This window comes from Pinus tabuliformis, chromosome 6 (genome assembly GCF_031772625.1).
Source record: "Pinus tabuliformis cultivar Carrire ecotype Pingquan chromosome 6, CPIR1, whole genome shotgun sequence".
NCBI lineage: Eukaryota > Viridiplantae > Streptophyta > Pinopsida > Pinales > Pinaceae > Pinus > Pinus tabuliformis.
In genome coordinates, this window is record NC_142292.1 from 1,663,880,343 (window position 1) to 1,664,168,700 (window position 288,358).

Genomic DNA, 288,358 nt, shown 5'->3' on the forward strand with positions numbered 1-288,358 from the left:
CCAGGTATTTCAACGTGGAGTGGTTGGTATATATCTTGAAATGTCCTCCCAATAAATAGTGTTGGTATTTTTAGAGTGCGTACACCATTGCCAACCCCTCGCGTTTGGTGATAGAGTAGTTCTTTTCTGCCTTGGAAACTCTTTGACTTGCAAATGCGATCAAGTGACCACACCCTCTGCACTCTCCTATGTGAGTATAGCTCCCAACGTGATACACGACACATCAACATGTACATGAAATTCCATGTCCCATTTCGGGAAGACCAAAATTGGTATGGAGACCAGTTTCCCCTTTAGGAAATTGTTGAAGCCTCGAAAATCGTTTCATGGGGGATGACCACCTAGTCCAGACCTTAAAGCAGCTCCTTTGCCATTTGGAATGGTGGTTCTGAGTGGTTCAACTAGGTCCAATTACCCTCTCAATCTCCAATGGCTTTAAAATATGACTTTCATTCACCAATGGAAAAGAGACATCAGATCAACCTTTTTGCTGATAAAGCAAGAAAGTGATCCTTAAGCTGATTTAGGGCTCAACTAATCCACTACTAAAGTTTGCCTCTTTGGGAAGAGGACTTAAAATAATGTAGAATTTACTCTAAATGCAAACTTGTTCTAAGATGCAAGCAAAAGAAACTATCTTAATCCTATCTTAATTAGGCAGATATAGATCTAACCCAACCAAGAGCAGATATTTATAATATCGGGATTGAAATATGTTTTGTTTATAATGAATATCAAGTTAATGCAGTAGTTTAATTAAATGACATTATGGATAACAAAACACATCCTATTGAGACCTCTTAACTGAAATAATCAATCAACAGCACTCAGGAAGAAGTTTACAAAGTGATTTTGATCATTTAATCAATAACTTGAATTATTAAACAATAATATGTAGAACAAGTTTACAACATATCACTATTTATTAATCCAATATTAAAAGACAGATTTATGAGTAAATAGTTACTCAAAAATCAGAATTCAGCCCATAAGAGCAGAGATAAATAACAACATAAAATAGAAGCAAATTAGCCATACCAACAAAAGTGCACAAATATGTAAGTAAATTGACACAATTCTTGTTATCATAAAATAAAACTAGCATTTAAAATAATAGTATTCGAAATACAAATTTATTGAATCCATTTCTCCAGCTCCGGTCTCTAATAGTCCTTTACAATGCCTGAGTTTCTACTTTCAAAACCAGAGCTACAATAGTGCAAAATCTGTTCATTATACATAACTCAGAATGTAGAAGAAAAACCTCAATAATCCCCAGATCTGAGATTCCACTCCTCCCACCTACAACTCTAAATCCCTATTACAAAGTGCTTTTAGAATTTTAGAATTGTAGAGGAGAGCAGCCCATATTACATTCTGCAATCTGCTATTTATAATATTTGCAAAGGAATACTTGAGATGAAAGTTTGTTGAAGAAAATCTGCCCAATCACTTTTATTTGCTCAAAATTCCAATCTTTTAATTGCTTGAGCATTCTCATTGATTAATATTGTTTCTCCATATCTCTTCTACTATTTTCCTGCAAAAATAAATCAAAATAAATTAAGATGCAACAAATAAAATCAAAATACCATTTTTAGCGTTAAAACAAATTCAATCCAATTTATTTCAAATAAATCATTGAAAATAAAATATAAGCTCTCTATTGATGCTGTGATAGTTTAATTGGCCAAAGATATCATTGATGAGATAATCTGCAATTAGAAAAGGCTTGGGTAAATGAAAATGAAAAAAATAAAACTCAGAAAATTGATTTTGTTTTCAAAATTTGGAGCTTGATCTTCTCCCTGATTTTTGACCCAATAAATGACTAAATCTGTTAGTGAAACCTCCTCAGAAATGTTCTCTTTGGTTTTATCTTTCCAATGAGTCATTATGGGCCTAATTTGGCCAAGTATAACTCAATCTATGAGCTTCCAAAGTTGATGGGCCAAAACTGTCAGAATTCTGGAATTTTGTTACTGAGCTAAAAAATCTGAATTTCTAATTAAAAATTTAATCCTAAATTAGAATTCTAATTTAATTGTTAATTATAAACTAAACTAATTATTTAATAAACTATTTATTAATTAATATAAATCTAACTAATTAATATATAATTCACTATTTATTAACTACTTAAATAATAATTAAATTCCAATTTAATTAAATTAATTATATTTTATTATAATAATTAATTTAATTAATCTTAAAATTTAATGTTAAATATCATTTTTTTATTTTGGTTTTATTTTAATGATGTTTAGTTTAGTTATGAAATTTTCTAAATCCTAGTTTGCCTATCTAAAAAATAAAAATAAACTACAGCCATTTTGACATTTTGGGTTTTTGAGATTAGTAATCAATTTGGAAATTGGAGTAAATTTTTTAAATCCCAATGCTTCATGATTTGGTTGTATAAGTAAAAAATTAAAAATGTTAGTAATAAATAATTATGGGTTAATATTTGAAATAAATACATTATTGAAGTAATTTATTTACAAAAATGGATATTTACATTTTATGCATTTTAACACAGGCAATATAAATGATTAGACTTCAAAGGAGTGTCATTTACGAACCAATTGACCAAATGAGGCGAAACAAACGTTAATGGGAAGCTTATAAAAAATGTATTTTAACAAGGCAAACAAAACAAGAATCTAAAGAAAATGAAAAATTAACAAAATTGTAGGATAATCAACTTAATAAAAATCCTAAAAGGCGTTTAGCCAAAAATTTATAGAAAGGGTCCCCATTATTTGAAGTGAACAAGTAAAAAATGGGGGATTGTGTTTTACCACAACAATGGCGACACATGAGAGAAGAACTAGTTATCTCTAATTGATGAAATTTTCCTAAAATCAAAGTAAAAATAATTAAAGAAGAGAAAATGATTTTTTTTTGAAATGCTTGACTAAGTTCATTAGTTTGGATAAAAGCAAGAATCATCTAACTATAATTTTTCTTAAAATTTCTCATAAATGAAAATATTTCAAAACTCTATATCAGTCCTTAATTAGTTGTATAGATAAAGTAGGGGTCACTTTATAGCTTAGCTTTTAAAATATACTCATTTGTCACAAGTAGAGCCACTGTTGCCTACAAACATTTATAGTCTCGACAAGGTTACCTTTTAATCATCAATGATTCAGAATGTCATCTCTTCAAGAATTATTGACCTAGAGATAAATCCATTTATATATGTATTATTTTTTTATTTTTTATTTTTTAGTTCCTAAAAGCCATTGTCATGGTTTGGTCGCCAGATAGTTGACAAAGCCATTCACTGGTTATAATTGGACTAAACAAGCTGGATTATGATGAGACCCCTTGTCTTATAATTGTTTGCAATCATAAGCCATTACCCTGGTTTGTTTAGTAGTGTTGGTAATGTCAGCCTATTTTTCCCCTATGATCATGGTAAGCAGGCTCATGATGAGACCTCTTATATTTTAAATTTAAATATATTTCTGGATTACACTCTAGAAAAATAAGACTCTTTGGGACAAGGAGAATCATTGACTCTTTAAGAATTTAGAATGACAATTTCAGAGTTGAAAAGTGCTTTGCTATAGTGTCTTTACTTGGTTAAAAATAACTTTTTTTCACTGATAATAAAACTTTGAAAGATCCTAATAAAATTTTGAAATCTCAAAATGATTACAATTTTGATGAAAAGAAATTTCTCCAGATTTTATGATACTTTGTCAACTTCTTTAAATTGGTAATCTCTTCCTTAAGTATGTATACCTTTATAATAAGAAAATCAAACTTTACTAAGAGATTTAAGAAAAAGTTAATAGGTGACTATTAGCTATTTTTTCCTATGTATGCCAACCATAGTTAGGTAACAAAAAGGCCTTCCATAGAAATAATGGCAAAGTCACCAAAATCAAAACTGAAAACCAAAGGAAAAAAATTCTTATGCTAAAGTGAGAAAAAAAATCAACAAACAAAAATAGAAATGAAGAAATTTGAAAAGTGAAAGGAAAATCCAAGTTTTGAAATACAAACTCTAACAAGAATGGTTATACCAATGTCTCAACAACATGAAGTAAAAAAGAAAATAATTGCGTAATCATTCCTTCTTATGTTGAGATTTAGAAAAATCATACCTTGCAGGGTTGTAAGTGTTTTAGGCTTTTTGGATAGCAATGATGACAAAATTCAGCCACAATGAAAACTTTCTGTCTGATGTCAATCTTCTTATTTCAAAGCATCATCTTAATCATTTTCTAATAAAAGGAATGCTTAAAGAAACAAACTAAAGGTTCAGAAACTTCTTGGTGTAGCTGTTTCAATGAATATTATCACTACTTCTTGAAATAAAACCAGGAGAAGAGTGTAGGACTTTGAAAATATGATCTGACGGAGGATTGAAAGTTTTTATGAAGAGCTGCAAAATAGTTTTTTATATCAGTGTAATTTAAAAACAAAAATAAAACTAAAGTAACGAAATGGAAATTAATAAAAGTGGATAAATGAATCTTACCATTGGATAATTGTTTTTTATCTTACCTGAAAGGTATCAGTTTCTCCAAACTGGCTGATTTTTTATTTTAATTATCATTAAAAACATAAAGAAGTCAAACTAACCAAAATCATTATTTATTTTATTTACACTAAAGCAAGTAGTAAAATGTAAAAATAGAATGCATAGTGCTCAAGGAAAAATAAATGCATCAGAAATGAGAATGAGAATATGAAGTAATGACTGTTTCTCAAAATATTATAAGTTTCATATAAACTCCATGATTTTATAAATTTTCCAAAATCAAGACCAAATCCAAGATAATAAAATTTAAATATGAAGATAGAGAGGTCTTGAATTCCATATTTAATTATGGAATTATATATTTAAAACTGAAATATATGAGAAATCGAAATGATTTAAATACGCTGCAAATTGGTCATTAATTGCTTTCTTACCATAGTGGTTACCCAAGCTCACTTTTAAAAGAACACATTGTCGTATCGGATGATACGCATCACATGTTTCTTCACCATGCTTCAAGTTTAATTTGCAAGACTTCACCTTTGTTGCTATGTTGTATATCGATTAAATGTTAATGGCTTAGAGGCATGCATTGGAAGCTATCGCATCGGAGATTGCAATGGCAAATTGCCAATATGAAAATATGCAATGAGAAGTTGTGTGATGAAATGGAGAAATCACATCATTGAAGAAATACTATATCGGGGATCGGGGAATATTTACATTGTGCTTCCCACATCGCACAACGCACATCGCAGATTCGGAATTGTGATGTGAGCATAAATAAAAATGCGATGAAGCGATTGCGATATCGGCGATGCGATGGATGACATGTCTAATCGGCGATCAACGATCTTAAGCACATGAGGTAACAAATCTCGATACGCCGATATGCGATAAAGAGTGGACCCAATAATTCTATGATGAAAATTTAATAACATATCGGATCCAAGACATTGGCCCTTTAAAATTATGCCCCTACTTTTATTGCGATTGAATGGACGTGATATTTTATAAACTTGATTTGAATTTCATATCGGGTCTGGAATTATGTGGTCATCGCAATATCGGTAAAGTCGTTTATCGGAGATCGACGATTCATGATAATAGAAGTATATTCAACTGCAAACCTCCGATATGCGAAATGTGATATGATATATGAGTGAGGTAATACGTCGAGATCTTTTATGAACAATTTGTTATAAAAAATGCTAAAAGCTACTTCTGATGAAGTATTTCGCTACAAATAGTTGTGAAGTGGATGATGTGATATTGGCATGAAATTATTGATGAACATGAGTGGGATAGTAGTATTGCGAATATGTATTCATCATAGTATTAGCAATATGAAAATCAAATTGAAATGATGAATGAAAGCAAAATTAAAAAATGCTCAAATTCTAATGAATCACAAATAAAATTTTCCTGAACCTGTTGCAATTTGAAATGGGTTTGCTGCTTACTTCAAGTTTTAAAAACAAATGAAAACTTGTAAATAAAACAGAACAAAAATCAAAATAAACTAAGGAAAAAAGAAACTAATAATAAATGAAAATGAACTTGTAAATGTGTACCTGGAAGGAAATTCTCTGTAGCTTTTACCTCATGAATCTTCAAATTCTTCCTTCGATTTATCAAAATTTTAACTTTGTTCAAGATAATCTTATTATTTATTCTAAATTAGAGTGGGCAATCAAGCTGAAGGAAATCAATTATTCATGTTCGAGAAATCTGAAATTCATAAAATTCACTAGAAATAAATATGAAACTATGCTTCCCTTTTGAATTTCAACAAAAATTTATTACCTTTGCTCATTCTGAATTAACCTAAGAAAAATCTGTATTGTTATAGTGACTGTTCAATAATGTCTTCAGTAAATAAATATGATGCGTATTGCAACATCAGATAATAAACTAAATACCAGAATGAGATAAAGCCACTAATTGTGGAAAAATATCAACACAGATTTAAATGTGTGTCAGGTGCATATTCAATTAAATTATGTCAATACATCATTCGAAATAGGCAAAGATGTATTCATGGGTAGAGGTATTGCTGCAAGAAATTTTAAAAAGGAAAACAATAATTAAAACTTTCTGATAGGAAGAAAATGTTTCACTGAAAATGTATATGATATGAGAAGGGTTGATTGCTTTGTTTTATTTATATCTATAGAACTATTGAAAATAAATTAACTACATTAATTCTACTCATATTCTAACCATATACATGAAAATGACTAGGTATAGTCATACTTCTAGTGTAACCAAATTGTCATTTTAATTCTTGCATCTATGTACAATTCAAATGTTAGTAATAAAAATACAAATCTAACTAAACTGAAAAAGATAGATCTGTAAATAGAATGCACAGTTATTGTTAACAACTTAATTAAAATCTCTTTCTCTTGAATTTTTTTTTTCCAATTGAATACCAATTGGATCATAGAAATCTAGATGGATTTCTATTAATAATTGGGAAATGTTTAAAAGAAGAGATGTAAGGCCAGATTGTGGATATGAACTTTAACATTCAAAGGCCTGGAAAAAATTATTAGTATTATGTACAAATGTTAAATTATTAATAATCTTCCATGAAGGAAATTTTTTCAAATATTTTTCAAATGAATTAATGAAAAATAGATAGAAATCTGTCAAATAAAATGGAAAATTATTAATTGAATTGGATTGCTGACCAGATTGTAAAATTACATTCTCTTGTTGACATTGCCTTTGAGAAGATAGAAGCTTTTGATGAAACATTAACATTGATTGAAATTGAAATGTTAATAGCTTTTGATGCTCATGATTATAATATAAAACTTGAATTTTCCAACAGGGCAATGCATTAATTGAATGTTTCATAGTAAAGTGCTCAATATGCCAACATAAAGTACCAAAAATCTGAAAAATAAAATTAGAATTAAAATCTGATTTTAAACAAAAGAAGTGAGGAAACAAAAATAAAATGAAATCATTATTGTTACAACTAATGTTATAGCACAATTGAGATCATTTTGAAATTATTTCTTTTTCACAAGAATTGGCCAGAATTATAGAATTTGAGTAATTTCAAATTCCAACTTGTGAATTAGAAAGATAATTATGATTATGAATAGGAATAAAAGCTTGATCATGATATGAATCATAAATTGGAATATTTTCTCAAATAGTGAAATCATGAAGATAATTTTTTGCTCTAGAATGAGGATTGGTTGGAATAATTTCTAAATTAAAATGTCCCTCATTCTCAGATGTTATTTGAATCTTCTCATGAGGATTCTCTTGAGAAAAATAGAAATCAACATCCTCAATGTCAGAGTAATTATCATAAATGACTTCACAAGATTCTCTAGAATTCCCTTCAATCTCATCCAATATATCCAAACAAGGAGGAACAAGAATTTCATGTTCATTAATGGCAAAAGAATGATCAATTATTGTTTCTCTATCTTGATAAAAATTTATTGGTAATTCATTTAAATCATCCTCTTTAATTTCTGAAATATCATTAATACCAAGAGGGGAAAAATTACCATCATTAAAAATATCAGGATAAAGGAAAAAATGTGAATCTGAAATAATGCAATTAAAAATGTCTCAGTTTGAGAACTCTTGTGCATTATGCTCATTGTAAATTTCAGATTGCAGATCATTCCTTTGTGTACTCATGCTTTTTTGAAGAAGATTGCTTTGCTACTATGATTTCAGCATTTTCTCATCATGGAAAGATTCAGAAATTTGTACAGCAGTTTGCATGCTATTATTTACTTTTTTTGTTGCTTGCACTTGCTGATTTGTAATCTGATTTTCTGAATTTAAAGCAGAGTAACTTTCAGATTCCAATGTAGCTCTTTCTCCAAGATTAATGTTGTTTTCTTCTTGCATTTGATTAGAAATATTTTCCAGGCCTTATGAAACCACTTCATCACAATTTATTTGGACATCCATATTGGAATTATCATTTATGTTAGAAGGGGATGGAACAAAGCTTGAACTAATTTCATATGGATCGGAAATGGGAGGAATAGAACAAATATGTTCAAACCAATCTAGTGATTATTCTTTCGTAGGTTTATTTTTTACTTTAAATTTTAAATAATTCAAATGAAATTGAATATTAAAATCTCTAACAGACTCATTTTCTTTTTGTAGATACTCAATTTCATTATATACCTGATCATAATCATAGCTGTCAAATCTACAAATGAAAATTGTAACAAATTGAACCTAGCTGTGAATTGAGGCAACCAAAAGAGTTCTACACCAGTTTCTGGCTTCTGCTGCAAGTGTGAGAGTAAAAAGCTTGCATAAGATGCCTTCATCAAATTCCTTGAAAATCATAATTTGAAACATTTTGAATAAATTGAAGGACATGATTAAAAGCAGAAGAATTTCTCTTACCATTAAATTTTGCCTGAGACAAGAGTCTTATCACTTCAGGTGAAGTATTGGAAGATGCACGTCCATGGATACAACTCCAAATTGAAAGCTTAAGAGGAGCCATCGTGATTAAATAAAATGTTAAAATTGAAAAGACTCCAATAGACAACAAGTTTCAGGCCCTTCTTCTAGCGCCAAAATGTTGAAGCTTCAAAAATCACTACAACAACATGGGGGATGACCACCTGGTCTGGACCTTAAAGCAGCTCCTTTTTTGTTTGGAATGGTGGTTCCAACTGGCTCAATTAAGTCTAATTACCTTCTCTCAATCTCCAATGGCTTTAAAATATGACTTTCATTCACCAATGGAAAAGAGACATCAGATCAACCTTCTTCCTGATCAGGCAAGAAAGTGATCCTTAAGCTGATTTAGGGCTCAACCAATCCACTACTAAAGTTTGCTTCTTTGGGAAGAGGACTTAAAAGAATGTAGAATTTACTCTAAATGCAAACTTTTTCTAAGATGTAAGCAAAAATAACTATCTTAATCCTATCTTAATTAGGCAGATATGGATCTAATCCAACCAAGAGTAGATATTTATAATATTGGGATTGAAATATGTCTTGTTTATAATGAATATCAAGTTAATGAAGTAGTTTAATTAAATGACATTATGGATAGCAAAACACATCCTATTGAAACCTCTTAACTGAAATAATCAATCAATAGCACTCAGGAAGAAGTTTACAAAGTGATTTTGATCATTTAATCATTAACTTGAACTATTAAACAATTATATGTGGAAGAAGTTCACAACAAATCACTATTTATTAATCCAATATTAAAAGCAAATTATGAGTAAATAGTTACTCAGAAATCAAAATTCATCACATAAGTGCAGAGATAAATAACAACATAAAATAGAGGCAAATTACTCATACCGACAAAAGTGCATAAATATGTAAGTAAATTGACACAATTCTTATTATCATAACATAAAACCAGCATTTAAAATAATAGTATTCAAAATACCAATTTATTAAATCCATTTCTCCAGCTCCAGTCTCTAATAGTCATTTACAATGTCTGAGCTTGTACTTTCAAAACCAGAGCTACAATAGTGCAAATTCTATTCATTATACATAACTCAGAATGTAGAAGAAAAACCTCAATAATCCCCAGATCTAAGATTCCACTCCTCCCACCTAGAACTCTAAATCCCTATTACAAAAGTGCTTTTAGAATGTCAGAATTGCAAAGGAGAGCAACCCATATTACATTTTATAATTTGCTATTTATAATACTTGCAAAAGAATTCTTGAGATGAAAGTTTGTTGAAGAAAATCTGCCCAATCACTTTTATTTGCTCAAAATTCCAATCTTTTAATTGCTGGAGCATTCTTATTGATTAAGATATTTTCTCCATATCTCTTCTACTGTTTTCCTACAAAAAGAAATCAAAATAAATTAAGATACAACAAATAAAATCAAAATACCATTTCTAGCATTAAAACAAATCCAATCCAATTTATTTTAAATAAATTATTGAAAATAAAATATAAGTTCTCTATTGATGCCTGGAATAGTTTAATTGGCCAAAGATATCATTGATGAGCGAATCTGCAATTAGAAGAGGCTTGGGTAAATGAAAATGAAGCAAATAAAACTCAGAAAATTGATTTTGTTTTCAAAATTCGGAGCTTGATCTTTTGCCTGATTTTTGACCTAATAAATGACTAAATATGTTAGTGAAATCTCCTCAGAAATGCTGTCCTTGGTTTTATCTTTCCAATGAGCCATCCTGGGTCTCATTTGGCCAAGTATAACTCAATCTATGAGATTCCAAAGTTGATGGGCCAAAACTGTCAGAATTCTGGAATTTTGTTACTACGCTAAAAAATATGAAATTTTAATTAAAAATTTAATCCTAAATTAGAATTCTAATTATCTAATAATTAATTCTAATTTAATTGTTAATTATAAGTTAAACTAATTATTTAATAAAGTATTTATTAATTAATATAAATCTAACTAATTAATATGTAATTAACTAATTATTAACTACTCAAATAACAATTTAATTCCAATTTAATTAAATTATTTATATGTTACATATTAATTAATTTAAAATTACTTATTTAAATTAATAAATACCAAATATTAATTTAATATTATTTTAACTTAAAACTAACCTACCCTTCCTATTTCACACACGTATGAGTATGAGTGCCTTTTTAAAAACAAACCATAAAATTATAAACACTATGTTAAACGCTGGAGGCCTTCTAACTTATCCCCATCACATATCGACGATCGAGGAATGGAGATGTCGGGGCTTTGTTATGAAATTGTGATGGTTGTGATATGCGATATAATTTTTTGTATTTGTATTTTTTATTTTTATATATGTTTTCTAATATTAAGTTTTAATTTTAATTAAATTAATTATATTTTATTATAATAATTAATTTAATTAATCTTGAAATTTAGTGTTAAATATCAATTTTTTATTTTGGTTTTATTTTAATGATGTTTAGTTTAGTTACGAAATTTTCTGAAGCCTAGTTTGCTTATCTAAAAAATAAAAATAAACTACAACCACTTTCACATTTTGGGTTTTTTGAAATTAGTAATCAATTTGGAAATTGAAGTAATTTTTTTAAATCCTGATGCTTCATGATTTGGATGTATAAGTAAAAAATGAAAAATGTTAGTAATAACTAACTAGGGGTTAATATTTGAAATAAATGCATTATTGAACTAATTTATTTATAAAAATAGAATATTTACATTTTATGTATTTTAACCCAGGCAACATAAATGATTAGACTTCAAAGGAGTGTCATTTACGAATCAATTGACCAAATGAGGCGAAACAAACGTCAATGGGAAGCTTATAAAAAATCTATTTTAACAAGGCAATCAAAACAAAAATCTAAAGAAAATGAAAAACTAACAAAACTATAGGATAATCAACTTAATAAAAATCCTAAAAGGCGTTTAGCCAAAAATTTATAGAGAGGGTCCCCATTATTTGAAGTGAACAAGTAAAAAATGGGGGGGGGGGGGGTGGGGGGGGTTATGTTTTACCACAACAAACATCCAAACTCTTCATGCAATCATCATTCCAGCGATATGTCACATCTTTTTTTAATATCTTTTCCATTGGCGCAGTTATTTGGGCATAACTATTGATAAACTTCCTATAGTAGCCAGTGTGGCCCAAAATAATGCGTAATTGTTTGACACTGCATGGTGCTTCTAGATTCTGAATAACAACAATCTTCACAGCGTCCACCATTAGGCCTTGTTTGCAGACCACATGGCCTAATAGGTTGCCAAAGGGAACGAGGAAGGTGCACTTTTTAAGGTTTAGCGCAATCTAGTGTTGGCGGCAAGTATCCAACATCAAACATAAGCTCGCTACATGGTGCTTAACTAATCCAAAGACAGACCAATCGTCCAGATAGACCACCAAGAACTTGTGGATATATTCTTTGAACATCGCTAGCACTATGCACGAAAATATTGCTGGCACGTTCTTTAGTCCAAAGGGCATAATGGTGTACTGAAAGCAGCCCCATTTGGTTGTGAAGGTCATCTTGCTCCTATCTTTTGGTGCGATCTTGATCTGATGGTATCCCGAGAACCTGTCAGTGAACAAGTATGCTTCCTGGCTACCAACATTCTCTAGTACTTCATTTCTGAATGGTGTTGGGAATGGATTGTGTACATAGGCATCGTTCAGCTTCCTTAGGTCTATGCATATTCTGATTTCACCCTTCTGTTTTTTCTCCTGCACTACCATAGGACTCACCCAATCAGATTCTTCCACTGGTTCAATAATTCTGGCTATGCGCATTTTGTCTAATTTGTCGCGGACCTTTTATTTATACTTTGGGTTCAAGCGGGAAGGCTGCTTCTCAACTAGCTTCTTGTCCAGTTTCAGAGTGATCTTCATCATCCCTAAGTCACCAATGATCCCTTTTAAGTCTGTAATTTTTGTCGGGAATAAGTCTTGGTATTCGCAGAGTAACTTAGCGACCTTATCTACCGTCGCATTGTCCCAATAGTCCACAAGCATTGCCCCGGATGCGGGTGCTAGATAAGATGGGACAGACGTGGGCGGATGGCCACATGCCGACCATTGGCCATCACGTGGCAGACGTCGAAAACGCAGGAAAGGGACGCAGCTGGTATAAGGTGAAGCTGCAGAGAATAGTTAATGCCCGGCACGGCAATTCGGCTCAAGCGGAGGTTGTAGTTATGGTGGGTGAATTCCAAGGCAAAGCAGGTGAGATTATAAGTGATGTTGCAGCGTATGGTCAGGGAATGTTGGTGACTCCTCCTTCAAGCAGGTCTCTGCAACTCCGATTGCCCTGCCTCTCCGTCTCTGCCGGGATATCCTCTTTGTCTGTCTGGCTCATTCCACAGTCGGTTCCGGTAGCTGGGTGTTTGGATTACCCCGTGGTCTGTTGGAATTTCCTCCCCTTGCCCCCTGTGAGAATGGTGAGACCTCGACAACATCTGCTTAGCCATCGAGGCACTTCCAGAGGGGGAACCTCTCGCAGTCACGAGGTGGATAATGTTGTCCATTGCTGCCAATACAATATTGCACGCTCCACTGGAGATAATCCCCTCCACTCCAGTCAATTCATGGATGCAGGGGCTTCGAGCTTGGCTGCCTTTCCTACCTTCGGCTCTGCTATCTTCAATTTTAGCAGTTCCATGAATAACCCGCGGATTAGTGCGCATGTCTCGGTCTTGTTCATTGAAAATGCCCAGGAAGACAATGATTCTCTGGGTGAGCATGGGCAGAGGAAGACTGACAACAGGATGCACGAAGCACAGGTTTTGGAAGCTGATCCAGAGTAGGAGGTTAAAGGTCCTGCCTCAAACCTGTAAAATGCATCGCAAAGCAAGCATGATCAGAGGGAGGGGAACGACGAAGAGGAAGATACTTTTCCCACTACTGCTAAAAGGGAAGCCTACAGTTGGTGCCGGGTAGAGGAAGTGCAAATGGACGATTGATGACGCCCGAGCACAAGGTTCTTTTGGCTCTTCTGTCTGGTCCTCTGGTCTCTTTAGCTATCTTGTTTTGGCTTAGTTCTAGCATCAACTCTTCTGGTCTCTTTTGTTGTTTGTTTTGCTATATATGTTTTTGAAACTTTGTTAATGGGATGGGTAAGGTTAGTCTCCCCTGCGTGGGATAAAACGGTTGGTGCCCCTGCGTGGGCTTGCTCTTATGGACAGTCTCGTTTATATGGTTGGCGCCCCTACGTGGGCTAGTTTCCTGGTTGGCCTCAACTGCTCTCGGGTGACATACCCAGAGCCTGGTTCTCTCTTAATTTATCATGATGTAATTTTTGACTCCTATACATAATATAATAGTATAGTTTTTTACTGAGAAAAAAAAAAATAGTCCACAAGCATTGCATACTTTGGCTCTGCTTCTGTGCCAATGTTTACCTGCTTTGTTTTTAGTGGCGCGATGATATTGGGATCTTTAAGTGGTGGTCCGTGAACTTCACGCAAGCCTTCCGTTTCTACAATGTTAATGTTCCATGGGTCCTCGTCATCTTCCTCAACATTCATGTTATAACACTCGAGTGTGTTACTTAACTGCATCACCCATTCTGGCTGAAGCACTTCCATTAGCTCCTGTGGCATTTTAAAGATAGCAACTTTCACCGCTTGTAGCGTATCATCCACAGTATCTGACTAAAGATCTTCAAATGTGAATGTTAACAAGAAACCCTCACACAACACATCCCATTTGCCTGTACCATAGCGGAGCTCTATCTTTGTATAGCAATTCTTTGGTATGACGTCTAGGGTATGGTGGAATAGATGCACCCATTCTGGCTATGGTTCTTCCCCATAGACCTTGGTCCATTTCGCGAGGTGCGTGCATGGGTTATCTCGTCCATCGTATTTGTCTTCTAACCATAGTTGTGGTTTCCCAAATTGTAGGCGCATCATCCTTCTACATCTGCACTAGTCCTCAAAATTTCCTTGATGTGTGCCCCACCATTGTGCGGGTGTTACATGCAATGCCCATTTCAATGCATCGAATCGCTCCTGTTCTGGTACTGCGCTTTCAAATTTTCTTAAGAATTCATCCACCCCTGTCAATCCATCATATGTCGGTAGCTCTCGTGCTTCCGCTGTCATGCAGCACAGTGACCTAACCATCATGTTGCAATTCAGTGTTGTCACTTCGTATGACCAATTTTGCTAGCACTCTACTTCTTCGTTTGAATCTGAAGTGCAAGAGCTTTCACGCTCCCACGAGAACCTCCCATCTGCAGTCGGATTCACCCAATCCTGGTCTTGCGCAGTTATCTTGTAAATACAATCAAGGTCATCGTCGCTTTCATCGTCGCACACTGGTTCAGTGTAGCGCTCTCCTTCAGCTGGGTCTAATGGGACTACTACGCGTAGTGACTTTTTCTCGAAGATCATTTTATGCTTCTTCAAATTGATGACTTTGTTCATATCGGTGGCCCAATCTATTCTTAACAACGGAAGATAGGGATTGTTGTCATCGACAATCTCTATTACTTCAATATCTGCCTGCGCGCTCGCTCCTTCAATATCAACTGTTACCCCTTGCAACGTCCCCATGGGAAAAACATTCTGGTGGTTTGTCATTCATAACTAAATATGGGACCATTGTAACGTGGGTCTACCCATGCGTTCCCATGTTTCCTTCGGTAATACATTTGCGTTCAAACCTAGATCTAGGACCACCTGATCCATTTCATATTCCCTGAACTGTGTAGTCAACCTCATTTCCCTTCTAGTGCGCAATGCATACTTCCCCAATTCCCGGACGACACGTGGTTCCCTTGACCCTGCACACCTGGTGATCAATTCCTGAAGTCCTTTAACTACCTTGTTGTCGTGCAGTAGTTTCATGCATGTCTCTAGAAAGGTAGTTAGCATTGAAGAATCCATTCCTGGCTCTGGTTGATCCTTACTACTTGAAGTGGAGGCCTCCGCGAAGCTCTTCTTAGCTTCCATGAATGTCTCCTTTGCGCATTCTAAGTCAAACTCGGGTTCCTTTGCAGGAGCCTTGTGAACCCATGTACTTTCCTCTGGCTGTTTCCCTGTATCCTTTCCCATGGCTATACCACTTCTGACCATCAAGTCTACTTTCAGGTCTTCTTCGTGTAGCTCAGACCTCATCATTTGTATATTCTAAGTCAGGGGAGGCTGGAATACCCCCTTTTCCAGAATATTTGTGATGAACATAGGACAGTCTATTGTTTCATGATCAAACAGAGCACAATACAAATAGGATATCCTTGTTGGGTTGGTACAATCACAGGCATATTGCCCTGGTCCTCTGCAATTGTAACAAATTAAATATTTGTAGCCCCTTCCTGGTCCCATTCCACCATGTCCTCGACCTCGCCCTTGGAATCCAGCACGCGCCATCCCTGCATCTGGGTCAAGGGCTCATGTTTCGGTCTGCATCCTACAGGCTGGGGTCTGATCCATCGTTAGCTCGTAACTGCGGTAAGTACACTCATCGTGGCCTACCGACCTATAGAAATTACAAAACAATTGTTGGGGTGTCTGTGTATACTTCTGCACCAAATGACAATTGTCCATTATGTGTTTCCCTCCTATCTGACAGATTGCGCACCATAAAGCGGGTGTTGTGCTCGCCCCTACCTATGCCTCCAGTCTCAATGTCATTGGCCCTCCTCCTACCAAGTAGTTCGCGAACACTGGACCATGATCCTTGTCATGGCCCTGGCCCTTGCATTTTATGCACCATACTTCCTAGTGCGCCTCTAGTCGCGGTGCCCTATCTTGCTTCAAGATTTGCATTTCCAAACACAGATTTTATAGTTGCATGTGGATTTGATGAACTCCTAACCCAGGATCTTGTATTTGGGTCTCATATAATCTCATTGCCACTTCCAATGCTTTGGCCTAGGTAGAAAGTTTCTGTTGTGACAACACCATCCTCAAGTGCAATTCCAAAGATGCTACAAACCATGCGCGATGTTTTCCATCTATCAATGTCATATTGGCTTTGCGGATCGTACTCTTCAGCCATTGGTGCAGATCCTAGGGGGTCTTTCCCAGGAGCATCGTGATCTCTTTAAACCTAATGATTGATTGTGTTTCTGACTTTGGTCTGCTAAATTCCCTATTCAGCACATTCTAGATCTCTGTTATCCCCACATTTGGGTGGTTGTTAGAATGCTTGATATACCATGTTAATGCGCGATCCTGTAGTGCGCTCACCAATGTAGCCTTCTTAATATTGTCGTCCGTGACACCTTGTGTTTCCCATATTGCTCTTACCACGAACCAAAATTGTTCTGGATCCTCATTCCCTACTCCTCTTAATACTGGTAGTTTGATTGCACTAACCATACTGAACTGTGGAGGCGGTGGAGGTGGAGTGGGTGGAGATGCAGGTGAGGGAGGTGAAGCGGGTGGCAGTGTGGGTGGAAGTGGTAACCGCACAATGCGTTGTCTTATCAAACTAACCACGCTTCTCAAAGAGACCTTCGCGAGTCCTTCCTTGCTCTCTCGTGAGGGTGAAATTAAAGGACTGATTTCTAATTCTACGCTGCTTTTTTAGCTTCTTCTGCTCTGTGTAGTCCCAAACATTAATGTATTCACATGACCCTTTTTTCACATAATACCATCTTAATCCAAGTATTCAAAGACTTAATATACTTACCTCGCGGTCCTTTAAGAAAGTGTCATTCTTCTTCGCCGTAGCCCATGGTCATGTCTATTGTAAGCTGTGTGATAAATCCTGCTATTATCCGGTTGAGCCAATGGTCCACAGCCTATGCGATCTTATCTTCTAAGGCTTCTATTCTGCGCACTAGCTCCAGAGTCCACACTATTGGCTTGTCGAGCCTACACCTTCCTTGTCTATCTGCTAACTTTGCGATCCACTCATACAGCTCCAATGAAAAAGATGCAAAAAAAATGTCATGGATTTCAGTGTACAAGTAGCGATCCAACCATTGTTCCTTAGATACCCACGGATTTCTATTTTCCTACACCGCAAACTCGTGAATATTTTTATCTAACCACTCTTCAATTTCCCTCTTTGTTGGGTTCCAATGGAATGACATCAAACATCCCTTATGATGATCCCAATCCTAGTAACGAAACCATTTGTTTCCTTAGTGAGGCCTGACTCAGGTTCGAAAGTGATTTAGTCAAGCAAATCTTGGTACTACTAGCCCTTTCGGCAATAGCCCGTGGAGTGCAGACTGAGGTCTCACCTGAAGTAGTATGGGAGGGTGCTAGAGCGAGGTTTCCGCACCCTGGGGATGTCTGATATGAGGTGATTGGTACGCGGTCCACCCTTCACACTTACTGCACTACGCGCACCCTGCGCCCTGTGATATTGTCTTTGCGCAAGTCTAGCTGTAGCGCAACCCGTGTTATTTACCCAAGTCTTGTTTAATTAGTCTTTGTTAGTTGATTACTTAGATTAAATTCACATATAAGCATTCATACAAGTATTCATCAAGTGTGCGTAGTAAATAAACAGAGTAAAAGTAATGTATAACATCAAAATAAGGATTCGAGAACAGATGCACAGAATAAACTTCTCTTTATTAGCTTTCAATTCCAAGTACAAACCCGACTCTGCCCTGTGCACTCAGCTGCAGGGGTCTGCGTGCTCAGCTGCAGACTCTACTAGGCCTCTGTGCACTCAGCTATAGATCCTCTTCCTACTACTATGACCTAGTACACTTCACATTCCACTCTAGGCTCTAACCATGCATTCGCTATTCTATCTATTCTTTATTAATCTTAGCTTTCTTTACACTTAGAGCCTCGCTTTATTTATACAATCCCATGGTCCGTGGACCATGGGTAGGTTGACACAACTTTACATTAATTTACAATATTTTAGGGTGGACAGCCCTATGACTCATCCTAGACCTCGTGCTCCGCGCCCATAATTTGCGGATTCTTACAATACAATTGACCAAAACTTGGGCTTTGATCCCAAAAACCTGTTGCGGGGGATCCCATGCCCAACAGTGTACAAGTTGTAAATGTGGTGTTGTGTTTAGGGGGTGTTGTGTACATGTCGTGCATGTGATGTTGTGTACATGTCATGCATGTGGTACATTGTACAGGTGGTATTGTGTATACGTTGTATAGGTGGTGTGGTGTACATGTGGCACTGTGTACGCATTGTGTAGGTGATGTTGTGCACATGTTGTGTAGGTGGTGTTATGTACAGGTGGTACCATGTACATGTTGTACATATGGTATTGTTGTACATGTGGTATTGTGCACATGTCGTACATGTTGTGTTGTAGGAATGCAGTACTATGTTTGTGCATTGTATAGTTGTGGTATCGTGACATATGTATTCATTGTGTTGTACTCAGTGTATGTATTTGTGCTGTGTTCTACACCAGGTATAGGTGTATGTATTCTGTTGTTGTGTACACTATATGTAGGAGTATGTATTGTGTTGTGTTGTACATTGGATGTAGGTGTATGTGTGGTATGTCAAGTGTAGGTGCATGTATTGCATGGCGTTGTATGTCATGTGTGGTTTTATGTGTGTGATGCACACTATGTGTATGTGCACATGGTGGAGGAGAAGGAACTAGGTGTTTTTCAGGTTTGGAAACCGATCTGGTGTGCATACAAAATAAATAAAAAGATGGAAGATAAGGATTGATTAAAGGATAAGTATCAGTATTTTATTTCAGTTTTATTATACATGTGATTTATGATTCTGGTCTATGATGATTACATGTGATCTATGACTCTGGTTTATGATGGCTACATGTGATTTATGATTTTGACCTATGATGGTTGCGTTTTGAGCTAACCTGATGTGATTATGTTATACATGATGATTTGGTCAAAGATGTTAGTTTGACTTGTGATAGGAAGCGAACAAAATTGCAAGTGTACCATGTTGATGGGCCACCAATGAGGTATGATGTGAATTTATTTCAATTTAAATCTAATGGTGGTTATGTGCTTGGTACAAGAAATCATGGGAAATGTCTGGCTGGGTGGTCGAAACTGACGGCAAGCATTAGAAGCAACAACAAAAGGAATTGGAACATGCAACAATATGTTGGTAAAGCATTTAGGAGCAGGGCCATTATGGGACACTTGTACCCAATAGTGTCCATTGATTTCCATGAGCATCCTATGACCGGTATGATGGTTTGAAGGCAGGGACATGACTTAGATTTTGGAACTTCCGATGTGAGGAAACCTTTTCAAGGGATGGATTTCCCAGGATGGTGATTCCAGTAGAACTTGGAAGGTGCGTGACTGCACGAAAGGGGGTGACTGTATTTCTTGAGGGATTGTGTAGAAGAGAAGGGAAGGCCAAGTATATATTTTCTTTGGTCATTATCATTTCTAGATGGAATCAAATGCACATTGGGAGTGTGACCTGGAACAATGATTTTTTAACTGTTCACTGAGAGGACAAGTGGCACAGGATTGTAACGTTGGACATTGGATGCAGATTTGACTTTGCAGTGGATTGTGGACTTCTTGGGAAGGAACTGAATCTTGGTATTACTTTGAGGATGGATGTGTGAGCCTCTGGATTCCCTTGTTACAGATGCATGAAGCATATCCTTTTATTTGTTGGTTGAGAAAATGTGCATATGTGTATATGTGTGTATTATTATAATTTATGTATCAAGCTATATTTATAAATCTCCATAGACAATATGATTATTTTTTGGGTGAAGAAAATGTGTATGTGTGTATATGTGGTTATTATTGTAAATACCATAATGAGATGTGTTATAAAGCTCTAGTAAATGGTATGTTTTTCATGTTTTAGTAGATGGTCATTGTAAATACTGAAACGAGGTATGTTATAAGCTCCATGGGTAGTGTGTTTTGTTTTCAGAAGTTTGTTGGTTTATAGGTGTCATTGAAAACTGAGGATAGTGTTCCTCCAAGGTGAAGGGTTCTATAACAACCCTGGTCGAAAGTCCATGTAAAAGTTAATAAAGGAAAAAATAAGACCATGGTTATGGGACATGTATTCCAAGATGCATGGTGGGCAAGACATCTTGTGTGGGTTTTCATTCAGTTTATTATGGAAAAGGAAATTGGCAAAGGCAATGGCAAAGGCTCTAGAAAGGCATGAGGCATGTATTTGACACATATTTATGAAAATAATGGAAAAGAGGAGAAACGGAAGGCGAAAGGTCACAAGTTGCATGTGAGGAGGAAAATGAAGAAAATAGAAGCCTTATTGATAAAAGTGATTCTAAGGATCAATTGGCAAGCTTTTGCTAAGGCTTGGTTAGTGTAATCCTTTTGTCAATTCAGTTTTTGGAGATCTCATTCTATTCTCTCTTTCTCATACTCATGGACGCTTAGAGTTTTCTTGGAGCACTTTTGGAGAGTGTGGTATAATTGGATGTTTGGATCAAGAAGGAAAAGGAAGAGGATGAAAGTGCAAGAGGAAATTAGGATTAGCAGCATACTGACTTGCATGTATGTTTTCCTCACTAGTTTTAGCATGCATGGAATATGCATGTGGTTTATTGGTCATCATATGTCATTGGCATGGAGGATTTCCTAGATTGATAGTGAATTTTCCTAACCTTTACATTCTGGGATAACCGTGGCATTGTGGGTCATTTCTTTATTTTTCTAGTTGGTTCTCATGTTTCCTTTAGCTTGGGTTGAGTTGCTAGTTCCTGGAAGCCTTGGTTGGACAAACACTCTGGAGGACTATAACAGCTTCGGTTGAGTTACTAATCTTGGATTCTTGGTTGGAAAAATGCTTTGGAGCCCTTGGTGGGTTAAGTTACTAGTCTTGGAGCCTTGGTTAGACAAACACTTTGGATCCCGGTGATAACTGTGGGTTGACTTACTAGTCCTATAAGCCTTGGTTGGAACAAATGCTCTAGAGCTCTAGAAGGCTTAGATAGAGACCAATCTGGTGATGGTTTATGATGTATGGCCATGAGGTGGAATCATTATTTGATGGGTTGATGTGGATTGGCCTCTAGAAGCCCTAGTTCAGTTTTTGATTGATTGTTCCATGAGATCCCACATTCGTTCTTGAAATATGACACGAGCGTGATTGGTTGAAGCGAGATTTGGCTTAGCCATGTCTATGGTCAGGTGGTTCGTGGAATTCCCAAACTTGGTTTTCATTTGCATCATTAATATGACATTATTTCTCCTTCTTAATTCATGAGTATTATACTAGTTTATATCTGGAGTATATGGTTGTTGTTTCCTTGGTATTTCTATTGTTATTATGTTGATTATGAACATGTATTATGATAGTGCCTATGTATGTCTCTCATCATGTTTTTACTTGTTAATGAATGAACAATATATCTATGGACTAATAGATGATAATGCAACTAATGCGATAATGAAACAATGCCTCATATAGAATCTTATATAAGTATGAGACACCTATGCTCATCACTATTGTTAAGACCTATAGATTTCATATTTGTGATATGTTTGACGAAATGGTTGTCATGGCTAGTAGGGGTCCAATCTAGTCCTTGTTGATGTTTTTGAAAATGTATCTTTCTTTCATTGGGAAATTTCATTTTTGAAGGTGTCAACGAGTCCTGGGCAGTGACCGTGGCTATGAGCCTAAAAAAGTGTCAGAATCCTAGATTTGCAGGCACAATGCTGGGGAAAAAGGTCACCAGAAGCTCCCTTTCCCTACCTGTGGGAGCATCTCGAGCCTCCCAAACGCACCCTTGTTCATATGAAGGGAGATTCTAGGGGGTTGATGCACTAAAACTCCAGTTGGTCTCAGGGGTTGGTTACCTAAGTGGTTGGGATGGCTCCTGGGAGTTTTGTTGCTGATGTAGAAAGTTTGTGTGATGTGTTCCACTAGTTACACTTCCTTAACTAATATAGAGGGAGTCAAATCATATTATAGTAACTTCTCATCTCATGTTTTCCCTAATTGGATGGTTACTTGGGTAGATGTGGGAGGAGGGTTTTATAGTAGGCCTTAGCATTATAGAGGGAAAAGAAAACTAAGAGGGTTGAGTAAGCACCTTTTGGAAGAGTAGACCACCTGTGATATTTTCTAGTGATTTGGTCTTGATGAGAAACATTAGTGATTACATGCCTTCTTTTGAGGAGGCTACATATGAGAATTTTTGGAGGGGTGCCATGGTGGATGATTATAGCTCCATCATCAGGAATCATGTGTCAAACATGGTGCCAAGGCCTACAAAGAAGTTTGTGGTCACTTCTCGATGGATCTTTGAGATCAATCATGCAGTTACTGGTAGTTCTAAGAAGTACAAAGAGAGGTTTATGGGGAGAGGATTCTCCTAGGAGGAGTGGGTGGAATATGATTAGACATTTTCTCTTGTCATTAAATGTGGATCTATTAGGGAATTCATATCTATTACTTTAAATATGAAGTGGAGGATACATTAGATGGATGTGAAGATTTCCTTCCTCAATGGGGTGATTGAGGAAGAGATGTATGTTGAGTAGCCTTAAGGATTTGAGGTAAATGGTAGAGATTCTCATGTATGTAGGTTGAAGAAGGCCCTTTATGGGATGAATTAGGCTCTACACACATGGTATGCTAGGATCGATAGATATCATCTTGGTATGGGCTTCACGAAGAGTGAAAAAGAATCTAACTTATACTATATGATTTTTGAGGGTGAACCATTTATCTTGGTCATCTATGTGGATGATATATTCTTGACGGATCACAAAATATCATAAGGATGTGCAAGGATAACATTTCTTTAGGGTTTGAAATGAAGGAAATTGGCTGTATTAATTACTTTTCAGTATTCGAGGTGTGGAAACAGTGAGAGAGATTTTCATAAAAAATGGAAAGTACGCAATTGAGACCATGAGAAGATTTAGGATGGAAGATTGCAGGCCAATGTCTACACCAATGAAAAGCAACTTGAAGAACCCAAGTGATTTTTAGGGTGAGTTGGTGGTTCCCATATTGTATAAGCATTTGTTTTGGTCCTTGATACATTTGGTCAACACTAGGATAGATATCTATTTTTTTTTAACACACTCAACCTATTCATGGTGGAGAAGAGATAGGTGCATTAAGTGGAAGAAAAAAAAATTAGATACCTGTGAGATATAATGGACTTTGGATAGATATATATTGGAGTTTGGGGACTAAAGTTGTAGGGTTACACACAAATTTTGATTGGGCAGGGTGTGCCATGGACAAAAAATCCATGTTTGAGTGTTGTTTTAACTTGGGATCAACCATGATCTTGTGGTGTAGCAAGAGGTATTAGCTAGTGGAACTTATATTAGAAATTACATAGTACATGGAAGTGAATATGGAAAGTAGTGAGGCCACATGGCTTCACAAGATGATCTTGGGTTATATGGCCTCGAGTTGGAGCCCATGGTGATTCTATATGATAATAAAATTTACATTAAGCTCTTGGAAATCCTATGTTTCATGACAAGTCCAAATGTATAGAGATCATATATCACTTCATTAGATATAGGCTGTTGAGAGGTGTTGTGAGATTCTAGTGCATTTTTATAGAGGAACAAGTAGAAAAAATTTCACCAACGCTCTAATAAAATAGAAATTTGTGTTTTACAAGGACAAGCTGGGGGTTGTGAAGAATATATTCTTTGCTAAGAGGGAGTGTTGAAGTTATTGGTAGCTTTGGAAGGTATTCTACATGATCTTTGTGTCTTACCATGTAGAATATGGTTGATTTCCTATTTAGGTTCTTTCCTAGTGGAGTAGGTGATTTATGATTTATTTCTAAAGTCTAACTTAGGAAAATTATAATAATTAAATTCAATTAATTATTGTGGACTATTAAGCCAAAGTAAAAAAGGATAAATAATAAAATTATTTAAGTGACTTAGATATGATGTCAACCATTGATATCAAGTGAGGCAAGATATAATCTTAGTCGTCAATCATTTAGGATATTATTGTTAGGAATTTGGCTTAATGAAGTTATAAATGAAGCCATGGAGAGGTGGAGACACAACATGACTACACAACATTAAGAGAGTGATTTTCTCAAGGGGAGAGGGATATGATTTTCCAATAGATTGAAGAGAATGGAAGAAGAGTGTAGGGAAAATTTGGGAGTATTTTCAGGAGGCCGACTAACTGAAACACAAAGGAGGCAAATTTTTCTTGTGGGTCAATTTCCTTGAGTGTGTAGGAGCCATATGAGGAAGAAAAGAGATTTGATTTGCTGGTGGTGAAGGATGATTTTCTATAAGCATAAATTATTCAAGAGGTTTATTTTTTTGTGGGAATATTTCCTTAGGATGATTTTCCCAGTGGGTTCGAGTTATGAGTTCAAAAAATTCATTTTTCTGTCTATTTTCTTTGTGAGTCTACGCTTAGATTTTCTTGATAATTTTAACGAAGGAAAATTGCTATGGGTGTATACTTACTGTTGTGATTTGATTGATCTCTTTATTTTTATATTTGTATTATTTTTTCAAAAGTTAAATACTAGTGATTTTATTTTCCAACAATACATAATTTTATTTAATAATTTTATGGCAATAAACTTTTTAAGGTATAAATAAATCAAGGTTGGTATTGGAAATTTAATACGTGGTACCTGGACTTCACTTCCAAGGTTAATTTATGGATATGTGTTTATAAAATTTGTTCGTCCTCTAACCATGCTAAACCTCCTTTTTGATGCCATCACTTTCTTCTACTTGTCAAGAGCTTTCCAATGATATTAATTTCATCAAAATATGACCTCTAGACACAAAGTTATGTCGATTTGAAAATTTGTTCTCCAATTATTTGTTAGAATTTGTAACATTACCATATGAAAATACCTTTTACCTTATTCCCCCCCATATAATTACATGCCACACCAAATGAGCATGTTAAGATGCCACATCATCTTACCAAGCCAACATGCCACATGCCACATTTAATTTCCATGCCAACATGCCACATTAGGGTATCAGGTCTCATCGATATTGGGAGGAAAATTTAATATCCAATGTATCAAACTCTTAGCACCCCATCATTTGGTATTCTTAAATTTGATAGTGTGAAATCTCAATATCTAAAATCCCAGCCTCTTCATACTTGATCTTTCAATATCCCAAAAGCTAATAGTATGAAGTCCCAATAGTCAATGTCATAATCTCTGCCAATAAGATTTCTCATTAGCCTAGTCACTAGGCCACACGAGGGATTCATTGGGGGATCAATACCATACCATGTGTGTTCATATTGGGGGATATATATTGAGGAAAAAATGACATAATCTATTGAGCATATAATAGGGGGTAAAGGGTTTTAATATTGGCATGTATAAAAAATGGAGCTTAAAGTTAATGAAAAAATATAAAGTGGTGTCAAAAATGTTAATGAAAAAATGGATATCTACAATATCTAGTGAAAGTAGGGGTTTTTTAAACTGGGAAGGTGTTTTGGGTTTGTATTGATAGGGGGTTAAAGAATGTGATTTTTAGAGGTATTTTCCAATATGTAGACAAGTTAAGGGTATTGTTTAGTATACCATGAAAGCATGTGATATGTTACAAGTTCATTGAATGAAGCCCCCGTGATAGTCCACTAAGCCACCAGGAAATACTAAAAGAGCCTTCAAAAAATTTCAATTAATCTAATTAACGAATCTTCATTTGCTATAACTACATTTTTTTCAATTGACATTTCCGTTAACCTGATTACTAAGCCACCAAAAAAAAAGAAAATGTTCACCCATGAAACTCAACATACATTTCAATATTTGTTAGTATCAAGGGTTTGTGTTGGAGGGTGTTCAATTTGTTACCTAACACTTGATAACCCAATACCCCAACAACTTGACATCCCATGTGTCCAATATTAAGCTCCTTTTGAATAATATCTTGGTCATGATACCCTCCCCCCAAACCAAACCGTATGACTAGGAGAAAAGGTTAAGGCCTCAATCCAAAAATTTCCAAAATGTTTGCTAATAACCTTGAAAATTAGAAGGGTCATCCCTAAAATTCTAAAACTTCTTCTAAGCTCCCAAGCTAGTTTCAAAGGACTAAAATGGACTATTATAGGGCATAAATCCAACCCAAATACTTTTGAAGATGTAAAAATATTATCTAGCTAATGTAGGCATCCTATATCACTGCCTTGAACCTAGATATACACAAAAGAAAGATATAAAATAGTCAATGAACATATCTTATCAACTTCACCCAATTGAGAAGAAATACTCTCACTCCTATGAACTATTAGCTACAACATTCCACTATAACATCTAAACTCTTACAACTATAGGGAATATCCTTTTGGATTACCTATCTAGGAAACAAGGTCTCCCATCCCTAAAGAACTATCAAGTATTCTCATTCAAAACTGGGATACAATCACAATCATTTCCTCCCATAACTAGCCTGGTAAAGACCATTCATAGTACAAAATACAAGAAAATCCTCAAAGCTCAAGTCAACTCATACATTCCCTTACTAAACCAAACATCTCATATTGATCACACATTACTTTATTTTAAAGATTACGTTTCCATATAGAATTATGTAGTAAAGTAATTCACTTCTATTAACAAAAAATCGTTGACGAAAATTTTTATCTAATCATTACATACACGGTAACTGGAATAGAAATAACCATGAAACACTAGTGAGTTTAATTTGATTAATTTAGAAATAGATACAATTAAATAATTCACTTACACTTGTTATAAATTGAAGAAGAGTGAGCCCCTCTCTAGCTAACCATAGGCATGACTCTACTGTAGCTTTCTTGCAACTATAAACAACAAGATAAATCTAATGTATTAAGAGGAATATTATCTCAAGGTCTTAAAAATTCCAAATGAAGATAGAGGACATGAAGGCCACTCTCCTTCACATACATGAATCATTTTTCTATATTTCAACAACTGACCCATGGCTTGCCAACACAGGAAAATATGAACACCACATTTATGCACAACAGAAAGGGGGCCTTTGATTGATCTAGTAGTCCATCGATGCTTCTCTTGTTTTTCAATGTCGTACATGCTTGATTAAGTAAAACCATTCAAATTTCATGATATCCCTTTGACTCAAGTTGAAGGCTTTTTCATTGATTTCCTTAAATGCTTTAGTTATAATCATAATTTATTTAATTTGTCTCCTTTTTATAGTCATATTCTCAAAAACCACATGTGGTTCTATTTCATTTCCACTTGTTTTGTCTAGTTCACTTGCACACATTCTATGGCCTTCTAACACCACCCTTGCATTCCTCCACTACTCTCTCCTCACTTCTCCCTCTTCTCTTGCTCTTTGTCTCTCTATTTGTTTATTTCTATATTTGCTTTTCTCACCCCACATCTACATTAATAAGCTTCATACTTTTGGATCCCTCCTTATGCTACATGGTTAACTAGAAGTCTCCAAAATCAACTTGTATCACATACTCCTAGAGTAGTTTAGTAGCACTCCCAGATTTTTCTCATAACTAATGGTAGTGAGGTAGCTCAACTACCAAATTGGAAATATAGACAATGAGTTAAGGTAATATAGGAAATTTCCAAAATTGCCCTTATATCTTTGCCCTTAGGTGTAGATATGTATGTTGGTTTTTCTCTTCTTTAACTTTAGTAATATATTAAATAAAGTTTACTATTTACATCAATTGAAACTTGGATATCCATGTTGATCATCCCAATAGTATCAGGCTTAATTATATATTACAAAATTTTGGTATTAAAATGGTGTGTTACAATAACATACCCCTTAAATGAACAATATTATTGATGTTCACAAAATTTCAAGTGTCATTATTGGCATCATTACAACATATCAAGTGTCCTTTTTAGCATCACACCATTCCATCTACCTCCTTATTAGTGCAAAAATATGCTGACTAATTATTTATAATTGCACCAACATTCTTTCTCTTGGATATTAGCATCATTATTTAATATTCATGTTCCTTATCTTTAATTTTTCTTCAATGGTGTTGGCTTAGGGGGTCCTAACCCAGGTTTAGAGTTAATTACACCAAACAAAACCCTACACTAGTGGCCCTTTCAGTGACAACCTGCATAGCGCAGGCTACAGTCTCAGCTGAAGTAGTATGGTGGGATACTGGAACCAAGTTTCCACATCCAGAGATCAGTGTCATGTCTTTTAGTGCCCTATATATACCTTTACTTAGATCTATAAGCCCCTAGGGCTCGATACTACAACTCCCTTTAATCAACCTCTAGACCTTTGCGAAGGTCTACAATTACTCTTTGCCGACCCTTAACAGTCGAATCATCCACTTACATGGAGTGCATACAGTTATGGAGACTTATTCCACAGAGTCACGCATCATTAGATAAATATTTCATAAACATGTTAGTTCATCAACAACATAATTTATAACAGAAGTAAACAACAATACATAATATTTCTCTAGAAACAACTTCTTTATTGATTTCTAGTTCAGAATACAGACTCAAAACTTCCCTACGCACTCAGCTGCAGGGGTCCGCGAACTTAGATGCGGACTCTACCTAGGCCTCTGCGCACTCAACTACAGAGCCTTTCTCTCCTATATGACCCTATACTCTGCACTAAGACTTCTCTTCTATTCACCCATTATCTCCATCATTACATTAGATATCTCTCTTAGACTCTCTAAGACACACCTACTTATAACTTTTTATGTACAATCCCATGGTTCGCGAGCCATGGGTGGATCTCAAAGCTGACTCAACCTTACATAATCAAGGGCTAAAACCCTTTTGACTCCTAACCATCTACATTCTCTGCACCCACAAATCACGGAGACTTTACATCTTTTATGAAAATTACATCAAAACCTGGGTTATTTTAACCCAAAACTGACCCAAGGGACCCCATCTCAACAGGCCCCCAACACAAAGGTCGTGACTCACCCTCGAGTCACTTGGTTGGAATTGAAATCTTGATGCGAAGATCCTCTATCTCCACCCGAACTATTGCAACCTCGATGGCACTCTTTGTAGCTTCCTTCTTGACCTCCTCAATGAGCTTCTCTGTAGTTGTTCCTTTTGCGGCCAACCTCACTATCTACTACATCTGTTGCAAGCCCTTTAGCTTTTCCTGAATATTAATCATTATTTGATAATCCTCCTCTAACCAAGGCTCTAGCTTGGCCTTAAGCAAGGCCTCCTTCTACGTTGCCTCAACCTACGAGAGGAGTTGCTTCACCTCTCGTAATTTTAGCTGTCAAGTCATGAACAGTGACTTTAATGGTCACTTTCCTGCTGTACTGCGTGACACCTCCCTTCCTGGCATAGCGCCATATGTTGCAACTCCACCATTTTCCACATAGCCTCCTTCTGCATAGTCCTCCAAACCTGACAGTGTAGTTTATAGTCCCACGCTCCCTTGCATCTGCCTAGAGCACTAAGACTATCCTATCGCCATATAGTCATTGTGCAGGATAACCTGTCTACAAATTTAATAGACTTCCATTCACTCTTCTCAGAAAAGGTTCTCCATTCAAATTCACAAGCTGAACTACGCCTCCATTTGTAATTATGTTGATAATATAGGCCCTAGCCAATGCATCTGAAATTTATCCAAAAATTTAGTGAACTTACTATCATATAAAAATACCAGGTCATTTACCTTGAATGTGTGAATCTTGATGTGACAATCCTGCCAGGATTTTTCACATTCCTTTTGTACTTGCTGATGGAATCCAGCCAAGAATCGGTCCTCTTTAAGCTCCATCTTTTGCGCGAGGCGTTCCTCCAAGGCTTCGCGATATACCATATTCATCAGTGTCGCTATGCATAGACTAGGCACGATATACTCAGTTGGAATCACAACTTCTACACCATATACCAATCTAAAAGGTGTCTGCCCTGTCAACTTTTTACAAGTAGTCCTGTAAGCCCGTAGAAATGTAGGTACGTGCACATCCTAGTCATTCTGCTACATGTTGCAAATCTTCGTCAACATTTTCTCCAAAATATTATTGAAGGCCTCAACTGCTCCATTCACTTGAGGATGATACGACGTGCTCTTCTGATGATAGACCTGTAACTCCTTAGTCAATGCATTGATTGTCTCATTTAAAAAGTTTGTACCTCAATCACTCATCAACACCTTCGGGTAGCCAAATCTGGTTAATACATACTCAAACAAAAACTTTGCTATTGTAGCCCCTGTGAAATCCTTAACTGGTTGTGCCTATACCCATCTAGTTAGATATTCCATCATGGTGATGATATAGCGTACACTGATTTTCTTTCGTGGGGGCTGAATTGGCCCACAGAAATCAATTTCCCATTTTTCAAATGGCTGCAATGATACTTGAGGATTCAATGGAAACTCCTCCCTCCATGATGCTATGCCCATTCTCTAACATGCATCGTATGCCCTACAATACGCTTTGGAATCTTTATGCAACATAGGCCACCATAAAACTGCACACAAAATATTCTGCGCAGTTGCCTTTCCTGCATAATGACCTCCCATAGCCCCTCCATGGGCTTCAAGGAGCATGTTATTTCTCTCAAAATCTGGCACATATCTTCACAATATCTCATCTACACCCATCTTATATAAATTTCCTACAATCACTGAGAATTTTGTCATGCGCACTACTAGTTCCTTCTTTTGGTGACTTTATATCCTTACGATGCCATCCCCATAGTTCAAAAGTGGATAATATCTACAAAATGATTATCTACTACATTCACCATGAAGAGTTGCGCATTTGGCAAACCTTTCTCCAAATTAGTAGGCTCCTCTCCTGTTTCAATTCTCGATAGGTGATCAGGTCCATCATTTAACCTCCCTGGCTTCACAATCACCTCAAATTCATACTCATGAAATAGAAACAACCATCTACATATCCCCCCCCCAACACATGCTTATTGACTAGGTATTTGAAGGTAGAGTGATATGTGTACATTTTGAAATGTCTGCCCAACAGATAGTGCCTGAACTTCTACAGTGCATATACCATAGCCAAATCTTCGTGCTCCATTGTCGAGTAAATATTCTCTGCCTTTGATATTTTCCTACTCACGAAGGATATAAGGTGGTCCATCTCTCCTTCATTGGCCTGTGTGAGCACTGCACCCAATGCAATGCAAGATGCATCAACACGTACATGGAATTCTATCTTCCAATCAGGGAAGACCACAATCAACACAATGACCATATTCTCTTTGAATACATACAAACTGCGCTAACATTCTTTATCCCAACAGAATGTAGCATCCTTCTTCAACAACTTATCCATGGGCACAGTAATCTGAGCGTAAGCCTTGATGAACTTCCTATAGTATCTTGTATGTCCCAGCGTTGCACATAGAAACTTAACACTCCTCGGGGCCTCCAAATTCACTATCACCACGATATTGGAAGGGTCCACCATCATCCATTGCTTGCATACCACGTGACCCAGCAAAATCCCAAAGGGGACAAAGAATAGACACTTCTTCATATTCAATGTGATTTGGTATCTGCGACACGTATCCAACATCAAGTACAAACTTGCTACATGGTGCTTTACTAAACCAAAAACCATCCAATTATCAAAGTAAACTTCCAAGAACTTATGAATAAACTCCTTGAATGTTGTGATGACTACATGAGAAAATATCGCAGGTGCATTCTTGAGTCAATCCATTGAAATCATCTCTTCCTATGCGATATTTTCTCCGCGCTGATCATTCTTGCTAGGTGATCACACGGATCATCTCTCCCATCATATTTCTGAGCCAATCGAGTGTTATGGAAACCAAACCATAACCTCATCATCTTTCTGTAATATCGCCATTCATCAAAGCTATCCTTGTGCATACCCCACCATCGTTTGGGTGTAGCGCGCAGTGCCAAATTTGGTGCTTGGAAGCGATGATCCTTAGGGACTTCATGATCAAATGCATCCAAAAACTTATCTACGTTAGTTAAACCATCATAATAAGGTAAATTCCTTACCTCCGAGGAGACACAGAATAGCAATTTAGTCATCATGTTACAACACAGTGTAGATACTTCATGTAGCTGATTCTGCCAATGCTCCAACTCTTCATCTAAATCCAAGGTGTGGGAACTTTCCCAGTCCCATGAAATCTGTCCATTTTCCATCGGGTTGATCTAGCCCTAGTCTCACTCTATTATTTAATAGAGCTGATCTAGTTCATCTTCACTTTCTTCATAGTCATGGACTAGTTCAGTGTAGTGCGCCCCTTATGCAGGGTCAAATGACACTACAACTCGAAAAGATTTCCTTTTAAAGGACATTGTCCACTTCTTTATGTTTATGACTCCATTCATGTCAATGGCCCAGTCAATTCCTAGGAGCGCGGGGTATGGATTACTATCATCAATGATCTCTATCACCTCAAAATTAGCCATCATGCTCGCCCCTTCTATATCAACCGTGACTCCATGTAATTGTTCCATAAGGATGATCTTCTGCTAGTTTTCCATTATGAGCTTGATCAGAGACAGCTACAACACAGGTCGCCCCATTCTTTCTCGTGTCTATTTTGGGAAAACGTTCAAATTAGATCCTAGATCAAAAATGACCTAATCCATTTCATAGTCCCCTATCTATGCAGTGAGCCTCATCTCATGCCCTATTCTTTCCTTATGTTTACCAATTTTTCTGACTATGCAATGTCCATCAAGGAAATTCTCTTTGCTAGAGCATTTTTTTATTAGCTCCTGCAGACCATTCACAGCTTTTCTATTGCGCAACAGTTTCATACAGGTCTCCAAGAATGTGGTAAGGACAAAGGGATCAACCACTGTAGGTGCGTTGGTTTCTTGTAATTTATTTTGGATTCATGAGGTGGAGGCCTCAGTGAAGCTCATCTTGGCATCCATAAATGTTTCCTTCACACACTCCAGATCAAAACCAACCTCCTTTTCTTGAGCCTTGTGGACCCATCCATCTTCTTCAAGTTGTTTTCCCTTATCATCGCCAGTTGTTATTCTGCTCCTCAACACTATATTCACATTCTAGTCTTCCTCGTACGGCTCAGCTCTCATCATTTGTAAGTTGTGTGTAGGTTGTTGAGGTTGTGCCTTCTTCTCCTACATCTTGGCTATCAACAAGGAGCATTCTTCTATAGTGTGGTCAAACTGGCTGCAATATTGATATGATGGGCATGTCTTATTCTGATACTCTCGTACGTGGTGCCTTGGAATTCCACAGTTATAGCAAATAACCTATCCATGACCTCTACCAGGTCCTCTTCCTCTGTGGCCTCATCCTCTTCCCTAATATCCTCCATGTGCTCCCTCGGCACCCTGATCTAGAGGTTGTGTTTTTGCTTGCATCTGGTACGTAGGCATTCTCACCATCATCCGTTCATAGCTGCAATAGTGGTGCTCATCATGGCCCACAGATTTAAAGAAGTCACATAAAAACTGATGCGGTGTCTAAATGAACTTTTGAAGAAAATGACAATTATTCATTGTGTGTTTTCCAACCACCTGACAAATAGCGCAGCCCCCATGCTCAGTCTTGCTGGGGCTTCTAGTTTCAGGGGAATTGGTCCCCCTCCTGTAATATAATTCACAAAGATATGGCAGTGATGTTTATTGTTCCGCTGGCTCTTGTACTTCAGACACCAGACTTCCACACACACCTCTAGTTTAGTTTGTTTCTCTTTCTTCAAGCTCTACAATTCCAAGCAGAGGCTCTACAAATGGGTGTTGCATGCAATCTCATCGTGATTTCCAAGGCTTCTGCCTAAGTACCTATTTTCTATTGTGACAAATAAATCCTCACATGGGGCAGAAGCGAAGCTATAAACCACTCGTGGTGTTGATTATCTGTGAGATGCATGTTAGCTTCATGAATTACACACTTCAACCTTTGATATAACTCCCAAGGCATCTCATCAACCCTCATCGTGATTTCCTTAAATCCAACTATTGATTGCGAGTTAGACTTAGGCTTACTAAACTCTTTGTTTAGAGCATCCTTAATCTTTGCTATCATTTCCATAGGATGATCAAAACAATACTTAATATACCATGTCAGCGTGCAATCCTGTAGAACGGTAACCAACTGTGCCTTCTTTATATTGTCATTAGTAATTTGTTGTATTGTCCATACAACATTCACAAGAAACCAAAATTGATCTATTTCTTTGGTCCCTATACCCTTGACAATTAGTAGCTTCATTATATTCGACATGTTGAACAGTGGTGGTGGTGGTGGAGGTGTGGGCGAAGGTGTATGCGGTGGAGGCGAAGGTGGAGTAGATGGATGACTTATTCGAGGAAACCCCTAAGTGATTAGATGAATAACACTCTGTGGCGGGTTCCTCTCTGCCTCTTCCTTTCCACTTACAGGAGGTCCAATCAAGGGACTATACTCCGGTCCTGATCCTTCACGGTTTCTAAAGATTCATCCACTTTCCGTAGATCTGAACATCAAGGAAATGGCATAACCTGTTTTTCACACAACAGCATTTTAATACAGTTATTCAAATATCTTAAATAATTACCTTGCAGTCCCTTGAAAAACCTTTTCTCTACTTCATTGTAGCCGACTGAGGTATCAACTGCGAAATCAGTAACAAATCCTCCTATAATTCAATCGAGCCAATGATCAACAGCTCGTGTGATCTTATCCTCTAAAGCTTCCAATCTTTGCACTAGCTCTGTAGTCTACACTATTGGACCGTTAATCTTCCACCTTCCTTAGCCATCTGCTAACTTAGCTAACCATTCGTATAATTTGATCGAGAAGGTCCATAAGAAAATTTCATGAATTTTCGTATACAAATATCTATCCAACCACTACTCTTTTGACAGGAACAGATTCCTGTTCTTTTGTGCCGTGAATTCGTGACTTTTCTTGTCCAACCACTTTTCAATTTCCTTCTTGGTCAGATTCCAGTGATGTGACATCACACATCTCCTTCAAGAAAATCTTGGTCCCAACAATAGAACCATTTTTTGGCTTAGGGGGTGCTAACCCAGGTTCAGAGTTAATTGCTCCAAACAAAACCCTACACTACTAGCCCTTTTGGCAAAAATCTGCATAGCGCAGGCTACAATATCACCTGAAGTAGTATGGGGGGATGTTGGAACCAATGTTCTACATCGAGAGATCAGTGTGATGTCTTTTAGTGTCCTAGATCTGCCTTCACGTAGATCTATAAGTCCCTAGGGCTCGGTACCGCAACTCCCTTTAATCATCCTCTAGAACTTCGTGAAGTTCTACAACTGGTCTTTGTGGACCCTTAATAGTTGAATCATCCACTTACGCGCATTAAAAGATAGCCCAAGATCTAAGCTCGTGTAAATCTACTTAAGTATTTAATAAACATGAGATAGTGTATCAAAATCTTTTTGAAAATACTTAACATATAATTCGTACAGTTATTAAGACTTATTCCATAGATTCGCACATCATTAGATCAATATTTAATAAACATATTAGTTCATCAAAAACATAAGTTATAATAGAAGTAAACAACAATACACAATATTTCTCCAGAAACAACTTCTTTATTGATTTCCAATTTAGAACACAGACTCAAAACTTCCCTACGCATTGAGCTGCAGGGGTCGGCGCACTTAGCTACAGACTCTACCTAGTCCTCTCTGCACTTAGCTGTAGAGCCTTTATCTCTTATCTTACCCTCTACTCTACACTAAGACTTCTCTTCTATTCACCCATTACCTCTATCATTACATTGTATATCTCTCTTAGACACTCTAAGACACACCTACTTATAGCTTTTTACATACAATCCCATGGTCCACAAACCATGGGTGGATCTCAAAGTCGACTCAACTTTACATAATCAAGGGCTAAAACACTTTTGAATCCTAACCATCTACACGCTCCGCATCCACAAATCATGGAGACTTTACATCTTTTACAAAAATTACATGAAAACATGGGTTATTTTAACCCCAAAACTGATCGAGGGGACCCCATCCCAACAAATGGTATTTGTATTCACAACATGTTTACTTCTAGAATTATATAATTCCATCATCTAGTACCTAATGGGGCTCTAAATTAGGTACAACAAAATTCCAATATCACCTTTCCTGAGCACATTGAACCTCTCCTTCTACACTTAAAAAGGCATTTATTAGCTTTAATAAGTTCTTATGAAGGTTAGATATGTTTATCATACTTTATGTGCCTAGTGTGTTTATTATGTAGATATTAAGTATATTTGGTAAAAGTCATGATGGAATCCATTCAAGAGAAAATTATGGGACCTTTCTCCTGCTACAAGATGACCAAACTCAGCTTGCTTAAGAAATCATTACTCCTCAAAGTAGTTGCAAGGTCACTTAGGGAGAAAGATCTTATTTTCTATGGATTTTGGAGGGAAAGAAACCCTCTCTTTAAGGAGGATTACCCTCAACTATTTTGTATAAATAAATGGGTTAATTAGCCCACTAGGAGTCAAATTTTTTGAAGTAAAAAGTCTTTTATATTCAAGTAGAGGCATTAGCCTAGGAATTCTAGTTTTGCAACTTTCCACGTATAAGAACATTTTTTCTATGAATGGAAGGAATTTTTGGTTCCTTGACTACTATCTCTTCAAGGATTTGAGCCTCCTTGGATAGGGACCACCCCAAGTGCTCGAAACCCCTCTTTTTACTCTTATGTTTCATGCATCATTTTAGTTAGTCACTTCTATAATTTCATTTCTAAAAATTGTTTCATACATGGTGAGTAAGCTAGTTTTCTTAGAATTATTTTTTGACATAATGGATTAGTAGATATTAGAAATGGTTATTATATGTAGTCAAAATTCCTTTCCATTCTTTATCTTACTTTGATTACTAATTTTTATTTATTTTTCATGCACTTCTACATATTGTCAATTGCACAATGTCTTCTTCCGCAGAGCTACACAAAACCCTATAATTTCTCTTTTATTGAATAAAGTTGTAAATTATAGGCATGAGGACATGGAATATAGTTATTTACCACCCTTTAGTCTTCCCTTAGGTCCACATTCCTTCAAACCACATGTATTTTTCTGCTCACTAGACTGTCTAGTGTAGGAAAATAGGACTCTTGTAGTAGCCTACATTTTGCATCAAAAAATCATTTAGATTTTCATCCAAAGCTTGATTATCCTTCCTTGAAATGCTACAACGTACCTAATACCCTAAGGATAATATTTGGAAACTAAGATACCTCATAGGTCCTTTGTCCTAATTTCTATAGGAAAATTTCCTTTTTCTATCAATTAGGGTTTGATGTTTTGTTTCAACAAGAAGTTTGTTTCCAATGTTTAGTAGAATAGACCTAATTTTAGTTTAGTATGATGCAATTTATTTTCTTCCTTTTTCTTTAAATAGTATAGGTTTTCTTATTGTTCTTCATTTCCGTCAATTTTTAATATTTCCTATAGCATAGACAAAAAAATGGTCTCTGTGTAACTCAATATCTCCTCGATTGCTTTCACCTACATATGATCAAGGAAGAAGATAATAAATGCTACAAATAATGTCCCAACCCCTATTAAGTTTGTATGAACCCTAGTTTGACAATTGTAGTTGATACCCTTTGGAGTTGCAACATTCTTATTGTAATAATAAGGGCCATCACTTTTTGGAGCCTTTGTCTGGGAGGTGTCAAATAATGCATTATTTTCTTCCTAGTTGATTCACTTCCTTTAATTTATGCAAAAAAAATATGCATTAAAAATTTTTAATTTCCAGAAATAGAAAAAAGTACACTACATAAGAATTCTCATCTAAAACATAAAAAAATAGGAAAAAAATAGAAAAAATATTTATTTCTTTATGCCTCGTAGAATTAGGAATAACAAAATAATGTTTTAATAAAAGAATCCCCACATCCACAAGTATCCAACCTTCTCTTGCTAACCGTGAACCTCCTACTCTGTCCACAGAGGATATTGAGGCCTTTCTAGGTGAGAAAATTAGGATCTTTGAGGATATTTCATAAGAAGAAGTAGTTTCATCGCCCACTAATACCATGGTTGGAAAAATGTAGCCTGGTGTTTTCCCTACAAGGGAGAAAAATTGGGAGGCCAAAATAAAAAATATTAGCCCATCTTCTCTCCCACACTTTCATGTTTTGGCTATTGAGACCCTGACACTTTTATGTTTGAGTTTTCTATAGTTTTCAAGACATATGATTAGAAAAAAGATGAGAAAAATCTAAAACTATTCCCCTATACCCTCAAATATGTAGCCCTTTGTTAGTACATGACCCTAAAAGGGGGGAGTGTCAGTTCATGGGGACATATGAAACAATATTTTTACATTGAGTACAAGGAATAATGTAGAGCAAGATACATAAGGGATGATATATTTAGAATGACCCAAGGAGTAAATGAATCTTTAGAATATTTCAAGGAAATATCTCAACTAAGTTTCAAAAGAGCACATAACTACACTCTAGATCTAGATTCTTTGAAAATAGTACTGCTATGGAGAGTCAGAGAAGAACTAATGGAGACCCTCAACATGCTGGCCAATACAGATATTTATTAGCTCAACTATGAATACATAAAAGTAATATTCAAAAGTCATTCTAGAGCTACTAGTAAAAGAGGCTGAGAGAAAACAAGGGTTTGGTAAGTCTCTCTTCCTCCACGACAATTACTAAGAATGTGATAGGAGATATGTAGAGGATTTAGAAAATTAGATCTTACACACCTTTGCTATGCATATGGACACACTATGGATTAAAAAAAACAAGAATAAGAAGAAAGGGAATTAGATATATTTTTCCTTAGATGCACTAAAATACATCTTAAGAATGAGTGCCCCCTAGATGTCATAGATATATATTTTGTATGTGAGAAAAATTAGTAAACTGACAAATTTCCATCTTTGCTAGGTTGGAAATCCGTGTACCATAGATTGGAAGGGAGCATGGAGCAATTTTTCTTTGTCAATCAAAGGAGGCCACAAGGCCTTAGACAATACCAATAAGGTATGAACTACCCCTCTTTAAATACAAGTTATAATGCATATTTTCAACCTTGGTATCCACCTAGCTCTTAACCCCATTCTATGCCTACTCCATGGTGTTATCCTCTAAAAAATTTCATTCCTCCTTTTCATCCATAGAAACACCAACCTCCTTAATTGGGTAACCCATATTTAGGATGGAGGCCTCAGGAAGCCCAACCACTTTCCTTAATGCCTACTCCTCCTAAAAAAAAATTACCCTGTCACACGGAATTGGTCAAGGGTGCGGACACGGCTGACCTTCCTAGAAGTCTAATACATTCTAATGACAAACAAGACAAAATGGAGTGATCTTTCTCTAAATACACCTTTTATAACATGAAAACTACAAGTGTTTAGGCTTACCTTATTCCAAAACGCTGTTGTTGAGGTCCGTTCTTGACGATCCGGATGAGCTCCTCCTTCAAGTCAATTCCTGCAACCACAAACAATCAAACAATTACTAAGCACTTGCATTTCATATAATAAAACATATATTCAACATGCAGACCAAGGAACACATGAAATAACTCATTAACACAAGCTATTGAGAAAAATAAACCAGTTTGTATTAATAACGAAACAAAGAAACTCTTACAACCTGGCCTTGGTGTTGTGCAAGTTCCTCCCAGGGTCCATCAAGGGTTTTCCTCTACTTTGACAAAGCTCACCCTCTTCCAAGTAGAATCAAGTAAAGACAATCTCTCCTCACAAAGGCTCTAATGGAAGACCTAAATCCTGCAGCATTTACCCAAAGAAAATGTATAGCTCCAACCTCTTCTCCCTCTGGCTCAATGTCTTTATTTATAGTGCTGTAAAGAGGTTATTCAGGTCCACTATCAATGGGATCATCCCCCTCTTTGGGTGGGATAGCTCCCTTATTGATGGGATAAGTTCCCCCTTAATAGAGATACATGAACCAACTGGAGGCGCATCCATTTCATCAAACCGACCTCTAGAATGTTCTAGAAGTAACCACAAGTAACTTTTTCAAGATAAAACTCGCGCATTTTGCCTTTTACAGAGGGACGCACCTGTCCCTTAACATACAGAGCGTCCATGGACGCAGATTTTGTGAACATGGTCAGCGTCCCCGCAGGTAAGGCTAGAGAGAACCTGCGACCCCAGAGATAAACATAGTTTTTACAAGACTTTCTCTCTTCTTTGAGTTTGAGATGGATAACAGAGGCATGAGACTTGCCTAAGAGGGTAGCATGACTGTTGATTTGAGCCATACTAACTGTAAGTAGTCAAGGTGACATTTTTTAGTGTAACAGATTGCCCCCTAAAGTGCGAAGCCTGGAATAGAGTAGGGTTTTGTAATTCTAGGAAGGGTGAAGCGCTTTATCATTTCAAGGATTGTCTTGTGGATGGCCTGGTTGGAACCTGCAATTTTCAACACAAAATACATGGATAAGATTATATCATCACTGAGGTAGGCATTCCCATACTCAGATTCAAAACTTTAACTAATGGACTAACTATTCTGATACAGGAATGATCTTGCAGTACATCATTTTTATAGACTTTTGTAGACACAGTATGGACGCAGCCATCTGTTTATGATTAGTCTACATAGATAATGAATACAAAACTCCTCGCAGCCTGGATGGTAGAAACTAGATCCAGGGTCTTCACTTCTACTTCCCGAATTGGTACGATTCTAGCCATGTGATTAAATGATTCGATGTCGAACATGTTAGAAACCACTTGATTACCAGTCGATGATGTAAACTGTTAACAAGCGTGAGAGAGACCACCAGTAATGTCAATGGTTCTCAAAGTACCAAGCACAACCCGTGAAATGTGAATAGATGTTTTGATGTCGAACACTTCACGGAATCCTTTGATCGAAAGTCAATGATGTAAACTGACGTCAAAGGCGAGAAACCTGCCATTGATGCATGCAGACTTCAAGGTACTGTCGATTCCTAAGTCATCTTTCTAGATAATGTGTCGATGTCGATAGAAAGCGACCCGTTGCAGGCAAGCCCGCAACACGAAATCATTGTTCAAGTTGAAGAAATGTTGCTGTAAGGACTGACTCAGGGATGGTCAAATGGATGACAAGTATTTTGCAGATGAAAGTTTTGCTTGCAGACCTCTTGAACACATAACGACACGACAGATGGCTTGGTGACGAATAACTCAAAGTTAATCCCCGGAACCCGGTTAAAGACTTTCAAAGTGGTTTGGTCAACTGTGAGGTAAAAGATTTCCCAACCCAGGTGAATGAAAAGTGTCGTGTTCAAGAGTGGTAATAAAGTTTCTTCTGAGACAAAAGGTGACAAACAGGTTCATTCTTCTCTCTTTTCCCCCACCATTTCTGGCAAGTACCTCTTTATTTTTAACAAGCTTGAGGAGGATAACATATGCTTGATTATAAGCTCATCCTTCGGACGAGTCCAACCTAGTTTAAATTCGAACCCTAGGAAGGAGTGGTTCGTTCCTGTTTGTAATTGAACAGGTCCTCTACTGTAAAAGTTTAACGAGCCCAGTATAGGAGAAACTCGGCGTTTTTCAATTTTAGAGAGTCTGAAAAAACTAAAGGAGACTCCACGTTGAACTTTTTCGTATATTTGTGTCCCTCAAGCCCGAAAAAGTATAAAATAATACCTGGGGGAACCGCTTGATCTTGCGACCAAGGAGTACTTTCATAATAGTGTCGTCAACCTGAAAAGTAAAAAGCGATCAAGGACACGTCGTTTTATTTCCTTATCGAGTTTGAAACGACAAAAACCCGGCAATCTTTTCCTGATTTTACGGTCAGAAAAGAGCTAAAAGGGGACCGTCTTTTAATTCCGTTTTAACGAGTGTAAAAGAAACACTCGGCGATCTTTTCATGTTTTAGGAGTCAGAAAAGGGCTTAAAAGATGACTCTGATATTTTTGTTTGTGAAAAATTACAATTTCCCTCGAAATCCCTTTGTCCTGCACAAAAGCAACACATTACTCATACCTGTTTAAAATAGGCAAAAATACATTCAAAAACATCTTTTCATGGTAAAAAATGAACTAATTCATCCAAAAAACCTATAAAAAGACCTTTTACCATGTCATTTTTACCGTTTCACTGTTGAGGTTGAAAAAGGAGCTTTTGACAAGAAACTTCCCGTGGTCGCTGCGGAAAATCTGACCGTCGGAATCGAACGCCGTCTCATCCAGGTATTTTACACATCCTACTCTGCATTTCTATCCGTTTAGAATTAATTTTTAGGTCTTAGTTTCATTTTTTGGGGGGTTTTGGTTTTGGAATGCGCCTCTCGGCGGACGCAGGTGCCCTTCGGGTGACCTGCGTCCCCCGACTTTTTCTCATACGGGAAAACGGTCGGAAGACGCAGCCCGCCTTCAGGCCAGCTGCGTCCGGGCGCCCTGTGCTACAAAGCCGGGGTGCGTCTTCCGAGAAACGCGCATTTCAAAACCCCAACTCTCTCAAAAAACCACCAAAAATTCCCAAATCAATTTCTAATTGCTATTTTTGATATGCAGGGCATTAATCATGTTAGACTGGAGAGAAAGAGAGCATGTAGAGGAAGATGAAGCTGCAATAAATCATCAACCTTCCCTGGATGCCCTAAGAGCATGCGGATTATACAAATATTGGACCATACCGGGCATGAGGGGCCAGGTAAGATTCTTGGAATGGCTGGTTGAGCGATGGAACGTTCAAGAACAATGCTTTTACATAGGAGGGCACCAGCTCGAGATAGAGCCCTCGGATGTATACTTTCTCACTGGCTTGCCAAACAGAGGTGAGCAACTCAGTCTTGCGGGGACTAGGCCGGGTGGCCAATCCCTTGATAGTCTCCGCGAGGATTGGTGCACACGTGGGGCTCACCATTCAAAAGGCATAGAGATAAAACACATCACTCTACCGGAACTCAAAGTCATAGCGTTCACGGTTACCAGAATTTGCGGCGCGGCCGCTTTACACATTGCTTCCGGATCCCAAATGCGGATGGCAATTGACTGTTACCAAGGCACCATTTTCAACTGGTGTGAAGCTGTGTCGGCTCATATGAAGAGCCAACTGACCAAGGCAAAGAACGGACGACTAAAGACTTTTGGATATGGGCCTATAGTCGTGAGCTTTGCCTTGGAGAGAATTCCAATGCTGATCCCTCAGCAACTCACTGTTGATATCTTGGGTCCTCGGCAGCCAAAGCTGATACGATGGGTTGCGGTGATGGCCCGGCATCCTGACGAGGGCGCGACAGTGGTTCGATTCTCAGATAGTTATTTTGACTGGTTAGAGGGCCAGCTTTTTGTGATACAGGACTTTCCGTATGCCGGAATGGATTTCAGAGGTGATCCGGACATGGTTCTTCCACAGGGAGAACAATGGGACGACAGAGGTACTTTTATTTTCACAAGTTTCCTAATTATGTATTTTTTTGTATTTTTTATATATATCGTCTCAAAACTAATAGTAAAACTTTTTCAAAATGCAGATGTTGGTCCACAGCGTCCAGCCAACCTCCGGCCTTATGATAGACTACATCCAGCTGCACCGGTACCGGCCCCACAGGATGCGACAGCAGAAGTACTAGCTGAGTTGGAGCATGATCTAGAGCGTCTCACGGCAGATATACCTGAGACTACTATGGACGACATTCCTATCAGGCTTCAGCGCTTCGTAGTCGCGGTCCCTGGACCGTTTAGGAGATTTTTGCGTAAGGTAGCCCGCGCAGTGGTGTCGTACAGAGAGCACCACCAGTGATTGACTAGTCACTTTTGTAGTCACATGTGACATTTTGACTTTTTGTACTATCATTTTGCCGATCATAAGGTGTTTTCAACCTATGATCGAAGACGATGTATATATTTTTTGACACACTTCTATCTATATATATCACTATTACCGGCTTATCTTGTTTAACATGTATGATGAAATGTTTTTAAATTTACTTGCATGATTATTATAAATGTCTGTCCAACACTCGAGAAGCAATTGCATCTGCTAATGTATTCAAAGACCTTGGAATATGTTGATATTCAATGTAATCAAATTCACGTTCCAAGAGACGCACTCTCAAAAACAACCTTAATAACACAGGATTTCTAATGGCATAAACTCTATTAAGCTGTAATACAACAAGTTCAGAATCTAACCTCACTATCAAACGTCGAATTCCAAATGAAATAGATTCGGATAATAATTCAACCACTGCACTGTATTCTGCAATGTTATTCGTTGTTTGACCGAGGCTTACCCCATGCATAGAAACTAACTCGTCAGAGGGCGAATAGATAACCCAAGCTGCGGAAGAGATATTCCGTGTATTACGACAAGCACCATCAGCAAATCCAATGTATGTTTGGAGAGGCGTCGACATCTACAATATCAAGAGTAAAACCAAGATAAGCCAGAATAATGACGAAAAACCACACTCGCTAAGCTAAGCACACTGACTAAACTAACACACTTGCTAGCTAGAAAGGAAATCTAACCTATCTAAAAATTTCTCCATACCCATCATTTTAAGCATAATACCTCTTTAGGTAAAGTCCATTTCTGGGTTTACCCAAAGAGTCCCCATCAAAATCAACTAACTCATAAGCCCCTTTTGCTAGCTTTCGCTTTACAATGTAGGGCCCATGCCACATGGGAACGAATTTTCCGGCACCTAGCTTATCGTTAGCTTGATCATATAATAGTACTAGGTCTCCTTCCGAAAAACTTCGAGGGGTTACATTTTTATCGTACTGAGCTTTCATTCGTTTCGCGTGAGTCTCGATAGCTAAAGTAGCGTCACGTCGAGTCTCATCTAATTTAGCCAAGTATAATAACCGTTTCTCCTCTTCGGAAGTAGCTGGAAGTAATTCGACAGCCATTTGAAGTGATGGGATTTCGCATTCAATAGGTAACACAGCTTCTAAGCCATAAACTAGCTGGAAAGGGGTGAAACCTGTTGAATTTTTCACTGAAGTTCGATATGCCCATAGCGCCGAAAATAACATGTTATGCCAATTCGTTCGATGGATACCAATGATCCGTCGAATCATGATGACTAGAACTTTGTTGATTGACTCAACCAAACCGTTGGCTTGCGGATAATAAGGAGTAGAGCTATCGTGGCGCAAACCAAGCTGGCTTGTAAGCTCAGTCATCATGACGTTTCGAAAATGGCTCCCATGGTCAGTAATGATTGCTTGTGGGACACCAAACCTAGTTATGATATGATTGAATACGAAAACTGCAGCTGTCTTGCCGCTTGCGTCGAATGTAGGCATCGCCTCGGCCCATTTTGTAAAATAATCAACCGCGAGGATGATATACGCATGCCCCCCGGCCGAGTGAGGGTTACAAGTAATAAAGTCAATGCCCCATTTGGCGAATGGACCAGCGGCAATTATAGGGTGGAGAGGAGCAGGTGGAGCGCGCATCTTTCGATCAAACACTTGACAGTTGTGGCATTTTCTGACGGCAAGGATACAATCTTTAAACATAGACGGCCAGAAATAGCCAGCGCGCAACACCTTCTGAGCTGTGGCATACCCAGACATATGACCGCCACATGCTCCAGAGTGACAATCATTCAAAACTCTCTCAGCCTCTTCGTGAGTTAAACAACGTCGAAAAACTAAGTCTGCCCCCCGGCGATAAAGTGTATCTCCAATAATTCTGTATTGCTGGGATCGAAACCGAATTTTTCGACGGTCTTCCTTGGAAGCTTCAGGCCGAAAGGTTTGGGTTTGGAGATAGATGATTATATCCCCATACCACGGATCTAAAGTGCTAATAAGAAACAAAGATTCGTCCGCAATGGACTCCTCTGCCACAGTCTCTGTGTCAGCACTCGGGAAATCACACATCAATTCCGCAAAAACTAAAGATTTCTTAGACTTGGACTTCTCGAACTCCAAGTCGAACTCTTGCAGGATAACAATCCATTTAGAGTACTTGCCCCCTAGCAGTTGTTTTGTCAAAATATAAATCATAGGGTTGCAATCCGAAATAACTGTAGTTTTGCGGAGAAGAATGTAGTGACGAAAACGCTGGACAGCTTGAACGGCTGCCAGGGCCAATTTCTCCACATGCGAATATTTTAACTCAGTGGGATTTAAGGTTCTACTAAGATAATATATCACATGCTCTGCTTTGAATTCATCTTCTTGAACTAACACCATTCCAATGGTGGAATGCGAAGCTGCGAGGTATAAGAAGTAGTCCTGGTTGTAGTTGGGAGGATGCAATAACGGTGCATGGGTCAACGCGTGTTTTAATGCATCAAAAGATTGTTGGGCAATCTCGTCCCAAAAGAATTGTGCGTTCTGTTTCAACAACCGTGTAAAACCTTTAGTGACCTCGGCGTAGTTTGGGATGAATCGGCGTAAAAAGTTCGCTTTCCCTTGCAAACTTTGGAGTTGGCGCAAACTCGAAGGAGGAGGCAATTTGATGATAGCCTCGACTTTCGAGGGATCGACGCGAATGCCGGCTTTTGAAACAACAAATCCCAGCAATCGACCTGTTTCTATACAGAAAACACACTTGTGGGGATTCAACCGAATTCGATAATGCCTACACCTCATAAAGATTGCTCGTAGGTGGACAAGGTGATCAGCTCGATGTAAAGAATGAGCAGGCAAATCATCGAGATAGGGTTGCACAATGTGCTTGATGTCATGAAATGCATAAGACATCGCCCGTTGAAAAGTGGCCCCGGCATTCTTAAGCCCAAAAGGTAATTTGCAATAAGCAAATGTCCCCCATGGACAAATGAATGCCGTTTTTGGTTGGTCGGCAGGTAGAATATTGATTTGATTATAGCCTGAGAAACCATCCATGAAGGAAAACATCTCACTTCCGGCACAATCATCAATAATTTGATCGATATAAGGCGTAGGATAGTTGTCTTTTGGACAAGCTCGATTGATATCCCTATAGTCGATACAGATTCTTATTGTTCCTTGTTTTTTATTGACGGGAACAATATTCGATACCCAATCCGTTAACGGGATCGGATAAATGAAACCTGCTTTCAACAGCTTTTCGACTTCTGCTTTAATCGCAGCCGCTTTTCGAGGGTGAATCTGACGCAACCGTTGCCGAATGGGTTTAGCATCCGGGTAGGTTTTGATTTCATGAACAACAATGGCAGGATCGATTCCTGGCATTTCCTCGTAAGACCAGGCAAACACGTCGCGGAATTCTTGGAATAGGGCCTTGTAAGTTTGGATTTCTTCTTCAGTACATGCGGCACCTATATGAATGTTCTCCTCGATTCCGGGCTTCACTGAAATATCAATGGGAATAGTACGAGAAATATTCCCTAAATTCAGCTCTGAATCAGAATGTTTCGTTGGATCCTGAGCGTCTTTGACATATTCAGCGGTAAAGATAGATGAAAAATCATTTTCAAATGCATCATCCTTAGGTAAAAACGAAGATCTGTGATGGAGATCTTCCCATGGTAGATCATCTACACTTAGGATTTCGCGAAGTTGTTCGTCAGATGACACTTCTTCGGGAAACGTTATCCGTTCTAAGGGTGAGGTGAAAAGTGACTCTTCACTGACCACATTCATTTGGTCGGTTTCGGTTGAATGAAAGTCGGTAAAAGACATAAGAGCTTCATAAGCAATCTCATACGGACTCAACGGCATAACATCACCGAGTGAGTCTAGCTCAGAGTCAGATGGAACATACCAAGGATCATCATAAATAATGTTTTCTGACGTGATCATATGAATTGTTGCAAACGAAGGGTCTGCATTGAGTGGAGGGAGAGGAAAAGTTCCCAGTAAACCGGAATCCTTAACTAAACCTACACCAATGTCCCTATAAGGGATTGTCGTTTTACCAACATGCTGGATAGTTTCTGAAGAGGTTGGGTCGGATGAAAAGTATGTCAGCTGATCAATAGTCACGATCTTACCGTTATGTGGAAACTTAATGACTCTGAAGACCGATGAAACGACCGCTGTCATAGCATATGACCAACTTCGACCCAAAAGAAGGTTGTAGTCTAGAGGGGCATCAACCACTTCCACATCCAGACTAACGGTTTTACCTTCGACCCCTATAGGCAATTCTTGTAGAATACCAAACGGACGGAACCCACGGCCATCAAAGGCCTTAAGGATGGTGGGGGATTGGTTCAACGAAGGAGAACCAAGCGATCTCCAACATTGAATCGACATAATACACGTAGAAGCTCCCTCATCAATCACAGTCCGATGAATAGGCCTGTTTTTGACTATCACTGGAATTTGGAAAGCCATTTGATGGGGGAGACGCGGTGTACTATTTTCTAGATCAAAGATCATTAGGTTCGGGTCCTGAACATCGACAGCTCCGATAGCCGACAAAAGCAATTTTCGTTGCGCTGGACATGATTGCAGCACTTCGAGTGCCGACATTGCTGAAGGTGAAACAGCTAAGTCTTCAACAATGTTGTAATTCTGGGCTGCTCTCGCATGTGGATTGAAAGCAGACCTTCGAAGTACACCCTTGGCGGGCGGCTTAATCACTAAGTCTGGGTTAGGTTTTTCGATCTGTAGTGGATCGGAACCAGGAGCTGAGGTTGATGGGTTAGAGTGAGAAGATTCTGCTTCCTTACCATCAACAGGAGCCTTACTACCATAATCTTGCGATCGAGTCGCAATCCTGACATGAGACATCATCAAAATGGGTTCTTCACTGGCATTCGAAGAAGAACCTATCATCTTATTCTCCTGCTCTGGAAATGGATTTTTTAACACAGCAGGAGTGGGAGAACCTTTGACTATTTTCACTACCTCGGCCCGATGAGGGCAGTCTCTCGTAAAATGATCTTCTTCACAAATGAGACAAGGATATCGAGGTTTGCGTTTTTCGTCATTGGTTTCCGACTTTTCCGTTTTCTCCTTTGGAGCCTTGTCTGCTTTAGCCTTCTTCTTTCCTTTCTTCTTTCCACCGTTTTTTGGTTTGGCCGTAGATGACTCTACAGCGTGAATGTCGGCGGTAAGTTCAGGAGAAGACTCTCCTGTCGGAGAATCAGGCAAAGTGATAATTGGAGTATTGAAGCCTTGGAAGACTTCTTCTTACTCTTCGTAGTCACGATACCAATCATACCATCAGCGGCATGAGATCCCGAAGGAGCAGCAGCGATTTGGTTTGACTTTGGAAGATCCGGAATTTTCTCGTGTAACGTACCCGACTGAGTGTAAACTAAGTCAAGGTATTGTGCCTGAGCAATGACTTGCTCCTCAGTAACTACTCCGGCCTTAGCTACATCTTCAGTAATTCTTGGTAATAATGATTTGACAAACCATTCAGCTAAGATTTGGTCCGGGATAAAAACTTTCACTAATCTTCTTCGACGTCTCCACTCATGGATGTGATCAGAAATGTACGTGGATGTCGATTGTTTTAGCGAAGTTAATAATTCTGTACCATTATCGTATCTGACTGGTAACTGAAAATGAGTTAAGAACGAGGTAGCTAACTGGCTAAAGTTGTAAAAAGAGGCCCGTGGTAACTCAATGTACCACTTGGCTGCGAGACCAATGAGTGTACGCTGGAAAAGACGTAAGCGGATGGAATCATCTGAGATGGAATTTGATGCACACCAGAGGTGGTAAGTCATCACGTGATTAGACGGATCCTCTCCAGACTTACCTTCGAACTTGGGTATATCGCTGGGCAACTTATTTGGCATTGGCGGCCAGAACTGAAGATATTGAATTGGATCGTTCGTTAGGCGCGTCAAGTCGGGTAAATCTAAAGTCGCAATAAACGGTAACTGCCGGTTAGGATCTCTAAAACTCTGAGTCACAATACCAGCCCCAGGAGGAGGATATCCAGGATAACTAGGAACAGGAGTCGCATTTGGGATATTATATCCTCCTGGAAAACCAGGATTAACCGGACCGTACTGGGGTTGCTGAGGTTGTTGATAAGTGTACCCAGGATACGGTTGATACTGGTAAACCGGTTGTTGGGCAGCTTGCCCAGGTTGATACTGTCCCTGGTACGGAGGTTGAACAAATTGAGGTTGAGTAGTAACAACCGTACTTGTACCAGGTTGGCCTGCAGGCATCTGGACTGTGGTTTGAACCGTAGGTCCAGACAACGGTACAGATGTCTGAGGAGTGGTTACAGGGACAGTAGAAACCGGAGCTGCCGATACTCCAGAAGTAAGCATGGTAGATGAAGCGGTAGTTGCTGCAGCCGTGTGAGGTGGAGTACCAGGTGCAATTGGCGGCTGAGTAACTACGGAAGTTACAGGGGTCTGAACACTTGACTGGACAGGTTGCGGTTGCTGGGGTGGACCAGGAACTGCAGGTTGTCCTGCTTGAGGTACCGACTGTATACTTGGTTGCGACATCTGTTGACCCTGTGACGGATCCCATGTTAACATTCCAGGGTATTGACTCGTAACAGGTTGAGGATACTGAGATCCATAGCCGTATTGAGGATAGGGTTGATAACTGTAAGGTGCAGTCCCATATGATTGCCCTTGAGGTGGTTGATAACCTTGAGGTAAATACGAGTACTGGGGTTGACCTTGACCTTGGGGTTGGTATCCTTGAGGTTGATACCCTTGGGGTTGCCATCCTTGAGGTTGCCATCCTTGAGGTTGATATTGATACTGAGGTTGACTTTGGGGTACATATTGAGGCTGGGGTTGATACCCTTGGGGTTGATACCCTTGAGGTTGCCCCCCAGTCACGAATGAAGTACCTTGAGGTTGCCCCCCAGGCATTAACGAAGGTTGCCCCCCAGGCGGTAATTGGCCACCTTGAGGTTGGTTAATGGGAGTTGAACCTGACATCATATAAATGTCACCTATACTCAATGGTACATTACCACTGTTTCCAACTAATAACCCATGATCAATGGGTTGAGGAGATGCTCCCGCAAAGGTACCAGAAAGTGATTGATACCCAGTAGGAACAGAAGGACCGCCATGTAAAAATGATTCAGGACTTTGTGAAAACACAGATGACTGACCAGACATATTTACAGGAGAATGAATTCCTCTAGGTGGAAAAGGAGTACGAGGTGTAGAAAAACCTACTGAGTTGTCTAAAAAATTGGTTAATGCAAGGTACCAAGATTCACTTCTAGGAGGACTGTAAAAGATGGATTCACGCTCCCTTAGATCAAGGGTAATTAGATCTTCAGAATCAGAAACGCCTATTTCTTCCTCTGGAACAAGTTCTTCTATAGCAATTAATCCAACAGGAAGATTTTCGGTGATAATTCTTTCTATTCTTGGTGAATCAGGAACACTAGGAGTTGGAGTAACAGGTTCGGAAATTTCAGGTTCTTCGCCTGTTTCACTGGCAGATGAAAAACTACCAGCAAGCTCGGAAACTGTAACAGCTTCGGGATTGTAACCTGTTTCTAAACTTTGGTAATCTGGATGGACTACCAAGGAAGATTCTCCTTCTTCAGGTGAACCTACTCTACTGCCACTAGGAGGAGTTACAAGGACCTTTAACCCTTCTAAATTACCTGGGTCGTCTCGAGGAGGGGATCCCCTAAGTCTACGGGATCTTCTCAACAATTCGGCCACAGAAACAACTTCAGGAGACTGGCCCGCAATTCGACGGGACCTTCTCGGTAATTCCGCCACAATTAAAGATTTTTAACTACAACACACGAAAACAAAGTAAAAATTTCAAATCAAACCACCTAAAGTCTTCTAAAGAAGCAAACAAATTTGAAGCACACGCCTAAATAATCTAGAGCGTCAAACCACACACAAACAGTAGTCTTCCGGACCAAAAGCGCTAGTTGGTGATTAGGCCCAACCTCGCAGGATTCAGTACAGAAATGGCGGGTGGAACAGTTACCCCGGCAACCTGCTTAATGAATAGACTGGACAAGTTCCTCCACTTTAACCGTCTCGAAGTGAAGCGAACCCCCCAGAAAATCCAAGTGAGTATAACCGACGTCTGCTCCAGGTACAGTGGGACCTTCCCTCCACCGTCACCTTGGTAGAATCCTAGATATTATGGCCACTAAGGTTACCAATCACAACAATTACACCTGGGGGAACAGTCTAAACTCCGACAGCACGCAAGGGCAGAGTAGCAAGCTCCAATCCCCTTACCGGCTCCTTGACAACAATCCAAGGTTTACCGATAAGTGACCCCTGGCTCCTCGACAATGGTTAATCCGAGGTTTACCGTTTGTAATACGTACTGTCTGGCGTCGTTCCCAACGAGGGAGGAATGATCCCCTCACTGGTTCGGACACGAGCTCGTGCTTCTCCTTTAAGAGGAGCTTTCCCAGAATGTAACTGAAACAATTGGATTTGTTCTACTCAAGATAGACTATCTGTTTGGTTTTGTAGTCTTGGAGAGTTAAGTACTCACCTACTCCAAGACCCTAGCCTAAGCTATGTTGGTGCTTCAGAGCCCTAGAAAAATAAAGATTACTAGATTGATTTTAATTTAAGCGTTACTTTTAAGGTTGTTTCTTAAGTCAAAAGGTGATGGAAGTGAAACCAGTGGTGTGTTGACTCGACTCGAAACCACTACAAAATGCACCTAGAATGATTTATCCACTACTTTACTTTTTCGATGAATTGCTTAACTAAAAAGTTGAGAGAATGCAATCTTTATAAAAGCAACTTCTTAATTGAAGACAATCAAAGAAACAATTCGTTTTTCTTTTCCAAGCATAAAAACATAACCTCTCTTTACATGCACGAAAAAACTCTTTTCTTCTTTCAAAAACAAAAAGCTACTTGAAACAAGACTTTTAAAGAAGATGTTTTTGTATTTTTCTTTTAATAAAGCAAATAAATCTAATATAACCAAAAATCAATCTTAACAACTATTAAAATCTATGAAAATGCACTCATAAGCAAACTAAAGGCAAATTTATTCTAAGCAATTTAACGAGGCCAAAACTAACAATGATTATTCTAAGGTGTTTTACTTGATCACAATCAAATCAAGGACTAGCTTATTGCAGAACCAAAAACTAGCCAAAACAAAACTCTAATCTTTTTGTTCTTTTTGTAAAATGGAAATCAATACTTTATAAACAAGCAATTCGAAATTTGACCCAAAACAACTTAAATGGCAAGTTGCTCACACAAGGAGACTTTACGACAGGCCCGACTTCTAAGAAGGTTGACTAACCAGAGAGATCTAAGGCTGGACAACTTTCTACTATCAAAGTCACTACAAAACCTATCCAAAAATCAAACCCTAGGTCTAAACTTCGTTGAAAACCACTAAAACACTCAAAGCTCACAAAACAAGTTCAGGTGAAAATTCTTGACAGGGTACTAAAGGATCTGGGCAGAAAACACTAAGGAAAATCAAAATCTAAAAGCAATTTAAAGCAAAAATGGAATTTTCTTAAAGTTTACAGGAAGACGCAGGCAACCCGTTGTCACAGGTGCGGGCCCGCTCTGTGCAAACGGCAACAGCGCGTCCAAAGACGCACTGTGCAGTACTCAGAGGGTGCGTCCTTCTGGAAAAATGAAGAAAAACCAAATCTAACTAAATCTAAAGCTAAGCCACCCAAATACTAATTCTCACAGTCAAAAACCAGAAAATAAAAATGATTTTCTCAAAGCAAAGTTCACATAAAGGAAAAGACTCTCTCATTAATGGATTCCCCAGTGGAGTCGCCAATTTGTCACACGGAATTGGTCAAGGGTGCGGACACGACTGACCTTCCTAGAAGTCTAAGACATTCTAATGACAAACAAGACAAAATGGAGTGATCTTTCTCTAAATACACCTTTTACAACATGAAAACTACAAGTGTTTAGGCTTACCTTATTCCAAAACGCTGTTGTTGAAGTCCGTTCTTGACGATCCGGATGAGCTCCTCCTTCAAGTCAATTCCTGCAACCACAAACAATCAAACAATTACCAAGCACTTGCATTTCATATAATAAAACATATATTCAACATGCAGACCAAGGAACACATGAAATAACTCATTAACACAAGCTATTGAGAAAAATAAACCAGTTTGTATTAATAACGAAACAAAGAAACTCTTACAACCTGGCCTTGGTGTTGTGCAAGTTCCTCCCAGGGTCCATCAAGGGTTTTCCTCTACTTTGACAAAGCTCACCCTCTTCCAAGTAGAATCAAGTAAAGACAATCTCTCCTCACAAAGGCTCTAATGGAAGACCTAAATCCTGCAGCATTTACCCAAAGAAAATGTATAGCTCCAACCTCTTCTCCCTCTGGCTCAATGTCTTTATTTATAGTGCTGTAAAGAGGTTATTCAGGTCCACTATCAATGGGATCATCCCCCTCTTTGGGTGGGATAGCTCCCTTATTGATGGGATAAGTTCCCCCTTAATAGAGATACATGAACCAACTGGAGGCGCATCCATTTCATCAAACCGACCTCTAGAATGTTCTAGAAGTAACCACAAGTAACTTTTTCAAGATAAAACTCGCGCATTTTGCCTTTTACAGAGGGACGCACCTGTCCCTTAACATACAGAGCGTCCATGGACGCAGATTTTGTGAACATGGTCAGCGTCCCCGCAGGTAAGGCTAGAGAGAACCTGCGACCCCAGAGATAAACATAGTTTTTACAAGACTTTCTCTCTTCTTTGAGTTTGAGATGGATAACAGAGGCATGAGACTTGCCTAAGAGGGTAGCATGACTGTTGATTTGAGTCATACTAACTGTAAGTAGTCAAGGTGACATTTTTTAGTGTAACATACCCCAAAATAATCCTTCAAAACAACCTCAGATGCCTATCCACATGAACCCAAATCCTCACAATAAGTAAGATCAACCTGTCTATAGTGGAGAAACCCCTTATCCAACTTATGTTGTAGAAATTCAAGAAATCAACCACAATTTTGTGAAGGTTGTTTTGAATGCTCACCCATTTCTCTAATGGAAAATAAGAAGAGAAGGAATACCTCATTGTTACCGGGAAATCTAGTGTCTATTTAGAACTACTAGTCCTACTAAGACAGGTAGCTATCTTAGAAACAAACAAACTAAAGTTACTTGTGTTTTCCTTTATGACAGAGAGATGAGAAAGAAGCAGAGAGTACCAACCTCAGTCTTTCGCTTGGCTCCTTACTTGTTTCCTTTCCCATTCGATAGAATCTTGTCACTGCCTCCTTGCTTATCTTGCTTCAAAGAGTACCTGTAGATTCACAATAGCATAATACCATCAAAGCATAGAGATCTATCACTGTAAACAATATAGGATCAGATATATATTGACCATACAAATGCATATATCAACACAATATTCAGAGGTACACAAGAGTATGGAGGAAAACTCAACTAACTTTATTGATAAAAGTAGTAGAAGAGAGGATTACAACCACTTGGTTTGACCCAGCACCATCCTCCTAGCTTGAAAGCCCTCTTCACCTCATACAAATCAAGATCACCCAACAATGTCTTCAAAGAGAAACCAACAACACCTCTTTGCAAATTACCAAATTCCAACCTCTGGATCTCTGGGATGAGGGATCCATATATAGATATTTGCAAGGGGGTGAGTTAGCTTCTGGGATTTTGATTAGTGTCATCTCTTTGATAGTTCTTGGTTCCACTTGGAGATTTCATGATCTCTTACTCATTCTTGGGCAAATTCAGGGAAGCAAGTATCAAATGAATAGCTTCTAGAAGATTCTCAGGCTTTCCACCTAGCAAACTGTTTGTGCCATTTGTTTGCTCTCTCTCATCGCACCCTACAAAAGGGCTTTCCAATATGAATTGCATTTTTTGCATGTGGAAGGTGAGATACATCGCACCCTTAGCACTAGGTAGTCTGTATGGTCTTGCTTTGACTAGTTTTGAGTAGTCTTTTATGGAGAACTTCTGGGAGACGATGTAATCAACTGACCTTGCTCCTTTAGGGTATGAAACAACACTTTTATGGAATTAGAAGCCCTTGGTTTATGGACATATGTGATTGGGGTTGCAGTGCCCAAATATGTCTATAACAATTGCCCCCTAAAGCATGAGGTCGTAAATCTTTTTATGTCGGGTGAAATGCTTTATAATGAGGATCCGAGGTTTTTTGAACTAGAAGGTGACCTATAATAAGATACAATACAATACATTATCTTCATAATATTTCCATGATCTAGCTAAGGCAGGCATTCCCATGCTCAGCTTGATAAATTCATTTTCATGTACATAGGACAGACAACCATTTGTGTGTAGACTGATTATTCTGGTAGAGCCATCATCCCTTAGTTTGGATGATTATCTGGGTAGCAATGATGTACATTTTATGTCTTTATTTTCCTGAATATATCGCAGCTCGAATGGATGAAACTAGATCGGGGTCTTCAAAACGTGTTCAATCTTCGCTCGAAAGTACAAGTTGATCCATGTGAAAAGATGTTCTGATGTCGAACATGGAAGGACATCGCCTGATTACCAGCCAATGATATAAGCTACTAACAGGCGTGAGAGGAATCACCGATGATGATGATGACCCTCAAGGTATTGCAGTACAATTCATGTGGTGTGAATACATGAGTCGATGTCGAACACCACGCAAAATCTTTCGGTCGAAGGCCATTAATGTAAACTTGTCGCTGGAAGTGAGAAACTTGCCATTGAGGTATGCAAGCTTCAATGTATTGAAAGGGGTGTCCCTAGGTCGGCTTCTTGGATGATGAGCTGATGTCGATAAGAAGTGACCCATCATAGGAGGGCATTAATGGATCCCACATCTAGGACACAGAACGGAGAAAATGATTTTATAGAGGTGAAAATGATCTGATGATACAAGGTTCAGGGTGGCGGTCATGAAAGAATGAAGCGTGAAGGTATTGCAGCGGATGAGACACAAGCTGGGTAGGTGAATTCCATGAGCGACTTCTCTTGAAGATATCGGCGACACTGAAATGGATTGGTAGTGTTAACCCCAAAAGTGGATGGTACGGTGGACCAATGGTGATGTGACCAGTGAATGGAATAACCCAACCCGACTCAATCATGGTGATGGAGTGAAAGTGTCATGTTCAAGAGCGACCTGCTACCAATAAAGCTTCTTCAAGTTTTCTTTCCAATTTTCCCCAGTCATTTCTAACCAGTACCTCTTTATTTTTGTCAAGCTTGAGGAGGATAACATATGCTTGTTCTATAATTGTCCCTTTGGGCAAACCCGTCGCTATGTTTTAACGAACATAGCGACAGTGAAACTCGCTCCTGAATGGACAAGTTTGTCGCTATTGTTTTAACGAGTTTAATGACAAGGATAAATCGGTCCTTTTCAATTTTAGAGAGTCTGAAAAGAGACGGAAAGGAAACTCCAATATTCCTTTTTCGTAGTATAATCCCTTAAGTCTGAAAAAGTATAAAACAATGCGAAAGGGACGACTTTTTGATAGTTTTAATGAGATGAACAAGACAAATGCTTGATCTTTTTGTGTAATAATCCCTTAGGTCCAAAAATATTAAAATCTAGAGGAGGGATGGAACTTCCAATCACTTTAACAAGCTGGAGAGGCCAATTGCTCGGCAACCTTTTCATATTTTACGAGTTAGATGAAAAGAGCTTAAAGGAGACTCGTTTTTGAGGAACGAGTGATATTTCAGGTAGCAGTTGGTTCTAGGTGAGGGTTGGAACTTTCTAATCACGACAGTGTTAAGAAGATGGCTAACAGAATCACTCGTCGCAGCTGTTCCTCAAAAGGGGTAAACAATCAAATGGAGGCGAATGATCGACTAAAACAGAGTGGAGGTGATAGTAAGAACATGACCAAGGCTCAAAAGCTGATGATAATGCGTTCACAATGGTTATTTACTGTAGGTGGGTTCATTTTTTAATGAGCTTAAACACTAGTGGAACATATGCTCATTTCTAGGTTTAATTTTTAACGAGCTTGAACTTCACGTAAAATTGCTCATGATAATGGTCATTGATATTTGATTCACCATTAACACTCTGTTCTTTTGACGGTTGTACTACCTGTTCAATTGCTCCATCAAACTGATTAGAAATGAGGACATATGCTCGAAAAATGAGTTAAAAAACTAATACCCTGCTTAAATTATGTGAAAGGTATTTTAAAAATAGTTTTTTACCCGTCATTTTACCATTTCATTTGGAGTTGTGACTGTTGGAGCTCCGGAGGTGTTTTCCCCGATTTTCATCAACTAATTTTGGGAGATTCTATGGATGATTTTCAGCGCTGTCTGGACTAGGTAGGAGCTAAACCTGAGCTCTTCAATTGCATTCTTTCCTTTTTGAATTCTGAGCATGTTTTCCTGCTTTTCTGGGCCCCTGGGGTTTGAACATTTCATTCTGCCCCCATTGCACCTAGTATACATCGAAGGTTGTGATGCATCCTAGGCTGGCCACTAGCCAGTTAGGATGCATCTCACCTAGTACACAGCTAGGGTGCGATGGGCGTAAGGAGGAAAACTTCTGCACTGATTTTTCATGGAAATTTTGCTAGTTTTTTGCCAAATCAGGATCCTAATTCTTCTCTTGTTTGTTTTTCAGAGATTCATCAGAGAAAAATGGTTGTTACATGGCGTGAACACGAGCATGAAGAAGAGGACATGGTTTCCCTACATGATCCGTGTACGGTAACTCCATTGCGAAACTGTGGCTTGCTCAAGTTCTTCCGCATGTCTAGCATGAGGCAACAAATCAACTTGTTGCAATATTTCCTCGATGCATGGGATCCTACCAGCCAGGTGTTCAACAAAAGAGGAAAATCCATCCCCATGACTATTGAGGACATCTACTTCCTGACCGGTTTATCGAGGTGTGGTGCCCCTATCTCACTATCAGGTTCTGCCCGTGGGGGTGAATTTGTGAGGGATTATATTTGTCGATACTGTAGAGAAGGATCTCAGCCGAGCAGGGACGGCAAGATCAATATCAGAGATGTCACCGACCGGTCCTTGAGGACTATTTTATTCACCTTTGCTAGATTGGCTGGTAGCGCGGCCCTTCACTTGGCCAATAGGTCCTATATGCAGTATGCCTTGGAATGTCTCGAACCCAAGGTATTCAACTGGTGTGATGCAGTACTTCCAGTGATCAAAGAACAGCTTACCAAGGTGAAAAAAGGAAGATCTAAGAACTTTGGCTATGGTTCTATTCTGACCGCTTTCGCCTTGGAGAGGATCCCACTGATGTAGCCCTAGTACATCTCACTTGGCCTACCACCACCGATTGAGCCACGGATGCAGAGATGGATTGAACTCATGGCCAGACATGCTGGTCAATCATAGGTTTCATTCTTTGATGCTTTCTTCAAGTGGTTCAACTATCAGCAGATGGTTTATGCCGAGTATCCATATGCTGGGATGGATTTCTGGGGTGACCTAGATTTGGTGCTGCCGGCTGGTGAGTAGTGGGGTGTCATAGGTAAAAATCTCTGACCATATCTCTGTTTATTTTTTTATAATGTTCTTGTGCTTTTCAAATATTTATCAAGACTAATCAAAACTCATGTGCTTATGCAGATATCGGGCTAGTGCGACCAGCAGTGCACCCGAGAGCAGCAGTTGCCATTCCAGCAGGAGAGGCTGTATGGAGGACCGTTCTTCGCGACTTGGATGTATCCAATGTTAGCACCTAAATCTGCCTTGGGCTGAAGGAAGGCAAGATTCAGGGTAACCACAAACCATGCTCAGTCTGGTAGCTAGCCCTACCAGAACAGGAGAGGGCTCTCTCCGAGTCATGCTCACTGAATAGATAAGTGAAACAGTCTAAGATGACTTACAGTGAAATATTGATCTTAGGCTAGTAAGTGAATATGGATACAAGAAACAATTTTTTATTAATGACTGAGTTTCTGGGATGGTATGGGACCAACGGACAACAATGAACAGAGAATTTAATACAAAGGCACAGATTACTTCGTGAGGCAAGACCGACGGAAAGTATAGAAATTTATTTCGAAATAACACGGAATGGAAAGATTTCTTAGGAGAGTGAAAAGGGCATAAGTACATGAATCATTTTCAACGGAAGAAGAACACTGAACATGAAATTTTCCCACAGGCAGAGCAATATAAATGAATTCTACCTTATCTAACTTAGAAATTTTCACTAGAAATGAATATGAAATGAACTGTGAAACATAACGAAATACATATGAAACATAAGAGACACATTTGCTACACTCACAACCACATGAATCTCATGAAACATAGTCGCTTCCTTTCATTAATTCTCTGTCAAAATATACAATGAAGAAACAGAGTTTCTTTCCCACAGTCTCCCAGAAGTTACCAGCCAACCAACCCTTTGCAAATAGTTTGCATATAATATATAGAATGTGCCATTAAGAGATAGAACGCCCAAGGGTTGGGGAGTTACTCGAATCATTACAAAATGGAGGTGGAAAGCCAACCATTAGCTATAGGTGCAGCGTTACAAACATGACAAATGGCTTGGGTGACTGTTTGCCTTCCTTTGCCACTTGGATAGAAGCCAATTTGGAGTGAAAATACTTTAAATGCCACCTTAGGTGCTGAAAAAGTGAAATGTAGGTGATCGGGCCAAGTTGGAGAAGTCGCGAATCGAAATTTTGCAAAACGGAGGTGAAATTGGCCTTTTTTCCTATATGCGCAGCGCCAATTTGGAGCCTGTTTTGAGGCACTTGCAAGATTCCAAAATGTGCCCAAGTGTGCTTGTTGGAAATCCTGTCCTATCTACTTTCCAACCCAAGTAGAATTTCTGAATTTGGTGCTCATTTGCCCCTCCAAATTTTCATTCTCCCAAGACTGCTTCCTGTGTGTCAAAATAGGGGCAGAGAGGTCATTTTTTGGGTGTTTTTGACCTCCTGGAGACTCAAATCATGCCCAAATTTCTTTTCCAAGCACTAGTAGTCGTGATTTTGCATGATGAATCCAAAAATACAAGCCATTTCCAATTTGGAGCTCCCAATTCTAAGCGCGGCGCACAGGGAGAAAAAACCTGTGTTTTGACCAAAAAATTACCATGTGACCAAAATTACCCCAAATTTCTTGAAATTTGGGCTGGAGGTTCTCTATGAAGTGTTATATTGTTGAAAAGAAGCTTCAGCCAAGATTCGAAGCCGATCTTGCTCTTTTGCCTCTTTTGCCTCTTTTGTTGCTTTGCTCAATTTTGCCTTCAAGCTCTTTATCCGGGCCTTTGCACTCATATTTCGTGCCGTGTAATGGAAAGCCATGTGTCTCAGTAAGGCATGGTCCTTGTCGGCCTTGTTCGGCAGCCTCTCCAAGTGCATGTTAACTCTCTCGAGATTTGCCTCCTGGTCCTCATTGATCTCTTGCTCCAATGACGTGAGCTCAACTCTTCTCCTTTGTGCAGCTTGGCGATGCTCACGAATTTTTTGTAGCTCCATGATCGCTTGCCAATCCTCAAGCTGTTTGTTCCTTTGCTCTAGATATTTCATGTTCCATTTGGCTCTTTCTAAATCAAGGGACAAGGCTTCAATCTCTGATTGCTGCTCCTGGATGATCTCTCTAAGCTCTGCATTTGTCGGTTATGTATCTGTCTCATCATCATGAAGGAGAACGAATTCAGTCTCTCATTCACCTGATGGCTCACCTGAAGGCCCCTCATCATGCATTGGCTCCTTACCTCTATCCTGTTCCTGTGTCGTCGATGCTGGAAGCGAGGCCCCTTCCACACCGGGTGGAGATAACACTCGCTTTGCCACTGCAAACAAATGTCTATTGCTTCTCTGATAGGCGATGAATACTGGCATAGTAGCAGCCTCATGGTGCTCATACTAGTGAGAAGGACCACCTATCTCATTCTCTACCTCTGATAATACCTGTGGAATGCTGAAGAAGTCACGGGAGATGAAGTCCTCCCAAGCAATGCCCTGCAATCCCAACTAATGATCCACCAAAATCCAGATAAGAGCAAAGTGATAAACACTTTTAAGTTGCTGCTGAGGGGTCTTATGCTGCATGAAAGTGTTCATCCTCTCTATGTTCCTGCAAATGAAAAATGGAAGGTTCATCATCCGCACCCTGGTAAAGTGCATGAGCAACCTGATGTGATAGGCATATAGACGAGAGAACCTCCCCTCACAGCTAAAGTACTTCATGATCAACCTCATGAGTGGAGCATACTCATTTCTCAAATATCGGAATGGAAAGACTCTTATGAGCTGCCTCAAACAATTGGCCTTAATGTAAGGCTCATAATCCTACCTATCCACCTTCTTCTTCTTATGCCACTGTTCTCCAACATTTGGTATGCATGTTGCCACTGAGATAGTTTCGGGTGTCAATGTGAAGGTGACCCCGGCCAAGATAGACTGACCTCCATGGAGGTGAAGCAAAAAAATATGGGCCAACTCATGATGAACTCTAACATTAGCCACCATTTGACAAAATTCAAAACATGCTAGGTGCTGGAAACATGACATAGCAAGAGGTCATGTCTGCAATTCAGTGAGGGTGTTTGGCTCATCCCTAACATGTTTTCCACTCTTGTGATGTCTCCTGGGAGCCTGTTCTTCCAGGGATGTATCACTTTGAGTCTCCACCTCATACTCTGATGAACCCTCAGATGCCATGACTGTTCTTTATGTACTGTGCTTGGACTACCCTTTGATGATGGTGAAACTAGGTGTTGTTGTGATATCTGCCACCAAGGGGAACAATGAAACAAAAGGGAGTATTAGGAGGGGAGTAATGTGATGGGAATAGGGGTTATGGGGAGAAGTTTCTTTAGGGATATGTAGGGGGTTTGGGTATTTGATAGGGTAGGTTTTTGGGGTTTTGACAAGGTAGGGTTTTGGGGTGTTTTGTTGACAAATAAGAGGGGAAAGGGAATAGGGTTTGGTAGTGTTTTAGGGTAGGGATAATGGGAAAAATTAGAAATGGAGGATAGGGAAAAGTGGTAGGTGAGGGAAAAATGGTGGGTGAAAATGGAACCTTGGCTTCAATACCACAAATATGCAACCCTAGCAACAATGGCCTTTGGTGTTTTCTTGTGGCTGACTTTATGAGTTTTGTTGCATTTCAAACATTTCCATAAACCACCATATCATTTATAAAATTTGAGGAAAAAGTCACATCATAGAGCCTACCTGTGAATTTGAGGGGCTTCACAAAAAATTTGGGGAAGTTTGGCACTGTTTTGGCGCTTTGTCTGTGGGCACCGCACGCAAAACCCAGTGCGCCGCGCTCGTTGGAAAAATACACTGAGGGCTGGCTCTGTGTGCACCGCGCCCTCTATGTGCTCCGCACCCCTATGTATATGCGCCGCACCTTGAAAACCGCCTCCAACCTTACTCCAAACACGCACGATGCACACTCAAAGACTTTGCAATGTTTCCTATGCCTTGATTTGCACAATGACTTTGACTTTTTGGTGGAAACTTGTATATAAAGACTTGGAAGTCATGGGTTAAATTTTTCTTTTCAAAAACCCATTTTTCTAATGTTATGTTTTGACACTTTTTCACTAACTTAAAGCAACACTGATTTTCACTTTTCCTTTGAAATTTTGGCTCAAATGATGAAATTTGCGGCACTTTTTGCAGGGATTGCATGACATGACATTTGGCCACGGAAACCATGAATGCATCTGAAGAAATAAAGTGACGACTTTTTTGAATATTTTATCACCAATGACACTGTTTGACGATGAAAGTTTATCAATATGACGATGAAACTCTCTGAATCATTACTTTGTAAGGGCCTCACTCTGACCTACATGGCTTTACTGGACATATTTGAAGACCAAATTGATTGATCCCTAGACCTAATGACCGAAAATGACTTTTCTCCGTTAAAGGACCAGACCTTGACTGTCATGGAATTTAGTGATCATTGACCAAAGACCTAAGCCAGCAAGAGCCAGACATGAGGGGAAATGACTAGCATGACCTTTTCCATCAGATTATGGCATGCCCCTAGCGGAATGTAGCTGAGTGAATGGAGAGGGATAGCTAAAAATCAAATGCATAAAGAGTTTTGATCTTTGACGAAGGACTGACCAGACCGACTCTAACATCCGAGACCCTTGCAATGTCGTAGGATTAGATTGAGGGTCTCACCCTTGGTATTCTGGATGCGAGGACCGATGAGATGCCTTTGAGGTTACAGTGCCATACCACTGGTGTGCTGAGCCGATGGACTAGGCTCTTACGCATGATTGCACAGGCGGTGACTAGTTATCACTAGCACCATTAGATTAGGGCGCCCCCCTGCATTTTGAGTTTTTGGGTCATATGACCAACTTTGTCCTGGACACAGAACATTATGTACAAACTATAAACAGTTATATATATATTTTTGATTTTCGGAGCTTTGTTTTGGTTAAGTTATATGATCCTGATGCGGTTATTGATGAAATGCTTTTCTTTTACAAATGTTGCAAATGTCTATCTAACACATAATTTGATAATGAATCAGTTAATGTGTTTAAGTTTCTGGAAATATGTTGATATTGAATAGTATTGAACTGCATTTCCAAAATCTTGACCCTTAGGAACATACGATAGATAGTTGGGTTTCGAACGGAATAGACGCCGATAAGCTATAGAATGACGAGTTGTGAGTCTAGCCTGACGACAAGTCAGTGTATGCCATGTGCGATGGCATCAGAGAGGAGTTCTATCAACGTGCTATATTCAGCGATGTTTTTCATTGATTGACCAATACACACCCCTCTGAAACTCACTAACTTTCTCTTGGATCAAAGATGGCCCAAGCTGCAGAAGATAGGTTCCGCGTACTACAACTCACCCCGTCGGCATATCCAACAAATGATTCCAATGGGTTTGACATCTGCAACAAAATGCAAAAGTGGATTACCTAACCAAAACAATCACTCTTAACGAAAACAAAAAGGTAACAAAAGCATATGAAGAGGTTACCACACCGAGGCAAGCATAATAACGCTTAAGGTACAACCCGTTTCAGGGTTACGACAGTGGAATCCCATCATAATCTACTAGCTTGTACGCTCCTTTTGCTAATGCATGCTTAACAATGTAAGGACCCATCCACAAAGACAGGAACTTACCTGCTCCTAATTTATCAGATTCTTGATCATAAAGCAAGACCAGGTCACCTTCTGAGAAAACGCGGGGTTTGACATTCTTGTCAAATTGTGCTTTGACCCATTTCTTATGTGCTTCGTTAGCCAAGGTGGCATCACAACGGGTTTCATACAGTCGGATTAACTCTAAGAAACAAGCCTCTTCCTCTGAAGTTATGGGGAGGAGGTCAACTGCGAGCTTGAGAGATGAAATTTCACACTAAACTAGTAAGATCACTTCCAGGCCATACACCAGCTGAAAGGGTGTAAACCCGGTCGCATTTATTACCGATGTCCAATATGCCCACAAGGCTGAGTACAATATTAGGTGCCAACTCCGTTTATGGACTCCAATCATCCTTTGTAGCATGCGTTTCAGGACTTTGTTGATCGCCTCAACTTGCCCGTTCGCTTGCCGATAATACGGAGTAGAGCTGTCATGGGACAGTTCTAATTTGGTAGCCAATTCAACCATCATGTGATTTCAGAAATTCGATCCATGATCTGTGACTATAGCTTGTGGAACACCGAACCTAGAGACTACATGATTGAAAAAGAAAAGAGCGGCCTTTTCGCTGCTGTTGTTTAATGCGGGCATCACCTCGACCCATTTTGTAAAATAGTCAACTGCAACTATGATATACCCATGCCTCTCGGCCGAGGTGGGGTTACATTGCATGAAATCTATGCTACATTTGGTGAATGTCCCAACAACAACTACTGGCTACAAAGGTGCGGGTGGTATTTTGGTTTTGCGGTCGAAGATTTGACAAGCATGGAAACTTCCGACTACAGTTACGCAATCTTTGAACATTGTTGGATAGAAGTATCCTTCTCGTAAAAAATTTTGTGCCATAGCATAACCGGATTGATGCCCCCCACATGCGCCTAAATGACAATCATTCAGGTATTTGTCGGCCTCCTCATGGGTGAGGCACCTTTGCTAAACTGTATCAACACCACGACAGTAAAGCGTATCACCGACGATCATGTAGTCTTTTGCTTGGTTTCGAGTACGTCGCTATTCTGAGTGAGAGGTATTAGACCTATACGTTTGGGTTTGGAGATAAATGATTATATCTCCATACCACGGATTTCTTGAAGATATCAGAAACAAAGATTCATCCACGATTGTTGCTTTGGATGTTGAATCGTTGGACGACGATGGGAAATCACATAGTAACTCCGCAAAAACTAGAGCTTTCTTTGATTTGGATTTTATGAATTCTAGATCAAACTCTTGCAAAATTGCTATCCACTTTGAATATTTTCCCCCAAGCAACTGTCGCAACAATATGTAAGTCATGGGGTTGCAATCTAACAAAATGGTAGTTTTTCGAAAGAGCACATAGTGTCGAAATCTCTATATTGCTTGAACAACTGCGAGAGCTAGCTTTTCAACATATGAGTACTTGCTTTCTGTATCATTTAAGTTTTGAATTAAATAATAAACAGGATGTTCGATTCCATTGTCTTCTTGAACCAAAACCATTGCGATGGTCGTATCTGCTGCAGCCAGATACAGGTTAAAGTCTCTTTGATAATCAGGAGCGTACATTAATGATGCTTTTATTAGGGATTATTTTAGAGCATCAAAGGAAGCTTGCACGAATTGATCCCAGTTGAAGGGTACTTCTTTTTTCAATAGACGTGTATAACCTTTAGCAAGTTCAGCGTAATTTGGAATGAACCTCCTCAGAAAGTTTTCCTTCCCTTGGAGTTTTTGAATCTGAAGAAAATTTGAAGGTGGAGGCAAATTGATGATTGCATGAACCTTGCATGGGTCAAGACAAATTCCGTCCTTTGAAACTACAAAGCCAAGTAAATGACTAGAACCGACACAAAACACACACTTGTGCAAATTGAGTCTTATTTTGTAGTGTCGGCAACGTAGAAATATTGCTCTCAAATGCTGTGGATGATCAGTCTGCATTCACGAGTGAGCCGGAAGATCGTCGAGGTATGGTTGAACAATGTTCTTGATGTCATGGAAGGCATAATTCATTACCCTCTGAAAAGTTACCCCTGCATTCTTTAAACCAAAAGGTAGCTTATGGTACGTGAATGTGCCCCATGGATAGATAAATGCAGTCTTTGACTGGTCCTATGGGTGGATATTTATTTGATTATACCCGAAAAATCCATCCATAAATGAAAAGATTTTGCATATGGCACATTCATCAATTATGTAGTCGATGAAGGGTGTAGGGTAGTTATCCTTCAGACAAGCTTGATTTACATCCATGTAATTGACGCACACTCTAATTGTTCCTTGATTTTTCATCACAAGAACAATGTTCGATACCCAATAAATTAGAGGAACCAGGTAAATGAAACCAACATGGAGAAGTTTCTCAACTTCTGCCTTGATGGCAGTGGCTTTCTTTGGGTGCACCTGCCGAAGCCATTGTCTTACTGGTTTGACATCTAGATACATCTTAATTTCGTGTTCAACTATGCTCGAATCCATGCCTGGAATTTCTTCATATGACCATGCAAAGACATCTCTGAACTTGTGAAAGAGAGCATAATATACTTCCTGTTTCGAAGAAGAACAAGATTTGCCGACATGAATATTTTCTACAACATCTTGTTTGGTCAATATATTTATGGCGATAGTTTCTTCAATATTGGACATATTTCGCTCGGAATCCACCGTTTTACAGTATTTGATAGAAAATCAAAGACTGATAGATGATTAAGGTCTTTGGAGTAATCTTCATTGTAATCTAGAAGATGGGAACGATGGTGGTAATCTTCCCATGGTGCCCCCTCTATGTTCATTGACTGAACAATTCCTTCGTTTGTAGTATGTACATGTGACCAAGGATCTGAAGAGGTACCATACTCTCTAGACCTATCTACCCAAACGCTTGACGAGCGTTCATTTGGGTTTGCCTCCCATGCCGAGAACATTGATTTCTACAATATTTCTATTGGGCTTGGAGGCAATACCTGGTGATGGTCCATGCTAATATCGTGTTTGAACGTCTTCTGAATGGAAGATACCATATTGCAGGTTCCCACTATGGCCACTTCCACCAGGTTGTTTGGAGGTGGTAGGGAAAAAGTACCCATCAATGTAGGGTCTTTTAGCAGGCATACTCTAATATTTTGAAGCAACTGAGAGCTTCCGTGGATCATCGGGATGCTTACCATAACTTGTGAACTATTTGGGAGAAATGTTTGTTGGTCAACGATTGTAATTCCTCCTTTAAAAGGAAATGCAATCTTTCTGAAGTATGTTGAAACAATAGCGACCATAGCATAAATCCAAGGCCTTCCCAGTGGGATGTTATAATCGAGATTTCCATCGATAAATTCAACATCAATTTCTATTGTTTTACCCCCCAGTTCAACTTGTAAGTTACTCAAAATCTTGTATAGAGTGTATGTTCGCCCATCGAATTCCTTTAACGTCATTGATGATCTCGACAAGGGTGGTGATCCTAAAGTTTTCCAACAACTCATTGACATAATACATGTAGATGCCCTCTCATCAATACTTGTTCGATGAACAGTTTTGTTGAGGGCTTTCACTTGAATGAGGAAAGAGAGTTGAGCTGGTAACTGAGGTTCATATCCTTTATGATTAAAGGCCACAAGATTGGAGTCTGCTGGGTCAATTCCACCTATTGCTGATAATAGAGCTTGCTTTTGGGAGGGGCAATTTTGTAGTACTTCATGTGTCGACATAGCGGATGGCGATTGGGCCAGGTCCTCTACTATATTATAATTTTGTGCCGCTCTCGCACGAGGATTAAATGTCGATTTGTGTACTACTCCCTTTGGTGACTTTATCATTAGCTCAGGAATGATGGGTGGCACAACTTCGATCGAAGTTGTTGTCAAACTACTAGGTTGATCAGTAGTCTTGTTGTTCAACAGCTGTGGATTCCCGTAATCTTTATTCCTTGTCGATATCAAAGCATCATTTTGCTATTTTGAAATGGACAACCTAAGCACTTGGGATGAGGAAGCATTATCACTAGTGACCACATTGGTTCCTTGGTTAGGAAATGTGTCAGTCAATACTTCTAAAGTTCTTGAATTCTTAAAGATTTTCTTAACTTCCGCTTTATATGGACAATCCCTCGTCCAATGATCCTCATTGCATATGAGGCATGCCTGACTAGGTTTCTTTTGCCCATAAGGGTTTGTAGAATATTTTTTAGGAGACGAATCATCCTGTTTCCTCTTTTTGCTCTTCCCTTTCTTCTTGCCCCCTGGTTGCTTCAGTTCTTTGCCTTTGTCGATCGACATGGCATTAACCTCCAAGGTGAGAATTTCTTCATTTGCATCTTGACCAGAAACCTTACGGGATTTCTTGGATGTAGCCTTCGTCAATTTCGTGCTTGTCATACCTATCACGCCATCATAGGCATGAGAGTCCTTGTTTGATTTAGGAGGAGGAGGAACAAAAAATTATGGCCTTGGAGCATCAGGGATTTTGTCATGGAGCGTGCCAGACTGAGTATAGATCAAGTCTAGATATTGTGCACGAGCAATGACCTACTCTTCAGTGATGAGTCTTCCCTTTCCCACATCTTCTGTAATAGAAGGTAACAAAGACTTAATAAACCATTCAACTAGTAGCTGATCATGGACATATGTTTTTACCATTCTACGATGACGTCGCCATTCATGAATATGATCAGATATGTGAGTGGCCATCGTCTATTTGAAATTGGTAAGAAGCTTTGCTCCTGTTTCGTACCTTATTGGTAACTGAAAATGGGTTAAAAAGGTGGTGGCAAGGGCGCCGAAGTTATCAAACGAAGCTATAGGCAATTTGATGTACGATTTTGCTACTAGACCAGTTAATGTTAATTAAAAAAGGTGAAGCTTAATTAAATCGTCATCTAGAGTGTTGGAGGAACACCATAGATGAAATGTCATCACATGATTCGACAGATCTTCACTCGGATTTCCATTGAATTTAGGAATATCTGATGGAAGTTTATGAGGAATCACCATCCACCAAGGGGCATAAGCGATTGGATCATTCATTAGCCAATTTAGATTTGGTAACTCTAAGATAAGATGGAATTGCCTGAGCAGTGGGTCTTTTCATACCAGCATAATGCATTTGATGCTGATAACTTTGATAAGGTTGCTGGGCATAACCAATTTGGGATGATTGGAGATAACCTTTTTGAATATACGGCTGCCCATTACCTACAAAGCTTTGTTGCTCATGTCCTTGGTAAGCTTGTTGGAATTGCGGTTGTTGATGTTGTACCAGCCATGGTTGTGAAACCATTTGCTTTTGCCCAATACTGGATGTTTGACCAAGATGAGGGGTAATAGTACCCGTTTGAGCCTGAGTCGCTCCAATTAAGGAGGTACTAACTCGCGATTGCGGTTGTGTCATGGAGACAAGAGGCTGTTGTACTACGACTTGAGAAACTTGAGGATGACATACAAGAGGCAATGCTTGTACTTGCAACACTGTCACAATAGCTGGTTTAGTGGGGATATTCGACATAGGTAGACTCGGTTGTATTGAGTATACAACTCTTGGTTGTTGAGGCAGTATTGGCACCCAACCGCTAGATGTGATTCCAATTTGACCCAAATTCGGTTGTGAACTCTCATATGGTTGTTCTCCTGAAGGGAACAATGAAAGGGTATAGTGCCCCCCATATGGCGGCAATCCAGTGCTCAAAGGAATGATTGGTCTTTGGAGACCAGACTGCCCAAACTGATACTGTTGTGAAGGATCAATTTGTTGAGATTCAACATAAGAAATTCTAGATACTATTCCAGACGAACAAACGGGAACAGACCATACTGTCGAAACAGTCCCTGGGTGGACTCCCTCTAGCGGTTGAGAGCTAGTTGGGACAAATGGTATACCAGTGAACATTTTTAGAGTGGTGGCAGGAGGTTCTGCTACCACTATATCAGATGACACAATCCTAGATGTTGACGGTTGTCTAGACATATTGAGTCTATCCAAAAGATTTTCTAACGATTCTACAGGAACTTGCGATGAAGGGGTATTAACTTCTGAAGTAGAAGAATATAGGTGGATCCCAGTCCCAAAATGTGATGGAGTACTGGATGGAAGATCCTCTGTAATCTCTTCTATAGCAATCAATCTAGGTGGAAGAGGTAGATCTTCAGGTCCATAAAATATTTCTGGTGCCAAAGAAGGTGTAGATTCTGCAGCAACAGATGCTGGAGGGGTAACACCTTCCAAATCAACTCTAGATGGAGCTAGTTCAGGAATCAAAGTGTTTACTATTACACTAGGATCAGTTACAATGTCCTCTTGTAACTGCGGAACTTCTTCTATAGAGGCAAGGATACCAGAAATGGTTGTAGTAACTGGAGTCTCAGAGGATGTTAAAACACAAGTTTCAAACAAAGAAGGAGACTTTGACCCAGTTATACGAGTTCGCTTGGCCCGGAATGGTTTCATTTCCAGAGTCAAAGACGGTTGACTCGTCAGTATTCATGAACGACGGGGTTTTGATTGACTTTCTTCCATGATTGCAGATTATTTGATCAACTCAAAATAAGAGGGGAAAATGTTATTCCAAATTAAATGAATTTTAGACGCTTTGACACAACTTGCTTTTTCTATTTTTAAGAGTCGAGAAAAAGCTAAAGATGACTCTAGTCGCCTTCGATTTTTAATGAGCTTGAAGTGACAAGTGCTCAGATGGACCTTTTCCTTTAAGGAGTCTAAAAAGGAATGAAAGGGACTACTCTAGAAATCTAGACAGAGGGATATAATTTTTACGATACGGCAGTCAATCTTCCCAAATGATGTGTTCAGTGCATTGCGATTGATAGGGCGGCAGACATGGCTTCCTAAGGATAAAGGATATAACCTATTGTGGTCTCCCAATATATACTTGACGGTACCTGGGAGTACAATTCCATACTGGCACTTGTCATCTCAAAGAGGAGGAATCACCCAACCTACGATGAAAGTGATAGTTACCAGGCTTTATGACACCCGAATACGTCTCTAGCCTAGACTTCTAGATGTTGTGCGTTAGGTTCCAAAGCGTTTTTATGTTCATTGAATTTATTTTATAGTTGATCTTTCTTAAGAAGTTTTCCTTTAAGGTTCACTGCATGATGTAGATATATAATTCCTAAATATGCAATCTAAGATGATAAATAGTTGTTTACTCTTCTTTATGCAATGAAAATCCTAGCTACTAAGGAAAGAGAAACGAAATCCTTTCAACATAGAGCAGAGAGCACACACTAGATGCACTGTGCTAAATCAAAATTAACAAGAAGTCTAAATGCAAATGCACATGCATCTATTTGTTTTTCAATTTCTTAATGTGTGAATGACAAAAGGAATGCTAAGTACAAATCTGAATTATATCTTCTTTCAAAGCGACAGTACTAACGATTTTCTGTTCAAAAACGAAAAGGAGACAAGACGACACTTTGCAATTTTGAATTGAAAACTACATTCGACACTTGAAATACTATTAATTCAGATCAAATACAAGAGTGACTACGTAATCGACTATCAAAAAGAGAAGGATTCTTTTCCTTGACTGAAAACTACACTTGTGACACTTTCAAATCAAAAGATGACAGTTCGATTAAGCTACCATTTTGTAAATGAGAACTGTGAATGGTGAAAAATACATAAAAACATTCACAAATATTTGTACAATGGAGGTTGGATGATGCAAAGGAAGGGGGTTTCAACAGTGGTCTACTGATCACAGACAACAAAACTCCTTAATAACGTTGAAGACAGTGAAGAAAAAACCAAAATCTGGAGGCAGAAACAGTCTTATCTGATCATCGCACCTGTAACACAAGGAAATAGGAATGCATGTCACCTATTTCGAGGTGTGATGCATCCAGATTGACAAGAGGAGACGGTGCGATGGTCTAGGGGTGAGACTTTAGCTTGGTTTTTGGTCATAATTTGTAGCTTAGTGCAGGGATTTAGGCCGAGCTAATGATAGTCAATAAATACAAAGTATAGGGGCTGATCTAATGAGGTTACTTAAGCTACCTCTAGGGCACTTAGGATGTTTTCAAGTCAATTGTTCAGTTCAGAAACAAACCTAGAGATTGACTAAAGCAGCGTTGATCTACTTTGCACTTCCATAGCAAATGCAGTTCAAAGGCTAGCTAGCTTAACTTTAGGCTTCATCTATAGTTTATGAAGCAAACAAATAGAGACAAGAAATCAAACTATTTGTTCCCCAGTGGAGTCGCCATTTTTTACAGGTAAATCTAGTGTCTATTCAGAACTGCTAGTCCCACTAAGACAGGTAGCTATCTTAGAAACAAACAAACTAAAGTTACTTGTGTTTTCCTTTACGAGAGAGAGATGAGAAAGAAGTAGAGAGTACCAACCTCAATCTTTTGCTTGGCTCCTTGCCTGTTTCCTTTCCCCTTCAATAGAATATTACCACTGCCTCCTTGCTTATCCTACTTCAAAGAGTACCTATAGAGTCACAGCAGCATAATACCATCAAAGCATAGAGATCTATCACTGTAAACAATATAGGATCAAATATATATTGACCATACAAATGCGTATATCAATACAATATTCAAAGTTACACAAGAGTATGGAGGAAAACTAAAATAGCTTTATTGATAAAAGTAGTAGAAGAGAGGATTACAACCACTTGGTCTGACCCAGTGCCATCCTCCCAGCCTGAAAGCCTTCTTCACCTCATACAAAGCAAGATCACCCAACAATGCCTTCAAAGAGAAACCAACAACACCTCTTTGCAAATTACCAAATTCCAACCTCTGGATCTCTAGGATGAGGGATCCATATATAGATATTTGCAGGGGGTGAGTCAGCTTCTGGGATTTTGATTAGTGTCATCTCTCTGATAGTTCTTGGTTCCACTTGGATATTTCATGGGCGAATTTAGGGAGGCAAGTGTCAAATGAATAGTTCTAGAAGATTCTCAAGGTCTCCACCTAGCAAACAGTTTGTGCCATTTTTCTGCTCTCGCACATCGCACCCTACAGAAGGGCTTTCCAGTATGCATCACACTTTTTGCATGTGGTAGGTGAGATGCATTGCACCCTTAGCACTAGGCTGTATGGTCCTGCTTTGACAAGTTCTGAGTAGTTTTTTATGGAGAACTTCCTGGAGATGATGTAATCAACTGACCTTGCTCCCTTAGGGTATGAAACAAAACTTTTAGGGACTTAGAAGCCCTTGGTTTATGGACATATGTGATTGGGTTTGCAGTGCCAAAATATGTCTATAACACTCATACCTCAAAGCAATAAACCTCATTACCCTAAAAGGTTGACCACTCACAAAGCACACACCCCAGAAGAAGTTGGACTTTTGTGAGAATTGAAAAGCTTATTTTGGGATTTCCCTCTTATAGGCCATGAAAATGTTCCTATATACAAAAAATTCATCAAAGAGGAATGTGTTAGAAGGCTAGGAAGGAGGAAGAGAGATGCCCCTACTATCATGTCACATGGGGATTAGCTAATCTTATTCTTGGGAAACTCATCATCTCAAATTATTTAGATCTTGAAAGCATGGTATTAGATGTTTACATTGAAGATATTATAGATCCCAACAGTCTCACTGACTTGGGATTTGCATAAATATCATGACCAAGGAGATTATGTCTAAGCTCAATCTCCAAGGATCCATAAGGGAGAGCACCACAATGCTAGAACTTGCTAATAGATCCACATTAGCACTTGAAGGAATCATTGAATATGTCATGGCCTCCATCAATTTTTTGGAATAACATAGATTTCCTTGTTTTTCATCCCAAGACAAAATTTAATGGATGCCCTCATATTTTCGGGAGACCTCGGTTTTCCACTACCAATGTCTACATTAGATGTAGGGTTGGAAATATGGAAATCACAAATGGGCATTCTCAAAAACAACTTGTAGTATATCCCCCTACTCAACCTCTCATTGAGCATGCTTTCCTTATTTGGGTAGAAGAGGAAGAATAATAAGACCTTTATCTATCATCACCCTACCCTATTTTAACATTAGAAACCACCATTGAATGTAGGAAATAAGACGAAGATAATTTTAATGATAATTTTTTGAAAAATAAATATCCTGCTACCATGAATATTGATGGCTTCAAATAATAATATATAAGGCAACCTATAACTCTCAAGATAGCTCATGCGTAGATCTAGTAACTATTTATTCCGACAAATTAGTGTAAAACTTACAGAAATCAACCCCTCCAAAACTCTGAAAATCAACCACTTTCTTTCAATTGATCAAAAGGATAAAATGCTCATTGTTTTGAGGTAGAATATTCATTCCTTTGCATGGGATTACAAGGAAATTAAGGAAGTAAAACCTTCTATATGAACTCATCATATATACATCAAAGAGGACCAACAATATGTTCACCACCCACATAGGCAGATGAATCCTATATTAAAGGTCATGGTAAAAGAAGAATTGCAGAAATTATTAGAAGCACGATTCATCTGTCTAATTTTAGATAGTGATTGGATGTATCCCTTAGCTATTGTCCCTTAGAAGAATGTAAAATGGAGAGTCTGCATAGATTAACTGAACCTCAACATAGCCACCAAAAAGGACCATTTTCCCTTACCCTTTATTGAATAGGTCTTAGATGTTCTTTTATAGAAAAAATTATTTCCATTTTTTGATGGATTTATCGAGTAACACAAATCTAGATCAACCCTCAATATTAGGATAAAACCAATTTTGCATGACCATGAGCAACCTTTTCCTTTAAGTTTCTTCAATTTGGTCTATGTAAAGTGTGAAAATTTCTGAATCTACACATCATAAATCCTATTGAAATCACTGGTTTATCATCTCCTACTTGTTATTACATTCAACAAGTTATTTAATTTATAAAACAATGATGAAAAACACTACTGCAGAATACACTGACATGCATATCATAAACTAAAAATATATGAGACAAACACACAAGGGACATCATTATTTTTGGACAATGCATCCCTCGAAAAAGTCAATGAAGGGAAATTGGTGCAACATATAGAGGGCTTGTATTATTAAGTAAGCATAATCTGAGTACAACAGGTTGCCTCTCACACTAGCTAACCTTTCAGAGAAATATAGGTAGTAAGAAATACATACAAGGGTTTACCTCATTCTCCAAGTCACAATTGATCCATTGAGTGGCTTGACTCCTGAAAGCACTGTGAAATCCTTAGCACAATACCTATGTGGGTCAACATCTTGCCTCTGGGAGACTCTGTCACTCCTTCTGCTGGATCGATTTGTTGGAGTAAGATTTTTGTTCAGCCCTTCTATCTTAGAACCTCACTTCTCCAAAAAAATCTCGAACTTATGATGATTATCCTGCACTGCCACTGCAAGAGACCCTCTTGGCCTGCGTCAGCTTTGCATGAGCCCCTTCCTCAGTTTCCTAGGCCTCTACGCTGCCTCTTTGATGCTACTACTGCTTTTATGGGTGGTACTCTTTGGCTCAAAACTCCTTTCCCATCCAAATATCTGCTACTACCCCTCTCACTACAACTCATATCACCTATTCAATTTTCTCAGCAAACAACGCCTCAAAAAAATCAAACTAACTAATCACTTGGTGTATCTCCAAACGACCTGCAAGCCTCCTCTTATACTTTTCCTATTGATGAATCAACGGCTGAGATTAAGCCCCTAATCAATGAATAAGATTAAAATAGACTTGATCCTCACCTCTTAGAAGCTTCTCACCCATATTTGTATTAATACCCGTTAATATTTTTATTTTCCCAAGTTTAGACTTAGGAACCTATTTAAAATATTAGTTATTTTAGCAGCTCATAATTCGGGTGGTATTTCTCCAAACGATTTCTGGCTCTTGGAGATCTTATGTATTCTATCCCCTCCACCAAATTTGGAGCTAGAGTACATCCAATGCTACCCAAAATCAACACACCCTCTTAGTGAGGAATGTGCTCTAGCAATACTCCCCAATAGAAGTATCACACTAATCCATGACATCGGTCCTCTGTGCTACTAATCCTCGGCTTGCTACCCTGTATCCACTACACAACTGCAACCTGTACTTCTTCCCATGACACTACCACTACCACATATGTACTACAATTCCCTCTCAAAATTCTGCATCATGCTACCTATAGCACTGCCACTGCTAATTGTTGCACGACAAATTAGTTGGTGAGAATTAAGCAACTCAAAAGCCACCCAAAAGTTGACATAATGGTCAGACTAGATGCCTCATGATGTTGAAGTTGCCTTTGCTGCTAATTTGTGCTGACCCTCTACTGCTACTCCATTGCTGCAATTTTCTCTGTGCCTCCCACATTGCTGCAACTTCCACTGTGATGCTTCAGACTCTGGCACTCTAGCTCTACCATTGTTGCTCCATCATCCCTTGCACCAACTAACTCTCGTCACTCTGCTACTATCATTAAGGGCTCGCATAGTTGTATGTGATCCAAGAGTTTGGGAACCTTAAGGATCCTGCCCCTCATGTAGTGCTCTTGACTACAACTCCATGTCACCCCACCTCTTCTCCAGAGACACATGAGCACTCATGGCACAATCGTCATCCTCACCTTCCCTGTCATCTTTCACTGGAGCAACATTTGAGTTAGAAGCATCTTCCTTGCCCTTCTTCCAGGGGCACAGAGTAGCAAAATTTCCTAGTTCCCTACACCTGAAGCATCTGAGCTTGGATATATCATTTTTCTTCCTCTTTTGCTACCCTGTTTGTTCCGCTGATGCGAGAGTTGCATCCTCCCCTTCCTCCTTCTTGACTCTGGCTCCTTTTCCACTACTTGCTACCTTGGTTAACCTCCTAATATTCTCATGTCGAAGAGCATCCCACATCTCCTCCCAAATGGGGAGAGAAGCCCTACCCAGGATATTCTAGACAAAGATCTCTTAGTTTTTAGTGATAGCATTTGGGGTAGTCCTAACCATGAACTCAGAATCTAGTATAGACCCCATAGAATTCAGCTGGTCTCAAATCCCTTGCAACTTGAGAAGGAAGGGATCAATTTCTTCTCCCTTCTGCATCTGATACTATCTCAGTTGGTTCTCAAGCAACATCTTCTGTTGGATGGAAGTTCCCTCGTACAAGGTGGTCAAGGCCTCCCACATCTCCCTTGTTGTTTCCTTTTCAGCAATATGTGGGACTGCATGATCCTTGACCCCATCCAAGATCATGCACTTCGCCTTTGCCTAAGCCTCCTCGTATTTCTTTAGAGGATCAACATTGGTTGATACAATAACCACTTTCAAGGAATAATCCTTGATGCAATTCTTTTCCAAGCCTGCTAGGATCCTAGCCTTCCAGATGTCAAAGTTGGATGCTCCATCCAATCTCTCCTGATCCATCATTCCATTTACTTCCATCTCTGCTAAAAAAAATAGGATTGGTTCTCTTCTCCCTCTCCTGATGCTACTCCAGTAAGAATCATATTTAGATTTCTTCGACGCTATAAATCCTCTAAGGAACAAGATCCTCTAGACTCCCTCTAAGTCCTGATTTCCTTCACATAAATACTCCCACCAAATGGCGAATCACTTCCCTCTAATCCTCCTTTACTACTGCAACTTGCATCTAGATCTCTTTGGCTAGAAATCTGTCAAGGTAGTGACTCCCTCTACCTTGGATTTGTCTCAACAAACATTGTTCTACACTGACAGTAGCAATATCCCACCATATCCTCAGATTGAATCTTATCTTCTCCTCCAGCCCTAGTAACTAACTGATTTGAGCCTCTCAAGCTCTGTGTCGATCTAGAGAGCTAATGCAATCAATTCATGAGCTCCTTTCAGGCACTACGTCACCCTCTACAGGCTTAAAATGCTGATGCAGGCACTGCATGAGCCTCTGCATCACTCCTTCAGCTACTCCTTTGCCTCTAAAATAACATTGTCACTCAGGACAACTTCTTCTATGAAGAAAATTCGTTGGATCTCCTGGCTGATGGCCCCAACGTCCTATGACCTGTAATTCTCTAATACCATGTGAAAATTTATGAATCTACACATTAGAAATCCTACTGCAATCACTGGTTTATCATCTCCTACTTGTTGTTACATTCAACAAGTTATTTAATTTATAAATAGTGATGAAAAATACTACTGCAGACTACAATGACGTACAGATCATAAATTGACAATATATGAGCCAAACACACAAGGGACACCGTTATTTTTGGACAACACGTCCCCGGAAAAACCCAATATGGGAAAATTGGTGCAATATATATAGGGTTTGTATTATTAAGCAAGAGGAATCTGAGTACAACAGGTTTCCTCTCACACTGGCTAACCTTTCAGAGAAATCTCGGAAGCAAGAAATACATACGAGGGTTTACCTCGCTCTCCAAGTCAAAATTGATCCACTGAGTGGCTTGACTTTGAAAAGTACTACGAACATCCCAGCGGAATCACTGCATGGGTCAGTGTCTTGCCTATGGGAGGTTGCATCACTCCTTCTACTGGATCTATTTGCTAGAGGAATACTTTTATTCAACCCTCCAGGCTTAGAACCTCACTTCTCTGGCACAATCTGGAACTTTTGATGATTATCCAGCACTTCCACAACAAGAGACCGTCTTGTCCTGCATCAGCTCTGCGTGAGCCCCTTCTTGGACTACGTAGGCCTCTGTGCTACCTCTCTGATCCTAATGCTTCCTCTCTACCTAGTACTCTTTGGCTTAGAACTCCTTTCTGATCCAAATCTATGCTACTGCCCCTCTCACTGCAACTAATATCACCTATTCAATTTTCTCAGCAAACCATGCCCCAGAAAAATCAAACTGATTGATCACTTGGTGTATCTCCAACTGACCCTCAAGCCTCCTCTTATACTTTTCCTATTGATGAATGAAAAACCGAGATTAAGTCCCTAATGAATGGCTAAGATTAAAATAGACTTCATCCTCGCCTCTTAGAAGCTTCTCACCCATATGTTTATTAATACCCATTGATATTTTTATTTTCCTAATTTTAGACTTAGAAACCCATTAAAAATATTAATTATTTTAATACCTCAAAATCTGGGTCGAATTTCTCCAAATGATTCTGGGTCTTGGAGATCTTATGTATTCTAGCCCCTCCACAAATGTTTGGAGCTAGATCACATCTGATGCTACCCAAAATCAACATAAAGCCCCTGCTACCATCTAAAGGGATGTATTGAGCATTTTCTTTAATATTGTTCATGATTTGGTAGAGATGTATATTGATGATTTTACACCTTATGAAGACGCTTTCCAAGAAGCTATTTCCAACCTATGAAATTTTTTGCAAAGCTGTATAGATATGAATCTCTACTTGAGCCCTAAAAAGTGCCATATTTTTATGAATGAAGGAATTGTTTTAGGGAGCTTCATCTCTAAGGAAACAATCTAAGTAGATCCTAATTGAATATCCATCATTAATAAGGTTCCTATTCCTAAAAGACTAAAAGATGATAGAAATTTTCTTGGTCTTTCTATGTATTATAGAAGATTTATCAAGGATTTTAGCAAAACTGCTTCACCTTTCTTTTCTTTACTAATAAAATATTTACAATTCTATTGTAATTATCTATGTCAAAAGGAATTTGAAGAGATTAAAGAGAAATTGATGAATACACCAGTTCTTAGAGGTTCAAATTTGACCTTTCCCTTCCATATCCACATAGATGCATCAGATAAAGTGGTTTGGGCAACACTAGGGTAGATTGAAAGGTAAATATCCTTATTCCATTTATTTAATTAGAAAGAATATATATATATATATATATATATATATATATGAGGTTGAGTAAAATTACACAGTAACCAAAAAAGAATTATTATTTGGTGTACATTCTCTGAACAAATTTAGACACTACATTACTCGTTATCAAGTCTTTGTACATACTGATGATGTAACAACTAAGTATTTGGTGAATAAAAATTATGTAAATGCTCACATAATTAGGTGGTTACTACCACTACAAAAATTTGGTAGCTCTTGTTTAAAAGCTGGAAAAGAGACTGTTGTTACGGATTTTCTTTCAAGGCTAACTTTGTCTGTAGAAAATGAAGAGATGGTGGATGACCAACACCATGATGAGCATATTTCTTCAATGTGACTCTTATCTCCATGGCTTTTTTACATAACTAAGTTCTTAGCTACTCTCAAATTTCCATTTCATTTATATTTAAATAAGAAACAAAAGATTGTTAGGAAAAGCAACCCTTAAGGAAAAAAACACCCTTTATACTTGCATTAGGGGTAACCTCTTCAGGTTAGGGACTTATAAAATCCTAATAAATGTGTGAGGGAAGATGATATTTATGATATCCTCTCAACTTGTCATGATGGACTCTATGGGGGTCATTTTGTTGCTAAGAGGAAAAACTACAAAATCTTGTAGGAGGGATACTACTAGTCTACCCTTCATAGAGATGCCTAGAGATATGAAACATAATGTGATGAATGCCAAAGGATGGGGAAACCTACCCATAGGGATGAAATTACCTTGCAACCTCAAATGACTTTCAAGCTATTTGAGAAGTGGGGCATGGACTTCGTAGGCTCTAATAATCCTCCATCTAGACAAAATGTGTACATCATTATGTATAGGGACTATTTTTTAAATGGGCTGAGGTAAAATAAATGAAGGTAGAAACATAGAAAAAGGTAACAAAATTATTGAGGGAGAACATATTTTACAAATTTCATTTCCCAATAAAATTGGTGACGAAAAATGCTTCCAATTCACTTACAATATAATAGAGGGGATCATAAGGAAACATCATATATGACACATAAAATATACCCCCATATCAACCTCAAGAAATGAAAAAGTGGAGGTGACTAATAGTGCATTGTAAATCACTATAAATAAGGTAGTTATAAAAACAAAAATATTGGGCATAAAGGATTATTGAGGCCATCTGGGCCTACACACCCACCTAGAAGGCCACTACTAGGTTTACCCCCTATGATTTGGTATATGGAAAGAAGACCCTATTTCTAATGAGTTTGAATATAACACATTTAGAATGGAAACATAACTCAACATGGATCTCACCAAATCACAAGAAAAGAGGCTACAACAATTAAAGGCACTTGATTGGTAAAAAATGAAATCCATACTACACATTGAAGTGGTTCAGCTATAGCAAAATATGCATAGCATATCAAGACTAGAGCCTTCTAGGACGGTGATTGAGGACTCATGTATAACTCCATGCTCAATAATTTTAAAGGGAAACTCATGATGAAGTGGATGGGACCTTATCTGGTTGAAAAATGTCATTATAATGGTTTAGTGTAGATCATAAGAATAGATTAAAGGTAGATCCAACTTCTAGTGAATGGTTACAAATTTAACTTATAAAAGAAGCCCCTCTTAAGGGCCAAATTTGTTTATTCAATAAGAAAAGAGATGAATTTGATTGAGAACATCAGGGCTCTCAATCCATTAAGCCTCTGTGATGAGCCTTTATATTAAAACAAGAATGTTGCAACTCCCAAGGCTACCAAATTTAATTATCAACTTGGGGTCCGTACAAACTTAAGAGGTATCGACACTATATGTGAAACATACAATGTGTCCTTTCTTCATTGTCATGATTGAATGGAGTGCATGTAATGAAATCAAATCCTAAAATAATTGCAGAAAATGAAATGCTTGAAATGGAAACCTTAACATATTGTAAGAACGAAAATACAAGTAAAGAAACCTATTCTAATTACATAAATTAAAGATCATGAAATAAATTCCAACCATGAAATTTCAAAGAGTTTTGATCCATTAACAGAGTTCATTGGATGTGGAAATCATCATTGTATTATCCATTTCATAAATTTGTCCATTAGCCCAAATCTCTAAAATGTTTTTCATGGGTAAAGAGGCAAGTTATAAGTGGTCTTCAGTCCTCCCAAATAATTTATTTAGAGCCTGGGGGTCTTGATATAACCATAAGGGACAATAACCAAGATCCTTGAGAAAATTTGGTCAAGTATATACATGTTGGAAAGCTGCTACAAGAGATCCTCTAGTTACTACACGAAACTGCAAATTTACTACAGGAAAATATAATTCACCGAATGACCAAGAAAATCAAATCCAAATTGGATGGGACACATTTTGTTATTGAATAGGATGTATTAGGTCTCTGTTTCCAGTAGAATCACTCAAAAACACCTTTGTTAACCCATGCTAAAATATATCAGAAAAGTACTAGTCTAAAATCTACAAATTCGAGAACTATTGAGCTAGTAAATCTATCAATGGCTAACCTAATCAAGTGAAAAGGAAACAGGGTAGATTTTCTTATTAACTAAAATGTGTTTGTGATCTAATTCAAGTGAAATCAACTAGATTTAAGCTTGTTAGCATGCTCTAAAAAATAACATAAATTTACTCTATTTGCAACAAGGGACTTCTAGAAATATAGATTTGGGAATAGGCAAACTAATCCAAGTAGCTCAATGATTACTATGACCTTCCAAATCCATTCCAATGATTAAATGATGCTTGTAATCATGAAAAATAACTTACTTCAACCATTTAACCCAATCCTACAAGAAGAAACCATTAATACTAAGTCCAAAAATAGAAAAAAAACAAGAACAAGAGATGCATGTGAATAAGGAGTGAAAAGAAGAAAAGTAAATGATACAAAAGGACTCTGAGGCTCTTGGGATGGCCAAGCCCAAGGAAAATCAGAGTCCTATGGAGGATACCAAGACTTAAAAGCTTAACATGGCACCAATCTTCATTATTTCCATCAATACAATTACATCCCTATAAGAAATGATAGTGGAACTGCAAAAATATGAGTTCTCTCCACAAGAAGACTAAAAATATCAACCCCTAGAGGAAAATTAGACTTTTTACTTATACAAAATGATTAGGAAGCATTCCCATGAAAGGAGGGATCTTTCCCGATCAAAATCCCTCAAATAATGGATATGATTCCCAATACTAGGAATCTGCATTAAATGATAGGGAACACAATCCTAGATTTTCTCAATCGTTGGAGTTCTAGAATCTATGCACTAATATCAAAATATCTTCTTGATTTAGTATTTAATATTGATCCTCCTGTATTAGGGATCAAGTCCCTAAATTATCTCATCCTCCAAATCTCCATAATCTGCCCAATATTCTCATAATATTCCACAAAAATAAATAATATTAAGCACAAATATGCAATTATCCATAAACCTTCCTAATGGACATATTAAAGTTAAACATATGTTATCTAATGCAAAAAGAGATGTTTAATGTTCTAAAGGATGGTCAGATGGGCCTTAATTTATGTCTAATTTAGAGACCCATCATACCCCCCTCTTGAAAGTGTTCCTCATCCTCTGAGCAACTTAGTGACCTCATTGTGCCTCATTCATGGCCATGGTGGCCTCTCTCTTGTGCATTTCTCAGCCCTTTCTCTTAAGAATCTTGGTTGTAAGTTCTGCAAGGACAAGCACGAAAATGTAGTTGTTCTTTTTATGATTGTTTCACAATCGTTCAAGAAAAAAACATAACTTTCCTCTTTGCAGGTGAACTACGTTGGCTTGTAGATCCATTTCATTCATATCCTCTCCCTTGAAACCTTCATTCCATTTTCACTCATTTTTCCAAAACTATTTGTGCATAGAAAAATCACAACGTTTCTTGAGAGCATTAGCATGCCTTCTTCCCCTTATTTAATAAGGGTTCTTGGATATTTTTTAGTTTGGAAAGATCTTCCACATCCTTCTCCAACCTCTTGCTACCTTTTTCCACCATTTTGACACCTTTGAAACCTTCAAAACACCTTTAGATGAGAACTAGGACATCTTGTAGTAATTCATGTAGTAATTACAAGAAACCATGTAGCAACGCATTTAAACTTGTTTTGAGCAGAAATGACAATCTAAGCCTAGGGTAGGCCCTCAAATTGACTTCCATGTCTTTATCCCCTTTCTATAACATCTTTTAGCTCTTGGAAAAAAGTTAGAAAGAGATTAGAGATCTCTTAGAAAGCCTCTTTTCATTGCTGTAGTTTGAGATATATTTTGATGGTGAATGCCTTCTTGCCTTTTATTTCCTTGTTCTTCTATTTTGTGGCCTAGATGATTGCCTAATGGCCTTGGAGTTCTCTATTTTGATTAGGTCTCTCTTAGGCACTACCGTTTTGGGTTTTAACACAATTTATTCCTTTCTTCCTTCTTGTAGCAGCATTTTTCCTTCTTTTAGCAGTCATTCCTTTTCTTTTAGGGTATTCTATGTTGGGTTGTGTTATATTCTTTGCACGACTAGCCCCAGTAGTTAAGATGGGGGGTTAGAGGGGGCGTGGAAACCCCCCCTATCGAGAAGTTTGAGGGGGGCGATAGCCTCCCTCTACGGGGTCTGGGTCAGCACCCTAGTGTTATCGGGAAATCTACTGTCCACTCGGAGCTGCTAGTCCCACTAAGACTGGTAGCTATTTTAGAAACAAACAAACTAAAACTACTTTCGTTTTCCTTTATTAGAAGTAGATAAGAGAGGAATGAAGGACACCAACCTCAGTCTTGCGCTTGGTTCCTTGCTCGGTTCCTCTCCCTTCTGACAGATCCTTGCCATTTTCTCCTTCGTCTACCCAGCTTCAAAGAGCACCTGTGGAATCAAATCAGCCTAATACTATCGAAGAACAGAGATCTACAATCATAAACAATATAGGACCAGATATATATTGACCACACAAATTCATATATCATCAAACATACAAGAATGTGGAGCAAAACTTGAATAGCTTTATTAATATCAAGAATAAGCAAAGAGGATTACAACCAATTGTTCTGACCCAGCGTCATCCTCCAGCATGAAAGCCTTTCTTTCACCTCATGAAAAGCTTAGATCACCCAACACTATGATATTTCAACAAGAAACCAACAGCACTTCCTTACAAGATACAAAATTCCAACCTCTGGATCTCTTGGATGAGGGATCCATATATAGATGATTGCAGGGGGGTGAGTCAGCTTCTGGGATTTTTATTAGTGTCCTCTCTCTAATAGTTCTTAGTTCCACTTGGAGATTGATGATCTCTTACTCATCCCTGGGTGAATTCAAAGAGGCAAGTGTCATAGGAGAAGTTTCTGGAAGATTCTATGATCATCCACCTCGAAAACTGTCTCTGCGATTTGTCCACTCTCACCCATCGCACCCTACAGAAGGGATTTTTAGTATGCATCGCACCTTTTACACTGGATGGGTGGGATGCATCTCACCCTTAGCACTGAGCAACCTGTATGGTCCAGTTTTGACCAATTCTAAGCAGTTTCCTGTGGAGAACTTCTGGGAGATGATGTAATTAGTTGACCTTGTTCCTTTAGGGTATGAAACAACACTTTTAGGGACTTAGGAGCCCTTGGTTTATGGACATGTTTGATTGGGGTTGCAATGCCAAAAAATTTCTATAACAGTTGCCCCCTAAAGCATGAGGTCGTTAATCTTTTGATGTCAGGTGAAATGCTTTATCACAAGGATCCGAAGTTTTTTCGAGCTGGAAGGCGACCTGTAATAAGATACAATACAATACATTATCTTATAATATTTTTCATGATCTAGCTGAGGTGGGCATTCCCATGCTCAACTTTATAAATTCATTTTCATGTACATAAGATAGACAACCGTCTATGCGGGAGACTGATGATTCTGATAGAGTCATCATCCTTTGATTCGGATGATCATTTGTGCAGCAACAATGTACATTTGATGTCTTTATTTTCCTAAATATATCATAGCCCGAATGGATGAAACTAGATCCAGGGTCTTCAAACTTGTCCAATCTTCACTCAGAGTACAAGTCGATCCATGTGAGAGATGTTCTGGGGTCGAACATGGAAAGACATCGCCTGATTACCAACCAATGATGTAAGCTGTTAACAGGCACGAGAGGAATCACCGATAATGATGATGACCCTCAAGGTACTACAGTACAATTCGTGTGGTGTGAAAAGGGACTTGGCGTCGAACATCACGCAAAATATTTCGGTCGAAGGCCAATGATGTAAACCTGTTGCCGGAAGTGAGAAACTTGCCATTGAGGCATGCAAGCTTCAAATTATCGAAAGGGTTGTTCCTAAGTCGACTTCTTGGATAATGAGCTGATGTCGACAAGAAGCGACCCGTCGTAGGAGGGCCTTAATGAATCCCACATGTATGACACGGAACAGAGTAAATGATTTTGGAGGCGAAAATGATTTGATGATACAGGGTTTAGGGTGGCAGTCATGAAAGAATGGAGTGTGAATGTATTGCATCGAATGAGACACAAGTGAATTCTCTGAGCGACTTCTCTTGAACATACTGGCGACACTGACATGGATTGGTAGCGTTAACCCCAAATATGGATGGTGCAGTGGACCAATGGTGATATGACCGGTGAACGGAACAACCCAACCCAACTCGGATGCGGAGTGAAAGTGTCATGTTCTAGAGCGACTTGTTACCAATAAAGTTTCTTCAAGTTTTCTTCTCAATTTTTCCCTAGTCATTGCTGACCAGTACCTCTTTATTTTTGTCAAGCTTGAGGAGGATAACATATGCTTGTTCTATAATTTTCCCTTCAGGCAAACCCGTCGCTATATTTTAACGAGCCTAGCGACAGTGAAACTCGTTCTTGTCTGTATGGACAAGTTTGTTGCTATTCGGTTTTAACGAGTTTAACAACAAATATAACTTGGTCCTTTTCAATTTAGAGAATCTGAAAGGGATGTAAAGGAAACTCCAATAATCCTTTTTCGTCATATAATCCCTTAAGTCCGAAAAAGTATAAAATAATACGAAAGGGATGAATTTTTGCTATTTTAAACGAGCCGAACAAAAAAAGCACTCGATATTTTTGTGTAATAATCCCTCAAGTCCAAAAAGATTAAAATATAGAGGAGGGATAACACTTCCAGTCGCTTTAACGAGCTGAAGAGGCCAATTTCTCGGCAATATTTTCATGTTTTATGAGTCAGGTGAAAAGAGCTTAAAGGAGACTCGTTTTTGAGGAACGAGTGATAATTCCATGTAGCAACTGATTCTAGGTAATGTTTGGAATTTTCCAATCACGACAGTGTCACAAGGATGGTTAATAGGATCACTCTTCCCAGTTGTTCCTCAAAAGGGGTAAACAATCAAATGGAGGTGAATGATCGGCTAAAACAGAGTGGAGGTGATGATGAGAACACGACCAGGGCTCAAAAGCTGATGATAATGCATTCATAATGGTTATTTACAGGAAATTGGTTCATTTTTTAATGAGCTTAAACTCTGGGGGAAACATTTGATCATTACTTAGGTTTAAGTTTTAACGAGATTGAACTCCACATAAAAACTGCTTGTGCCAGTTGTATGATAAGGATATCTCATCTAAGATGCCATTTTTATGGAGCTTGCACCTTTCAAAGCTTTTCCCCGGATCCTTTCTTTATGCCAATTAGGAACGACCAATCCTACGAGTTTAAAGGGTTGAGAAACTACAAACTAAGAAAATAAATGGTCGCTCTTTGCTTGCATGCAAAAAGGTTTGCATGCCCCCAAGTATAGCGAAACGTTTCTAGGCTACCATATGAAAGCTCTCCATCCGCGTTGCAAAAAAAATGCTTCCTTGGCGATGTCTACCGAAATAGACAAAGGTGAGTGGCGTGGTCACCTCCGCCCACATAACTTTGATGAGGGAATCTTATTCCAGTCTAATCCCATTTTCCTAAACGGACGGGTGTGTCAGACTAGTCATATATCCTCCGCGGAAACCTACCCTATACCCAAGGTTTTCCTGCCGAAACAGACCAGGGTGCATGCCCCCTGGGTTTCAGTCATGTCCTCCCGAATCACTCGCGCTCTTCAGGTGGACGGACTGGAGATTGATGAGACATTCCTTGCGTGAAAAGACCATTTAGGGATGGAATTTGACTATTAGCTATGTGTGAGCTAGGGAACGAAAGCTGGTCTACGAGCTTGACCACTTGGCCTTCATGCAGAAAACACATTACTCTAAAGAGTGAGGAGACAATGGCTCCCATGCTATAAATATAGTCGCGTCCAAGGAGTAGATTATAATCTAGAGGTCCTAGAACTACCATTACATTCACGTAAATGGTTTTCCTTCTCAATGTTATGGGCACATTGGGAAGGATCCCTAACGGTCGACTGGTTCCTTTGTCGAAGCCTGTCAGATTTCTCATCTCAGGCAGAAGCGATGGCGAACCAAGCACTTCCCAAGCAGTTGAGGAAAGGATACTCACAGAAGCCCCTTCGTCTATGATGGTACCGACCATGATCATTTTGTAAGCTTGTACAATGATTCGGAATGGTACATTAGCCGGTACACGGGGTCTGCCTAGTAGATTCCAATTGAAGGAAACGACTAGGTTGCTTGGAGGTGGGACCGAATAGATAGCCAGATATGACTCTGACAAACTTCCTTCCTGTGGTAAAGGAACAGGTAGACTGCCCCCATGTTCATCGGAGTCTGTGTTTATGAAAAGAATTTGAACTGTGTCATTCTCATTCTCTTCAGTGATTGTATCATTTGAAGATGGACCTTCTGAAGACAAGATCGAGTCGATTGCCACCTCAACCATTTGACTTTCGTCTGGTATGGATTCAACGGGTTTATCTTCAATGATAGATGCTTTGACCAACCATAATGGTGTGTCGGTCAAATTTTCAACTACTGATGGACTCGACGAGAGTTTTTGTATCTAAGAGGGAGCCATAGCGGTGAAGCAGGACGGTCATCCAAAACTCTTTTAGCTTCATCTAGGAAGGGAAAATGGTAGATGGCGTGATCGCCTTCACATAGTTTACAAGGAAATTTACATTTCCTTTTCTGTCCAAATGCTTCGCTTTCACTAGTTGATGGTGTACTTTCAACATGATCTTCAGAGGTTGACGACATCGGATTGTGCAATCGAGGAGACCAATCCCTTAAGATCCGAGGGATGCAAGGACAATTTCGATGATAGTGGTCTCCTTTGCAAATGACACATGGAGATTTAGGCTTAGACGGTGCAGTGACGATACCCGATTATCCCTTTTTGCCTTTGGCTCCTTCTTCTTCTTCTCTTTCTTCTCCTTACCCTTCTTCTCCTTCTTAGTTACTTGATTTTTGGCCTTACCAGCTTTATCAAGTGAAGAGGAAGGAGGAGAGGGAGAATCGGATGAAGTAGAAGGTTGGGGGGTAACTTTAGTATCGTCCAGTTTTTTACTCGATTGTTCAGGAATCAGGGTGTTCTGAACAATGGAGGTCGAGAAGAGCCATATTGGCAAGCCAATAGTCAATCCTGGAAGTGACAACATGGCCATATGAGGTGCACCAACATCTCCCCAAGAGGAGAAAGGACTAGGATTCCCTCTGAGGGGAACTCCTTGGTTGGTGGACTCCATTTTTCTCAACCTAAGACCAACACGAGAATGGTGATATTATTCTAATTAAAATAAATTTTAGACGCTTTGACACAACTTGTTTTTTCAATTTTTAAGAGTCGAGAAAAAACAAAAGATGACTCTAGTCGCCTTTGATTTTTAATGAGCCTGAAGTGACAAGTGCTCAGATGGACCTTTTCCTTTAAGGAGTCTGAAAAGGAATGAAAGAGACGACTCTAGAAATCTAGACAAAGGGATTACCAAACCAATAGCAAAACTGCAGAATACTTTTTATGGTACGGCAGTCAATCTTCCCGAATGTTGTGTTCAGTGCATTGCAATCGATAGGGCGGCAGACACAACTTCCTATGCATAAAGGATATTGCCTATTGTGGTCTCCCAATATATACTCAAGGAACCGAGCAAGGAACCAAGCATAAGTCCGTACTGGCACTTGTCATCTCAAAGAGGAGGAATCACCCAACCAACAGTGAAAGCGACAGTTACCAGGCTTTATGACGCTGGAATACGTCTCTAGACTAGACTTCTAGATGTTGTGCATTAGGTTCCAAAGCGTTTTTATGTTCATTGAATTTATTTTACAGTTGATCTTTCTTAAGAAATTTTCCTTTCAGGTTCACTGTGTGATGTAGATATAATTCCTCAAATGCAATCTAAGATGATAAACAATAGTTAAATCTTCTTTTCACAATGAGAATCCTAGCTACTAAAGAAAGAGAGACGGTATTCTTTCAACATAGAGCAGAGAGCACACACTAGATGCACTGTCCTAAATCAAACCAACAAGAAGTCTAAATGCAAATGCACATGCATGTATTTTTTTTTAGCTTTCTTAATGTGTGAATGACAAGAAGAATGCTAAGTACAAATCTAAATTATCTTTTCAAAGCAACATTACTAACAAATTTCTCTTCAAAACGAAAGGAAGATAATGACGACACTTTGCTATTTTGAATTGAAAACTGCTTTCGACACTTGAAAAACTACTAATTCAAATCAAATATAAGAGTAGCTATATAATTGACCATCAAGAACAATAGAATTCTTTTCTTTGACTGAAAACGACACTTGCGACACTTTCAAATCAAAATATGACAGTTTGATTATGCTACTTCTTTGTAAAAGAGAACTGAAAATGGCACACAATACATAAAAACATTCATAGTTCTTTGCACAATGGATGTAGAATGATGGAAAGGAAGGGGGTTTCCATAGTGGTATACTGATCACAGACAGCAAAACTCCTGAATAGAGCTAAAGAGAGTGAACACAAAAACCAAAAAATAAGAGCAGAAGATGTCTTGTCTGACCAGCGCACCTGTAACACAGGGAAAGTGCGATTCAGTGCACCTACTACACACGAGAAGTATGATGCATCTAGATTCCCAAGAGTAGAAGGTGCAATGGTCCAGGGATGAGACTTCAACTGGGTTCTGGGTCACAGTTTGTAGCTCAGTTCAGGGATTTAGTGATGTACAATAAATAGAAATCACAGGGGCTAATCTAATGAGGTTACTAGAGCCACCACTAGGGAAATTAGAAGGTTTGTAAATCAATTGTTTAGTTTATAAACAAAACCGAGAGATAGACTGAAGCAGCATTGATCTACTTTGCACTTTCGTAGCAAATGCAGTTTGAAGGCTAGTTGGCTTGACTTTAGGCTCCGTCTGTAAGTTTATAAAACAAACAAATATAGACAAACAAACAATCTATTCGCTCCCCAGTATGGTCGCCAATTTTTTATCGGGAAACCTAGTGTCCACTCGGAGCTGCTAGTCCCACTAATACTGGTAGCTATCTTAGAAACAAACAAACTAAAACTACTTCCATTTTCCTTTATGAGAAGTAGATAAGAGAGGAATGAAGGACACCAACCTCAGTCTTGCGCTTGGTTCCTTGCTCGGTTCCTCTCCCTTCTGACAGATCCTTGCCGCTTTCTCCTGCGTCTACCCAGCTTCAAAGAGCACCTGTGGAATCAAAGCAGCATAATACTATCGAAGAACAGAGATATACAATCATAAACAATATAGGACCAGATATATATTGACCACACAAATGCATATTTCATCAAACATACAAGAATGTGTAGGAAAACTTGAATAGCTTTCTTAATATCAAGAATAAGCAAAGAGGATTACAACCAATTGTTCTGACCCAGCGTCATCCTCTAGCATGAAAGCCCTTCTTTCACCTCATGAAAAGCTTAGATAACCCAACACTATGATATTCCAATAAGAAACCAATAGCACTTCCTTACAAGATACAAAATTCCAGCCTTTGGATCTCTTGGATGAGGGATCCATATATAGATGATTGCAGGGGGGTGAGTCAGCTTCTGGGATTTTGATTAGTGTCCTCTCTCTAATAGTTCTTGGTTCCACTTGGAGATTGATGATCTCTTACTCATCCCTGGGCGAATTCAGAGAAGCAAGCGTCATAGGAGAAGTTTCTGAAAGATTCTATGATAATCCACCTCGCAAATTGTCTCTACCATTTGTCCACTCTCGCCCATCGCACCCTACGGAAGGGATTTTCAGTATGCATCGCACCTTTTACGCTAGGAAGGTGGGATGCATCGCACCATTAGCACTAAGCAACCTGTATGGTCCAGTTTTGACTAGTTCTGAGCAGTTTCCTGTGGAGAACTTCTGGGAGATGATGTAATCAGTTGACCTTATTCCTTTAGGGTATGAAACAACACTTTTAGGGACTTAGGATCCCTTGGTTTATGGACATGTTTGATTGGGGTTGAAGTGCCCAAAAATGTCTATAACACCCAGGAATTTTTCTTTTTGGACCCTATAATAGGTGGGTGGACCTACCTATGCTTTTGTGCATGGATTTCGTACATGGTTTTGGGCATGATGACTTTCGGTCCATGGTATTTTGTAGATTCAGTCAAGGGAACTACAGTTATGTTCTAATCTAGGTTTAATGGATTAGGGTTTATGGATGCTTCAGCATGTATATATATGTATTGTAAGATTTAAAGGAACATAATGAAAAATCAATCTAGTAGTCCCAGTTTTGGGATCCAGGGGAAAATCTCTATGTATATTTGTTGTATGTGTTATTCTCTCACCATTGTTTATTTTCTGTTTATTTTTTTAATTCACATGCAAGTAATTTTTGTACGAGGTTAAAACCTACATTTGGTATCATAGTTGTTTTGGCTTCCAGGGGATGCCTTTGCTACTGATGGGTTTTCTCAGGCCTATGGTAGACCTTGTTCAATGGGAGATCTGCGGGATCGATCCTTGTGGTGAAAGAAGATGGTAAGTAGTGGAAAGATAGAGATCGAGAAATTTCATGGTCATAGTTTTGAGTTGTGGAAACTCAAGATGGAGGATCTATTGGTGGATGAAGATCAGTGGATTGCAGTAGATTCGGGTACTAAACCAATGACAATGTCTAATGAATATTGGAAGAAGTTGGATGGGAAGGAAAAAAGCACAATATAATTGTGTGTCTCAGACTCAGTATTGTTGAATGTATCAGGGGAAGCTATGGCGAAGGATTTGTGGGATAAGTTAGGAACTTTGTACCAATCTAAGTCTCTGGTGAATAAATTGTTCCTACGGAAAAAGATGTATAACCTGAGGATGAAATATGGAGACTCAGTGATAGAGCATCTGAACGCATTTAATAATGTGGTAAGCGAGTTATTATCTATTGATATTAAAATTTTGAATGAAGATAAGTGCATCAATTTGTTGTGTTCTCTACCAGATTGGTGGGATAGTCTGGTTGTTACAATAAGTAGCAATGCAATCGCCTTGCAGTTTAATGAAATAGTCTCATCCTTGCTAATAGAGGAGATGGGATAGAAAAATATAGGGAGCCAGAATGGTGATGCCTTTTATGTACAAGGATAATACTAGAATAGAAACAAAAATAAGTCCTCCAGTGGGAGATCTAAATCTCTACGAAAACCTGTAAAGGTATTGTAGAAATGTGGAAAGGAAGGGCACTACAAAAGGGACTGTAAATCTAAAGCTCCTGAGAAAGTAAAGGGATCTGATGATGCTCCTTCAGTGAAAACCACCTCAAATGAAGGTGGGGAAGTGTACTTGGCTTCTTCTTCAAGTAGACATGTAGACCATGAGGCATGGTTGATTGACTCAGGTGCATCCTTTCACTTCACTCCCCATAGAGAGTGGTTCTACGAGTATGAGAAATATGATGGTGTTGATGTCTTCTTAGGGGATGATAGGAAGGCTAGAATCATTAGTTGTAGAAAATTAAAGTTGAAGTTGCAAGGTCGAAGGATTAGAACACTTCTAGGTGTTTTTCATATTCCTGCATTATCCGGAAATCTGATTTCTATAAGCTAGCTAGATGATGCAGGTGTAAAAACAGTGTTCGAGAAAGATACCTACAAGATGGTTTAGGGAGCACTGTTATTGATGCAGGGAGTTCAGATTCGAACTCTGTACAAGCTACAAGGTAGCACTGTTATTAATGGGTGCAATAGTTTTGTGGTTCCTGAAAGTGGAGGAGAAAATCTAGTGGTCTTTGGAGAAAAGACCATGCTATGGCATCAAAGGCTTGGACATATTGGAGAGAAGGATCTTCGAATACTTGGTGGTAAAGGTATGGTAGAAGGTATGTCTAATAGCTCTTTGGATATTGATTTCTGTGAAAAATTTGTATATGGGAAGAAGAATCGGGTAAGTTTCCCCTCTGGTGGTAAGAGGGCGAAACAGATATTAGAGCTTGTGCATAGTGATGTGTTTGGACCTATGTCAGTTCTATCACTGGGTAATTCTATGTACTATGTATCATTTATAGATGAATTCTCAAGGAATACATGGATATATTTCCTTAAGAAGAAATCGGAAGTCTTTGATAGGTTTAAAGAATTTAAGGCTCTGGCGGAAAACCAGACAAAGAAGAAGATAAAGGTGTTGAGGACAGATAACAGTGGAGAGTTTTGCAAGAAGGAATTTGAAGATTTCTGTAAGAAGTGTAGTATAGCATGGTAGAAGAATACTCCATGCACACTTGAGAAAAATGGAGTTGTAGAAAGAATGAACAAGACGTTGATGCAAAGGGCAAGAAGCATGCTTAGTGGTGTAGGGTTAGGATTGGAATTCTGGGTAGAGGTGGTGGAGACTGCATGTTACCTGGTCAACAGATCACCTTCATCATCGTTGGAGGATAAGACTCCACAAGAGGTATGTACTGGTAAGAAACCTTCTCTTTCACATCTAAGGGTATTTGGATGTGATGCATATGTATATGTTCCAAAGGAGAAAAGAACAAAGATGGATAGTAAATCTAAAAAGTGCATCTTTATTGGGTATAAGGATGGTTTAAAGGTTATAAAATTTGGAACCTAGTAACAAGGAAGGTAGTTTACATCTGAGATGTGGTGTCTAGAGAGGTGAAAGATGTTATTAAACATGAATTCCTACAAAAGGAACCTCAGAAGATAGAGTTTGAGCTAGAGGAAGAATCAGACTTGACAGCAGAAGAGGAATCAGAAGATGAAGAACCACAAACTCCAATTGTGAGAAGATGAGTTCGAGAAAGAAGGAAACCAGAAAGTTATAGACCATCTTCTTTCTGTTCAAATTTTTCTTTATCTATTAGTTATCATGATCCCAGAACTGTGAAGGAAGCATTTGATTCAAAGGATGGAAAACTACGGAAAGAGGCCATAGTTGATGAAACGGAATCTTTGCACAAAAATGAGGCTTGGGATCTGGTGGAGTTGCTGACTGGAAGGAAACCCATTGGAAATAATTGGGTGTTCAAGAGAAAGATGAATGTAGAAGGAAAGGTGGAGAAATACAAAGTTTGGTTGGTAGAAAAAGATTATTCCCAGGCATTGGGAATTGATTTTGGTGATATTTTTTGTCTTGTTGCCAAGGTAGCTTCTATTAGATTACTTTTATCTATTCCCGCTACTTTTGATTTTAAGGTAGAACAAATGGATGTGAAGATAAAATTTCTTCATAGGGATATGGAAGAAGATATCTACATGAAGAAACCTGAAGGCTTTGCGGTGAAGGGTAAGAAAGAATTGGTATGCAAGTTAAAAAAGTCTTTGTATGGGTTAAAACAGTCACCAAGGATGTGGTATCAGAAATTTGATGCATTTAAACGGGAACTTGGCTTTACCAAAAGAAAAGCAGATCATTGTGTCTATTTTAAATTAATTAGTGACTGGGTTATTTATTTGGTCTTGTATGTGGATGATATGTTGCTGGTTGGAAATGACAAAGAAATTATCTAGGATTTGAAGACCAAATTGTACTCCAAATTCAACATGAAATATCTTGGTTCTCCAAATTATATTTTAGGCATGGAAATTAAACGATATCGGGCAAAGAGGAAGCTCTGGTTAAACCAGAGGAAGTATGTTGAGACAATAATGCAGAGGTTTAATATGCAGGATAGTAAACCAGTGAAGGTTTCTATTCCTGTAGGTGTAAAGTTATCTGTTGAATAGTGCCCCAAGACACAAGAAGAGGAAGAGGACATGTCTCGTGTTCCATATGCATGTGTAGTCAGTATCTTGATGTATGTGATGGTATGTACTAGACCATACATTGCACATGCAATGGGAGTATTGAGAAGGCTTATGTCAAAACTAGGGAAGGAGCATTGGACAACAATGAAGCAAGTATTTAGGTATTTGTGTGGCACTAGTGATTATGGTTTGTGCTACCAAGGAAGACCAGGATTGGACAGAGTTTTCGACATCCATGGCTTTGTTGATGTAGACTAGGTTGGAGATCTAGATCAGAGAAGATCTACAAGTATGTATGTGTTTAACCTATTTGGAGGTGTAGTCAGTTGGATGAGTAAGAGACAATCTGTAGTGGCACTATCAACTACAGAGGCAGAATACATGGCAACCACTCATGCAAGCAAGGAAGTAGTTTGGTTGCAAATATTGTGTTCAAGTATGGGGTTAGTACAACGAGCTATAAGGATAGACTGTGACAACCAAAGTGAAATTTCCTTGGCAAAGAACTATGTTTATCATTCGAATACAAAGCACATTGATGTTCGATATCACTTTGTAAGGAATATGGTAGAAGACAAAAAGGTGTTGCTAGTAAAGGTGGACACTTTGAAGAATACTATGGATGCATTAATAAAGTCTGTGAGCATTGAGAAGTTCTCTTGGTGTAGAGAAATAATGGGCGTTGCAGGGTTGGATCAATGACTAAGCTCTCCTGTGGTCCCCCGTGGAAAGAAAACAATAAGTGTGAGATTCTAACTATATAGGAGTGATGAGAAATTATGTAGAGGGTTTGGAAGATGATGCTAGGGCTTGGAGGGAGTAGTGTAGTTTTGTGAAAATGGAGAGGATGTGCTCAGTGTGTTTTTTTCAAGAAATTTATAGTGTGAGACAAAGTGTAGGGTTTGTTCTTGAAAAATATTATTTTTTTCTTATGAAGTGGGATGGATGAATGATGGATAGATAGTGGATATGAAGTGGATGGAGGGATTTCAGTGCTTTGGTGACTTGGAATTTGCACAAATTTCCTCTTTTAACGGTTGTCCCCACTTCTCAAAATCATCACCCTTCCTAATTTGGCTTTTCCATATTGCATGAGTGAGGGATTTCGCTACAATTAACTAGTTGAGGGTGGTTGAGACTGTTGATCCATCCTTAGCTCTATAGAACCTCACTTGTCATGCATTGACAACAAATTTCTAATTATAATATGCTCAAGAGAAGAGGTCAAGAATATTACATACCTATACCTACTTGATGGTTGTTGGAGAGGCATGCATGTTGCTGCTGGGTTGATGATCAATCCATACTTCCCTAGAGGTGCTAACTTTCTTTGCTTGCTTCTGCATAGGTCTTCATAGCTTGTTGATTATTTGACTGATAAGATTGTTGTGTGAAATTTTCTTTCCAGTGTTCAATATTCTGTTGGTGGAGTGCATGGACTGCTTCCTAAGGAGGGTGTGCCCCCTTTTCAATCTTCATAAATTTCTTCTTGTTGCTCAAGGTGGCTAGATATTCTATTGAGTGAGTGAAAAAAGAATTGATGCTGAGTGTTGTTGTAATTGTGTAGGTTTCTTATAGGAGGAATCCTCTTCTCATATCAATCATTTAATCCCTCTTTGAGACCTCATTTATGCATGTGGGACTGATGGAAGTCATAGGAGGTGTAAGGATAGGGTTAAAATCATCAAGAGGTGGTGTATGTGGTGGAAAAGTTGATGACAAATTTTATTCTTTTATTTTTTCATGTAAGATAGGGTGGAATTTGAAGATGAATTTTATTTAGATGGAGTGGATGAGTGATGAATGCGGTGTTGGGATACCTATATCAGCATTTCATAAAGAATACATGACCTTTTGACTGCGTTCTCCAATCATTTTGCCTCCTATAGCTTCTTCTCTACCATCTTGTAGTACTATAGGATCTTCCTATAGTAATTCAAGACAACCTCTCGTAGCAGACTTGTTTTGTCCATATCTCCAAATGATAGAGTGGATTGACTTGAGATTTTCTGAGCATGTTTTCATCATCCTTATGCACCTCCCCATAAAAAAAATTGGCTAATGGATGCATGAATCTTGAGAAAAATAAAAAATGGTTGTAGGTGATGGAGTTCAATTTCTCGAAAAACATGAACTGGAATTTTCTGAAATTGCGTGGGCATGTTACCATCATCCATATGCATCTCCCCATGAAACAGCATTGCAAATGGATGCACGAATATAGAGAAAAATAAAAAATGGCTATAGATGATGGAGGTCAATTTCTAGAAAAGTGTGTGCCAGAATTTGTTGAAATTGCTTGGGCATGTTACTATCATCCATATGAATCTTCCCCTAAAACAACTTGAAAAATGGATTCATGGTTTTCAAGATACGACAAAAGTAAATTTCTACTCTATCTATTTTTGTTTCCTGTAGTAACTACAAGATCTTCCTGTAGTATTTTGGGACAACAAGGAAAATGAGTGGTAAAAGTTTGGGAATGACGAGTGGATGGTGGAAATAGATGAGGGTTATGGATTGGCATGGCCTTGGTCCTTTTGGATCATCTGAGAAAAGGAGGAGAAAGTTCAAGTTTGACTTCCTTTGACTCTGCTTTGGATCACATTTTCTTTTCGTGTCTAACTTTTTTTTGTTGCTTGAAGAGGTTTGAGAACACCTGCATTCATGAGAGAGAGATACATGGAGCAAAGATTTTTATTCTTTGTTATTTTTTCTTCTAGGCCTACTAGCCAACTCAATGAAGTTTTCTACTAGTAGGTCCACCTAGGTGCATCAAAGGAGGTTTTCACCTACAATATTTTATTTTTCTCTTTTTTTCTTTTTTTTCCAACCCATTGATGCCTCATGGAGGTTTTCAATCAATAAGCCAATATTAGGCACCTCAAAGGAGGTTTTATTTTTCCCTCTTATTTTTCATTTTTTATTTATTTTCCTATCCTACTCTACTTGAAAAAACAAAATCATTTTCAGGGGTAGGAATACTTCCAGTGGAGCCACTTGCATAATTGGATGACAAATGAAATCATGTGTAGGCTCAAACCATATTCTTTGACATGTACTTGAATGTAAGAGACCAAATGTTGACTTTGATGATATCAAGCACAAATGAAGAAGAGATTATTGCTACAACTTAGTGACTGTGTCAAACCATATTTCAATATAGTTTTGATACCCCTGGTCCACTTGCTGATTTAGATCATCTTGGATGTCTTTTTCTTCCATGAAATTCAGATCTTATTTTTTTGTTGATTATTCTCTTTAAAACATAGAGTATGGGATGGTAAACATGAGGGTACTTTCCCAATCTCTGGTTCTTATGTCTGCTCTTCGTCAACTGCAACCCATGATTCTTTGGTCTTCTCATTTGAATCTTCTTTTTCTACATGTTGTCCTTCAATGATATCAAGAGAATATCTTTTTTGTGATACTCTTCTTGAGCTAAGATGAATACAATTTAGATCAAGAGGATATGTTTGGAAGCGGTGTACCTCAGCATTGTAATTTGGCTAAGCTACTTCATTGTGTGGGTTCGGAAATGGTGGTACAAGTAGTTGAGTGGGAGTGGATATTTGAGATGGATGTGGTTGTGGTTGTGGTTGTGGTTGTGGCGCAGCTAGATGGTAGGGATAACATGGAGTTGAATATGTAGGATATTCAAGAAAATATTGAGGATATTGTGGATGGCTCCTGTAAGTTCCTTGCCAACCTTGTTGCCAAGTTTGGTTTTGGGGTGATATGGCCAACGTTTCCAAGGAAAAGGTGTGTTACAATTACTTTGAGATGGATGTGCATTAGCTTGAAATTGTGAATTAGGTTCTTGAATCATATCAGGTTGAATAGGTTGTCATGGTCCTCATAGAGCTACATAACATAGATGTATTGACAATTGACTTGGTCCATTGTCTTCTTGGTAAACTTCCTTCAACCTTGGTAATGAGGGGCAATATTTAACATCATGTGATTCTACATGGACAACACAAATATCAACATCTTCCTTTTTCTCATTTTGTATTCTTAACATTTTTACTTGTTCACTTAGATTGGTAAGAATTTTTGTTTTAAAGATATCAAGCAAATTCCAAGCACTTGACTTATCGATCTTGATGTTGATTGAATTACTCTTGCCTTTCCTCTTGATATGTGTTTGCATGTTTCACAAATTTGTTCAAATGATAATTGGTATACATCACCTCTACTCATGAGATCAAGGAGATCAATCCACTCATCCATAATTGTTCTAAGTAAGAGGATTTTTAGTGTGTCAGCTCCTAAATGATGTAGTTTTTCCCTCTTAAATTTATACATAAACCTCTCTATTAGATCCTCTTGACTCTCATATTCTTTTTGATTCATTCTAAATATTTATTCTTTAAGATCAAGATCTTTATATTTTTCTAGAAATATCTTTTGCATCTCATTCCATGATCTTATTGAATTAGTCCCTAAAATCATGAACCATTTAAGAGATATATATCCTTCAATGTTGTCAGAAACAATCTCAATTTTTGAGTCTTTAGTAAGTATTATAAGATCAACAAAGTATTTCAAATTCAAAGAGAAAGGTTTCTGGATCCTATGACCTTAGACCATGAAATTCTGGAAGAAATGATGGAGGGATTCTCTTCATGTGCACACTACCATCAGTACCCTAAATGGGAAATTTGAGAGGATCTTCGTCATTGACATCATCTCCATCCATTTCTTCTACATTATTTGGCATTTATTATTCTTCTACTTGCAAAAGTGGATGGTGATGTGGCTCTTACTGCACCACATGATCAAATGGAGGGGTGGGTTGGTGTTGGATGCTTTTTTGTTATTATGATTGAATGAAAACACTAATGAAATGCACTTTTCTGTTTTTGAAATGAAATATGTCTAATGAAAATCTTTTCTGATTTTTCAAAAAGTAAAAAGAAATGAACCAACTAAGGAAGAAAACAATGAATACTTTGACACCTTCCCGACAACAATACCAAAAAGTGATGAGCCTCAGTATTTCAACAAGAACGTTGCAACTCCTAAGGCTACCAACTTTAATTATCAACCTAGGTTTCATACAAACTCAAGAGGTATTGGCACTATATGTGCATCATACAATGTGTCCTTCCTTCATTGTCATGATGTAATGGAGTGCATGTAATGAAATCAAATCCTAAACTAATTGTAGAAAATGAAATGCTCGAAAAGGAAACCTTAACCTATTGTAAGAAACAAAATGAAAGGAAAGAAACCTATTCTATCTGAATAAATTAAATATCATGAAATAAATTTCAGCCATTACATTTCAAATATTTTAGATCCATTAGTAGAGTTCATCGGATGTGGCAATGATCATTGTATTATTCATTTCATAAATATGTCCATTAGCCCAAATTGCTGAAATGTTTTGCATTAGTAAAGAAGCAAGTCATAAGTGGTCTTTAGTATTCCCTAATCATCGATTTAGATCCTAGGGTAATTTATTCAACCCTAAGAGACAATAACCAAGCTTCTTGAGTGAATCTAGGAAAGTATATACATGTTGGAAGGTTGTTACGGGAGATCCTGTAGTTATTACAGGAAACTATAGATTTACTACAGGAAACTATAATTCACCAAATGACTAAGAAAATAAAATCAAAATTGGATATAAAAAATAAAAATTATTGACTATTATGTCTTAGTTCTCAATTCCAATTGGAATCACTCAAAAATACCTCTCTTAACCCATGCTAAAAAATAATAGAAAATTAATTGTCCAAAATCTAGAAATTCGAGAACTAGTGAGCTAGTAAATCTATCAAATTCCTAACCTAATAAAGTGCAAATGCAATGGGGTAATCTTTGTTATTAACTAGAATTTTTTTGTGATCTTATTCAATTGGAATCAACTATATTGAAGCTCATTAGCATCCTCTAAAAAATAGCAGAAATGTACTATTATTTGCCACAAGGGACTTCCATAAATCTAGATTTGCGAATAAGAAAACTAATCCAAGTAGCTCAATGACTACTATGATGTTCAAAAGTTGTTCCAATGATGAAATTATGCTTTTTATCTTAAAAAATAACTTATTTCAACCATTTAACCCAATCCTACAACAATAAATCATTAATACTAAATGCAGAAATAGAAAAAAGACAAGAACAAGAGGTGCATGTGAATAAAGAGTGAAAAGAAGAAAAGTAGATGACACAAAAGGGCTCTGAGGCTCAGGGGATGACCAATCCCGAGTAAAATCAGAGTCCTAAGGAGAATACCAAGACTTAGAAGCTGAACATGGCACCAAACTTCATTATTTCCATCAATACAATTACATCCCTGCAAGAAATGACAATGGAGATGCAAAAATATGAGTTCTCTCCAACAAGAAGAGTACAAACATCAACCCTTAGAGGAAAATTCAACTTGGTACTTATAAAAAATGATTAAGAAGCATTCCCCATGAAATGAGGAAGCTTTCCCCACAAAAATCCCTCAAATAGTGTATCTGGTTCCGAATACTAGGAATCTGCATTAAATGGCAAGGAACACATTCCTAGATTTTCTCAATCATTGGAGCTCAAGAATTTGTGCAATAATTTCATAATATATTCTTGATTTATTATTTAATACTGATCCCCCTGTAGTAAGGATAAAGTCCCTAAATTATCTCCTCCTCCAAATCTCCATAATTTTCCTAATATTCTCACAATATTCCACAAAAATAAATAATATTAGGCACAAATATGCAATTATCCATAAACATTCCTAATGAACATATTAAAGATAAAAATTAATTATCTAATGCAAAAAAAGAGGTTTAATGTGTTAAAGAATGGTCAAATGGGCCTTAATTTATGTCTAGTTTAGAGGCTGATCACTCTGATCAATAGAGAAATAAAGAAAAAAATAATAGAAAAGGGAGAAAATGAAAAGAACCTCAAGTGAAAACTGCCTTCGAGGAACTTTTGGGAGGCCCATTTACTAATAACCTCTCTAAGAAAACTTGTGATCCTAATAATTAAAAGAAGAAAACACAAAAATAAAGATCCTTAGGTGAAAACATCCTCTGAGGCTCCTAGGGAATGACCTACTTGCTAAAAACCTCCCTAAGGAAGCTAATGGGCCTCAAAAAAAAAAAAAAAAAAGTGAAAATTGTTTTTCTTACTCTAAAGAATATGAAAGTACCACAAAAATGAAATCAACAAGGAAGAATAACAAGGATAGCGTACATGAGCTCCAAGAACCAATGAGTTCATTATTAGAATAATAAGGAAGCCTCCCTACATCATTTTCATCTATTACGCAACACCCAAAAAATCATTTCATCTCCTTTTTTTTCTTTTTGAATGGTTTCTTGAATTTCTATAGGAAAATCATGTACTGCTACAATGTGTCACAAGATTGATTGAAATACATAGATCAAAGCTTTTATCTACCTGTAAGCAAGGGAAAGGAATCAAAGGATTCATAAAAATCATCCAATCCATTAGCATGTATCACCCTACATTTTCCCCTTCATTTTCCATCATTTTCTATCCACAACAACTCAACATCCTTATTTTTTTCCCTCTCAGTCACCAACCATAACATCTCCAACACTACCACTAGTATCTCCTTGAATTACTAGAACTCTATGATGCCTCTAAAAATAAAATGATGAACCCAAGGAATCTCTATGACTGCTACAAGAGACTACACAGTCTTGTAATAGCCTTTAGAGGCCCTATAGGCCGAAGGCTCCAACACTCTTGAAGAAGGTCACTACCTGTCACAAAGGCCCACATCTCCAGAAGTATCCCAAGAAAATAAAATCACCCTGAGTAGCTATAAGATATCATATAGACTATCACAAGGTCTTTTATCCACTAGCAATAACAATGGAAGCATAAAATTCTCTAGCAGTAGCATCAAAATCCATGAACAACAACAACATAAGTGTCAAAGTATCTAGCAGTAGCACTAACATCCACCAACAACAAGAACAAAATCATTGTTTTGAGGCTTATTCAATTAGTACTTTGCGTGTAGTTTTCTTCCCGGATTTCTCACATCCATAATTTTTTGAATCGATGTTTCGAGCCATCCACCGTGGCTCATCATCAGGATAGATCAGTAAGTGTGTAAGACAGATCTCATTGGAATGAATAAATAGAGTTAAGAGATGTAATGGGAATGGAAGCCGACCCTGCCATAATTGTTTTATAATATTTGGATTTAATTTAATTATATAATAAGAATAAAATGATTTAAATTGAAATATTTAATTATATAATAAGAATGAAAATGATTTTTAATTATTTTCAATTTATTGAGAATAAAAATAAATTTAAAGGTTTTTTATATTTGTTTTTATTTATTTATATTTATAATTATATTTGCTTTTATAGAGTACCATCACGATAGTTAGAGCCATTAGAGCCTCAAAAGTAAATTGAGTCACAAATAAAGCCAACTAAAAGGAGGATAAAAGTGGTAGAAGAAAGAACTTCCACTCAAGGGTAAGGAAATACTAGGGAGGACGTTGACACTACTTTAGTAGCCCTAATCACTCCAATAAAACCCAAGGAAATTAAACCAAGAGAATGTCCTATCTATTTTAGAAGAAGAAAGAGTATTAAAATTTGGTTTGCTGGAAAACCTAAGACTCCATATCCCACTCCAATAACCATTGAAAATATCCTAGCCCTAGGAAAGAAAATACTCAAAAAGAAAAAGGGTGGAAATAAATGAAATCTCTAAAGGGAGGGAAGTTGCAATTACAACAGTGAGAACCAAGCACTCAACTACTGCAATATAGTAGAAAATAGATAAGCTACAAGAATAGTTTGCAAAAATATGGGATCAAACAACTAAGCCACAAGAAAATACAACAAAGCCATAAGAAGATCGAAAAGGATACTCTTCCTACCACTCTTGGATTGACGTAGGGAAATTATAGCCAATTCACTTCACACAAGTATTATTATTTGAGATTGAGGAAGAAAATGCTATAACCCACAGATGGAAGAAGATTGGAAAGTCTAAGGGAGTCATTGATGTTAGAATCATGGAAGAAAAAATGAAAAATATGAGAAAGGAGATGACCGTTTGTTGATTTTATGAAGCCAACAAAATATACCACCCAGAGGCAAATAAGAAACTAAGGTCCTAGTTGCAACAAACACAATTGTTGCTTTAGGAAAAAGAAATCCAATTTTCCACCTTAGAAACAAATTTGGGCACCATAGCCTATATTTCTTTAGAAGATTTGAAATGTATGCACCCCTCAAAGACCTATTCCCTATTTTTAAAATATCAATGGTGCCAATTCCAAATTAGAATGCTGGAAAAGAAGGGTTCTCACTCTCTGCAAAATGTTAGAGAATTTATTAACTTTTTCCTTTATAGCAACATAGAGGAAAAGGACAAGATAGAATAATTTTACATTCACAACTTAGTGTTTCCTAATATCAACATATGGGACAAAAATTCCTATTTAGGTGATGCATAACTGATGGCATCAACATCATGGATAAGCCATGAAGAAATAAGGTCAGAAGAAGTAAAGATATCATTATACATGGAGTTGAAAAAACCTCTCTTGACCAAGCTAAAATAACCATTCCCACATGTATTCACTACCAACCAAGAACTTCTATAAAAAGATCCTCAAGGGGTTGTAGTTTATAAGAAAAGCTAGGAGGAATCCATCCTGTAGTTTGAGGATACAATGAGAATATTGAGAGAATAAAGTTCGCATGCATTCTAAAGTATATGGTAGACATTTCCCTATAGCATGAAAATTAGGGAATATCACTCGAAAAATTATAGGGTACACTAGCAGGAAATCCCTTTTATAAGAGAATCATCCAAAAACTTGGAATCTAATAGATAGGGCTTAGATTTGAACCTTATTCCTAATGGGACTTATGGAATATAAAATAAAACAGGAAGATTCAAAGGAATGGAAGGAAATTGAGGAAAGCGTATAATTTTATCGAGGGATAACCCCCTTCAGCACTACATGGGACATTTAGGAAGGTCATCAAAGAGATAAATGAAGAAAATAAGAAGAAATTAGAAGATGAAAAGGTTGCTTAGAGGATGAGAACAAATTTTAGTAGGAGAGTATGATGGGCCTCCCAATTAAGTGTGACATTAGGTCCATCTCAACTTTCCTATGAACTTTAAACCTCTCCTTCTACACTTAAAAACATATTTCTTATATTTAATAAGTTCTTAGGAAGGTTATAGATGTTTACCATACTTTGTGTGCATAATATGTTTATGGTGCAGATATTGAGCATATTTGGTACATATCATGAGGGAATCAAATCAAATGAAACTATGGAACTTGTCTCCTCTTACAACATGACCCAATTTGGTCGGCTTAAGCAAACATTACTCCTTCATGTAGTTGTGAGGTCACTTAGTGAGAAAGATCCTATTTTCTAGGTATTTTTGAGGTAAAGTAACCCTCTCTTCAAGGAGGCTTCCCCTCGGTTATTTTGTATAAACAAAGGGCTCAATTATCCCACCATGAGTCAAATTTTTGAGGTAGAAAGTAAACTATAATCAAGTAGAGGCATTAGCCTAAGAAGTCCAATTCTCCAACTTTCCATGTATAAGAACATTTTCTAATCAATGTAAGGAATTTGTCGTTCCTAATATCTCAATTAGGTATTTGTGTCTCCTTGGGTTAGGGACCACCCCATGTGCTCAAAATCCCTTTTTGTACTCATATTTTCCATGCATCAGTTTAGCTAGTCACTTATATAATTTCATTTTTGAACATTGTTTCTTACATGGTTAATGAACTAGTTTGCTTACAAGTCCTTTTTTTCTACATCATGTTTTAGTAGATATTATAATTTTTTGTTATATGTACTTGACATTCCTTTCCATGCATTATCTTACTTTAATTACTATTCTTGATTTATTGTTCATGCATTTTTGTATACTATCAATTGCACAATTTCTTGTTTTGCGGAGCTACAAGAAACCTTAGAACTTCTCCTTTACTGAATATATTTTCCATCATAGGCATAAGGACATGGATAAGGGTTCTTAACCATCATTTATCCTTCCCTTGGCTCCTTATTCCTTCAAACCACATCCGAAGTTCATTTTTCTACTCATTGGATTATCTACTATGGTAAAACAAGGGCTCTTATAGAAACCCACACTTCGCATCAAAAGCTCATTTATATTTTCATCCAAAGAATGGCTAGCCTTCCTACACATGTTACAGCATCCTAAGACCATGAGGATGATATTTGGAAACCAATAGACATAATATATCCTTTGACGTAGTTGTTGTAGGAAAATTTCATTTTTCTCTAGGGTTTGATATTTTTATGATTTGTCATAGATGCAATTTTGTTTCCAATGTACAATATAATAAACCTAATTTTCTTTCAATATGATTGAATTGGTTTGGTTCCTTTTTCTATAAATAGTATATGTTTTCTTACTATTCTTCATTTCCTACAATTTTGAATATTTCCTATAGCATAGACAATATAATGATATCTATGTAAATTTCTCCTCAGTTCTTTCACTTGCCTAAGATCAATACATGAAGAAGATACTACATGTTGCACATATACTGCCAACCCCTCTTAAGTTTGCATGAACTTTAGGCTGATAATTAAAGTCGATACCCTTGGGAGTTGCAACATTCTTGCTATAATACTAAGGTTCACCGGTACCTACATTAGAAAACCAATAGAACATATGTGTTATGACTATTACCATATATAGACATTAAACTCTCCATAAGAGATATCAACTCACAAAGAGAAGCATTCATTTTAATAAAACTAGCCTAAATCAAACATAACTCTGAATACACCAAGTAGCAAGAGGGATCAAATTTCTTTTCATTCTAAAAGAGGTTTGAATCTCAAGAGATTTGATAGCCCTTGGCACTTAGTATATTCAGAATTGAGACAGATCTAGGATGGTATTATATATTATATAATATTTTATCTTTAAATGTTATAATACTATGTTGAATATTATAATACTTTGTTTAATATAATCTTATTATATTATTATTATATAAAAATTAATATATAATAAAATATTATATTATATTAAATGCAATATTATACTAAAATTATCTTATATATTAATATATATTATAATATTAATATTCATGCATTTATAAGTTACTTATGTATTATATTATATTAAACATAATATTTTTTTAGTTGGTTTGAACCACAATGGATTTGAAAAGTGAATCTCATGGTTTGCATTATATTTCATAACACGGTGATGGCCAATTGAGTTTCTTCACCCCCGCTGCCAACCACCCCCCCCCCCCCCCCCCCCCCCCCCCCCCCCCCCACAACACACACACACACACACACACACACACACACACACATATATATATAGATATTGTAAGTCAATGTGTTCTATTAATTCAAAAAGTTGTTACATCACAAGGAACTTAAGTTTAAGAGAAGATCAACCACATTCATACCAAAAGTTTTGGCCAGATTGTATAGACGAAAATGAATTGAAAATAGAAAGAAAAACATACATCCCATATCAAATTTCACAAGATAGCCAAAACCTCCCATGTATCAAAATGCATCCTGCCTTCATTCTTAATTAGTTAAATTACCTAGAGCCGGGTCACCTAGATCATTTTCACATGGCAATTGAAAATATTCATGGACATGGGCCTCCGTATGAGCTAGCTAACCTTCCAAGTTGTCCAACTACCATTGCATCTACTTTTGTCCTCGATGAATAGAGAGAAACTTGTCCATCATGTGCCATTGGTTGTGGTAGAGACCATTAAGAAAGAAAATGACCTCATTGTGATTGTCATGCCTGTCATGGGCCAAATGCTCCAATTTTTGTGAAACCTAACAAATATTTTCCTCTAATGAATTAAAAGGCAGGGGGTGATCCACATTCCTAGGCGAGTTGACTAGTTGTGGGTTGACCCCCTCTTAATCGTCATGATGTTTGACCATGTGCACTACCCCTTGACATTGAGGTACCCTACCTCTCTAGTCCCTACCATGCTGACAATGTATGGTGCTCTCACTAGTCTCCACACATAGTCCACCAGAACCCCTATGCCATTGTCCACTAGATCCCCCACTACCAGTCTTACAGTCCTAAGTCACCACACCAATCGGTCATCTCCCATAACCTCCAAATTCCCTCTTAGGAACTATAGATCCCAGATTCCTCTTGACACAAAGGCTACCTCTCAATGTCCACTTGACCACACAAGACAAGATACCTCGCTTAGCATGAGAAACCCACCTACACTAGCAGCTTGAGCTTGCACTACTATAGAACCCCTCGTCCAACACTTAATACCCTACGTTTTCCACTAAGACTGAGACACGAGGAGCCACCACATAAATTGCACAGCATTACTCTAAGGATCGTGAAACAAAGTTGCAAAACCACCAACCACATTAATGGTCCCTACTATACCCTTGGATTATCCAAACTCCATAGAACACCAACCATGCAAAGGCCAAACATACGCTAAAAACGCATAACAATATTGATGGGTCCCATCAATAGGTATATTTTGAGGCCCATTGTGCTATCCTCCAGCCCTTAAAACTCTCTTTTTCTCACATTAATTTTCATTTTTTAACCATAATATGCTTAGTAGGAAGACTAAAGGGTGCTTGTAGTATTTCATTGCCTAATGTGATTAATATGTAGGGAAAAGAAGTATTTTTGGATATATTTACTATTTAGGGGTTGATTGGAGACATATAGAGAGAATATAGGGGAGGGCTTGTCCACTGCATTAACTCCCCAACTCGGCTTGAGATCAAAGATTCCTCACAAAAAGATCGAATTCACTAGCAGCCGAGGAACTCAAGTGCATGTGAAGATCCAAGGGAACCAAATCCACCAATCTCAATATTTTGGAGGGAATCAATCCTCTTTTCAAGGGAGCTACCCTCAACTACTTTTTATATAAATAAATAAGCCTAAATGCTCATTAGGATTCGAATTTTTGTGGAAGATAGGAGTAGCTACTGAGAGCCTAATACTTGATACTATCATTTTCATATTTCATATGATGTATGACAAGTTCATTGTTGGACTACGTTTGAGTTAGTTTTGGAGGGCTAAAACCCTTGGATTTGGGCCCAACCAAGAGGATTTAGTCCCTCTCTTCTATTACTTCCTTGTTCTTATTCAGGTCATTACAATTATTTTCTTGTTTAAGTAGGAATTACATCAAAAAATTTATAGTTGTAGGTTTTCCTATCACCTCTCTTGTGGGAAGCGTGGTTGGAAGATCTACAATAAGAACCCAAAAACATGTGTTTATGATTTCTTGGAAATTGTTAATTGTTGGATTGTAATAATTTTTCATGATTTATTTATGCAACTTAAAAGTTAGTAGCATTGATTTGGGCATTAGAGTTGTGTTGTAGGGCAGAGTGGATTTTAATAAAATTCAACTCATCCTTTCCATTAAAATTTATTTTTCTGCAATATTGATCATTTGATGCATGTGCTTGATTAGTCACAAGGGTTTTTGTTGACTTGAATGGGTGGGAACACTCTTCCACATCCACCTAGAGAATTCCATCCCTCTCTTGGACACTTCACATTGCTTCCAAACTCTGCCACCGAGTTCACTCTTCCAGGGAAAATGAAGGACACTGTGGGCATAAACTTTGGTGCAAGATAGGATTTGAGGGGTAGTAAGCTTGGATAATGGGAACCCATTCCCTTCATTCACATTCATTCACCTTCATCCACCTTCCTTCACATTCAATATGCCATTATTTTCCTAAAAAATCTCTTGGAATCCCTCCTCCAGCAAAATGCGGCCTACTGTCGCAGTCTTGTAGCATTACCTACTTCAACCTATTTTCTCCAGACTTTGACCCTTGCACTTTGAAGTTGAATAATTCTCCCCAAGATTTAATTTGATGATTAAGGAAGACTCTAATACCAATCCAACACCATCGTTTCCTCACTACAAACATAAGACAATAAGTAGAATTAGACTTAGCATGTTTTCTATATAGTTGTGTTGAAGATTGAATTCCTCAGCTTTAAGAAAGTCGTAAATAGATAAATTATTCATACAAGTATGCTATTGATTTGATTAAGTGTATAAATAGAGTAGCATGGTTTACTTCTGCAACTAGACTAGCCTCTTCCTTTCATGTAATTTCAATTAGCATTTACATTTAATGAATGAAATTTTCATTTCTGTAGTTAGATTCATGTTCACCTCCTTGAAATTGTGATATGATTTCATAAGATATTCTATTTGTAATTAGTTGGAGTGGTCTCTAAATACCTTGATCTGATCTAATGATTGAGGGTGACATGAGTAGAACCTAACCTGATGTTCATATAGCACTATCACCTCTAATTTTGTATGAACCCCGAGTTGATAATTTAAGTTGAGAAGCCTTCGTAGTTGCGACATCCTTGTTGCAATACTAGGGATCATCACTTTTTGGTGCCATTTCCTAAGCGTTTTTCAAGTAGGTTTTGTTTCTACTTAGGATTTACTTTTTTTATTTTTCATTAGTCTTAATGATTTGAAAGCTTCACTAAAAAAAGAAGAAAAAAAAACAAAGCTAGTTCTTTCATGCCTCGTTGGAGTAGGGATAGTCAAGGGAAATTATTACCAAAAGAACCCACCCCTTCAATTAATCAGCCTTCATTATTTTTTGGTGACTATGAACTTCCCTCTTTGACACTAGGGGAGTTAGAAGACCCTCTAGGAAAGCAACTTGAATTTTTTGAGGAACCTATAGGGGAAGAAGAACCTATCTCACCTACCCAAACCATGGATGAAAACAGACAAAATGAGATTTTCCCTATTAGAGAAACCAATGGGGAGGAAAAAATGAAGAATATAAGCCATGCTACCCTTCCACATTTCCATGGCCTAACCTATGAGGATCATGATACCTTCATGTTTGAATGTGTTGTTGTTTTTAGGACCTATGACTATGCCTTGGATCAAAAAAAGATGAAGTTGTTTCCATCTACCCTCAAGGATGTGGCCTTGCGTTGGTTTATGAGTTTACCTGGAAGCAACATCACTAACTGGGCCCAAATGCAACAAGCCTTCAATGACAACTATAGGGATTACTGTAGGTCCATCGAAACAAAGGAGGAAATCCTTAGGATGACCCAAGACTAGATGAATCCTTATAGGACTATGAGTAAAACTTCCAACTCAATTATACGAGGGCTAACTGTACCCTTGATACTGAATCACTCAAGAAAGCTATTCTCTGATGGACCAGGGAGGATGTAATGGAAACCCTCAACATGCTATCTAGAGAAGACATCTCCCAATTTCCTTATGATGGCATCAAAACAATATTTAGGAATCACTCTAGGGCTGCTAAGAAAAAGGGTAGGTCTAGCAAAGGCTTAGTTAGTTCATCTCCCTTTACATCAGCCCTCAAACATGAGATAGGAATTATGTGGGAGGATTTTAAGAGTGAAATGTTTCATACCTTTTCCCTAAATATGGATACTATGCAACTTAAAAGGAAGCAAGAGGAAGCATAAATGGCACTAACTATCTTCTGCCCTAGATGCGGTATGAGACATCCTTCAGAATGAGTTCCCACTGAATCTCATAGAAGTTTACTATGTCTTTGAAGAAAAACATGCAACAAATAAATTTCCCTCTTTGCCAAGCCTGAAGGCTATAGACCAAGTGGAAAAAGGTGGTTTCGAAAAACTTTGCTTCATTAACCAAAGGAGGCCTCAAGGCCCTTGACCATATCAGCTGGGAATGTAAGGTGCACACTATCCTCATTACAATTCAAATCATAATGCACCTTTCTAGCCTTGGTACCCTTCCACTCATCTGTCGTGGCCCACAGCTCATCCTTGGCCTTATGCTCCTCAATATCCTCCTCAATTTATTAACCTTCCTTTTCATCCATATCCACCTAAATCTTCCAAATGGGAAACATATCACCAAGGTGGAGGCCTTAAACAACCCAACCTCTTACTCTACTACCCCCACCTCAAACTCAACCATAGATTCCTCACCATACTCCACCTAAGCAACCTCAAATGCATGCTCAACTGAATCTGAACCCAAACAATAAGCAAGCACAACATGTTTATAGTGGGGAGACATATGATCCTTCTTATGCTGTGGAAATCCAAGAAATTAACCTTTTTTATGGGAAGGTTATCCCAGATAATCACCCACCTTATCCACCTGGAGAGCTTGAAGAGGAGAAGAAAGAGAGTGCCCCTTGAGCCAATGCACCTCCTTACCCTGAAAGGTTGGTACACCCTAAATAACACACCCCAAAAGAGGCTAAAATTATGGGAGAATTGAATAACTTTCGTGTCAAAATACCCCTTCCCTAGGCCATCAAAGATGTATCCATTTACAACAAGCTTATCAATTAAGAGTGTTTCAGAACACCTAGGAGAAGAAGAAGAGATACCCCCATTATCAATGTTGTTGGACAATTGCCTAACCTAATGCTTGGGAGGGTCATCTCCCCAAAGTACTTGGATTAGGGTAGCCTAGTAGTGGATGTGCACATCGATGGAATTACGGTCCTTAATACCTTGATTGACCTTGGGGTTGTAATCAATGTGATGACTAGGGAAACCATGATCAAGCTCAACCTCCAAGGGGCCTTGAGGAATACCACTATAGTATTGCAACTTGCAGATATATCCATAGTAGCTCTTGAGGGATTTATTGAGGATGTTATGGTATCCATTGACTCCTAAAAATACTCCACTGTTTCCTTGTCCTCCAGCCCAAAACCAAGTTTAATGCCTATCCTTGCATCCTATGAATACCTTGGTTGGCCACTGTTGATGCCTACATTAGCTGCAGGGTTGGGAACATGACCATTAAGAATGTGCATCTATAAAAACAAATTATGTTGTACCCTCCTACTCAACCTTCTATTGAGCATGAATTAATATTGTGGTTAGAGGATGAGGAAGAGGAATAATTTTATCAGAGATCTCCCTACATAATCTGCACACTCGACACTATTATAGGGAGAGGGAACCTTGATGAAGATGACGTTATTGACCACATGTTATAGAATCAACCTCCCACTTCCATGCTAGTTGATGAACTAATAAGGGAACCTAAAAGTAGTCCTTGGAATGATTTGTGATCTATTGAATTTGGCCCAGAATATGCCAAGGTCATGGAAATTATCTCATCATGAAATCTAAATATCAACCCCTCTCTCTCAACCAAGTAGGAAGCACAATTATGTAGTGTGTTGAGGCAACACTTAGACTCTTTTTCTTGGGATTATAAGGATATGGCGGGTCTGCATCCATCAATATGCACTCATCATATATACATCAAAGAGGGATGAAAGCCTATGTTCCAACCCTGGAGAAGGATGAAACCATCTCTAAAGGACATTGTGAAAGAGGAATTACAAAAGCTACTAGATGCGCAATTCATAAACCCCATTTCAGATAGTGAGTGGGTGTCCCATTTCGTTTTAGTCCCCAAGAAAAATTGGAAGTGGAGAATCTGTGTTGACTACCGAGAACTTAACAAGGCTTCAAAGAAGGACCATTTCACTTTTCCCTTCATTGACTAAGTCCTAGATGGCCTTGTAGGGAATAAAATATTCTCCTTCCTAGATTGATTTAGTTGGTAGAACTAAACACAGATCAACCCTAAAGACCAAGATAAAACCAAGTTCACATGTCCTTGGGTACCTTTGCCTATAGGGTCCTTTCATTTGGTTTGTACAATGCCCTTGATACCTTCGAGAGGGAAGTTTTAAATATCTTTGTTGAAATTGTTCATGAAACTGTTGAGATATACATGGATGAATTCACTCCCTATGGATGTGACTTCCAAAAATCTCTTTCTAATATGTGCAAAATATTAAAGAAATGCATTGAAATAAATCTTTCATTGAGTCTTGAGAAATGTAATTTTTTGATGAATGCAGAGACTATCCTTTGCCATTCCATATCCAAGGAAGGGATACAGGTTGACCCCAATAAAATTTTCATCATTTAAAGGGTCCTTATTCCTCAAAAGCAAAGAGATGTCAGGAGCTTCCTTGGATTGGTTGGGTATTTTAGAAGGTTCATTAAAGACTTTAGTAAATTGGCTTCACCTTTGTTTGGACTATTGGATAATGATTCAGACTTTTGTTGGATAGACAACTATCAAGAAGTCTTCAAAGTGCTAAAAGAAAAGTTGACCACTGTACCCATCCTTAGAGGTCCCAACTGGGAATTACCTTTCAATATACACATGGATGCATTAGATAAATATGTAGTGGCTCCCTTAGGACAAGTGGAAAGAAAATTTTCTTATGATATCTATTTCATAAGTAAGAACCTTTCTAATGCTGAGTTAAATTATACAGTCATTGAAAAGGAACTCTTGGATGTGGTACATTCTTTTAGAACATTTAGGTATTACATCACTGGTTTTCAAACTTTTGTTCACACTAATCATGCAACCATTAAGAATTTAGTGAATAAACATAATGTCAATGCTAGGATAATTAGATGGTTGTTGTTATTGCAACAATTTGATTTGACTATTATTAAAAAACTAGGAAAAGAGAATGTGGTTGCGTATTTCTTGTCAAGACTAACCTTCCCTATAGAAAATGAAGAAATGGTATATGACCAACTCCCATATGAACACCTATTTTCCATCTCAGTGCTCTCTCCTTGGTTTGATGATATAGCCAACTACTTGGTTTCTAGAAGGTTCCCTCCTAATATATCCAGAAAAGAAATATTGTTAGGAAAAGTACCCCACACACTTGGATTCAGGGAAATATTTTCAAAATGGGGCCTAATCATATCTTGAGGGGATGTGTGAGGGAATATAAGGTCTTTGAAATCCTCTCAGCATGTCATGATGGACCTTATGGAGGCCATTTTTCTGATAAGAGAACAACCTTCAATGTTCTATAAGAAGGTTACGACTCACACTCTACATCAAGATGAAAAAATATACACCACCAGGTGTGATCAGTGTGAAAGGATGGGTAAACCTACAGCTAAGGATGAAATTCCCCTACAACCTTAGGTGACTCTAGAGCCATTTAAGAAATGGGGCATGGAATTCATTGGGGCCATTGATCTTCCATCAGGACATAAGAAATATATCATTGTGTGCACTAATTACTTGACTGAATGGGATGAAACAAAGGCATGAAAGGAAACGACTAAGTAGAAGGTGGCTAAGTTTCTGAGGGAGAATATATTCTACAAGTTTTCTTTTCCAAGGGATTTATTCAATGATCAAGGAACACAATTCAAATCAAATCTGATCAAAGATCTCGTGAAGCAACACCTCATAAATCACATGACATCCACTGCCTATCACCCTCAAGAAAATGGGCGAGTGGAGGTCACAAATGAAGCATTGGAGAACATTATGACAAATATTGTGAGTAGCAGTAGAAAGGATTTGGAAGACATAATGGTAGAAGTTACTTGGGCCTACAACACCACTTGAAATACCACCACTAGATTTACTCCATTCAAGCTAGTCTATGGTAAGAAGGCCATGTTGTCCATTGAATTTGAATATAATAAATTAAGTATGGTAGCTCAGTTAAACTTGGACCTCATTGCTACACAACAAGAGAGGCTACTCCAAATCAATGATTTAGATCAATTCAAGTTGCAATCTCTCCTGCACACTAAGGAAATCCAACTACAGAGAAGTATTTGGCATGACAAAGACATTATGAAGAGAAATTTTCGATACAATGATTGGTGCCTCTTGTATGACTCCAGATTCAAGGATTTCATGGGAAAGTTAATGACAATATGGTTGGTTCCTTATCTGGTGGAACTATGTTATGAGAATGAGTTTGTCCAAATCAAAACAATTGATGAGGAAGGAATTCCCTTTCTTGTTAATGTTTCTCGATTGAAGTTGTACAAAAAGCCTTTGTCCAAAGAAAATTTTATTAGTTCAATTAGCAAGGAATTGAATGTGATTGGGAGGCTCACAACCCTTAGTCCACCACGCTTCCAAAAAAAAAAAAAAGGTCCTATATGAAAACCACCATGAGGAATTTAAGGCCAACCCTTGGGTTGAAAACCTATGCGAGGCAACCCAAGAGCCAAAAAAATAAAAAAAATATCCTAGGTGAAAAACTCCTCTGAGGTGCCTGGGGTAAGCATGAAGGCTAAACACCTCTCTATAGGAAGTCTACATGTCTAAAAAAACAAAAAAAGGGGAAAAAATAAAAAAGTAAAAAATAAGACACAAGGATGATTCCTTACCTCAATTCTTTTAACATTTCTTTTTACAGGACTCTAGACAGTCAAAGGGATAGTGGTTATAGGACAGAGTGAACAATCCATTTCTCCAGTTTTTCCAACCTTCCACTACATTCACATACTCATTCATCCACCTCACTACCTCTCTCCATCATCTAGAAAGAAACTAAACCATAGTTTTCCTCCTTCTTGCATTTCTACAAGAGAAACCTGAATTGCTACAAGAGCAACCTGAAATGCTACAAGAGCAACCTGAAATTCTATAGGAGGGAGATCCACTTGGAAAAAGTGGCCAAACTTTCATGTTTTCCTTGGTAAATGTTGCAATAGGCCCACCAAAATTCATCCATCACTCATCCACCCCATTCAACCAAATTCCTCCTCAAAATTCCACTTCTCATACGAAAAAAAACAACAAAAGGGCTCTGCCTTAACCGTTTTCACCACCTTCACCACGCTCTAATGATTCTAATCTTGTCCCTAGACCCACTATGATTTTTCCTAATCTCTAAATGCAATATGAGGTCTTGAGGGGGGACTGAGTGGCTTCTATAGGAAGGATATCATTCTTGTAGCAAATTTCACAATTCCAACAAGATCTTGAACTAAATTTTGTTTACATCTTCAAAGTAGAAGATCCAACCACCCCAAGGCATCACGAGGCCATTCCTGAAGTTTATAAAGGTCACACCATCCTTGAAGATAATATGTAAGGTCATCCATCCACTCCAACAACAACATATCAAACACTGGAAGGAGACATGCATGGAATAAATATTTCATCAATCAACTACTTCATCATGTTGTGAAGACCTGTGCATAAGTAAACAAGGAAAGATAGCACCTTTAGGGTTTAGTTAATCAATCATTACCTCAACAGCATCTTGCATGCCTCTCCAGCACTTCGACATCACATGTAGGCTCAGTTATGACACCCCTCACCTCTTCCCTATGCACATAATGGTAAAAAAAATGTTTTTAATGACTGAGAATGGAGTTTTAATGGGCTAGAGGTGGTCACTAAACTTGGCCACCTTCGATTAGTAAAATACAGTTCACTCAGCCACCCATGCAATGTAGAAAAGTCAAATTAAGCGGGGTGATGATTACAAGGAGTGGGGACATTGGTTAAAAAAGGAAATTTATGCAAGGGCCAAGTCACCAAATCTCTTTGAGCCATTACCACAAAAGGGAATAAAAGTATGAGGATCGATTCCACTTGCACAAATGCTCATTTCTAGAAATAAATTGGAGAGACCCACCAAGGTACTGAAGGATGAGCTAGATGATATCAAAGTCTTTCTAGGGTGCCATAGAACTACTACAGGTTGAGTTTGTAGGTGCTACAGGAGGTGCAACAGGAGAATATGAATTGCTATAGGAGTAAAAAAAAAGAAGCTATAGGGATGAACTAAGGGGAGAAAGGGAGCTAAAACCACTAGAATTTTCCCTCAAACCCTCATGCACATGAGAGAGACATCTTGGAAAGGGTAAGAGGCCTCCTCCCTCTCTAATTTCCATACACCTGCATGAAGGATTCTTCTTAAATTGGGTACCTTGTAGCAACCATTGTGAAATAATTTCCTTTGAGAATTTAACATATAAGAAGGAAAGATAGGGAAAAAAAAGAAGTTTTTTCCATAGTAAAAATTATCATCCTTCTCCTCCTCTGTCAATAAGAAAATTCGCCACTGTCTCTGCACTCGAGATTGCTTTGAGGAAAATATTGAAAATACACCTAAGATAACCTAGAGGAGTAGTAAGAGCAATGGAAGGAGGATTAAATAGAAGAGAACCCATAGACAGCAAAAGAATAGATCAACATCACCTTGTTATGGACATTTTTTTGAGACATAAGTGGATGGGATTCTTTGAGCAATTAAATGGATATGATGACAAGATAAATCAAGAAATTTCCATGGCCCTCAATTGTTAGGACAAAAATAGTGCCACTACTATTGTTAGAGGACTTGCAATCCATTTTAACACAAATGTTATAGTAAGAGTAACCACCATAGCCTTAAGAGTTTGATGGAGCAAGGAGGATAAGGAAATATGTGTTATAACCATGAAAAGGTCTTCCTACATATAGAGAAGTCTATGGAAGACAAAAATGGAGTAAGAAGAGAGAGCCTCCTTTACCCTTGGGTTGAAGTGGCCTATCATATACTCAAGTACATATTCTATGAGGGGAGGTTGAGCGTTATGTATGCCTAGCAATTTGGGCTACTCTATGAGCTAAGGTATTAGAAAAAGTTACCAATTCTAAACATACTTAGTGTCCCACATTTCCTCTACATCATTGAAATGAGCCAAAAACTGAGGGAAGGAAAGCACTAGTGCATTGCCCATTATAGCCTCATCCAGCTAAATGTCATGGATGTATTGACTTTGTAGACATGGACAAGGAGGTTTTCATTGAAACACAAGCCCTCACCTCCACACAACAAGAATAAATACCAAGATTTAGTACTAGGGGTAGGGAAGAGAAGGAGAAAGAAAAAAAAAGGAGAGAGAATGAGAGAAACAAAGAGAATAGGAACATAACCCTAAGGATACCTCCAAACCTCAAGAGGAAAAATGACAAGGGAAACAAATAATCCTCTCACCAAGGAACACAAAGCAAGAGGTGGGTGCCACATTGGCCACACTTGTCACACAATTCAAGCCCAAGGGGAGGTAGGAAAGGAAAGGCCCCTTGTACTTTAAAACAAGGAAGAGCCCCAGTATAAGGTAAGGGAAGCCTCAGCCTCCTTCAAAATTCACTATCACCATTGATGAATCAACAAACAAAAGGGAAGAAGTGGGACCTAGTGAAGGGAAGATTGAAGAAGTTACCTCTCTCAAAGACAAGTGTAAACAACTTGTGACCCCCATAGGGAGGCCCACCACTAGAGTAGTCACATATAAGAGGCTCAAAGCACAAGCTACCTTGTTACAAGAAAAAATAGAGGAACTACAAGAGAAAATAGAGGATCTATAGGAGAAAGAAGGACTCCTACAGGAGAAACAAGAGATGCTACAAGAAGAGGAAACCACATCAAAATGAAAACAAGAAGGTCTCAAAGAACTTGAGGAGCCTGATCCACAACCTAAACTTGAATATTATTACAAATTTACTAAAGGAGGTAGGATTATACCTAATCAATTTTCTATATCACTCTTCTTTGAGTTGGAAAAGGAAAGAGGCAGGATTCATAGGTGGATGCAAATTGAAAAATCTAAGAAGGTGAAAGATGTTGGCCTCATGGAGGAGAAATCGAATGAAAGACTCCAAGAATTGAAAAGCTTAAGGCTAAGGGAGTAAATCATGAGGGAGACAAAAAAATGGATAAGGGAACAGCTGCAAGAAAAATAGGTACAAATTGCCACTATGGAAATTTTATCCATGGAATCCATACAATGCAAGAAACAATCCAAATCCTATGCCATCATCCTCAAGGAGAAGTGTCTGCAATTCTAGATAGAGACATTAGCATAGTATGGGTCTTTACCTTTCCAAGACTACAAGAAGTTCATTGACTTTTGTAAAAAGGAAAGTATTGAGGATAGAGCCAAACTGGTTGAGTTTTACATGCACAATATGATCATCACAGACATGAACTTCTGGGATCCAAACTCAAGATTAGGGGACATGCAACTAATTGAATTATCCTCTTGGTTTACCCATGAGGAAAAGAGAGCTGAAGAAGTAAAGAGGGTGATGAAAAAATAAGAGATGGATCCCTTATACATCAAATCATAATTAGTGAGCCCCAATGCCGCCATTAGTAACCACAATGTCATCTCCACTGATACTAAATTGGCACCTTGGTATATGGAAGCCTAAGAACAAACTATCCTCCAATTTTCAATACACCTTTAGGATGTTGGGTGTAGAAAGTCCTTGTTGATTCAAACCGCATATTATAATGTGCTAAAACAATTGACTTTAGTCTATTCTACTCATCAGAAAAAAACAATAAACAATCGATGAAATCATGATGCATAAAAGAGAAAGAATTCAATCACACATAACACAATGATTTTCTAGGGAAATCCATAGCTAAAAACTCCCGCCATATGTACACTACATCAATTAGAAAATATGAGAAGATTACAATGCTTTTCTCAAGACCTTAGCAATCTCTACACTATCTCTATCTATCTCATTGCTTCTTAGACAAGTCTTGGATGAATACAATATGCTCTGCTCAACCTTGAGCTGAACCTAGACAAGTATTTTCTATCCTCTACTTGACTTACTTCCTTTGGCGAATGCTTAACCAAATTCCTAGCCTTCCAAGCTCCTACTTCCTTGCATTTTTCCCTTGGGAATTAGACCATATTTAACTAGGAAATTCCACAATTATGAATTGTGAAATCCTCATAGGCCTTCCTCTAATTGCATGCACAACTTTTACAATTCAAATGATTATACAAATGATATTACCTTATCCCTGAACTCCAATATCAACTAGGTTTTTCTCTTATCTGAAAAGCATGAGTTAATTATGAGTGAATCTTCAGTTTATTCATTGATCACTGGAGGTTACACCCCACTCCTGGATCTCCCACTAATTCCTCCATAAGTTGTAATTAGTTTAACTAAATTTAACTAAGTTAAACTGGATTAAATAATTACAACTCAAAATAAACTCAACCAGGGCTCCTAAAAAGTGGGAGACACTCTACATGACTCAAGTTAGGCCCTCAACTAGAATTAGCTCAGCCAACTAATTCAAATTAACTTAATTAACTAGTACAAGTTGTCATGATATGTGGAAATACAATTTAATTCCTAATTTAATTCAAGGACAAAATTAAATTAGGATTTTCTTGTTGCATTTTAAACACTCCATCTCAACAAGAAAGGGATTATCTGCTACCCCGATGTTGCCTTTGTGGAACTTGAATTTTCATCTTGACAATGCCTTTGTCAAAATATCTGCATCTTGCTCTTCTATAGGAATGTACTCCAATAACATTATTCTCCTCTACACACAATATCGTAGATGGTGATACTAAATCTAGATATGCTTGGACCAATCATGAAAAGCTAGATTCTAATAGAGTTTGATACAACTATGGTTGTCACAATAAATCATTGTAGGATCCATTTTTTAACCAAATAACCCAACAAGGATCTTCCTCGTCCACATAGACTCACAATTTGCTTGACTATTAGCCATATATTCTACTTCTACTAAACTAAGTGCAACTAATCTCTACTTCCTATTATACAAAGAAATTGTTGTTGACCCAATATTGAAGATTCCCCCTGATGTGCTCTTTCTATTAGATGGAATCCTTTCCCAATATGCATATGTGAAACCTTGAAGCTTCACTCCCTCTGTCTGTCTGTACCAAAGACCAAACTTAGTGGTGCCTCTGAGGTATCTCAACACATCTTTAGCTACCTTTAGTTAAGTTTGGTTGGATTAACCATGGCTTGACAAAGTTGGTTAACTGCAAAGCACATGTACAGTCATGTGTTAACCAAATAGATAAGTGGACCCACAGGATGTCTATAAATAGTAGCCTCCACTACTTCACCTAAAGTAGCATCTTCCTTCGTCCAATTACCTACTAGAGGAGTCTCCAAGGGTTTGTTTCTCTCCATGTGGAACTTCTTCAGTATCTCGTCGACATACTTTCCCTAAGAGTAAATAGTTCGTCATCTCCTTATCATACTTCCATACCAAGAAAGTAATGCATGAGCCCTAGGTCCTTCATCTTGAATTCTCTTGCAAGATCCTCTTTGCAATATTTTATCAACTTCTCATCACCTGTTAGAATCAAATCATCGACATATAATACTATAATCAACAATTTACCTTCAACCACAATATGGTAAAGGTTCACATTTGCTTCACTTTTGGTGAAGCCCAACCTAGTGAAATAGCTATCAATCCTGGTGTACCAAGCACAGGGTGCTTGTTTTAGTCCATACAATTCTCACTTGAGTCTGCACACATGTGACTCTCTGTTGAAGGTCTCAAATCCTTCTGGTTGCTCAATATACACCTCTTCCTCAATCATACCATTGAGGAATGTTGTCTTCACATCCATATGATGTTGTCTTCCAACCCATCTATGTTGAGAGTGCTAGAATAGATTTGATTTAAGAGTACCTTTCTAATGGAGTAGAGGTCTCATCATAATCAATTCCCTCCACTTGAGAGAATCCTATAGCCACAAATTTGGCCTTGTGTTTCTCCACACTCCCATGTTCTGCTTGATTTACCTTGTAAAGCCATTTGGAACTCATCACCGACTTGTATGTTGGTCGTGGGACCACTTCCCAAACATTGTTTCTGATAATGGAGTCATACTTCTCAACCATGGCATCAAACCATACTAGTTGTTTCACTACCTCCTCGAATGAGGATGGATCAAAATATACACTCTTGCTCATCAGAGACATATATCCAGTGTACCGATCTAGTGATCTCCTCTAGTTGCGCTATGATGTGGGTGCTACCACATTATCTATAGAATTATGCATCAATCTGTTAGCTTATTTGGTGCACTTCCTTCCATTTCTAGATGTCTCTACATGAGTGGGTGATTCCACTCTATGCTCATGTGCATGTGGCTGCTCCACATCATTCTGAGGTTCTTCCTTTGGAGCTAAAATTTCATCATCTGCATGTAATTGAAGCTCCCTCTCAAGGGAACATCTCGTGGCCTTCTCTTCATCAAAATTCAGATCTCTAAAAACAAATTTCATCATGTGAGAAGGAAGGTACACCCAATAGTTGTGAGGTGTATCAATGTACCCGACAAATCTTTCCAACTCAGCTGTCAACTCTAGCTTTTTCCTTGCATCCTTGGTAACATGATAGTAAAATGATGAACCAAAGATCCTGAAGTGTGAAACATGTCGTTTCTTCCCTGAAAAGATTCTTCTGGTGTACTCATCCCAAGAATGCAATGAGGACTCCTGTTCTACACATATACAGATGTGTTGCATGCTTCATCCCACAAGTGCAACGATAGGCCCTGATCATTTAACAACACTTGTGAAACTCCCACAATACTATTTTTCTTCACTCTATTATGGGTTATGGGGTTCTATTAACTCATTTTGAATGTCATTTGATGCATGAAATTTATTGAACTCATTCGACACATATTCTCCACCATTATTCTCCATACTATTTTTTTCTCTCCTCCCTTGAATGTGGTTGGCTCAATATCTACACTCTCGCTCATTAGAGCCATGTAGTTAGTGTACTGATTTGGTGACCTCCTCTATCTACGCTATGATGTGGGCACTCTCACATTCTCTCTAGCATCATGCATCAATCTTCCAACCTCTCTAGTGCATGTCCTCCCATCTATGGAAGTCTCTTCATGAGTGGGTGCTTCCACTCTCTGCTACTTAGCATGTGGTTGCTCCACATCATCCTCAGGTTCTTCCTTTGGATCTAAAAGCTCATCTTATCCATGCAACTAAATCTCCCTCTCAGGGGAACATATCATGGCCTTATCTTCATCAAAATTCACACCTCTACGAACCACTATCATCCTATGAGATGGAAGGTGCACTCGATATTTTTGAGGTGTATCTATGTACCCAAAAATTATTCCCAAATCAATTATTGGCTCTATATTTTTCCATGCATCCTTGGTAGCATGACAATAAACTAATGAACCAAAGATCCTAAAGTGTGCCACTTCTAGTTTCTTACCTGAAAAAGCTTCTTCTAGTGTACTCACCCCAAGAATTTGATGAGGGCTTCTGTTCTGCAAATAAACAACTGTGTTGCATGATTCAACCCACAAGTGCAATGGTAGGCTCTGATCATGTAAAATTGCTTGTGCAAGTCCCACAATACTTTTGTTCTTCATTTTAGGCACCCCATTTTTCTATGGGTTATGAGGTATTAACTCCCATCAAATGCCTTCTGATGCATAGAAGTTCTTGAATTCATTTGACACATATTCTCCACCATTATCGCTTTTGAGAGATTTAAATTTCCTACCAGTAGCTTTCTCGACAGGTCCTTTAAATTCACCAAATTTAGTAAGTTTCTAATCTTTCTTCTACATGAATAAAATCCATCACTTATGAGAAAAATCATCAAAAAATATTACATAATACCTGTAATTGGTCGTGGATGCTCAAGAACAATCCACACACATATAAGTGAACTCTATCAAGGATCACTTGCATTCGATGCTCTTTATCACGAAAGACGCTTTGGTGTACTTCCCCAATGCGTACCCTTTTCATGTGTCTCTTTACTCTAGTGTACCCTTGGGAATTCTTGTAAAAATTTGTTGCATGATCTTCAAAACTCTGTGGTGCAAGTGACCCAATATTCTATGCCAAACTCACCAATGTTTCGGCTCTACAACTTCTATGCTTTTGTGCTCAAAGTAGTGCAATCTTCTACATCTAATTTTTATTGGTTCTTTACCTGAACCTCGATTTTCTTCACCTGTCCTGAGGCTATGTGATGAAGAAAAGGCTTTCCCTTTCTAAATATCACATCATAGCCACAATCCTTCAACATGGAAACTGAAATGAAATTCTTCTTCAAACTCGGAACATACATTCCATCTTTTAATGTGAGTGGAGAACTAGAATCCCTCTAAAAGGTAATAATATCTATGCTAGTCACATTATACCTCCCATCATTTTCCATCTCAATGTGGATCTAGAGGTCCTTCTCCTCCAAGTCACTAAAGAACTCTTTGTTTTCGGTTAAATGAAATGAGGCTCCACTATCTAGGTACCACAAACTAACCACCACTAATGTCACCATGCAAGAAACGAGGGTGAAATATAGTTCAAATTGTGGATCAAGAGCTTCACATTCCACTCCTCCTAAGGGCTTATTATTAGCTTTCTTGTGTAGACACTCATAGTGTCATAACTTGTGACAATGAAAAAATTTAATCTTCGACATGTCCTTCTTCTTGACGCCCTAACTGGAATTTGATTTGTAATGGGATGACTGCCCCTTCCCTTTCTTTGCCTTTCTAGCTAAGGCATAGTTCTCCTCACCATCATGCTTAGATGAGGATCCATCTCTAGTGTTATGACAAATCTCTTCTTGTACCAAGTCAGACCATAATTTCTCCCACTCTGGTAGCTTCTCCCTCCCATTAACTAAGTCCTGGTAGCTGTGCCGACTCTTGGGAAGGCCTAGAAGTTATAGGCTCACCAGATTGTCTTCGGCAACTATAACATCGACATTTCCAATCTCATCCCAACATTAAGTGAACTTGGTCAAGTACTTTGGTATTGTGTCGTCCTTCTCCATATTGATCTTTCTTAGCTTGTCCTTTAGTTCCAACTTCCTTTGGTCACTACTATTTTGAGACAGTTCTGTCAAGGCCTTCCACATTGCAAATTGAGTTTCATTACCATGGAGGTTTGAGACAATATGATCTCAAACTACTTCTAGGATAAGCATTATCACCTTTTCCACACATTTTCTCCATTATGCTAGATCTTGAGCATCATCTCGCTTAGGAATATCTTTTTCTATGAATTCCTTAAGCCCATTGTCTTCCAACACAGCCTCCATCTTGTCCTTCCAAGAAATATAGTTTGAACTACCCTTAAGGGCATAATCAAGTCTCAATCCGTAGAACAACATCCTACTAGCTTTGAAGTATGATACTGCAAATTCGATTTCTCCTGCAAAAGAAAAACTCGTATTCTTATCTTCTATATTGATTTCAACTCTGATGACATGTAGAGATTCCTTGTAGATTCAAACTGCAGATTGCAACATGATAAAAAAATTGACTTGAATCTACTCTATTTCTCAACGAAAATAATAAATGATCAATGAAATCGCGAAGCATAAAAGAGAAAGAATTTAATCACACATAACACAATGATTTTCTGGGGAAGTCCATAGATAAAAACCCCTTCTATCTGTATATTACATTAATCAGAAAATATGAGAAGATTACAATTCTTTTATCAAGCCCAAGCAATCTTTGCACTATCTATATTTATCTCACTACTTCCTAGACAACTCTTGGATGAATACAATATGCTTGGCTCAACCTGCATAAGTATTTTCTATCCTTTGCCTAACTAACTACCTTTGACCAATACTTAGCCAAATTCCTAGCCTTCCAATCTCCTACTTCCTTGTGGTGTTTCCTTGGGAATTAGCCCATATTTAATTGGGAAATTACACAATTATGAATTGTGAAATCCTCATAGGCCTTCCTCTAATTTCATGCACCACTTGTACAATTTGGATGATTATACAACTAATAGTACACTGTCCAAGAACTCCAATATCAATTGGGTCTTTCTCTGTTCTGACATGCATGAGTTAATTATGAGTGAATATTTAGTTTATTGGTTGATCACTGTAGGTTACACCCCACTATTGGATCTCCCACTAATGCCTCCATCCGTTGGAACTAGTTTAACTGAGTTTAACTCAGTCAAAGTGAATTAAATAATTACAACTCAAAATAAACTCAAATAGGGCTCCTAAAAAGTAGGATACACTCTATATGACTCAAGTTAGACACTCAAATTGAATTAACTGAGCCAACTAAGTCAAATTAGCTTAGTTAACTATTACAAGTTGTCATGAGATGTCGAATCACAATTTAATTCCTAATGTAATTCAAGGGAAAAATTAAATTAGGATTTTCTTGTTGCATTTTTAACACTGGGGACAGAAAGTTTGTAGGATCTCCAAAGAAGATGGCATACCCTACCTCACAGTTTCCAAATCAGAGTGTACCACTCTCTAGAAAGACTAAGGAATGCATTAGAGAGAACCCCACTATACAAAAGAATCATTCAAAGGTTGAAGATCAAGTGGATATGACTTAAACCAGTCCTTCTTTACTATTGGGCCTACATGAGAGAAGAAACCAATCATAACAAAAGGAATGGATAGACATAGAAGCAAATGTAGGTTTCTGTCCATAGAGAAGGAACACAATTTGAGATGCCTTGGGATGTAAAAGAGGCCACTAGGACCATAAATGGACTTCACATCAGTGAATGAGTTTCTCAAAGGGTGAGAAACACCTTCAGTAGGGTGTCATGATGGATCCCATCAATAGGTATATTTTGAGGCTCATTATGCTATCCTCCAACCCTTAAAACTCTCTTTTTCTCACATTAATTTGAATTTTTTAACCATAATATGCTTATTAGGAAGACTAAAGGGTTCTTGTCGTATTTCATGGCCTAATGTGATTAATATGTAGGAAAAAGAGTCATCTTTGGAGATATTTACTATGCAGAGGATGATTAGAGACATCTAGAGAGAATATGGGGGAGGGGGGTGTCCACTGCATTAACTCCCCAACTCGGCTTGAGATCCAATATTCCTAACCAATAGATTGAATTCACTAGTAGCCGAGGAACTCAATTGCATGGGAAGATCCAAGGGAACCAAATCCACCAATCTCAATATTTTGGAGGGAATCACTCCTTTTTTCAAGGGAGTTGCCCTCAACTACTTTTTGTATAAATAAACAAGCCTAAAGGCTCATTAGGATTCAAATTTTTGTGGAAGATAGGAGTATCTACCAAGAGCCTTGTGTTTGATATTATCATTTTCATCTCTCATATGATGTATGTGACTCTTATTTTCTGTCAATGAGAAGTTCATTGTTGCCCTGCATCTGAGTTAGTTTTGGAGGGTTGAAACCCTTGGGTTTGGGCCCAACCCAAAGGCTTTATTCCCTCTCTTTCATTCCTTCCTTGTTATTGTTCATTTCATTGCAATTATTTTCTTTTTTAAGTAGGAATTACATCACAAAACTTGTAGTTGCAGGTTTTCCTATCACCTCTCTTGTGGAAAGAGTGGTTGGAATATCTGTAAGGACTCTGGACACCACATATCTCCACAATGGTATGATATTGTCCACTTTGGGCCTAAGCCCTCATGGATTTGCTCTTGGGCTTTACCCCAAAGGCCTCATACCAATGGAGATATTTGTCCATCCTTATATATCCATGATCCTCCCCACCTCTAGTCAATGTGGGACTTTGGTCATATACCCAACAATCCTCCCCTCGAACAAAGGACCATCGAGCCTCCCCTCAAATGATTATCCATCCGTCCACTCTCTACTAACCAGGATTCTTCACTCCAATGCGTTGGAAGCACATGCCTTACATGGAGCACCACCTGCCTCGAGAGCTTGCTCTATCCCAGGTCAACTCCTCTTCACCGTGTTGGGACCAGGACACGTCCATGAAGAATCCGGAGCACACTGCCTGTCTAACCGAGCTCATCCACGGATCCCATCGTGATATTATCAGGGCCCACCACCTTCGTTCGGCATTCTGAGGATTCATCCACTTGGCTAACTTTGAACTTTGGCTCTGATACCACTTGTAAGGGCTCTGGACACCACATATCTCCACAATGGTATGATATTGTCCACTTTGGGCCTAAGCCCTCATGGATTTGCTCTTGGGCTTTACCCCAAAAGCCTCATACCAATGGAGATATTTGTCCATCCTTATATATCCATGATCCTCCCCACCTCTAGTCAATGTGGGACTTTGGTCGTATACCCAACAATATCTACAACAATAACCCAAAAACATGTGTTTATGATTTATTGGAAATTGTTAAGTGTTGGATTATAATCATTTTGCATGCTTGGTTTCTTCAAATTATAATTTAGTAGAATTTATTTTGAAATTAGATTTTCATTGTAGGGTAAAGTAGATTTTCATAAAATTTAACTCATTCTTTCCATGTTAATTTATTTCAATGTAATATTGATTATTTGATGCATGTACTTGATTAGTCTGCAGGGATTGTTGTTGACTTGTAGGGGTGGGAAAAATATTCCACATCCACCTAAACTATTCCATCCCTCTTTTGGACACTTCACATTTCTTCCAAACTCTACCATCAAGGTCACTCTTCCTGGGCAAATGAAGGACAATGTGGGCATAGACTTTGGTGCAAGATAGGCCTCTGACGGGTACTAAGATTGGATAAGAAGCTCCCATACCCTTAATTCACCTTAATACACCTTCATTCACCTTAAATATACCATTATTGTCATAAAAAATCTCTCAGACCCCCTCCTATAGCAAAACAAGGCCTCTTGTAGCAAAACAGAGCCTCTTGTAGCACTTCATGTAGTAGTTTTGTAGCATTTCTTACTTCAACCAGATTCGCTCCATGCTTTGAACCTTGCACTTTGAAGTTGAATAATGGACCCCAATCTTTGATTTCATGATTAAGAAAGACTCTAATACCACTCCAACCCCATCCTTTCCTCACGGCAAACATAAGACAACAAGTAGAATTAGACAACATTTTTTTATATAGTTGTGTTGAGGATTGAATTCCTCATTTTTAAGCAAGTTGAAAATGGATAAATGATTCATATAAGTAGGCAATTGATTTTATTAAGTGTGAAAATAGAGTAGCATGGTTTATTTCTACAACTAGACTAGCCTCTTCCTTTCATGGAATTTCAATTAGCATTTACATTTAATGAATGACATTTTCATTTATGTAGTTAAAATCATGTTCATCTCCTTGCAACTTTGATATGCTTTCATAAGAAATTCTCTTTTTAGTTAGTTGAAGGAGTGTTCTTTCAATACCTTTATCTGATCTAATGACTGAGGGTGACATGAGTAGAACCTAACTTGTTTTGCATATAACCTTGTCACCTCTAATTTTTTACCAACCCCGGGATAATAATTTAAGTTGAGAAGCCTTGGGAGTTGCGACATCCTTGGTGCAATACTAGGGCTCATCAAATATGATACCTAAATTGAATAAGACAAAACTGCCTCCCTGGTCACCGCGAAGAAATCCCCGATGGTGCCGAGCTCCACATGCACTAACACTAGAAAATTTCCCTAAACCAACATCGCCCCCATGAACTAGGATCCCATATAGTTTTGACAAGAACTTCCTCCCTGACTAAATTATCAACATTGCACCCATAATTTTCATTCAATGGAAACTTCCCTTCCCAGATTGTAGGGTAACACCACAATTGGTGCCCGCCCTACTCTCTGCATACTTTGTTCACCCCCAACGACTGGGCTCTCGTTACTTGTAACTGAACATCAAGAATCTATGTCCACCAAACTACCCATATAACCCTTGTTTCCTCTAGAAAGTTTGTAACCTACCTTCTAGTGGAGGCTTCCCCAACATGCCACTCTATTAACTACCACTTGTGAGGGGATTGAAATCTCCCTCATGAACCCTTGTCACATAAGATAACACCCCTATCGAGGAATATCATTTTAAAATTATTTAACTTAATATATTAATATATAATATATATAGATATTAATTTTATGATATTAACATATTTTAATATATCAATATATCTTATAATATATAAAATATTATATTATATTAAAATCAATATTATATTAAAATTAATATTATATTAATCCAAAATTATTAAATTTAATACTATATTAAACTTAATAATTCTAATAATATAATATATTATAATTAAATATTTAATATTAATATTAGATTTAATAAATATGATATTAAACCCTATACGACACTAAATATTTTCACTTAATCTTTCATTACAATATACATTAAAATTAATATTATATTACATCACATATATGATTAATATATAAATTTGTCAAGGGAAGAGGGCGCTGAAGATGAACCCTACATGTAGAGCTGCCGCCTCCTCGCCTTCGGCCGCCGTCTGGCCTCTGGACGGCTCTGTTGATGCAGGAGAAGTGCGATTTATTCAAGGACCTCCGCTCCAGTGCATTGCTGATACGCCGGGTCTCCATTACATTCTGAAAGCAACCCTCCCCCTCCTCTGCTTCGCCTTCGGCCCTGAAGATGCTAGATCTGGAACTTCTACTGCCGCATCTCGTGCCAGCCGCCTCCTTCAGAATGCAGATGCGGCGGCTGAGGAAGAAGACGCAGATTTTTCTCTTGTTTCTCCTCAGGCGGCGGCTCCCGGGAGGAATTACTCTGTTCTAGAAGGCTTCTCTCTCATTTCAGTGCCTTCTCTGTCACCCCAGAACAGCCAATACTCTGTTCCAGATCTTCAGAATTTTTCAAATTTCCTGGTTCGGCTTGAACGGATCTTCTGGAAACCCTTCTGGGCAGAACGCATTGATAGATTCAATATTTTTTGGACCCTTTCCTCTTCTCCTCATATTCCCCTGCGGCAAGTTCAGGAGGAGAAGACCCTTCAAAGCTTCAGCCTTCTCTCGCCTGGGATATGCAAAGGAAAGCAGAACCCTGATCTTTCTGTTGAGTTCCAGATACAGATCAAGCTTATCTCCGGAAAAACTCTGCTACTTTGGGTGAGCTCGTCAAACCTGGTGCAGGACCTCAAGCATGCTCTGGATCTCAAGCTGGGGATACCCTCTGCAGCTCAACGACTTCTCCATGAAGGTAAACAACTTGAGGATCCTCTCCCCCTGTCTTTTTACAACATTAAAAGAAATGCAACCATTACTCTTTCCCTTCGCTTGAGAGGGGGAGTTGTTGGACAGTCATCCTCAGCGAAGAAGTTTTCATACAAAGACGTTGTCCATGCTCAGATGCCTAAGAACACTGCTCCACCAGTTCAGGCACCCAAGCCTTTTCTGGTGGACAAATTGGAGGAAACCCCCTCCATTGAAATCATGCATCCATCGCTGGATGAGCAAACCCAAACGTTTGAAGAACAAGCCATCATTTGCAGGTTCAATGGGCTATGGCCGCGCACAGCAGACCTCTACCAATGGATTCACTCTACCTGGACCAACAATTGCAAGGTGCTGTTATGCTCAAAGGGCTTCTTCATTGTAGTGTTTGTTCTAGATGAGGACTACCAGAAAGCTTTAACAGCAGGCCCGTGGTTCTGGGGCTCAGCAGGTTTATTCCTCACCCCTTGGTTCCCAGATTTCGATCCCTCTACAGCAGTCATCACCAAGCTCCCCATCTGGGTAAGACTTCCAAATCTCCCAGCGCACCTATGGCATTTTGCAGTATTCCAAGGGATCGGAAATTCTCTAGGCCGCTTTCTAGACACAGATGTATCAAGAGGGGAAAAAGGAATATATACCTTTGCCAAAATTTGTGCAGAGATAGACATGAGCAAAGGTCTTCCTGACCAGATCAATCTCAAAATTGGAGACTTTCATTGGACTCAAACCCTGGACTATGAGAACACAACATTTCGTTGCCGTAACTGCCATCACACAGGGCACCTTAAGGGCTCTTGTCCCACGATGCCTGCCCAAAAGAAGAAAGTCAGTCCCAAGCAGAAATCCAAAAGCTGGAAGCCTCATGATCCTCCCCCCATGGACGACTTCGATTTCAGCTCAGATGAAGAGGAAGAGGTTGAGGAAGGAATGGAAGCTACACTGGCACAGGATCCGCCCTTGACCGATCCTGAGGTTTCGTCTGTCCCTCCATTCTCACAGAAAAGAAATCATGAGTCCTCCACCTCGGACTCAGACAAGGAACCCTCCCAGTCAGCTCAGCTCAGTGTGCAAATCATACCGGTTCAGCAAAGTCCTCTTGAGTGGGTCAAAGTTGGTAAAAAGAAAGGGAAAAAATGCCGTATAAATGATTCTACACATGTTGGGTAGAACCCTCTGTTCGGCTCTGGCCCATCTGTTCTCCTTGTTTCTTTGTGCTCAGCATAGCTCTCTTCTCTTTTCCTTTTTAGGGGCCGAGGTGGATAGCCTATCCTTTCCGGCAGCCTGTGTTCTTGCCTCTCTTGGCTGTATCTTCTTATTGTACCATACTTCCTCTTAATAGAATTAGTTTTTACTGAGAAAAAAAAAAATTAATATTATATTAATTATTTTCACCTTAAATTATTAATATATTATATATTTAATATTTGATAACCTAATATCATATACAATTCCATACTATAGCATAATATTAATAACTTAATATTATAATATGATATAAACATAATATCAATGCACCGATGGATTTTGAGTTATGGAACCACAATAAATCACAACCAACACTAAATCAAGGAATGGACTACACATTCTGTGATGACACTTTATATTGACCTAGCAAAATAGGTTGATTCATCACAAAATGTCCAAACTCAGCACAATAAGTGTGAGTATACACTCGAGTAAAAAGGAAAAATAATACAAAATTATGAGAGAATTGTAGGGGTTTATTCCATGGAAAAAAATAAAACTACATGTTATAGATCATAACATATTTATATACAATGATGTATAGATGTTCTACCCTATATACCTTACAAGGTAAAGATCCTTAATTAGAAAAAATACTTCCATATTCATCATGAACGTCGGTCGACCTCGATGTGGGCTTATAGAGCAACCATGTCTTCCTTGGTTGGTGGTTTTTTTTTATTTTATTTAATTGGTCTATGAACATAATAAGTGGTTCAAGAAACCACCAATAGAATATAAAAGAAATCAAAATCAATAAAAAACAAAAAAAAATTCAAATTTATTTTTCTTCAAACCTTTTTCAGCATACCCAACAATCATAAGAATCTTTCGTGGACAGATGGATTTAGCGAACAACTTCATAATGACTTCCCCAAATTGTTGTAGACATTTGCCAAATTTAGAGAATTTAAGGAAGCTCTCACGGTTGTATATGAATCTAGTAGTGGAGAATTGGAAAGGAAAATGTTTGGGGCATAGTGGCCTTCAAATTATCAAGAAGTACAAACTCCATATTGATTGCATGAGCTTTTCCTTTTCCTAGTGACTTTAATCTCAACACTAGGGTTGAGAGTAGTTATAGGGATATTGTTCTTCTTTATTTTGAATCAATAACAAGTCGAAATCAATACAACGTTTCACATGTTGCAACCTTGATATAACTCCACTCACTCCCTAAAACATCTTGTATCCATTAAAAACACTGAGAGAAGGGACATTTTCTATAATTAATTTAACTTTTTTAACTACCCAGAAAGTGTTTGCAACAATAGAATGAACTTGTTCACTTACACAATTTTATTTGGGGCACACAACATTGCACAATGTTATCACAATTGATGACAGATTATGAAAACCTCTCATTGAGGGAAAGATAATCCATTGGGTACATAGTACATATGATTAATTGATTAATAGAATGAGAGACTTAATGTATGGTTTATAGTTGTTTATACATTTACTTGTGATTTTGAAACCAACATCAACTTGTATTGTTTAGTTATAATAGAGCCTACATTTGAAAAATATTGGCATACAATCCTACATTATTCCTACACATCTCCCCCATACTGGGCTATAGAGCACCTCTTAGAAAAATTAAAATTTAATTTCAATACTTATATGTATGGTTATCCTTCACTTCATCATGATTCCAAAAGTATCAAGTTCATCACACTGCTTGCATTTGACACACCCCTTCACATTCATGATCCCAATGAACATGAAATAATATTTTCATAGTTATTTCATTCAAGTCTCCTACCCTCACGTGGTCACTCACCCCTTTAAATTTAGGCAATCCACTTCTCTATGACACAATCCTTTAGATGACCTACTTGATTGAGGCTTCCTCGCATAGGAAGGCCAAAAAGATTATTAGATTTTTATAGTTGAGGCATCACTCTCACCTTCACTAACATGGCTTACTTTTAGTTAATTATTACAATCTGAAGGCATGTTGTAAGGATTTAATGCCACTATAGCGTTGTTGTTCCTGGGATCCTAATTCATCCCTTTATCTACCCTTCTTGGACAATATCATCATTTCACCTATATCATAACATACAACTCTCATGAGATATATTCTAATTTTTTAAATCATAAATTTTGTTTTCCAATCTTACTTCATATACAATACATGTCTCACAAACATTATACTCTTATCATAACATTTCGTTCTTTCATAGGTGATAATGTTCCCATTTGTCATCATGGGCTAACATTCCATGCCATACCGAAGGCATTTAATTTGGAATCTACATTTCAATTAGCCAAATAATATTAGTTTCTTATTCATAAAATCCTTTGAATATATAATTTACAATATCTTCTAGATTGGTTTCAAAACCATCATATGGTCAATCATTTAATCATTTTAGATGTAGGCCATAAAAAATAAAGGAATGCATCATCACAATAGATATTCATTAAATATCATCACAGTGATTCTAAATAACTAACATAGTAGTCAATCCTTTCACTCCAACAAATCAAACTAGCTTATAAGATGAATTCACAATCATTGTTATCCATGAAATTCACCCATTCAACGCATCAAATATATAGATTAATATTTTTTCACAAATCATGAGCATATCAAATATAATAGTACCCATATCAAATTTTCATTTAGTATTTTATGATAGGCATGCATTTATATATCATAATAGCCAAAATTCATATTCATGTTCCTTAACAACACTCTTGGCATCATTTATATCCATGTGTTCCCCCTCATAATTATGGATGCATCACTTATCCATGTGCCTTTGCAATTATCATTCTATTGAGCTATTTAGGGAAAATTTTGTCAACATCCTAACTATATTGTTCACAACTTTGATAATCATTAAGCCATTCAATTTATTCATTTAGTGTATCTATGAGTGTTATCTCAATAACACATCTATCACATATGTCATGGGTTGTAAATAGTCTAAAAAGGAAATTTGAGGATTTGTGATTGGACCCTAGGATGGTCACACCTTCATATGTTTACTTATAAATATACAAAAGTAATAGTGAATATAAATAGAAACACAAGATCATTTAGCATGTGATGAACTCCAAATAAACCCAAGAAAGTTTTTTTATTATGTCATTTATGACAAGTTTTTGTTGAATATTGATTTTAAGGACCTCATCCTAGAGAGGGTTTGTTGGGAATCTTGTTTGTATCAATAGTTTCCCACTCTCCAAAGTGAAAGTGATCAAAAAAGAGAAAAAGGAAAATAAAGACCAAGATTCTAGTGGAGAAGGCTTGAATAGCTTAAAATCGTAAGTTTGATGATGAAAATGGTTCATGGTGAAATGAGGAGAAAATATCTCCTATTTATAACAAAATACTAGCTAGATTTTATGAGGTCAAATGTTATAAAATATTTGTTGGACCAAATGAAAATCTAACTAATTTAGTATTTAATTACGATTTATGAGAGAAAAAGGTAGAAAATAATGACCTTTATTTCGGTAACTACATCAAAAACAATGATTTATTGAGTTAATTCATGAAAACACTTTATAAATAAATAAATTATTAGATTACTTCCTCTTGAATGGGTTAAATATTTAAAACTAAGTAATCATTAAGTTATTTATTAAATTATTTTTAGTTGAAAGGGTAAAATAGATTGCAAATATTTCATAAATAATGATTTGATAAATTATTTTTCATGAGACTATTTAAAATATTAAGAAATAATTAAAAAACAAATGATATATTAAATTATTTCTATGGTCCAAAGGGGTTGGGTCCAATGGTGGAGAGTGAGGATTGTTTCACCATTGGGAAAAGTTCAATTCCCATGAGGACTTCTCTGGAGCCATGGGGACACCTTGAGGTAGTGGTTGAACATGTGGTTACACTTAGGGAGACTATATTAAATGGTTTTGTGACTCATTCTCATATAAGTGGATAAAATCCCAACCCCATGTCCTACTTTTTAAATTTAGATGATCATAGCCCAAGTGGTTTGTTGAACAATTCATTTCCCTTGCTGTGTGGATTCAAGTCTCCAGAGACATGTTGTAGTAGGACCATTAGTGGAATTTATCAAATAGTTGTATATGTTGTAATAGTGGAAACCTATATTTCAAAGTTATTGATTCTCCAAAAAAAATTGTTTTGGTTAAAAAAATGAAAAAAAAATATTTATATGGAATTGAATAATAAGAATGAAAATAACTAAATTAATTTCACATAAGTAGGTAAAATTATTAGAGTAACATAAGATTATTTAATTTATGGGCTATTCTCATGTAAATGGTTTAATTAATGGAAATAACTGAGGGAAAGTGGTTTTTTAGGCTATTTCCTCAAGTTAAAGTAGGTTTTACTATGTAAAACACATACTATTATGGCATATTTTGAGCCAACTAATCACTTTGGGTAGGTGATCACTTTTTTTGTGATGAAAGAACACCCCCACAACCCCCCCCCCCCCTTCCCACCCCACCCAACAATATATGAGTGTTAGGAGAACATTGTATGACCCAGTGTATGAGTGTCAGGAGCATATTATATGACTGAAATACATTGTTTTTTTTTTAAATTTTGCTAGACATAGTAAGAAACAACCAAGTCAGAGGGGATTAAGGTCTTACTTAGGCTTTTTTTAAGGCACCTAGTAATGAGGAAAATGGATTTAAGTTATATTACCTTTTATGCGACTCCCATGGAATACATGTGATAAATTCAATAGAGGAAGGCCCATCAAGGATGAGGCAATAATAAGTCCTCAACAATGGCACCAGGTGCATAGTATAATGTGATTGACGGGCACTAAGACTAATAGGGGAAAATGGGTTTGATGGGTGAACTTATGACTTCCCTTGTTAGAGTATAAGATGCAAGGTTGACCTAATAATGATTGAGAAAAATACATAAGGAATGATTAACTACTAGGATAGAGTGTTTTTAAAGACATTAGTAAACCGATTGGACATATAAAGGTCAAATGTTAGCAACACATTATGGGTGTGACTCAAAAATGGGTTGACGTACTATAGAAAGATTCAATGTGGTTCTGAAAAAACTCCGTGAGATAATGGTGAATCACCTTTGATTCTCTAAACAAGGTTGAATCAATGATGCTACCATTGACTGAACCAAGTACAAGTGGTACAAGGTCCACTTAGAGTAAACAAAGAGGTAAAATGGGGGTTTCCAAGGGACATGGGTTATCATCGTGATAATGAGAAATGTAGGTGTTATTGGCTTTGATATGAATACTAACCAAACTCCCAATCCAAAGGAGATTGAAGGACATGGGAACTAGAAGGTAAAAGGAGTAATGGTGCTAGAGTGTTCATGTGGGGAAGGTTCTAACACCTAATAGATGGAAAATGCAAGAGATGGATGGGTTGGTCGATTTATCAAAGTGTGGGGGTTTCTAAGGTGATTTCCATTGAATTATAGGAAAATGCAATGAATGGGGTAATGTTGCTTCTATGAAAAATGATATAGGGAATCAGTCCAAAGGAGACCCTATAAACATGAGTAAAGGTAGTCTACTCATGAAAAAATTCCACACGTGAGTCAAAAAGTACAAAATAAGATGATGTTATAGTAAGAGAGAAAAATATGAATATTTGAAAAGAGGGGGCCTTGATACCCAAAGGAAAAAATGGATTCTGGGTGGAGTATCAAAAAGGAAAAAAACTAAGACCCATTTGAGGGATAAAAAAGAGATTTACAATGGCTCTGATGGTTTTTCAAACAAATATAGGGTGAGCTTGCAATGGCCAAATGAAAAATTTGTGAATTTTTATATAAAAGGGATTTTATTTCCAATTACAAGTCATTTATGCATTGGCTTGTGGATATCTTGGAGAGGAGAAGGAGGCCCTAAATCTTGGAGAGCTCATTGCAAACAAATTGACTAATGGAATTTGGATCTATGAATTTTAGGTTAGTTTCCTTACTTATGTAAGAATTGTTTTTAAAAGGACATAGGTGTTGGAGTAAAGGGCCTTGATACTTCCTAGAAATATTTTTGTTGGTGAAGACTAAAAGAAAGAAAGGATTAAGGGATGAATTCCAGAGGAGGTGGAGAGTCATCCTCCACACCATGTCAAAAATAGGGATGAGAAGGTAACAATGACACTGCATATAGTAGAATATTTTAATATTTGCTACTAAGCATAAACTAAATGAAATGTGGATATGGCTCACTGGAGAGGTCAATAGGATAAGCTACCTAATGAATGAGAGAATAATCTAACTTACCTAGGCCTTTGGGGCCTAGGTTGAGGGTAGATATTGATTAATTTGGAAATTAGGGGAAAGGGCCATCATGCCCCCAAGCATGAGATTTTCCCCCTGAGTAGATGATGATGGAGGGTAGTTGATTAGGTATGCATAGGTGGGAATGATGCCCCCAACTCAATGTGTATGTAGCATTATAGGGGCATACCCTAAGTAGTTGTCATACACATATGCATTAGGGGTGAAGATTTGGAAATGATGTGATGTTTCTAGCATGGGGTCCTTCGTCTAAGGAGGATTAGATAGAGGCAAGTGTGCCCTTGGGTTTTAGAATGATATGGACATGTTGAATGTATTTCGAGTAGTGGACTCCAAACACTTTATGGATGAAGATGTTATATGATGTTATACATAATATGATTATGAATATCTCTATGATTTGTGTTGTTGCCATCTTATGGATGTTGTTATATTCTAGATATGGATGCAATAACACAATAGGAGAAAGGAATTAATGGAGTGACAATCTAACTTATTACTGCATATATGAGTCAAAAGGACCAAGTCTTTGGGGTGCACAAAGTGTTGTAACCATACCAAGGATTAGCTTTGTATATAATGAAAAAATTCTCATCTTTATAAGATTAGGATTCAACAACATGATTATTGGGTGGACTGGGCTACTGAGATAAGAAGTTGGAATGATTAGATAGATCATCCCCAATGTGAATTGGCGTGGTATGGGACTCTAGAAGTTCTTCATAATGGGATATAATAATGCTACCATAGCCTACACTACCATATGAAATGAAGGTAAAGTGAATCCTAAATCATCGCCATTTGAATGAGAAACATGCTTCACATGCATAATGTCTACAAGGGTAGACTAAAGACTAGTGGAATGAAGTTCCACTAATGTTGAGACCAAAGTGATATGGGACATAGGACCCATGTCTAGATATACGTTATCAAAATCTCAAAGTGGTTCTCGAGATGTCGATCTCATGGATGATGATAGATGAAGTATGTGCACCCTATTTTCAAACATTTCTACATTTTGGGAGAAATATTAATGATTGGTTGATCATTTCCCTACCTTAGTGAAGAAGAGGTACCAAGGGTCACAAGTAGAGGAGTAGAAATTCCAGTATGAGTGGCATGTAATTCATGAAGAATAATGAGGGTATCACAAAAGTGTGAAATTTGAGTGCACTGGTGAGATTAATGTATGTATCTATTGCACAAAGTGCATAGGTGGTTTATACATAGAGTTTTCTTTTCTTGGATGATTTAGGAAGACTGTATTGCACTTTTGGGATGTTTGGGTTTGGTTGAATTTCATCCAAATTCATGACACGTTTGCACAAGGAGTTAAAGCATTTAGTGTAGTAGTTTTGATTTCCATAGCTTCAACTATCTTCCTAATGCTCCCTTTCCTTTTGGATTTCCCCCTTTATAGTTACTTGTGAAACAAGATAAAAATCTAGTTGAGATTTATGTGGAATTAAAGTAGAAAAAGGTGTTGTATAAATGGGTTGAATAGGTGTGAAAGTTGCATAAGGTTTGAGTTATTTTGGTGGGTTTTAAGATGGAGGATCTAGGTACCAAAATGGAATCCCAAAAGTTATGTTGGGAAAATTCAACGTGGAAATTTTTGGTGTACTAGACACTATTGGAATAACGAAATGTGGCCAAATGGATAGTGACTTGGGGGAACACCACTAATAATAGGTGTTGAATTTGTAGGGTAAGAATGATGAGGAGATGGATACTAGAAATAGGACCTAGAATTTTTAGAATCTTAGGACCTAAACACCAGGCACACCTGAAAGGTGCTAGGTGTAGTGATAATAGGTGGTGGTTGTTACACTAAAAAATGTCACCATGACTACTTACAGTTAGTATGGCTCAAATCAACAGTCATGCTACCCTCTTAGGCAAGTCTTATGCCTCTGCTATCCATCTCAAACTCAAAGAAGAGAGCAAGTCTTGTAAAAAATGTGTTTATCTCTGGGGTCGCAGGTTCTCTCTAGCCTTACCTGCGGGGACGCTCACAATGTTCACAAAAGTTGCGTCCATGGACGCTCTGTATGTTAAGGGACAGGTGCGTCCTTCTGTAAAAGGCAAAATGCGCGAGTTTCATCTTAAAAAAGTTACTTGTGGTTACTTCTAGAACTTTCTAGAGGTTGGTTTGATGAAATGGATGCGCCTCCAGTTGGTTCATGTATCCCTATTAAGGAGGAACTTATCCCATCAATAAGGGAGCTATCCCACCCAAAGAGGGGGATTATCCCATTGATGGTGGACCTGAATAACCTCTTTACAGCACTATAAATAAAGACATTGAGCCAGAGGGAGGAGAGGTTGAAGCTATACATTTTCTTTGGGTAAATGCTGCAGGAATTAGGACTCCCATTTAGAACCTTGTGAGGAGAGATTGTCTTTGCTTGATTCTACTTGGAAGTGGGTGAGCTTTGTCAAAGTAGAGGAAAACCCTTGATGGACCCTGGGAGGAACTTGCACAACACCAAGGCCAGGTTGTAAGAGTTTCTTTGTTTCGTTATTAATACAAACTGGTTTATTTTTCTCAATAGCTTGTGTTAATGAGTTATTTCATGTGTTCCTTGGTCTGCATGTTGAATATATGTTTTATTATATGAAATTCAAGTGCTTGGTAATTGTTTGATTGTTTGTGGTTGCAGGAATTGATGTGAAGGAGGAGCTCATCCGGATCGGCAAGGACGGACTACAACAACAGCGTTTTGGAATAAGGTAAGCCTAAACACTTTGTAGTTTTCATGTTTTAAAAGGTGTATTTAGAGAAAGATCGCTCCATTTGTCTTGTTTGTCGCTAGAGAGTTTAGACTCCTAGGGAGGTCAGTTGTGTCCACACAAACGACTCTTTCCGCCTGACAAATTGGTGACTCCACTGGGGAATCCATTAATGAGAAAAGTCTTTTCCTTTGTGTGAACTTTGCTTTGAGAAAATTGGTTTATTTTTCTGGTTTTGGCTCTGTGATTCTGTCTCTGGGTGGGTTAGCTTAGGGTTAGTTTTATTTTGGTTTTTCTTGAGTTTTTTAGTAGGACGCACCCTCTGAGTGCTGCACAGTGCGTCCCTGGACGCACTTTTGCTGTGTGCACAGAGCGGGCCCGCACCTGTGCTAACGGGTTGCCTGCGTCCCCTGCCAAAATTTGAGAAAATTCCATTTTTTATACTTTTTACTCTTGGATTTTGTTTTTTCTTAGTTTTTTCCGCCCAGATTCATTAGTCCCTTGCCAAGGATCTTCACCTGAACTTGTTTCATTAGCATTCTTGCTCTAAGCTTTCATCAATTGGGTGTTTTGAGTCTCTTTTTTGAAAAATTCTTGATTTGATTTCCTTTGGTCATTACTTGGAGGTTTGTCTCAGTCTTTTCACAAATTTGCATCTTTTTGCTTCTGTTTTTGCAAAAAAAATTCCCCCTCATTCGCCGGGGGGGGGCTAAATTGTGTATGAGTGTTAATCGCCTTTGAGTGTTTTTATGTTTTGATCTTTGGAACTCTCACCCGATTTTCTCGACTTGCACTTGATTGGTTCTTAGATTACATTAGAATCATCTTGTGTTTGAGAATTCTCTTGCATAGATCACATTTGCATAATTAGAATTCTCATTTTCGGAATATGAATGGAAAATGTGCATAGATTACATTTGCATACTTTTCAAGTGAATTGTGCATAGATTACCATTGCATAGTTTACATTCTGAAAAATCAATCGTAGATTTAGATCAGCTTTCTTGGATTTGAATTTACACAAAAATAAAAATAAAAAAATTGGTTTGGAATTGATTTGCATTAGTTTTTCTTGATAAAATTAGTGCATTAGAGAATCTGTTATATTTTCTCTTAGTGATCAATTTTTGCATTGTTGGAAGTGAATGGAAACTCTCTCCTTACTTTAGTTAGGATTCATCGAATTGAAAGGATTGCATTATCATATTCGATTGCATTCAGTTGAGTCGGGTCATAACACCATTGGTTTCGTATCCATTTACCCATTTGAGTAATAACAGCCTTAATAACACAGCACTTAATTAAAATTCATCTAGTAATTTTTACATTTCTAGGGCTCTGAAACACCAACATAGCTTAGGCTAGTGTCTTGGAGTAGGAGAGTAATTAACTCTCCAAGACAGAAAAACCAAACAAGTAGCTCATCTTGTGGTAGGATAAATCCAACTGTTTCATTTGTACTCTGGGAAAGATCCTCTTAAAGGAGAAGCACGAGCTCGTGTCCGAACCAGTGAGGGGATCAATCCTCCCTCGTTGGGAACGACGCCAGACACGCACGTATTACAAACGGTAAACCTCGGATTAACCATTGTCGAGGAGCCAGGGGTCACTTGTCGGTAAACCTTGGATTATTGTCAAGGAGCCGGCAAGGGGATTGAGCTTGATACTCTGCCCTTGCGTGCTGTCGGAGTGTAGACTGTTCCCCCAGGTGCATTTGTTGTTGTTGGTAACCTTAGTGACCATTATCTTTAGGGTTCTACCCAAGGTGACGGTGGAGGGAAGGTCCCACTGTACCTGGAGCAGACGTCGGTTATAATCACTTGGATTTTCTGGGGGGTTCACTTCACTCGAGACGGTTAAAGTGGAGGAACTTGGTCCAGTCTATTCATTAAGCAGGTTGCCGGGGTAACTGTTCCACCCGCCACTTCTGTACTGAATTCTGCGAGGTTGGGCTTCATCACCAACTAGTGTTTTCGGTCCGGAGAGCTTACTGTTTGTGTGTGGTTTGACTCCTAGATTTGATAGCGCGTGTTAATTTGTTTGTTTTTACTTTTAGAGACCATAGGTGTGAATTGTGAATTTTAATTGTTAGGTGTGAATTGTGAATTGTTAATTTTAGTTTTAAATTGTTAATAAAATTCACTGAAGTTGAATATAATGGCAAATGTTCCGGAATTTATCAACCTAGGAACCCCTCCTAACGAGAATCCTAGTACTTTTCCTTACTTTGGAAATGTTGGTCCTCCTTATATGGCTACTTTGTCATTACCTGGATTTACAATAGGTTTACCGATATGGTTATTTTCAACTTCGTTGGCCCAAAATACTCCAATTTTTCCACCTCAACCGGATGCTTCACCTCAACAGAGTTCACCATCTCAACATCACCAACCTTCTGTTGACCCTTTACCTTCTTCACCTAATTTTTCTTCCTCCATTTCTTCCTCCTCGCCTGGTAAAAGCCTTGACGCTAGTAACCAGGAGGCTAAGAAGAAGAAGAAAGGGAAGAAGAAGAAGAAGAAGAAGAAGCAAGATAAGAAAGAAGTCAACCAACCAACCATGGCTGTAAGTGTTGGTTGTGTTGAGGAAAATTCCGACATGCATCGTAAACCCAAATACCCTTGCAAGCTTTGTAAGGGTGACCACTTCCTTGTCAATTGTCCTGGTATTCCAAAGGTCTTGGAAGTATGGTCGAAAAAATCTCATCAACTTTCCGTTGATCCATCAACCAGTGATAGTCAGGTTCCTGGGAAAAAGGGTAAAGTTAGGTTTCCTTGTAAGTTATGCAAAGGGAGTCATCAAACTCACATTTGCCCTCACATGGATGAAGCCTCAACATTGTTGGAAAACCTTACTGTTCCACAGCAAGAATTTCCAACTGGTTACCGTAAACTTTCTCCCAACCTACCGTCAACTGACGGAGTGATTGATCTAAATTCAAGCACAGTCAATCACACTCTTCCATTGGAGAGTGAAACTCATGTCACTCAGGTTGATGATCAATTAGTTGATCAAGTGGTCGATTCAATTTCACATTCGGTCGATCCCACTTTCCATTTAGAGAGTGAACTTCATACCGCTCAAGTTCTTCTTGTTACTTCAGATTCTTCTATGCCGGGGGGCATTTCACCTGTTTCTACAGAACCCCCTCCAAGCACTGAGGTCTTTTCCTTTGATTGGAATAGACTGATAGAACCTCGTCTTCCTTCCTCCATCCCTTTCCAAATCATTGTCAAGGCTGGTGGTAGGGACATACATCGTACTCAGGTAGATGAGGGTGCTTCTGTTAGTATTTTATCCTCAACTGTTTGGAAAGCTTTGGGTTCCCCTCAGCTTGCGCCTATTACGCAGAATCTGAAAGCCTTTAACAGAACCATTAGTGAACCTTTAGGGATCCTTCCTAAGTTTTCTATTACCTTGGAAGGTAAAATTGTCAGTATTGATCTTATGGTAGTTCGAGGTCCCTTGGATTTCAATTTACTCCTTGGGTGAGACTATGTGTATGCAATGAAAGCTGTCGTATCGACACTCTTTCGCGTGATGTCTTTCCCTCACAATGGCAGTATTGTGACTGTAGACCAGCTTTCGTTCCCTAGTCTTGTTTCAACTACCAATAATATGACACCCCTAAATGTTCCTGATTCTAAAGTGGTATCTACCCTGCCACGGGTTAATTATGTGGCAACCGGTCCCATGTTTTCAGTTACCGATGTAAGTGAGCCTCTCACTGTTGATTTAGATCCGGTAATTGACATGGAAAACTCTATAGGATTATTTGAACACGATGTTCTTATCCCTTTTGAGTCCCTTGACGTGTGTTCCTTCCAAAAAACTATTCTTCCTTCGGATGAAGACCTTTTGGAAGCCATGATCAAGGTGTGTCCATTGACATGTCTTTCTTCCAGTTGGAAGCCATGATCAGTGAGTACGAGGATAGTTTGTTCCTCTCTCAACCTCGTTAAAAAATGAAACTGGATGGTGAGGAAAGTTCCTTTTACTGTGTCAACCTCATTAAAAAATGAATCAGTGAGTACGAGGATAGTTTTTTCCTGTATCAACCTCGTTAAAAAATGAAATAGGCTAGCATGAGGACAGTTCTTTTACTGAGTCAACCTCATTAAAAAATGAATCAGCTAGATTTTAGGATATGTAGGTAGATTGTAGAAAGTAGGGTTTTGAGGATAGTTCCTGTTACTGAGTCGACCTCGTTAAAAAATGAATCAGGTTTGAGGATAGTTCCTGTTACTGAGTCGACCTCGTTAAAAAATGAATAAGGTTTGAGGATAGTTCTTTTCTTGTGTCAATCTCCTTAAAAATGAAACAACTCCCTTTTCAAGTTAAATATTGAAAGTAAACCTTCATTTCATCCAGCCGGTTGAATGCAATGAAGCCTGGGGGGCATGTACCTTGCTTTGCATCATTATGCTAGGGGCATGTGAACTTCTTGAGCATAGTTCCTTGTCTTGTGTCAAGCTCTTTAAAAAATGAAACAAGGGTAGGTTAAATAGGTAGATTGTAGAGCGTAGTCATGAGCATAGTTCCTTGTCTTGTGTCAAGCTCATTAAAAAATGAAACAAGGATTTTAGAGCATAGTTCCTTGTCTTGTGTCAAGCTCGTTAAAAAAAGAAACAAGGAGTCAAGAGCATAGTTCCTTGTCTTGTGTCAAGCTCGTTAAAAAAAGAAACAAGGAGTCATGAGCATAGTTCCTTGTCTTGTGTCAAGCTCGTTAAAAAATGAATCAAGGTTTTTAGAGTAGAAGTTTTTGTTAGGTAGATTGTAGAAATAGTTATGAGCATAGTTCCTTATCTTGTGTCAAGCTCGTTTAAAAAATGAAACAAGGGTTTTGAGGATAGTTCTTTTCCTGTGTCAACCTCACTAAAAAATGAAACAACTCCCGCAAGTCTTTCCAAGATCTTGAAGGTAAAGCTTCATTCCATCCACCTCATAGAATGCAATGAAGCTTGGGGGGCATGTAACTCGTTTTGCGTCATTATGCTGGGGGCATGTGAACTTATAACAAGCATAGTTTTTCGTTTCAAGCTTGCGTAAACATGAAACCGAATCTGAGCATAGTTCTTTTCCTGTGTCAAGCTCGTTAAAAAATGAAACAAATCCTCCTCTACTTGAGTCGAGAGATTGACTAGATCTCGTAAATGTTAAGTATTTAGGTTCGTTATTTCAGTTTTTGCATAATTTTCTTAGAGTTTTAGGTCGAGTCTTTCAAATGATCTCGTAACTCAACCTTCATTTCATCCAAATGAAGCTGGGGGGCATCAAGCACAGTTTTCTCTCTGTTTCAAGCTTGTGAAAAAATGAAACTACTTTGAAGCATAGTTTTTCTTTGCTTCAAGCTTTGGTAAAAATGAAACCTATTTCGAGTCAATTTCAGTTATTTTCAAGACTCGTTAAACTCATGAAAATACCGAGATTATTTTGCTATCTTTCATTCTCGTAAAACAAATGAAAAATGTCGAGTTCTTTCCGTCTTTTCCTACTCGTAAATTAAATTGAAAGTCGGCCATATGAGTACATTTTTATCATTTTTTCGAACTCGTTAAAATTTACGAAAAAGTGAAAACCATGAGTACATTTTTATCCCTTTTTCGAACTCGTTAAAACTTAAGAAAAAGTGAAACCTTGGAGTTCTCTTTTAAGCCCTTTTCAGACTCCTAAAACATGAAAAGATTGCCGAGCGTTTCTTTTACACTCGTTAAAACGGAATTAAAATACGGTCCCCTTATAGCTCTTTTCTGACCGTAAAAACAGGAAAAGATTGCCGGGTTTTTGTCGTTTCAAACTCGATACTGGAAATAAAACGACGTGTCCTTGATCGCTTTTTACTTTTCAGGTCAGTGACACTAATTATGAAAGTACTCCTTGGTCGCAAGATCAAGCGGTTCCCCCAGGTATTATTTTATACTTTTTCGGGCTTGAGGGACACAAATCTACGAAAAAGTTCAACTTGGAGTCTTCTTAAGTTTTTCAGACTCTCTAAAATTGAAAAACACCAAGTTTCTCCTATACTGGGCTCGTTAAACATTTCACAGTAAAGGACCTATTCAATTACAAACAGGAACAAACCACTCCTTCCTAGGGTTCGAATCTAAACTAGGTTGGACTCATCCGAAGGATGAGCTTATAATCAAGCATATGTTATCCTCCTCAAGCTTGTTAAAAATAAAGAGGTACTTGCCAGAAATGGTGGGGGAAAAGAGAGAAGAATGAACCTGTTTGTTACCTTTTGTCTCAAAAGAAACTTTATTACCACTCTTGAACACGACACTTTTTCATTCACCTGGGTTGGGAAATCTTTTACCTCACAGTTGATCAAACCACTTTGAAAGTCTTTAACCGGGTTTCGGGGATTAACTTTGAGTTATTCGTCACCAAGCCATCTGTCGTGTCGTTATGTGTTCAAGAGGTCTGCAAGCAAAACTTTCATCTGCGAAATACTTGTCATCCATTTGACCATCCCTGAGTCAGTCCTTACAGCAACATTTCTTTAACTTGAACAATGATTTCGTGTTGCGGGCTTGCCTGCAACGGGTCGCTTTCTATCGACATCGACACATTATCTAGAAAGATGACTTAGGAATCGACAGTACCTTGAAGTCTGCATGCATCAATGGCAGGTTTCTCGCCTTTGACGTCAGTTTACATCATTGACTTTCGATCAAAGGATTCCGTGAAGTGTTCGACATCAAAACATCTATTCACATTTCACGGGTTGTGCTTGGTACTTTGAGAACCATTGACATTACTGGTGGTCTCTCTCATGCTTGTTAATAGTTTACATCATCGACTGGTAATCAAGTGGTTTCTAACATGTTCGACATCAAATCATTTAATCACATGGCTAGAATCGTACCAATTCGGGAAGTAGAAGTGAAGACCCTGGATCTAGTTTCTACCATCCAGGCTGCGAGGAGTTTTGTATTCATTATCTATGTAGACTAATCATAAACAGATGGCTGCGTCCATACTGTGTCTACAAAAGTCTATAAAAAATGATGTACTGCAAGATCATTCCTGTATCAGAATAGTTAGTCCATTAGTTAAAGTTTTGAATCTGAGTATGGGAATGCCTACCTCAGTGATGATATAATCTTATACATGTATTTTGTGTTGAAAATTGCAGGTTCCAACCAGGTCATCCACAAGACAATCCTTGAAATGATAAAGCGCTTCACCCTTCCTAGAATTACAAAACCCTAATCTATTCCAGGCTTCGCACTTTAGGGGGCAATCTGTTACACTAAAAAGTGTCACCATGACTACTTACAGTTAGTATGGCTCAAATCAACAGTCATGCTACCCTCTTAGGCAAGTCTTATGCCTCTGCTATCCATCTCAAACTCAAAGAAGAGAGAAAGTCTTGTAAAAAATGTGTTTATCTCTGGGGTCGCAGGTTCTCTCTAGCCTTACCTACGGGGACGCTCACAATGTTCACAAAAGTTTCGTCCATGGACGCTCTGTATGTTAAGGGACAGGTGCGTCCTTCTGTAAAAGGAAAAATGCGCGAGTTTCATCTTAAAAAAGTTACTTGTGGTTACTTCTAGAACTTTCTAGAGGTCGGTTTGATGAAATGGATGCGCCTCCAGTTGGTTCATGTATCCCTATTAAGGAGGAACTTATCCCATCAATAAGGGAGCTATCCCACCCAAAGAGGGGGATTATCCCATTGATGGTGGACCTGAATAACCTCTTTACAGCACTATAAATAAAGACATTGAGCCAGAGGGAGGAGAGGTTGAAGCTATACATTTTCTTTGGGTAAATGCTGCAGGAATTAGGACTCCCATTTAGAACCTTGTGAGGAGAGATTGTCTTTGCTTGATTCTACTTGGAAGTGGGTGAGCTTTGTAAAAGTAGAGGAAAACCCTTGATGGACCCTGGGAGGAACTTGCACAACACCAAGGCCAGGTTGTAAGAGTTTCTTTGTTTCGTTATTAATACAAACTGGTTTATTTTTCTCAATAGCTTGTGTTAATGAGTTATTTCATGTACTCCTTGGTCTATGTGTTGAATATGCTTTGTTTTATGTTATAATCAGGTGCTATTTAATTGTTTGACTGTTGGTGATTACAGGTTTTGGAGAAAAGGAGGAGCTCATCCAGATCAACAAAGCTTGGACTTCTACAACAACGTTTGGACAAAGGTAAGAACGAAACACTTGATTTCTCATATCATAACGTATGTTTAGAGAAGGATAGCTCCAGTTTGTTTTGTTTGTCATTAGAATGTCTTAGTCATGCTACCCTCTTAGGCAAGTCTTATGCCTCTGCTATCCATCTCAAACTCAAAGAAGAGAGAAAGTCTTGTAAAAAATGTGTTTATCTCTGGGGTCGCAGGTTCTCTCTAGCCTTACCTGCGGGGACGCTCACAATGTTCACAAAAGTTGCGTCCATGGATGCTCTGTATGTTAAGGGACAGGTGCGTCCTTCTGTAAAAGGCAAAATGCGCGAGTTTCATCTTAAAAAAGTTACTTGTGGTTACTTCTAGAACTTTCTAGAGGTCGGTTTGATGAAATGGATGCGCCTCCAGTTGGTTCATGTATCCCTATTAAGGAGGAACTTATCCCATCAATAAGGGAGCTATCCCACCCAAAGAGGGGGATTATCCCATTGATGGTGGACCTAAATAACCTCTTTACAGCACTATAAATAAAGACATTGAGCCAGAGGGAGGAGAGGTTGAAAGCTATAGATTTCTAAGGGTAAATGCTGCAGGAATTAGGACTCCCATTTAGAAGCTTGTGAGGAGAGATTGTCATCTTTACTTGTTCTATTTGGAAGTGGGTGAGCTTTGTCAAAGTAGAGGAAGACTCTTGTGGACCCTGGAAGGAGCTTGCACAACACCAAGGCTCAGGTTGTAATGGTTCCTTTTGATTACCTTTAATGAAAATTGGTCCATTCTTCTCAACAACTTGTTGTTAATGGGTTATTTCATGTACTCCTTGGTCTATGTGTTGAATATGCTTTGTTTTATGTTATAATCAGGTGCTATTTAATTGTTTGACTGTTGGTGATTACAGGTTTTGGAGAAAAGGAGGAGCGCATCCAGATCAACAAAGCTTGGACTTCTACAACAGCGTTTGGACAAAGGTAAGAACGAAACACTTGATTTCTCATATCATAACGTATGTTTAGAGAAGGATAGCTCCAGTTTGTTTTGTTTGTCATTAGAATGTCTTAGACTTCTATTAGTGAATATTAGAATGTCACAATATTACCGAATTAGTGAATATTATTTGTAGACCCTAGGGATGATTTCAGTTATACGACGCATAGTTCCATTTCCAACCAACAAGGAGATAAAAATTTCAAGATGAATTTGAAGCTTAGGATCATAGTATGTACGTTGTTCAGTGGTGACAATATTCTCATTATGATGAAAGATCATGGTATGATATATAAAATAGTATAACAAATTCATGGCATAAATGAAGCTACATCTTAAGAGGATATTATAGTATAAGGAGGCACCAATAATGTCGACATTCAGAAAGACTTTCTTTCTGGCTAACTCGATAGGAAAATCTTGGTCCAAGCCTTATAATTGTGAGGGGGGACCATAATACACTCATAATGTGATAATAGATGGAGGATTCGATCTTTTGCTAGACTTGGGAAGAAATCACATAGGTGGATGACCCTTCATCAATAATGCATCTTAAAATAATAATATTATTGATGGAAGCTAGAACTTGGAAGTCAATGGATGGGGGAAGACAATGAGCATATACCTTATCCAAATCAAAGATGGCTACAATCATGAGAGAGATCCACAGTGCTCAAAGTATAGAATAGAGCCTATCATCGTGAAGGGAACATTTGGAAGATGTCTAGAGATGACATTGAAGGAAGGGATTGTGCCAAGTCATCTACTATGCTATAATTTTGGGCATCCTATGTAAGGGAATTAGTCAAATTTCAATGTAATGGACCCTTAGAAATATTATGTTGCACGTCAATCAATGGTTAAGGTATCTGTAGGGTTCCATTTCATGACAAAAAATACTATGTGGATGGTGTCAATCGAATATTAGGTCGAGGAATGTATTGAAATAACCAAGTGGAAAGGTTGAAATAAAAAAAATACATCATCAGGAAAGAATATATTCCAATCCCATGTTGATTGGGAGGTGGAATAGGGGTATAATTTTTTCCATCATTATTGGTCACATATCCTTGAATAGGAATTGCGTTCTGAAGAACAACTAGATATAAATGGGGTTGATATGAGGTAGAAGGTGATTGGTTACCCTACTTAGCAATCTCTCAGGTTATCCAAAATCGACGCATATCCAAGGGAGAGGACACTCGTGTATAATGGCCATAAGTGCTACAAAATACATAAGGCTTAATTTTTTGATTAACCATGTTCCCTTAGGTATATTTTCTTGGTTATGGGTTATGGTATTTGAGTTTTTTCTAGTGTTGGTTTTGGGTTTTTTTTCCTACTTTCTTGGATTTCCCTAATTATAGGAATTCTATTTTTTGTTCTCCTTATTCCTTTTCTTTCAATTAAGGGGATTGTTGAAATTTTGTTGGGAACACTCTTGGCCTTGTTGAAGTGGTGCATGTTGATGCATGGGATATTGAGGTGTTGATGTTATACGGGTTCTAGCACTTGGATATGGGAAAAAAAGATAGATATTCATTCTTATGATATGCTAGGATTACATGCTTTCTTAGGCACGGGATGATGTGGATGGATATAGGAATATGAGTTACTAGCACCCTGTTATGAGGCAACATGAGAATGATCAGGGAGGGAATAATTGTATGAGGTACCACTTCCCCTTAGGGTTGGACATATCCCATTTGTCTTGGTGGACATGGTGAAGGTTGATGGTATGCAATGGATTCAATCACACCATCAATGTTATGGGATGTAACAACCCAGGTGAAAATTCCATGTAGTAAAATTTAATAAAGGCAAAAATAATAACCACAGTTGATGGGACACTTATTCCAAGCTCAATGTTGGGCAATACATCCTCGGGGGTGTTCATTTGGTTGTTTATGGCTAAAGATATTGAAAAAGGAAATGGTTAAGGTTTTGGAAAGGAAAAATGGCATTTTTGGCACATTTATTTATGAAAATAATGGAAATTAGGAGAAAAGGAAGGTGAAAGGTCATAGGTTACATGTGAGGAGGAAAATGAAGGAAAATAATGGAAAATGAAGAAAATAGAGGCCTCATTCATAAAAAGGTTTCTGAGGAACAATTGGTAACCTTTTGTCACTAGAGTTTTTGAGTTCTCTCATTATTCTCTCTCTCTCTCTCTCTTGGACACTTAGAGTTTTCTTGGAGCATTTTGGCATTGGAGAAAGAAAGGCAAAGAAGGCAAGAGGAAGAAAATATCAAGTAGGGAAAAGAAGGATCAAGTAGCTACAATGGGATTCTTTGCAGGTATCGATTTTCATGTGAATTTTCCTTTCTATATTTGGCTTGCATAGTATTGCATGTGGTTCTTTGATGTTGTGGCATGGGTTTTTCCAAGTGTAAAAGTGTTTTCCACCTAGCCTTTCCATTTCCAGATAGCCATGGTGTGATGCGGTTCTCATGTTTTGGTTGAGCTGGATTGCCAGGTGGATTTGATGCTGAGTGGGGTGGATATTTGAATGAGAGAGCACATCGCCTAGTGGTCCCTAAACCAGATTATGGATCACGATAAATCCACTGGCCTAGTGACCCCTAAGCCAGATTATGGGTTGTTGTAAATCCAAGATTGTGTTGCCTCAGATGGCCTGTTGGGATGGGGTCCCCAGGGGTAGAATTGAATTAACTTAGTCATTTTTTGTAAAGAATTTTGTAAAATATGTAAAGTCTCTGCGAAATGTGGATGCAAAGTGTGCAGATAGATAGGAGTCAAAGGGGTCTTAGCCCCTTGTTTTGGTCAGTTTTGAAGACTCACCCATGAGCCGGGGGCCATGGTATTGTATTAGAAAAGCTATAAATAGTTGAGTCATAATGAGTCTTAGAGATAACTTTTGATAGAATAAGAATAGAAGTATGAATGAATGAATTTGTAAAGGGTTGATAGAAAGGAAGGTTTGTTCCTATTAGTAGTGAAGGAAAGGCTCCACAACTGAGTGCGTGGAGGCCTAGAAGAGTCCACAGTTGAGTGCATCAACCCCTGCAGCTCAGTGCAAAGGGTAGTTGAAGTCTGTACTATGAAGGACCTATTTAATAAAGATTGATTTTGGGTTGGAAATATTTGTGTCTGTGTTTTATCTATTTATTTGTTTACCTATTTATCTTGCTTTAAATAATGTGTCCATGAGTTAATGTGTTTCCTCCGCACGAATTGGGTTAACTGGATATGTTTATGATTAGTAAAGATACTGAATGATATTTGCAAAGTTATAGATCTAAACTAAGATAATTATCACAAGAAAGGTCTACGTGACGACAGACCTAGGCCACCAAAACTCTAGAAAGCATGCTTATGCACGCGAAAGTAGCAGAGCTATATTCTTAGGGTCTGAATAACGCAATTCAAGGGTTTCGTGAGGAGTTGAAGGTCTTTAAGACTGATTTCAGGGTACAATATCTATCAGGGGATTATATCTGCACGAAGGAAGATTTGGGCTATAGAAATGCATCACATCATCTCTGGATGCAGAAACTTGGTTCTTACATCCCCCAATACTGCTTCGGGTGAGACTGCAACCTGTGCTATGTAGGTTGTTGCCGAAAGGGCCAATAGTGTAGGGTTTTGTTGGTTGGCACAACTAACTCCGAACCTGGGTCAAGACCCCTTAAGCCAACAAATGGTTCCATTGCTAGGACCAGGATCTGCTTAAGAGATGTGTGATGTCGCATCACTGGAATCCGACTAAGAAAGAGATTGAAAAGTGGTTAGATCAGAAGATTCATGAGTTTGTAGCTCAAGAAAACATGATTCCATGTCTGTCGAAGGAATATTTGTTGAATATATATATCTTTATATAGAAATACACGAAATTTTCTTTTGCACTTTTCCATGAAAATTATATGAGTGGTTAGAAAAATTGGCAGATGGTTAAAGAAGGTGGAAGCTCGACAGTCCTATAGTGTGGACTCCAGAATTCATGCGATGACTAGAAGCCTCTGAAAACAAGATCGCATGGGCTATCGATCATTGGCTTGATCGAATTATGGAACGATTTCTTACTAAAGTTGCAGTTGACACATCAATTAGCTATAGTGAAGAGTCTTCAAAGGACCGCAAGGTAAGTACTTAAGGTCATTGAATACTTGGATTAAAATGTTGTTATGTGAAAAGTGGGTAATGTCATTACCTTGATGTTCAGAGCTACACGAAGTAGAATATTCTTTAGAAGTCATGACGGATCAGGTATAGAGTAGAGTCCATTGATTGAACCTCCTTCAAGTGACGATGAAGGGGGGGTGTTGACACTGCGAAGCACTTTTCAGTTAACAACTTAAGGTATTCTGAGGATATCTCATCCATCCACTCCACCTCCACATCCACCTCCACCGCGTACACCTTCACCTACACCTCCGCCTCCACCTCCACCATTCATCATGGAAAACGCAATGAAATGTTGATCTTCAAGGGAATAGGAAGTGAAGATCCAAAGGAATTCTCGTTTATTGCGAACACTCTATGGATGGCGCAACAAATCACCGATGATAACATAAAGAAGGCACAATTGGTTACCGCCTTGCAGGATCGCACGCTAACCTGGTACATTAAGTATTGTGCTAATAATCCTCAGGAATCATTAGCAAAGACTCAGACAAATCTAAACAAAGAATTTAGTAAGCATAAATATGAGTCGCATTCGGAAATTGAATTTAAGGAGATCCTAATGAGAGTGGATAAGACACCTTGGTATTTTGATCAAAGATTGAAGTGCCAGATCAGACAGGCTAACATGAAAATCTCAAATACCTAGCGTCGCAACTGGTTTATCGCATCGCTTTTTCCGCATTTAAGAATCCCTCTGTCACAGCAGAAGATAGCGACGCAAGCATAAGCCTTCGAGATCGTGATGAGGATGCACACATCACCTATTCAAGATACAAACCTAGTGGTACAAAAGATTCACTTACAGTTAGCAACCCTGCACCTAGAATTATAGAGTTTCAACAAAGAGATGGAGACCAAGCCAGAAGTGCACGCAGAGGTTTGGTGCTTGAAGTGTAAGGGCCACAGGCATGATAAAGATCATATTCTAGTATACGTGAAATATCTTATAGGGGGGCTTAGCCCCCTTAAAGCCAAAAGCCCTAGCTGGGCCGAGCACGGGAGTTGCGTGTTGAAAATAGCAACAAGAAATGCTAAAAATAGCATTGATATAAATAGCGGTTCAACCATTGTTGAACATAGCAACAAGGAATGAAAAACGGAATTGCTAAAAATAGCACTCTATAAATAGCATTTCTGGATACCTTCCTATTTTAGTTAATCCCTAAACTAAAATAGTGAAGTAAAATTCGAATTTGATCTTAGTAGCTATTTGTAAAACAATTAATTAATTCATCTTGAGTTAATTAGTTAAGGAAAATCAAACATGAAGTCTATGTGGGGACATGCAACAGTTTCTCCATTAATTGAGGAATTTATCCATCAGTTAAAGAGATAAGGTTGAGTTGTAATATTGAGTTGTAATTAGTTGGCTCAGTTAACTGAGTCAAGTCCAGTTAGATTAATTCAAATACTTTGTTGAATTAATGTAAGTTCAGTTAGTTAATGCTTGTATGCATGTAACTACTACACTTTAGATAACTGAATACTCTCATAAATAACTCATGCATGTCAGTTCAGATAGAGACCCAGTTGAGATCAGATGAAGGGACAGTGTACTATCAGTTGCTAGAATATTCCATTGTGAATATTCCTTGCATGTAGAAGGAATTATTTCCTTGAGGATTGTGTAGTTACTTCTTTAGGTTTTGTGAGCATGATGAGGCCAACTCACACATGTGGCTTCACTGGACCCAAAGGAAAACTATGCAAGGAAATAGGAGGCTTGGAGGGCTTGAGGAGGACATATACTATGTCTATTCAGTCCGTGAGCTGTATTGCTTGATTGCAGAGAGAGCAGGATAGCTTGAGAGCTGATTCTTTTTGTAACTTGAACAAGATTTCAACTTGTATGATAATACAGAGATTGGGGTTTTAGGCTGAGGCTTTCCCCGGGTTATTTCTTCTGTGATATGTGTGATTTATTTCTCATTCTTAGTTATATGTGTTCTCTTAATATTGCTCAATTCGATTAAGCTTCCGCAAAGTGTTGTAGAAGTAGATATTGTATTATGTTTTAGTATATTGCATAATCTATTGATCTACAGTGGGAATTTCTACACTACGCTATGGTGCGCCATTTGTTAAGTCACTTGAAAACATGTGATGGATAACTACCACTTATTTCAGAAGTTCGTTCAGACACCCAAGCAGTTGTTTTAAAATTTCTGTAAATCTGGGGGCCATGATGAGCACCATTGTCAAAGTTATGAGCTAATGATGGAAAGAACCCTACTTATCGTATGCAAGCAGAAAGTTGGCCTCAAGATCTTGTCATAGGAGGAGCGCATGAGGGTTTTCAAGTTTGAGGATGAGGACGAGGACGAGGACCTAGTAGAGGTCATGGTCAGGTTATCTGCTACAACTGCGGACAACCAGGGCACCTCGCGTGAGATTGTATGAATCCTACACACCCTCTGTGTCAATAATGTATACAATTCGACCATGCCATAGAAGAATGTCGAGTGATAATAGCTTAAATGCAAGAGAAGAAAATGCATCCTAAGAATCCTCTGCAGAATTTACAAATCATGAGGTTTGAGACCCGTGAGGAGGATCAGAACATTAATATTGTACTAAGAAGTGGTATGACGACTAGCACAAATAAAGGTAAGCAGCTTGAAGAAGACGGATGGATCTTGAAAAATCCTGAGAAGGAAGCCACCTTTGACCTTAATTGCACTAAGGAAACATTCATGGAAGCAAATAAGAGATTCAATGAGGCCTCCACCTCAGGAAGCCAGGAAAAGACACCAAAGACCAGTGCGACACAAGAGGTTGATCCTTTCATGCTCACTACTTTTTTGGAGACCTGCATGAAGTCATTGCGTAATAGAAAGGCCGTGGAAGGATTGCAAGACTTAGTAAACAAGTGCGCCAATAAGGAAAAGACTCCCATGTAGCAGTACACAGTTAGAAAGATTGGTAAGCATAAGGCATGAACCATGCATGAGATACAGCTAACAGCACAGATAGGCGATTATGAAATGGATCAGGTAGTTTTGGATCTGGGGTCCGATGCAAATGTGTTGTCGAAATAGACATGGGAAAGGATGGGGAGACCTACACTGCAATGGTCTCTGATTCATATCTGAATGGAAAATCATCATAAAATCGTCCCCATGGGATGATTGTATGGTGTGATGGTCGGTATTGAAGGTGTGAGTGCAATAACAGACTTCAAAGTTATAGAAATTTTCAATGACAATAATCCCTACCCTGCGCTCGTGGGAATTGACTAGGTTATTGATATGAATGGGGTAATTAATTTGAAGAAGTGGACAATGTCATTTGAAAGAAAGCTGCAAAGAATTATAATGTCACTAGATCATACAGAAGGGGCGTGAGCCAGTCTGCAATTATGTAGAAAGTGACGATGAGCTGGATGAAATCTACAAGATAATACTGCAAGATTAGGATTGGATCAATCCAATGGTAGATGGATGGATCACATGGGACTGGGAGAGTTCCTGTACCTCTGACTTAGATGAGGAACTAGAGGATTGGCAAAACCACTTACATGAAGTGTCTACATTATGATGCAATATGATGACGAAGTCACTCCGCTACGTTTCGTCGGAGGTAAGAAAGCTACCTTATTATGATGGTCTAAATGACATAGATATGTTTTTAGATGAATTTGAGAGTGAATTCCTTGATGAACACTGGTTTCAAGCATTGGAGTTGGCACTGCGCGCTATGCCTGCACGATGGTGGGGTATGCATAAGGATAGTTTTGCTGGATGGTGAGCCTATAGGCAAATGGTGAAGTTACGATTTGGGCATGTTAATAAAAGAATGATTGAGAAGCATGGTGGAAATGATGATCCATGTGATCACCTAGAGAAGTGAACTAAGGCGTGGGGGATGGAACCGTAGCCAGAATGGGTACATACATTTTTTCATACCTTGGATACAATCCCCATGAACCAGTATCTCGAAACAGAGCTCCACCATGGCACTGTGGAATGGGATGTATTAAAGGAAGGTTTCTTATATGGGCTTGAAAGCATTGACAAAGTGCTTCAATAGATTAAAGAAGTTATCTTGAGGATGCTGAAGGAACCTATGGAATGGACCCAATCAGATTGGAGCACCGAGCCGTGACTTGCATTGGAATTCTATATGTGACCACTGAGCAAGAGGAAGAAGACTCGAGGAATATCAATATTCTAGAGATATAAGCGTATCGCATAATTGAAGTACCACAAGTAGAGGACCTAGACATCTCCACACCTTTCAAAACAAGACAGGTAAACATTGGCATTGAAGGAGAGCTGAAGTTTACAAAGATTGGAGACTATTGGGATGAGGCTACAATAGACAAAGTTGTTGAATTACTTCATGAATACCAGGATCACATCCCCACTAATTTTTCATATTTAAAGGGAATACATGGTGATTTGGGTGTTATGAGGATCACTTTGAAGTCGGATGCAAAGCTTGTCAAACAGAGGCCTTATCACCTTAATCCTAAGTATAAGGAGAAGGTTTGCTAAGAGCTAGATAAAATGTTGGGTGTAGGCATTGTAGAACCTATTGAAGAGTCCGATTGGGTGAGCCTGATGGTAGTCCAAGAGAAGAAACAAAAGGATGAAATAAGGATCTACGTAGATCTGTGGAAGACGAATGAGGCATGTGTTCATGATCCATTTCCAAAGTCATTTACAGATGAAGTGTTAGAAAATGTAGGAGGGAAGGAGGCCTTTTCCTTTACTGACAGATTTTCAGGTTATCATGAAATTACGGTTGCACCAGAGACTAGAAGCAAAACCACCTTCATGATAGAGTGGGGTTGCTTTCAGTAAACTATTATGTCATTTCAATTGAAGAATGCGCCTGCAATATTTTCCCGCGTAGTCATAGCAGCGTTCAAAGAATTCATACATAAGTTTCTGGAAGTATACTTCGATGACTAGACTGTATTTGGATTGGTAAAGCACCATGTAGTAAGGTTGCACCTTATGTTGGATACATGCCGAAGATACCAGATAGCGCTAAATTTGAAAAAATGTACATTTTGTGTTCCTTTTGGGATCTTGCTGGGTCATGTCGTGTGTAAGCAAGGATTGGTGGTGGACCTTGCAAAGATCGCAATGATTGTGAACATGGAGGCCCCTAGGAACATTAAGCAGCTATGCATGATGCTGGGACACACGAGATACTATAGAAAATTCATTAAAGCTTATGCTCAAATTACCTCTCCCATGGAAAAAATGCTAAAGAAGGATGTAACATTCTATTGGGATGAGGAATGTCAATGCATCTTAGATGTGCTAAAGGAAAATATGGCGATTATGGCAATCCTAGTATTTCCTGATTGGAAAAAGGAGTTTCATGTACATGTAGATGTTTGTTGCATTGCACTAGGGGCAGTACTAACACAGGCAGGAGAAGGTGAACTGGACCATCTTATAGCCTTCACAAGTAGGAAGTTATAAAAGGATGAGAAAAATTATTCAACGACAGAGAGCGAGGGGTTGGCCATGGTCTATGTGTTGCAAATATTCAAGCATTATCTGTTAGGGGGACATTTCAAAATGTATACAGATCATTCTTCCTTAAAGTACCTGGCCAAGAAGCCTATGTTGGGGGGAAAGATTTGTAGGTGGTTGTTATTATTTCAGGAGTACGATTTTGAAGTGATTGTGAAGCTAAGGAGGTTGAATGTTGGACCTGACCATCTATCGAGGATTGAAATAGGCGAAGAAGCTAGTAATTTGGCGAAAGGGTTGCCAGAGGCACAACTCTTTGTGGTACATGTAGTTGATGACCGTTTTGTTGACATTATTTGCTTCTTAACTATAGGGATGACGCCTAAAGTATATACAAATCAGCAAAAGAAAGAACTAGTACTTTGCGCAACCAATTTTTCGGTTATTGCGAGACATTTGTACAAAATGGGGGCAGATAAAATATTGCAGAGATATGTGCTTGATTTTGAGCATGATAGTATTCTTGTTGAAGCTCATGAGGGAGGTGCGGGAGGCCATTATGCAGGGAAAGAAAACATGCAAAAGATTTTGTGTGCAAGATTATGGTGGCCAACATTGCACAAGGATTCCAAAGCATATTGTAAGGTGTGTGATGCATGTCAAAGGACTGGCAGATTGTCGCGAAGGGACAAACTACTACTACATCCTTAGGTATCTTTACAGGCATTTGAGAAGTGGGTGATCGATTTTATTGCACCAATTCAACCACTTGGAAATAAAACGGGTGCACGCTACATTATCATTGCGATGAAATATTTAACCAGATGGGTGGAAGCACAACCAGTAAAGGATTGTACAGGGGCTACGCCAACAAAATTCTTGTTTGAAAATGTCTTAACACAGTTCAGATGCCCAAAAGTATTAATGAGTGATAGGGGAATGTACTTTATGAATGAAACAATTAGTGCGATGACAAACGAATTCTACGTTTACCATCAAAAGAGTACACCATATAACTCGCAGGAAAATGGGACAGTCGAAGATTTTAACAAAAGTTTAGAGAACGCATTGACAAAGATATGTAACACACAACAGAATGATAGGTATGTGTGCATACCTATAGTACTATAGGCTTATAGGAAAACCTATACAAATCTGATAGGGCAAACACCATTTAGATTGGTCTATGGCATCGAAGTGGTGATGCCTATGGAGTACATTGTACCTAGTCTACGCATAACAGCTTTGATGGATATGGCGGATCAAGAGGCTTTAGAGGAATGACTCGTCAAGCTATTGAAGTTAGAGGAGGACTAATTTCTTGTAGGATTCCACCAACAAGTACAGAAGGAACATGAAAAAGCATGGCATGATTGCCATATCAAGCTTCACACTTTCAAGGTAAATGATCTTGTGTTGTTATATGATAGCAAGTTCACCAAATTTCCAGGTAAATTCTAGATGCATTGGTTAGGACAATATATTGTCGAGGAAATTATAGAGGGAAGCGCAGTTCAGCTCGAAAAGCTAAATGGTGAACCTTTTACGAGAAGAGTCAACGGGAGTCGATTGAAGCTTTACATAGGGGATCCCGCCCTTGTGCCATGACTATATGGCAGCAAGACAGTCTTAGCACTCGAGGCAGTTGCAAGGGAGTGTGGGACTCTAAAGTACACTTCCCATCTAGGAGGACATTGCAGCAAGTAGGCTACATGAAGATTGATGAGGGTGAACCAAATGAAGCTGCACTCAAGAAGATGCACCATGGAGGAGGGTGTTGTGTAGCCCAACCCAAAAATAGCCGTTAGAGTCATTGTAGGTGATCGGACTGATAAAATCCCATTACGAGGAGTGGGTAGGTAGTAATTAAGGCTAAAATATTTGAAAATCTAACAACAAAGGTGCATTTATGACAAAGTTATGGAGGGAACGGTCGGGTTGGAATCCGAAAATTTCTATAAGTATGTCCTGTTGGTCTGCCAAGAAACACTTTGTTGCTTACAAATTTCTTGCCTGCACCGAGAAGACTGTGAGGTTTTGATAAAGCACCGAGGGTTGGTTTAGTCTTCTGATATAGTGCACAAAATTTATGTGGAGATGATATCTAAGCCTATGAGTTCTGAAGGTGCGGTGCTTGAGGCTCCAGCTCTGGAAGTTGTGGGTGTAGAGGTTACACTGGTAGTGCCTATGATACTAAGGCTGCCTAGGCCAAGGTAGTCTGCGTCCAAGTCAAAACAAAAGAAGCAAGTTCTGGAACCAGTGCACCACTCACCCCAGAAAAATTTGCAGGAGGTGCGACAGAAGGCCAAAATGGATAAGCAAAAGAAACCTTTTGTTGCCTAGATCTAAACGAAGATGAACTCTGACATGGGATTGAGAAGTTGGATGCCAAGGATGTGGAACCAATCACTATGCTTCCAGCATATGTGCCTTCATGAAGAGGACAAAAGAAGGTGACCAAAGACCAAGATTCCATCAAATTTTCAATTTCTATGCCAGTGCTCCAAGCTGAATTTCAATTTGAGGGTACGCTCTTAGCACGCATTCCAACATTAAAAATGGAAGATTGGGACGTCGCTAACTAGGGGAAATTCCCACATTTAGGAACAAATTAGTATATGAACCGCATATACTATGAATATACAAGGGTCATGAAGTTGGAACCAATGAACTGGGTTCATGGAGTTTAGCTAGTGGGGCTTCTACACATGCTATTCGTACCTCATTTTCACCACTCCAATATCAATATGATGTGTTTGCACCAACTGCTAACTTTAGTACATGATGGGTGTTTATGCCTAGGTGAGCCTATCCTCATCATGGATAGTTAATCCATAGGATTACAAAGCTCCCATATAAAGGAGCGAACCTGGAAAACGAGTTTGTGGGAAAATCCCTCGAAAAACAACTCGTAGATAGCATAAAGAGCGAGTACGGGGTGCTAATGGGAAAGAGCAGATATTCTATCTGCTCCATAACAAATCAAGTGGTATAGCTTTTCACGCAGATCCTTGCAAGAAAGATAATGCACAAGTGCTGCACGAATGAAGTGCCTGCACCGATCATTTCATTAGCCGCCCAGTGTATGAACGGGGTCTAGTATAACTGGGCTTAGTATCTCTGTAGAGAATTTTTGGCTAACTATCGCGAGGCACAAGAAAAGAGCCACCTGTTCCACTACGCTTGGTTCTTATTACTAATCTTTTTGGTGGCATGGAGGCTTCCAGAGGACAGTCAGTTCCCTCTGCTGAACGAGACCCTCCCATAGGCAACGAAATTCACTTCATTGGGGCACACAAAAGATGCCGCACAAAGTATAGAATCCAAGGTTTTTTGGGTCTTCATGGAGATGGACATCTGCATGGCTGTAAACCAGAGGCCAAGGTTATCTCCCACCTTATTTGAGTAGCTGAGGGCCTTCACAAACATTAAGGTAGACTTTCACAACATCTTGTTCCACATGAGGAAAGACCGTCAAGAGGGATGGCATAATATTCCTTACTTAGTGGCTGATACAAATGTACAGGAGATTGTGGGGGGATGGCCAGCATAGTGGTGCGAGCCTACCTGGTTCGATGTTGGGACAAGCAAATTGGGAGAAAGCTCCTTTGCACAGACCTATGCTGCAAAAAAGAAGAAATAACAAGAACAATAAGTTGGGTGGGAGAAGGCTACCCAGAAAAAGAAAAAATAAGTTGTTGCTAAGGAAGCTGTAGAGAAAGAGTGGGTTGTGAAGGAGTGCGTTGCTAAAGAGCACGCCGAGAAGGAAAAAAAAACATACCGAAGCAAGCAAAAAATCAGCTTCACAGTGCACTGATAAGAAAGAAATATCTACATAGCAAGGCGATGGGGGAGAGGAGGTGTCCACCCCCTTTAAATTATAGAAGCACACTAAGGAGCCAGCAACAGGTCCGCGAAAGAAGAGGAAATCAGATACGAAATTGTAGGTGAGCCTCTTGTGCTCATAAAGGGTGATTTAGATGAAATCAACGACAAAGTTAGAGATACCACGTCAGAGCTATGGTCACACTTCGAAGAACAGTATATGCAAACACTAGGAAGTGTCCAAAAGGATCTACGTGAGCTACAGATCCAGGCCAGTAGGATCTAGGTGAGCATTGGGCAAGCAAGCGTGGTGCAAGCAAGCCAGACTCAAGCGAGCGTGAGTGTTCCAGAAGTGGAATGGACCATGGACTTAAGGGTCATTCCTTTACCAGAAGGATCCTTGCGAATAGATAACTAGGATGACTAAGCCACACTCGAAAAGATCAACAATATTGGAATCAATGTGGCCTTGTTGTTGCTCCCGAACCTCCACGCATTGCATCAAGGGGTCTTAGATGAGTTGTAGACTAGGGAGTAGTGCGCCCTTGTGGTCCTCAGTGAATGTAAAGTCAACAATGCACAGATGTACGAGGAGAAGACAAAGGCAGTAAAAGCGAAAGACGAAATGCAAGTGCGCAGTGAAAACCTAGAATTAGTTATTGAACAAGGCTACCAGATAATTCCAAAATTGCATATCCCAGATGATGCACAGGCTGAGACGAAATTCAAGAAGTTAGCTACCATAGTGCATGACCCCAAAGATGAGGTTAGGCATGCCACTTTTGAATTCCAGATGCAGATATCCGAGCTCAAGCTTAAGCTTCAAGCAACCACACCGCTAGAAGTTCGGGAACAAAGAGGCACATCTATAAAAGAGTCCATGGGTAAACTAGATGTCACAATTCATGGTTACGACCAGCTATTCACTCAGGAAATGGGCCTATGGGATACACTGTAGGAGGATCCTACACTGCAACAGTTGAACATAGAGATCAGGGAAGCACAACAACAATATGATGAGATCAGTATGACAGTGCAGATGTTGGTGCCATTCTAGTGCTTCACATGCTTGCAGGAAGGCAAGGAGATTTTTCTACAGATCTAAGAGTTGCAGAAAAAGTAGTCCTCGCTAAGAGACCGGCTTCAGCCTTTGATAGTGGAAGACAGCCAACTTTCACAGAATGTTCATGAGAAGCTGAAGGCCATGCAGCAGACCCAGAGGACTACGCAACTTGCAGTGGAGGGGCCAACCACATAGAAATTAGTCTAGGAGGTACAACAAGAAGGAAAACAGAGTACCACGGAGCTTCAATCATTGACCAAGTCATTGAGTGAACTCCGCGAGAAAGTGGAACAACCAACTGAGTGACTCAAGGGCGAGTCACAATCTTTGTGTTCGGGGCCTATTGGGATGGGTCCCCACAAGTATAATTGAGTTAACTTAGTTATTTTATGTAAATAATTTTGTAAAAGATGTAAAGTCTCTGCGAAATGTGGAAGTAGAGTGCATAGATAGATAGGATTCAAAGGGGTCTTAGCCCCTTGTTTTGGTCAGTTTTGAAGACTCACCCATGAGGCGGTGGCCATGGTATTGTATTAGAAAATCTATAAATAGTTTATTCATAGTGAGTCTTAGAGATCAATTTTGATAGAATTAGAATAGAAGTATGAATGAATGAATTTGTAAAGGGTTGATAAACATGAAGCTCTGTTCCTGTCAATAACGAAGGAAACGCTCTGAAGCTAAGTGCACGGAGGCCTGGAAGAGTCCACAACTAAGTGTGTGGACCTCTGCAGCTAAGTGAATAGGGTAGTTGAACTCTGTACTGTGAAGGATCTATTTAATGAATACTGATTTTGGGTTGGAAATATTTGCATCTGTGTTTTAATTGTTTATTTGTTTACATGTTTATCTTGCTTTAAATATTGTGTCCACGAGTTAATGTGTTTCCTTTGCGTGAATTGGGTTATCTGGATATGTTTATTCTTAGTAAAGATATTGAATGATATTCGCGAAGTTATAGATATAAAGTAAGATAATTATTGGAATAAAGGTATGCACGAAGATAGACCTAGGCCACCAAAACTCTAGAAAGCATGCTTATGCACACAAAAGTAGCAAGGTTATATACTTAGGGTTTGAATAACACAATTGAAGGGTTTCACAAGGAGTTGAAGGTATTTAAGACCAATTTTAGGGTGCATGATATATCAGGGAATTAGATATATGTGAAGGCACATCTGGTGTATAGAAACACATCACATCATCTTTGGATGCAGAAACTTGGTCCTTGCATCCCCGATACTGCTTTGGGTGAGACTATAACCTGCACTATGTAGGTTGTTTCTGAAAGGGCTAGCAGTGTAGGGTTTTGTTGGTTGGTGCAACTAACTCCAAACCAGGGTTAGGATGCCTTAAGCCAACACGGCCTATGAATCCTTGCCGTTGAATGGTAGGATATATGGTAAAGCGTAGAGGCAGTTTTCTCTCTATTGGGCCTAGTAATCTTGGGTTTGGGATATGCGGTAAAGCTTGGAGATCAAGTCTCATTATAAGGCCCAGTGATCCGGTTTTGGATTGTGGTAAAGCCTTATAGACTAGGAGATAGGAAAAATCCTCACAGTGTAGGTGGAGAAATCTGGTGGCATCCATGCCTATTTTGTAGAGTGATCGGGTGGAGATCATGGTAAATCTTGTTATGATGTGTTCATTGTGTTGGCCTAGTGATCCGAGATGGATTACAGCAAAGGCTAGTATCTACTGATGAGTGTGAGCTGGTTTAGCTTTAGTATGCCCTGGTTGGTTATTTTGGTTTGAGTACCACATTCATGCTTGGAATATGGCACATCGGTGAATGGCTAAAGAGATATTTGGCTCAACCATTCTATGGTTTGGTGGAACATGGTAGTCCCATCTCCAATTGGTTTATTGCATTCATTAATGATAAATTCATTCCCTTTATTTTCATGCGTAAATGTACTAATGTATATGTGGATTTTATGGCTGATATGCTTATGATATTTCTGTCCCTATTATGATGGTTATATGTATGTTTTTTTATAATAGCTATGTATGGGTCTCAGCATGTTTTTACTTGTAAATGAATGGATAATGTATCTATGGCCTAATATATGATAATGTAGAAAATGACATGAGGGAACAATAGTTCATATTGATTCTCAAATAAGTATGAGATCCCTACAACTAATTATGTTTTTTACACCTGTAGGTTACATGTTGATGATATGTTTAATGAAATACCTGTCATGGCTAGTAGGGTTATGGTTAAGGCCTGGTTGAACTTATTTCTTTGGCATCATTGTTTCCTTGCAATTTCACTGATTTTAATCTATCACTCCATTCTGGATAGTGACCTGGGATCTGGAACTGAAAAAGTGGCTTAAATCCTGGGGTCACTGGAACAAACTGGCAATTTTAGTCTCTGGTCGCGTGTAGGAAAGCCTATGACAATTACTTTGGGTTTTTAGACACTCTCTTACCCATGGCATGGGAGCGACTAAAGAATAAAATGTCCAGATTATCAGTGGGACCTAGGGAAAGGTTGTCTAAGTGGATGAATTGTCTCTTCAGGATTATGAAGCTAATGTTGGATGACTGTGTGTGATGTTTCCATCAATTGCACTTCCTTAAGATCAAATAGGAGGTCGAATCCAATCATAGTAGCCTCTCATCTCATGTTTACCTCGGTTGGCTAGTTACTTGGGTAGATGTGGGAGGAGGGTGTTACAAAGTGGTATCATAGCATGGTTCACCCCTCAAACTGGATGGGCGGTGTCTGTTGCACATGCATGCATGTCAATTTCATGTGTGTATTTTATACTTGCATTCCATGTGCTTGTTTCATTTTCTGGATGATTGATTATGGTTGTAGTAAGGTTGCCATGTTGAATTTGATGTTGATTTTGTGGAATGCATTTGTCATGAGCATATGATTGGTTACATATTGTTATGTGTTGCTTACATGTTGATTTTATGTTTCCTACTCACATCCTTGTATGTTAGGCTACATTTTGTAGATTTGATTACATGTATCAATCTTATAGGTTGAATACAAGAATTGATTGCTTATGCTCGACTACATGCATTTATGCATATGCGTAGTTGATTTATCATTTCTTATTCATGTCGATGGTTGCATGTGGAAATGTGTATAATCGAGTAATGGTTGTTGTCATGCATGAGGTCACAACATGCATTGTTGATATGGCCTTGCATTGATGACTAGACCCTAAGTAGAGTGATGTTTATATGTTGATACATTTATTTGTGAATGTATATATGATGTTATGTTTATGTTATATGTCTATAAAACGGATTTGGTGATCTTGTAGACAAGGTATCCTCCTCGAATTATGCTAAGCTTCATTGATTTATTATGATTTGGTTTATTTGACATATTATGCATTGCAGAAAAAGATCAAATGGATAATAAGGTGGTAGACTACATAGAATATCCCTATGCATCAGATCAGAAATGTGGTGTGGGGCATACTTTTGATTTGGATGATACATTGAGAAGCTTGAAGGAAGAGATAAGGAGTTGTAAGGTAGATAATGATCGGATCATACAGGCACAAGAGAAGCAAGTATAGGTTAATGCTATACTCCTTCAGAGTTTGTCAAACTTGCACCGAAAAGGGTTGCTTCGAATTAGCCATGGACATGAGGATAGAACTAACAAGGAATATGGAAGTAGGTCTCCTGGTAGACACATGTCAGACATTTTTGATATGGTCAGAGATGGGAGGTTGTTGGAAACTCTAGATAGAAGGGGTGATGAGAACAAGTACTATTCTAGTTTTGGTTCTGATAGACATCATGATCGTCATCACTATCATCCTTACAGGAGGAATGATAGGGGATACTTTCTAGATGAGTTTAAGAAAGTGAAGCCACCTACTTTTGATGGCTATGTGAAGAAGACGGAAGATGCAGAGGCTTGGATTTTAGGGATGAAAAAATTCCTTGAGTTGCATGAGTATATAGATAACATGAAGGCTAGAGTAGTGATGTTCATCTTGAAAGGTAAAGAAGACATTTGGTGGGAAGATGTTAAGCGGGTACATCAAGACATCATAACAGATGATTTGAGTTGGCGAGAAGTCAAGAGGATTTTTAGGAAGAAGTACTTGTCAGAGAGTTACTATGATAGGAAGGCCAAACAATTCTATGAGCTAAATATGGGATCAATGATAGATGAAGGGTATGCGACCAAGTATTTGGAGCTATTGAGGTACGTACCATATCTTACTGAGGAGAAGGATAAAGTTCAGATATTTTTTAGTGTTTTTCTGTTATCATTTAGAGATCATATTGAGTATGATGAGCCTTGGTCACTTGAGGAAGTTATTGGGAAATTGAAGCATTTCTATGGACAATCAAAGCGTAAGAATGAATCTCAGCAAGGATGGAAGGGAAAAGACAAAGGTAAAGGTAAATGGAATCCTAAGAGGACAATGCCTCAGCATGTAAATGAGAAAGAAAACATGGCACTACAAAAGAGATTTAATGTAGCTAGACAGGGACATGAGTCGCATCAACAACATAGAGGTGTTGGCACTAGTCAGTTGGAGTGTTGGACATGTGGGAAGGAATGCCTTAAGAGAGATTGTCCATAGAATCAAAGTGGTAGGCCTCAGATATACAGTCCACAAGAGGTGCTTACTATTGGGGATGTTGGGTAGAGAATTCCTTGTATCTATGCAATAATGGACAATAGACAAGAAGAACACCAGTCATCTGTCATTGATATGGACGATAAGATTTGTGATCAAGTTATATTTATTTTGATTGACCTTGGATCTAGTTATAGCTATGTTAGTCATGACTTGGTGGATAAGTGTGGTTTGAGTAAGAGTTACATGCAAAGTCTTGGTTAGTGTAGCTAGCTACAGGTACAAAGAAGTGAGTCCATCGTTGGGTAAGAGTCTGTGCATTTGATTTGAATGGTATGCCTACTGCAACACATCTAAATGTATTACAGTTTAGATCATACAATATGTGGTTGGGCATGGATTGGTTGTATCTTCATAGAACCAAGGTACACTATTATGGCAAATCCATTGAGTGTGTTGATGACAATGGGGAACCAAGAGTCTTAAAGGGTAAGAATAAAGGTACATCAGTTATGATGGTGACAACTATGCAAGCAAAGCATAGTTGTAGGAAAGGGTGTATGTTATTTGCAGTGCACATTCATAGTGACAAGGGTAAGGAAGTTGATGATGAAAATGTGTTTAGAAGATACCCAGTTTTGCAGCAATTTTAGGATGTATTTCCTAAGGAAATTATAGAGTTTACGCATCACAAGGACGTAGACTTTTATATTGTGTTAGTTCCAGGGGCAACTACATCATCAAAAGAACCTTACAGGATGAGCACACATGAATTGGTTGAGCTAAAGTTGCAGTTGAAGGAAATGGTGGAAAAGGGATACATTAGGCTATGTGTATCACCTTGGAGTGCATCGGTATTGTCCTTGAAGAAGAAATATTGTACTCTTAGACTATGCATCAATTAAAGGCAGTTGAACAAAGTGACCATCAAGAACAAGTACCCTTTAACGAGGATTGATGATTTGTTCATTCAGATAAAGGAGAAGAAGTGTTCTCAAAGATTGATATGAGATCTTGTTGGCTTGAGGGGGCTTAGACCCAAGTTCAGAGTTAGTTGCATTAGCCAACAAAACCCTACACTATCATCCCTTTTGGAAACAACCCGCATAGCGCAGGCTGCAGTCTCACCCAAGGTAGTATTGGGGGATGTTAGAACTAGGTTTCTGCATCTAAAGATCTATGTGATGTGTTTCTACCAAACTTAGGGCTTCATATTGACCTTCACAAACCCCAACCCTTACAACCCAGAAATTGCAGTAATTAACAGTTAGCAGATTTATGCCCTTCGCCAATTGCGCTAAACATGCATAACATCATATAAATAAACATATCTACATCTTCACGAATCTATTAAGTACTTTTCTCAATTAGTTACATTCAACAGACCAAAAATATGGTAAATGCTGAGATAAAACAGTGATACACAGATACACAGATAGTTCTTCAAAACAAGCCTTTATTATGCTTCAGATCTTTAATTAAACTTCTTTCAAACCTTGCGCACACTGCTGTAGGGGCCTGCACTCAGCTATGGACTTACCAAGGTCTCTGTGCACAGAGCTGTGGGAGCCTTCCCCTTTGCCCAAGTATAGAATATATAAGATAAGACCCAAATCATGCATTATTCTTACTTCTCTTCTAATCCTTTGACTCTTCTGTGACTTTCTTTTATATTCTTCTTCATTACAATACCATGGTCCATGAACCATGGGTGGGTCTCAAAACAGCTTGACTCTTAAAAAACTTAGGGGTTTTAAACTTCTTAAAGCCCCTTTGACTCATATCAATCTGCAGTACTCGTGCTCCACTCCTCAAAATGCGGAGACTTTACATTATTAACAAAACTTCACAAAATTTGACCCAGGAGTTGGCACAAAAATGTCATAAAGGAAAGACCCTAGTTTCAGGCACAAGGGACCAACAACGGTCTGTTGTATTCTAGGACAATGTCGGCATTTTCACCCTACCCCAAGGAATAAGGAATCCCACCCGAGGCATGTCATAACTGAAACTAAGATGAGTTTAGAAGGATATAAAGGATGACCCAACCATTACTCTATATATATCTTAAAGCATACATTCATCATAACATTATATCATTGTGGATGTCATATTCATATGAGGAAAAGCCCTCAACATAAAAACTTTTGAGTAGGCCCATAAATCACAACAATACACACAGATAATACCATGTAACAAGTTGATTTACTCATTCATATTAACCCAATGGAAGATTCATTACAAAATACATTCAGTATAATGTCGTGATCAAATACATAAAATATTGTGGCCACAAAATTCCTTAGATCTCAGACCAAGCCCAGCTCTAACACTTCCATCACTGCTCCAATCCTCAGATCTGGTTCTTCTATGCCCCTAACTCCCTCATATACCAACCAATTTATTCTTGCAGTCTTCTTCTTTTATCTACTCCTCCACTGCTTGAATTATTAGTTTTGTTCAATTGTATTTCCCCTCGGCTGCTTCTCGTCCTCCTCCTTGTTTGCTTGATTGTTTCTGATTTCTCCTAGCACCTTGCCACAACTTCCCCGTGACTGCATGGTCTTTCTTCCTTTCCCATCTGTCTTCTCTGCAACTTGACCATTGCTCCCGCCACCTATTTTTCCCTCTTCATACCTTCAAAACTTTCAAAATTCAAAATGAAGGCCCCAACAGGCCCCGACCATAGTTCTTTGACTCACCCCCAAGTTAATCTATCTCAATTGTTGTGGGTCATGTTGTTGTTTCTGTGGGTATTTATTCTTGTGGCTGCTCCTATCCTTCCCTATGAGGAGATACTGCTTCAGTTCCTTCTTCTACCATCTGTTGAGGGGCTACTTCTTTAGCTGCTCCTTCTTCCATATGATGGGTTCCTTTTCCAAATGAAGGCCCCAATTCAGGAAAAACTTTTGATGTTTCCTACCTAAAATTGTTGTATTCATTGAGTGTTGCTTGCCATGCAATCGCTATGGAGTCAGCCTATTTGATGAAATCTTCTGCTGTGATGGATGTTAGCTAACTTGAGTTGCTGCTTTATAGTTTGTTCCATTGTTCTTCATTGTTGTTGCAAACTTCCTTCAGAGAAAGGACATGTAGGTGGACTGGAGGTTTGAGGTCTTTGATTTTCTTCTTATTTTTTGTAGATTCCTCCTCTATCTGTTTGACTTGTGCTTAAATGGTGGTGATTACCTCATCAATATTTTGCATTCAAATGAAGTCTGTGCATCTCTTGCTATAAGTAAATAAAACTTGAAGCTATTCTCATAGAGGATAGGCAGGCCGATTATTTAGGGCTAGGATGCCCAACAAGTCATGTACTTTATCCATTAGGGCAAACCCATTGGAAAGTGCTTCACCAAGTGATTATTTTGTAGCTGCGACAACGTTGATATTCTCATCTATTGTCCAAGAGTATATCTCAAAGGGATTAGGAAACATCGATCTAACTATCTCCAATTTATTATTCATGTCTGCATTTGTTGCTACCAAACTGGAGGATGTTGCCTGGATGTGGTCGCAATAGTTGGCCAACTTGCATGATGTAATATCTTTGGGAGATTCTACGATAACATCTGATATTTTCAGCCAAATTGACCAAAATCTATATATAACCAGATCTACCTATGCCTATAGATCACTGTTTTCTTGTCTCAGTTGATCCCTTTCTTTCGTGACCTCCTATAATTGTCTTTTCTACTACTCATGTTCATGGATGAGGTCATCATGTAATCTTTCTTCTCTTTGTGCAGCTTGTTGGATGAATCCAAACAACTGTGTCGATGGCTAGTGCTACAGGGTCTCTTCCTTCAATGTATTCAGATTCAAAAAATTGTTTTGAACGGATAGGTCGCTGGAAATCAACTTGTTTGAGTGGGATGGGGGAGAGTTTGTTGGCTGTGAAGATGGGGTGAACTAAGGTGTAGGTGGAATGATAATTGGGTTTGGTATTAGTGGGAAATTTATAGGGAATGTCATTTGGTACTACTCAACTCCTATTGACTGCAAAGTGGACACCATTGGCTCATCCCCTGGTAGTGGGCTTGACCCTAGAAGTAGGGATACCAGTGAGGATGTGTGAGCGCCATTTCCTTGGAGAGGCTCACTATACTACTAGGTAGAGTTGACTTCCATATCTTCTCTCGCTACACGCATACCAGGGGGACGGTTTGTAACAAGGTCATGGAAGTGGAGGCTATATGCGGGGATGGATCGTGTGACCCTGGTGAGACTGCGAATGAGATTTAAGACTTTTCTTCAATGATTGGTGATGCAGATACTGATTGACTAGCCTCTCCAGTGAGGTCAACAACTGGGATTGTAGTGGTTCTCTTTGGTTTGTTGGTGACCGACTTTTTAATTTTGTTTTTCTATTTTGGCTTTAGGATTGTTGTCCTTGAATGTGCATGGGGGCCAACATTGGGAATTGCTACAACTAAAGGAGTGGTGATTATCAGACTAAACAGAGTAGAACCTTGAAAATCTACGGATTGTGTTGCCTCACCTGAGGGTTCAGTGAAGTTCACAATTGTTTGCTTGAGGGAAGACATTTGTTGCTCCATTTGAAGAACCATTGGCTCCAGATCATCCTCTGCTTGTCACTTCCTGTTGCTCCCTACTACTTCTCCTGTTAGTGGTTGTGGCCTTGTTCCTTCAAATAAGTATCTTTATTTTCCCTTGGTGATTTCGCATGCCACCCCTGGCCACAAACCAACCTCGCTATGGAATTTTGCTTTTGATAAAGTAAATTTATGTTGCATCATTTGAAATTTTTCTGGGTGGACGCATCTCGGCCTGAGGTATGTGTGCCCATGGGTAACCCCAAACCAGATATCTTGTGAAAACTCATCCAGTAGTTGTCTAGGTATTCTTTCTGTCGTCCTGATTGTGATCAGCATCAACCCATACCATTCAGTAAAGGACGCCTCATTGGTTTCTTTACTATTAGGGTCCCCTAAAGTTCTCCATGGCTTGTATCTGAGCGCTATGGGTTGGTCATCTCTTATTTTCATCATATCCCTTCCTCTCAGCGATTTCCATTTGCAGATTTCTAGAGTCATTAGTATGTAGCCAAATATGAAATTAGTGCTTCTCTTGTAAATGTCCTCATAGGCTTCAAAAACTTCATTCAGTACAAAGGTCATCTAGTTAATCACCTCCCCTCTGTAGCAGTGTTCCGCAACCAAGATTGCATCCAGGGTACATTCATTCCTGGAAAAATGCCTCATTGTTTTCCCTGTTATTATGTAGCAGGTGAATATTATTTCATCCTCAGTGATAAGATCAATCTTTGCGCTTTTGCCCCCGCACTTAGTCTTATATTTCTCGTAATAATCCTTGTCACCTTCTTTATTTGCTAGCTTTGTTCCTCCTTGGAATGTTGTATATATTGTGTTTCCTCTTATAGAGAGTCCTTTCATTCGATGGATATCATCAACATGAATCGGGTATTCTTTGTTGAGCCATAGTGACCCCCCATGCATCCTATTGGCTAGGAACTTTGTGCATTACATCGCTGCCAATTGTGTGTCGAAAATAGGTAGGCTCCTAAGATTTATCAGCATTGATCCTTTAAGGCCTCGAAAATCCTCTTTAACCTTTCTTGTAATAGTGGCATCTCCTTTTGGGACTTCCTCTGTGTATACTTCCCGCTTCAACACTGGAAATTGGAAACAATCCAAGAGATCATTATCCACTAATGTTACCTTGTCATACTTTCCATATATATTTTCTAACACTCTAATTGGCTCCTCCAGTCGGTCCTCTAGCACTGAGATAATTTCTTTTGTCATATTTCTATGCCTCTAGTAAACAACCATTATCAGAGGTTTAAAGTTTATGCGTCTTCGTTGCTGCTGGTTCTCAAAGAGAATTTGAAGTTCTTCTATTACCTACGTTTGGAATTCTATAACTCCCTGCATTGCCATGAAAGTTAAGTAGAAGAAACTTGACACGATGTTTCAGATTGGACTTGGTAACTAATTACTATGAAAACTTTCCCTATGCAGCTTAATTGTGTTATTCTATCGTCAGCTGAACTAAATCTAACTAGTATGACATAGCATGGGAAATGACAGAGTGGGCCACATGGTTAATAATTTTTTCATAATGGTGGGTAATTATTAGCTAATTTCTTCCCCAACGGGAAAATATTTTATGGAACTCTATCTGACAGGTCTATTATTGCTTACTTATTATGGAAAAGACTAGTAGTACAGTGAAAACGACTCGTAGAATGTGTGACTATCCCCCTCCCCCCCCACCACAAGTGCGTTTCGGTGACATGGCATTATTGCTGCAACCTTATTGACATGTATTCTTTATTTTCAGAAAAATGAAAAAGAGATGAACTATAAAGCAATATGTTACTAAATCATGTGACTCACTATGCATTACTATGGACTAACTATGTATTATTGACTAAAACCTACATGCGGGCTCATCTCCAAGACCCCTTCAAATTTGATGGCGCAACTGTGGACTTGTAGGAAGGCTTCAGGCATTTGTCATTCATCCATCCTGGTAACATTATCCCATCCAGGTGCACTATCTTCACTGCCTCGAAATCTTTAATTTCCACAATTATTAATGGCCCTAACCAATGCATTTGTAGTTTTCCTGGAAACTTGTGAAATTTACTGTCATACAGTAGAACATGATCCCCTACCTTGAAGGATTTATTTTTTTATTTTTCTTTCATGCCAAGCTTTCTATCTCCTTTTTTCAACTAATTGGTGGAACTTAGCTAAAAAAATTGATTCATCCAAGTCCATCAGTTGTTCCATCCCCTCTTTTAAAGCTGTATCATCTATCATTTTGGTGGCCTGAGAGATAAAATGCTTGGGACAATGAATTCTGTTGGTACTACTACTTCTCTACCATATACCAGTTGAAATAGTGTTTGCTTGTGTGTCCTTTTTACTATCATTCTATAGGTCTACAATGTTTCTGGCACTTGTTCATCCCAGTCATCTCGGTTTTTTGACACAATTTTTGTGAGACCCCTCTCGATTATTTTATTAAAGGCCTCAACCATTCCATTAGCTTGTAGATGGTATGGGTTTCTTTTGTGATGTTGTACCATAAATTTCTTTAGGATAGAAGTGACAGTTTCATTAATGAATTGTGTTCCTTGATCACTGATTAGGCTCTTTGGAAATCCAAATCTGGATATTATGCACTCAAAGATGAATCTTGTTATAGTATCGGTTGTATAATCCTTGACTGGTGTTGCCTCTGCCTATTGTGTAAGGTACTCTGTAGCAATTATGATTTATCTAGCATGTGAATGACACATTGGCAGCATGATAGGGCTGATAAAGTCTACTTCCCACTTCTCAAAAATTTGTATTGTTTTCATCCCGATGCGATGGATTCCTTACTCTCTAACAGAAATCGTAACTCTTTGCATACTCATTAGCATCCCTGTGGATGGTAGGCCACCACAACCCGACCTGTAGTATTTTCCTTGTGGTAGATTTCCCCCAACATGGCCTCCCGCAACTCCAGCATGACACTCCCATAGCACTTCTTGTCTCTCATTTTGAAGTAGACATCATCGAAGAATTTGATAAAGGCCCAACTTGTATACATCTCCTGCAATTAATTGATAATATGTCACTATCACTATTAGGTGTCATTTCTACATCGACGTGTATCCCTTTAGGAAGTATCTTGTTGTTAGTAACACAACAATCTCTTCTAAGTAGTCTAGAATAGCTTCTATTCGGAATAAGTCAGCGTCTGGGAGTTGGTCATCTAATGGTCCTTCACTCTCTCCTGACTCTAACCTTGATAGATGGTCTAGCCCCACATTTAATCTTCCTGATTTTATGACCACTTCAAATGTGAACTCTTGGAACAGTAGTAACCATCGATAGATCTTGCCTTCCAATAGTGGCTTGTTTACCAGATTTTTGAAAGCTGAATGGTCCATGAAGAACTTGAATGGAACTCCCAATAGATTTGTAACTACCTCCACCTCTCAAACATGACCCGTAGTAGTCTAGTGTGCTTCATTAGTAAATTGTAGACCATCCAATCGTCCATGTATACTTCTAAGAACCTGTGAGTATAATCTCTAAAGGAATCTATGGCAATCTGTGAACAAACATATGGTAAGTTCTTCAGATAGAATGGCATTACATGATAGGCATATGACTCCCATTTTGTCATGAATGTTGTTTTCTTCTTATCTTCTTCCGCTATATGAACTTGATGATAACTTGAAAATCCATCAGTGAAGGAATATGCTTCATTCCTAGAAACATTCTCTAGAACTTCATCACTAAATTGCATTGGGAATGGATCATGTACACATGCATTGTTTAGGCTTTTGTAATCTATATAGACTCTGATTTCTATGGCATCTTTCTTATTTTTTATTACAATCGGGCTAATCCATTCCACTTTATCCACCAAGAATAATTGTCTGGCTTCTAACATTTTGTTAATCTCTTTCTTGACCTTCTCTTTTACTCTTGGGTTTAGCCTATATGGTATGTGCTTCACGGGACACGCATATGGTTTCAGCATGATATTCATCTCTCCAATGTCCCCTTTTATTCCTTTTAATTTAGCCATGGAGGCTAGAAATAAGTCTTCATATTCATGTAGTAGGTAAAAAATTTCCTTAGTTGTCTACTCGTCCCAATAATCTCCAATTCATGTCATCTTAGGTTTATTCTTTGAACCAATGTTATGCTTCCGCAACTTCACTGGGAGCAAATGTGCAACATCCCTCGAAGGGCTCTCTTGAATATCTCATTCACCTTTCATTTCTTGAAATGTCAAGTGTCAAAATCCTTCTAGATCATCCTCCTCTAGATCTGAATTTACTTTTCTACAAGACATATACTCTGGATACCCTGCTTCATAGAAATACTGCAGGAATTTCTCATCAACACAACCTTCTCATATCTGTCCCGAAGTGAATAGGATTCTTTTAATGAAATACAAGGTTTCAGTTAGGCATCGATCACTATCTTTGAATGAGAAACCAACGCTAAATTGGTTAGCCATGACATCCCATTCTACTATTTGTCTATGAATTTCCTCTTGTATATACCATGCTTGTGGAATTGTACCCAAGGTATGTATGAATAAATGCACCCAGATTTCCTGTGGTACATTCTCTTTTTCCCATTTCTCTGTGCAGTCCTCTAAATGTTTTCTAAGATCTAAGTTTCCTCTATACTTCACATTGTAATGCGGTCAGTATCCTTCTTGTCTAAACCTCTCTCTCATGGCTCACTTGATAGTCTCCCATTCATGCAAAGTGTTGTGATGCACTCTCCACAACCTTGACGGGGTGGCTTGTAACGCGATATCTAATAGCAGGACTCTATGATCTTCCCTTATAGTCTTATCCACTTTATTCAAAAAAGTGTCTATAGATTTGATGTCATGAAAGGTTGGATAATTTCTTATTTCTTCCCCAATCTATTTTACTCTACATATCTTCGCACAACATCCGGTATCAACCTCATATCCTCCTTGTTTCCATGAATCCCAAGCGGCTTCTGAACCTACTTCTAAACTTTTTATGTTGCTCCAACTGACCGATCCTCCTACTGTGGGATTTATGTAGTCCTATATTTTTTCCACAATTAGCCTATATAGTTGATCTAGCATTCCTGGCTCGTCTCGATCATCCACTGGTTCGGTGACCCTTGGTCCTTGATATAGATATAGCGGTTGTATTACCCACATCCCTTCTACTTCAAATATGATTACATCCTTCTTTAGCTCAATGATATAATAGTTCTCATATCCCTAGTCAATACCAAGAAGTGCTAATTAAGGGTCCTTTTCACCCATTATATCTATTACTTCAAATTTAGTATAAGTGTTTACCCCGGCTACATCCACTTCTACATATTACAACCTTCCAATGGGAAAGATGCAATATTGATTTTCCATCTGCAGTTGTATTGGTGAATATTTAAGTTGCGGATTCCCTAGTGCTTCCCATGTATTTCTCGGTAGAATATTTACATCTGACCCTAGATCTAAAATTGTATCTTTAATCTGGAATGTTGCGCCTTGAGCATCAATCCAACATTCTCTATCAGTTATTTTCTTATTCCATCGTACCCTTCTCGAGTGTCTTTCAAGTAGGTTTGTAGATATTGTTTCCCCTTTTTCTTTGTCTTCTAGTAACGTTGCTTTTAGACTCCTGCGCAACTCCTGTAGCATCTATTCATTATCAACAATCCACAAAAATAGCTTAAACCATTCTTCGATTGGTTGAGTGTTACCAGCTATGCGTGAATTCTATTTCTTGTCTCCTTTTGTCTCTGCTAACCCATCAAACAACTTGGTCGCTTCCTGATAGTATTGATTCTGTTGGGTGGAGTTGTATGACTGCTTTGGGGATGTTACCTAAATAATTGAAGGTTGGTATACCATACCCCGAGCATCCCCTGTCTTCTTACCCCCTCTGGTAGCTATATTTAAATTAGTTACTAGAAGTGTGTCAGCAATTCGTGGTTCTCCATTGATCAATTTAGTCCCCCTCTGTTTGGTTCTTTCTGCCCATTTCGTAATCAACTTGGGACAATATGTTATGCTCTTGACCTACGAGAATATACCAGAATACCAAATATGCGAAGAAATATACCCAGAACACAAAAAAATAATAAATAATAGCACATATTTTATTATTCAGAAAAGAAAGCAATGTTCACTTGCCTCTTCGAGGGGGCAACCTCCAATAGAGTTGGGCTCAATTACAAAATAAGACACGACGCTCCTCGAGTGGAGTCTCTATCCTTTATATAGGATTCATACATGCAATACCATGGGTCAGTACCATGGTTTATTAATACCATCTATCTAATACCACGACCCATTTGCAACTAACTGTGGTCCCTTCTTTAAATGTAGGCCAACCACTTACAATTATTAATATGGGATTTATTGACTCTTTACTTAACTATAACTATGACTCGACCCTATTACATAAATAACGGGGTTAGGTTTGGACCCCAACATGCCCTCCCCCATAGAAATAGCCTTGTCCTCAAGGATGAAGCTACGGAAACTACTAAAGGATAATGGCTGGTTACTAGGTCGCATCTTCTGGAGATGTGTCTTTCCACTTGACGAGGACTTCCTTGATTGTGCGGCCATGCAAGTTTCACTCGTGTGTCAAGAACCTATTCAGGTTGGAGCCAGATTGAACCTTCTTCATCTAATTTCGGTAGACTAGTTTGAATTCGGCACTGGTTCTCAATCACTTTCTTGAGGCATCAGATATGTAAGACTGGATGGATTTTTGCAGTGGGTGGCAACGCTAGCTTGTAGGCTATTTCTCTGATGCGCTGAAGTACTTGATATGGTCGGTAGAATTTTGGAGATAATTTCTGACAACCCTTGTCTTTGAGTGATGTTTCCTTATATGGTTGCAGCCTCAAAAATACCTGATCCCATTCTTGAAATTTGTGTTTTGAACGATGTTGATCTGCCTATTGCTTCATTGGTTTTGAGCTTGATGGAGATTCTCTCTGAGGTGGGCTAGCATGGTTGTGCGATTTTGTATGATTTGATCCACTACTTGTACCTTCGAGCATCCCTGGATATAAGAAGTAGGTGAAGGAGGGAGTTGGCCATAAACTACTTCATATGGAGTCATTTTGGTGGTGGCATGATAGTTAGTGTTATACCACCATTCGGTTAGAGGTAACCACTGTACCCATAGATGTTGCTTTTCTGAAGTGACACACCTAAGGTAGGTCTGCAAACATTTGTTAACTACTTCAGTTTGACCATCAATTTGGGGATGATAGGAAGTACTGAGTTGTATTTTGGTACCTTGTAGCCTGAAGAGTTCCTGCCAAAAGTTACTGGTGAAGATCGGGTCACGATCAGACACAATGGAAGTGGGCATGCATGCAATTTGAAGATCTGGTCCATGAAAGATTGAGCCACCAAACCTAGTGTAAAAGGGTGGGGTAGGGCGCAAAAATGAGCATACTTAAAAAGTCTGTCCACCATGATGACTGACTTGTTGCCTGACTTCGGAAGACCCCTAATGAAGTCCATAGAAACCTCCATCCAGATTGAGGTCGGGATGGGCAATGGCTGTAATGTGCCTGGGGATTTGACTGTTTCTCCTTTGTGGCATTGACATACGTCACACTAAGCTACAAAAGTAAGAATGTCCTTTTTTCATGCTTGTCCAAAAGAATGAACGTCGAGTGCGAGCATAAGTCTTCTGAAAGCTTGAATGACCTGCAGTGGGAGATGAGTGCAACTCCGCCAAAATGTGATTTTTGTGGATGGATGTTGGTGAGATCATGATTCTGTCCTTGTAGCGAAGAATCCCATCCTTCCAAGAGTAGCTCGATGTGGAATTTGGATCCGCCTGCAATTTATTAATGAGTTTGGAGAGCAAACGATGTGAAAACCATTCGTTGCCAGCCTCTTCAATCCATTCTGGAATGGGAAGGGAGAGTGCAAGCAGGGTGTTTTCCTCCTCAAATTGGCATGATAAATCATCTGCTACGACATTTTCATGACCTTTCTTGTAAATTATCTCATAATAATATCCCAACATTTTGGCGAGCCATTTATTTTGTTGTGGCGAGGAAAGGCATTGCTCCAAAAGATATTTAAGGCTTTGATGGTCTATGTGGATTTAGAAATGCCGCCCCAATAAGTATGGTCACCAGGTATCCACTACATGTAAGATGACCATCATCTCCTTCTCATAGGTAGATTGTCCTAGATTTGTCCTACATAGTTGTTGGCTAGTGAAGGCCAAGTGTCAACCTTCCTTCATTAAGACTGCCCCAATACCTAAACCTGAAGCATCACATTCAATCACAAAATATTTGGTGAAGTCCAGTAGTGCTAATACGAGAGTGGAACACATGGATTTTTTGAGAGCTATAAATGCCTGTTGTGGTTCATCATTCTAGAGAAATGAATTTTTCTTGAGAAGGTGAGTGAGGGTCTAGCAATGTGACCATAATAATGTACAAATTTGCGATAGTAGCCCATGATACCCAAAAATCCTATCAAGCTCTTCAAGGTCTTTGGTTGAGGTCAATCCTTCATTGCCTAGATCTTTTTGGGGTCCACCCTGACACCTTCACGCCCCACAATGTGGCCCAAATACTCAACTTCTTCCATGCCAAAAGAGAACTTGGACATCTTGACAAATAATTTATGCTTCCGGAGTAGTTGCAAGAGTAGATCTACATGTTGAAGATGTGTGGCCCAAGTTTGGCTGTAGATGAGGATGTCATAAAAGAAAACGAGGACAAATTTTCTGAGATATGGTTTGAGCAGGTGGTTCATGAGGCTCTGAAAAGTAGATGGGCCATTACAAAGACCAAATGGCATGACCAGGAACTCATAATGGCCTTCATGAGTTCAGAAAGCAGTTCTTGGAATGTCTACCTCTTTCATGCGAATTTGGTGATAGCCCAAGCAAAGGTCGATCTTAGTAAAGAATTAAGCCCCATTTAGTTCATCCAACAAATCATTGACAACCGGGATGGGAAATTTATCTTTGACCATCAGCTTATTGAGGGCCCTGAAGTCTGGGCACATATGCTATTCCCCATATTTCTTGAGCACCATGACCCCAGGCGATGAATAAGGACTAATGCTAGGACGAATGATGCCTGCTTTCAAGATTTCCTTGATGATTTTTTCAATTTCATTCTTTTGGGTGAATGGATGTCGATATGGGCACACATTTGGTGGTTGGGCCCCTGGGACCAAAGTAATGCTATGATCATGTTCCCCACTCGAGGATGGAAGCTCATGAGGCTTGTCAAAGACCAGCATATGGTTGTTTAAGATCTATTGCATCTTAGGATGAATATGAAGAGATGTGGGTTCGAAGCCCTGGATGGCATTAAATTGGGCTATAACACCATGGTGGCGCTTTTTTAACAATTTTTCCATCCTATGCAAGCTGATGATAGAGGGAGCACCTACCTGGAGTCCATGGAGGGTATGTGTGTGGTTGTTCTACTTAAAGCTCATATATAACTCCTGGAAATCCATTGTGATTGGGCCGAGTGTGCAGAGCCATTCAGCACCCAAGACAATGTCACACCCACCCATGTCTATGGAAAACATGTGGGTCATTAGTTGATAATCCCCCATTTGAAGTTTGACATTTTCACAATGGCCTTCCCATTTCATTGTCCCCCCATCAGTAATTTGGACTTGGAAATTAGAGGCTGCTCTAACAAAACAATGCACTACTTCAGCGACTCTTTGGTGGATAAATTTATGTGTACTGCCACTATCAATCAAGACTACTACAGGGCGATGCTTGATAAAACCTCTGATTTTGAGAGTTTGGTGAGAAGAAATCCATGCCAAAGCATGAAGCGAGATCACTGGTTCGTCAAGTGTAGCTGGGAGGGCATTGTTCGGCTGGTTCTCCTCATCTTCCTCCTCTGATTCCTCAAATGGTGGGGCTTCCTCTAATGAACTGTGATCAGTAGCATAAATTTGAAAGAATTTGGGTTCCTTGCATTTATGCCCCAGGGAGTATTTCTCATAACAGTAGTAGCACAATCCTTGCTTTCTTCTTTCCGCCATTTCCGTTGGTGACACCTTTTGAACCTTAAGTGTTTGGGTAGTGCTTGGAGCTTGGGTGGGGTGACCCTTGGCTATGAAATTTGGACAAGTCGATTGGGCCGCTAACGCGTGTTCTACTTCACGAGCTATCTTGCAAGCATCAAGCCATGAGATTGGGTGTTGCAGTCAGACATGGGCTTGTATGGCTTCTTTGAGACCACTGACAAAACATTCCAAGTAGAACTCATCTCATAGACCTCCTGTGTAGAAATCTAAGGCTTCAAAGGCTGTAATATATTCTTGCACTATTCCGGTCTGTCAGAGCTTAGTAAGATGACCCAAAAAATTAAATTCATGGTCAAAGCAATCCAAAAGGGCTTTTTTGAATACTTGCCAAGCCACAGGCCTTCCATAGCAACATTGATGCCACTGCCACCATTGCCATCTTTCGTTGTCCAAGTACATGCTACCCACACTTAGCTGAGTCGCATCATCTCTGATGTGATTCAATGTGAAATATTGCTCCATTTGTGCTAGCCATGTGGCTGAATGAGAGCCATCAAATTTATACATGTCCAGCTTGGGTGGTCACGGCTGGGACTGTTGGTGGTTTCCAAAGAAGTGAAGAGAATGGCTAGACTCGCTCTGAATGTTTTCATTAAAAGCATATGCATCCGATTGTTCCCTCGACTTGCCCTTTGTGAGTGTGTCAGCTAAGGTCTGGATCATGGTCATTAATGCGTCCAACTTTTGTTCAAGGGTGTCGATCATCTCATTGGCCCCAACCTGAGCTCTGGTTTGTACCATGCACTGATCCAGTGCAATTGTCGCTACTGCGAAAAAAAATTAAATAAAATTTGGGACCTCCTAAAATTTTGACACTGACAAGTGAATGGTACCACCTTGCTCAGCTCGTCGACTTGATTCTTATGGGCTAAGTCTCCTATAAGAGTCCTAAGAGGGTCTCAGACTCTTTTTGTTTGTTTGTTTTTTTTGTTTTTGTTTTTATGTTTTATGTTTTATGTTTGTTTGTTTTTTTTGTTTTTTTACTCCGAAAGGAGTTTTACTCCTCGCTTAGGAATACTGCAGTAGCCAATTCCCAAAAAAGTAAATTATGTCCAATGTCCTATGAGAATCACGCCGAGGTATAGGGGCCCACACAAATAGTCAGTTTTGTCGGTGAACCCTCAACTGCAGAGTATGAGTAGGAATGTGGCAGTGATCGAACTCTTGCTGCTAGATCTGATTGTTGCGACTGCTACAAAACCCAAACTGCTAGATCTGGATGGAAGATCTGATAGATTTGATTGGTAGATCTGATAGATCTAAATGGCGGATCTGAGAGATCTGAATGGTAGAACTAATTATTTTGGCTGTGACAGAACCCCACCTATTAGATCTGATCTAGCAAAGATGATGCGTGATCTAGAGAGAGACAATGGAACTATGGTCTCAAGGAGTGTTAGGTGCTATAGATTGCAATATACATAAGGGTCTGACAGTAGTACTCAGCCCAATATTTCAGGGCACTAACCAAGGAGGATCAACCGTACCCTTATCCATACAACCTGACTACCCTATTGTACGCGCGAGTAATCTTCCCGAGTGTTGTTTTCGGTGTATTGGAAGCAGGTCTTTGGAGGGAAATGATGATCAAACCCAAATATCATGGAGAAATATTGGGATTTTAGCTCCTATTTTTCAACATGTGGCAGGAATTCGCACTATGCTTGGACCAATGGATAATGAACCCAAGCAAAGGAAAGCTATAGTATAGAGAAAACAGACTAAGTCGATAGAAAGCACTCGACCTGAAGCAATGAAAGAGTCCCCGAAAGATGAAAAATCAGAAACAGACAAGAATATGGCAAGCATATTTAACATTTTGTGAAAACAGAAGCAAACCAGATTAGAGAATTTGGTTCTAAATAGAATATCGTTTTCCCAAATAGTAGAAAACATATATGCATTATCATTTCTAATAAAGGATGGTAGAGTTGAAATAAATGTCGACGAAAATGGAAAACATTTTGTTGTCCCCAAAAATGCTCGCAGAGCTACAAAAATGGCATCTGGAGAAGCTTCTTACTGCCAATTTATTTTTCGGTTTGATTTTAAAGACTGGAAGTTGATGATGGAAGCTGTTGAAAGTGGTGAGTAATTGATGCATCACAGGACCAATCCACTTATGATTCCTTGTTCTAAGAAGGCTACAGAGACTCATATTAGAGAGATTTCAAGAAACAGGGGCAGAGTGGTACCTGCAACTCTTGAGGTGCAAGAGGATGAATGTGGAAGTGATGATGGTGGTGGAGGTATTCAAAGACCAGCACAGAAGAAGAAAAATAAGTGTCTCCTATGACTTTTTCTACTTTTTTGGGTGCTTTTTGTTGGAAACTATCTCTATTTCTATCAGTGCACTGTAATTCATACAGGAAGCTAATCTTTAATTTAAGCAATCTAGTATATAAACAATGCTATCTTCTTCTCATAATTAGTTATAATTAAGTTTACTAGCAGTGCAAACCCCCAATCATGTAGTACACCCCTTTAGGCATGGTTCCAAGGCTTGGGTGTAGAATTTTCTCTACAAATCAGCTAGCTCACTGATATCATGTAGAAATTTCACCTGCAGATCCAAATGATATATGTAATGTACTAAAGCATAATACTAGATCTACATCTACCATAAACTTAGCGGAAGCTTAATTGAACATGAACAACATCAAGCATGAACAGATATAACTAAGAATGAGAAGTAATCAACCATAACACATAAGATATAACCTGGGGAAAGCACCAGCCTAAAACCCCATCTCTGTATTATCAATCAAGTGGAAATCCTCAACAACATACAAAAAGAATCAGCTCAAAAGCTATCCTGCTCTCTCTTTACTCTGATGATGTAGCTCATGGACTATCTAGGCCTGTATATATAGGCTCCACAAGTCCTCCAAGCCCCTATTTCCTTGTGTAGTTTTGATTGGGGTCCAATGTCATAACATGTGTGAATTGGCCACATCATACCTGCTCTAACCTCAGGTCCAACTATGCAATCTGTAAGAAATAATATTCCTTCTGCATGCAAGGAATATTCACCAAGGAATATCCTAGCAACTAATAGTACATTGTCCCTCCATCTGATCTCAACTGGGTCTCTATCTGAACTAGATTGCATGAGTTATCCATGAGTGAATCTTGAGTTATCTGAAAATACCAGTTGTTACATACATGCAAGCATTAAAAAACTAAATCTCATTAATTTAACAACTTGTTAAATTAATCTAACTGGACTTGTCTCAGTTAACTAAGCCAACTAATTACAACTCATGCTTATCTCTTTAACTGATGGATAAATTCATCAATTAATAGATAAACTGTTGCATGTGCTCACATAGACTTCAAGTTTGATTTTCCTTAACTAATTAACTCAAACTGAATTAATTAATTAATTTCCAAACTATTGTTGATATCAAATTCAAATTTTACTTCCTATTTCTAGTCCAGGGACTGACTAAAATAGGAATCCATCCTGAACTGGTAAAAATAGAACTTCTATTTTTAGCACTTCCATTTTTCATTCCCTGTTGCCCAATCCAGCACTAGTACCCAAGCTTCTACTTTTAGCAGTGATACTTTTAGAACTTCTATTTTTAACACTTCTTCTTTCCATTTTCAACACTCCCTTTCAACAAGAAAGGCTTCCTCTCGAACCCGATCCTGTACCTCCGGAATGTTCTGCATGCAACACTTCTACCAAGTGTGGTTGCTCCAGCAACTCTCGGAGCAAAAAAAACTCCCAACTAACCTCTCTGTTGGGCTAGAAACATACTCTGATGTTGAAGCTCTACCTACTGCTGACAAGTGCTTCCTCTCTAACCTCTATGCTACTACAACATCTCCATGCATCTCGCACCATTGCACACCTCTCTGTGCTACCCTGCACTATGCAACACACTTATACCTCTCGCATTGTTGCATCTTGCTAGCTCTGCGCTGTCCTAGGATTCCTTGCACTTTAGCTCTCTCTACCGCTCCATCCACATCTGTCTCTACCCAATCAGTCAGTTTTTCTACTCCTCATCAAGGCTACCATAGCAAAGTCGAATCAAAGAGGTTGGGTACCTCAAGGATCCTACCCCTCCTCCTTGGGATGATCACTCCACATCGCCCACCTCCTACCTGGAGGTATGGCTGCATGTGATCCCTTAGCCCACCTGGCTCGAAGTTTCCCCCTACTAGAGGCCTCTTCATGAGTAGATGTCTCTACTATATCTCCTATCAGCTTCCCTAGTTGTGGCTGCTCCACAACCTCTTGAAGCTACTGCACCAATTCTGGCTCCTCCACAATCGTCTAAGACTTCTTCTGGCGCTGCCTGTTGAGAGGTAATATACCCTCCCTCTCAACCGCCAAGTCTCCATCAATTGCCTTACTACTCAAGGCTTTGCATGCATATTGAACCTCTAGAGCATATAGGTTCTTGACTCGTGAACTAATCTGCTTCACCTGTCTGGTGATGATGTGTCTAAGGAAAACCTTTCCCTTACTGAAGACTACATCATAGCCTCTGTCTTCCAGCATTGCGATCAACACCAAGTTTCTCTTCAGTCTTGGTACATACTTGACATCAGTCAAGGTAAGGAAAGCTCCATGCTCCCTCTGAAAAATAATTGTGACTACACTTGAGACACTATACTTTTCATCATTACCCATTGCTATGAGTATCTGGAGATCTTTCTCCTCCAAAGTACTAAACAAACTCTTGTCGTCAGTCATGTGGAAAGAAGCTCCACTGTCAAGAAACCAACCACTTCCCACCATGGATGAAACCATGCATGCGAAGAGTGTGAAATCTAACTCGAACTATGAAGCAAGTGCCTCACCTTCAGATCCTTCCCTGGATCCCTTCTTGGATTTCCTCAATGGACAATTTGTAACAAAATGGCCCACCTCATGACAACGAAAGCATCGTAATTTTGATTTGTCAAACTTCTTCCCACAATGGGAAGAACTGGACTCAAAGAGAAACCTTCTCCTTCCCTTCTTCACCTTACTCGCTAAGGCACAGTTCTCTTCATCCTCCATGGATGAAGAACTGTCTCTAGTGCTTCTTCTTATCTCCTCCTGCATCAAATCTGATCAAAGTCGTTCCCAATATGGTAGTTTCTCTCTTCCATTAACCGAGTCCTAGTAGCTATGCCAACTCTTAGGAAGACTGAGGAGTGCAAGACTCACCATGTCATCATCAGAGGTCACGATCCCTACACTTCCAAGCTCATCCCTGCATGTGGTGAGCTTGTTCAAATACACAGAGATCATGTTTCCCTTTTCACACTTGATCTTTCAAAGTTTGTCCTCCAGTGCCAGCTTCCTCTGATCACTATTATTCTGATAAAGATCTTTCAATGTTTTCCACATCGAAAACAAAGTCTCCTTCCCATGGAGGCTAGAGACAATGTGATCTCGAACTCCCTCCAAGAGGATTCTCCTAGCTCTATCCACACACTTCTTCCATTCTGCCAGTTGAGTAGTGTCAATTGGCTTCTAGAATTCTTGATCAATGAAGTCCTTTAGACCATTATCTTCTAATATTGCCTCCATGCGATCCTTCCAGGTTATATAATTCTAATTTCCATCAAGGGCATATTCGAGTCTCAAACCATAGAATGCCATCAGTGAAATAGATGTGATAAGAACTCAATTCGATATTCAGAAACCACAAAATTCAACTTCTCCCTTGTTGTATAATGTTCTTCCTTGATCACCTATGCTCTGATACCATGGATAATTTTCTCTACAAATCAGCTAGCTCACTGATATCATGCAGAAATTTCACCTGCAGATCCAACTGATATATGCAATATAATGAAGCATAATACTAGATCTACATCTACCATAAACTTAGCGGAAGCTTAATTGAACATGAGCAATATCAAGCATGAACAGATATAACTGAGAATGAGAAGTAATCAACCATAAACAGAAGATATAACCTAGGGAAAGCACTAGCCTAAAACCCCATCTTTGTATTATCAATCAAGTGGAAATCCTCAAAAACATACAAAAAGAATCAACTCAAAAGCTATCCTGCTCTCTCTGTACTCTGATGATGTAGCTCATGGACTATCTAGGCCTACATATATAGGCTCCACAAGTCCTCCAAGCCCCTATTTCCTTGCACAGTTTTGATTGGGGTCCAATGTCATAACATGCGTGAATTGACCACATCATACCTGTTGTAACCTCAGTTCCAACTATGCAATCCATAAGGAATAATATTCCTTCTACATGCAAGGAATATTCATCAATGAATATCCTAGCAACTGATAGTACAATGTCCCTCCATATGATCTCAACTAGGTCTCTGCTTGAACTGACATGCATGAGTTATCCATGAGTGAATCTTCAATTATCTGAAAATACCAGTTGTGTTATATTCTGCCCATAATCGTTATTCTCGCCTTCCCTATCAACTTTCACTGGAGCAACATTTGAGTCAGAAGCATCTTCCTTACCCTTCTTCCGGGGGCATGGAGTGGTAAAATGTCCTAGTTCCCTACACCTGAAGCATCTGAGCTTGGATATATCATTTTTCTTCCTCTTTTTCTACCCTGGTTGTCCCACTGATGTGAGAATTGCATCCTCCCCTTCCTCCTTCTTAACTCTGGCTCCTTTTCTACTACTTCCTACCTTGGTTAACCTCATAATCTTCTCATGTCGAAGAGCTTCCCACATCTCCTCCCAATTTGGGAGAGAAGCCCTACCCAGGATATTCTAGACAAAGGTCTCCTAGTTTTTAGTGACAACATTTGGGGCAGTCCTAACCATGAACTCAGAATCTAGTGTAGACCCCACAAAAGTGAGCTCGTCTCAAATCCCTTGCAACCTGAGATGGAAGGGATCAATTTCTTCTCCCTTTTGCATCTGATACTATCTCAGTTGGTTCTCAAGCAACATCTTCTATTGGATGAAAGTTCCCTCATACAAGGTGGTCAAGGCCTCCCACATCTCCCTTGTTGTTTCCTTTTCAGCAATATGTGGGACCACATGATCCTTGATCCCATCCAAGATCATTCACTTCACCTTTGCCTGAGCCTCCTCGTATTTCTTGAGAGGATCAACATCGGCTGATACAACAACCACTTTCAAGGAATAATCCTTGATCTAATTCTTGTCCAAGCCTGCTAGGATCCTGGCCTTCCAGATGTCAAAGTTGGATGCTCCATCCAATCTCTCCTGATCCCTCATTCCATTTACTTCCATCTCTACTAAAAAAAATAGGATTGGTTCTCTTCTTCCTCTCCTGATGCTACTCAAGCAAGAATCGGATTTGGATTTCTTCGACACTAGAACTCCTCTAAGGAACAAGCTCCTCTAGACTCCCTCTGAGTCCTTATTTCCTTCACATAAATACTCCCACCAAATGGCGAATCACTTCTCTCTAATCCTCCTTTGCTACTACAACCCGAATCTAGATTTCTTTGGCTAGAAATTTGTCAAGGTAGTGACTCCCTCTACCTTGGATTTATCTCCATAGACATTGTTCTGCACTGATAGCGACAACATCCCACCATCTCCTCAGATTGAATCTTATCTTCTCCTCCAGCCCTAGTAACTAGCTGAATTGAGCCTCTTAGGCTCTGTGTTGGCCCAGAGAGCTGACGCAGTCACTTCATGAGCTCCTTTTGAGCACTACGTCACCCTCTACAGGCTCAAAATGATGATGCAGGCATTGCATGAGCCTCTGCATCACTCCTTGAGCTACTCCTTTGCCTCTAAAATAATGTTGTCACTCAGGACAACTTCTTCTATGAAGCAAATTCATTGGATCTCCTGGCTGGTGGCCCCAGTGACCTATGACCTGTAATGCTCTAATACCATGTGAAAATTTCTGAATCTACACATTAGAAATCCTACTGCAATCACTAGTTTATCATCTCCTACTTGTTGTTACATTCAAAAAGTTATTTGATTTATAAATAGTGATGAAAAGCACTACTGCAGAATACACTAACATACAGATCATAAATTGACAATATATGAGCCAAACACACAAGGGACACCATTATTTTTGGACAACACGTTCCCGGAAAAACCCAATGTGGAAAAACTAGTGCAACATATAGAGGGTTTGTATTATCAAGCAAGAAGAATTTGAGTACAACAGGTTTCCTCTCACACCGGCTAACCTTTCAGATAAATCTCGGAAGCAAGAAATACATACGAGGGTTTACCTCATTCTCCAAGTCAAAATTGATCCACTGAGTGGCTTGACTTTGAAAAGCACTGCGAAAATCACAGCGCAATCCATGCATGGGCCAGTTTCTTGCCTATGGGAGGCTGCATCACTCCTTCTACTAGATCTATTTTCTAGAGGAATACTTTTATTCATCCCTCCTGGCTTAGAACCTTGCTTCTCTGGCACAATCTAGAACTTCTGATGATTATCCTACATTGCCACTGCAAGAGACCCTCTTGGCCTACGTCAACTCTGCATGAGCCCCTTCCTGGACTATGTAGGCCTCTGCACTTGCTCTCTAAACCTAATGCTTCCTCTCTGCCTGGTACTCTTTGGCTTAGAACTCCTTTCCAATCCAAATCTATGCTACTACCCCTCTCACTGCAACTTAGATCACCTATTCAAATTTCTTAGCAAACCACGCCCCAAAAAAATCGAACTGATTGATCACATGGTGTATCTCCAACTGACCCTCAAGCCTCCTCTTATACTTTTCCTGTTGATGAATGAACGATCGAGATTAAGTCCCTAATCAACGGCTAAGATTAAAATAGACTTGATCCTTGCCTCTTAGAAGCTTCTCACCCATATGTTTATTAATACCCATTAATATTTTTATATTCCTAATTTTAGACTTAGAAACCCATTAAAAATATTAATTATTTTAATAACTCAAAATCCTGGTCGAATTTCTCCAAACGATTCTGGGTCTTGGAGATCTTATGTATTCTAGCCCCTCCACAAATGTTTGGAGCTAGATCATATTTGATGCTACCCAAAATCAACATAAAGCCCCTGCTACCATCTAAAGGGTTGTATTGAGAATTTTCCCTAATCCTGTTCATGATTTGGTAGAGATGTATATTAATGATTTTACACCTTATGGAGATGCTTTCCAAGAAGCTTTCTCCAACCTATGAAATTTTTTGCAAAGCTGTATATTAGAGATGAATCTCTACTTGAGCCCTAAAAAGTGCCAAATTTTTATGAATGAAGGAATTGTTTTAGGGAACTTTATCTCTAAGGAAACAATCTAGGTAGATCCTAATTGAATATCCATCATTAAGAAGGTTCCTATTGCTAAAAAACTAAAAGATGATAGAAATTTTCTAGGTCTTTCTATGTATTATAGAAGATTTATCAAGGATTTTAGCAAAATTGCTTCACCTTTTTTTCTTTACTAATAAAAGATTTACAATTCTATTGCAATTATCTATGTCAAAAGGAATTTGAAGAGATTAAATAGAAACTGATGCATACACCAGTTCTTATAGGTCTAAATTTGACCTTTCCCTTCCATATCCACACAGATGCATCAAATAAATCGGTTTGGGCAACACTAGGGTATATTAAAAGGTAAATATCCTTATTCCATTTATTTAGTTAGAAAGAATATATATATATATATATATATATATATATATATATATATATAAGGTTGAGTAAAATTACACATTAACCAAAAAATAATTATTATTTGGTGTACATTCTCTGAACAAATTTAGACACTACATTACTCGTTATCAAGTCTTTTTACATACTGATGATGTAATAACTAAGTATTTGGTTAGTAAAAATTATGTAAATGCTCACATAATTAGGTGGTTACTACCACTACAACAATTTGGTTTAACTCTTGTTTAAAAGCTTGGAAAAGAGAATGTTGTTATGGATTTTCTTTCAAGGCTAACTTTGTCTACAGAAAATGAAGAGATGGTGGATGACCAACACCATGATGAGAATATTTCTTCAATTTCACTCTTATCTCCATGGTTTGTTTACATAACTAACTTCTTAGCTACTCTCAAATTTCCATTTCATTTATATTTAAAGGAGAAACAAAATATTGTCAAGAAAAGCACCCCTTAAGGAAAAAAAACACCCTTTATACTTGCATCGAGGGTAACCTCTTCAGGTTAGGGCCTTATAAAATCCTAATAAATGTGTGAGGGAAGATGATATTTATGATATCCTCTAAACTTGTCATGATGGACTCTATGGGGGTCATTTTGTTGCTAAGAGGAAAAACTACAAAATCTTGCAAGCAGGATACTACTGGTCTACCATTCATAGAGATGCCTAGAGATATGCAACATAATGTGATGAATGCCAAAGGATGGGGAAACCTATCCATAGGGATGAAATTACCTTACAAACTCAAATTACTTTCAAGCTATTTGAGAAGTGGGGCATTGACTTCATAGGCTCTAATAATCCTCCATCTAGACAAAAGATGTACATCATTATGTATAGGGACTATTTTTTAAATGGGCTAAGGTAAAATAAATGAAGGTAGAAACATAGAAAATGGTAACTTAATTATTGAGGGAGAACATATTTTACAAATTTCATTTCCCAACAGAATTGGCGAAGAAAAAAGGCTGCCAATTCACTTACAATATAATAGAGGGGATCATAAGGAAACATCATATATGACACATAAAATATACCCCCATATCAACCTCAAGAAATGGCAAAGTGGAGGTGACTAATAGTGCATTGGAAGTGACTATAACTAAGGTAATTATAAAAACAAAATATTGGGCATAAAGGATTGTTGAGGCCATCTGGGCCTACACACCCACCTAGAAGGCCACTACTAGGTTTACCCCCTATGATTTGGTATATGGAAAGAAGGCCCTATTATCTATTGAGTTTGAATATAACACATTTAGAATGGAAACACAACTCAACATGGATCTGACCAAATCACAAGAAAAGAGGCTACAACAATTAAAGGCACTTGATTAGTAAAAAATGCAATCCCTACTACACGTTGAAGTGGTTTAGCTATAGCAAAATATGCATCTTGATAAGCATATCAAGACTAGGGCCTTCTAGGAGGGTAATTGAGGACTCATGTATAACTCCATGTTCAATAATTTTAAAAGGAAACTCATGATCAAGTGGATGGGACCTTATCTAGTTGAGAAATGTCATTATAATGGTTTAGTGTAGATCATAAGAATAGATTAAAAGTAGATCCAGCTTCTAGTGAATGGTTACAAATTTAACTTATACAAGAAGCCCCTCCTAAGGGCGAAATTTTTTTATTCAATAAGAAAAGAGATGAATGTGATTGAGAACATCAGGGATCTCAATCCATTAAGCCTTTGTGATGAGCCTTCATATTACAACAAGAATGTTGCAATTGCCAAGGCTACCAAATTTAATTATCAACTTGGGGTTCGTACAAACTTGATAGGCATCAGTACTATATGTGCAATATACAATGTGTCCTTTCTTCACTGTCATTATGTAATGGAGTGCATGTAATGAAATCAAATCCTAAACTAATTACAGAAAATGAAATGCTCGAAATGGAAACCTTAACCTATTGTAAGAAAGAAAATACAAGGAAAGAAACCTATTCTAATTACATAAATTAAAGATCATGAAATAAATTCCAACCATTACATTTCAAAGAGTTTTGATCCATTAACAGAGTTCAATGGATGTGGAAATCATCATTGTATTCTCCATTTCATAAATTTGTCCATTAGCCCAAATCCTTGAAATGTTTTTCATGGGTAAAGAGGCAAGTTCTAAGTGGTCTTTAGTCCTCCCGAATAATTTATTTAGAGCCTGGGGGTCCTGATTTAACCATAAGGGACAATAACCAAGATTCTTGAGCAAATTTGGTCAAGTATATACATGTTGGAAGGCTGCTACAGGAGATCCTCTTGTTACTACAGGAAACTGCAAATTTACTACAAGAAAATATAATTCACCAAATGACCAAGAAAATCAAGTGCAAATTTGATGGGACACATTTTTCTATTGAATAGGATGTATTAGGTCTCTGTTGCAAGTGGAATGACTCCAAAATACCTTTGTTAACCCATGGTAAAATATAACAGAAAATTACTAGTCTAAAATTTACAAATTCGAGAACTACTGAGCTAGTAAATCTATCAAATGGCTAACCTAATCAAGTGAAAATGAAACGAGGTAGTTTTTCTTATTAACTAGAATGTGTTTGTGATCTAATTCAAGTGTAATCAACTAGATTTAAGCTCGTTAGCATGATCTAAAAAATAACATAAATTTATTGTATTTGCCACAAGGGACTTCCAGAAATATAGATTTGGGAATAAGAAAACTAATCCAAGTAGCTCAATGATTACTATGACCTTCCAAATCTGTTCCAATGATTAAATGATGCTTGTGATCATGAAAAATAACTTACTTCAACTGTTTAACCCAATCCTACAAGAAGAAATCATTAATACTAAATCCAAAAATAGAAAAAAAACAAGAACAAGAGATGCATGTGAATAAGGAGTGAAAAGAAGAAAAGTAAATGATACAAAAGGGCTCTAAGACTCTTGGGATGGCCAATCCCAAGGAAAATCAGAGTCCCATGGAGGATACCAAGACTTAGAAGCCTAACATGGCACCAATCTTCATTATTTCCATCAATATAATTACATCCATGTAAGAAATGACAGTGGAGCTGCAAAAATATGAGTTCTCTCCACAGGAAGACTAAAAAAATAAACCCCTAGAGGAAAATTAGACTTGGTACTTATACAAAATGATTAGGAAGCATTCTCATGAAAGGAGGGATCTTTCCCGACCAAAATCCCTCAAATAATGGATATGGTTGCCAATACTAGGAATCTACATTAAATGACAGGGAACACAATCCTAGATTTTCTCAATCATTGGAGTTACAGAATCTATGCAATAGTATGAAAATATCTTCTTGATTTATTATTTAATATTGATCCTCCTGTACTAGGGAGCAAGTCCCTAAATTATCTTATCCTCCAAATCTCCATAATCTACCCAATATTCTCATAATATTCCACAAAAATAAATAATATTAAGCACAAATATGCAATTATCCATAAACCTTCCTAATGGACATATTAAAGTTAAAAATATGTTATCTAATGCAAAAAGAGAAGTTTAATGTGCTGAAGGATGGTCAGATGGGCCTTAATTTATGTCTAATTTAGAGGCCCATCATACCCCCCTCTTGAAAGTGTTGCTCATCCTCTGAGCAACTTAGTGACCTCATTGTGCCTCATTCATGGCCATGGTGGCCTCTCTCTTGTGCATTCCTCGACCCTTTCTCTTAAGAATCTTGTTTGTAAGTTCTGTAAGGACAAGCACAAAAATGTAGTTGTTCTTTTTATGATTGTTTCACAATCTTTCAAGGAAAAAAACATAACTTTCCTCTTTGCAGGTGAACTATGTTGGCTTGTAGATCCATTTCATTCATATCCTCTCCCTTGAAACCTTCATTCCATTTTCACTCTTTTTTCCAAAACTATTTGTGCATAGAAAAATCACAACGTTTCTTGAGACCATTAGCATGCCTTCTTCCCCTTATTCAATATGGGTTCTTGGATATTTTTTAGTTTTGAAAGGTCTTCCACATCCTTCTGCAACCTCTTGCTACCTTTTTCCACCATTTGGACACCTTTGGAACCTTCAAAATGTCTTTAGATGAGAACTAGGACATCCTGTAGTGATTCATGTAGTAACTACAAGAAACCATGTAGCAACCCATTTAAACTTGTTTTGAGTAGAAATGATAATTTGAGCCTAGGGTAGGACCTCAAATTGATTTCCATATATTTCTCCCCTTTCTATAACATCTTTTAGGCCTTGGAAAAAACCTAGAAAGAGATTAGAGATCTCTTGGAAAGCCTCTTTTCATCGTTGTAGTTTGAGTTCTATTTTGATGGTGAATGCCTTCTTGACTTTTCTTTCCTTCTTCTTCTATTTTGTGGCCTAGATGATTGCCTAATGGCCTTGGAGTTCTCTATTTTGATTAGGTCTCTCTTAGGCACTGCCATTTTGGGTTTTAACACAATTTGTTCCTTTCTTCCTTCTTGTAGCAAGATTTTTCCTTCTTATAGTAGCCATTCCTTTTCTTTTAGGGTCTTCTATGTTGGGTTGTGTTATATTCTTTCCAGTGGGTGGCAACGTTAGCTTGTAGGCTATTTCTCTGATGCGTTGAAGTACTTGATATGGTTGGTAGAATTTTGGAGATAATTTATGACAACCCTTGTCTTTGAGTGATGTTTGCTTATATGGTTGCAGCCTCAAAAATACCTAATCCCCTTCTTGAAATTTGCATTCTGAACAATGTTGATCTGCCCATTGCTTCATGTGGTTTTGAGCTTGATGGAGATTCTCTCTAAGGTGGGCCAACATAGTTGTGTGATTCTATTGGATTTGATCCACTGCTTGTACCTTCGAGCATCCCTAGATATAAGAAGTAGGTGAAGGAGGGAGTTGACCATAAACTGCTTCATATGGAGTCATTTTGGTGGTGGCATGATAGTTAGTGTTATACCACCATTCAGCTAGAGGTAACCACTGTACCCATAGATGTTGCTTTTCTGAAGTGAAACACCTAAGGTAGGTCTCCAGACATTTGTTGACTACTTCAGTTTGACCATCAATTTGGGGATGATAGGAAGTACTGAGTTGTAGTTGGGTACCTTGTAGCTTGAAGAGTTCTTGCCAAAAGTTACTAGTGAAGATTGGGTCATGATCAGACACAATGGAAATGGGCATGCCATGCAATTTGAAAATCTGGTCCATGAAAGATTGAGCCACCAAACCTAGTGTAAAAGGGTGGGGTAGGGCGCAAAAATGAGCATACTTAAAAAATCTGTCCACAACCACCATGATGACTGACTTGTTGCCTGACTTCGGAAGACCCCTAATGAAGTCCATAGAAACCTCCATCCAGATTTAGGTCAGGATGGGCAATGGTTGTAATGTGCTTGGGGATTTGACTGTTTCTCCTTTGTGGAACTAACATACGTCACACTTAGCTACAAAAGTAAGAATGTCCTTTTTCATGCTTGTCCAAAAGAATGAACGTCGAGTGCGAGCATAAGTCTTCTAAAAGCTTGAATGACCTGCAGTGGGAGATGAGTGCAACTCCGCCAAAATGTGATTTTTGTGGATGGATGTTGGTGAGATCATGATTCTGTCCTTGTAGCGAATAATCCCATCCTGCCAAGAGTAGCTCGATGTGGAATTTGGATCCACCTGCAATTTATTAATGAGTTTGGAGAGCAAAGGATGTGAAAACCATTCCTTGCCAGCCTCTTCAATCCATTTTGGAATGGGAAGGGAGAGTGCAAGCAGGGTGTTTTCCTCCTCAATTGGCATGATAAAGCATCTTCTATGACATTTTCATGCCCGTTCTTGTAAATTATCTCATAATCATATCCCAACAATTTGGCAAGCCATTTATTTTGTTGTGGCAAGGATAAGCGTTGCTCCAAAAGATATTTAAGGTTTTGATGGTCTGTGTGGATTTAGAAACTCCGCCCCAATAAGTATGGTCACTAGGTATCCACTGCATGTAAGATGGCTATCATCTCCTTCTCATAGGTAGATTGTCCCAGATTTGTCCTACTTAGTTGTTGGCTAGTGAAGGCCAAGTGTCGACCTTCTTTCATTAAGACTGCCCCAATACCCAAACCTGAAGCATCACATTCAATCACAAAAGATTTGGTGAAGTCCAGTAGTGCTAATATGGGAGTGGAACACATGGATTGTTTGAGAGCTATAAATGCCTGTTGCACTTCATCATTCTAGAGAAATGAATTTTTCTTGAGAAGGTGAGTGAGGGGTCTAGCAATGCGACCATAATTGCGGAAAAATTTGCGATAGTAGCCCGTGAGACACAAAAATCCTCTCAAGCTCTTCAATGTCTTAGGTTGAGGTCAATCCTGCATTGCCTGGATCTTTTTAGGGTCCACCTTGACACCTTCATGCCCCATAATGTGGCCCAAATACTCAGCTTCTTCCATGCCAAAAGAGCACTTGGACATCTTGACAAATAATTTATGCTTCCGGAGTAGTTGCAAGAGCATATCTACGTGCTAAAGATGTGTGGCCCAAGTGCGGCTTTAGATGAGGATGTCATGAAAGAAAACGAGGACAAATTTTATGAGATATGGTTTCAGCAGGTGGTTCATGAGGCTTTGAAAAGTGGATGGGACATTATGAAGACCAAATGGCATGACCAGGAATTCATAATGGCCTTCATGAGTTTGGAAAGCAGTCTTTGGAATGTCTACTTCTTTCATGCAAATTTGGTGATAGCACAAGCAAAGGTCGATCTTAGTAAAGAATTAAGCCCCATTTAGTTCATCTAGGAAATCATTGACAACCGGGATGGGAAATGTATCTTTGACCATCAGCTTATTGAGGGCCCTGAAGTCTGGGCACATACGCCATTCCCCATCTTTCTTGAGCACCATGACCACAGGCGATGAATAAGGACTAATGCTAGGATGAATGATGCCTGCTTCCAAGACTTCCTTGATGATTTTTTCAATTTTATTCTTTTGGGTGAACGGATATCGATATGGGGGCATATTTGGTGGTTGGGCCCCTGGGACCAAAGTAATGCTATGATCATGTTCCCCTCTCAAGGATGGAAGCTCATGAGGCTTGTCAAAGACCGGCAGATGGTTGTTTAAGATTTGTTGCATCTCAGGATGAATATGAAGAGAAGCGGGTTCAAAGGCCTGGATGGCATTAAATTGGGCTATAACTCCATGGTGACCCTTTTTTAACAATTTTTCCATCCTATGCAAGCTGATGATAGAGGGAGCACCCGCCTAGAGTCCACAGAGGGTATGTGTGTTGTTGTTCTACTTAAAGCTCATATATAACTCCTGGAAATCCATTGTGATTGGGCCGAGTGTGCAGAGCCATTCAACACCCAAGACAATGTCACACCCACCCATGTGTATGGCAAACATGTCGGTCTTTAGTTGATAATCCCCCATTTGAAGTTTGAAATTTTCACAACGGCCTTCACATTTTATTGTCCCCCCATCAATAATTTGGATTTGGAAATTAGACACTGCTCTAACAAAACAATGCACTGCTTCAGCGATACTTTGATGGATAAAGTTATGTGTACTGCCACTATCAATCAAGACTACTACAGGGCAATGCTTAATAAAACCTATGGTTTTGAGAGTTTGGGGAGAAGAAATCCATGCCAAGGCATGAAGTGAGATAACTGGTTCATGAGGTGTAGTTGGGAGCGCATTGTCTGGCTGGTTGTCCTCATCTTCCTCCTCTAGTTCCTCAAATGGTGGGGCTTCCTCCGATGAACTGTGATCAGTAGCATAAATTTGAAATAATTTGGGTTGCTTGCATTTATGCCCGAGGAGTATTTCTCATCACATTAGTAACACAATCCTTGATTTCTTCTTTCTGCCATTTCCGTTGGTGACACCTTTTGAACCTTAAGTGTTTGGGTAGTGCTTGGAGCTTGGGTGGGGCAACCCTTGGCTATGAAATTTGGACAAGTCGACTGGGCCGCTAACGCACGTTCTACTTCACGAGCTATCTTGTAAGCATTGGGCCATGAGATTGGGTGTTGTAGTCGGACATGGGCTTATATGGCTTCTTTGAGACCACTGACAAAACATTCCAAGTAGAACTCATCTCATAGACCTCCTGTGCAGAAAGCTAAGGCTTCAAAGGCTGTAATATATTCTTGCACTGTTCCAGTCTGTTGGAGCTTAGTAAGATGATCCAAAAAATTAGATTCATGGTCAAAGCAATCCAAAAGGGCTTTTGCGAATACCTGCCAAGTCATGGGCCTTCCATAGCAACGTTGATGCCACTACCACCATTGCCATCTTTCGTTGTCCAAGTACATGCTACCCACACTTAGTTGAGTCACATCATCTCTGATGTGATTCAATGTGAAATATTGCTCCATTTGTGCTAGCCATGTGGCCGGATGAGAGCCATCAAATTTATACATGTCCAGCTTGGGTGGTCATGACTGGAACTGTTGGTGGTTTCCAAAGAAGTGAAGAGAATGGCTAGACTCGCCCTCAATGTTTTCATTAAAAGCATATGCCTTTGATTGTTCCCCCAACTTGCCCTTTGTGAGTGTGTTAGCTAAGGTTTGGATCGTCATCATTAATGCATCCAAATTTTGTTCAAGGGTGTCGATAATCTCATTGGCCATAGATTGAGCTCTGGTTTGTACCATGCACTGATCTGATGCACTTGTCGCTACTGCAAAAATAAAATTTGGGACCACCTGAAATTTTGACGCTAACAAGTGAATGGTACCACCTTGCTCAGCTCGTCGGCCTGATTCTTATGGGCTAAGTCTCCTATAAGTGTCTTGAGAGGGTCTCAGACTTGTTTGTTTGTTTTTTTGTTTTCTTTTGTTTTCTTTTCTTTCTTTTTTTTACTCTGAAAGGAGTTTTACTCCTTGCTTAGCAATACCGCAGTAGCCTATTCCAAAAAGAGTAAATTCTACCCAATGTCCGGCAAGAATCATGCCGAGGTATAGGGGCCCACACAAATATTCAGATCTGTCGATGAGCCCTCAACTGCAGAGTATGAGTAGGAATGTGGCAGTGATCAAACCACTGCTGCTAGATTTGAATGGCGGATCTGATTGTTGCAACTTCTACAAAACCCAAACTGCTAGATCTGGATGGCAGATCTGATAGATCTAATTGGCAGATCTGATAGATCTGAATGACATATCTGAGAGATCTGAATGGTGGAACTGATTGTTTCAGCTGCAACAGAACCCCACCTATTAGATCAGATCTGGCAAAGATGATGCGTGATCTAGAGAGAGACAAGGGAACTATGGTCTCAAGGAGTGTCAGGTGCTATAGACCGCAATATACATAAGGGTTTGACAGTAGTACTTGCTCCAATCTTTCAGGGCACTAACCAAGGAGGATCAACCGTACCCTTAGCCATACAACCCGATTACCCTATCTTACGCGCGAGTAATCTCCCCAAGTGTTGTTCTCGGTGTACTATAGCGGCAAGACGGCCGACAATTTATCTATGGTGAGGTTTCAAGAGAGCCTAAGGGGCTTCCAATATACCCGGAGGGTACTTGAAAGACAATCCATGCACGGTTCTGTCTAATGTGCTACTACTCGAAGGGGTACCCACAGGGGTTACAAGGGAGTCCAACAAGCATGACCACTTCTTGTATTTCCTGCGTGCATGCCTCCCCAAATTCGTAGGTTTATGTGCTCAGTTATAGATCTCGTGGTTTAAAGATGCTGGAACACGTCTTTAGCCAAAAAATAAATTCTGCTAAAAATGGAGATCCCACCGGCCCTAGAAAGCACTCTGATATCACTTGTTATGCTCTTGAACTGTGAGAAGATACCAAAATACCAAATATGCATAGAAATATACCCAGAACACGGAACAATAAGAAATAACAACACATATTTTATTATTTAGAAAGGAAAGCAATGTTCACTTGCCTCTTCGAGGGGGCAACCTCTAATAGAGTTGGGTTCAATTACAAAATAAGACACGATGCTCCTCGAGGGGAGTCTCTATCATTTATATAGGATTAATACATGCAATACCATGGGTCAGTACCATGGTTTATTAATACCATCTATCTAATACCATGGCCCATTTGCAACTAACTATGGTCCCTTCTTTAAATGCAGGTCAACCACTTACAATTATTAATATGGGCTTTATTGACTCTTTACTTAACTATAACTATGACTCGACCCTATTACATAAATAAGGGGATTAGGGTTGGACCCTAACACAATCCTCTGTGGAATGTGCATTGACCCGGTATTGTGAGCACCAAGACCTTATAGGGAACAGGCAGTCTCTGGTGACATGTTCCTCCTTATCACAATTATAGAACCTTATGGGTCCTCTACCCCCTATTCTTCCTCCTCTCATACCTACTCCTCATCCCCCACGACCAAATTCATTGAATTTGAATGTGGACCTGTCTAGCCGCTTTGCTAAGGTGTCTAATGCTTGACATTGGTCAGCGTGGTGCATTGTGGATGCATGAAATTCATAGTATGTTTTGTTAGGTACGTTGGAATACTTTTGTAGTATTGGACATACTTGCAGAAAATGTCCATAGTTCCTACAAACTTCACAGTAGTCTTGCATGTTTTAGCTCGAGAAATCTCCTTGCGATCCCACTGCTGCAACTCCTACTATTGGTGGGGCCCCTAATGATCCCCCTGAACTATTTGTGCCTCTCAGCCTTGGGAATTTAGTCACCGCATTGCCTTCCACCCGGCAGTGAGTACGCCATACATTGGGTTGCATTGGTTGAATTGGTTGCATGTCTTTTAGTTTCTCTGTCAGACTGACGATTTGATTTTGGAGGCCCATGATCGATGGGTCTTGCGGTTCCATCCCTCCTCAATACTCATGTGGGTATCTTGTCATGGCTTCTATGTGTGATGCTTGTTCTAGGGCATCTTGGAGAGTTCCAATCTTTTGTTGTGTCAACGGTGTTCTTGTAAGGGGTAAGAGCACTTTAATGAAGCAATCCCTTTGATGGTTGGGATCTATGGTATAGCTCTACTTGCCAATAGCATCTTTAAACCTCTACATCAATTCCTAAGAAGTCTCTCCTTATTTTTGTTTGATCTCCCATAATTCAAACAGTCCCTGTTGATCTATTTGTGGCACCTTGAATTATTGAACGAAGCCGCTCTTAATGTCATCCACTTAAGGATTCTAGTTTTTTTCTACTCATTTGATAAACCATCTTAGAGATCTTTCTCTTAAAGTGGTTTGGAACTCAGTGGACTTTACATTATCCTGTGTTTGGCTTGCTCTCTATATAGCTTCACACAAGTACCAATGTTGTTCTACATCTTCATTCCCTCGGCCAACAAACTCGGTATCTAGTAAAGGACCTTGCCATGTTGATTCGAGTGTGTGCTAAGAGCACAAATCCTTGGTTTCCAGGTTGTTGAGATCCTTGTAACCCTAGATTACTAACACTGCTAGGCCCACTGCTATTAGATGTATTAAAACTTTCCTTATATTTTTCATGCACATTGTGTACTCGTATTACTTTAATCAACTTAGCAATAATTTTGTCAGGGTTTTTGTAAAGCACTAGGGGAAGGTCAGGGTGAACACTACCTAAAATTTAGGGATTCTACTGTTGAACTCTAGCTGACGTATCATCCTCGGTGAACAATCTTCTCATCACATCGCACATCTCACATTTTGTCTCCTCTTCATAATTGTTGTGAGTTGTTCCTTCCTGCATCTTACCTGCAATCTGTAAGGGAGAGTCCTTATCATTCTCCTACCTCCTATCTATCTAGTCAACATCCCTTTCTTGTTCTACGTCTTTCTCCATACTCTTTCCTTCTTTTGGGCTCCTTGACACTGCTCCTGCTGGGTGGGGTCCCATACGTCTCTTCTTCAGTGCTTGTACCTCTCTTTCCTGCCACTTTTATGCTAGCAGATCTCTCCTTTGTGCCCTAATATCTCTATCTCTCTGCAATCCTTCTATGTCCATTCCTTCAGTAGCATCTACATTTCCCAAAATGGTAGCATTCTCCCCTTATGCCCTTCCCCCAGTACTGGGATTTTACACTACCATAGTTGCTCCAGGTAGAGGTAACAATCCTTCTTTTGCCATCAACATCCTAATCCACAAATGCACTTCGTTCACTAGTTTCCTTCTTAACCTTGATCTAAACACTCTGTCTGCCTTTAAAAAGGACTGATAGTTCTCTGCTTTGAATTAAACTACGTACCCTTCTACAGTAGTCTGTACCTAGAAATATACTTCCCTCGTCAGCTCACTATCCATGTGTTGAAGTGTTGCGAGGTCTATGGGAACCAAGTTGCGACGAGTTGGCATAGTTCCTTCTGGCTGACTCTTCATTTTTAGCCTCCACAGCCAGTTATACAAGTCTTCTGGGAACTTACACCAGAAGATCTCGTACTAATCATGCACAGCCTCTAAGTACAAAATTTCTTCGCTCACCTTAGCGATAGGTTGGCTTCGGAAAGTGGGCATGATATAATAAGAATCATCTACTCGGTTGTCCCACCAATCCTGAATCTCCTTCTTAAATATCCTTGACACCATATTCCAAACCAGTTCTTGTGATTTCGGGTCCCGAAAATGGAACCATTTGTTGGCACAAAAATGTCATCAGGGAAAGACCCTAGGTTCAGGCACAAGGGGCCAACAAGGGTCCACTGTAGTCTAGGAAAACACCAAAATTTTCACCCTACCCTAACGGAAGAGTCTCACCCAAGTCATGCCACGACCAAAACTAAGACGGGTTTAAAAGGATATCAAGGATGACCTGACCATTACTCTATATACATCTTAAAGCATACATTCATCATAACATTATATCATTATGGATATCATATTCATATGAGGAAATACCCTCAACATAAAAACTTTTTAGTAGACCCATAAATCACAACAATAGACATAGATAATACCATGCAACTAGTCCATTTACTCATTCATATTAACCCAACAGAAGATTCATTACAACATACGTTCGACATAACGTCGTGATCAAATACATAAAATATTGTGGCCACAGAATGCCTTAGATCTCAGATCAAACCCAACTCTGACCCTTCCACCACTGCACCAGTCCTCAGATCTGTTTCTTCTATTCCCCTGACTCCCTTAGATACCAACCCCTTCCTCCTTGCGGTATTCTTATTTTATCTACTCTTCTGCTACTTGAACTATCAGTTTTGTTCGATTTTCTTTCCCCTCAGCTGCTTCCTGTCCTCCTCCTTGTTCGCTCAACTATTTGTGCTTTCTCCTCACACCTTGTCATGCGGAAAGAGTCAATTTTGCGGACAAAACCAACCTCCCTAGAAACTAAGGCTTTTCTAGTGACAAACAAAACAATCAAGCACTATCTTTCCCTAAATATGCATTTAAAATAAAAGCAACCAGGTGTTTAAGGCTTACCTTTAGTCCAACGCTGTTTGTAGTGGCCAAGCCTCTTCGATCCAGATGAGCTTCTCTCCTTGAAGCCTGCATACACAAACAAGCAAACGATTACAAAACACCTGAATAACTCATATAATAAAACATATTCATCATAAAGACCAAGGAGTTTATGAAACAAATTATATATAACAACTTGTTGAGAAAAATGAACTTAATTGTATTAATTGGAAACAAAAGAAACCTTACAACCAACGCCTTGGTGTTGTGCAGGTCCCTCCCAGGGTCCAGCAAGAGTTCTCCTCTACTTTGATCAGCTCACCCACTTCCAAATGAAGCTAAGAAAGGAATGTGATCTCTCCTCTCAAGCTCTATAAGGGAGTCCTAATTTCAGCAGCATCTACCCTTAGTAATGTTCAGCTTTCAACCTCCCTTGCCTCTGGCCCAATGCCTGTATTTATAATGCTTTGGAGGAAGTTAAACAGGTCCACCATCAATGGGATAAGCCCCTCTTTCAAAGGGATAGCTCCCCTCTTCATGGGATAAGTTCCTCTTTCATTGGGATGCATGAACCATCTGGAGGCGCTCAATCCACGTCAAACCATCTTCTAGAATGCTCTAGAATCGATCGCAAGTAAGTTTTTTGAAGTAAAACTTGCGCCTTTTGACTTTTACAGGGGTACGCACCCACCCCTTTACAGACAGAGCATACAAGTACGCAGGTATTATGTACTTGAGGTTTGGGCCCGTAGGTAAGAGTAAGAGAAAGTGCGGAACCAGAGTTATATTGATTTTTTAAAGGCTTTCTCTTTTTTTTGGAGTTTGACATGAGGAGCAGAGGTATAAGAGTTGCCAAGGAGGACAGTATGGTTATTGATGGAGCCATACTGACTGCAAATAGTCATGGTGACAAATTTTAGTGTAACAAATTGCCCCCTAAAGTGCAAGGTCTGTAGTAGATCAGGGTTTTATATCATCTAGGAAGGGTGAAGCACTTTATCATTTCGAGGATTATCTTGTGGAGAGCCTAGTCGGAACCTGCAAATATTCAACACAAAATACATATATGAGATCATATCATCGCTGAGGTAGGCATTCCCATACTCAGATCAAAAACTTAACTAACAAACTAACTACTGCTCTGATATAGGAATGATTTCACAATACATCATAATCATAGACACATGTAGACACAGTATGGATGCAGCCATCTGTTTATAATTAGTCTACTGTATAATGAATACAAAACTCCTCGCAGCCTGGATGGCAGAAACTAGATCCAGGGTCTACATTTCTACTTCCCGAAATAGTACGATTGTATCCATGCGAATAAATGAGTTGATGTCGAACATGGTAGAAACCACTTGATTACCAGTCAATGATGTAAACTGTTAACAAGTGTGAGAGAGACCACCAGTGATTTTAATGGTTCTCAAAGTACCCAGTACAATCCATGAGATGTGAGTAGATGTGTTGATGTCGAACATGTCACAGAATCCTTCGATCGAAAGTCAATGATGTAAACTGTCGTCAAAGGCGAGAAACCTGCCATTGAGGCATGCAGATTTCAAGGTACTGATGATTCCTAGATCATCTTTCTAGATAATGTACTGATTTCGATAGAAAGTGATCCGTCGTAGGCAAGCCTGTTGTTGGGAAAAGTATCCAATTCGGAATGCCCCTATCCCACTCTAAGGTGTGATAGTGCCTTAGCAACAAACAAGGAAAACTATCTGAGTATTCTTCTTTATGAGATGTAAATAGAGAAAGAAGGATGTAACTAACCGGTGTCTTCCGCTAGTTTGTCGATCCAATCTCTCTCTCTTTTGTTTGTTTCCCACTTCCTGCTCTTTCACTGGTCCAGCTTCACCAAATCCTTGCAAGATCACAAGAGAGGAAAACTACACAAAAGACATGGATTTACATTCATAATTAGTTTAGGATCAGATATAAACTAAATATGCAAATATAACAAAACATCATTGAGATACAAGCATATAGGAGAAACTCAAATAGCTTTATTGATATGATAACAAAGTCCAAGAGGAGATACAACCAAGTGAGTCCCGATCCAGCATCTACCTCCCAGCAAAGGAATCCCTTCCTCTCCTCCAACAAAGCATAAATCACCCAATGTACTAATCTCAATCTCCAACCAACAGCAATTCTCTGCAAAGTACAAAATTCCAGCCTCCTGAACCTCTGGGTGAGAGATCCATATATAGATGTAAGCAGAGAGGATGAGTCAGCTTATGTTTTGACTTGTGGCTTCTCTCTGTCAGTTCTTGCTTCCACTTGGAGGTTGAGAACCTCTTACTCATCACTAGTCGAATTCATTGAGGCAAGTGTCATTGGAGAAGATTCTGGAAGCTTCCAGGGTCTTTCCACCTCGTTGAATGAGCTTGCCATTTGTCATTTCCCACTCAGCGCACCCTGGTAGTGCTTCCACCTACGTTGCAGTGCACCTAGCCAGTGTAACCTCTGCATTTCAACGCAGGCAGCTAGTGGAGCCTCTGAATTGATCCTGAATTGACTGTTTCTGAGTGGTTTTTGTTGGAGAACTTCTGGGAGAAGCTGTCATTGGTTGACCTTGTTCCTTTAGGGGCAGGAACAACTCTTTTAGGGACTTTGGATCCCTTGGATTATGGACATTTCATGCTCAATTCTGTAAGGCACAAAAATGTCTATAACAGTTTCCCCTAAAGTATGAGGCCATTTATTGGGTGAAATGCTTTATTAGGAGGATCCGAAGTTCTTCCAATGCTGGGAGGAGACCTGTAATAAGATACAATACAATACATTATTTTTCATACTGCTTTCATGATCTAGCTGAGGCGGGCATTCCCATGCTCAGCTTTATAAATTCATTTTTCTGTACATAGAACAGACAATCGTCTGATGGTAGACTGATGATTTTGATGAAATCATCATCCTTTTGGTAGGATGATTATCTGTGTTGCAATGCTGTACATGTCAATGTCTTTATTTTTCCTGAATATATATCGCAGCCTGGATGGATGAAACTAGATCCGGGGTCTTCAATCTCGTTCGATCTTCACTCTAAGTACAAGTTGATCCATGTGAGAAATGTTCTGAAGTCGAACATGGAAAGACATCGCTTGATTACCAGTCTATGATGTAAACTGTTAACAAGCGCGAGAGGGATCACCGATAATGATAATTACCCTCAAGGTACTGCAGTACAATTCACGTGGTGTGAATAAAGGACTTGGCGTCGAACACCACGCAAAATCTTTCGGTCGAAGGTCATTGATGTATACTTGTCGGCGGAAGTGAGAAACTTGCCATTAAGGCATGCAAGCTTCAAAGTACTGAAGGGGGTGTTCCTAGATCAACTTCTTGGATAATGAGCTGATGTCGACAAGAAGCGATCCGTCAAAGGAGGGCCTTAATGTATCCCACATCAGTGACATGGAACGGAGCAAATGATTTTGATGGAGGTGAAAACGATCTGATGATATATGGTTCAGGGTGGCGGTCATGAAAGGATGAAGGATAATGTATGGTAGTGGATGGGACACAGTCGATTTCTCTGGATGACTTCTCTTGAACATATCGGCGACACTTGTGTGATGGATCGGTAGCATTTACCCCAAATGTGGATGGTATGGCGAGACCATGGTGATGTGACCGGTGAATGAAACAACCCAACCCGACTCAGGCACAGAGTGGAAGTGTCATGTTCAAGAGCGACTTGCTACCAATAAAAGTTCTTTGAGTTTCTTCCCAATTTTCCCCAGTCATTGCTGACCAGTACCTCTTTATTTTTGTCAAGCTTGAGGAGGATAACATATGCTTGTTCTATAATTTGCCCTTCGGGCAAACCCATCGCTATGTTTTAACGAGCCTAGCGATAGTGAAACTCGTTCTCGTTTAAAGACAAGTTTGTCGCTATTAATGTTTTTTAACGAGTCTAACGACAAGGATAACTCGGTCCTTTTCATTTTTAGAGAGTCTGAAAAGGTACGTAAAGATAACTCCAAAGTTCCTTTTTCGTCATCTAATCCCTTAAGTCCGAAAATGTATAAAACAATACAGAAGGGATGAATTTTCGATAGTTTTAACGAGCTGAACAAAACAAGCACTCGATCTTTTTGTGCAATAATCCCTCAGGTCCAAAAAATATTAAAATCTAGAGGAGGGATAGCACTTCCAGTCACTTTAATGAGCTGGAAGGCCAAAACTCGGCAATCTTTTCATATTTTACGAGTCAGATGAAAAGAGCTTAAAGAAGACTCGTCTTTTGAGGAACGAGTGATAAAATGGGTAGCAGCTGATTCCAGGTAAGGGTTGGAATTTTCCAATCACGGCAGTGTCACAAGGATGGCTAGTGAAATCACTCTTCGCAGCTGTTCCTCAAAATGGGTAAACAATCAAATGGAAGTGAATGATCGGCCAATGGAAAAGTGGAGGTGACGGTGCAAACACGACCAAGGCTTTAATGGCTGATAATGTTACATTCACGGTGGTTATTTACCGGAGGGTAGTTCATTTTTTAACGAGCTTAAACGCGGAAAAACACTGCTCGGTCTTATGTTTATTTTTTAACGAGCATGAACTATGTGCTAAAACTGCTCGATCTTATGTTTATTTTTTAACGAGCATGAACTATGTGCTAAAACTGCTCGATAAGTTTGCATGCCCCCAGCATAATAATGCAAATCGAGGTACATGCCCCACAAGCTTCATTGCATTCAACTCGGTGGTTGGAATGAAGGTTTACCTTTGAGATTTTAAAAGGGGATTTGTTTCATTTTTTAATGAGGTTGACACAGTAAAAGAACTATCCTCATGACTCCTTGTTTCATTTTTTAACGAGGTTGACACGAGATAAGAACCATCCTCGGAGCCCACTGTATTTACAGTATTTGATAGAAAATCGAAAACTGAAGGATGATAAAGGTCATCTTGAGTATCTTCTCCACAATCCGGGAGAAGGGAACGATGGTGGGAATCATTCCATGGTGCCCCGTCAATTACCATTGATTGGACAATTCCTTCGTCGGTTCCATGCACTCGCGACCAAGGATCTGAAGGGGTACCATATTCTCTAGACCTATCTATCCAAACGCTTGATGAGCGCTGATTTGGGGTTCCCCCCAGGCTAAGAAAATTGATTGCTACAATATTTCTAAAATGGCGATGATCCATGTTGACAAAATGTTCAGGAATCTTTGGAATCCATTAGATATAGAAGACTTCATATTGTAGGTTTCCACTGTGGCCACTTCCGCCAGATTACTCGGAGGCGGTAGGACCAAAGTACCCATTAAGGCACAGTCTTTTAGGAGACCTACTCCAATATTTTGAAGTGAATGATTGCTTCCATGGATCATTGGAATGCTTCCCGTAACTTGTGAACTGTCGGGAAGGAAAGTTTGTTGGTCGACGACTGTAATTCCTCCTTGAAAGGGAAATGCAATATTTCTAAAATAGGTCGACACAACAGTTGTCATGGCATATATCCACGGTCTTCCTAGTAGGATGTTGTAATCAAGATTCCCATCGATGACTTCAACATCTATTTCTATTGTCTTTCCCCCTAGTTCAACCTTCAAGTTATTTAGGATACCATATGGGGTATATGTCCTTCCGTCGAATGCTTTTAATGTTGTCGAAGATCGCGACAAGGTTGGAGATCCTAAAGTTTTCCAGCAACTCATCGACATAATACATGTAGATGCCCCCTCATCGATAATTGTTCGATGAACAGTTTTGTTGAGGGCTTTCACTTGGATAAGGAAAGCTAGTTGAGCTGGTAACTGAGGATCGTATCCTTTGTGCTCGAAGGATACAAGATTGGAATCCTTAGGATCAACCCCACCAATGGCTGATAACAAAGCCTGCCTTTGGGATGGGCAATTTTGTAGTACTTCAAGAGTCGACATAGCGGATGGCGATTGGGCCAAATCTTCCACTATGTTATAATGCTGCGCTGCTCTGGCGCGAGGATTAAATGTCGACTTGTGTACTACTCCCTTTGGCAGTTTTATTGTTAATTCAGGAATGATAGGTGGTACAACTTCTGTCGAAGTTGTTGTCGATCTACTTGGTTGATCTTTACCTTTGTCGTTCGACAGTTGCGGATTCCCGTAATCTTTGTTCCTTGTCGAAATCAAAGCATCATTTTGTTGCTTGGAAATCAACAACATTAGCACTTGCGACGGGGAAGCATTTCCACTATCAACCAGATTTGTACCTGGATTTGGAAACGGGTCAGTTAACACAGCTGAGGTTTGCGAACTCTTAAAGAATCTTTTAAGCTTAGCTTTGTATGGACATTCTTTCATCCAGTGATTCTCGTCACATATCTGACACCCAAAAGGGGGTGGTTTCCTATCTCCAGGAGGGTTTGAAGAAGTTTTTTCAGGAGATGACTCTCCTTGTTTCTTCTTCTTCCCTTTGCTTTGTTTCTTCTTGCTTCCTGGTTGTTTGGTTTCTTTGCCCGTATCTGCTGATACGGCATTTACTTCCGAAGCAAGAATTTCGTCTTTTGCATTTTGATCTGAAATCTTACGGGCTTTCTTGGAGGTAGCCTTTGTCGATTTCAGGTTTGTCGTGCCAATCACGCCATCGCCGGCGTGAGAGTCATTGTTTGATTTAGGAGGAGGAGGAATTGAGAATTCTAGTCTAGGGGCGTCAGGTATTTTGTCATAGAGCATGCCAGACTGAGTATAGACCAAGTCTAGATATTGCACACGAGCGATAACTTGCTCTTCCGTTACGACTCCCCCCTTCGCCACATCTTCCGTTATGGCAGGAAGTAACGACTTGATAAACCATTCAGCTAATAGCTGATCGGGAACGTACGTTTTTACCATCCTACGACGACGTCGCCACTCATGTATATGATCAGATATGTGAGTGGCCGTTGTCTGTTTGAAGTTGGTTAAGATTTCCGTTCCTGTTTCATACCTTATCGGTAATTGAAAATGGGTTAAGAAAGTCGTGGCTAAGGTGCTGAAATTGTCGAACGAAGCTCTAGGCAATTCAATATACCATTTTGCCGCTGGACCCGTTAACATCCTCTAAAAAAGGCGAAGCCTTATCGAATCATCGTTTAGGGTGTTTGATGAACACCACAGGTGAAATGTCATCACGTGATTCGATGGGTCTTCACCTGGATTTCCATTAAATTTAGGAATATCTGAAGGAAGTTTGTGAGGAATCGCTGGCCACCAAGGGGCGTAAGCAATTGGATCGTTTGTTAACTGGTGTAAATCGGGTAACTCTAAAGTTGCCACGAATGGTAACTGTTGATTCAGGTTAGGTGAAGCATACCCAGGATATGACGGAATTGCCTGAGCAGTTGGCCTTTGCATACCAGCATAATGTAGTTGATGCTGGTATGACTGATATGGTTGGTGGACATGACCACCGTAAAGTGGTTGATTTTGACCGTTTTGAATGTAGGGTTGTCCACTGTTCGCAAAGATCTGCTGCTCAGAACCTTGGTACACTTGTTGGAATTGTGGTTGTTGGTATTGCACCAGCCACGGTTGTGAAGCCATGCTCTATTGTGCTATACTAACCGTCGGACCAAGATGTGGGGTAATTGTACCCGTTTGGACCTGTGTCGCGCCACCAGTTGGCGATTGTGGTTGAGTCACAGGGTCAAGGGGCTGTTGCATTACAACCTGAGAAATCTGAGGTTGACATACAACAGGCATCGTTTGAACTTGTGACACTGTTACAATAGCTGGTGTTATCGGGATGTTCGACATAGGTACACATTGTTGCATAGAATACACAACTCTTGGTTGTTGGGGTAGTATAGGTACCCAACCACTTGTCGTAACTCCAGTATAACCTGAATATTGTTGAGAACTCCCGTATGGATATCCTCCCGAAGGGGGTAATGAAAGGGCATACTGCCCCCCATACGGTGGTAATCCAGAACTCAAGGGGATTGTTTGCCCTTGGGAACTGGATGGCCCAAATTGACCTCCAAATGGATCAATTTGCCGAGTCTCAACATAAGAGTTGCCGGATATTATTCCGGAGGAACAAACAGGAACGGACCACACTGTCGAAATAGTCCCTGGATGGACTCCTTCTAGCGGTTGTGAGCTAGTCGGGACAGATGGTACGCCAGCAAACATTGTCGGAGTGATGGCAGGGAGTTCTGCCGTCACTGTGTCATTTGACACAATCCTAGATGTTGACGGTTGTTCAGACATTTTGAGTCTGTCCAAAAGATTACCTAGCGATTCTACAAGAACTTCCACTGGTGGTAGACTAACTTCTGTTGTCGAAGGAAATAGAGTGACCCCGACTCCAAAATGTGTTGGAGTACTTGCTTGCGGATCTTCTACAATTTCCTCTATCGCAATCAAACCAGGTGGAAGGGGAAGACCATCAGGTCCGTAAAATATATCTGGTGCCGAAGAAGGGGTTGAATCGACGGCGACAGATGTTTGAGGAGCAAGAATCTCCGAACCGGTTGCAGATGGAATCGGTTCAGTAACGCAAGTGTTTGCTCTCAGACTAGGATCAGTATCACTGTCCCTCTGTGGTTGCTGAACTTCTTCTATAGAGGCATGGTTTCCATAAATGTTTGGAGTAACCGGAATCTCGGATGTTGTTGGAACACTTGTTCTAACTTTGATAGGAGATTTCGAACCGGTTAAACGAGTTCGCTTTGTCTGTACTGTTTTCGATTCCGGAGACAAAGACGGCTGACTCGTAAGCCTCCGCGAACGACAGGGTTTCAATTGACTTTCTTCCACGATTGCGGATTACTCGATCAACCAAAATACAAAAGGGGAAAGTGTGTTTCCGAATTAAATGAATTTTTAGACGCTTTAGACACAACTTGCTTTTTCAATTTTAAAGAGTCGAGAAAAAGCTAAAGATGACTCTAGTCTCCTTCGATGTTTTAACGAGCCCGAAGTGACAAATGCTTGGATGGACTTTTTCCGTTATAGAGTCTGAGAAAGTCCAAAAGGAACTGCTCTGGAGTTCTAGGTAGAGGGTGTGCCAAACTTTTCGCAAAACCGTAGAATACTTTTTAGGGTACGGGCGGTCAATCTTCCCGAATGCTTTGTTCAGTGCATTGCGATTAGTAGGGCGGCCGACACAGCTTCCTATGGATAAAGGTTTTATTCCTATAGGGGTCTCCCAATATATACTCGATGGTACGTGGGAGCACAATCCGTACTGGCACTTATCGTCTCTCAGGAGGAATCACCCAACCATCAGTGAGGCGACCAGTGACCAGGTTTTACGACGCCGGAACACGTCTCTAACCTAGACCTCTATTTTGTGCGTTATGTTACAAAGCGTTGTTAAGTTTATTCAATTTATTTTAGGTTGATATTTCTTAGAAGTTTGCCTTTTTGGATCACCACGAGATGTATGATACAATTCCTAAATGCGGTCTAAAGATGATAAGCAAGCTCTTATATCTTTTCAACAATGAAAATCCTAGCTACAAGGGGAAAAGAAAGACACCATCTTTTCTCAAAGAGCATAGAGCACACAGTAATGCACTTTTCCCTAAATCAACATACAATCTGTCAAAATGCAAATGCACATATGCATGTATTTGTTTTCACTTTCTTAATATTGATGCCTAAAAAGAAAGCTGTTGTATAAATTTGAATTCGATTTCAAGTGAAAAACACAAACAACTTCCTTTTTCGAAATCAAAAAGACGATTACGACACTTTATGATTTACTTGTTTCGACACTAGAAATGCATAAATTCAAACCAAAAGACAAAAGTAAAAGCTAAATCAACTGTGAATAGCAAACAAACTCACTCCTAAGATCAAAACGACACTTACGACAGGTCTAGATCTAAGGGCGACAGTATGACTAGTTTACTTTTGTAATGGGAAACTGCAAATGATGTAACAAATACACAAAGAACAAATACAGTTTCTTTATACAACTGAGGCGGAATTGAGGCAAAGAAAAGGGGTTTCAGATAGGTACACTGACTGATAACAGGCTACAAAAAACAGAGATAAAACTGAGCAAAAGGAAGCAGGGAACCACAGCTGCACAAGGCAAAGACTGATCAGCGCACCCCCAGCACAGAGAAACTGAACTTCAGCGCAGGTAGCCTTCACGGGACCTGCGTTGAAATGCAGAACCTCTTCACAGAGTCTGCGCTGAAGCAGAAACGAGAATGGTTTCTGGGTTCTGGGTCACGGTTTGCAGTTTAATCTACGGTTTTTGGCCGGATAAAAGCTATCAATTAGGTACAATTAGAAGGATGATTTAAAGGAGGACTAAGATCTATCACAAAGGGCTGTTAGAGCACTTGTGGATCAACTGTTCAGATCATAAACAAACCCAGCGAATGGACTAGAGTAGCAGATCTCTACTTTGCATTTGAAAATGGCAAACGCAGTTCGATTCGGCACTCCTGAGTTTATGAGAAGAACAACAATAGAAACACAAATAAACTAACAAGATACGTTCCCCAGTGGATTCGCCAATTTGTTGTTGGGAAAAGTATCCAATTCGGAATGCCCCTATCCCACTCTAAGGTGTGATAGTGCCTTAGCGACAAACAAGGAAAACTATCTGAGTATTCTTCTTTATGAGATGTAAATAGAGAAAAAAGGATGTAACTAACTGGTGTCTTCCGCTAGTTTGTCGATCCAATCTCTCTCTCTTTTGTTTTCTTCCCGCTTCCTTCTCTTTCACTGGTCCATCTTCACCAAATCCCTGCAAGATCACAAGAGAGGAAAACTACACAAAAGACATGGATTTACATTCATAACTAGTTTAGGATCAGATATAAACTAAATATGCAAATATAACAAAACATCATTGAGATACAAGCATATAGGAGAAACTCAAATAGCTTTATTGATATGATAACAAAGTCCAAGAGGAGATACAACCAAGTGAGTCTCGATCCAGCATCTACCTCCCAGCAAAGGAATCCCTTCCTCTCCTCCAACAAAGCATAAATCACCCAATGTACTAATCTCAATCTCAAACCAACAGCAATTCTCTGCAAAGTACAAAATTCCAGCCTCCTGAACCTCTGGGTGAGAGATCCATATATAGATGCAAGCAGAGAGGATGAGTCAGCTTATGTTTTGACTTGTGGCTTCTCTCTGTCAGTTCTTGCTTCCACTTGGAGGTTGAGAACCTCTTACTCATCACTAGTTGAATTCATTGAGGCAAGTGTCATTGGAGAAGATTCTGGAAGCTTCCAGGGTCTTTCCACCTCGTTGAATGAGCTTGCCATTTTTCATTTCCCGCTCAGCGCACCCTGGTAGTGCTTCCACCTGCGTTGCAGTGCACCTAGCCAGTGTAACCTCTGCATTTCAACATAGGCAGCTAGTGGAGCCTCTGAATTGATCCTGAATTGACTGTTTCTGAGTGGTTTTTGGTGGAGAACTTCTGGGAGAAGCTGTCATTGGTTGACCTTGTTCCTTTAGGGGTAGGAACAAATTTTTTAGGGACTTTGGATCCCTTGGATTATGGACATTTCATGCTCAATGCTGTAAGGCACAAAAATGTCTATAACAAAGCCCACAACACGAAATCATAGATCAAGTTGAAGAAATTTAGTTGCAAGGACTGACTCAGGGATGGTCAAGATGGATGACAGATATTTTATTAACAATTTAAAACTAAAATTAACAATTCACAATTCACACCTAACAATTAAAATTCACAATTCACACCTATGGTCTCTAAAAGTAAAAACCAACAAATTAACACGCGCTATCAAATCTAGGAGTCAAACCACACACAAACAGTAACTTTCCGTACTGAAAACACTAGTTGGTGATGAAATCCAACCTCGCAGAATTCAGTACAGAAATGGTGGTTGGAACAGTTACCCCGGCAACCTACTTAATGAATAGAATGGACCAAGTTCCTCCACTTTAACCGTCTCGAGTGAAGTGAACCCCCTAGAAAATCCAAGTGAGTCTAGCCGACGTCTGCTCCAGGTACAGTGGGATCTTCCCACCACTGTCACCTTAGGAAGAATCCTAAAGAATATGGTCACTAAGGCTACCAACTGAGACAAATACACCTGGGGGAATAGTCTACGATCCGATACGCACGCAAAGGCAGAGTAGCAAGCTCAATCCCCTTGAAGGCTCCTTGACATAATCCAAGGTTTACCAACAAGTGACCCCAGGCTCCTCGACAATGGTTAATCCGAGGTTTACCGTTTTTAATACGTGAATATCTGGCATCGTTCCCAATGAGGAAGGATTGATTCCCACACTGGTTCGGACACGATCTCGTGCTTCTCCTTTAAGAGGAGCTTTCCCAGAGCATAAATGCAACAGTTGGATTTCTTCCTACCACAAGATACAGCTACTTGTTTGTTTTACTGTCTTGGAGAGTTAACTAAAACCTATTCCAAGACACTAGCCTAAGCTAGATTGGTGGAAAGAGCCCTAAAAATGTAAAAATTACTAGATAAATTTTAATTAAGCGCTGTGTTATTAAGGTTGTTATTACTCAAATGGGTAAATGGATATGAAACCAATGGTGTTATAACCCGACCCAAAACTGAATGCAATCGAATATGATAATGTAATCTTTTCAATTCGATGAATCCTAACTAAAGTAAGGAGAGAGTTTCCATTCACTTCCAACAATGCAAAAAATTGATCACTAAGAGAAAATATAACAAATTCTCTAATGCACTAATTTCATCAAGAAAAACTAATGCAAATCAATTCCAAAATAGTTTTTTTTATTTTTATTTTTATTTTTATGTATTAAAGAACAAGCATAAAAATATGTAAATTCAAATCAAAGAAAGCTGATCTAAATCTACGATTGATTTTTCAGAATGTGAACTATGCAATTGTAATCTATGCACAATTCATTTGAAAAGTATTCAAATGTAATCTATGCACGTTTTTCATTCATATTCTGAAAATGAGAATTCTAATTATGCAAATGTGATCTATGCAAGAGAATTCTCAAACACAATATGATTCTAATGTAATCTAAGAACCAATCAAGTGCAAGTCAAGAAAATTGGGTGAGAGTTCCAAAGATCAAAAATAAAAACACTCAAAGGTGATTAACACTCATACACAATTTAGCCCCCCCCGGCGAATGAGGGGGAATTTTTTTTTTGCAAGAACAAAAGCAAAAAGACGCAAAATTGTGAAAAGACCGAGACAAACCTCCAAGTAATGACCAAAGGAAATCAAATTAAGAATTTCTCAAAAAAGAGACTCAAAACACCCAATTGATAAAAGCTTAAAGCAGGAATGCCAATGAAATTAACCAAGGAAAGTTTCTGGCAAGTCACATGCAGGTCTGGGCAGTGGCTAAAAACCTATAAACAAATTCTAAACTGATAAAAAGAAGACAATTTAAAATTTCTCAAAATTTTGACAGGGTACGCAGGCAGCCTGTTTACACAGGTGTGGTCACGCTCTATGCACAAAGCAAAAGTGCGTACAGGTACGCACTGTGCTTAACTCAGAGGGTGCGTACCTCTCCCAAAACTATGAAAAATAAAAACTAACTCAAAATTAACTAAATTCACCCAATCCCACAATCATCAAGTCAAAAACAGAAACAAATCAAAGTATCAATCAAAAGAGAAATCAATAAAATCCATGGATTCCCCAGTGGAGTCGCCATTTTGTCATGCGGAAAGAGTCAATTTTGCGGACAAAACCGACCTCCCTAGAAGCTAAGGCTTTTCTAGTGACAAAAAAAACAATCAAGCACTATCTTTCCCTAAATATGCATTTAAAATAAAAGCAACCAGGTGTTTAAGGCTTACCTTTAGTCCAACGCTGTTTGTAGCGGCCAAGCCTCTTCGATCCAGATGAGCTCCTCTCCTTGAAGCCTGCATACACAAACAAGCAAACGATTACATAGCACCTGAATAACTCATATAATAAAACATATTCATCATAAAGACCAAGGAGTTTATGAAACAAATTATATATAACAACTTGTTGAGAAAAATGAACTTAATTGTATTAATTGGAAACAAAAGAAACCTTACAACCAACGCCTTGGTGTTGCGCAGGTCCCTCCCAGGGTCCAGCAAGAGTTCTCCTCTACTTTGATCAGCTCACCCACTTCCAAATGAAGCTAAGAAAGGAATGTGATCTCTCCTCTCAAGCTCTATAAGGGAGTCCTAATTTCAGCAGCATCTACCCTTAGGAATGTTCAGCTTTCAACCTCCCTTGCCTCTGGCCCAATGCCTGTATTTATAATGCTTTAGAGGAAGTTAAACAGGTCCACCATCAATGGGACAAGCCCCTCTTTCAAAGGGATAGCTCCCCTCTTCATGGGATAAGTTCCTCTTTCATTGGGATGCATGAACCATCTGGAGGCGCTCAATCCATGTCAAACCATCTTCTAGAATGCTCTAGAATCGACCGCAAGTAAGTTTTTTGAAGTAAAACTTGCGCCTTTTGACTTTTACAGGGGTACGCACCCACCCCTTTACAGACAGAGCGTACAAGTACGCAGGTATTATGTACTTGAGGTGCGGGCCCGCGGGTAAGAGTAAGAGAAAGTGCGGAACCAGAGTTATATTGATTTTTTAAAGGCTTTCTCTCTTTTTTGGAGTTTGACATGAGGAGCAGAGGTATAAGAGTTGCCAAGGAGGACAGTATGGTTATTGATGGAGCCATACTGACTGTAAATAGTCATGGTGACAAATTTTAGTGTAACACACCTTGTTGCAACTACCCCACGACTAGATGGTCATGATTCCTTTCCCAGTTGTCTTCTCCGCAACTTTACTGTTGCTCCCACCATCTGTTTTTCCCTCTTCCTACCTTAAAAAATTTCAAAATTCAAAACGAAGGCCCTAACATTAGGGGACCCTATCCCGACAGGCCCCCAACACAAAGTCGTGACTTGTCCCGAGTTACTCTAAAGGTGATGCATCATTCTTTGTTTGCAAACCACTAAACTCGATCTTTAATGCTTGAAGATCTGTTGTTCCTTGCATGATGACCTGGTGAACTTCTTCAACCAGTTTCTTTGTGGTTGGACCTTCGACTGCAAGGCCCATGGTTCTCTATGCTTGTTGCAGAGCCTTTAACTTTCTCTAGATGGTTTGTGATAGTTGGCTTGCCTCATCATCCCATGGCTACATCCTTGAGGAGATAATGGAGGCCTTCTTATGCAACTCATCAATGTAATTTGGGAGCTTGCGAAAAACCTAAATGTCTTCGACCATATCTTTGAAAATATAGTGAAGAAGATCTAAAATTTGGGCTTGAGCTTCACGAAGATTTTGACTAAAATGGGTTTTAATTTCAAAGTCTGAACCTTCATAGAAAAAAACTTATAGTGAAAATTCCATGATGACTTGTTTGCGATGAAATTTTTGAGCTTGCCAAAACCCTAACTTGCTCAGATCATATCTTCGAAAATACAATGGACAAGATCTAAAATTCGGACCCGAGATTCAAAATGATTTTGGCTCAAATGGGTTTTTGTTTTATCTTTTGAAACTTTGTAGTGAAAATGCCATGATGACCTATTTGGAGAAACAAAACCCTAGAATCTAAATCTATGATACCAAATGTTATGAAACCAGCTCACAAAATAGGAGAAAATATAGATCAATGCCTTCAAAATCAGCCTCTTCGAGGGGGTGACCTCCTTTGCACTACACAAATGAACAATTGTTGGATGATACAAATGAAAAAACCTCCTTTCTATATATAGGAGTCTAAGGGGTCACAATATAATCAAAGCTGACGTGACAATAATAATATAAGGGAACAAAAATAACAATAGTGGGATTCTATGGGGTACAATAATAACAATATGGGGACAATAGAGGCACAACAATAATAATAAGGGCTACAATGACAATAGTAATGGGGGAATCACTAGTATTATAGGGACCTAACACTGCTAAACTTTTGAACAGGTGCTAAGGTCCACGTTGTCACCCTGATCTCATCAAACTGTAGCTGCTTTTCATGGATGTCTACTTTGATCGTCTGTAGGTGTGGATCCTCCAATAGCGAGGTCCACATATACATTGTATGCTCAAACAATCGGTTGTAGTCCTTGAATAGAGTGGCCAGACTGGTCATATATTATTTAATAGCAGCCTCGCACTACTCTTTGACTTTTAGAGGAGTGGTTGGCTACAGCTTCAGTTGAAGCTTAGAAATTTGAAACTGTAGCTCAAACCAAACCTTTCCAATTTCCTCCTTGGATTCCTTCACCGCAGTAGCTAACTTCTTAATTTTCTCTGTTGAGACCACTTTAGCTAGAATTTGGAGCTCAAAGAGCTCGTTTCATACTTGGGGAAGGGTGGCCTTGAGCTACTGATTGTGTTGCATCACCTTGTTGTGGCCTTGCAAAGCCTGCACTTTCTCTACAAAATCTGTTGATTGTTAGTTTTTACCTCGTCGATAATCAACAATGCTTGTTTCTTCCAGACATGGAGCTCATCTAAAACTACTTGGTGCAGCTCATGAAAGGTTTGGATCAATACTGCTATAAGGTTGATACTTATATTTTTCCAGAACTGTGCGCTCCTGATCTTCGGTTGTCTCAAACTTGAGAGAGCTCCCTGGTAGTGGTATTACTCAGAGCTCGTATCCAATTTCAATGGAACTAAACTTTTTCATGCTCGCTTGATCTGCGCTCGCTTGTCTCGTGTTCTCCTAGATCACCCCTATCTGGACCTACAATTCCTTCAGGCCCTGTAGTACTTTTTCTAATACCTGGTGGTACTGGTCCTCGATGTGTCCCCATATAGTTTCAGTGGTGGAGCAGACAACATCTCCTATCTCATCAACATCCCCCTTCGTGAGGACCAATGATGTTGTACTTGAAGACTTATCAGACTTCTACTTCTTGCAAGGTCCAATGGAACTTCTCTTTTGCCTATTCCTGGCCCTGAAGGGGGACTCTAAGTCCTCCGATCTGAGATAGGGGTCTGTGCCCTCTTCTTCTTCATCTCCGGTTTTGACCTCTACATCAGTGTTCTCCATCCCAGGTTCCTTGAGGTCAATGGTGACCAGCGATGTTGCTGTGTGCATAACTTTTTCCTTTAGTGCTTCCTTCTCTTTTGTTGAATCCTCTTACTTCTGCACTGCCTTTTCTTTGGTAGAAGCATTTTGTGCTTCTTTTTCTTTCGTAGAAGCCTTCCGTGCTTCTTTCTCTTTGACTTTCTAGGTTGCTATTGCAGCTGTTGTTTTCCCTGTTTCTCTTTCTGCAACCTTAACTGTTCCTGTAGCTTTGACATATGGGGTGAGCCAATTTCTCATTCATTTTCTGATGACCCCCATAATTTCATCCTCTACAACTAAATATGGCAACTTGTGCCATGTTCCTACATCATCCTTCTTTGCGCATATGGATAGATTGTGAAAATTTTCCTTGAAATCTGCAATATGTGTACTTGGCATGCAGACTAGGTGACAAATGCACCCGTTGGTTGATCACCATCTACAATTCTGACTTGAACAATACCGAGAACATATTTATTTCAATGATGCAATCAGGATCCTTCATCATCCATAGCAAGGCGAATGTTGCATCATCGCACAAGTCTCAAACCTGTGTTGGGAACTGGCTATCCTCAAGCATCCTCCATGCTACCAGCGCAATCAACATAAGTAACCATGTGCAGTGGAATTCCTTTGCATCCTCTTGGACTTCATGAAAATCCTTCAAGAACTCATGACATAGGTACTTTTCTCAATTGTATTGGACCCCATTTTTGCACTGCATAGCTAAAGATACTACTGATGCTAGAACTTTGTCGACGTGACACTTTTGCATTATTTTTCCTACTAAAATTTGTGCAACAAACTGCATAGCTCCATTCAAGATAGAGATAATGGCATAGCCTTGCGACTTCTTCACCAACCCAAAGTCACTCTTCATCTGATCCACTAGCTTCTTTTCATGCAGCTTCCCTACAAAAGCGTTTGGAGGGTTCTAGCCCTGATAAGGTAACAAGGTGATTCTATGGACCAGCATATCATCAATTGGAATGGGTCCTCCTAGCCAAAGGCACCCATCATAAACCAGCGCCAACAATTAATGCACACAGATAGTATTAATTATGTTGTGGCTAAAGTGTGGGACCCACAACATATTGAGGAATCTTGCGTGCTCAATTCTAGTGGCCCACTTCATTGGCTCAAGCCTTGTGACACCCAACTCCTCATAGTAGACCGATTTCAAATATTTGTTGGGTTCCAACTGTGAAAACTACACATGATCACCTAGATCTGAGTCCTCCATCTTTAGAAATGGTAGTTGGGCTAATAAGTAACCCTCAATAGGTACTTCCTCCAATAGTCATGGTGTGAATACTTTATACTTCAGCGAGTTAGGGTCCTTAGTGACCTTGGTAGCAGATTTCCTAGGGGGTACATAAGGTGGTAGTCAAGTAATTGGCACTGCTTCCTCGACGTTGATATCTTCCACCCCCATAGTAAATCCTTCTTCATCCATGTCCATAGGTTCTGTTAGTTGATTTCTTTTATCCATTCAACCCTTTTGTCTAATCTCAGTTGGGTTTTTGCACAGTGATTGCCAAACCAACGCTTGTTGTGGCTTCTTTTGCTTCTTCTCTCCTGCTACGGAGGCAATAGGTTTTGGCCTCGATGACCTGGGTGTTGTGGTAGGGACTGGTGGTGTTGTAGTCATTTTTTGAATGCTCTCCTAAAATATTTTCTTCTGCAACTCAGATAAATCCACCTCAAACCCAAGCCCTTGCTGCGAAAACTCCTTCTCTATCTCTTGCCAATCTCATCCAGACATGCAGCAATCGTCTCAACTCAAACTTAGGTGCAAAATCTCAAGGCAATCTCTCTAGAAGAAAAGTGTTTGAATGTGGAGCGGGATGTTGTATTTATAGCCCTTTTTGAATTCAAATCCATCGATTCCCTCTAGATTGCATTCATTAATGCTCTTTTGGCAATAGATTTCCAAAGATATGCTCGTTAAATGCTCCCCCCCACTCCCTTTCACAGAAAAATAGCCATCCAATTATCTATAGTGTTTTCAACAGTTACTTTCTAGATAGGTTGCACCGGACCCACCTTGCCAGTGCAACTCCTTCATCGTAGCTCACATCTATGCCTTTCACCTAACCATCATGCAACCCATTCACTTCACCCCAATTGTCCTTCTTAGAGCATATTTTATAGTCCCATACTTCCTTGCAAGTTCCTGAAGTAATAAGACTATCGTGCATCCATATAGTAATTACGTAGGAGTAGGACACCCCTGTACAACTTCAATAGGCTCCCATTGATTCTTCCTGGAAGTAGCTCCCTGTTCAGATTTGCGAGTTGAACTACACCTCCATCCATAATCTAATTGATGATATATGGTCCCAACCAATTCATCTGAAACTTTCATAGAAACTTTGTAATACATCAATACTAAATCTCTATTTGTAAAGGTGTGTTGCTTAATGTGGTGATCATGCCACGCCTTTTCTCGAGCCTTCAACACTTGCTGATGAAAGCCTGCCAAGAAGTGATCTTCTTCTACCTCAAGTATCTGCGTGAGGCATTCTTCCATTATATCCCAATTTACCATCTTAATGGCTACAACAATCCTCAAATTGGGCACGATTTACTCCATTGGCATCACTGCTTCTTGTCCATAAACCAGCCTAAATGGTGTCTGTCCAGTCAACTTCTTACAAGCAGTTATATATTCCCAAAGAATAGTTGGTATGGGCACTTCCCAATCGTTCCTATTTTCATTATAGATCTTCATCAAAGCATTCTCTGGGATCTTATTAAAGGCTTCAACTGTTCAATTTTCTTGAGGATGATATGGTGTGCTTTTCTGATGATACATCTGGAATTCATCAAGAAAAGCAATAATCATTTCATTCAAGAAATCTGAACCCCTATCTCTCATCAAAATATTAGGACATCCAAACCTAGATAGAATGTACTCAAGTATAAATGTCACAGCTGTAGTTGCAATCCTTCACAGGCTCTGCCTCAGCCCACTAGGTCAAGAATTCTATTGCCGTGATAATGTATCGTGCTCCTATCTTCTTTCCCTGTGGCTGAATAGGTCCCACAAAATCTATTTCCCATTTATCGAATGCCTGTAATGAGACTCGCAGTTTTAGAGGAGATTCATCCCTCTGCGATGGCTTCCCGGTCCTCTAACAGACATCACACACCCTACAATATTCCTTGGAATCCTTATGCACAGTTGGCCACCATAGCCCAACTCGCAGGGTCTTCTGCACAATCGCTCTTCCTACATAATTTCCTCCAACAACTCCTCCATGCGCTTTAGTGAGAATACTTTGTCTTTCATAATCCAGTACATACCTACGCAGAACTTCATCTAAGCCCATTTTATACAAGTTCCTTGCAATGATAAAGAAATCCACAACCCTGACAACCAATTATTTTTTTTGTTGCATTGTATATCCTTTAGGAGTTGTACCTATAGACGGGAATTGGATTAGATCTGCAAACTTTTCATTTGCAACAAGCACGTCAAAGAGCTGCACATCAGGAAATCCTTCATCAAGACTTGTATCTTCTTCTCCAATCTCAATCCACGAAAGGTGATCGGGTCCAACATTTAATCTTTGAGGCTTCACAACTACTTCAAAGTCGTAGTCCTGAAATAACAATAGCCACCTACAAATTCACCCTCCCCCCCCAACACAGGCTTGTTGACTAGGTACTTCAAAGTTGAATGGTTTATATACATTTTGATGTGCACACCCGGTAGATAATTCCTAAAATTTTGGAGTTCATATACCATCGCCAATCCTTTATGCTCCATGGTTGAGTAATTCTTCTCTACCTTAGACAATTTTCACCTAGAAAATGCAATCGGATGGTCGATATCTCCTATGCCTGGTTGAGTTAAAACAACTCCTAATGCTAGGTAGGACACATATACATGTACATAGAGTTATTTCTTCCAATCGGGGAACACTAGAATATGTGTTGTAGCCATCTTTTCCTTCAAAACATCTAAGCTTTTCTGGAAATCATCATCCCAGCAAAACGTTGGATCCTTCTTCAATATTTTTTCTATGGGCGTAGTGATCTGCGCATAAGACTTGATGAAATTTCTATAGTATGTTTTATGGCCCAATGTAGCGTGCAACTGTTTCACATTCCTCAGAGGCTCCAAATTGATAATCACTACAATTTTAGCAGGGTCCACCATCAATCCTTTCTTACAAACAACTTGGCCCAAAAACATCTCATATGGTACGCAAAATATACACTTCTTCAGATTTAGGGAGATTTGATACTTCCTACAAGTATCCAACATTAGGCGAAGAATTGTAACATGCTTTTTCACTAACCCAAACACTGTCTAATCATCAAAGTAAACCTCCAAAAAATTATGAATAAAATATTTAAAATCTATGACTACCACCCTAGAAAAGATCGCAGTGGCATTCATAAGTCCAAAGGGCATAACTGTATACTGAAAAGAGCCCCGTTCTGTAGTGAAGGTAGTCTTACTTTGATCTTTTGGTATGATTTTGATCTAGTGATAACCTGAGAATCCATCTAAAATTGTAAGCTTCTTCACCACCAACATTTTTCAATACTTCATTGGTGAACGACATAGGGAATGGATCATGTGCACAAGCATCGTTAAACTCCCTTAGATCTATGTAGATCCGGATTTCACCCTTTGTATTCTTCTCTTAAACTACCATAGGACTAACCTAGCGTGATTCTTCTCTAGGCTCGATAATCCCTACTACGAGCATCTTATCTAGCTCTTCGTGCACCTTTTCCTTGTACATAGGATTCAATCGATATGGTCATTGTTTTACTAGCTTCACATCAAGCTTTAGGTTGATCTTCATAACACTTAGATCACCTACTATCCATTTTAGATCAGAGAACCTTGTTGGAAGCAAGTCCTAATATTCCCATAATAACTTCACGACCTTGTCAACTGTGTCCTCATCCCAGTGGTCACCTATATTCGCGAACTTTCGCTGAGCTTCCGACCCAATGTTCACTTGTTTGGTTTTCAATGGTTTTGAAATGTCAAGAACTTCTACCTTATGCCCAGCGACTTCGTGTTGTCCCTCTGACTCAAGGATACTGATATTCCTGGGGTCTTCCTCACCTTCTTCTAAGGTAACATTGTAGCATTCTAGAGCATAGTGCAGCTGCGTACTCCAGTCTGGTTGTACCCACATGATAGGCTCAACAGGCGTTCTGAATATCACAACCTTGATTTCTTATAATGCTTCATCAATACATTCAAATCCATCCTCAAAACTAAATGTTAACATAAATCTCTCCTTTAGAACGTCCCACTCCATGGTTCTGTTTCGTAGCTCTATTTCTAAATACCAGTTCATTGGAATAGTATCCAAATTCTGGCAGAATATATGTACCCATTTAGGCTATGGTTCCTCTCCCCTTGCTTTCATCCAACGAGGCATAGTGGAACTATGTTCATTCTCAAGTGGATCTAAGTTCCCACATTTATAATTTCAAGTGTGGTCAATGGTTCCTCTAACCCCTTCATAGTTTTGCCACCAACTTTCCAATGTCTACTGGTGATACACCCAAAGTACCATGTGCCCAACAAGTGTACCCAAGACAACCAAGTTAGTTTGGAAAGGGTGCACTCAAAAAGTGCATGGAATGGATGTGTGTCCAATTGTTGTGCACCTAACAAGTGCATCTTATTATTGCACTCCATGTAACCACTCTCCTCCCACACTTACCCAAGTTAACCAATCCACTAGGGTAAATATGTGATGAGGTGTTGCTATGATATGACTCAAACTCCTAGGTACGATTAAGGAAGTGGAATTGTCCAACCAAAACTTTATTGATTTCCCTCAGGTGCTACAGGACCCCTAAGGGCTAAACTACACTTTCAGGTGCCCAAGCCCCGAGTTAAAATTCTTTTTCAATGTCTTAGACTCCTCGACACTTGCACAACATTGAAAAAAATTGATTGTAACCTACAGTCACATGCATAAGCCTGCAAGGGATTGACTGCAGATATTTAACCCAATTCTATGCCTGCGGCTATGAGACCAGTGGCACTTTTTCAGGGCTAGTCTCCAAACCATTGCCTAGATCTTAATGAAACTTTCCATCAAAATGAATGACACAAGGAAAAAGTGTTCAAAACTTAGATAAGAAGTTGACCTAATTATGCCTAACCATGACAGGAATTTTGTCAAACATATCGAGAACATGTAATCTACAAGTCATGAATGCATATCTAAACACAAGATTTTGATACTTATCTGAGAATCATCAAGAAGGTCTAATTCCCTCTCAATAATAGCTGCAATAAAATCTATTAGCCCATGCATTCATAATCCATTCATTTACTAATCAAAACATGATCAGATCCATAACTAAAGTCAATCATAAAACCATTGTTATAACAAACATATAACCAAAATAATAACAATTATAGAAGAACCATCAAAGTCACATAATAGAAAGTATAATACTCATGAAATATAAGAGGAAAAGAACTCATTAACATATGAAAAAACCAACCAAATTAGCTACTTCCATGCACCACCCAACCATAGATAGGGCTTAACCAAATCTTTCTTTTAGTTAATCACCCTTGTGCCATATTCCAAGCATGAATGTGGGTCTCACACCAAAAACAACCAGGGCTTCCTCGAGCTTTACCATGTGTCCCGCCATTACCAGTTAAGGGATTTCTAGGCTCAAAAACTTCATCTATAAAACTAGGATTTACTATGTATCTCACCACTGTTGGCATTTTGGCACAGGTGTGGCGCTATGATACAGGTGTTGTCCTTGATGGCAACTCTCTTTGATGACAGATCTCTGTTCAGATTACAGAATGAAGAAAAATCTCATATACGCAGGTTAATTAAGTCTAAGTTGCGTATACACGCAAGTGATCTGCATACTAAGTCGCGTATACGCAGGAGAGATAATACTAAGGAGCGTATACACGCTTATGCATGAACAGAAAAGGGCGTATATGTCGGGAAGCTTCCCTTTGGTCCGTGGTAGTTAGTCCTCGGTACTTGAGCCTATGTATTTGGACCAAAGTATCTCGACAGACGTGTTGATCCCTAGTTTCTAAGTTGATGGTATTGGTTTTCTATGGTTTGGCCCTTGGTTTTGAGCAAGACCTAAGGCTATATAAGGAGAAGAAGATCATTAGGCAAAGGTATCTTGAAAAGGCTTGAATATCTGAAGAAGAAAGAGATCTGGTATGCAGGTTCTGGGTTGCTTGATCTAAGCTAAGGAGAGATCACTTCGGTTGATGGAAGACTAGATCTAAGGATAGATCGGGATCTAATGATTTGAAATGCACTATTATGATATGGTTGATTATGCGTATTTCTAGATCTGCATACTGACGCAATGTTATGTTCTGGGTCTAACTGATGTCTGGTACAGCTACAAGTTGAGAGAATTTATTTTTAGATCTGTACGCAGGTTGGCTTCGGTAAAAGCGCGTGTATACGCGGGTTTCTCTCATTGAAGTAGCGTATATCTTTTGGAGCTTGATTTTTAGGTTACAGTTGGATCTGACTGTTATTGCAGAGTTCTGTAGTCTGCTCTATGTTCTGGTAACTGGTGTTTGACAGGGTTTCAGTGGTTCAGTGATTGATGATGCTAGTATTGGATGTTTTGTGCTTCAATGATTTGTTGTGAAAGTTGAATGAATTGTGGTCTTCAGATTGTAATGTTGTGCTTCAGGAATATCCAGTCTGAAAATGTATGAAAGGTGGTACCTGAAAGAAAGAAGATTGTAGGCCAGCACCTACGTACTAGTATCTTGGCTAGTACAAGAGCAAAGGGGGTTGGAGCTCCCTTCCAAGGAAGTTTGGAGAACGAGAGAAGGTTGTAGCCTTCTGCAGGTTGTAGCCTGCGTACTAGTATAAGGCTGCACCAGTACAAAATGATTGTAAACTGAAGTTTCATATTAAAGAAAGATAGAGACGACTTGCAGCAGGTGGTTTTCACCCACATTGGGTTTCCACCTTATATCATGGTGTTCATGTGTGTGGTTTTTGTGTGATCTGTTCTACTGCATCTGTTTACTCTTAATATGGTGAATAATGTCCTTATGCACTTAACTGAAGATAAACTGACTGAATTATAAGATTTCTGGTTATACGCTGTTTTCCTTAGACACAGTTGCGTGTACACGCTGGTTCACTTAATTAAAGTAGCGTATATGTTTCTGAGCATTGAAAAAGTTTTATAGTTCTGATAATACTGATTCACCCCCCCTCTTAGTATTATTTCCAACAATTGGTATCAGAGCAGGTCCTTCAGAGAAGCTTGACCGCTTGAAGGTAGATCGATCATCATGAGCAACTACGAGAATGAAGCATCAATCAGGCCATCGGTTTTTGATGGGACAAACTTCAATTATTGGAAGGTAAGAGTTACTGCATATCTTCAATCTCTTGGTACAGAAGTTTGGAACATCGTAGAAACAGGCTACACTTTTCCTTCAGCTACTCCTACAGATCCAGCCGAGAAAAAGAAATATGAAACAAATGCGAAATCAGTCAATACTCTATTGGGATGCATCTCTCAATCAGAATTCATGAAGGTAATGCACTATAAATCTGCAAAAGAAATATGGGACAAAATGGTCACGAGCTATGAAGGAGACGATCAGGTAAAGCGTGCTAAACTTCAAACTCTCAGGATTAAGTATGAGACTCTCAGAATGTATAATGATGAAAGTGTGGCTAACTACTTCCTTAGGGTAGATGAGATTGTGAATTGCATGCAAAACTTGGGTGAAGAAATAAAAGAGGCTATTGTGGTTGAAAAGATTCTAAGATCTTTGTCCCCCAAGTTTGAATCTAAAGTATCTGCCATAGAAGAAAAGGAAAATTTGCAAATTCTTACTATGTCTCAGCTTCACGGAATTCTAACCGCTTATGAAATGAGAAAGGGAGGTCCATCAGACAGAAGAGAAGCTGCCTTCAAGGCTTCAGGCAAAGAAGATTATTATGAAGCAAGTCACCTGCCAGAAGATGAAGAAGAGGAATCAAATTTCGTCAGAAATCTTCAAAGGGGTTCTGGAAGGTTCAGAGGTAAGTTACCTTTTAAATGCTTTGCTTGTGGAAGAGTAGGTCATTATGCTTCCAAATGTCCTCACAAAGATAAGAATGACAAGGGAAAGGAACCTGTTAAATGGAACAAGAAACAATATGAAAAGAAGAAAAGATACTACACTCATGAAGATAGTGATGGATTTTCAAATAGTGATGAAGATGAACAAGGTAATAGATATAAACTTTTAATGGCTTTTGAAGATGATGACTACATGGATGCTATAGATGTAGAAGGCTTTTATGAAGAAATGAAAGATCTCAAAGTTTGTTTAGAAGAGAAGAGTGCTATTATTGATTCTCTACAATGTCAACTAGCTGAAAAGGAAAAACATCTTGAAAAATTGGAATGTGAGATTGTTTGTCTTAGAAAGGAGATTGAGAAAACCAAAGCAATTAATCTTAAGTGTGTTAAAGGATCTGAAACCTTGGATGAGATTATCAATGTGCAGCGATCTCCTCTGATCAAGACAGGTCTTGGATATAATGGAGAAACATCTCAAGCCTCTACCTCTAAAAGTTATCTTGATGCAGCAAGGGGAAGCGAGCAAAGGCCAAATAAAAGTCATCAGGTGAATCAGAGACAGTTTACCTCAAGAACAAATAAAGACCATCAAGAAATTCGGGGACAAACTGCCTTAAACAGAAGCTACAATCAACCACAGGTAAAATCTTCCCAATTTGCTCCAAGAATGAATAGAAGCTACAATCGGTTGGATGATAGATCTGATTATCGCAGAAGTTTCTTTAATGGCCAATGCTTTTCTTGCCATAACTTCGGTCACAAAGCAGCTCAATGTGTTGCCTACAAAACGATCATGACTAGAGAAGCTCAAAAACAAGGGAGAATGACTGAAACCATGAAAAGGACTTATAACAACTTTTCGGTTCTTGAAAATGAAGTTGAATGCTCTATTTGTAATAACTTTGGTCATGAAGACTCTGAATGCAGGATCAGGTTCCGGAAGACAACTCAGAAGGAACAAACCTCAAATGTTAGAACATGGAGAATAAAAGAATCACAACCAGAAAGATGTGGGATAGCCTTTTATGCAGAAGGTCAAGAAAGTCTATGGTACATTGACAGCGGATGTTCGAAGCATATGACAGGGGACAAAGAAAAGCTTGAGTCATATACCGCATTAGAAAAGGGGAAGAAAGTTTCTTTCGGGAACGATATCTCTGTAGCCATAAAAGGAAAAGGTGTTGCTCCGTTGAAAGAGGAGGTCAAAGCAAGAAATGTTTTATATGTTGATGGATTGAAGCATAATCTTCTCAGTGTCAGTCAGATGTGCGATCAAGGAACTGAGGTAATATTTAGATCAAATGGATGTTGTGTTCGCGATCTTGATACAGGTAAAACAGTGATCAAAGGAAGAAGGACTCCAAATAATCTATATATCTTTGAGGAAAGACAACAATGCTACTTAAGCAAGGATGATGAACATTGGCTATGGCATCGGAGGTTGGGGCATCTAAGCTTTTCACAAATAAGGAAAGCATGCAAATATCAGGCAGTTCGTGGTCTTCCAGATATCAAAATTCCAGACAATACCATATGCAAATCTTGTCAGTTTGGAAAGCAAACCAGAACTAACTTTCCAGAGAAGGAAGGATCAACTAGCATGCCTCTCGAGCTAGTCCATACAGATGTATGTGGTCCATTTAGGAAGAGGACACCTCGAGGAGAAGAATATCTGATATTATTCATTGATGATTTTTCGAGATTTGTTTGGTTAGGGCTCATGAAGCACAAAGATGAAGCATTAGAAAAATTCAAATCCTTCAAAACCTTGGTTGAAAATGAATCAGGACACAAAATTAAGTGCCTCAGATCTGACAGAGGTGGGGAGTTTACCTCAAACGAATTTTTCGATTTCTGTGAAGAACATGGGATAAGAAGAGAATTCTCTACAGCTAGAACTCCTCAGCAAAATGGGGTTGTGGAAAGAATGAACAGAACAATCCAACAAATGGCTCGTGCTATGCTTGATGAATCAGGTACTCTCGCAACCTTCTGGGGTGAAGCTGCACATGCTGCGGTTATTATTCTTAACAAAACAAATGTCCGAGTAAACAGCACTCAAACACCTCATGAACTCTGGAGTGGTGAGACTCCTTCGGTGAAGCACTTCAAAATCTTTGGGAGCAAATGTTATATTAAGAATACTGATGAGCAACTTGGCAAACTTGAACCAAGAGCAGATGAGGGCATTCTTCTTGGCTATTATCCACATAGCAAAGCATACAAGTGCTACAATAAAAGACTTGGCAAAATTGTTGACAACATTGATGTAGTGGTTGATGAGAAGGGATATATTCCTAGGCAAGTTCATCATGAAGACATTGAAGAAGATGAAGGCTACCCTCAAAGACGGAATAATGAAGAAGAAGAACCTCAAGAAGAACCAGAGGAGCAGACAAGAATAGAAGAGAAGACTCCATCCAGATATGTTCAAAAGAATCATCCGGAATCTCAGATTGTGGGGCAGAAAGAAGCAGGAGTACAAACAAGAAGGACACTTGCAGAAGCTTCAAGCTATTTGGCATTACTCTCCTCCACTGAACCACAAAATGTGAAAGAGGCATGCAAAGATGAATGTTGGGTCAAAGCAATGGATGAAGAACTTGAGCAGATCGAAAAGAACAACACTTGGGAATTAGTTCCTAGGCCAAAAGACAAGAATGTAATAGGAACAAAATGGGTCTTCAAGAATAAATTGAATGAAAATGGAGAAGTAATTAGGAACAAGGCCAGACTTGTTTGTAAAGGGTATGCACAGCAAGAAGGAATAGATTTTGAAGAGACCTTTGCTCCTGTAGCAAGACTTGAGGCCATCTGAATGTTCCTTGCTCTTTCAAGCTTTCAAAACTTCAAGGTATTTCAAATGGACGTGAAATCAGCCTTTCTGAATGGAGACTTAGAAGAAGAAGTATATATTGAGCAGCTAGATGGTTTCATTCTTGGGAATGATCCAAACCTTGTATGCAGATTGAAAAAGGCTCTCTATGGACTCAAACAAGCTCCAAGGGCTTGGTACTATCGGTTGGACAAATATCTTCACCAACAAGGCTTTTCAAAAGGATCAACAGATAGCAATCTCTATATAAAAGTTGAAAATAACAAATTGCTAATTCTTGTTGTTTATGTAGATGATATTATCTTTGGCAGCAATGAAGAGACTATGAGTCAAAACTTTGCCTCGGTTATGCAGAAAGAATTTGAAATGTCACTACTTGGAGAACTGACATATTTTCTTGGATTGCAAATTCAACAAAATAAAGGAGGTATCTTCTTGTCTCAAACCAAATACCTCAAGCAGATCTTGAAGAAGTATGGCATGGAAGAGTCAAAGCCAGTATGTACACCCATGGTTACAGGATGCAGCCTCAGTGCAAATGATGAATCAGCAGCAGTTCACCAACCCACTTATAGATCCATGATTGGGCGTTTTCTCTATTTGACAGGTACCCGACCAGATATTACACATGCAGTAGGAATTGTTGGAAGATTTCAAGCCAACCCAAAGGAAACTCATCTTCAGGTAGTCAAAAGAATCTTCAAGTATCTTCAAGGGACCCAAAACTATGGCTTATGGTATCCTAGAAATACAAATCTCACTCTTCATGCTTACACAGATGCAGATTGGGCTGGAAGTGTGGATGATAGGAAAAGCACAAGTGGTGGTGCTTTCTTCATGGGTTCCAGATTAGTATCTTGGTTCAGCAAGAAACAGAGTTCGATTGCCTTATCTACAGCTGAAGCAGAATATGTGGCTGCGGCATCTTGTTGCACACAACTTCTTTGGATGATGCAGACCTTGCAGGACTTTCAAATCACTTGCACTCCACCAGTCTCTATCTTATGTGATAATACAAGTGCAATCAGCATTTCAAAGAATCCAATCATGCACTCAAAGACCAAGCACATACCAATCAAGTACCATTTTCTTCGGGAACAAGTGCTTGAGCAGAAGGTCAAGTTGGAGTATGTTCCTTCTAAGGAACAAGTTGCTGATATTCTCACAAAACCACTACCCAGGGAAACTTTTGAATATCTCAGACAAAAGCTGGGAGTAGTTGATGCTTCATCCTGCTGTTGAAGCTTGTCTGTTCTATAGAAAAGTTGGTATACGCAAGTTACGTAAGGGATATACGCGTATATACGCCGGTTTATGCTGGGAAAATCGCGTGTATGGTGTACGCTTGTTGCAGAGAGTATATCCGCGTACATACGCTGGTTTGTGCAGGATAAATCGCGTATATGGAGTTCTGAACAGCAAGGGCAAACTCTGGTTTGAAAAGGTCTGAGATGGGTATGTCAGAATCCTTCAGACACAGTTTCAGGGGGTGCAGCAGGCACAGGTTCAGGGGGAGCAGCTTAAAAATCTCATAAAACATTATTGTTGGCATTTAGATGTTTTGGTTGTTGGTTTCAGGAGAAGGAGCTCAGAAAGAAATCCTGGTTGCTGATTTAAAAGATGTTTATCAGATACTGCTGGTCACTTTCATAAGTCTTGGTCTAGATCTGTTGTCTCTATGTCATGTATCTCTTTTGTGATATCTCTTTTATGGTGTCAAGGTCATGTAACGGCCTATGTTGGTTTCCCCACTATGCCTGGGATGAATGATGTAATATAATTGGTTGTTTCTGATGTGTCCCCTCTTGATAGGGAGTATGGATGTCTGTATTGAGTCTTTTGGTGATAGGAAGGTCCCTTATGGTGTCTAAGTCTTGGTTCTTGTTGAAGAACATATTTTTCAGATCTGGCCTACAGTCAGGGGGAGCATGATTCAGCACAGCCAAGCAGAGGTATCAGCATGTACTCAGGGGGAGCACAGCCCTTTGCCCTTGATGACAAAGGGGGAGAATGATTCTAAGGATCTTGAGGTTGCCATCAAGTCCAAAGGGGGAGATTGTTGGCATTTTGGCACAGGTGTGGCGCTATGATACAGGTGTTGTCCTTGATGGCAACTCTCTTTGATGACAGATCTCTGTTCAGATTACAGAATGAAGAAAAATCTCATATACGCAGGTTAATTAAGTCTAAGTTGCGTATACACGCAAGTGATCTGCATACTAAGTCGCGTATACGCAGGAGAGCTAATACTAAGGAGCGTATACACGCTTATGCATGAACAGAAAAGGGCGTATATGTCGGGAAGCTTCCCTTTGGTCCGTGGTAGTTAGTCCTCGGTACTTGAGCCTATGTATTTGGACCAAAGTATCTCGACAGACGTGTTGATCCCTAGTTTCTAAGTTGATGGTATTGGTTTTCTATGGTTTGGCCCTTGGTATTGAGCAAGGCCTAAGGCTATATAAGGAGAAGAAGATCATTAGGCAAAGATATCTTGAAAAGGCTTGAATATCTGAAGAAGAAAGAGATCTGGTATGCAGGTTCTGGGTTGCTTGATCTAAGCTAAGGAGAGATCACTTCGGTTGATGGAAGACTAGATCTAAGGATAGATCGGGATCTAATGATTTGAAATGCACTATTATGATATGGTTGATTATGCGTATTTCTAGATCTGCATACTGACGCAATGTTATGTTCTGGGTCTAACTGATGTCTGGTACAGCTGCAAGTTGAGAGAATTTATTTTTAGATCTGTACGCAGGTTGGCTTCGGTAAAAGCGCGTGTATACGCGGGTTTCTCTCATTGAAGTAGCGTATATCTTTTGGAGCTTGATTTTTGGGTTACAGTTGGATCTGATTGTTATTGCAGAGTTCTGTAGTCTGCTCTATGTTCTGGTAACTGGTGTTTGACAGGGTTTTAGTGGTTCAGTGATTGATGATGCTAGTATTGGATGTTTTGTGCTTCAATGATTTGTTGTGAAAGTTGAATGAATTGTGGTCTTCAGATTGTAACGTTGTGCTTCAGGAATATCCAGTCTGAAAATGTATGAAAGGTGGTACCTGAAAGAAGGAAGATTGTAGGACAGCACCTACGTACTAGTATCTTGGCTAGTACAAGAGCAAAGGCGGTTGGAGCTCCCTTCCAAGGAAGTTTGGAGAACGAGAGAAGGTTGTAGCCTTCTGCAGGTTGTAGCCTGCGTACTGGTATAAGGCTGCACCAGTACAAAATGATTGTAAACTGAAGTTTCATATTAAAGAAAGATAGAGACGACTTGCAGCAGGTGGTTTTCACCCACATTGGGTTTCCACCTTATATCATGGTGTTCATGTGTGTGGTTTTTGTGTGATCTGTTCTACTGCATCTGTTTACTCTTAATATGGTGAATAATGTCCTTATGCACTTAACTGAAGATAAACTGACTGAATTATAAGATTTCTGGTTATATGCTATTTTCCTTAGACACAGTTGCGTGTACACGCTGGTTCACTTAATTAAAGTGGCGTATATGTTTCTGAGCATTGAAAAAGTTTTATAGTTCTGATAATACTGATTCGCCCCCCCTCTCAGTATTATTTCCAACAACCACTACTGGTCAAGGGATTGCTAGGCCCAAACAAGGAACATACAGTACTAGGATTTATCACAATATCACCATTACTGGTCAGGGGATCACTAGGCATAAACGAACATGGATGCCTCCATATTTCTTCACCAAGACCTTGAGGAATTTTCCTGTCTCTACCATTAGGCTTTACCATGTATTCCGCCATTATCAGTCAAGGGATTCCTAGGCCCTTGGGAAGTGTCCAAAGACCACCTCACCCGGTTCCAAAACCATCCGACAATCTAGCTCAACCAAATGAAAGAACCCCATGACACCATGGATATCAAAAAATGGAAAGGAAAAGATGAAACCACTATCACACTGGGAAAATCCCATGCCAATGATATCAAAAGAAACAAATACACACATGCATGCAAAACTAGCAATGAAATCATACATGCAACTCGATACCTACAAGTAATCTTGTTGTAGCTACTTGATCCAACTCTTCCTTTCTTGATCCATGATTCCCTACATTTTCCTTCCTTTCTCCAATGCTAAAGTGCTCCAATAATTCTCTAAGTGTGCAAGATTGTGAGAGAGAGATAATAGAGAGAGAGAGAGAGCTCCAACCCAAAATTGTCAAAAGAATGTCAACTGATTCTCAGAAGCCTTTTTATTAATCATGCCTCTATTATACTCAATTTTCCTTCAAATTCCTCCTCACATGCAACTTGTGACCTTTCACCTTCCTTTTCTCCTATTTTCCTTTATTTCATAAATAAAATTCCAATTAATGCCTCTTCCCTTTCCTAAATCTTTGTCATTTCCTTTGCCAATTTTCCTTACCCATTATACACCAAATGAACACCCACTAGGATGTTTTTCCCAACATTCATCTTGGAATACGTGTCCCATGACCTCGGTCTTATTTTTTCCTTTAGTTACTTTATTACATGAATTCTTAACCTATGTTGTTACAAACCCCTCCCCATTAGGGCAACACTGTCCTCAGTGTTTTATGACACCTATGACCAACAAATTGTTAAAAAAATAACATACTACCCATGGAGCTTTATAACTTAGCTCGATTCAGTATTTATAATAAACAACATGCTGAAAAGTAACACAACACAGAAAACATGACAATATCACAACCATACCGCTTATTGGAGCTTTATAACATAGCTCATTGCGGTATTTACAATAATAATCATAAATATATGTATGTACATATACCAAAATTCATTTTCCTTCATTGGAAAATAATGAAGGATAAATAGCTTGCAACTGATCAACCATCTCCCATGTATCTTCATTGGGCCCAAAGTGCTTGCACTACACTTTAACTTGCTTGATTGCTTGGTTCTGGAGCATGAGTTATTTCCACTACAAAATGCACTGAGGTTCCTACTAGAATTCACCTTCTTTCTCAATTTGTAATACATACTAATCAATAATATGGTCAACATATTTTACATATCTATTAAGGAATGAAACATGGAAAACATCATAGACTTTCACTATCATACGCAGTGCAAGTTTGTAGGCCACTGGTCTAATCCTCTCAAGGATCTCAAAAGGCCTGCAATACCGAGGTGCCAACTTCGCACATGAACCAATCATCAAGGAGATATTATTGGGCTTGATGTGAAAATAAACATGCTCCCCAACCCGAAACTCCTTAAATGCCTTGTGTTGATCTACATAAATTTTCTGCATGTCTTGTGTTGCCTTTAGATTCTTCTTGATAACCTGTATTTCCTATTCCATAACTGCCAACATGTCTGTTAGGGCCCAACCCTAACCCCTTTACTTATGTAATAAACCCAATAGGGTTGAGTCATAGTCATAGTTAGTTAAAGAGTCAATAAATCCTGTATTAATAATTGTAAGTGGTTGACCTGCATTTATGAAAGTGACCACAATTAGTTGCAAACGGGCCATAATTAATAAATAAAGTGGTTAACCCATGTTATGCAAAGGACCACTAGTCGTTAGGTTGTTGAAGGTCATTTAGCTATAAATAGTCGTAGTTAGAAGGAAAATATCATCGAGTCTTATTTTTTAATCGAGCTCTGCTATGGTGGAGGTTGCCCCCTCGAAGAGGCAAGTGAACATTGCTTTTATCTCTGAATAATAAAATACTTGTTGTTTTTCTCATTTTATCCTGTGTTTTGGGTTGTATTTCTTCGCATATTTGGTATTCTAGAATTTCTTGTAGGTTAAGAGCATAACAAGTGGTGTTAGAGCATTTTCCAGGGCCGGTGGTACCTCCATTTTTGTAGATTTTTTTTTAGGGTAGAGATGTATTCCAGCATCTTTAAACCACGGGATCTGTCATTGAGCGCATAAACCTATGGATTTGGGGAGGCATGCACATAGGAAATACAAGAGGTGGTCACTCTTGTTGGAATCCCTTGTAACCCTTATGGGTACCCCTTCGAGTAGTAGTGCATTAAACAGAACCGCGCATGGACTGCACTTCCACGTACCCTCTAGGTATATCGGAAGCCCCCTAGGCTCACTTAAAACCTCATCTTAGATAAGCTGCCAGTTGTCTTGCTGCTACAGTACACTAAGAACCGCACTCAAGGAGATTACTTGCGCATACGATAGGGTAGTCAGGTAGTACGGCTAAGGGTACGGTTGATCCCCCTTAGTTAGTGCCATGAAAGATTAGGTCGAGTACTATTGTTGGAACATTATGTATATTGCAATCTGTAGCACCTAACACTCCTTTTTTACCATAGTTCCCTTGGCTCTCTAAAGATCACCCATTATCTTATATGCCAGATCAGATCCACGAGTTGGGGTTCTACCACCATAGTACAATTTAGATCTAGCAGTTGGGGTTCTGTCATCGCTGCACCAATCAAATCCACCAGTTGGGGTTCTGTCATCGCTGCACCAATCAAATCCACCAGTTGGGGTTCTACCGCTGCAGTACAATTCAGATCTAGTAGTTGGGGTTCTGTCGCCGCAGTACAACTGACATTCAGTAGTTGGGGTTTCATAGGCAGATATGATTCTATGCGTAGTGGGGCTTGTTGCTGCTATAGTTTGGGCCTGATTTTTGCAGGACATTGGGTAGGATCAAGTTTTCTAGAATTTGGCCATTGCAGTATTGATCCGTAGGGAGTAAAACTCCATTCAAAGTAAAAAACAAAATTATGGGTCCTCCCCAAGACGTTTACAAGAGACCTAGCCCATAATATTCAGGATGACAAGCTGATCTCAGTGGTACCATTCACTGGTCAGCCTCAAATTTCAGGCGGTCCCAAAAAAATTTCGGAGTGACTTCAATTGATCGGGATCTGTGCATGGTAGAAACCAGAGCTCAAGTCATGGCCAATGAGAAGATCAAGCGACTTGAAACAAGGTTGGATTCGTTCGAGGAACAACTGGACGACATTTAAAAAATGCTTGAATAATTCACCAAGAGCATGCCGGGGTATCATCAGGAGGTGCATAGTATTGATGAACACCTTGAAGGAGAATCTAGCCATCATATTCACTTCCATGGAAATCACCAACATTCCCATCCTCAGACACCCAAGCTAGACATGTATAAATTTGATGACTCTAATCCAGTAGTGTGGGTAGCACAAATGGAACAATATTTCATCGTCAATGATATCCATGATCATCAAACTAAACTACATGTGGGAGCCACCTTACTTGGACCAAGAAAGATGGCAATGGTGGCAGTGGCATCAAAAATGTTATCCTGAGAACATAACATGGAACGTGCTCTCAAAATCCCTTGATGACCGCTTTGACAGAGAATCTAATGTTTTTGGCCGTCACACTAAACTTCGTCAGACAGGCACAGTAAAAGACTACATTGCATCCTTTGAGAAATTGGCCTTCAGAACGGAAGGTCTAGGAGATGAATTATACTTGGAGTGTTTCATCAGTGGTCTCAAAGAATTGATCCAAGCACATGTCTGGATGCACCACCCACCTACATGGATGGCAAAAAGGTTATCGAGGTAGAACTTACCTTAGCTACCCAGTCTACTCGTCCAAATTTTGTAGCCAAGGGGTATTACACCCAGGCTCAGGGCCCTACCCAAACACTTAAGGTTCAAAAGGTGTCTCCAGCAGAAATGACTAAAAGAAGAAAACAAGGATTGTGCTACTACTATGATGACAAATACTCCCCAGGGTATAAATTCAAGGAGCCAAAATTCTTTCAAATTGATGTTACTAATCACACCTCATCTGAGGAGGCCCCACCCATTAGGGGGCTAGATGACGAAATTGAGGAATCCTAATAGGATAATGATCTCACAGATATGCCAGATGAACCAATTATTTCGCTACATGCTTTGGAAAGCATTTCTATGCCCCAAACTCTCAAAATCAGAGGCTTTCTTAAACATCACCCTATAGTAGTGTTGATTGATAGTGGTAGCACTCATAACTTTATCCATAAGCGAGTCGCCGAAACTATTCATTGTTTTTTAAGGGAAATCTCTAATTTCTGGGTCCTTATTGCTGATGGGGGGACAATGAAATGTGAAGGCCTATGCGAAAATATTAAACTTTAGATGGAAGACTACCACCTAAATACCCACATGTTTTCGATTAACATGGGTGGTTGTGACATTGTCTTGGGTGTTGAATGGCTTCGCACAATAGGCTAAATCATAATGGATTTCCAGGACTTATATATGAGCTTTAAGTAGAATGACCACATTCATACACTCTGTGGACTCCAGGAAGGTGCTCCTTCTATCATCAACTCGTACTGAATGGAAAAGCTGTTGAGAAAGGGCCATCATGGAGTCATTGCCTAGTTTAATGCCAGCCAGGCCATAGAATCCATTACACTTCATATTCATCCTAAGATGCAATAGGTCTTAAACTACCATTAGCAGGTATTTGAAAAACCTAAAGATCTTCCACCATCTTGAGGGGAACACGATCATAGCATCACTTTGGTCCCAGGGGCCCAACCATCTAATGTGTGCCCACATCGATATCCTTTTGCCCAAAAGAATAAAATTGAAAAAATCATCAAGGAACTCCTTGAAGCAGGTGTTATTCGCCATAGCATTAGTCCTTATTCATCACCAGTGGTCATGGTTCTAAATAAATATGGGGAATGGTGCATGTGTCCAGACTTTCGGGCCCTCAATAAGCTCACTGGAGAAGACAAATTCCCTATTCCAGTTGTTGATGATCTGCTTGATGAACTACATGGTGCTCAATTATTTACCAAGCTAGATTTTCGCTCTGGCTATCACCAAATACACATGAAAGAAGTAGTCATTCCCAAGACTACTTTCCGCACTCATGAAGGCCATTATGAATTCTTGGTCATGCCATATGGTCTTTGTAATGCTCCATATACATTTCAAAGCCTCATGAATCACTTGCTGAAACCATATCTCTGAAAATTTTTCCTTTTTCTCTTTGATGACATTCTCATCTACACCCTAACCTGGGAAAAACATCTTCATCATGTAGACTTGATCTTGCAACTGCTCCGGAATCACAAATTATTTGTTAAATTGTCCAAACTCTCTTTTGGAATGGAGAAGTCGAGTATTTGGGACACATTGTGGGTTGTGAAGGTGTCTGGGTTGATCCCAAACAGATAAAGGTAATGCAAGATTGGCCCCAACTAAAAAACTTGAAGAGTTTTGGGGGATTCTCGGGTCTCACTGACTACTATCGCAAATTTTTCCATAATTATGGTCCCATTGCTACACCCCTCACTAACCTTCTCAGGAAAAATTCATTCCTCTGGATTGATGTAGCACAACAGGTGTTTGTGGCTCTCAAACAGGCCACGTGTTCCACTCCTGTATTGGCACTACTCGACTTTACCAAATCTTTTGTGATTGAATGTGATGCTTCAGGTACTAGTATTGGTGTTGTCTTAATGCAGGAAGGTTGACCCTTAGCTTTCAACGACCAACAACTGAGTGGGAAACATCTGGGACAATCTACCTATGAGAAAGAGATGATGGTCATCTTACATGTAGTAGATACCTAGAGACCATACTTATTGGGGCGACGTTTCCAAATCCACACAAACCATCAAAGCCTCAAATATGTTTTGGAGCAACATCTATCCTCACCAAAGGAAAATAAATGGTTGGCCATAATGTTGGGATATGACTATGAGATAATTTACAAGAAAGGGTGTGACAATGTAGAAGTGGATGCTTTATCGCGCCAATTTGAGGATGAAAGCACCCTACTATCAATCTCTCTTCCCATACCAGATTGGAATGAAGAAGCCCACAAGGAATGGTTTTCACACCCCTCTCTCCCAACTCATTAATAACTTGAGAGAAAATCCTAATTCCTTAGTTGGATACTCTTGGAAGGATAAGATTCTTCGCTACAAGGGTCGAGTAGTGATATCGCCAACATCCACCCTCAAAACTCGTATTTTGGAAGAGTTGCACTCATCTCCCACTACATGGCATGCAGGCTTTCAGAAGACTTATGCTCACACTTGTCATTCTTTCTTTTGGATGGGAGTGAAAAATGACATTATTACCTTTGTAGCTGAATGTTATGTGTGTCAATGCCACAAGGGAGAAACAGTCAAGTTACCAGAAACCTTACAACCGTTGCCAATGTCTGCCTCTGTCTGGATGGATGTTTCTATGGATTTCATTACTAGTCTCCCAAAGTCAGGAAACAAATCTGTCATCATGGTGGTTATGGACAGACTTTCTAAATATGCTCATTTTTTCGCTCTACCCCACCCATTTACCCCCACTTTGGTGGCTCAAGCTTTCATGGACCAGATCTTCAAACTACATGGCATGCCAACTTCCATGTGTCTGATCGTGACCCGACTTTCACTAGCAACTTTTGTCAAGAACTTTTAAAGCTACGAGGCACCCAACTCCAACTAAGTACTGCCTATCATCCCCAAACTAATGGTCAAACTATGTTTGGAGACATACCTAAGGTGCTTCACTTCAGAAAAGCAGCATCAATGGGTATAATGGCTCCCTTTAGCTCAATGATGGTATAATACTAACTATCATGAAACCACCAAGATGACTCCATATGAAGAAGTGTATGGACAACTCCCACCTTCACCTATTTCTTATATCCCTAGATGCTCTAAGGTGCATGTAGTTGATCAACTCCTATAGAACTGTGCCACCATGCTAGCTTGTCTCAAAGATAATCTCCATCAAGCTCAGAATTGAATGAAGCAACAGGAAAACCAGCATCATTCAAATCACACGTTTCAAGAAGGGGATCAACTATTCCTATGGCTACAACCATATAAGCAAACATCGCTCAAAGAAAAGGGCTTCCAGAATTAGCTCCTAAATTCTACGACCTTATCAAATAGTTCATCACATTGGAGCACTAGCCTATAAGTTGGCCTTGCCACCAACTTCAAAAATCCATCCAGTCTTCCATGTATCATGCCTCAAGAAAGTGGTGGAGAACAATTGCATAATTTAAACTAGTCTACCTGAATTGGATGAGGAAGGTTCACTGTGGCTCCAACCTGAATAGGTCCTCGATACTCGTGAAAGACATTTGTGCGGTTGCACGATCAAGGAAGTCCTTGTCAAGTGGAAAGAAAACTCTCCAGAAGATGCGAACTAGGTACCAACCACTATTCTTCAGCAATTTCCACATCTTCAGCCTTGAGAAAAAGGCTGCTTTTGATGGGGGAGGGCATGTTAGGGTCCATCCCTAACCCCTTTATTTATGTAATAAACCCAATAGGGTTAAGTCATAGTCATAGTTAGTTAAAGATTCAGTAAAGACCATATTAATAATTGTAAGTGCTTGACCCACATTTAAGAAAGGGACCACAGTTAGTTGCAAATGGGCCATAATTAATAAATAAAGTGGTTAACCCATATTATACAAAGGATCACTAGTCATTAGGTTGTTGAAGGTAATTTATCTATAAATAGTCGTAGTTAAAAGGAAAATATCATCGACTCTTATTTTGTAATCAATCTCTACTCTGCTAGAGGTTTCCCCCTTGAAGAGGCAAGTGAACATTTCTTTTATCTCTGAATAATAAAATATTTGTTGTTTTCCTCATTTTATTTTGTGTTCTATGTTGTATTTCTTCTCATATTTGGTATTCTGGAATTTCTCATAGGTTAAGAGCATAACAATGTTTGGTCCTATAAGTACCCTATTCACTATATAAATTCAACTGATGGGAGTATTACAACTCTAGCCATAAAGTGCCTCAAGCGGACTCATCCTCAGTGACTCCTGATTCCCATTATTGTAAGCAAACTCTACAAGTGGAAGATACTCTTCCCACTTTCATTATTGATGCATGAAATACATTCTCAACATTTCCTCCAAAATCCTATTGACCCTCTCTGTTTTTCTATTTATCTTTGGATGATAAGTTGTACTAAAGTCCAACTATGTGCCGAAACATACAAATAATTCCTTCCAAAACCTGGAAGTGAACTTAGCATCTCCGTCTGACATAATTTTCTTTGGAACACCATTGAAAGTTACTATATCTTTGATGAAGGCTTGTGCTACCTAACTAGTTCAATAAGTAGACTTAACCACTATGAAGTGTGCTACCTTTGTCAATCACAACCATAATAGAATCATGCTATCTAGATGTCCTCGGAAAACCTGTAATGAAATCCACGGAAATGACCTTCCATTTCCACTTTGAAATTAGAATCGACTATAGTAGACCACCTGGATTCTTACAATCTTCTTATTGAGAATCCAAACATCTACCCACAAATTCTGCCACTTCCTTCTTCAGATTCTGCCAGTAGTAGAACTTCTTCACTATTGTCAATTCATTTTGATATCTCGGGTGACCTGAATATGGATCAACATGAAATTCCTTCAAGATAGGATTCTTGATTTCAGCGTTGTCCAACACATATATCCTGTCCCTAAATATGATGAAACCATCAGTTGTGAGATGATATTCTACACCCTAATCACTTGTACCCTGTTGTTGTAAGCTGTGCCTAAGCTCCATATACCTGTCATCCTGCTTTCTTGCCTATAAAATCCGATCCTATAAATCTATCCCATATGAACTCATAGATGTTATGTGTTTTACATGTACTCTTCTCCTAATATAATCTACAACCATGTTATATTTTCCTTTAATGTACCTGATCTCAAAGTAAAACTCACTAATCGTGGCCAACCATCTAGCTTGCTTGGAATATAGACTAGGTTGATCAAATAAATATCTCAACCCACTGTGATCACTCATCAACACATACGTCTTGCCAAGAATATAGTTCCTCCACATCTTTAATGCATGGATGATTGCTACCAGCTCAAGATCAAGTGTCACATAGTTCTACTCATGCTCATTCAGTTTCATTGACTCGTAGCATACCACCTATCCCTCCTACATCAGGACTCCACCAAGTCCTCTCTTGCAAGAACTGTACATACTATGAACTCTTTATCCATATCTGTAATCTTTAGAACTAGAGGATTTGTCAATAACTACTTCAACTACTAAAAATTGCTGCACATTCTTCTGTCCATTCAAAATTCTTTCCTTTCCTCTGCAATGATGTAATAGGATAGGAAATCTGTGGGAAGTTCTGGATGAACCTCTTGTAGTAACATGTTAATCCAATGAATGATCTAACCTCATCCACATTCCTAGGAGCTTCCCATTCCATGATAGCTCTTATCTTTTCCGTATTGAATATTATTCCTTCTTTGGAAACAACATGCCCCAAGTAATGAAATTTTGTCTGAAAGAAACTACACTTGCTAATCTTGGCATACAATTGATGCCCTCTTAGCAACATCAGTCCTGCTGCTAAGTGTTTGAAATTCTCTTCCTCATTCTTAGAATATATCAATATATCATCAATGAATACAATAACAAACTTTTCTAGATAAGGACACAACACATTATTCATCAAACACGTGAAAGTAGTTGGAGCTTTAGTCAAACCAAAAGGAACTACAATAAACTCATAATGATCATACCTAGTCTAAAAATAGTCTTGTATATGTCCTCTTCGTTAATGTGTACCTGATGATATCCTAATCTCAGATCAGACTTTGAGAACATTTCTGCTCCATTCAAATGATCAAACAAATCATCGATCCAACATGTAGTTGTTCTTTATCGTCACCTTGTTCAACTACTTGTAATTGATGCACAACTTGAGAGTACCATCCTTCTTCTTCACAAACAACATTGATGCGCCCCAAGGTGATACACTTGGCCTTATGTATCCCTTTTCAAGCATTTCCTTGAGCTACAAATTCAATTCCACTAACTCTGGGGTGCTCATTCTCTAAGGGTGCCTTTGATGTTAGTTCTACCCCTCATACAAACTCAATAGAAAAGTGTGCTTCCCTATGAGGAGGCAACTCAAAAATATCGACTAGAAACACGTCTTGAAACTACTGCAAGACTAGGTACCTCTTCAAGACTTCTACATCCTCAATACACTTACCTTTATCACTAGAGATATGAATTTCAAATAACATACATCCTTTCCTACGATTGCTCTTTTCCTGCATAGTTGTAACCATTTTGATTGTTGTATCCTTCTTCTTACACTACAAGATTATTTGTTCTCCATTGTCATCCAAGCACTCAATATCCTTCTCATAACAATCCACCTTAGTCCCATGAAGATGAAACAAATCCATACCCAGAAACATATTGTGTGAACCCAACATAAGTAAATTCAGATGTGTTGATGTAGGCATAACATTCAACTCAATTTCTCAAGCTATTACCCAATGATGAACTATTTTCTTAGTACTTGTATCCAATTGAACTAACCTGCAACCTATAACCTATAACATGTAACCTGAAAACCTGTAAACAACCTATAAATGACTAAACTTGCAAACCTATAAACAACCTGTAAACAACCAAACCTACAAACCTACAAACTTGTAGACCTGTAAACAACCAAAAAATGAAAACCTGCAATCCTACAAGCCTAGAAACCTTTAAACGTCCTATAAATAGCCAAACCTGTGAACCTATAAACTTGAGGTCTTGTTTTCTTTGGTGGCCATTTACCTTTAGCTCATAGAACTCCTTGGATTTACTGTCATAGCACCTCTCTCACAATTACTTCTTTCTGAAAATATTTTTTAACTCATGCGAACTTGTTAAAATTGGCAACTAGGGCCAAACTCCATGTGGGTCATCTTATTTATCGTAGCTGATATTTTTCTTAGACTCCTCTCATCGAGAGGTGTATGATTTATCTAAATATCATCCGATTCCAATAAGTATTCATGGATATATGAATTTATTTGTGTTATGGCACAATTCGTCAAGGTTGACCAGAAACCAAATAATCCCCATGTGTGCTCAACGTTTTAGTATAAAAGGAGGTGACTTGATAGTCATTTGGATACACACTTCACTCTTGATTTCTCTCCACTTGTTTTGGGTTTTAGTGGAAGAGAATTCTAAGAGGAGGAATCCCTAGATGCAGGAGGAAAGGAACCTAGAATGAAGTCTAAATGCAGTCCTAGATGATGCCCTAGCAGCTCTACGCACCTAGATCTAGGATGCATCCAATATTATGCAACACATACCTTAGAAAGAGAACTTTTTGGAGAGAAGAATTATGTGTCCTAGCCATAGAAAAAGACGATCTAAAAAAGCATGGGTTAAGGTCTGTTCATGGGTCCAGTTTTATGGACAGAACTATTGGTGGGAGGGTCGAAGCCCTATTATTGTAGGGCACAACCAAGGTAGGGACAACGAGTTAGTTTGGAGGTTGTTTGGTGGGTGGACAATCCTCATAAGATGCTACCACAAGGTCTATACACCTATTGGATGTCACTATTTTTTAGGAGGATAACTCTATGTTTAAGGGCTTGAATCTGCCCTAAAAGAGCAACGTGGAGGGGCAACCCCCCATATAAGGGTAGCCACACTTTGTAAGGGAAATTCTGGGCTATATTTGAGGATGGTTAGGGATTGTGTTGTGTGCCCTAACATATCCTAGAAATTGTAGCAGCACAGGAGTCACAAACAAAAATGTTTTAATACGTGTTGGGTCAAAGGAGTTGACCAGTTTTGCAGTAGTTTGTTGAGCAACCTATGGGAGACAAGTTGGGAAATGATACTTGGTGCAACAATAGTAAATGGTACAACAATGATACTTGGTACATCAATAGTACATGGGACAACAATGATTGGTGCAATAATGGTACATGGGACAACAATGAGTACATGTTGTACAGTGCAACATAGTGCACATAGGAGCATAGCATGATGTATAGTGCAGCATGGTGTAGATTAGTATTGCTGGACACTGGTCTAGCAATGGGAAATCATGGTAATGATTAGTTATTGTAGCAGAAGGATGATGAGGTATTGCAGCATGCATTTGGGTGCATCATAGTGCAATGAAGAGCTCAACATAGTGCAGCAGCATAGTGATGGGTACAGTCATGATTAGTGAAGCGTGATGAGATGCAGCATAGTAGTGATGGGTGTAGCATGGTGCAACACAGAGAAGTACAGCATGATGATGATGAGCATCACAATGATAGGTGTAGCGAGGAGATGGAGTCACCTTGGAGAATCAGTTGAAGCAACATGTCTTCAACTAAGTTCATCTACCTCATGTATCATCTTCTTAGAGATGATCTATGCCCTTATTTAGACAAGTCAAAGTGTTGACTTCTATTGTATATGTACTATCTCTCTCTCTCTCTCTCTGTTGAACTATTGAAGAACATATAAGAATAATTTATCAAGGGTTTCCGCACATTGGGGTTTGTCCCTGGATAGCGTCACATCTAGTGTCCTCTTGTCTTGGCCTATCTTCTGCAATTTATGCTTATGTTCTATCTGCAATTTACTATTATGCTAACGTGATTGCTAATCTGGAAAAGATATTGAGCTAAATGTGAAAATTGAAATAAATTGCTCTAAGCATAGAACATACCTAAAATTGACATGGTATCGGAGCTGAGGTGAAGACAAAGCCTAAGCAAGAGTGAAAGAACAATCACCAAAGATAGTTGGAAAGGACAAAAGGATCATTGGATTCCTCATCCCTCTTCAAATCCACCAAGGGTAAAGTCGAAGTAGAGAATATTATCATAATGGCACAACAGAAGCTTTTAATGGCCTACCTAAAGATCACTTCAATGGGATGTTCAAATCTAAGGGTGGAAGGAAAGGCATATGCCATTTTTGTAATAAGTTATGCCATTATGCGAAGGAGTGTTCAAATGGTAGGGACACATCACTTGATGATGATAACAATCATTCCAGGGACATCTTCAATGATCGGAGGAATGACAAGTAATGTAGGTCATCAAGGAAATAGTCGACTCTTCAAAGAAAGCAAGGAATCCCAGGTATGAAGAATCAAATGTTGTTTCTGATATAAAGAAGCATTATATTATGTTGACCCTCTCCTCCAAACTCTTTGGCAATATGTCTTATTGATTGTAGTGCTTCAAGGCACTTCATCAGATAGAAGGGTTCTCTCTCTAAATTGGTAGAGATGGAAACAATCGTGAAATTATACTTGGAGTCAATGTCACCTATCCCGAAAAGGGTATAGGGAATGTTACCCCTCAATTGAATGGGGAAAACTCGATTCATTTAAAAGAATCTCTTTTATGTACCAGATCATAAGAAGAACCTGGTGTCCATTTTAGCAATGGAAATCAAAGGTTTCAGGGTGGCATTCATCGATGCAAAGGTACGTGTTTGAAAATAGAATTTTCAAATATGCTTTTATCTTTCAGTTCAAGATTGGAAATTTGTATCAAATTTCATGATAGTCCATTGGGGACCATGCCAATTGATACATCTCATCTATAGCACCGGAGGTATTCTTATTATGGGGCCCTACCCGATGTGATTCAAATGGTGACAGGGATGCCTGAATTCAAGAAGAGCATGAAGGTACATGTCCGAGATGTACCGAAGGAAAATCTTGCAAGTGGACCATTCCCCTAATGTAGCAGGTCCACAAGTTTGGAACAATCTGAGGGGTTTGATATTCATGATTAGGAATCTCATGTATGTAGGTTGAAGAAAGCTCTCTATGATTTAGAGCTAACATCTTGGACTTGATATGAAAGGATTGATAGGTGTCTGATGAAGCTGAGATTCATTAGGAATGAAGTCGATCCAAACTATTATTTGAAGGTTTTGGATGATAGACCTCTCATACTAGCACCTTCTGAGGACAACCTCTTTCTGATAGGTGCAGACCCTCTCATTTGCAAAAGTAAGATGAGTTGGATTCTGGAGTTGGAATGGTGAACTGCAAGACCATGACTACCTCAATGGATCTTAACTTTTAGAAGTTATGTGGTAGGGATATCGGACCTGATTTTGGAAATGCCTCTGAGTTTCATAAACTCATACTAGCATTGATGTTACTTGGTGAACTCCCATCCGTATATATGTATTTTAGTTAGCATGTTGAGCTCATATATGGTTGAGCCTCACTAGATTGGTGCCAAGAATCTTTTGAGATATCTTCAGGGCACAATATTTCATGGATTGAGGTACACTGTCAAAAATGTGAAGTTGCATGATTATTCTGATGCTGATTAGGCAGGCAATGTGGAGGATCGAAAAAGAAGTTTTGGGTGCTAGTTCTCTTTGTGTTCTTCTTCAATATCATGGATGAGCAGGAAGTAGAAGTCAGTTTCCTTAAGCACCATTGAGACCAAATACATAGCTACGAGTATGACCTCATATGAAGCTACATGGTTGAGGAAGCTCTTTAGTGAACTATTTGACACATGATGGATACCACCATGAGCTTCTGTGACAACCAGAGGGGTAATCAATTCTTGAGGAATCTTGTGTGTTATGATCACTCCAAGCATATAGACATGAGGTACCACTTTATCTGGCATATGGTACATCGATGAGCAAGAAGGATCCATCACATTGGGACTAATGTGCAGGTCATAAACATTTTGTCGAAGCCCTGAGGAAAGGTCAAATTTGTGACTTTCTAGAATGACTCGGAGTCATTGAGAGACCCTCTTGTGAGGGTCCTGTATGAATGCATGCATTGAGCTCTAGGAGCTCCGGGGGGCTTGGGGTACTTCTTGGAGCAACAAGCGACCAAAGGGCGACTCACCCTCCCCTAATGGTGCGATGTGTACATGTTGAATGGTTCAGCCTTCCCCTATGATACCCTGTGGCGACTTATGGAAAGGATGAGTGGCTCTCCTTTCGAGGCATCCTACCCATGTAGTCTGGGACTCATGGGAAGTACCTCCCATTTGGCCAATGAGTAGGGAAATTGGGTTAGGGACCATAGTAGTATCGATGGACGTATCATGTATCTATTGTACTCCCTATGCTAGGATGACCGACATTGATCTGGGATCAATTAGAACTGACTTCGGGTCAGTAAGAGTGATATAGATCACTCTCTCTTGGAACTGATCTAGGATCAGTATGAGTGGTTTGATACACTCTCTTCATATTGATCTCGGATCAATGAAACTGACTTTGGGTTAGTATGAGTGGTTTGAGACACTCTATTTTTATATTGATCTAGGATCAATTAGAACTAACTTTGGGTCGGTAAGAGTGACATACTGATTCTCTTTTGGAACTGATATGGGATCAGTAAGAGTTGTATGACACACTCTCTTCATACGGGATTAATTTGGGTTAGTAGTGAATGGTATGAGACATTATTGATCACCTCTTCTTCTTCATGGTTTAGCAGAGCAAAGAAGAGAAAAGCAGTGTAGGGCACTGATGACAGAGATAGTACAGTCTGGCAGATGGATCAGCGGATGGAGTTCTCCCTAGTTGAGAGGGAGTGTTAAAATTGGAAACTAGGGCCAAAATCCATGTGGGTTATCTTACTTATGGCCGCTGATATTTTTCTTGGACTCCTCCCATCAAGAGGTGTAGAATTGATCTAAATATCATCCAATTCTGCTAAGTATTCATGGAGATATGAATTTATTTATGTTGTGGGACAATTCGTCAAGGTCGGCCAACAACCAAATAACCCCCATTTGTGCTCAATGTTTTAGTATAAAATGAGGTGACTTGATAGTCATTTGGATACACACTTCACTCTTGATTTCTCTCGACTTGTTTTGGGTTTTAGTGGAAGAGAATTCTAAGAGGATGAAGCCCTAGATGCAGGAGGAAAGGAACCTAGCATGAAGTCTAAATGCAGTCATAGATGATGCCCTAATAGCTCTACGCACCTAGATCTAGGATGCATCCAATCTTGTACAACACATACCTTAGAAAGGAAACTCGTTGGAGAGAATAATTATGTGCCCTAGCCATAGAAAAATGGATTTGAAATAGCATGGGTTAAGGTCTATTCAGGGGTCCATTTTTGTCGACAAAACTATTGGTGGGAGGGCCAAAGCCTAGTTCTTGTAGGCCATAGCCAAGGCAGGGACAGCGAGTTAGTTTAGAGGCTATTTGGTGGGTGGAAAGTCCTTATAAGAGGCTACCACAGGTCTATCTATAAACTTTTAGGATGTCACTGTTCTTTAGGAAGATAAGTCTATGTTTAATGGCTTGAATCTGCCCTAAAAGAGTAGTGTGGAGGGGCAGCCTCCCATTGAAGAGCAGTCGCACTTCATAAGGGAAATTATGGGCTAGATTTGAGGATGGGTAGGGACTATGTTGTCTGCCCTAACCAGTCCCAGAAATTGCAGCAATGCAGGAGTCACAAACAATAGTGTTTTGATATGTGTTGGGTCAAAGGAGTTGACCAATTTTGGATCAGTTTTTTGAGTAGCCTGTGGGAGCCAAGTTGGGCAATGATACTTGGTGCAACAATAGTACATGGGACAACAATGAGTACATGTTGTACAGTGCAAGATAGTGCACATAGGAACATAGTGCGATGTACAGTGCAATATAGATAGTTCATCATGGTGTAGATTAGAATTGTTGGAAATTGGTGTAACAATGGGAAAACATTGTAATAATAAGGTATTGCAGCAGCAGGATTATGAGGTATTGCAGCATGCATTTGGGTGCAGCATAGTGCAATGAAGATCTCATCATAGTGCAGCAATACAGTGATGGGTACAGTCATGATTAGTGAAGCATGATGAGATGTAGCATAGTAATGATGGGTGCAACATGGTGTAACACAGTGAAATGCAACATGATGATGAGGAGTAGCACAATGATAGGTGCAACAAGGCAATCGAGTCACCTTGGAGAATCAATTGAAGTAGCATGTCTTCAACTAAGTTCAGCTACCTCATGTATCATCTCCTTAGAGATGATCTATGCTCTTATTTAGATAAGTCAAAGTGTTGACTTCTGTTGTATATGTACTATCTCTCTCTCTATATGTTGAACTATTGAAGAACATATAAGAAGAATTGAATAAGGGTTTCCCCACATTGGGGTTTGTCCCTGGCTAGCGCCACATCTTGTGTCCACTTGTCTTGGCTTGTCTTCTGTGATTTACGCTTATGTTCTATCTGCAATTTACTATTATGTTGATGTGATTTCTAATCTAGAAAAGATATTGAGCTAACTGTGAAAATTGAAATAAATTGCTCTAAGCACAGAACATACCTAAAATTAACATGGTATCGGAGTTGAGGTGGAGACAAAGCCAAATCAAGAGTGAAAGATCAATCAACGAAGATAGTTGGAAAGGACAAAAGGATCATTAGATTCCTCATCCCTCTTCCAATTCATCAAGGGTGAAGTTCAAGCAGAGAATATTATCAGAATAGCGCAGCAGAAGCTTCTGATGGCCTACCTAAAGATCACTTCATTGGGAAGTCCGGATCTAAAGGTGGAAGGAAAGGAAGATGCCTTGTTTGTAATAAGTTCGGCCATTATGAGAAGGAGTGTCTGAATGGTAGGGACACATCACTTGATGATGATAACAATCATTATAGGGACATCTTCAATTATCAGAGGAATGATAGGTAATGTAGTTCATCAAGGAAATAGCTGGCTCTTCAAAGAAAGCAACGAACCCTAGTTATGAAGAATCAAATGTTGTTTCTGATAAGATAAAGAAGCATTATCTTATATTGTCCCTATCCTCCAGACTCTTTGGGAATCTAGCTTATTGATTGTAGTGCTTCAAGGCACTTCATTGGATAGAAAGGTGCTCTCTCTAAATTGGTAGAGATGGAAACAATCTTGAAATTATACTTGGAGTCAATGCCACCTATCCCAAAAACGGTATAGGGAATGTTACCCCTCAATTGAATGAGGATAAATCGATTCATTTACAAGAATATCTTTTACGTACTTGATCGCAAGATGAAACTGGTGTCCATCTTAGTAATGGAAATCAAAGGTTTCAAGGTGGAATTCATCGATGGAAATGTATGTGTTTGAAAATAGAATTTTCAAAGATGCTTTTATCTTTGAGTTCAGGATTGGAAATTTGTATTTAATTGCAAGATGGTCCATTGGGGACCATGTCAGTTGACACATCTCATCTATAGCACTGGAGATCTGCTTATTATGGGGCCCTACTTGATGTGATTCATATGGTGACAGGGATGCCTGAATTCAAGAAGAACATGAAGGTACAACTCTAAGATTTAACAAAGGAAAATATTACAAGGGGACCATTCCCCTATTTTAGCAGGTCCACAGGTTTGGAACAACCCAAGGGGTTTGAGATTCATGATCATGAATCTCATGTATGTAGGTTGAAGAAAGCTCTTGATGATTTAGAGCTAACATCCCGAACTTGATATGAGAGGATTGATAGATGTTTGATGAAGCTAAGATTCACTAGGAGTGAAGATGATCCAAACCACTGCTTAAAGGTTATGGATGATAGACCTCTCATACTCGCACCTTCTGAGGACAACCTCTTTCTAACAGGTACAGACTGTCTCATTTTAAAAAGTAAGAAGGATTTGGATTCCGAAGTTGGAATGGTGAAATGCAAGCCCATGACTACCTCAATGGATCTTAACTTTCAGAAGTTATGTGGTAGGGATACCAGACCTGATTTGGGAAATGCCTCTGAGTTTCAAAAACTCATACTAGCATTGATGTTCTTGGTGAAATCCCTTTCGGATATATGTTTTTTAGTTAGAATGTTGAGCTCATATATGGTTCAGCCTCAATGGATTGGTGTCAAGAATCTTTTGAGATATCTTCAGGGCACAATATTTCATGGATTGAGATACACACTCGGAAATGTGAAGTTGCATGATTATTGTGATGTTGATTAGGTAGGTAGTGTGGAGGATCAAAAAATCACTTCTGGGTGTTGGTTCTCTTTGGGTTCTGCTTCGATATCTTGGATGAGAAGGAATCATAAGTTGGTTGCCTTAAGCACCATTGAGACCAAATATATAGCTACAAGTATGACCTTGTATGAAGTTGCTTGGTTGAGGAAGCTCTTCAATGAGATGTTTGACACGTGATGGATACCACCATGATCTTCTGTGATAACCAGAGGGGGAATTGATTGTTGAGGAATCCCGTGTGTTATGATCGCTCCAAGCATATAGAAATTAGGTAAAACTTTACCTAGGATATGGTACATCGAAGAGCAATAACGCTCCATCACATTGGGACTGATGTGCAGGTCACAAACATTTTGTCAAAGCCCAGAGGAAAGGTCAAATTTGTGACTTTCAAGAATGACTTGGAGTCATGAGAGACCCTCTTGTCAGGGTCCTGTATGATGCATGCATTGAGCTCTGGGAGCTCCGGGGGGGCTTGGGGTACTTCTTGGAGCAACAAGAGACCATAGGGCGACTCATCCTTCCCTAATGGTGTGCTGTGTACAAGGTGAATGTTTCAGCCTTCCCCTGTGATACCTCGTGGAGACTTATGGAAAGGATGAGTGGTTCTCCTATCGAGGCATCCTACCCATGCAGTCTGGGACTCATGGGACCATACACCCTATGCTAGGATGACCGACATTGATCTGGGATCAATTGGAACTAACTTCCGGTCAGAAAGAGTGATATACCTCACTCTCTCTTGGAATTGATCTGGGATCAATATGACTGGTTTGAGACACTCTCTTGATATTGATCAAGGATAAATGAAACTGACTTCAGGTCAATATGAGTGGTTTGAGACACTCTCTTTTGATATTGATCTGGGATCAATTGGAATTGACTTCAGGTGAATAAGAGTGACATAACTCACTCTCTTTTGGAACTGATCTTGGATCAGTAAGAGTGGTATTAGACACTCTCTTCATATGGTACTAAGTTTGGGTCAGTAGAGAATGGTATGAGAGATTCTTGATCAATTCTTATTCTTCATGGTTCAGTTGAGCAGAGTAGAGCAGAGCAGTGCAGGGAACTAATGACAAAGATAGTACATTCTGGTAGATGGATCAGTGGATGGAGTTCTCCCTATTTGAAAGGGAGTGTTAAATTTGGAAACTAGGGTCAAACTCCATGTGCGTCATCTTATTTATGGCAGTTGATATTTTTCTTAGAATCCTCTCATCGAGAGGTGTAGGATTGATCTAAAGATCATCCGATTTCGATAACTATTCGTGGAGATATGAATTTATTTGTGTTATGGGACAATTCATCAAGGTTGGCTATCAACCAAATAACCCCCATGTGTGCTCAACGTTTTAGTATAAAAGGAGGTGACTTGATAGTCATTTGGATACACACATCACTCTTGATTTCTCTCTACTTGTTTTGGGTGTCAGTGGAAGGGAAGTTTAAGAGGAGGAAGCCCTAAATGTAGGAGGAAAGGAACCTAGCATGAAGTCTAAATGTAGTCCTAGATGATGCCCTAGCAGCTCTATGCACCTAGATCTAGGACGCATCTAATCTTGTGAAACACATACCTTAGAAAGAGAACTCGTTGGAGAGAATAATTATGTGCCCTAGCCACAACAAAAGAGGATCTGAAATAGCATGGGTTAAGGTCTATTCAGGGGTTTGTTTTTGTGGATAGAACTGTTGGTGGGAGGGTCGAGGCCTTGTTCTTGTAGGCCACAGTCAAGGCAGGGATAGCGAGTTAGTTTGGAGGTTGTTTGGTGGGTGGATAGTCCTCGTAAGAGGTTGCCACAGGTCTATCTATACACCTGTAGGATGTCATTGTTTTTTCGGAGGATAAGTTTGTGTTTAATGGCTTGAATCTGCCCTAAAAGAGCAGCGTGGAGGGGAAGCCTCCCATTGAAGGGAAAACGCACTTCATAAGGGAAATTCTTGGCTAGATTTGAGGATGGTTAGGGACTGTGTTGTGTGCCGTAACTAGTCCTAGAAATTGCGGAAGTGCAGGAGCCACAAACAACAGTGTTTTGATATGTGTTGGGTCAAAGGAGTTGACCAGTATTGGATCAGTTTGTTGAGCAGCTTATGGGAGCCAAGTTGGGCAATGATACTTGGTGCAGCAATAGTACATGGGACAACAATGATACTTGGTGCAACAATAGTACATGAGACAACAAAGATACTTGGTGCAACAATGGTACATGGGGCAACAATGAGTACATATTGTGCAATGCAACATAGTGCACATAGGAGCATAGAATGATGTACAGTGCAACATAGATAGTGAAAAATGGTGTAGATCAATATTGCTAGACATTGGTGTAGCAATGGGACAACATGGTAATGATGAGGTATTGAAGTAGAAGGATGATGAGGTATTGCAGCATGCATTTGGGTGCAACATAGTGCAATGAAGAGCTCAACATAGTGCAACAGTACAGTGATGGGTACAGTCACGATTAGTGAAGCATGATGAGATGCACGTCGGCCGGATAGATCATTTTTGTGGACAAGACCGATCTACCTAGTATCAACAGATATCTGGCAATAAGAAGGACAAGAAAATCTATCTTTCTCTAAATATATTGCAATTTATTAATAAAAAACTAAGAGGTGTTTTAGACCCTACCTTAAGTCCAACGCTAGTTTGTGGCAGCCACGCTTTGACCGTTCGAATAAGTTTCCTTTTGAGAACCTGCAATCACAAACAACAACACATCAAATAACACTTGCCTAGCTAATATAATAAATCATATTCATCATGGTGATCAAGGAATCCATGAAATAAACCATAAAACACAGCTTATTAAGAAAAATAAACTTGATTGTATTAACTTTGGAAATGGAAGAACTTTACAACCTTTGGTGCTTTGATGTTGTACAAGCTCCTCCCAGGGTCCAAGTAGGAATCTCCTCTACTTTGACAAGCCTCACACTCTTCCCAATGAGATCAAACAAGGTATTTAATCTCTCCTCTCAAGCTCAATTAGGAAGACTAAATTCCAACAGCATTTCACCTCAAAAATATTCAGCTTTCCCCCTCAGTAACCAGCCCAATGCCTCATTTTATAGTGTAGAGGAAGGAAGTTAAAGGTCCACCTATGAAGGGATAGAGTCTTCCTTCAAAGGGATAAGCTCCTCACATCAAGGGGTTAGCTCCTTAAGGTATGGGATGCATGAAACTTAAAGGAGCGAACTTGCCACCTCAAGATTCCCTCTAGAAGCTTCCAGAAATGACTCAAAGTGAGTTTCTAAGAATGTACTTGCGCCTTTTTGACTTTTATAGGGGTCCGCACACATTACACAGAGACAAAGTGGTCAAGTACGTAGGGGACATGACCAGTAGGTGCGGGACCGTAGGTAATGCTAAGAGAAAGTGTGGAACTAGAGTTTTAGAGACTTTTAAAGGCTTTCTCTTATTTTTCAAGGCTTGACATGAAGAACTGAGGTTTAAGACTTGCAAAGGAGGAAGGTATGAGTGGTGATAGACTCACACCGATTGGAGAATGTCATGGTGACAATATTTTGTGCAACAGATTGCCCCCTAAAGTGTGAAGTCTGTAATAGATGAGGATAGCATTTGTCATCTAAGAAGAGTGAAGTAATTTATCATTTCAAGGATCATCCTGTGGACACCCTGGTTGGAACCTATAAAAACATTCAATACAAAATATATATATGTGAACATATCATCGCTGAGGTAGGCATTCCCATACTCAGATCAAAACTAACTAGAAAACTAACTAAACTGCTTTGATATAGGAATGATTTTGTAATACATCAAAAATATAGACATATGTAGACATAGTATGGGCGCATCCATCTATTTATGAATAATCCATTGTATAATGAATAACAAAATTCCTCGTAGCCTGGCTGGTGGAAACTAGATCCAGGGTCTTGATTTCTGCTTCCCGAACTAGTACGATTCTATCCATGTGAATGAATGTGTCGAAGTCGAACATGGTAGAAACAACTTGTTTGCCAGTCAATGATGTGAATTGTTAACAAGTGTGAGAGAAACCACCAGTAATGTGAATGGCTCTCAAATTACTCAGTACAATCCATGAAATGTGAATAGATGAGCTGATGTCAAACATGTCATAGAATCCTTTGATCGAAGGTCAATGATGCAACCTATCGTCAAAGGTGAGAAACCTACCATTGAGGCATGCAGATTCCAAGGTACTGACGATTTCTAGATCATCTTTCTAGATAATGAGCTGAAGTCGATAGAAAGCGATCCGTCGTAGGCAAGCCCACAACACGAAATCATAGATCAAGTTTGAAGAAATATATTTGGGAAGGACTAACTCAGGGATGGTCAAGATGGATGACAGATATTTTGCAGATGAATGGTTTATTCGAACTGACCTCTTGAACACATAACGACACTACAGATGGTTTGGTGACAATTGACCTAAAGCTAATACCTAGAAACCGACTGAAGACTTTCAATATGGTTTGATTAACTGTTAGGCAAAGGATTTCCCAACCCATGTGAACAAAAGGTGTCGTGTTCAAGAGTGGTTAAATGCTTTTCTAAAACACAAAGTATAACAAACAGGTTCATTTTTCTCTCTTTTCCCACACCATTTCTGGCAAGTACCTCTTCATTTTTGACAAGCTTGAGGAGGATAACATTTGCTTGGGTATAACCTCATGCTTTGGATGAGTCCAACTTAGTTTAAAATTCGAACCCTAAGAAGGAGTGGTTTGTTCCTGTTTAAAATTGAACAGGTCCTTTACTGTTAAATTTTAACGAGTCCAGTATAGGGGCAACTCAACGTTTTTCAATTTTAGGGAGTCAGAAGAAAAAATTAAGAAAACTCCATGGTTATCCTTTTTCGTAAATTTGTGTTTCCCAAGCCCGAAAAAGTATAAAATAATACTTGAGAGAACCGCTTGACCATTACAATCAAGGAGTACTTTTCATAATTAGTGTGTCTAATCTGAAAAAGTAAAAAAGCGATCAACGACACATCATTTTATAACCAATATCGAACTTGAAACGACAAAAGCCCGACAATATTTTCATGTTTATATGGTCAGAAAAGAGCTGTAAGTGGACCGCCCTTTTAATTCCATTTTAACGAGATTAAAAAGAAAAACTTGGTAATATTTTTATATTTTACGAGTCAAAAAAGAGCTTAAAGAGGACTCCAATGCCTTTTGTTGAAAATGATCAATTTTCCCTGAAAAATCCAATATTCTGCACAAAAACTCAAACATTACTCATACCTGTTTAAAATAAATAAAAATGCATCAAAAATTTACATTTTTAAAGTGAAAAATAAACAAAATAAAAATTCATTTATTCAAAAAATATTATAAAAAGGGCTTTTGTAAATTCATTTTTACCGTTTGACTTCAGAGTGAGAAGAGAGATCTTTTGGGTAAGAAACTTCCTGTGAAGATTGCGGAAAATCCGTCCATTGGAATTGAAAACTGTCGGCTCCAGGTAATCCACATCACCTTTATCTTTCATTTCAACCGTTTGCATTTCGGTTTTAGGCTTCCATTTTGATTTTTTAGGGAAAAATTAGTTTAAAAAACCGCTCGCAGGGGTTTGCGGGTGCAACATGCGAAACCTACGAACCCCGACTTTTTCCTACAAAGGAAAGAGCCAGAGTCCCGCACCTATTGCTTGGGAAGAGTGTGGATCTACGCACTGTCCCTAACTAGCGGGTGCGGACCCCGCGAAATAGGTTTTAAAATTTCAATTTTTTCCATTTTCGCCCAAAAATTTTCGAACTAAAATGTTCTAATACATCTTTTGTGCAATGTAGGACATACAAAATGCTTATTTAGCAGGAACACAAGCACGAAGATGTGGACCTTGCTGCAATAAATCATCAACCCTCATTGGATGCATTGAGAGCATGCAGGCTATTTAAATTCTGGGCCATACTTGGCATGAGGGCCCAAGTAGACTTTTTGCAATGGCTGGTAGACAGGTGGAATATATAGGACCAATGTTTCATTATTGATGGCCACCGGCTCGAAATCCAGCTAGAGGACATTTATTACCTGACTAGTTTGCCTAAGAGAGGTGAACGATTATCTCTATTCGGGACTCGGCCAGGTGGCCAGTCTGTTGATAGTCTCTGACTAGAGTTTTGTAATGACCAAACAAAGGACAAAGCGATCGATATCAAAAATATCTCTCGTCCTGAACTTAAAGTGATTTCATTTACTGTCACCAGACTCTGCAGAAGCGTAGCACTACATGTAGCTATCGGATCCCAAATGCGAATGGCAGTAGACTATTATCGAGGCACCATCTTCAACTGGTGTGAAGCTGTGTTGGCGAATGTAAAAGGCCAACTAACTAGAGCAAAGAATAGACAACTAAAATACTTTGGATATGGTTTCCTAGTTGTGAGCTTTGGTCTAGAGAGGGTCCTGATGTTAGTCCCACAGCATCTTTCCATTGGAGTTGGACTTCCCCGAGAGCCTAAGCTAATGCGTTGGGTTGCAGTTATGGCCCGTCATCCTGAGGAGGGTTCAAAGGTTGTTCGATTTCTGCCTGAATATTTTCGTTGGTTGGAGAACCAACTTTTCGTGATTCAGGATTTTCCATATGCTAGGATGGATTATCGTGGTGACACAGACATGACTCTTCCACCAGGATAGCAATGGGATGATTCAGGTAAAATCATTCTCAACATTTTCTAAGTTTTAACTAATTTTCTTCTAAACCATCCAAAACTGATAGTACAAGTTGCAAATGCAGATGTGGGTCCACGACGACCAGCCACTCTTCAACCCTATGAGAGGAGACACCCAGCTGCAGTAGTACCGGCCCCACGGGACAAATCTACATAGACCTTAACCGAATTGGAAAATCATCTAGAGCATTTGATAGCAAATATTCCAAAGACTAGCATAGATGATATTCCACTTAGGTTACAGCGCTATGTGATTGGAGTCCCAGGACCTTTCAGGAGATTCCTTTATAGGGTGGCTCGAGCAGTGGTTTCTTATCGTGATCATCACCAGCGATAGGATGATTGCCTCTGCAGACTCATACGACATTTTTGCTTTTTGTGCTATCATTTTTGCCAATCATAAGGTGTTTTTCAACCTATGATTGAAGACGATGTATATTTGACACACTTCTATGCTATGCTATATCACTATTACTGGCTATCTTGTATAACATGTTATGGAATGTTTTTTTTTTTAATATACTGTTTGATTATTACAAATGTCTATTTAATATTCGAGAAGCAATTGCATCTGCTAATGTATTTAAATATCTTCGAATATGTTGATATTCAATATAGTCAAATTCACGTTCCAAGAGATGAACTCTCAAAAATAATCTTAATAACACTGGATTTCTAATGGCATAAACTCTATTAAGCTGCAATACAATGAGTTTAGAATCTAACCTAACAATCAAACTCTGAATGCCAAATGAGATGGATTCAGATAATAACTCAATCATTGCACTATACTCTGCAATGTTGTTCGTTGTTTGACCAAGGCTTACCCCATGCATAGATACCAACTCATCAGAGGGTGAATAGATAACCCAAGCTGCTGAAGAAATGTTACGTCTATTACGACAAGCACCATCAGCAAAACCAATGTATGTTTGAAGAGACGTCGACATCTGCAATATCAAGAGTAAAATTAAGATAAGCAGGAATAATGATAAAAACACTCTCTAAACTAGGCACACTCTTCTAATCTAAAACACACCAGCTAGAAAGAAACTAATCTAACTAAAATCTCCACACATAGATTTAAGCATAATATCTCTTCAGATAAAGACCATTTCTGGGTTTACCCAAAGAGACACCGTCAAAATCTACGAATTCATTGGCCCCTTTTGCTAGCTTTCGCTTAACAACATAGGGGCCATGCCACATAGGTACAAATTTTCCAGCACCTAGCTTATCGTTTGCTTGATCGTATAGTAAGACTAGGTCTCCCAAAAAATTATGAGGTGTAACATTTCGATCGTACTGAGCTTTAATTCGTTTGGCATGAGTTTCGATTGCTAATGCAACATCAGGTTGATTATCATCTAGCTGAGCTAAGTACAACAAATGTTTTTCCTCTTCGAAAGTGGCTAGGCGTAATTCTATGGCTATTTGCAATGATTGAATTTCGCATTCAATGGGTAACACTGCTTCCAAACCGTAAACCAGTTGAAAAGGAGTGAAACCAGTTGATGTTTTTACTGAGGTTTGATATGCCCAAAGTGCTGAAAATAACATGTTATGCCAATTCGACCTATGAATGCCAATGATTTGTCGGATCATAATGACTAAAACTTTGTTGATAGCTTCAACCAGACCATTAACCAGTGGGTAATATGGAGTAGAACTATCGTGACGCAGGCCAAGTTGATCTGTTAGTTCAGTCATCATGATGTTTCGAAAATTACTCCCATCATTAGTAATAATCACTTGAGGAACACCGAATCTAGTAATTATATGATTGAAAATGAAAATTGCAGCAGTTTTGCCATCTGCCAAAAATGTAGGCATCGGTTCGGCCCACTTAGTAAAATAATCTACCGCAAGGATGATATACGCATGCCCCCCAGCCGAGTGAGGGTTACATGTAATAAAGTCAATACCCCACATTGCAAAAGGACCGACTACAATTATAGGGTGGAGAGGAGCAAGTGGAGCACACATCTTTCGATCAAAAATTTGACAATTGTGGCATTTTTGGACCGCATAGATACAATCTTTAAATAAAGATGGCCAGAAATAACCAGCGCGCAAGATATTTTGGGCTATGGCATACCCAGACATATGACTGCCACATGCTCCAAAGTGACAGTCATTTAGAACCTTTTCAGCTTCTTCATGAGTTAAACAACATTGGAAAACATAATCTACCCCACGACGATAGAGTGTATCTCCAATAATTTTGTATTGTTGGGATTGGAAACATATTATCCGTTGCTGAGATCATGAAATTTCAAGCCGAAAATATTGGGTTTGGAGATAAACAATGATATCTCCATACCATGGATCAATATTTTTGATAAGAAACAAGGATTCGTCCACAATGGGCTCTTCTGCCATAGTTTCAGTATTAGCACGCGGGAAATCACACATCAATTCCGAAAATACCAAAGATTTCTTTGCCTTCAATTTTTCAAATTCCAAGTCAAATTCCTGCAGGATAACTATCCATTTGGAATACTTGCCCCCTAGCAATTGTTTGTTCAAAATATATATCATAGGGTTATAGTCAGAAATTACTGTAGTTTTGCGTAGTAAGATGTAATGACGAAATCTTTGGACAGCTTGAACAACTGCCAAGGCCAATTTCTCCACATGCGAGTATTTAATCTCAGTCGGATTCAGAGTTCGATTAAGATAGTAAATCACATGTTCACTGTTGAATTCATCTTCCTGAACTAAAAACATCCCAATGGTGGAATGAGAGGCGGCGAGGTACAAGAAGTAATCCTAGTTGTAGTTGGGAGGATGCAATAACGGTGCATGGGTCAACGTGTGTTTAAGTGCATCAAAAGATTTGTCAACTATCTCATCCCAAAAGAATGGAGTATTCTGTTTCAACAACCTGGTAAAACCCTTTGTTATCTCACCGTAGTTAGGTATGAAATGACATAAAAAGTTTGCTTTCCCTTGCAAACTTTGGAGTTGGTGAAGAGTCGAAGGAGGAGGCAATTTGACAATAGCTTCAACCTTCAAGGGATCGACACGAATGCTGGCTTTTGAAACAACAAATCCTAGTAAATGACCTGTTTCTATACAGAAAACACATTTGTGTGGATTCAACCTAATTCGATAATGCCTACATCTCATAAAGATTTCTCGTAAATGAGTGAGATGATCAGCTCTACGTAATGAATGGGTAGGTAAATCATCGAGATAAGGCTGCACAATGTGCTTGATGTCATGAAACGTGTAAGACGTAGCTCTTTGAAAAGTGGCTCCAGTGTTCTTCAATCCAAAAGGTAATTTGCAATAAGAAAATGTCCCCCATGGACAAATTAAAGCCATTTTTGGTTGATCAACAGGGAGTATGTCGATTTGATTGTAACCGGAAAAACCATCCATAGAGGTGAATATTTCACTATCGGCACATTCATCAATGATTTGTTTGATATAGGGGGTTGGATAATTGTCTTTAGGACAAGCTCGATTAATATCCCTATAATCGATACATATTCTTATTATTCCTTGCCTTTTGTTAACAGGAACAATATTCAATACCCAATCCGTTAAGGGAATTGGATAAATGAAACCTGCTCGAAATAATTTCTCAACTTCAGCTTTAATAGTAGCAGCTTTTTGTGGATGTATCTGATGCAAACATTGCTGGATAGGTTTAGTATCCGGGTAAGTTTTAATTTCATGAACAACAATTGATGGATTGATTCTTGGCATTTCTTCATATGACCAGGCAAACACATCGCAGAATTCTTGAAATAGGGCTTTATAAGTTTGGAGTTCATTGTCCATACAGGAAGCACCTATATGAATGTTTTCAATAATTCCAGATTTAACTGAAATGTCAGTAGGAACCGTTCGAGAGATATTTCCCAAATTCAACTCAGAATCAGGATGTTGCAATGGATTATGTGGTTCTTTGACATAATCAGTAGTAAAAATAGATGAAAAATCATTTTCAAAATGATCAAGCTCAGGTAAAAACAAAGATCGATGATGAAGATCTTCCCATGGTAAATCATCAACAGACAAAAGTTCATGAATCTGCTCATTAGTATGAACAAGCTCAGAAAATGTTGTTGAATCTGAGGTTGATATTGAAAGTGATTCTCCATGGACCACATTCATTAGATCAATTTTGGTTGAACAAGGGTCAAAAAACGACTGTACAACCTGATATGCAATTTCATAGGGACTCAAAGGCATCGCATCACCAAACGAATCCACCTCAGACTCAGAAGGTACGATCCAAGGATCATCAAATTCAATAGTGTTTGATGAAATCATATAAATAGTTGCAGTAGAAGGCGATACGTTAGGAGGAGGAAAGGAAAAAGTTCTTAGTAAATCAGAATCTTTAACCAATCCTACCCCAACATCCTTGTAAGGGATAGTTGTTTTACCGACATGTTGGATACTTTCAGAAGAGGCTGGGTTGGATGAAAAATAAGCCAGCTGGTTTATTGTAATGATCTTTCCATTATGAGGAAACTTTATAAGCCAAAAGACCGATGAAACAACAGCACTCATAGCGTAAGACCAGCTACAACCCAAAAGAAGGTTGTAATCTAGAGGGGCATCAACCACTTCCACATCTAGATTAACAGTTTTGCCTTCAATCACTATAGGTAAATCCTGTACAATGCCAATAGGATGGAACCCGCGGCCATCAAAAGCCTTTAGAATCGTCGGGGATTGATTGAGTGTAGGAGAACCAAGTGATCTCCAACACTGGATCGACATAATACATGTAGAAGCTCCCTCATCAATTACAGTCCTAAAGCAAGGTCTGTTTTTTACTAAAATTGGAATCTAGAAAGCCAGTTGATGAGGTAGGTGAGGTGTACTATTCTCTAACTCAAAGATTATAAGGTTCGAATCATGAATATCAATAGCTCCTATAGCCGACAATAGTAATTCACACTATGCTGGACATGATTGCAACACCTCCAAAGCCGACATTGCTGAAGGGGAAATAGCTAAGTCTTCAACAATGTCATAATTCTGAGCAGTTCTCGCATGCGGATTGAAAGTTGACTTCCGAAGTATACCTTTAACAGGCGGTCTCATTACTAAGTCTGGGTTAGGTTTCTCGATCTGTAGTGGATCAGAACTGGAAGGAGTTGAAGTTGATGGGTTTGAATTAGAAGATTCTGCTTCCTTACCACCAACAAGACTTTTACTACCATAATCTTGCGATCGCATTGCAATCCTGACATTAGACATCATCATTATGGGTTCTTCTAAGGCATTTGAGGAAGAACCAATCATCTTGCTATCTTGACTGGGAAAAGGATCCTTCAAGATAGCAGGCATTTAAGAACCTTTGATGATTTTCACAACCTCAGCGTGATGTGGACAATTTCTTGTAAAATGCTCCTCATCACAAATGAGACAAGGATAGCTAGGTTTATGTTTCTTGTCAGTAGATTCAGTTTTATCTGATTTCTCTTTTGAGTTTTGTTTATTTTTCTTCTTTCCTTTATTTTTACCACTGGATTTTGATTTGTCCATAGATGATTCTACGACATGAATATCGGCAGGAATTTCAGTGGAAGAGTCTCTTGTCAAGGAATCTGGTAAATTTATAATAGGAGAATATTTCTTTGAAGATTTCTTCTTGCTTTTGGTGCTAACTGAACCAATCATACGATCAGTGGCATGAGACCCTGAAGGAGCTGCAGTTATCTGATTTTGTTTCGGAAGGTCGGGGATTTTTTCGTGTAAAGTACCCGAGTGCGTATAAATGAGGTCAAGGTACTGAGCTTGAGCAATTACTTGCTCTTCAGTAAAAACTCCCACATTAGCTACATCCTCAGTGATTTTAGGTAATAATGATTTAACAAACCATTATGCTAAAATTTGATCCGGAATAAAAATTTTCACTAAACGTTGTCTACGTCGCCATTCATGAATATGATCTGAAATATATGTGGACATTGACTGTTTTAATGAATTTAATAATTCCGTGCCATTGTCATATCTAACAGGAAACTGAAAATGAGTTAAGAATGAAGTGGCTAACTGACTAAAATTATAAAAATAATCTCGCGGTAACTCAATGTACCACTTGGCCGCAAGACCAATCAGAGTGCGCTGAAAAAGACGTAAGCGAATTGAATCATCAATAATGGAATTAGATGCACACCAGAGGTTATAAGTCATCACATGGTTTGACGGATCCTCTCCTGATTTACCTTCAAACTTTGGGATATCACTGGACAACTTATTCGGCATTGGCGGCCAAAGCGGAAGATAATTAATCGGGTCGTTCGTAAGGCGCGACAAATCAGGCAAGTCCAAAGTTACAATAAAACTGATGGTTAGGGTCACGAAAACCTTGGGTCATAAGACCAGCCCTAGGAGGAGGATATCTAGGATAACTTGGAATTGGAATCACATTTGGAATATTGTATCCTCCCGGAAAAGCAGGATTAACCGGACCAAATTGGGGTTGTTGAGGTTATTGATAAGTATATCCAGGGTATGGTTGATACTGGTAAACTGGGCTTTGCATAGCAAGACCGAATTGGTATTGTCCCTGATACAGTTGATAAGTGAATTGTGGTTGACTTGAAAACCATACTTGGACCAGGTTGCCCTATAGGCATCTGAACTGAAGTCTGAATTATAGGTCCCCACTGAGGTAAAAATGCTTGAGGAGTTGATGCAGGAACAGTAGAAACCGGAGCTGTCGATACTCCAGAAGTAGGTGGGGTAGATTGAACAGAATCTATAGTAGTTGTAGCAGTCGTTTGAGGCGGATTTCGAGGTGAACTAGGCCTAGACTGATGAGCTACGCCAGGTGCAGACATTTGAATAGTAGGTTGGACAGGTTGCTGGGTTGAACCGGAAACTAAAGGTTGTCCAGATTGAGATGACAACTGCACATTAGGTTGCAAAATCTATTGAGATTGAGATGGATCCCACACCGTGTTCATTCCGGGGTATGGACCCATAGAGGGTTGAGCATATTGAGGACCATAACTGGGTTGAGTGTAGGGCTGATAATTCAAAGGTACATTTCCAGCTCCTTGTACAAATTATTGACCAGAAGATGGTTGGAAACCTTGGGTTGGGTATTGACCTTGAGGTTGATAACCTTGAGGCACGTACTGAAACTGGGGTTGACCTTGAGGTATATATTGATACTGGGGTTGACCTTGAGGTATGTACTAAGTCTGGGGTTGACGTTGAGGTATGTACTGTCCCAAAGTTATGTACTTTCCTTGAGGTTGCCCCCCATGCGGTAACTGATTACCTTCATGTTGCCCCCCAGGCGGTAATTGAGTACCTTGAGGTTGCCCCCCAGGCGGTAACTGACTACCTTGAGGTTGCAGATTTGGAATAGTACCAGAAATCATAAGAATTTCTTCTACGCTCAACGGTTGAGTTCCATTATTACCAATTGATATCCCATGTTCAATGGGTTGAGGAGATGCTCCTGAAAAAGTACCAGTTAGTGACTGATACCCAGAAGGAACAGAAGGACCGCCATATAAAAATGTTTCTGGTGATTGAGAAAAAATGGATGACTGTCTCGACATATTCAAAGGAGGATAATAACCTCTAGGTGTTGGATGAAAAGGAATTCGAGGTGGTGAAAAACTAAGACTCGGATTTTCTAAAAGGTTGGTTAATGAGACATACCAAGCGTCCCTCCTAGGTGGACTATAGAAAATTGGTTCACGCTCCCTAAGTTCTAAAGTTGGTTGATTTTCAGGGAGAGTTATATCTTCTTTCGGGCTAACAAGTTCTTCAATAGAAATGAGTCCAGAAGGAAGATTTTGGGTAATGATCCTTACTACCCTGGGTGAACCAGGACCACTAGAAGTTGGAGAAGCAAATCATGAAGATGGAGTAGCAGCAGGTTCAGTTTCAGGCTCATAAATTTCAGGTTTTTTAGCTAATTCACTAGTATAAGAAATACTAACAGTAACTTCAGAAAATGAAATTGGTTCAGAAATATACTCTGTTGCTTGAACTTGATAATCAGGATGAACAATTAAAGGAGACTCTCTGGCTTCTAGTGACCCAACTCAACTATCACTAGGTGTTACAAGAGCTCGTAGACCTTCAAGCTAGCTTGGTGTATACTCGGGAGGTTGCCCCCAAAGTCTAGGGGATTGTCTCGATAATTCAACCATGATTAAATATTTTAATTACTTAACACGCAAACAAAGAAAATCTTAATAAAACCACCTAAAGCACTAAAGAAATAGACAATTGAATCACACGCCTAAAAAATATAAGAGTTCAAACGACACACAAATAGTAACTTTCCGTACCAAAAACACTAGTTGGTGATGAAATCCAACGTCGCAGAATTCAATATAGAAAGGGCGGTTGGAACAGTTACCCCGACAACCTGCTTAATGAAACAGATTGGCACAAGTTTCTTCACAAAACCGTCACGAGTGAAGAGAACCCCCCAGAGAGTCCAAGTGAGTCTAGTTGACTTCTGCTCCAGGTACAGTGGGATCTTCCTCCACCATCACCTTACGAAAGAATCCTATAGATTATGGCCACTAAGGTTACCAACAGAAACAAATATACTTGGGGGAACAGTCCACGATCCGATACACATTCAAGGGCAGAGTAACAAAGCCCAATCCCCTTGAAGGCTCCTTGACATAATACAAGGTTTACCAACAAGTGACCCCAGGCTCCTCGACAATGGTCAATCCGAGGTTTACTGTTTTTAATATGTGTATATCTGCTATCGTTCCCAATGAGGAAGGATTGATTACCTCACTGGTTCAGATATGATCTCGTGCTTGAATCCTTTTGGAGGAGCTTTCCAGAGCATACATGCAACAATTGGAATTTATTTCCTACCCCAAGATATAGCTACTTGTTTGTTTTAACTATCTTGGAGAGTTAATTACTCCCTACTCCAAGATACTAGCCTAGGCTTTATTGGTGATAAGAACCCTAGAAATAAAAAGATTGCTAGATCAATTTTAATTTAAACGTTATTTTTATGGGTTGTTTCTTAAGTCAATAGGAATGGAGATGAAAATTTATGGTGTGAAGACTCGACTCCAAAAACACTAAAAATGCACCTAATATGATAAACAATTCTTTTTCTTCAATGAATTTCTAGCTAAAAGAAAGAGTTGAGAATGAAATTCTTTGAAAAACAAATCTTTCCTTCAACATATAAATGAAAATATTTTTTTTTGTCTTTTTCAATAAACCCAAAATGAGACTACTAATTATGCTCACAAAAAATCCCTTTCTTTTTCAACACTCAAAAACTACAGAAAACAATTTCTTTCAAAAGAGATTCTACAATTTCTAGAAAACACTCAAAACTATAAAAAACTATGCTTGAGATCTAAAAATTTCTAAAAACCTAATGGAAATAAAAGCTTTAAATATTTTTGAGGACGTTTTACTTAGTTATTCAATAAACTAAGGATTAATTCATTCAGAATAACAAATTAATCAAAAAACACCCAGCTATGTTTTCTTTTATAAAAATGAAATTCAAAACTTTCAAACAAGTTCATTCAAAGCTTTGCAAAGAGAAAACAAGATCTATTTCTCAGCAAGGGAATATTTCACAAATTAGTTAGACTCATCAAGAAGACCAAAAGGACCAGGGTAATCTAAGGTTTCTTAGGCTTCTAATCTCTGAGTCACAATAAAGACCAAGCGAAAATCAATCCGGGTGCACAAAACTTCTAGAAAATCACCTAAAACCAAAATGCCAATGGAACTTACTTACAAGAAATTTTTGACAAGACATATGCAGATCTGGGCAAAGACTAAAAAGCATAAACAAATCCTAATCTTAACTGGACGAAAACATTTTGGGTTTTTCAAAAAGTTTGACAGGGTCCACAGGCTTCTAGTATAACCAGATGCGGTATTGCTCTATGCACTAATGGAACAGTGCGGGGATGTCCACACTGTCTTGTAAAAGAAAGTGAAGTCCTCTTCAAAATTTCGGAAAAAAAAAAATATACTCTAGATCCTAAAAACTACCCAATCCCACACACATCAAGAAAAAACCAGAAACAAGAAAAGGTTTCTCAAGTCAAAGAAAAAGGAAAAGCAGAAACCAAATTCCAGTCCCCAGTGGAGTCGCCAATTTGTAGGCCGGATAGATCATTCTTGTGAACAAGACCAATCTCCCTAGTATCAACAGATATCTAGAAACAAGCAGGACAAGCAAATCTATCTTTCTCTAAATATATTGTGATTTATTAATTAAAAACTAAGAGGTGTTTTAGACCCTACCTTAAGTCCAACGCTAGTTTGTGGCAGCCATGCTTTAACCATCCGAACGAGTTTCCTTTTGAGAACCTACAATCACAAACAAGCACACATCAAATAACACCTGCATAGCTAATATAATAAATCATATTCATCATGGTGATCAAGGAATCCATGAAATAAACCATAAAACACAGCTTATTAAGAAAAATAAACTTAATTGTATGAACTTTGAAAATAGAAGAACTTTACAACCTTTGGTGCCTTGATGTTGTACAAGCTCCTCCCAGGGTCCAAGTAGGAATCTCCTCTACTTTGACAAGCCTCACACTCTTCCCAATGAGATCAAACAAGGTATGTAATCTCTCCTCTCAAGCTCAATTAGGAAGACTAAATTCCAACAGCATTTCACCTCAAAAATATTTGGCTTTCCCCCTCAGTAACCAACCCAATGCCTCATTTTATAGTGTAGAGGAAGGAAGTTACAGGTCCACCTATGAAGGGATAGAGTCCTCCTTCAAAGGGATAAGCTCCTCACATCAAGGGGTTAGCTCCTTAAGGTATGGGATACATGAACCTTAATGGAGTGAACTTGCCACCTCAAGATTCCCTCTAGAAGCTTCCAGAAATGACTCAAAGTGAGTTTTTAAGAATGTACTTGCACCTTTTTTACTTTTACAGGGGTCGTCACCCATTACACAGAGACAGAGCAGTCAAGTACGCAGGGGACATGACCAGTAGGTGCGCGACCGCAAGTAATGCTAAGAGAAAGTGTGGAACCAGAGTTTTAGAGACTTTTAAGGGCTTTCTCGTATTTTTCAAGGCTTGACATGAAGAACTAAGGTTTAAGACTTGCAAAGGAGGAAATTATGAGTGGTGATAGACTCACACAGATTATAGAATGTCATGGTGACAATATTTTGTTTAACAATGCAGCATAGTAATGAGGGGTGCACCATGGTGCAGCACAGTGAAGTGCAACATGATGATGAGGAGAAGCACAATGATAGGTGTAGGAAGGCGGTGGAGTCACCTTGGAGAATCATTTGAAGCAACATGTCTTCAACTAAGTTCAGCTACCTCATGTATCATCTTCTTAGAGATGACCTATGCTCTTATTTAGATAAGTAAAAGTGTTGACTTCTGTTGTATATATACTATCTCTCTCTCTCTGTGCTAAACTATTGAGGAACATATAAGAAGAATTGATTAAGGGTTTCCCCACACTGGGGTTTGTCCCGAGCTAGCGTCACATATTGTGTCCTCTTGTCTTGGCTTGTCTTCTGCGGTTTATGCTTATGTTCTATCTACAATTTACTATTATGCTGAGGTGATTGCTAATCTGGAAAAGATATTGAGCTAACTGTGAAAATTGAAATAAATTGCTCTAAGCATAGAACATACCTAAAATTAGCACAACTCAAGTCCTTTGTCCTAATGTCTCTGACCCACTTCACATCTTCCCACCAAATGTTTTCTTTCCCTTTGAGGATGAAAATAAGTATCCTAGCGTTCATGTTCTCGGTGTAATCATGAAACTTGAAGAACTTCTTCATTTCAAGCAACCATGCCTCTGCATCTTCCTACTTATTTAATTGTCCATCAAATGTAGGTGCCTTGGATTTCTTTAACTCATCCAAAAATTATCCCCTATCATTCTCTTGTAAGGATGATAGCGATGATGACCGTGATACGAGTTTGAACTAGAAATAGAGTAAATCCCATGTCTACTGCCTCTCCTATTAGATGTATCCAAGAAATTTCCATCTCTGACCATGTCATCTCTATCTGACGTAAGCCTACCATGAGACCTGCTACCATATGACCCATTAGTCCTATCCTCTTGTCCATAACTAATCCATGGTTTTCCATGTCTCTGCAAGTTTGACAAGCTTTGAAGGATGACTACATTAACCTCTTCTTGTTTCTCCTATGCCCTGGAAAGCATCTCTTGTAACTGAATGATTCTTTCATTATTTGCCTTACAACTTTTAATTTTGGCTTCAAACTTCTCAAAGTGTCTGCCATGTCGGGAGAGTACCCATCACCATGTTGTTCATCTAATCTATAGGGAGAGTCTTGTAAATTGTAATCAACCATTTTGATAGTCATCTTTAATCTTCTTCTTCCTACAAATATATCATGTCTTATAAATCAAACATAAACATAACCAACATACCTCAATATAGTTTAGGGAGGATATCTCATCTGCAATATCAACCAAATTAGCACAATACATGTATAATCATAATTATAACAATATATCAACATCATGCATGACAATACCAACTACATACCTTGACCTCATGCACGGAAACCATAACCATGAAAATGCATGCACAACAACATATAAACACTCACATGCATAACAAATGCATATACAACCAACATGCATTCATGACAAACACATCCCAAAAACAACATCATCAACTTCTAATTGACAACACAACTGCAACAATGACCACCACCATGCATACACATCAAGAACATATAAAACCTTCATGGATGCATGACAAAGACATTTCGTCTATCTAGTCCAAGTGTTGAACCATGCTCTGGTACCACTCTGTAACCACCCTCCTCCCATACTTTCCCAAGTTAATTGGTCCATCGAGGTGAATATGTGATGAGGCATTACTATGATATGACTCAACCTCCTAGGTATCGTTAAGTAAGTGGAATCACCCAATGAAAATTTTACTGACTTCCCTCAGGTGCTATAGGACCCCGAAGGGTTAAACCTCCCTTCAAGGTCCCAAAACCTAAGTTAAGCCTCTTTTTCAATGTCCTAGAATCCCAAACGTTGGCACAACACTGCATAAATTATATCGTAACCCTCTAGTTGCATGCATAAGCCTACCAGGGAGTGACTAAAGTCTTTTCACCCAGTTCTATGCTTGCAACCGTGAGATCTAAGGCACCCTTTTAGGGCTAGTTTCCAGACCACTGCCAAGAACTTAATGAAACTTTCTAGAACAATGAATGAAGCAAGGACAAAGCCTTCCATACAAAACATAGAAAAGAAATTGACCTAACTAGGCCTAACCATGATAGACATTTCATCAAACATATCAAGAACATGTAATCTACAAGTCATGAATGCACATCTGAACATAGGTGTTGTAGGGAAAAGTATCCGACTCGGATGACCCTATCCCACTCTAAGGGTGATAGTACCTCAGCAACAACTGTAAAGAAAACTACTTAAGGTTTACTTCTTTATGAAAGCAAAAGAGAGTGGATAAATGCACTAACCGTTGCCTTGCGCTTAATGTCGAATCCAAACTCTTCTCTATGGCCGCTTGCTCCCAGCTCTTTGCTCTTTTGCCGGCCCAGCTACAATGAGATCCTGCAAAATGACAAAGAAGGAGACTACAAGAGGCATGCAATCATAACTGATTCACGGATTAGCATAAACCAAATATACAATTATCACAAAACATCATTGGAACAAATGCATATAGAAGAACCTCAATAGCTTTTATTAATGAACAAGTAAAGGTTCTGAGAGTGTTACAACCATTGAAGGTCCTAATCCAGCAACACCTCCCAGCAGAAAGAATTTCTCCTCTTCACCTCCCTCAAGCAATCACCCAATAGCTCTATAGTGAAACCAACAGCATAGCATTACTTTGCACAAAATTCCAGCCTCCTGAGCTCATAGGAGAGAGCTCAATATATAGATGAATTGAGAAAGGATGAGTCAGCTTGCAACTGATGTGTAGCTGCCTTGTGTCCTCTCTCTCTTCAGTTAATCTTTAGTTGATGTTCAGTTCTTGAGTCCACTTGGAGAACCTTTCTTCCACTTGGAGAAACAGAGCCTCTGACTCATCACAAGGCGAAATCCCTGATCCAAGTGTCATTTTTGGAGCAATGACTCAGTGTGCCACTTGTCCCATCTCGCTCAGCGTAGGTGGCCTTTGTTCCACTTGCTTTGCAACGTAGGTACACCATGGAGGATCTGAGTTTCAGCGCAGAAGCCTAGTGGAGCAACTGCTTTGATTTTAGGATTGCTTGTTTTTGAGTGTTTTCAGGTGGAGAACTGATCTGAGAGCTGTTGGTTTGCTGACCTTGTTCCTCTAGGGGTAGGAACATCATGTTTAGGGAACTTTGGATCCCTTGGATTATTGACAATTCATGCCTGTTGCTGTAAGGCACAAAATTGTCTATAACAGATGCCCCCTAAAGTATGAGGTCGTTTATCGGGTGAAATGCTTTATTGAGAGGATTCAAGTTCATTCAATCTACTGAGAAGTGTCCTGTAATAAGATACAATACAATACATTATTTTTCATACATTTTCATGATCTAGCTGAGGGGGGCATTCCCATGCTCAGCTTTATAAATACATTTTCGTACATAGAACAGACGATCGTCTAATTGTAGACCGATAATTCTCTGCTGAAATTATCATCCTTTGAGAAGGATGATCATCCGCTGTAATGATGTACATATCAAATGTCTTTATGTCCTGAATATATATCACAGCCTGGATGGATGAAACTAGATCCGGGGTCTTCAATCTCTTCCGATCTTCACTCGATGTACAAGTCGATCCATGTGAGAATTTCTTGAAGTCGAACATGGAAAGACATCGCTTGATTACCGGTCAATGATGTAAACCGTTAACAAGCGCGAGAGGAATCACCGATAAGGATGATGACCCTCAAGGTACGGCAGTACAATTCACATGGTGGGAATAAAGGACTTGGCATCGACCACCATGCAAAATCTTCTGGTCGAAGGTCATTGATGTATACCTGTCGCCGGAAGTGAGAAACTTGCCATTGAGGCATGCAAGCTTCAAAGTACTGAAGGGTTTGTTCCTAGATCAACTCCTTGGATAATGAGCTGATGTCGACAAGGAGCGATCCGTCAAAGGAGGGCCTTAATGAATCCCACATCAGTGACACGGAACGAAGCTAGTGATTGTGATGAGGTGAAAACAAGCTGTGATGTATGATTCAGGGTGGCGGTCATGAAATGGATGAAGGACAATGTATGGCAGTGGATGGGACACGGTTGACTCTTTGCAGAACCACATCTCTTGAACATATAACGACACTGATGTGATGGATTGGTAGCATTACCCCAATTGTGGATGGTGTGGCGAGGACCATGGTTATGAGACCGGTGAATGAAACAACCCAACCCGATGTGATACGGAGGACAAAGTGTCATGTTCAAGAGTGACTTGCTACCATTAATGCTGTGAGGTTCTCCCAATTTTTCCCCAGTCATTGCTGACCAGTACCTCTTTATTTTTGTCAAGCTTGAGGAGGATAACATATGCTTGTTCTATAACCTGCCCTTCGGGCAAGCCCATCGCTATGTTTTAACGAGCCTAGCGATAGGGAAACTCGTTCTCGTCTAAAGACAAGTTTGTCGCTATTTAATCATTTTAACGAGTCTAACGACAAGGAAAACTCGGTCCTTTTCATTTTTAGAGAGTCTGAAAAGGTACGGAAAGTTAACTCCAAAATTCCTTTTTCGTCATCTAATCCCTTAAGTCCAAAAAAGTATAAAACAATACAAAAGGGATGAATTTTCGATTTCTTTAACGAGCCGAACAAAACAAGCGCTCGATCTTTTTGTGCAATAATCCCTCAGGTCCAAAAAGATTAAAATCTAGAGGAGGGATAGCTCTTCCGGTCATTTTAACGAGCTGGAAGGCCAAAACTCGGCAAACTTTTCATATTTTACGAGTCAGTGAAAAGAGCTCAAAGAAGACTCGTCTTTTGAGGAACGAGTGATAAACAGGGATAGCAGCAGATTCCAGGTATAGGTTGGAATTTTCCAATCACGGCAGTGTCACAAGGATGGCTAAGTGAAATCACTCTTCGCAGCTGTTCCTCAAAATGGGTAAACAAACATATGGAGATGAACGATTGGCCAAATGAACGGATGGAGGTGATGGCATATAAACACGACCAAGGGCTTTTAATATGGCTATCAAAGGTTACATTTCTCAAGGTTATTTACCGGTTCATTTTTCTGGATGAGCTTGAACTGTAGGGAAAGATTGCTCACAATTTATGTTTATTTTTTAACGAGCATGAACTCTGTACAAAACTGCTCGAATTCTTGCGTTTATTTTTTAACGAGCATGAACATTGCTAAAACTGCTCGATTTACCAGTCTTAATACAAGGAATGCCTTAGGTGAGGTAATCTTATTTAAGGAGCGATACCTCACTAATTACTCCAATTTGGCAGGTTTTAACTTTTGCCCTTCATCCTTTCTTTATGCAAGCTGGAAACGGCTAATCCTACGAGTTTAACGGGTTAGACCTACAGGTTTAAAGGGAGGACCTAAAAATTTAAAAAATAAATAGTCGTCCCGTGCTTGCATGCCCCCAGGTATAAAGTATAATTTCAAGGCTGCCCCTCCCCTGTCCCACCTCTGTTTTTCTAATTGTTGTCTTGCTATATTTTTAACGATACTTGTCTTCTCGTTATTTTTCAGTGCCGACGGTACTTGTCTTCCCATCAGTTCACTTTTTGATTTTGCAAGATCGCAACAGATAAAACATTGGTGTTACGGAGGGAGGCCCTCTTACTTATTATCCGAAAAATGGTTTTGTTCGCTGCCGCAAACTAAACTCTCTTTTCGGCGATGTCTATCATTAGGTTGCTAAGGATGGTGACTACTTGTTTCAGCAATTTCATCTCTTTCTTTGGAGACTGCCCCTACTTATCCTTCAAAACATATTGTTTTAATGGGTGAGGCTTGACATTCAAAGATGGTGGCTTCTTGCTGCCACAAATGGATCTCCTCCTTAGGAGAGCCTACTTTTTTAGACAAAGGGAGACGATCTTTTCGCTCACATAACTTTGACAAAAGAATTTTATCCTAGAACAACCCTCTCTTCCTTTTTCGGACGGGGTACGGACTAGTCCATTCTTCTGCGGAAATTAACTTTATACCCAAGGTTTTCTCTGCCCAAGGCAAGCCAGGGTGCATGCCCCCTGGGTCCCAGTTTTTTCTTTCCGAATTACTCGCATTCATCGGGAAGTAGAACCGGGGGTGGTGGCATTCCTTGAGTGAATAAACCGTTAAGGGATGGTATTTGACTATTTGCGATGCGTGATCCTGGAAATGAAAGTTGGTCTACGAGCTTGACCATTCTTCCTTCGTGCGGAAAACACATGACTCTAAAGAGCGAGGACACTATTGCCTCCATGCAATATATATAGTCTCGTCCAAGGAGTAAGTTATAAACCAAGGGTCCCTGGACGACCATGATGTTCATATGAACTGTCTTCCCTTTCAATGTAACTAGAACATTGGGGAGAATCCCTAACGGGTGACTGGTTCCTTTATCAAAACCTGATAGATTTCTTATCTCAGGTAAAAGCGCCGGGAAACCCAGTGCTTTCCAAGCAATAGAGGAAAGGATACTCACAGATGCCCCTTCATCAATGATAGTTCCAGCCATCACCATTCTGTAGATTTGGACTATGATTCTGAATGGGATACTGGCTGGTAACCGGGGTCTGCCTAGTTGATTCCAATCAAAGGATACAACTAGGTTGCTTGGTGGTGGGACCGAATACACGGCCGGATACGACCCTGATGATGTTCCTTCCTGCGATAAAGGAATGGGCGCATTGCCCTGATGCTCATCAGAGTCTGTGTTGATGAAAAGAATATGGACGGTGTCATCCTTATCCTCTTCAGTGAGGGTGTCATTTGAAGATGGGTCTTCAACGACGGAGTCATTTGAGGATAAAACCTCTGAAGGAAGAACCGAGTCAACTGCCGTTTCGACCTTTATACTTTCGTCTGGTCTGGATTCAGCAGGTTCATTCTCAATGACCGACACTTCAGCTGACCACTTGAGCGGGCCAGCTGGATTTTCAACTATCGAGGGATTAGGCATGAGTTTTTGGTATCCAGGAGGAAGTCGTAACGGTGATACCGGACGATCTTCCAAAACTCTCTTCGCCTCATCTAAGAATGGACATCGGTGGATGGCGTGATCGCCTTCACACAGCATACAGGGTGATCTTGGTTTCCCTCTTCGTCCTTCACTCTCGCTAGTTGACGGACTGAAATCAACATGACTACCAGAGGTTGATGCTACCGGATTGTGCAACCTTGGGGACCAGTCCCTTAGTATCCGGGGAATACAAGGACAATCACGATGGAAGTGGGCCCCTTTGCAAATGACACATGGCGATTTAGGCCCGGTCGGTGCAGTGTGTGGGTTTTTGTCAGCTGTCTTTTGCTTGCCCCCAGTCGCCTTCGCCATAGGCCCCTTCTGCTTCTTTTCTCTCTTCTTCTTTTCCTTCTTCTCCATGGGAGGCTGACTTTTTCCGGCTCTACCTTGTGAAGATGAAGGATCAGAGGGAGAATTATAAGAAGTGGAAGGCTGGTGGGTAGTTCTAGACTGGTCTGACTGTTGATTCGACTGCTCAGGATTAGTGGCGATCTGAACTACATTAGTTGAAAAGAGCCATACAGGTAGGCCAATTGTCAATCCTGGAAGTGACAATGTGGCCATATGAGGCGCACCAACATCTCCCCAAGAGGAGAAGGGATTTGGACTTCCACCAAGGTTACCTCCTTGGTTGGTGGGCTCCATACTTTTCAACTGAAAGATGAACGTGGGAATAACAGGTGATTATGTTCTGTTTAAAATAAGTTTTATTAACGACGCTTTTAGACACAAACTTGCTTTTTCATGTTTTAAGAGTCGAGAAAAAGCTAAAGATGACTCTAGTCTCCTTCGATGTTTTAACGAGCCCGAAGTGACAAATGCTCGGATGGACTTTTTCAGTTATAGAGTTTGAAAAAGGCCAAAAGAAACTACTCTGGAGTTCTAGGCAGAGGGTGTGCCAAACTTTTCGCGAAACCACAGAATACGTTTTACGGTACGGGTGGTCGATCTTCGTGAATGTTGTGTTCACTGCATCGCGATCAGTAGGGCGGCCGACACGGCTTCCTATGGATAAAGGCTTTGTTCCTATAGGGGTCTCCCAATATATACGCGACGGTACGTGAGAGCACAAGTCCGTATTAGTGCCACCGACTCTCAGGAGGAATCACCCACCTTCGTAGAGATCGACAGTCACTATGTTTAACGACGCCAGAACACGTCTCTACCTAGACCTCTATGTGTTTGTGTTATGTTTCAAAGCGTTGTTATGTAAATTGAATTTATTTTAATGTTGATCTTGCTTAGCAGTTTGCCTTTAAGGATCACCACGAGATGTATGTAACAAATTCCTGAATGCAGTCTAAGATGAGAAGCAAACTTTTCAATCTTTCAACTTCTAAAACCTTAACTACTGAGGGAAAAGAAAGGCAAATCTTTTCACACAGATCATAGAGCACACACTAAATGCAAATTTTTCCTAAATCGTCAAGCAAACAGTCAAATGCAAAATGCACAATGCATGTATTTTCTTTTCCCTTTCTTAATGTAGATGAGTTACAAAAAGAAAGTTGTTATATAACTTTGATTTCGATTTAAAGTGAAAACAAACAAGCTTGTCCAAAATCAAAAGACACCTTAAGATTTACTTGCTTAATCACTGGAAATGCATGAAATCAAACCATAATGACGAAAGTAAAATGACTAATCAGCTATGGACAGCAAACCAGCTAACTCTTTAGACCAGCAAAATGCCTAACACAGGTTCAGATCTAAGAGGCCAAAAGCAAGACTAGTTTACTCTTCATTATGGGAAATTGTAAATGAGTAAGAAATACAAAAGAACAAGTACAATTTCGTTATATAATAGAGGCGGAATGATGGCAAGTAAGGTTGGTTTCAGAACAGGTACAAGACTGGTAACCGGCTGCCAA